This window comes from Bos taurus, chromosome 21, assembly GCF_002263795.3.
Source record: "Bos taurus isolate L1 Dominette 01449 registration number 42190680 breed Hereford chromosome 21, ARS-UCD2.0, whole genome shotgun sequence".
Classification (NCBI taxonomy): Eukaryota; Metazoa; Chordata; class Mammalia; order Artiodactyla; family Bovidae; genus Bos; species Bos taurus.
This window is the reverse complement of record NC_037348.1, coordinates 57,231,421-57,453,987: the sequence shown is the minus strand read 5'-3', so window position 1 is coordinate 57,453,987 and position 222,567 is coordinate 57,231,421. Positions and strand designations below refer to the sequence as shown.

At 48.7% G+C, this 222,567-nt stretch overlaps 2 protein-coding genes, 1 long non-coding RNA gene and 1 pseudogene across 3 annotated transcripts; 2 read left to right on the top strand and 2 right to left on the bottom strand.

The window, feature by feature from the left end:
* The first annotated feature begins 39,155 nt into the window (after positions 1-39,155).
* On the top strand, positions 39,156-74,925 carry LGMN (legumain). Its single transcript, NM_174101.2, is given in 14 exon segments — positions 39,156-39,213; positions 49,316-49,482; positions 60,194-60,291; positions 61,407-61,488; positions 62,849-62,934; positions 64,015-64,090; positions 64,686-64,748; positions 66,034-66,100; positions 67,271-67,389; positions 67,477-67,566; positions 69,645-69,845; positions 71,724-71,894; positions 73,983-74,050; positions 74,340-74,925. Coding segments are annotated over 13 exon segments (1,302 nt in total). The 5' UTR covers positions 39,156-39,213; positions 49,316-49,344; the 3' UTR covers positions 74,383-74,925.
* A 10,691-nt stretch (positions 74,926-85,616) lies between these two features.
* On the bottom strand, positions 85,617-221,650 carry RIN3 (Ras and Rab interactor 3). Its single transcript, XM_024982108.2, has 10 exons — positions 221,514-221,650; positions 180,276-180,483; positions 161,443-161,560; positions 128,415-128,487; positions 121,305-121,396; positions 112,319-113,893; positions 109,535-109,843; positions 96,214-96,345; positions 89,772-89,935; positions 85,617-86,837 (listed from the first exon to the last, which is right to left on the bottom strand). Exons 1-10 carry the CDS (start codon positions 221,555-221,557, stop codon positions 86,517-86,519), a joined length of 3,036 nt encoding a protein of 1,011 aa, XP_024837876.1. The 5' UTR covers positions 221,558-221,650; the 3' UTR covers positions 85,617-86,516.
* Positions 153,658-161,436, bottom strand: LOC132343378 (uncharacterized). Its single transcript, XR_009492204.1, has 2 exons — positions 154,863-161,436; positions 153,658-154,150 (listed from the first exon to the last, which is right to left on the bottom strand). It is a non-coding gene; the product is annotated as an uncharacterized lncRNA (long non-coding RNA).
* On the top strand, positions 196,085-196,203 carry LOC112443362 (uncharacterized; annotated as a pseudogene).
* Positions 221,651-222,567: the final 917 nt, after the last annotated feature.

Here is a 222,567-nt window from a genome sequence, read left to right as displayed (position 1 = left end):
CTCTTGAGAGTTCCTTGGACTGCAAGGAGATCCAACCAGTCCATTCTGAAGGAGATCAGTCCTGGGTGTTCTTTGGAAGGACTGATGTTGAGGCTGAAACTCCAGTACTTTGGCCACCTCATGTGAAGAGTTGACTCATTGGAAAAGACCCTGATGCTGGGAGGGATTGGGGGCAGGAGAAGGGGATGACAGAGGACGAGATGGCTGAATGGCATCACCGACTAGATGGACATGAGTTTGAGTGAACTCTGGGAGATGGTGATGGACAGGGAGGCCTGGCATGCTGCGATTCATAGGGTCGCAAGGAGTCGGACACGACTCAGCGACTGAACTGAACTGAACCATCTAGTTTAATTTTGTTTGTTTATGAACTTTACATCCACGGAGTCTTTGTGTATGTTTTCTCCTGTATCTGGCTCATTTTGTCAACATAAGGTGTAATATTTAGCCACATTGTTCCATGAGGAAATTTCATTATTTTATGGTATTCCATTGTACCTATCTATTATCTATCTATCTAGAGAGAAATTGGGGGGTCATGGGAAATTGGAAAGAATGAGTCTGATCATTCTTCTAAGGAATTTTGTTGTCAAGGAAAAGAAAAATAGGCAGCTTCTACAGGGGATGGTGGGGTCAAGAGATGATTTTTTTTCTTTCCCTGCTTTTCTTTTTTTAGATTGGAGAAAAAACAGATCTTTCTCTTTTCCAAGAAAACTCCAAAGGAGGAAGAAAAAATGATAATCCAAAAGAGAGAGGGAATTTGAAGCCATGCCCTTGATTTGCTGAGAGGGGGTGGTACACATGAGGCATGGGGGGGTCGGGGGGTGGAATGGATGCCTTAGCTAGGAACATGAACAATCTGTCCACCTGTCAACTGAAAGAAAAATGCAGTGTGAGGGCTGTGAGTCAAGTTTTATTCAGGTTTTACTAAGGACTGTAGCCTGGGAGACAGCCTCTTGGATAGCTCTGAGTAACTGCTCCAAAGAGGCAGGGAGGGGACTTCCTCGTGGTTCGGTGTCTAAGACTCTTCGATCTCAATGCAGGAGGCTCAGGATTGATCCCTCGTCAGGAAACTAGATCCCACATGCTGCAACGAAGATCAAAGATCCCAGGAGCCACAACTAAGACACAGTCAGATCAGATCAGATCAGTCGCTCAGTCGTGTCTGACTCTTTGCGAACCCATGAATCGCAGCACACCAGGCCTCCCTGTCCATCACCAACTCCCGGAGTTCACTCAGACTCACGTCCATCGAGTCAGTGATGCCATCCAGCCATCTCATCCTCTGTCGTCCCCTTCTCCTCCTGCCCCCAATCCCTCCCAGCATCAGAGTCTTTTCCAATGAGTCAACTCTTCGCATGAGGTGGCCAAAGTACTGGAGTTTCAGCTTTAACATCATTCCTTCCAAAGAAATCCCAGGGCTGATCTTCAGAATGGACTGGTTGGATCTCCTTGCAGTCCAAGGGACTCTCAAGAGTCTTCTCCAACACCACAGTTCAAAAGCATCAATTCTTTGGCAATCAGCTTTCTTCACAGTCCAACTCTCACATCCATACATGACCACTGGAAAAACCATAGCCTTGACTAGACGAACCTTTGTTGGCAAAGTAATGTCTGCTTTTGAATATGCTATCTAGGTTGGTCATAACTTTCCTTTCAAGGAGTAAGCGTCTTTTAATTTCATGGCTGCAGTCACCATCTGTAGTGATTTTGGAGCCCCCAAAAATAAAGTCTGACACTGTTTCCACTGTTTCCCCATCTATTTCCCATGAAGTGGTGGGACCGGATGCCATGATCTTTGTTTTCTGAATGTTGAGCTTTAAGCCAACTTTTTCAGTCTCCACTTTCACTTTCATCAAGAGGCTTTTTAGTTTCTCTTCACTTTCTGACATAAGGGTGGTGTCATCTGCATATCTGAGGTTATTGATATTTCTCCTGGCAATCTTGATTCCAGCTTGTGTTTCTTCTAGTCCAGGTTTTCTCATGATGTACTCTGCATATAAGTTAAATAAACAGGGTGACAATATACAGCCTTCACGAACTCCTTTTCCTATTTGGAACCAGTCTGTTGTTCCATGTCCAGTTCTAACTGTTGCTTCCTGACCTGCATACAAATTTCTCAAGAGGCAGATCAGGTGTTCTGGTATTCCCATCTCTTTCAGAATTTTCCACAGTTGATTGTGATCCACACAGTCAAAGGCTTTGGTATAGTCAATAAAGCAGAAATAGATGTTTTTCTGGAACTCTCTTGCTTTTTCCCTGGTCCAGCGGATGTTGGCAATTTGATCTCTGGTTCCTCTGCCTTTTCTAAAACCAGCTTGAACATCAGGAAGTTCACGGTTCACATATTGCTGAAGCCTGGCTTGGAGAATTTTGAGCATTACTTTACTAGCGTGTGAGATGAGTGCAGTTGTGCAGTAGTTTGAGCATTCTTTGGCATTGCCTTTCTTCGGGATTGGAATGAAAACTGACCTTTTCCAGTCCGGTGGCCACTGCTGAGTTTTCCAAATTTTCTGGCATATTGAGTGCAGCACTTTCACAGCATCATCTTTCAGGATTTGGAATAGCTCAACTGGAGTTCCATCACCTCCACTAGCTTTGTTTGTAGTGATGCTTTCTAAGGCCCACTTGACTTCACATTCCAGGATGTCTGGCTCTAGGTCAGTTGATCACACCATCGTGATTATCTGGGTCATGAAGATCTTTTGTGTACAGTTCTTCTGTGTATTCTTGCCACCTCTTCTTAATATCTTCTGCTTCTGTTAGGTCCGTACTGTTTCTGTCCTTTATCGAGCTCATCTTTGCATGAAATATTCCTTTGGTATCTCTGATTTTCTTGAAGAGATCCCTAGTCTTTCCCATTCTGTTGTTTTCCTCTATTTCTTTTAATTGATCTCTGAAGAAGGCTTTCTTATCTCTTCTTGCTATTCTTTCGAACTCTGCATTCAGATGTTTATATCTTTCCTTTTTTCCTTTGCTTTTCACTTCTCTTCTTTTCACAGCTATTTGTAAGTCCTCCCCAGGCAGCCATTTTGCTTTTTTGCATTTCTTTTCCATGGGAATGGTCTTGATCCCTGTCTCCTATACAATGTCATGAACCTCATTCCATAGTTCATCAGGCACTCTATCTTTCAGATCTAGGCCCTTAAATCTATTTCTCACTTCCACTGTATAATCATAAGGGATTTGATTTAGGTCTTACCTGAATGGTCTAGTGGTTTTCCCTACTTTCTTCAATTTCAGTCTGAATTTGGCAACAAGGAGTTCATGGTCTGAGCCACAGTCAGCTCCTGGTCTTGTTTTTGCTGACTGTATAGAGCTTCTCCATCTCTGGCTGCAAAGAATATAATCAATCTGATTTCGGTGTTGACCATCTGGTGATGTCCATGTATAGAGTCTTCTCTTGTGTTGTTGGAAGAGGGTGTTTGTTATGACCAGTGCATTTTCTTGGCAAAACTCTATCAGTCTTTGCCCTGCTTCATTCCATATTCCAAGGCCAAATTTGCCTGTTACTCCAGGTGTTTCTTGACTTCCTACTTTTGCATTCCAGTCCCCTATAATGAAAAGGACATCTTTTTTGGGTGTTAGTTCTAAAAGGCCTCATAGGTCTTCATAGAACCATTCAACTTCAGCTTCTTCAGCGTTACTGGTTGGGGCATAGACTTGGATTACTGTGATACTGAATGGTTTGCCTTGGAAACGAACAGAGATCATTCTGTCGTTTTTGAGATTGCATCCAAGTACTGCATTTTGGACTCTTTTGTTGACCATGATGGCCACTCCACTTCTTCTGAGGGATTCCTGCCTGCAGTAGTAGATATAATGGTCATCTGAGTTAAATTCACCCATTCCAGTCCATTTCAGTTCGCTGATTCCTAGAATGTCGACATTCACTCTTGCCATCTCTTGTTTGACCACTTCCAATTTGCCTTGATTCATGGACCTGACATTCCAGGTTCCTATGCAATATTGCTCTTTACAGCATCGGACCTTGCTTCTATCACCAGTCACATCCACAGCTGGGTATTGTTTTTGCTTTGGCTCCATCCCTTCATTCTTTCTGGAGTTATTTCTCCACTGATCTCCAGTAGCATATTGGGCACCTACTGACCTGGGGAGTTTCTCTTTCAGTATCCTATCATTTTGCCTTTTCATACTGTTTGTGGGGTTCTCAAGGCAAGAATACTGAAGTGGTTTGCCATTCCCTTCTCCAGTGGACCACATTCTGTCAAATCTCTCCACCATGACCCTCCCGTCTTGGGTTGCCCCACAGGCATGGCTTAGTTTCATTGAGTTAGACAAGGCTGTGGTCCTAGTGTGATTAGATTGACTAGTTTTCTGTGAGTATGGTTTCAGTGTGTTTGCCCTCTGATGCCTTCTTGCAACACCTACCGTCTTACTTGGGTTTCTCTTACCTTGGGCGTGGGGTATCTCTTCATTGCTGCTCCAGCAAAGTGCAGCAATTGCTCCTTACCTTGGATGAGGGGTATCTCCTCACCGACGCCCTTCCTGACCTTCAACGTGGGATAGCTCCTCTAGGACCTCCTGCACCCGTGCAGCCACGGCTCCTTGGATGTGGGGTTGGTCCTCCCGGCCACCACCCCTGGCCTCGGGCTTAGGGGCATGGGGTATCTCCTCCCGGCCACCGCCCCTGACCTCAGACGCGGAGTAACTCCTCTCGTTGCCGCCCCTGACCTCGGACGCTAAGTAATTTTTAACAGAAGCAAGGCAAAGCTAGTTTTTATGTGATTTTTGTTGTGAGGGAATACACTCAGTCAGCATATATCTTCGCAAAATGTTACTGCTAGTCAAAAAGAACAGGTATCTCAAGTTAATGGTTATGAGCCTTTCTATGTACAAAAGGTGTAAGAGGCGGGGTTCATAAGAATTCTCCCTGAAATGCATCAGACCATCTAAGGACCTGTTTGTCCAAAGCACAGAGCAGCCTGTTGTCATCTTTAATTTCCTCTGTCTGCAGCACAGAGTGCTTCATCCTGTTATTGCCATCATCTCTTTGTCTGAAGTACAAGTGCCCTGTTAGCTAGCAGCTGCTGCGGGTTAATGTCGGTAAATTTAAATGGAGGGTGAGATGCTGTTTGCTCTTGCTTTGTTTGCACGTCCTAACAGGAAGCAAAGCAGACTGTGCAATCATAGATGTAGGTAGCAGGGTGGATGTGCTGGGGATGCTTGCAGAAGTGCTTTTCACAGGGATTCACTTTTCTCAGAAAAATAGGAAATGAGATTACCAACTGAAGATGATTGCGGAGGAGGTCATGGGGTTTTAGGAGTGAGAGAATGTGAAAGCACCACTTGGCAGACCGGAAACTTAAATATCAGAATTTGGGTGATTTCTGGACAATCTCCAGGGCCCACTTACAGTTGGAGGTCGTGAATTTATAGCAGCCTGGTTACAGAATGCCCTGCAGTGACCTTCTGCCTCATAAGCCCTGGGCCAAGCAGGGGAAACAATGGATTAGCCATGTTCAGCTAAGCAAACGTGAGGAAGTGAAAGAGCCTATGAAAGTGGTCATGGAATTTAAAGTGGCTTAATGGGTGTGAGGGCACGAGGTAAGTAGCAGACAGGGAAACATGGTGAGTGAATGGATTGTAGAGTCTGGAGGGTTACAAGGACGGTGAGGGCTGAGGTCCTGGAGAGAATGAAGTGGAAGGTAGGAAGAAGTGGTGGAGAAAGGGATGCTTGACATTGAGGTTGTGGAGGATTGGGAGTTTCTGGTTGCTATGAATTGTGTCCCCACCACCCCAACTCATGTATTGAAGCCCTTATCCACAATGTGATTATATTTGGACATAGGGCCTGTAAGGAGTTACTTTGGGTTAAATGAGGGCATACAGGTGGGCCCTGATGATAAAGGATTAGTATCCTTATAAGAAAAGAAACTAGAGAGTGCTCTTTCTTCCTCCCCACCCTACATCACCACCCAGTGAGGATAGGGTGAGATGGTTGCAAGCCAGAAGGAACGCATTCACCAGAAAACAAATCAGCTGGTACCTTGATCTTGAACTTCTAGCCTTCAGAACTATGAGAAAATAAACTTTTATTGCTTAAACTACTCTGTGTACGATATTTTGTTGTAGCAGCTTGAGCAGACTGATACGCTGGTAATGACACGATCTTCTTTAGGATATGACATAGACATATGGGTTCAGGATGTTTGTTGGAAGGACTAGCAATGGGTATACTGGAATTATTGAGAATCATGACAGACATTTGTGCCGGAGAAACTGACAATGAGTCAGGAGCAAGGAGTTTGGTTCTGATGTCAGTAAAGACCGTAATGGGGAGAGATGGTGGTTGTTGACTCAGTGATGGATGTTGTTAGGGAACACAAGGCAGAACACGAAGGCTCTAAAGACGAGTTGTAGAGTAGAAATCTCATCCAAACCCTGGTTGAAATCCCAGTACAGACCCAGCTCTGTCTCCTATTCCCTGGGTTCCTGCCTTCCCAGGCTTGCTGAAGGGGTGAGTGAGTCAGTGCTGGGAAAGAATTCTGAGCATGCTGGAGGAATCATAATCTTGGCTGAGGAGCCACGGAACAGGCATTGAGCAGACAAGAAGCATCTTGTTCACCTTATGAAGGGTCCGGTTTCATCCCTGGATGGTTTGTGAAATCCCATGAAAATGCACTTGGTGAAGGGAGCTCTTCAGGGAAAAATGTACTAGATCCACAGGCTGCAAGCAACCTCCACCAATAGCAGAGCCTCAGCTGATTTCATTGCCTCTTTCATAGAGGAGAGTAAAGTACAAAGTTCACTCCCACCTTAGGGCCTTTGCACTTGTTCCCTCTGCCTGGAGATGTTCACAGAATCTGCTGAATTCATTCAGCCTCCCTATCCTGATGGTCCAGTCACCAATCACTCACCATTCCCTTATTCTGCTATTTCCATGTCAACACTAGAAGGCAAGCCCCATGGCAGCAAGAAATTTGCTTTCTTATTCGTTTCCAAACTCAAAAGCACCTAGAGCAATGCTCAATGAATTAAAAAGAAAAAAAAGGAATGAATCATCTTAATCCTAAGCAAAGTTATCTGGGTGGGGTCCTGAAGTCAAATTACCTTGCAAAAACAATGCCCAGAGAAAAATACAAAAGGAGACGTATACAAGAATATTCATTGCAAATTATTTATGATAGGAAAAGTCTGTAAACCACCCAAAAGGCCATCAGCTGGGTAGCTGAGAAAGTTGAGTTCCATTCTCATAGTGAAAGACAATGTTCTCTGCTAAGATCCTCCATCATGAAGTTACTTGTTTTTCCTTTAGACTAAATAATTATTTTGTGGGGAGGTACTTCAAGACTATGTAAATATCCTATGTAAATTTCTCAACCCATGTTCATCTGCTAGATTTAACATTCATTGAACTCCGGGAGTTGGTGATGGACAGGGAAGCCTGGTGTGCTGCAATTCATGGGGTCGCAAAGAGTCGGACACGACTGAGCGACTGAACTGAACTGAACTGATGTGTCTTACCTAAATTGATTATTATTATTGCTGCTGTTTAGTCACTATGCTGTGTCCAACTATTTTGCAACCCCATGGACCGTAGTCTGCCAGGCTCCTCTGTCCATGGGATCTCCCAGGCAAGAATACGGGCTGCTGCTGCTGCTGCTAAGTCACTTCAGTCATGTCCGACTCTGTGCAACCCCATAGACGGCAGCCCACCAGGCTCCCCCATCCCTGGGATTCTCCAGGCAAGAACACTGGAGTGGGTTGCCATTTCCTTCTCCAATGCATGAAAGTGGAAAGTGAAAGTGAAGTCATTCAGTCGTTTCCGACTCGTAGCAAACCCCATGGACTGCAGCCCACCAGGCTCCTCTGTCCATGGGATTTTCCAGGAAAGAGTACTGGAGTGGGGTGCCATTGCCTTCTCCAAGAATAGCAATTTCCTTCTCCAGAGGATCTTCTCAACCGCGTCTCCTGCTTGGCAGGCAGATTATTTACCGCTGAACCACCTGGGAAGCCCCAATTATTGCTATGATGATCGCCAAATAATGATTTTCTGATTATTCCATTATTCCTTCTACATTTATTAGTTAGCATTCTACTGTAAGTAAGTGCTTTCTTTTCACTTCATTCTTTTATTGATATCAATGTAGAAGCATAGATTCCTGTTTTATTCAATGTAATATAATTTGCCACTCTTATTAACTGTATTTGATGTTCAAATTGGCCAAGAATCTGACTTTTTTGTCCTTTGCAATGTCTCTATAAGTTTTAGAGCATCTCTTTTCTTTCTGGAGCCACAAAATGTTTCAGGCTCATCTTATACTCTCTGCGCCCTTCTAAAATCAGTAATTTTTCATTTTTCTAGAAAAAATAGGATTTAGAAACCAAGATCTGGGGATGAGGTGTGTTCATTGTTACTTGCTATTTATTTCTACATATTTGTATTTTGAAAACCATCAGTTGACACCAATACCTCCAATTCCAATCCATCAGCATAAGGTTCATTCTAAACTTCCCATTTTCATATTTCCAATTCTCCCCTCTGACAGTGAGAAACCTGCCTTCCCTTATGTATTATCCTCAATATACTTACGTATTTGCTCAATCCCACTTTACATAAGTAATTTCCCAACCCTGCTTTGTGACTGCCCAGTTCGGCCACTTTCTTTGCCAAAGACTCCACTGCCAGGGCACTGACCTGCTGGGCCCATAATCTTTTAAAATATATTTATTCATTCATTTGGCTGCATGAAGTCTTGGTCGCAGCATGAGGGATCTTTGTTGCATCATGTGATCTTTCATTGCAATGCATGGATTCTCTACTTGTGCTGCATGGGCTCTGGAGCACGCAGGCCCAGTAGTTGTGGTGTGTGGGCTTAGGTGCCCCAAGGCATGTGGGATCTCAGTTATCCAACCATGGATCCAACCTACATCCCCTGCATTGCAAGACAGATTTTTAACCACTGGACTACCAGGGAAGTCCTGGGCCTATAGTCTTATATGAACCCTGATCGCTGTTAAGGCACCTCCAAACTTGGCTCCCTTCCTCACTTGGACCTGTTCAGTCACTTCTCAGCTGGGTTATTAAGTAAGGAAGCAAAGAAGGTAGGCAGGAAATCCATATGAATATTTCACATAAATATAAAACAAAATTGTTTAAAAATAAATCCCCCATACCAAAGGGAAAAAAAAATACATCTATACATTGAGTTGTGGCATAAGCACTCAAACAGAAACTATATCAAGTCACTTTAATGCAAAGTAATTTGACAGCACATTCCCACAGAAGAACAAAAAGAGCTACAAGAGGGAATTCCTTGGAGGTCCAGTGGTTAGAATTCCACATTCTCATTATCCACGGCCCAAGTTCATTCCCTGGTTGGGGAACTAAGATTACACAAGACATATGGAGCAGTCAGAAAAAAAGAAAAAGAGCTACAAGAAAACTAAATGGGTTTCAATAATAACCCAGAAATTCCACTCCTCAGTGTACAAATAAGAGTAACGAAAATGTGTTTCCACAAACAAACTTGTACATGACTGTTCATCACGGCACTACCTATAAGAGACAAGTGGAAACTACCAAAATGTCCATCAACCATTGAAAGGATTTTAAAACGTGGCATATCCATGCAATTGAATGTTATTCAGCCATAATAATGAATGCAGTACGAATACATGCTACATGGGAAGGAACTTTGAAAATATGCTAAGTGCTTAAAGAATCCAGTCAAAAAGAACACATATTGCATGATTCCATTATATGATGTATATAGGCAATTTTACAGAGACAGTAAGCAGATTCAGTTCAGGTCAATTCAGTTCAGTCACTCAGTCATGTCAGACTCTTTGTGACCCCATAGACTGCAGCACACCAGGCCTCCCTGTCCATCACCAACTCCTGGAGTTTACTCAAACTCATGTCCACTGAGTCGGTGATGGCATCCAACCATCTCATCCTTGGTCGTCCCCTTCTCCTCCTGCCTTCAATCTTTACCAGAATCAGGGTCTTTTCAAATGAGTCAACTCTTTGCATCAGGTAGCTAAAATATTGGAATTTCAGCTTCAGTCCTTCAGTCCTTAAAATGAATATTCAGGACTGATTTCCTTTAGGATAGATTGGTTGGATCTCTTTGCAGTCCAAGGGACTCTCAAGAGTCTTTCCCAACACCCCAGTTCAAAAGCATCAATTCTTCAGTGCTCAGCTTTCTTCATAGTCCAACTCTCACATCCATACATGACTACTGGAAAAACCATAGCCTTGATTAGATGGACCTTTGTTGGCAAAGTAATGTCTCTGCTTTTTAATACGCTGTCTAGGTTGGTCATAACTTTCCTTCCAAGGAGCAAGCGTCTTTTAATTTCATGGCTGCATCACCATCTGCAGTGATTTTGGAGCCCAGAAAAATAAAGTCTGACACTGTTTTCACTGTTTTCCCACCTATTTGCCATGAAGTGATGGGACCGGATGCCATGATCTTTGTTTTCTGAATGTTGAGCTTTAAGCCAACTTTTTCACTCTCCTCTTTCACTTGCATCAAGAGGCTCTTTAGTTCTTCTTCACTTTCTGCCATAAGGGTGGTATCATCTGCATATTTGAAGTTGTATTTCTCCCGGCAATCTTGATTCCAGCTTGTGCTTCTTCCTGCCCAACATTTGTCATGATGTACTCTGCATAGAAGTTAAATAAACAGGGTGACAATATACAGCCTTGACGTACTCCTTTTCCTATTTGGAACTAGTCTGTTGTTCCATGTCCAGTTCTAACTGTTGCTTCCTGACTTGCATACAGATTTCTCAAGAGGCAGCTCAGGTGGTCTGGTATTCCCATCTCTTTCAGAATTTTCCACAGTTTATTGTGATCCACACAGTCAAAGGCTTTGGCATAGTCAATAAAGCAGAAATAGATGTTTTTCTGGAGCTCTCTTGCTTTTTCCATGATCCAGCAGATGTTGGCCATTTGATCTCTGGTTCCTCTGCCTTTTCTAAAACCAGCTTGAACATCTGGAAGTTCACGGTTCACGTATTGCTGAAGCCTGGCTTGGAGAATTTTGAGCATTACTTTGCTAGCATGCGAGATGAGTGCAATTGTGCTGTAGTTTGAGCATTCTTTGGCATTGCCTTTATTTGGGATTGGAATGAAAATTGACCTTTTCCAGTCCTGTGGCCACAGTTGAGTTTTCCAAATTTGCTGGCATATTGAGTGCACCACTTTCACAGCATCATCTTTTAGGATTTGAAATGACTCAACTGGAATTCCATCACCTCCACTAGGTTTGTTCATAGTGATGCTTCCTAAGGCCCACTTGACTTCACATTCGAGTATGTCTGGCTCTAGGTGAGTGATCACACCATCATGATTATCTGGGTTGTGAAGATCTTTTTTGTATAGTTCTTCTGTGTATTCTTGTCACCTCTTCTTAATATCTTCTGCTTCTGTTAGGTCCAGATTGGTGTATCACTGCTATGCAATGTGTTAAGTTTGTGCTGTACAACAAAGTGAATCAGTTATATACATACATATATCCCTTCTCTCCTTACTTTACCTGCCTCCTGAGATGACCCTGTGCGGGTCAAGAAGTAACAGTTAGAACCAAACAACAGACTAGTTCAAAGTTGCAAAAGGAGTGCGTCAAAGTTGAATATTGTCACCCTGTTTATTTAAAGTATATGCAGAGTACATCATGCAAAATGCTAGGCTGGATGAAGCACAAGTTAGAATCAAGATTGTCGAGAGAAATATCAATAACCTCAGATATGCAGATGACACCACTCTTATGGCAGAAAGCAACGAGAAACTAAAGAGCCTCTTGAGGAAGGTGAAAGAGGAGAATGAAAAAGCTGGCTTAAAACTCAACATTCAAAAAACGAAGATCATGGTATCAGGTCTCATCATTTCATGGCAAATAGTTGGGGAAACAATGGAAACAGTGACAGACTTTATTTTCTTGGGCTCCAAAATCACTGCAGATGGTGACTGCAGCCATGAAATTAAAAGATGCTTGCTCTTTGGAAGTGAAGCTATGACAAATCTAGACAGTGTATTAAAAAGCAGAGACATTACTCTGCCAACGAAGGTCAAAGCTATGGTTTTTCCAGTAGTTGTATATGGATGTAAGAGTTGGACCATAAAGAAGGCTTAGCTCTGAAGAATTGATGCTTTTGAACTGTGGTGTTGGAGAAGACTCTTGAGAGTCCCTTGGACTGCAGGAGATCAAACCAGTCAATCCTAAAGGAAATCAACCCTGAATGTTCATTGGAAAGACTGATGCTAAAGCTGAAACTGCAATACTTTGGCCACCTGATGAGAAGCACTGACTCATTAGAAAAGTCCCTGATGCTGGGAATGATTACAGGAAGAGAAGGGGACCACAGAGGAAGAGATGGTTGGATGGCATCACCGACTCAATGGACATGAGTTTGAGCAAGCTCCAGGAGATGGTAAAGGTCTTGGAAGCCTGGCATGCTGCAGTCTATAGGGTTGCAAAGAGTTAGACATGACTGAGCAACTAGACAACAACAATCCCCTCCCTCCCGAGCCTCCTTCCCACCCCACCACCACTGCATCCATCAAGGTCACCACAGAGCACTGAGCTGAGTTCCTGCAATATGATACATATATACAATGGAATATTACTCAGCCATCAAAAGGAATGAATTTGAGTCATTTGTAAAAAGACTTTTATCTTTTTAGAGCAGGTTTAGGGTTATAACAACATTGAGAGGAAGGCAGAGATTTCCCATATACCCCCTGTCCCCACACATACATAACTTCCCCCATTATCAGTCACCAGAAGAGTACATTTTTATCAAGGATGAACCTACACCGACACATCATAATCACTGAAAATCTAGAGTTCACCATAAGATTCACTTTTGTTGTTGTATAGTCTATGGATTTGAACAAAAGTATGATGACCTAAAACCATCATACAGTATCATCCAGAGTATTTCTCTGCCTTAAAAAATCCTCTATGCTTCTGCATTTTCACCTCCCTCAACCCCACCCTGGCAACCATTGATATTTTGATTGTCTCCATATCTTTGTTTTTTTCCAGAATGACTTACGATAGCTCAGTCAGTAAAGAACTTGCCTGCAGTGCAGGAGACCCAGGTTCAATCCCTGGGTTGGGAAGATCCCCTGGAGAAGGAAATGGCAAACTACTCTAGCATTGTCGCCTGGAAAATCCCATGGATAGAGGAGCCTAACAGGCTACAGTCCATGGGATTGTAAGAGTTGGACATGACTTAGTGACTAAACCACAGAATGTCTTATAGTTAAAATCATACAGTATGTAGACATTTCAGTTTGGCTGCTTTCACATAATATGCATTTGTTTTCTTCATTCTTTTAATCATACTTTTTATGGATGTATACATGCCTATCAAGAGTACAAAAGTTTACAGGAATAATAAACATTAAGTTATAACAGTAGTTACTTCTGGGCTGAGGAAGCAGGTACAGAGGGGCCTTCAGATACAAGTTTTTTTAAGAGTCAGAACAAATATGACATGATGTTATCATTTGTTAAGGTTGGAATGTGGATATATGGGCATTTGTTATTGTACAGTCTTGTCTTACATTTGAAATATTTCAAAATAACAAAGTGAATTATGTTTTCAAAAAGCCAGGATACTCACTGCTATTTAATATTGTACTAAAATTCCTAGTCAGTGTAACTAAATAAGATCCAAATATATGCCAGAGTGCTTGAAATAGGGAGATCTTTGAGTGGACTTGGGTAAAGAATTTTTTTTTTTTGTAACAAAAGAGCATTTGTTCAGGAGCAGAACTAGTATGAAGATACCAGAGGTCTTTCTCTGAATGGATAAAGGAAGGGCTTCCCTGGTAGTTCAGTGGTAAAGAATCCGCCTGCCAAGCAGGTTATGTGGGTTCGATGCCTGGGTCAGGAAGATCCTCTGAGGAAGGAAACAGCAATTCACTTCAGTATTCTTGCCTGGGAAATCCCATAGACAGACAGGCTATAATCCATGGGGTCTCAAAGAATTAGACACGACTTAGCAACTAAACAAGAAGAAGCCCTGGGAGTTTATGAACATAAAGCATCTCTAAGCAGATGAGTGTTGAATCTATTCACAACTCTGCAATACTTTCCATCGATTCAGGGTATGTTCACTCATTTATGAAAGCATGAACTTCTTTGGTAGTCTTTTGTTGAGTACAAAGCTTTGTTAGCCATTTACTGCTTCTTTTTTAAATTTCCTCACTCAGCAATCTCACTTTTAACCAAATGCTTTGTTATAGAGAAAGAAGAAAAAGAGGAACCCTGGTTAACTATTTTTACTTTTGAAATCATGTTAATTACTATCTGTGTGCTTTGCTGAACGTCACAAGCAGGTCTCACTATTTATGCAATTCATCTTTAGTTTGGGGAAATCACAAGTTCTGGGATACAGGCCAAAGATAACACTGACTTTTGCCAATGTCTTTTCATGCTCATTGGGACTGTATAAAGATGTAAGGAGAGAAAATATTGATAGCATTTCTTTTATTTACTGAACACCAAAATTGGAGAAGAATTTTTATTTGGGAAAGAAAGTATAAGAAAATGAGACACTATGATACCAGGAACTTGATTTAACAAGTGGTTTTCAGGGCTGGCTGGAGATCAGCCCAGATTCAGACCCAAATCTTATACTCTGATGTGTAACATCTGGAGAGGCATCTGGACTAGAAACCAGAAGAGCTATGTTCAAGATTGCTTCGCAGCTAACCTGCTGTACGATCTTAGCTGCCATGTTTCCTTTAGTATCTCAGTCTCTTCATTGGCAAAATCAGGGCCCTGGGCTTTATCACCTCCAAAGTTATTCTACATCCAAAAGTCAGAAAGGGATTTCACTTATTCTAGAAAGAATTTCACCAGAAGTAGAAACCATAGATTTCTTCTGCTCAACTCTCATGCATTCATTTGGTGTTCAGCCAACATTTGCAAACTGTTCACAATGTTTTGAGGGACTGGATAAAAACACATAACAGCTAGTTGTCCGTGGACCAAGCAGGGATTTCTGAGCAAGATGTGGTGGAGGGAACCAGCTCTGCCAAGAACATCTTGGTAGAACGTCATTGTCTTCTTCAGTTAGGAGGCCGGACAAAGCTGTCTCAAAAATAATTTTCCAGGGAGGGGACTTTCTTGAAACTATTATCTTCACTCTAGGGGAAACCTGATCTTAAGAACTTTGAGGTTTTGGTGCGGGGGAGACAGTTTTTTGAAAGGTTTAAGCAACTTTTTGGTTTCATTTCTGGGACAGGCTATAGCTGGTCCTTTGTTCTGGGAAGACAATGTAAATAATGATGATAGAAAATAATTCTGTATATACCATATACCAGGTACTGTACTAAGTCCCAGTCATTTAATCCTCATAACAGACTGTAAGAAAGGTGCTATTATTAACCTCACTTTGTAGATGGGGAAACTGAGGAACAGGAAAGTTAAGAAAACTCACTCAAGATCACATACAGTGGTGATTCCCTGGTGGCTCAGTGGTAAAGAATCCACCTGCCAATATAGGAGGCACAGGTTTGGTCCCTGATCTAGGAAGATCCCACATGCTCCAGAGGAGCTAAGCCTGTGCCCCACAGCTACGGAGCTGGTGCTCCTGAGCCCGGGAACCGCAGCTCCTGAGCCCACGTGCAGCGACTACTGAAGCCCGCTCGCCCTAGAGCCTGTGCTCCACAAGAGAAGCCACCGCAGTGAGAAACCTGCGTATGACTAGAGAGCCCCTGCTCTCCGCAACTAGAGAAAAAGCCTGTGAAGCAACAAGACTCCACACAGCCAAGAATAAATTAATTAAATTTTATTATGTTTTAAAAAGATCACATCAAGTAAGTAGTCGAGTTGGAACATGAACCCACACATCTGGCAAATCGTGCTCTTAATTCCAACCACCAATATCTCCCTGTTGCTGCTGCCAAGACACTTCTGTCATGTCCGACTCTATGTGCCCCATAGAAGGCAGCCCACCAGGCTCCCCCGTCCCTGGGATTCTCCAGGCAAGAACACTGGAGTGGGTTGCCATTTCCTTCTCCAATGCATGAAAGTGAAAATTGAAAGGGAAGTCGCTCAGTCATGTCCGACTCTTAGCGATCCCATGGACTGCAGCCCACCAGGTTCCTCTATCCATGGGATTTTCCAGGCAAGAGTACTGGAGTGGGGTGCCATCGCCTTCTCTGAATATCTCCCTAAATTAGTCCGTTAGTGATGTAAAACTAGAGCTGTGCTATGCTTAGTCATCAGAGAAGGCAATGGCACCCCACTCCAGTACTTGTGCCTAGAAAATCCCATGGACTGGGAAGCCTGGTGGGCTGCCATCTATAGGGTTGCACAGAGTCGGATACGACTGAAGCGACTTAGCAGCAGCAGCAGCAGCATGCTTAGTCATTCAATTGTGTCCGACTCTTTGTGACCCCATGGACTGTAGCCCCACAGGCTCATCTGCCCATGGGGATTCTCCAGGCAAGAACACCGGAGTGGGTAGCCATGCCCTCCTCCAGGGCAGCTTCCCAACCCAGAGATTGAACCCAGATCTCCCGCATTGCAGGCGGATTCTTTACTGTCTGAGCCATCAGGAAAGCCCAAAACTAGAGCTAGGATTAGCTTATGATCTACTGTATTAGTTTCCTGTGGCTGCTGCTGCTGCTAAGTCGCTTCAGTTGTGTCCAACTCCGTGCGACCCCATAGATGACAGCCCACCAGGCTCCCTCGTCCCTGGGATTCTCCAGGCAAGAACACTGGAGTGGGTTGCCATTTCCTTCTCCAATGCATGAAAGTGAAAATTGAAAGGGAAGTCGCTCAGTCATGTCCGACTCTTAGCGATCCCATGGACTGCAGCCCACCAGGTTCCTCTATCCATGGGATTTTCCAGGCAAGAGTACTGGAGTGGGGTGCCATCGCCTTCTCTGAATATCTCCCTAAATTAGTCCGTTAGTGATGTAAAACTAGAGCTGTGCTATGCTTAGTCATCAGAGAAGGCAATGGCACCCCACTCCAGTACTTGTGCCTAGAAAATCCCATGGACTGGGAAGCCTGGTGGGCTGCCATCTATAGGGTTGCACAGAGTCGGATACGACTGAAGCGACTTAGCAGCAGCAGCAGCAGCATGCTTAGTCATTCAATTGTGTCCGACTCTTTGTGACCCCATGGACTGTAGCCCCACAGGCTCATCTGCCCATGGGGATTCTCCAGGCAAGAACACCGGAGTGGGTAGCCATGCCCTCCTCCAGGGCAGCTTCCCAACCCAGAGATTGAACCCAGATCTCCCGCATTGCAGGCGGATTCTTTACTGTCTGAGCCATCAGGAAAGCCCAAAACTAGAGCTAGGATTAGCTTATGATCTACTGTATTAGTTTCCTGTGGCTGCTGCTGCTGCTAAGTCGCTTCAGTTGTGTCCAACTCCGTGCGACCCCATAGATGACAGCCCACCAGGCTCCCTCGTCCCTGGGATTCTCCAGGCAAGAACACTGGAGTGGGTTGCCATTTCCTTCTCCAATGCATGAAAGTGAAAAGTGAAAGTGAAGGTGCTCAGTCGTGTCTGACTCCTAGCGACCCCATGGACTGCAGCCTACCAGGCTCCTCCATCCACGGGATTTTCCAGGCAAGAGTACTGGAGTGGGGTGCCATTGCCTTCCTGTGGCTGCTGTAACAAATTACCACTAACTTTGTAGCTTAAAACAACACAAATGTATTCTTTTATAGTCCTGGTGGTCAGAAGTCCAAAACAGGTCTCACTTATCTAAAATCAAGGTGTTGCCAGGCTACATTCCTTCTGGAGGCTCTAGGGGTGATCTGTTTCATTGATTTTTCAGAGGCTGCCTGGCTTTCTTGGGTTGTGGACTCTTCCATCTTCAAAGTTAGCAATGGCCAGATGAGTCTTTCGTATGCTATGAGTCTTTCGTATGCTCTGACACTGTCTCTTTTACCTCCCTCTTTCCTTTATATGACCCTTGTGATTATATTGGGCCCACTTTGATAATCCAAGGTAATTTCCCCATCTCAAGATCCTTCATCACCTCTGTAAAATCTATTCTGCCACGTAAGGAAACATGTTCATTGATTCCAGGGATCAGGACATAGACATCTTTGGAGGACAACTATTCTGCCTATTAAAGTTGAAACTCCAATACTTTGGCCACCTGACGTGAAGAAGTGACTCATTTGAAAAGACCCTGATGCTGGTAAAGATTAAAGGTGGGAGGAGAAGGGGACGACAGAGGATGAGATGGTTGGATGGCATCACCAACTCAATGGACATCAGTTTGAGTAAACTCTGGGAGTTGGTGATGGACAGGGGGGCCTGGTGAGCTGCAGTCCATGGGGTCACAAAGAGTCAGATACGCCTGAGCAACTGAACTGACTGATTCTGCCTACTGGAGCTTCCCAGGTCGTGCTAGCAGTAAAGAACCCACCTGCCAATGCAGGAGATGAAAGAGACAAAGGTTTAGTCCCTGGGTTGGGAAAATCCTCTGGAGGAGGGCATGGAAACCCACTCCAGTATTCTTGTCTGGAGAATATCATGGACAGAGAAGCCTGGCAGGCTACAGTCCATGGGGTCGTAAAGAATTGGACACGACTGAGCGACTTGGCACACACACGTGCACTCTGCTCATCACATCTAGTAATTCCACTTGTCGGTTTGTTTATACCCAAGAGAACTGCAAACATACGTTCACACAAAAACTCATATACGAATGGTCATAGCAGAACTATTCATAATAACCAACAAGTGGAAACAACCCAATGTCCAAAACTGATAAACGGACAAACAAATGTGTATATATCCTCGTGACACATACTATATTATATTATAAAGGAATATTATATTATTGAGCCACAAAAAACAATGGAGTACTGGGATATACTACAACATGATGGACTGTTAAAACATTATGTTGAATGAAAGAAGCCAGAAATATCCAGAAAAGGCAAATCTATAGAGACAGAAAGTATATTTGTGGTTGCTAGGCCCTGGTCCTGTGAACAGAGAATGACTGCAAATAGGCATAAGGATGATGGAAATGTTCTAAAATTAGATTGTGGGCATGGTTGCACAGCTCTCTACATTTACTGTAAGTTATTGAGTTGTCCATTTAGAATGAATGAATTGTATGACATGTAGATATCTCAATAAAGCTGTTTTTAAGAACAAGAAAGACATAAAGAGTACACAGTGCACATGTTGAGGTAAAGCTGTCAGTCCCCTTCCTTAACAAAGACTCTTTTATTCTGAGATTATTTACTTCTCACTATTTTTTTTTTTAATTTATATATCCTTTCTTTCTGGAAGTGATGTGATAGAAAATGGCAGTAATTGTAGTTGGTTTTTTATTGTCCTTCCTTGGTAAGCAGTAAGTAAACATCCTGTGTCATTTCTGGAAAGTCTGCGGGAAATGTAATAATCTGTGAAATCCAAGAGTTTGGAAACAGTATACCAGCTAATCAGTATAGCTGCAAGAGGTCTTAGGGATCCCTGAGTCAGCCCTCTCATTTTCATGATGAAAAAGGGCTAGAGGCCTATGGCACTGGGACTATCATTTAAGATTGCCTAGCTAGAGTCCCTTGGACTGCAAGGAGATCCAACCAGTCCATCCTAAAGGAAATCAGTCCTGGGTGTTCATTGAAGGGACTGATGTTGAAGCTGAAACTCCAATACTTTGGCCACCTGATGTGAAGAGCTGACTCATTTGAAAAGACCCTGATGCTGGGAAAGATTGAGGGCAGGAGGAGAAGGGGACGACAGAGGATGAGATGGCTGGATGGCATCACCGACTCAATGTACGTGAGTTTGGGTAAACTCCAGGAGTTGGCAATGGACAGGGAGGCCTGGCGTCCTGCGGTTCGTGGAGTTGCAGAGTCGGACATGACTGAGGGACTGAACTGAACTGAACTGAACGGAGCCAGTCTCTGGGTAGTTCATTTTGTTTCTACTCTCACTATCTCCTCCAAGGCCCCTTCTAATTCTAGGAAGTGAAGAATTTATCTATCTTCCCATCAGTGCAAACCAAGATATGACGTTCTTGGCAGGTCAAAACATTAAGAGGTTTCAACCAGGACATAGTTCTAGGCAAAATGCCTGGCTCCACTGAGCTCAGTTAGTCTGGATCAGTGACGTGACACAGATTAGCCCACACTGTCACATGACAGTCAAAGTCAGTGAAGTACATCTGCCAAATGACTAAGAAGGGCTTATTGGCCAAAGGAGATGCTGACCATTTGTGCTGGTAAAGAAGGGTACTTCCCCAAGACTCAGCTGAATGAACCTGTGACTTGCAACCCCTAGGGCTGGACCTCAGCACCACAGTCTCAGTTTTACTCTTGCTGCTGAAAATATACTGCAAAGGCACTTGTGAAAATGTCCAGACCCTCAAAGATCAAGCACTCAAGGAATGCAAAGATGAATCAGGCATTGTCTTTCTTTATTTACGTCTAGTCTTAATTCCAGAAAGGATGGAAGGTAGCTTTTAAGGATGCATAAAATCAGAGAATGTAAATTAAAAGAGAAAGTGATACAGAAGAAACTGAAGTGTCCATCAACAGATGAATGAAGAAAGATGTGTGTGTGTGTGTATGCACACACCTTTGCAGCTGAAGATGGAGAAGCTCTATACAGTTTGCAAAAACAGGACCAGGAGCTGACTGTGGCTCAGATCATGAACTACTTATTACAAATTCAGACTTAAATAGGCCATTCAGGTATGCTATATGGTGTGCGTAGTCACTCACTTCTGTCTGACTCTCTGCGACTGCATGGAGCGTACCCCAGGCTCCTCTGTCCATGGGGATTCTCCAGGTAAGAACACTGGAGTGGGTTGCCATGCCCTCCTCCAGGGGATCTTCCCAACCCAGGGATCAAACCCAGGTCTCCGGCATTGCAGGTGGATTCTTTACCATCTGAGCCACCAGGGAAGCCCAGGTATGACCAAAATCAAATCTCTTAGAATCATACAGTGGAAGTGAGCAAATGGATTCAAGGGATTTGATCTGACAGACAGAGTGCCTGAAGAACTATGGATGTATATACATAACATTTTATAGGAGGCAGTGATCAAAATCATCCCCAAGAAAAAGAAACACAAAAAGGCAAAATGGTTGTCTGAGGAGGCCTTACAAATAGCTAAGAAAAGACGAGAAGTGAAAGGCAAAGGAGAAAAGGAAAGATATACTCATCTGAATGCAGAGTTTCAAAGAATAGCAAGGAGAGATAAGAAAGCCTTAAGTGAACAATGCAAAGAAATAGTGGAAAACAATAGAATGGAAAAGACTAGAGATATCTTCAAGAAAATTAGAGATACCAAGGGAACATTTTATGCAAAGGTGGACACAATAAAGGATAGAAACTGTATGGACCTAACAGAAGCAGAAGATATTAAGAAGAGGTGGCAAGAATACACAGAAGTACTGTACAAAAAAGATCTTAATGACCCAGATAACCACGATAATCACTCACCTAGAGCCAGACATCTTGGAATACGAAGTCAAGTGGGCCTTAGGAAGCATCACTACAAAGCTAGTAGAGGTGATGGAATTCCAGCTGAGCTACTTTCAAATCCTAAAAGATGATGCTGTTAAAATGCTGCACTCAATATACCAGCAAATTTTGAAAACTCAGCAGTGGCCACAGGACTGGAAAAGGTCAGTTTTCATTCCAGTCCCAAAGAAGGGCATTGCCAAAAAATGTTCAAACTACCACACAATTGCACTTATTTCACATGCTAGCAAAGTAATGCTCAAAATTCTCCGAGTGAGGTTTCAACGGTACGTGAACTGAGAACTTTCAGATGTTCAATCTGGATTTAGAAAAGGCAGAGGACCCAGAGATAGAATTGTCAACATCTGCTGAATCATAGAAAAAGCAGAGAATTCCAGAAAAAACATCTACTTCTGCTTCATTGACTACGCTAAAGCCTTTGACTGTGTGGATCACAACAAACTGTGGAGAATTCTTAAGGAGATAGGAATACCAGAGCACTTTACCTCCCTCCTGAGAAACCTGTGTACAGGTCAAGAAGCAATAGTTAGAACCAGACATGAAACAATGGACTGGTTAAAAATTGGGAAAGCAGCACGTCAAGGCTGTATATTGTCACCCTGCTTATTTAACTTCTATGCAGAGTACATCATGCAAAATGCTGGGCTGGATGAAGTACAAGCTGGAATCAAGATTGCTGGGAGAAATATCAATAACCTCAGAGATGCAAATGACACCACCCATATGGCAGAAAGCGAAGAGGAATTAAAGAGCCTCTTGATGAAAGTGAAAGAGGAGAGTGAAAAATTTGGCTTAAAGCTCAACATTTAGGAAACTAAGATCATGGCATCTGGTCCCATCCCTTCATGGCAAATAGATGGGGAAACAATGAAAACAGTGACAGACTTTATTTTCTTGGGCTCCAAAATCACTGCAGATGGTGCTGCAGCCATGAAATTAAAAGATGCTTGCTCCTTGGAAGAAAAGCTATGACCAACCTAGACAACATACTAAAAAGCAGAGACACTACTTTGTCGACAAGGTCTGTCTAGTCAAAGCTATGGTTTTTCCGGTAGTCATGTATGGATGTGAGAGTTGGACTATAAAGAAAGCTGAGCACCAAAGATTTGATGCTTTTTAACTGTGGTGTTGGAGGAGACTCTTGAGAGTCCCTTGGACTGCAAGGAGATCCAACCAGTCATTCCTAAAGGAAACCAATCCTGAATATTCATTGGAAGGACCGATGTTGAAGCTGAAGCTCCAATACTCTGGCTACCTGATGCAAAAAGCTGACTCACTGGAAAAGACCCTGACACTGGGAAATATTGAAGGCAGGAGGATAAGGGGGCAACAGAGGGTGAGATATTTAGATGACATCACCAACTCGATGGACATGAGTTTGAGAAACCTCCGGGAGATGGTGAGTGACAGGAAGCCTGGTATGCTGCAGTCCCTGGGGTCACAAAGAGTTGGACACAACTAAGCAACCAAACAACAACATACACACACACACATATATATAACATATATAATAAATAACAAAAACATATATATGTATGGAGTACTACTCAACCTTAAAAAAAGGATGAAATTTTGTCATTTGCAATAACATAGATGGACTCAGAGGGTATTATGCTAAGTGAAATAAGTCAGATAAAGACAAATTCGGTATGATATCACTTACATGTGGAATCTAAAAAATACAACAAACTAGTGAATACAACAAAAAAGAATGAGACTCACAGATACAGAGAACAAACTAGTGGTTGCCTGTGGAAAGAAGGAAAGTGAGAGGGCAGTATAAGCAAAGAGGATTAAAAGGTACAAACTGTTTTGCATAAAATAAGCTATAAGGATCTACTGTACAGCACAGGGAATCGAGCCAATATTTTATAATAACTATAAATGGAGTATAACCTTCAAAAATTGTGACTCACTATACTGTACACCTATAACTTATATAATACTGTATGTTCTTGCCTGGAAACACCAGGGACAGAGGAGCCTGGTGGACTCCAGTTCATGGGGTCGCATAGAGTTGGACATGACTGAGTGACTAATACTCATTTTATCGTGTACACCTGTCACTTATATAATATTATCCAGCAACTATACTTCAATTTTAAAAAAGTTTAAAAAGAGGGAGAGGGACACTAAAGTTATGTAAGTATGGAAGTCATGTTCTGACCTGAAACCCAACATTTTGTTACAAATGACTATAAAAATACTCGATTAAAATTTTTATACCTCTTAGGTCTAGAACACAAATTTTTAAAAACTTTATTGTGATATATATCACATACTATAAAATTTACTCTTTTAAACTGTACAATTCAAACTTGTACAAAGTTTTTTGATTTTGGTTTGGTTTTGATTTTGGTTGTGCAGTACGGCTAGGAGGATCCTAGCTCCCCAACCAGGGATCGAATCCTTGCCCTCAGCAATGAAGGGGAAGAGTCCTAACCACTGTACTGCCAGAGAATTCCCAAAATTAGATATCTGTTTTTTAAGATTTATTTATTTGACTGCACAGGGTCTTAGTTGTGGCATGCAGGATCTTTTGTCATTCAAACTCTTAGTTGCTGCATGTGGGATCTAGTTCCCTGACCAGGGATTGAACCTTGGCCCCTTACACTGGGAGCTTAACGTTTTATCCACTGGACCACCTGGGAAGTCCCTCTTTTTTTTTTTTTTTTGGCCATGCCTGGTGGCTCAGAGGGTAAAAGCATCTGTATGCAATACAGGAGACCTGGGTTCAATCCCTGGGTCGGGAAGATCCCCTGGAGAAGGAAATGGCAACCCACTCCAGTACTCCTGTCTGGAAAATCCCATGGACGGAAAAGCCTGATAGGCTACAGACCAAGGGGTCGCAAAGAGTCAGACATGACTGAGCAACTTCACTTTTACGGCTTGTGGGTCTTATTACTCAACCAGGGATTGACTCCATGACCCCTGCAATGGAAGGGTGGAATCCTAACCACTGGACCACTAGGGAATTCCCTCAGTGGTTTTTAATATACTCACAGTTGTGTACCTATCACCAATATCTAATTTAAGAACATTTTTGTCACGCCAAAGAGAAAACTCTGTACCTCTTAGCAGTCGTTCCCCATTCTATTCCAATCCCTGGCTGGGAGAAAATATTTGCAAAAGACATATCTGATAAAGAGGATAATAGTCTTTATCAGGTATCTATATAACTCTTTATTAGTATATAGATATAACTCTTAAAGCTTAGCAATAGAAAATTAACAACCCAGTTTTAAAATGGGCAAAAGACCTGAACAGACATCTCACTGAAGAGGATATAAAGATAACGTGTAAATATGTGAATAGATGCTCAACATCATGTATCACTAAGGAATTTCAGATTAAAACAACAATGAGATATCACTACTCACTTATTGGGATGGCCAACATCCCAAACACTGAAGATACCAAAAGTTGGTGAGAATGTAGAATAAGGACTCTTGTTCATCACTGGGGAGAATGCAAAATGGTACAGGCATAGCTACTTTGCAAGACAATTTGGCAGTTTTTCACAGAAATAAACATACTTGTTCCGTGTGGTGCTGCAATTGCACTCCTTCATATTTATCCAAGTGAGTGAAAACTTATGTCCACACAAAGTCTGCACATGGATGTCTACAGTAGTTTTACTTACAACTGCCAAAATTTGGAAATAACTAAAATGTCCTCCAGTAGATGAACAGATAAATAAACTGTGGTACATTCAGACAATGGAATATTATCCAGGGCTAAAATGAAATGAACTCTCAAGCCATGAAAAAATATGGGGAAAAAAGCATATTACTAAGTGAAAGAAACCAATATTTCTTTCACTACATAGTGAAAGAAGGCTACATAGTATAGGAATCCAACTAAATGACATTCTAGAAAAGTCAAAACCATGGAGACTATAAAAAAAGATCAGTGGTCGCCAAGGGTTGAGGGGAGGGAGAGATGAACAGGCAGGGCACAGAGAATTTTTAGGGCAGTGAAACCATTGTGTATGGTTTCAGTATGATACTGTAATGGTAGATTGATATCACCACACATATGTCAAAATCCATAGACCGCACAACACCAAGAGTAAACCCTAATGTAAATTATGGACTTTGGGTGATAATGATGTGTCAATGTAGGTTCATTGGTTGTCATAAAGCACTACTCTGGTGCAGGATGTTGATTGTTGGGGTATATGGAATTTTCTGTACTTTTTTCTCAATTTTGCTGTGAACCTAAAACTACTCTAAAAAGTAAAGTTTACCAAAAATAACCAAAATAGGGGCTTCCCTGGTGGTTCAGTGGCAAAGAATCCACCTGCCAATGCAGGAGACATGGGTTCGATCCCTAATCAGGGAAGATCCCACATGCCATGGAGCAACTAAGCCCATGCCCCACAACTACTGAGCCTGTGCTCTAGGGCTGGTGCCCCACAACTACTGAGCCTGTGTGCCTGGAGCCTGTGCTCCACAAAAAAGGAAGCCACAGCGATGAGAAGGTCGTGTAATGCAACTGGAGAATAACCTCACTTGCTGCAAGTAGAGAAAAATCCCGTGCAGCAAGGAAGACCCAGCACAGCCTAATACTAGTAAGTAGATAAATTAATATTATTTTTAAAAAGATACAACACATTTAAAAAAATAACCTAAATAAATAAGTAAACAGAATAGCACACCGAGAGACTGTCATATATACCTGACTTAAGTATTATGCATAAGCTGTGACAGTTTCAAGTGTAGGGCTCCTGTTGCCCTGCCTAGGATCCCCTCACTCAGCCAATGAGCTCCCAGGTGTTGGCTGCTAAGAACTCACTCTGCATCTTTCTTAGGTTGGTTCCTACTCTGCCTTTGGTGAAGGGAAGCTGTCCCCCATCAAGAGATGCCCAGGAGTTTATACTCTTCTTCATGACCGACAATTGGCCAATGTGGGCATATAACAGCTCAGCCCACTTGCCTCTGGGTGGGACAACCTTTCTGGCACCAAGTGTGCTTCAGAGATCCCCATGGGATCAGGCTGAAGATCACCTCTTCGTGAACCCACATCTGTGTGGAGTTCCTTCCTTTGCCCTGTCCCTTTCCCCCACTCCCCGCAGGTTCCTCCTGAGAACACGTCTTGAACAACACACTTGCACAAGGATCGCTTCTCAGGCTTTGCTCTGGGGAACCGATCTATGACAGTTCCTACGGACTGTCCCTGTCTTCGAAGTATATCCTGATTTGTTTTGCAAAATATTATATGGAAAGTCATCTTTAAAGGGTCAGGTGATTCACTGTCCACAGCATTGCTTTGATACAAAGGATCTTTACATATTTGTTTCCGCATTGGTGGTCTGAGACACATCGCATTGCTCTTGAATCTGACTCCACAAAACCAAGATTTTTCCTCCCATGCACATGTTTTTACATTAAAAGAGTGATTTTAGAGAAGAAAAAAAAAGTGGAAGTGAAAAAAAAAAAGGACTATGGTGGTGATATGGTGGTGATATGATGGTGACATACAATGTGGCCAGAAATGAGTCTGAAAAACTGTGGGTTTCCCTTGGGTGGGTCACAGATTTCACAATAAGCCTTGTGTTTACTAGCACACATACACGCACATGTTCATTTATATAATTCAGTATTTCCCCTTAAAGAACCTACTCTATTAAAGTCAGTCAGGGGACTTCCCTGGTGGTCCAGTGGCTAAGAATCCCCCTGCCAATGCATGCAATGCGAGTTCAATCCCTGCTGGTGAACTATGATCCCACTTGTCAGCATTTAAGCCTGCACACCGCAACTACTGAGCCCATGGGCACAACTAAGACCTAGGGCAGCCAAAAAAAAAAAAAAAGAACAGTCAGAATTCCTACCTTGTTGCTGTGGTTTGGTCGCTCAGTCATGTCTGACTCTGCAACCCCATGGACTGCAGCACGCCAGGTTTCCCTGTCCTTCACTATCTCCCAGAGTTTGCTCAAACTCATGTCCATCAAGTTGGTGATGCCATCTAATCATCTCATCCTCTGTTGTCCCCTTCTCCTCCTGCCTTCAATGTTTCCCAGCATCAGGGTCTTTTCCAATGAGTTGGCTCTTCCCATCAGGTGGCCAAAGTATTGGAGTTTCAGCTTCAGCATTAGTCTCTCCAATACATATTCAGGGTTGATTTCCTTTAGGTTGACTGGCTTGATCTTGCAGCCCAGGGGACTCTCAAGAGTCTTCTCCAACACCACGGTTCAAAAGCATCAATTCTTCAGAGGTTAGCCTTCTTTGCGGTCCAACTCTCACGTCCCTACATTACTACTGGAAAAACCATAGCTTTGACTATACAAACCTCTGTTGGCAAAGTGACGTCTCTGCTTTTTAATATGCTGTCTAGGTTTATCATAGCTCTTCTTCCAAGAAGCAAACATATTTTAATTTCATGGCTGCAGTCACTGTCCACAGAGATTTTGGAACCCAAGAAAATAAAGTCTGTCATCATTTCCATTTCTCCCCCAACTATTTGTCATGAAGTGATGGGACTGGATGCCATGATCTTAGTTTTCTGAATGTTGAGTTTTAAGCCAGCTTTTCCACTCTCCTCTTTCACCTTCATCAAGAGGCATTCCTACCTTGGTCCTTCTGAAAAGCATATCCCACCAGGTAATGAAGATAACCTTGATACATCCTTGGAGGAGAAAAGCCCCAGATCAGCTTGATTCCTAACCCCTGCTCTCCAGGTTAAACTCCCTTATAGACTTTGGGCCATTTGTTTAATTTTTCTGAGCCTTCACTTTTTCATTTGTAAAATGGAAATAGTTACAGCCTCTACTCCATAGATTTTATTAATTAATCCTTTAAAGGGCACTAAATGATAAACTCTGTTAACAGGTCCTGTTGTTGCTGTTAGTTGCTAAATCATGTCTGACTCTTTTGCAACCCCATGGACATAGCCCACCAGGCTCCTCTGTCCATGGGATTTCTCAGGCAAGAACACTGGAGTGGGTTGCATTTCCTTCTCCAGGGTATCTTCTCCACCCAGGGATCGAACCCACATCTCTACTTCCTCCAACTGGATCTTTGTCAGGAGAAAGGGCAAGGGATGGCTTAAAGTTGCCAGTTAGAGGCTTCTCAGATTTGATCTTCTCTGGTTTAAGTCACTTTCCTTCAGATTGTGGGGGGGAAACTGATTAGTTTCTCAGGCTATCTTCTTGGCAGAAATGGCTGGATATCCCCAAATACCCATTTTCTCTTACTTCCTGCAATAGAACTCTTGAATTTTAGCCAGGTTCGTGGCTACCCAACTAAAGACTGCATTTCCAAGCCTCCCTTGAAGCCAGGTATGACCATGTGCCTCAGCTCTGGCCAATGTACATGTACATTTTCCAGCCAGGTGCCTGGAATATGACATGGTGTGGAGCCACTTTGGACCAGATAAAGTCAACAACCCAGGAATGGAAATGCTCAAGACAGAAGGAAATTGGGTCCCTAACACCAGGCAATCTATCAGCCCTGGACTTCCAACACTTGTGTTTCACAAGACAAACCTATCTTGTTAGTGTCACTGTCACTTTGGTCTTTGTCATAGGAGCTGACTCTGCATTCTAATTAACAAACTTTTTATTCCCTCCTCTCTTTCTCAAACAGTGTCTGGAAAAGGGCAAACTTATGTAGCCTCGTGGCCATCAGCAGTGAGCTCCATTTGGTTCTCCACTTGGAGTCTCACAGGCTGAAATCAAGATGTCGGTTGGTGTGAATGCCTACCTGGAGGCTCTGGGGAAGAATCCACTTCCGAGCTTATTCAGTTGGTTGACGGAATTATATTCCTTGTGGTTGTAGGAATGCTGTCCTCATTCCTTTGCTGGCTGTCAGCTGGAGACCACTCTCAGCTCCTCAACCTGCCTGAATGCTGGTGGCCCTTCCACCTTCAAGCCAACAACTTTCTCTAGCACTGCTGCTGCTGCTGCTGCCAAGTCACTTCAGTCGTGTCCGACTCTGTGCGACCCCATAGACGGCAGCCCACCAGGCTCCCCCATCCCTGGGATTCTCCAGGCAAGAACACTGGAGTGGGTCACCATTTCCTTCTCAGTGCATGACAGTGAAAAGGGTAAGTGAAGTCGCTCAGTAGTGTCCGACTCTTTGCGACCCCATGGACTGCAGCCTACCAGGCTCCTCCGTCCGTGGGATTTTCCAGGCACTAGCCAGACCAAATTCTTCTTTTAAAGGGCTCCTACACAGCTATGCTCATATGCCCAGATAATCTCCTTTTTGCCATATAACATAATCACAGGAATTATATCTCATCATATTCAGAGGTTTCACACATACTTAAGGAGGAGCAGATTAGACTTAAATGAGGGTCATTCTTAGACTACTGCCTATCATACAGGTAAATAAATGCTTATTGTTTGAGTGGAAATCCTTAAAAAAAAACAACCAAGAAGAGACAGGGCCTCCCCTGAGTAAAGGAGCACAGCAAACAGCATTTATCTGTATCATGTAATTTAATTGATAAGTTAAATTAATTTATCATTTAATTCAGTTGATTAAATTGTCATTTAATTGTCATTTAACTGTCATTTAATTCAATTGATAAATTTATTTAATGAGTATCTATTACATGACAGCTTATGCTTTTAGGCACTGTGGATATAGAAATAAATAAGATAGACTGGGTCTTGCTTTCAAGCAGCTTGTGTATTTATTTTAAAATATTTATTTCTTTGGTTGTACCAGGTCTTAGCTGTGACACTTGGGGTCTAGTTTCCTGACCAAGGATTGAACCCCGGCCCCCTGAATTGGGAGCATGGAAGCCTAGCCACTGGACCACTAGGGAAGTCCCTCAAGCAGTTTAAATTTTACTGGAGTCACAGGAAATTTACTAACAAATATATAAAGTGAGATTGTAAAGCAAAGTAAAAGGCTAGGGAATGGTGGAGGTTTGTGTGACTATTATAGGTCTGCGGGCCCAGGATGGCATCTCTGAGGAGGTGGTGCTATTTAAGCAGAAGCTAGCTATATGTCTGGAAGGGGAAGGGCATTCCAGGAAGAGGGAGCTGCATACACAAAGGTAAGAAAGTCATTAGGCTGGAGAGGAGTAACTCACGTGGCAGGAAATGAGGTCATGGGGACAGGTAGGAGTAAGGCCATGCGAGCCAGTGGAATTTTGTTCTGGAAGGATGGGATGGTTTTTAAGCTGAAAATCAAGATGAAAAGTTTTGCAAATAGAGAGTAGTGAGGGTTGCATGCAACGTGAAGGTAATTAATGCCCCTGAACTGCACATATGAAAATGGTTAAAATAAGCACATTTTATGTTATATATGTTTTACTACAATAAAAAAAAATGGAAAAAAAAAAGAATAAACAGTACTTGGTCAGAGTAAAAACAAGAGTCAGGAGCCAGAGGGAACAGCATAATTACCTGCTTAGGGGAGGCACTTCCCTGACGGTCCAGTGGTTAAGACTCAGAGCCTCCAATGCAGGGGGCACAGGTTTGATCCCTTGTCAGGGAACTAGACCTCTACATGCTATGCAGCACAGTCAAAAAATAAAAGCAAACAAACAAAATTAGGTTGTTACCAAAAAAAAAAAAAAAATGCTTAGGGGAAGGGAGGGTATGGACCATTAAAAAAAAAAAAAAAGACCATCTGAAGAAGGCCTAAGGGTGTCTTCTAGGGTGTTGGCCAAGCTCAGGTTTTCATCCAGGGGCTGGTTACCTGGATGTATTTGCTCTGTGAAAATGTACGGAGCTGTACATTTATAATTTGTGCATTTTCCTCTATGCATGTTATACTTTCATTGAAATATTTAAGCTTAAAACAAGTCCAGTTTGTTTGTGGTGGGAGGACTTGAATGTAGGGACCCTCGGGGCTCAGGCTAGGGCCCAGCACTTATCATGTACTCAGTGAATAGCTGACACTTGGCTGGAATCGGAACTAAGTTTTTTCATTAGCTGGCACTAGTGATAAAGAACCCGTCTGACAATGCAGGAGGTAAGACATGAAGGCTGAATCCCTGGGTCAGGAAGATCCCCTGGAGGAGGGCATGGCAACCCATTCCAGTATTCCTGCTTCGAGAATCCCATGGACAGAGAAGCCTGGCGGGCCACAGTCCATAGGGTCGAAAAGAGTCAGACATGACAGAAGAGACTGAGCACACAGCACATGTTATTTCATTCTATCTTTACCACAGCTCTACGAAGCACAAAGAAGTGAAGCACTTGTCTAGGATCACACAGTCAGGAAGTGGTGGAGAGGGAACTGAAACCCAGGTGGTCTGGATTCACCATCTAGGCCTTTAGCCATCACATCCAATGGAATGAGTGAATGCTATATGCAGCTCGCTCTCTCTCTAAACTAGAGGTTCTCAACATGGGGGAAACGTTGGGCAAAGTCTGGACACATCTTTGGCTGCCACAACTTGAGAGAGGGGTGCTGCTAGCATTGGGTAGGTAGTGGCCAGCGATGCTGCTAAACATCTTAAAATGTGCAGGACAAGCCCACCTTCCCACCAACAAAAAATAACTGGGCCTCAAATATGTTAATGCTGAGAAGCATTGACAAATTTGCTCTCAGTTCAGTTCAGTTCAGTCGCTCAGTCGTGTCCGACTCTTTGTGACCCCATGAATCACAGCACGCCAGGCCTCCCTGTCTATCACCAACTCCCGGAGTTCACTCAAACTCATGTCCATCGAGTTGGTGATGCCATCCAGCCATCTCATCCTCTGTTGTCCCCTTCTCCTCCTGCCCCCAATCCCTCCCAGCATCTGAGTCTTTTCCAATGAGTCAACTCTTCGTACAAGGTGGCCAAAGTACTGGAGTTTCAGCTTTAGCATCATTCCTTCCAAAGAAAACCCAGGGCTGATCTCCTTTAGAATGGACTGATTGGATCTCCTTGCAGTCCAAGGGGCTCTTAAGAGTCTTCTCCAACACTACAGTTCAAAAGCATCAATTCTTTGGCAATCAGCCTTCTTCACAGTCCAACTCTCACATCCATACATGACCACTGGAAAAACCATAGCCTTGACTAGACAGACTTTTGTTGGCAAAGTAATGTCTCTGCTTTTGAATATGCTATCTAGGTTGGTCATAACTTTCCTTCCAAGGAGTAAGCATCTTTTAATTTCATGGCTGCAATCACCATCTGTAGTGATTTTGGAGCCCAAAAAAATAAAGTCTGACACTGTTTCCACTGTTTCCCCATCAATTTCCCATGAAGTGATGGGACTGGATGCCATGATCTTCGTTTTCTGAATGTTGAGCTTTAAGCCAACTTTTTCACTCTCCACTTTCACTTTCATCAAGAGGCTTTTTAGTTCCTCTTCACTTTCTGCCATAAGGGTGGTGTCATCTGCGTATCTGAGGTTATTGATATTTCTCCCGGCAATCTTGATTCCAGCTTTTGTGTTTCTTCCAGTCCAGCGTTTCTCATAATGTACTCTGCATATAAGTTAAATAAGCAGGGTGTCAATATACAGCCTTGACAAAACTTGCTCTAGACCTAACCGATTACTTTCACACTCTCCCCAGCTCTTGTTGTTTTATAATCATAATCTCTTACTTAATCTCCCATCATTAGATAAGAAAAGACTTTGAACCTGCCGTGGTTCCTCATGGTTCTTATCTGTGGTGACAGTTATCCACCACATCCATATCCAGCTGAGCCTCATTAACCTCTGCTTATATGGAATGGTGGCAAGAGTCCCCTGATGGTGACTTTTCCCGTGATAATTTGGCCAGGGGCATTTGATGGGGAGATCCCCATGCCCATGTGTCCACAGGGGGCCTGCCATCTTCCTGCCGCCTGTGTGCTGTTTCAGCACTGACCTCTGCTCCTGGTGCTTCCCATTGGCAGAGCACACCCCCTACCTAGGTGACATTCTGTGAGGGGGTACAGGAGCCCAGGCAGTGCTGAAATTCAGATCCCCGTCTTCTTTTCCTCATTGGGAGTCTTAATTCATAGCTCAGCAGCCACAGGCATCTTATTAACACAGTGAGTAGCTAATATTAATAGGGCATTTACTTGGTGCTAAGTACTGGATTAATAAATTTAATTCTCAGAAAGACCTTATGAAGTAGGTACTGTTTATTCTTTCTTTTTTTAAAAAAAAAATTCTTTTATTTATTTATTTGGCTGTACCGGGTCTTAGTTGCATCACGTGGGATTCAGTTTCCTGACCAAGGATGGAACCTAGGCCCTCTGCATTGGGAGACTGGGAGTGTGAAATCTTAGCTCCTGGACCACCAGGGAAGTCTGGGTGCTTTCTTCCCCACCTCCCCCTGCCCCCTGCCCTGCCGTTTGACAGTTGAAGAAACCCAGGCACTGAGAAGCTAAGTGACTTGCATAGGTCACACAGCTTATAAGTGGTAACACTGGAATTTGGATCCAGATAACTTGATGAGAGAGCACATCATGTACAAGTTCCCATGCCAAGCCTCTTGCATCTCAGCCTCCTCCCCATAGCTGGCCTAGGTTAGCCACCTTACAGCATCTTCTGAGGCTCATCTGACCAACACCAGGGATCCCTCAATTTTCAGTCATCTTCTCTTGTTTCAACTCTGAGCTCTGAGCCCACACTGCTGCTGAGGAAGACTGGGGGGACTACCCTGGGCCCTTTGTTTGCCTAAACATGCCTGGCACCAAGCCACCACATTCATTCCATTTCAAGTGTGAAAACCTAACCAGCCGGAGGTTGCCATTTATTCTGGGTGAACAGAGGGAGTGGTTAAGGATGCTCTGCCTCTCTTACTAGACAGTAAGTTCTCAAGTGTAAGGAACAGATTCCTATTTCTCTCCATGCTCAGTTACATCTGAGAAATGGAATATTTCCTGACACAACACATCAGTAAATATGGATGTCACGTCACCAGCAATTGCAGCCACTACATATGGTGAGCTGGTGAGCCCTGAGGGAACCCAGGAAGGAAAAAATACCTGCCATCTAGCAGACATCAGACAGCAGCTACTCCCTATGGTGAGCCCCGAGGAAGCTCAGGATGTAAAAACAGTATACTGTGCTGAGTGAGGTGCAACATCAAAGGATTGATTTCAGTGAGTCCAGATGCTTGCATCTTCCCATACCTAGTAAAGTGCTAAATTCCTTAACTTGGGTTATCTGGTTTTCTTTAACAATAACCTTTTTATGTTCAGACTACTTGTCCTTTATTGCAAAACTTCTATATAGCCTGGCTCCTCCTTGGAGCAGTTCTCTCAGGGTTACTTGAGATGCTATCCCCCGGACTCGAAGTATTAAAAATTCCCACTGAATAAAGCATAATCCTCAACTTTTAGGTTGTGAATGTTTCTAAAGCCCGCACACCTGGCACATAACATTTATGCTCCTAGAACTGGACATGGAACAACAGACTGGTTCCAAATAGGAAAAGGAGTTCGTGACAGCTGTATATTGTCACCCTGTTTATTTAACTTATATGCAGAGTACATCATGAGAAACGCTGGACTGGAAGAAACACAAACTGGAATCAAGATTGCCGGGAGAAATATCAATAACCTCAGACATGCAGATGACACCACCCTTATGGCAGAAAGTGAAGAGGAACTCAAAAGCCTCTTGATGAAAGTGAAAGTGGAGAGTGAAAAAGTTGGCTTAAAGCTCAACATTCAGAAAACGAAGATCATGGCATCCGGTCCCATCACTTCATGGGAAATAGATGGGGAAACAGTGGAAACAGTGTCAGACTTTATTTTCTACACCATCACTACAGATGGTGACTGCAGCCATGAAATTAAAAGACGCTTACTCCTTGGAAGGAAAGTTATGACCAACCTAGACAGCATATTCAAAAGCAGAGACATTACTTTGCCAGCAAAGTTTCGTCTAGTCAAGGCTATGGTTTTTCCTGTGGTCATGTATGGATATGAGAGTTGGACTGTGAAGAAGGCTGAGCGCCGAAGAATTGATGCTTTTGAACTGTAGTGTTGGAGAAGACTCTTGAGAGTCCCTTGGACTGCAAGGAGATCCAACCAGTCCATTCTGAAGGAGATCAGCCCTGGGATTTCTTTGGAAGGAATGATGCTAAAGCTGAAACTCCAGTACTTTGGCCACCTCATGTGAAGAGTTGACTCATTGGAAAAGACTCTGATGCTGGGAGGGATTGGGGGCCAGAGGAGAAGGGGACGACAGAGGATGAGATGGCTGGATGGCATCACTGACTCGATGGATGTGAGTCTGAGTGAACTCCGGGAGTTGGTGATGGACAGGGAGGCCTGGCGTGCTGCGATTCATGGGGTCGCAAAGAGTCGGACATGACAGAGTGACTGATCTGATCTGATCTGATCTGATTGAGGAAGACTATGAAAGCACAGTGGTCATGAGAACTGACTTTGGGCTTGGACAGACCTGAACTTGAAGCCCTGGTCACTTCCAAGCTGTGATCTTGGGCCAAGTACTTAACTCAGGGTGGGTAAGCTTTTTCTGTAAATGGTCACACAGTATACAGATTCTTTGGTGGGCCACATGGTCTCTCCTATAATAGCTCATCTCTTCCTTGTTCTCCCAAAGAGTCATACCTAAACCAATGGGTGTGGCTGTGTTCCTCTAGACTTTTATCCACAAAATAGGCAGTAGGCCCAGGGTAGTACACAGACCCAAGATTTGCAGTTAAAAAAAATATATATATATATAAAAGGATATCAGGGAGTTCCTTGGTGGTCTGGTGGTTAGGGCTCTGCTTTCACTGCTGAGGGCCTAAGTTAAACTGTGGTGGTGTTAGGGGAATCACACTGATTGAAACTGCCCACCCTGGCCAGGCACCATAGAAACTATTTGCATAATTTGTTTTACGACAGGAGGTCCTAGTAAGGAACATGGAACTAATAAGCCTCCACCAACCAGAAGAGTTTTTCTGGAACTCTCTTGCTTTTTCCATGATCCAGCGGATATTGGCAATTTTATCTCTGATTCCTCTGCCTTTTCTAAAACCAGCTTGAATATCAGGAAGTTCACAGTTCACATATTGCTGAAGCCTGGCTTGGAGACTTTTGAGCATTACTTTACTAGCATGTGAGATGAGTGCAGTTGTGCGGTAATTTGAGCATTCTTTGGCATTGCCTTTCTTTGGGATCAGAATGAAAACTGACCTTTTCCAGTCCTGTGGCCACTGCTGAGTTTTCCAAATTTGCTGGCATATTGAGTGCAGCACTTTCACAGCATCATCTTTCAGGATTTGAAATAGCTCAACTGGAATTCCATCACCTCCACTAGCTTTGTTCGTAGTGATGCTTTCTAAGGCCTACTTGACTTCACATTCCAGGATGTCTGGCTCTAGGTCAGTGATCACACCAAGTTCCAGAAAAACATCCGACACGACTGAGCAACTGAACTGAACTGAACTGAACTGAACCGGAAGAGTTCGGGAAAGGTCAAAAGGAGACACCACATGTCCACCTCCCAAAATCTTTCTCTCTGGCATCCATCTTGGCTAAACAAGGTGTGCACCGCCAGGAAGGACTGAGTCAGAATGATTGGCTAAAGATGACCCAGAAACTAATCCCATCACCATAAAACCTGAGACTGCAAGCCATGTGACAGAGCTGTTCTCCTGGGTTCCCTTACCCTACTGCTCTCCAACCGGGTGCCCTGTCCCAATAAAATCTCTTGCTTTGTCAGCAGACGTGTTTCCTCGGACAATTCATTTCCGAGTGTTAGGCAAGAGCCCAGTTTCGGGCCCTGGAAGGGGTCCCCTTTCCTGCAACAGTGGTGGAACTAATTTTACACAAGCCAACACAGCCAAGAGAGTTCCAGAAAAACATCTATTTCTGCTTTATCGACTATGCCAAAGTCTTTGACTGTGTGGATCACAATAAACTGTGGAAAATTCTGAAAGAGATGGGAATACCAGACCACCTGACCTGCCTCTTGAGAAACCTATAGGCAGGTCAGGAAGCAAGTTAGAACTGGACATGGAACAATAGGCTGGTTCCAAATAGGAAAAGGAGTACGTTAGGCCTGTATATTGTCACCCTGCTTATTTAACTTATATGCAGAGTACATCATGAGAAACGCTGGGCTGGAAGAAACACAAGCTGGAATCAAGATTGCCAGGAGAAATATCAATAACCTCAGATATGCTGATGACACCACCCTTATGGCAGAAAGTAAAGAGGAACTATAAAGCCTCTTGATGAAAGTGAAAGTGGAGAGTGAAAAAGTTGGCTTAAAGCTCAACATTCAGAAAACGAAGATCATGGCATCTGGTCCCATCACTTCATGGGAAATAGATGGGGAAACAGTGGAAACAGTGTCAGACTTTATTTTTCTGGGCTCCAAAATCACTGCAGATGGTGACTGCAGCCATGAAATTAAGACGCTTACTCCTTGGAAGGAAAGTTATGACCAACCTAGATAACATATTCAAAAGCAGAGACATTACTTTGCCAACAAAGGGTCTGTCTAGTCAAGGCTATGGTTTTTCCAGTGGTCATGTATGGATGTGAGAGTTGGACTGTGAAGAAAGCTGATTGCCAAAGAATTGATGCTTTTGAACTGTGGTGTTGGAGAAGACTCTTGAGAGTCCCTTGGACTATAAGGAGATCCAACCAGTCCATTCTAAAGGAGATGAGTCCTGGGTGTTCTTTGGAAGGACTGATGCTAAAGCTGAAACTCCAATACTTTGGCCACTTCATGTGAAGAGTTGACTCATTGGAAAAGACTCAGATGCTGGGAGGGATTGGGGGCAGGAGGAGAAGGGGACGACAGAGGATGAGATTGCTGGATGGCATCACCAACTCGACGGACATGAGTTTGAGTGAACCCAGGGAGTTGGTGATGGACAGGGAGGCCTGGCATGCTGCAATTCATGGCGTCTCAAAGAGTCAGACACGACTGAGCGACTGACCTGAACTGAACTGAACACAGTCACAACAAAAAAGATGAGACGAGAGAACCCATGAATGTAAGTCTCAATATCTTGTGCTCGATGTCCTTGGGCAGTACTGGACTTATAATAACTCCATTCAACTCAACTTTCTGAGCTCCATACCATGGTACTTGTATGTATAGTATTTTACTTTTCTCTCCCTGTGAGACAATACCAAACGTTTGAGAAGTAGCATACGGATAAAAAGCACCGGATTCTGGAAGTAGACTGCCTGGCTCCGAATTCTGGCTCTGCCACTTCAGAGGTATGTGATCTTCCGAAAATTAACCTCCCTGACATAACTTTCCTTAGTTGCCCCGTGTGTAAAGCTGGGATGACATTAACAGTGCCTCCCTCTCCTAGGGTTGTTACCAGGATGAAACGGATCTGCACATCCCATCACCTGGGGTTCTTTAAAGACTCCAAAACCCAGGCCACAGGCAGACCAAAATCTTTAGGGAGAGGCAGAGGCATCAGTACCTACGAAGCTACTACCCTATGTGGTTCTAATTTGTGTACAAGTTTAGAAGCGGAGTGTTAAACGGCTTAGGGCGCTGGGGATCGATCCTTCCGGGGAATCACTGCGCCCCTGGTTCCACACACGTCAGAATCACCCTCCCACCCTCACCCCATCCCGCCCTAATTCTCTGGATACCGTCCTCCCTGCGTTCCTTTGCTTCCTGGGATCAGAAGGCCCCGCGAGGGCTCGCTGGGACTTGTAGTTCCTGCGACTCTCCGGTCTCGTTCTCGCCTCCCATTGGCTTTCGAAGACGCTCCTCCCCGAAGCTCGGCCAATCGCCGCGGCGCAGCCAACCCTCAAAGCAAGGAGCTAGAACCCTCCCTGCTCAGCAATCTCTGCAGGGAGGACGCCGGCAGCTCACTTCTTTGAGGCTGCGCACCGCGAGGAGTTCCCACGGTCCCGCAGCAGGTAATCAATATCCCTGGCAGGGGACTGGGGCCCGGCCCAACGCCCCAGACCAGGGTCGCCCATCGGCCGCAGATCTTGGCTTCATGTCTGGGATTTTCAGTTTCCCCGGCCTTTTTTTTTTTTTTTTTTTTTTTGAGTAAATCCATTTCTCATCGGGAGAAAGGGAGTTTTCGGCAAAGGATGACTTCCGATGAGCTCTCTCAGCCTTGCATCCCGTGGGGTTGGTGAGTTGGGGCTCCTTTTGTTGAGCGAGCTCTGGCTGGAAGCCCAGGCTCCTCCAAGAGCAGAGAGAAACAGGCGCGAGCTGAGAGCACATTTGCTAAGGTCCTATAGCCAGGGAATGCCAGGAGGGGGTCTCTTGTGTACTGTCTTAACAATCTAGAAACAACTCAGGTTGTTGAGGTTTGTAATGCTGAGGTTTCATCTGTTTCCAGTTAGTTCTTGGTAGCCTAAGGGGGAAGGGGTTATGTTAACCACAACAGCAAATATACCCAAAGGTATAAAAACATCCCTTCTGAGAAATCATAAAAGCTCCACTTCTCACAGGTTTGAGCTGGTGGGAGTTAACAGGATGATTCACATGAACCATGGAAGTGAAAGTTAGCAGGATTTGATCCCCTACTTCTATTAGAGTTGAGGTTTTACCCACGTGGTATTCAGTGCCAAGAATCTAGGGGCTGGGAGAAAGAAATTTTGTGAAAATAAATGTTCATGGTTTGAGACTTGCCCTGTGGTATGTAGTGAGTGGCATGGCCCAGCTGTCTTTGCTCCAGACAGTAATGTCTTTACTGCATTAGTTCGCAAACATTGGTTGAGCCTTACTAAGTTTTTTAAGCAGGGATTATTTCATAAAGGGGAGAGGCAGTTTATCGTGAACCATTCCAGTGTTCCAGGGGCAGCATCTAACCCTGCTTGTGGGAAGACGTAAGACTTTGCAGAGAAGGGAATAATTGAATGGAGTTTGAGGGATGGGCAGGAGCTAGCGCGATGAAAGAGAAGAGCCTTTCGCCTGGAAAATAGCATGATGAAGGCAGGAAAAGAGCACTGATTTTGGACCCGGAGTCCTGAGCCTGGTTGGAGCAAGGGATTTCATGTGGATAGTGGAAAACAGAGGCGCATCTTGCAAGCTTATAAGAGACTTGGATTTTGCCCTGAAAGCCCTAGAAACCGAATTTAGTAGATGTGTATCTTTGTTGTTGCTATTGTTTAGTTGCTAAGTTGTGTTGGACTCTTTTGTGACCCCATGGCCTGTAGCCAGGCTCCTCTGTCCATGGGATTTCCCAAGGGAGAATACTGGAGTGGGTTGCCATTTCCTTCTCCAGGGGATCTTTCCAACCCAGGGGAAGAACTCGAGTCTCCTGCATTGGCGGGCAGGTTCATTACCAGTTAGCCACGAGGGAAGCCCAGTGTGTATCTTAGATACTCTCTAATGTGGAAAAGTGTTGGAAAGAGGCCACACCAGGGAGCTCATTGCAGTAATTCCCAGGGGAATTGCTGAGGATTTTAAAGACAATTGCATTTGAATGAGAGGAGAGATGAGTAAAAGGTTGTGAACTCTTAAGTAAGTGAACACCATACCTAGTATTGTTCATTAAAAATATATTGAGGTGAATGCTGTCTCTTGAATTTTCCACCTATGACTATCTTTTTTAAGGAAATGACCAGCCTTTTTTTTTTTTTTTTTTTTTTCTTTAAACCACAGACATTGCTTTAGGCCAAAATTTGAGTCCCATTTTATGAAGAGGAAATCATCACAAATGTTAAGGATATTGAAATCTGGATGATTAGACATATGACTCAAATTATCTTGTAATCCAGGAGATAGAGATCAAACCCATAATTCAGTTCAGTTCAGTTCAGTCGCTCAGTCGTGTCTGACTCTTTTCGACCCCATGAGTTGCAGCACGCCAGGCATCCCTGTCCATCACCAACTCCTGGAGTTCACTCAGATTCACGTTCATCGAGTCAGTGATGCCATCCAGCCATCTCATCCTCTGTCGTCCCCTTCTCCTCCTGCCCCTAATCCCTCCCAGCATCAGAGTCTTTTCCAATGAGTCAACTCATAATTAGATCACTTTATATCTATCAGAGTAGAAATTATGAACTTTGTTACTCTCAAGAGTATCAATTGTTTGAAAGATATCAGATATTTGGAAGTATATCTTAGGATAGTACTGCTGCTGCTAAGTCGCTTCAGTCGTGTCCGACTCTGTGCGACCCCAGAGACGGCAGCCCACCAGGCTGCCCCGTCCCTGGGATTCTCCAGGCAAGAACACTGGAGTGGGTTGCCATTTCCTTCTCCAATGCATGAAAGTGAAAAGTCAAAGTGAAGTTGCTCAGTCGTGTCCAACTCTTAGCAACCCCATGGACTGCAGCCTTCCAGGCTCCTCCAACCATGGGATTTTCAAGGCAAGAGTACTGGAGTGGGGTGCCATTGCCTTCTCCATAGGACAGTACAGCTGCTAGCAAAATAGGTATATCTTAAGACTCAGTGGTTCTACTCCTAAAGTACCAGAGAGACATTTGCTTACAAGGCAATGAGTATAAGAATGCTTTTGCAACATTTTAATAGTTAAAAAAAAAAAAAAGGTAACAACCTACATGTTTGTTAGTAGGAGAATTTTTATAAAGTGGATATATGTATTTTAAAGTATAATAAATTGATTGGAATGAAATAATTTACAATAGTGGTTACCTTGTGGTATGCGGAGAATGGGACAGGACAATGGGGGACTGTTTTATCTGTAATGTTTTATTTGTTTATGGGGAAAGAGGGTTAACAGATTTACAAAATATTAACAGTTGATCTGTATAACGGTAACAGGTATTTTATATTATATTTGTACATTTCTGTAGTTTAACGTGTATCCTTCAATTTCTTAAAATATAAGTTGTAACAAAATTAAAATTAAGAATTTACATCTAGTTATAAAAGTCATGCTCATTCATTTGGGGAAAGACTACAAACTATTATTAATCCTAGATTTCAAAAAATAGTAATTTGGGAGAAACTTAAAGAAATTCAAATGCCAAATAAGCAGTGAAAATAAAAATGTAGAAAAACCATTAACCAAAAATCAAATTCTTCTAGACATTAGTAAATTAAAAAAATCTTTCTTGACTATGTGTATTTTGAAAGATGTTACAGCTGCTTGTACATTTTGAAATGTTAAAAGATAATTTTTTAAAAGTGAAGGGGGCGACAGAGGATGAGCTGGTTGGATGGCTTCCCTGACTCAGTGGACAAGAGTTTGAGCAAACTCTGGGAGATAGTGAAGGACAGGGAAGCCTGGCAAGCTGCAGTCCAGGGGGTTGCAGAGTCGGACGTGACTTAGTGACTGAACAACAACATCACTCTGTATATATTACTGTCAGTTGAAAGGAGATTCCAAGTACAAAGTACATTTGTAGATTAGAAATACTGAAATGTGCAATGGGCAACCTGGCTTCTTTCTTTCAAAGGGGGAGTCACTTGCACCTCCACTTAATAGAATGCATTTGCATGTTTTTAGACAATAATTATTTTCATTTCTAGTATCTACAGTTTACAGAGTTGTGGGGGAAAAAGTTCCATAGAATCATTGCAGGTAGATTCTTTACCAACTGAGCCACCAGGGAAGTCCTCCATAGCATCAGAATTAGGTAACTTTGAAGGACATGCTCTAATCTAGAATGTGCTTTGCTACTGAATCATAAATGTTCCCTATTCTCTCACTTGGACAAAATCCATTTTTTTTTTTTTTTGAGATTTGAGATCAGACTACTTGGATTTTCTTTTCTCTCTCTCTCTCTCTCTCTTTTTTTTTTTTTTTTCCATTTTACTCTTGAAACAGAAAATCAAAGGATATGGGAACTGAATAGGCCCTTAATAATTTAGTTCTATCATCCCATTTGACAGATGAACAATTAAGGTGAGGCAGGGTCTCCCTGGACTTAGGAACTTAGTCCAGTAGTAACTTAGTAACTGTCCTGTATTAAAGAGAAATTTCACCTGACATTTGTTAAAAATGACAAGACGGGGACTTCCTTGGTGGTCTAGTAGTTAGGACTTTGTCCTTCCAGTGCATGGGGCACAGGTTTGATCGCTGGTTGGAGAACTAAAATCCCACGTGCCATGTAATGTAACCATTTTTTTTTTTTTTTAATGACAAGATGGATTTTATTCTAGCTGTTGTATTAGAGGAGAAAGACTTCCGTATAGAACTGAGCTCCACTCCAAATACATCAAGGACAACTGAGATTTATTGCCAGTAGGCAGAGTGGGAGGGTCAATGGCTGAAATATTGCTAAGAGGAGCTTGATTAGAGGCCAAAGATGGGAGATCCTTGCAGGATTCTTGCTAAACCTGGGCTCAGTGGGCCAAAGTCTTGTCGGGAGGAGGGCTCAGAGGAACTTGACTTTAGTTCGGTAAAAGAGGGCTCCTTGTCTCCTGTCCTTGTCTCTTTTGCATGTTATCAGCCAGGGACCACTTGCATGATGATTTTGTTGTACGCCCACAAAGAACAGAGGGCACGATCTTAAAACCTGTAGGTTTGGAAGTCTCTTTACAGATGTCATTGTCTGCCCAGCTGCTTTGCTTGGCTTTAATGGTTCGCTGTCTCTAACCCAGAGCAAGTAGCAAGTACAGGGCTGATGTGGGAGGTCACGGGGGTGGTTAAGGTCTGGGCTTTGGTGTCAGACTTGGATTTGAATTTGATCCTGCTATTTAGATGGTCCTCTAACTGTAGCCTTGTTACTTCTATTGCTGCTGACAGTTGATCTAGTGTGTGCACTCGGGTCTGTCCCAAACCTCCCCTATTGGATCTGACCCCACTTGATGGTACTGCCTGAAGTGGAGTCCTTCAGTTGAATCAGTGACTTCATGTAGCCCTGTAACATGAGAGGGTCGCTGGACCAGTGGGAGCATCGAGGACTTGGCATTGGAGGCTGGTGACATTCATTTGTAAAGGCTTATCCATTGACAAACCACTTTGTGTGGTTCAAGTTCTCTTTTGATGGGCTCTTGTCCAACCAGTTTGTGTGGTTCAAATTCTCCTTTGATGGGCTCTTCTTCTAAGACCTTTTTATAACCAATTACCCATAAGTGTCTTAAAGTAGTGGGGTGATGAAGAGCAGGCATGTTGGGTATCCTGCTGCTGGAGGAAACTTGGAGGCCCCAGAGTGTGGGGTGTAGCCCTCCCACCTATGGTTACAGGGCCTCTGAGATACTCACAAAAACAATGCTTTTTTGGTGTGACAAGCGAGGTGGTGTAATAGAAGAAGCAATCTTTGGAAGCAGATCAGTGTGTCACCCGGCAGTACCACTTTCCACCAAGTTTCTCTACCTCTGCTAGTCTGTCTCAGCTGAAGCGGGTAATGAGCCTGCTCACAGGCTGTTGTGAGGATGGGAAAGTGTCTTGCACACTCCATGGTTCATAGATACCGACCCATATCCCGCCCTCCCTCCCTGTGCGGCATAGCAACAACAGAACACTCTTGGGGACTTTCCTGTCTCCCCTGGTTAGAGCAACAGCTCCCTGGGTCATTTTCTCCCTGCAAATGGTTAGCAGACTAAACACATACCCCTGAGCATCCTCTCAGAGGCCTTCCCACTCTCGGCACTTTTAAGAACTACCTTTTTCTTTTAAAGTTGTCACTGTATCCCATTATAAGGATGTATTATATTTGATTTAGGGCTTCCATGGTGGCTCAGATGGTAAAGAGTCTGCCTGCAATGCAGGAGACCCAGGTTTGACTCCTAGATTGGGACGATCCCCTGGAGAAGGGAACAGCAACCCGCTCCAGTATTCTTGCCTGAAAAATCCCATGGACGGAGGAGCCTGGTGGGCTACAGTCCATGGGGTCGCAAAGGGTTGGACATGACTGAACTGCTAACACACACACACACACACACACATAATTGATTTGCTAAATAGTACCCTATTTGATAAAAGCCCCTGATGTTGGAAAAGACTGAAGGCAAAAGGAGAAGGGGGTGGCAGAGGATGAGATGGTTAGATAGGATTATCAACTCAGTAGACATAAATTTGCACAAACTCTGGGAGATAGTGGAGGACAGAGGATCCTGGTATGCTACAGTCCATGGGGTTGCAAAGAGATGGACATGACTTAGCGACTGGACAACAACAGACAACCCCCGTAAATGACCATTTATGTTGCCTCTGGGGTTTTCCTGCTACAAATGGGTGAGCTCCTTCACCTTCTTAAAATCTTCCCGTTTTGAAAAAACGATACTCGACACTCCCACCAGGACTTCCTCTTCTGCTTTTATTTCTTCCCCAGCTCTCATGACCACCGCACAACCTGTCTCTTCCTGCTAGAATGTTAGCTCTGTGAAGGGTTTCGCCAGTTTGGCTCCCTGTTCAGTCTCTGTGAGCACCTGGTGGGTGTTCAGGCCCTGTGTGTTGGACGGATGAGTAGACAGGAAGAAGTAGAAGACGGCGCCCGTGTGACTGGGGCCGTGGAGCGCCATGGGCAAGAAATAGCGGTCTTCCTGGGCCAGTTTGGCAGGGATCATTTACTTTTTTTTTTTTGGCTGCGCTGGGTCTTCATTGAGGTGCTTATCTAGTTGCAGCCTGTGGACTAAGTTACCCTGCAGCGTATGGGATCCTCGTTCCCCAACCAGGGATCACATCTGCGTCCCTTGCATTGGAAGGCAGGTTCTTAACCACTGAGCCATCAGGGAGGTCCCAGAGATCCTTGTTTACTTTTTATTCATGAACTTTTCACTCTGCTGAAACAAGAATCATAGATATGCCTCAAGATGATTTGTGACTTTGTTTTCCTGCTCTCGACTTGTCAAGAATAGCGCTGACCAGGAAATTGCTATCTGAAACGTGCTGTTTTGAGACGTGTTCATTGCTAAGGGTGATGGAAGGATTGTATTACTTCACGTCTTTCCTTCGCCCCTGGCCCCATACTGTTCCCACGGTATTAATGTACGTGTTTTTTAAGTGGCATTTCCCAATCGGTGTCACATGGTGAGGCTTGTAACTTGGTGTTGTATTCAAGGAACCACAACTCTGTGTTAATAATTAAAAAAAAAGACAAGAATATCGCCAAATGTTAACTCTGAAAATGTCCCCTGTGTATGAATAAGAGTAACTTGCTAGTGTTTTAGAAGAATGAAAAGTAAACTGGAATTTGTAAAAATACCCTGGTGGTGTTGTTTGCTTGCGGATTTAGGCAGTTGAGCTGGTGGCGTCTATTCTGTTGCTCAGGCAGCTCAACCATTCAACTCTAGTATATTTTATTTAAATATGAAAGGGGGAATTCCCTGGCAGGCCAATGACTAAAACTCTGAGCCTCCACTTCTGGGGGGCACAGGTTTGACCCCTGGTCAGGGGAACTAAGATCCCACATGCCATGAGGCACAACAGAAAAAAGAAAAGAAAAGAGAAAGACAGAAAAGAAGAAGTCAGGCACTAGAGCCTCCGGACAGATCAGCCTCTTCAGGACTGAGTCACATGGTAGACACTCAGAAAGCGTGGTATGCAAACCAGGGAGCCTATTTTATGATTGTTGATGAAAGATAATAAAAACCCCAGACTGTACCTGTCCTGTGGGCTGAGAACACATTCTGGCTCCTGAGGGCGGGCCACAGAGACCGCCTGTTTCAGTTGCATTGGAATGTAGCCATGTTCACTGGTTTCTGTACCGTCTTTGGCTGCTTTGTGATGCAGTGGGAGAACTGAAGAGTTGTGATGGGGATGACTTGACCTGCAGAGCTGAAAATACCTACTTTCCAGCCCTTTACAGAGACTTTGCTGACCCCTGCCCCAAGAGAAGGCTTCCTGGGAGGCTTGCCTGCAGCCAGGAGGCTGCTGGTTGCATGACCTCCAGTATCACTGGCTCACCTTCCCCTCCAGTGTGGGGGCCACTGCAGAACTCTGGGGGTGGGAGCTGGACAGTCTCTTGCCTGACCTCACTGCTGCTGATTCATACCTTTGTATCACTTCCCCTTTTATTATCCCTCGGTGAGCCCTGGGCAGGTCAAGTGGACATGAGAAAACATCCTCTCATACACACGGACGTATTAATAGACCAGCGGGTTCCGGGGCTGGGTGGCCTGGGAAGTCCACTGCCCTCATCTGTGACTCATCTTGACCATTTCAAGGCAATCCTGAATCAAATCTGGGGCACATCATTGTAGTTGCCCATGCATCCATGACTTTGTAGTGGAGCTAAAGAAACCTGGATCTAGCACCGACCCAGATTCTATTTTGTTGTTATCTGGCCATGCTGTGTCCCATGCAGGATCCTAGTTCCCTGACAGAGACTGAGCCCCTGCCGCCTGCATGGGAAGCTCAGAATCTCAACCACTGGACTGCCAGGGAAGTCCTCCCGCCTCAGATTCTTAAGTCTTACATGTGAAAAATTGAGTTCCTGGGAGAAGTCTTGCGGGGATAGAGTAGTACGGTTTCTTGACTAGGAAGCTGGGCTTCTGGGCAGAGCTGACTAGAGTGTAGTCCTGGGCGTCACCCAGAGCTTGTCAGAAATGCAGAGTCTCAGGCCCTGCCCATGCCTACTGAGTCAGACTCTGCCTTCTAACAAGCCCCCCAGGCGATCTGGGTGTATAGTTGGAGAAGTGCTGGCCCAAAGTGCCTTTACTTTTTAAAACTTGTACCAGACTCAGGGCTTCCTGTTTTTTCACTTGGAAGGAAATCCCATCATTTTGAGGTTTAGCACAGTCTTAGGCACAGATGCTGAGGATGGTTTCCTAGACTTTGAGGTGTTTCGTGCCTTAGCTGGCTCTGCAGTCCTTGAGGACAGAGGCTTCGTCCTGTCCCTACTGCGTTCCCAGCCCCCAGCACTTTTTCTGGCAGGGTCAGAGCTCAGGAGACTCTGACTGAGTAGGTGAATGAATGAGTGAATACATTAACGAGTGAGTAAATGAGCACTGTTTTGTCAAAAAGCATCAGAGGCAGAGGTTAGCCTTGCAACTGTTCTGTTCCGAGTTCCTACGTCTCAACGACTGTTTTTCCTCTTATCTCAGAATGGCAGGCCTGGCTTCTGCCATAGGAAGGCTTTTTAAAAAATAACATAGTCAGAACACAGGGCATTAAAATAGCATACTTGTCTGAGTAATTTCAGGGTGGCCAGGACTCGGCCTTAGTTCTGCCTTTTGTGCTTTAAAACTCTCTTTAAAGTTTTGGCCGTGAAGTGTAAGAGTGGGCGTGTAGTTCATTAAGAATAAAGTCTTGAGATGCAGAACCATGTAGCAGAAAGGGTGGGCCAGGAATTCAGAAGGCGTGGGTTCTGGGCTGTGGCCAGTGCTGACTGTCCGTGAATATTGGGTAAGTCACTTCTCTCTTGTTTCAACCTCCCCATCCAGTGAAACAAGGATTAAAATGTTTGCCCAGCCTCTTGTACGGAATAATGTAAATGGGTTGTAAGCAGTATACAAAGACATTCATTTGGGCTGCCAGTGTTAGACGATAGCTTACCCAGATAGCTCACACACATAAATTGCCAGTGTTAGACGATAGCTTACCCAGATAGCTCACACACATAAATTGCCCCTCAGTATTTACATCAAGTGTATGTTGAATTTTTACAAGCTTTGTTGTATAAGTAATATATATTATTTGTAGTAAAGAGAGACAAAAAGAAAGATCATTCTTAATTCTACCCATCTACCACCCAAGAGTAACTACTGTTAGATTTTGTCTGCCTTCCACATTTTGCTATGCACACATTCTATGTCTGTTCTTTTCTTAAAACAGTTCATAGTATGTGGTAGATATTTTTCCGACACAGTGAAGTTTGTCAGTGAATTTTTTTTCCGTATTCCAAGTTGTGACAAAAGCTTTAAAAAGTTGCCCCTAGAGCTTCCTCGATATTCTTGGGTTTATTCTCCTAAGTTCAGCCCGTAGTGAAGGGGAGGCGCTGTGGGCAGCCCTCTGCTCCACTCCAGGGAAATGGCAGCAGCGAGGAGAATGAAATTCTGCTCTGACATCAGTTTTATCCTCGGCGTGTTCTGTCTGGTGACCAAATAATCTTATCTTTTTGACCCATCTTCTGTGGTCTTGTCTTAGGGGCCAGTAGCGTTCTTCTGTTTTTGTCATTCTTTTTTCGCTTGACTCTGCCTTTTTCTTCCTAGATTTCTGCAGCGGAACTCCCGGGGGCAGGATGATTTGGGAAGTCACCGTGTTGCTCAGCTTGGTCCTGGGAACTGGTGCTGTCCCCCTGGAGGACCCTGAGGACGGAGGCAAGCACTGGGTGGTGATCGTCGCAGGATCAAATGGCTGGTATAATTACAGGCACCAGGTAAGAAAGTGACTCACCTCTTCCCGTATGACACTGGCTGTCTGTTAACAACCCTGGACATTGTTATTAGAAGAGACTTTTTATTTATTGTTTTTTGGTTTGGTTTTGCTTTGGGATGGAGTAGAAGCTACCAAGATTTTATTTATTTTAAACTTTTAATTTTGTATTGGGGTATAGCTGATGAATAGTATTGTGATAATTTCAGGTGAACACCAAAGGGACTCAGCCATACATGCACATGTATCCATTGTCTCCTAAACCCCCCTCCCATCCAGGCTGCCATGTGACATTGAGCAGATATCCCTGTGCTATACAGTAGGTCCTTGTTGGGTATCCATTTTAAATGTGGCCATGTGTACATGTCCATCCCAAACTCTCTAACTATCTCTTCCCCCCAGCCACTGTAAGTAGAACGGATGTTCCTCTTAGGTTGGCAAAAATTAGGGTGTTGATGAGGATGTGGAGAGCAGAACACACACCCCACCCCCAGCCCCGCCCCCATTGCTGAGTGGATTATAAAGTGGTACAGTCATTTTGGAAACCATTTTGGCTGTTCCTCAGAATGGCCCGTATGTCGTCACCTCAGTCTAATGCAGGGATTCTCAGCCTTGGCACTGTTGACGCTTGGGTCCATCCAGGTAATTCTTAACTGTTGGGGGCTGTCCTACGCATGTAAGATGTTTAGCAGCATCCCTACCTCTGCCCTCTAGGTACCAGGAGCATCACCCAGCTACTGTAACAACCAAAATTGTCTCCAGACTTTGCCACATGTCCTTAGTTGAGACCTACTGGTCTAGCGCCTTCATTTTAGTAAATAAAGAAACTGAGACTTGAAGACCGGAGGTGGCTCGCGTGAGGCCGCATAGGTGCAGACAGGACTCTGGAAGCAGCATCACAAGTCTGCTTGCCCTCCACACCCCTGCCCTGCTGCTCTGCCTTCACCCTTTCCTCCTCTTCTTTCCTGGCACTCTCAGCAAACCAGCCTGGCAGAAATTAGAGAGGAAAGAATCTACATTCGGCAGCCTCCAGGTGCAAATGTAAAATGGTGTAGCTGCTTTGGAGAACAGTCTGGCAGTTCCTCAAAGGTTAAACACAGAGTTACCGTATGACCCAGCAATTCCACTCTTAGGTATATATTCAGAAAAAAAAAGAATATGTACGTCCCCCCAAAAAAACTTGTACTCAAATGATTATAGCAGTTTTATTCATATTAGCCTAAAAGTAAGAACAATCCAAGTGTCCAGTAAATGGATAAACAAAAAGTATTGTCTGTCTACACAAGGTGTTATTATTTGGCCATAAAAGAGAACAAAGGACGGATACATGGCTTCAATAGGGCTGAACCTTACAAACATTATCCTAAGTGAGAGAAGCCAGTCACAAAGGACCACAGGATTCCATTTATAGATGGAAGTCTAGCGCAGGAAGCTCTAAAAACAGAATGTAGATTCGTTAGTTGACCAGGTCTAGGCAGAGGAGCGGACAGAGAATGACTGTTACTGGGTATAGAGTCTCTTTTAGGGATGATGAAAAGGTTCTGGAATTAGAGAATGGTGGTGGTTGCGTGACTTGGTGAACATACTAGAAACGACTGACTTGTATATTTAAAAGGTTGACTTGTGTGATGTGAATTATATACCTTCATAACATTGTTATTAAAAAAGTCATTGAATCTCAGTTCTCAGAGACGAGATGCACAGGCAATCATAAGTAAATGCATTTGACCCCCACTGTGGGGTTATGTGCCGTCGGTCCAGTTCTTTTTCCCGATTTATGTTTACTTTCTGTTTCAACTGGTCACCTTTGAAGTGCTCAGTCACCAAGTGTGGCCAGTGGCTGCCAGATTAGACCTGGCATCTGTGCTTGTGACGGCTTAACAGGGCTGCCTCGTGAGTGTTTCGCTCCCAGGATATCAGTTTCATGATCTGTTAAAGAGGGGTTGGTTTAGGTGAACTCCCTACCAGCTCTATAATTTGATGATTATTGAATGACTTAGTTCTTGAATGCTTTTTATATGCTAGCTGAATAGGAAACTTGGCTTGATTAAAAAGTTATTTTCATTGGCAGTATACCTTTTTAATACTTCACCCAGACCTGACCCTGGCTTCCCTGGTGGCTCAGATGGTAAAGAATCCGCCTGTAATGCGGGAGACCCAGGTTCGATCTCTGGGTTGGGAAGATCCTCTGGAGGAGGGCATGGCAACCCACTCCAGTATTCTTGCCTAGAGAATCCCATGGGCAGACGAGCCTGGCGGGCTACAGTCCATGGGGTCACAAAGAGTCGGACACGACTGAGCAACTAAGCACAGCACACACACAGACCTGACCCAGTGAAAGAGGACTAATCCGAGTATTAACTACCCAGCTCAGTTTTCTCCTCTGCCTCTCACCACGAGTCAGAAAGATGGGGTATTAAATACGGGTCACTGATAGCAGACTGGCTGCTTCATCAGACACCCTGGTTTTTATATAACTAACTTTAAAAACCATGTATTGGTTAAACATTATTCAGTATAGGTATCTGATTACCCTTTGCTCCCAGGAAATTTTTTTAAAGTGTTGCTAGTTTCCCTGGGTAAACTACTTCATATCAAAATGGAATGAAGCAAGTAAAGCAAAAAGAAGTGGGCACAGACTGAAATTTCTGTCCCTAAAGAAGGGCGGATGCTGGTGTTAAAGATGGGCAGAGGAAGCATGGCTGCTGAATCATGGTTGGCCTCGGTTCATATTCCTGCTGGCCAAGTTCTCTCCTTGGCCAACTGCTGACACTTGCTGTCTTGACTTTAGAGACTGAGCATTAAAAGAGCGTTTGAGGTATAGCCAGTTAACACCCCAATACAAAATAAAAAATTAAAAGTGTGAGGGGAAACAAAGAGCATTTGAAAGAACTTTTCCCATGGAACCTACACAGACTTTTTCTTTTCTGCAGAGACTTTTTTTTAATTTATTTTATTTTTTAACTTTACAATATTGTATTGGTTTTGCCATATATCAACATGAATCTGCCACAGGTATACACGTGTTCCCCATCCTGAACCCTCCACCCACCTCCCTCCCCGTACCATCCCTCTGGGTCGTCCCAGTGCACCAGCCCCAAGCATCCAGTATCATGCATCAAACCTGGACTGGCGACTCGTTTCATATATGATATTATACGGTTTACGTTTTCCTTGAGTGAACATAGCACTTGTTATCACAAATTTGTTTAGGGAAGATTAGTATACTGGGCACAGTTAGATTGTTGCAGAGCGTTCTTATATGCTTTATGATGGTTATTTAACCTGTGTTGGTTACATTGAATTGGATTTCTCTGTTTTCCATTTGGGGCTGGGATGAATGGATGACAGCGAGGGAATTGATGGGTCTGGGCTGATGCTAGTGGGATATGTTGCATCTTGAGTATGGGCTTGGAAGGTCTTGGAGGACAAATTCCTGCAGTGGTGGAGGCAGGAGCCAGACTCCAATGCATGGATGACAGGAAGATGTCCCTTGGTGCAAACCACACAAGGGATGTTATTTACTGGCTAATTTTCTGACAGGCTTGTGATGGGGAGAAAGAAGAACATAGGTCACCAGGGGAGGAATGGGACTAGAGGAAGGTTTCTTTCAGTACAGAGATCTCAGTGCATCGAGAAGGAAAATTAAGTGGATTGAACGTGAAGTTCACCATTGTACAAGGCATTAGGAGGATGTTGGGATATGGGGGGGTGTGTTGGGAGGAGAGGAGATGTGAGCCAGGAGTCACTGGGAGAAAGGGGCTTGAGGGGAGCTTTGAGGTCACTGCTGGGCAGTGGGGCTCTGAAGGAGAAGGTCTGGCATGTTGGCAACAGAAGAGGTGAGGAGCTGGGAGAATGCTGACGTCCCCTCCCCTCTGCTGGTCTCGAGCTGGGGGCTGTGGTGGAGAGGAAGGGAGTGCCACCTTTTCCTGGGAAGGCTTCAGGAGCCTCCTTAAGAGCATCCATGGGGCCAAGAGGAGGCAGAGAGGGAGAGGGAAAAGTCCAGAACTTGTACATGTTGAAGTTGGGAGGAAAGAATAGGCTGATGGAGGGTCTAGTGGCAGTCATTACACTTGTGAATGACCACCTTTCACTTTATATATTTAAGGGTGTGTGTAATTACCGCTTTTTAGAAACAGCTTTATTGAAGAAGTATGTTTCCATGCCATACAATTCACCTATATCATAGTACAGTGATTTTTAGTAAATTCAGATAGTTGTGCAAGTGTTACCACAGTTCAGTTTTAGGACATACCCATCCTTCTAGAAAGTTCCCCCGTGCCTGTACTCATCCCAGCCTCCTGCACCCAAGGATTTGCCATTTGCCTTTATTGTCTTGCCCTCTCCAAAAACTTCATAAATGGAATCATACAATGTGGAGGCTTTGGTGTCTGGCTTCTTTCACTTGGCATAATGTTTTTATAGTTAATCCATCTTGTTACAAAGTATCACTTTTATATTTTAAGAAAAGAAACAGATGGAGAGCAGAGCTGAGCAGGACTGAATTAGGGGAATGCAGTTAGCCCAGGAGGGCTGTCTTTGTGCAAGCCAGATGCTGGGCCGGGCGGTCGGGACTGTCGGTTGTGGACTTGCATAGACCCCCAGGTGTAATTCCTGTTCTTCCCGAATCTGGTGTGTTAGTTTGAACAAATGATGTAATCTCACTCCAAACCTCTTGATTCTCCTCTGGAAAATCTGAGGTGGTGGTGGGCTTAGTGAGTGAAAGTTGCTCAGTCCATGGAATTCTCCAGGCCAGAGTACTGGAGTGAGTAGTTGTTCCCTTCTCCAGGGGATCTTCCCAACCCAGGGGTCGAACTCAGGTTTCCCATGTTGCAGGCAGATTCTTTACCAGCTGAGCTAGCTGGGAAACCCAAGAACACTGGAATGGGTAGCCTGTCCCTTTTCCAGTGGATCTTCCTGACCCAGGAATTGAACTGGGGTCTTCTGCACTGCAGGCGGATTCTTTACCAGCTGAGCTAGCAGTCCCCTCACCCTTGCCCAATGCCCAGACTCAGGGCTTAGCCTCAGCAGTGCTCAGAGCATGTGCCAAGAAGGGGTACTATACATATTCTCTCAATGAGCAGCCCATGAACTCTTGCCAGCCCCTGCCTGGCTTGAAGGTGGGCCCCTTGGCAGTGACGCCAAGTATTTCAAGAACAAGTCCTTTGCCTTTGCCCCAGGTCAGCTTAGTTAACCTGGGTTGCCCAGGTTGCCCTTAGTTAGCTTACAGTTAGCCTGAAGTGGGGCGGCATGATCAGTGACTGGACAGTGACCTCCACCAGGAAATCATGGGATGTGTCAGTAGTCCCATCTCCCTACGCTGAGAGTTGAGTCAGCAGTCTCTGTTCAGTGGCCCAGAGGGCTCTGCCCTCAATATCAAGTCTTGCTCAACACCTTCCTCTCACATGGCATTTCTGTTTTTAAGGGAAAAAATGCACAGAGATAAGACATGCTCCAGGAAAGTCATTCAAGTAACCTTTAGCACTGTCTCCAAGTCACTTGACTTGGCTTAACCTTACATTTACTTCTTTTGGGTGTTAGTGAGTGCTTGACTCGGACCGAAAGCCCCTTTGAATTGAGAAGGTTGGGAGGAAACCAAGTAATTCCAAGGACCCAAGAGAGGATCACTGCTTGGCTTTGAGACCTCTGTGTGGGAGGCAGAGCATGAGGCATGGTGGGGGAAGCCCTGAGCCCTTCCTGAGCCTGTCCCCATCTGTGAAATGGACATAAAAGAGTCTGCCTGTCAGGACGGTGGTGAGGAGCCCAGGAATATAGGGGAGCACTACCAGGATAGGCTGAATGTATTTTCTAAAATATATGGTCTTACTGAAGCATATTTTACAGATTGCATATAATTCACCCATTTTCAGTGTTCAGTGATGTTTTACTACATTTAGCAAGTTGTGCACACATCACCATAAATCAGTTTGAGAACATTTCCATCTCCCCAGTAAGATCCCTTGAGCCAGTTTCCAGTGCCCAGCTGGAGGCAGCTGCTAGTGTACTAGTCTACTTTGTCATTCTGTAAGTTTGCCTTTTCTGAACATACCATATAAATGGGGCTGTGCAACGTGATCTTTTGTGTCTGGCTTCTCTTAAGGCCATGTTTTTAAACTTTATCTGTATAGCGCGTGTCAGTGCTTCATTCCTTTTATTGCCGAGTAGCATTCCATTGTGTGGTCACATCACATTTTGTCTGTTTCCCACTCAGTGGATATTTGGGTTGTTTCCTTTTTTTTTTCTTTTGCCCATTTGAAGCATTCTGCTAAGAACATTTGAGTACAGATCTTGGTGTGTATAAATGTTTTTGTTTCTCCTGGCAGATACTTAAGAGTAGAATTCCCAGGTCATGGGGTAAATTTATACTTAACTTTTAAAGAAACTTAAACTACTTTCCAAAATGGCTGCATCATTTTACATTCACGCAGCATGGATGAAGCTTCCTGGCTTATCCTCACCTACGCTTGTTATTGTCTGTCTGCTGTGAAGTGGTAGCTCACTGTGGTTTGAGTTTGCATTTCCCTGATAAGTAATGATTGTGAACACCTTTTTATGTGCTTATCAGTTGTTTTTGATTGAACCAGTTGTTTTACTGAGTACAAGAGTTCTCTGCACATTCTACATACAAGTTCTCTCTCAGATATATGTTTTGCAAACACTTTGCTCTCACTCTGTTGCTTATCTTTTTACTTTCTTACTGGTGTCTTTTGAAGCACTAAAATTTTGAATTTTGTTGATGTCCAGTTTATCTTTTTTTTTTTTCTTTTATAGACCATGCTTTTGGGGTCATATCTATGACATCTGTGCAATTACAATTCAAGATTTCAAAAATTTTCTCCTGTGTTATCTTATAAAATTTTGTTTTAACACTTAAATTTAAGTATGATTCATTTTGAGTTAATTTTCATATATGGTGTGAAGTGAGAGTCTAAGATCATCTTTTTGCATGTAAATATCCAAAATTTCCCAGCACCATTTGTTGATAAGATTCTCCTTTCCTAGGGTAGTTCTGAAAACAGGAAGTGAAAGTTCTCCAGCTTTCTTCTTCTTTTTCAGTATATATATATATATATTTTTTACTAGTGCAGTTACGTACAAATTTTAGCATTATCTTGTCAATTTCTGAGGAAATCCCTGCTGATCAGTTTTTTAAAAATTTTTTTGAGGGGGAGAGGAGAGGTATTTTAATTTTATTCTTTTATCTTTTGTCTGTACCGCACGGCATGCGGGATCTTAGTTCCCCAACCAGGGATCGAACCCATGCCCCCTGCAGTGGAGACACTGGAAGTGTGGAGTCTTATCCACTGGTGTTGTTAGTTGCTCAGTCGTGCCCGACTCTGCAACCCCATGAACTGCAGCCCATCAGGCTCTTCTGTCCATGGGATTTTCCAGGCAAGGATACTGGAGTGGGTTGCCATTTCCTTCTTCAGGGGATCTTCCTGAGCCAGGGATTGAACCCAGGTCTCCTTCACTGCAGGCAGACTCTTTACCAACTGAGTTAGTGTTTTAAAAAGTTTAAGGGTGGTATGTCTTTTAATCCATGAGCACGAGATATCTCTCTGTGTATTTAGATCTTTAATTTTCCTCAGCAGTTTTATAATTTTCAGTTTACAAGTCTTGCACTTCTTTTGTTAAGTTTATTCCTAAGTTGTTTTTGTTTTTTGGTGAACCTGCTTTTTGGTGTCTAACAGGAGAGATAAATAATAGGCTGCTTTGCACTGAGATGAGTGGGTAGGTGTGCCTGCTTACTCCAGTTTCATTGAGAAGGTTAAATCTGACATAATATTGGTTTGATTTTTTTTCTTATGAAATAGAAAACAAATATGTATATAATGTGCCTGCAATGTAAAGAATAATAATAAAACGAATACCTATGTACTTTGTACTGAAATGTTGTTGCTGAACCACGAAAGACGCTGGGATTCTTGGGCTCCGGAGGAGAAGAATTCAGTCTGGGGCCAGAGATGAGGCTTGATCACTCAGAGCTTTTGTGTAATTTTTAGTAAAGTATAAAAGAGATAGAGAAAGCTTCTGACAGAAACATCAGAAGGGGGCAGAAAGAGTGCCCCCTAGCTAGTGTTAGCAATGGAGTTAAATACCTTTTAATTAAGTTATTACAATGAATCAAAAGAATGTCTAGAGGTTGTAAGATCAGATCAGATCAGTCGCTCAGTCGTGTCCGACTCTTTGCGACCCCATGAATCGCAGCACGCCAGGCCTGTCTGTCCATCACCAACTCCCGGAGTTCACTCAGACTCACGTCCATCGAGTCAGTGATGCCATCCAGCCATCTCATCCTCTGTCATCCCCTTCTCCTCTTGCCCCCAGTCCCTCCCAGCATCAGAGTCTTTTCCAGTGAGTCAGCTCTTCGAATGAGGTGGCCAAAGTACTGGAGTTTCAGCTTCAGCATCATTCCCTCCAAAGAAATCCCAGGGCTGATCTCCTTCAGAATGGACTGGTTGGATCTCCTTGCAGTCCAAGGGACTCTCAAGAGTCTTGAGAGTAAAGATCTTACTAAACCCACTCCCATAATTTACATTTTAAGATAACAGGATTAGCCAGAAGGTTTTCAGGAAGGAGAAATTGTCCTCAAGCAGGATGCATTGTTGTTATATAATCCCTAGCACAGAGTTTAAACTGAGCTGTTTGTTATATAATCATCAGTTCCAGGCTTAAAGATAAAAACCATTTTATGTGACTAAGACTGAGGAATTTAGAGGAAAAAACCTTTTTCCTTTTCTCCTCCTTGAGAATTCCAGACCCCTCTCTCCTTGGGGACCCCCGGACTTCTTATCAACCTGCCTAGGAATTGACTCTCTCAGTCCCCAACTGAAGAAAAAGAAAATTATTAGTACATTGTCCCCTGTCTGGTCCAGTCTTCACCCTGCCAGAGGGCAAGTTCCTTAGATTTGTTTTAGAGTTTACCATCTGTGTATTTAACTAAGCAACATAATGTTTACTTTAGCCTGTTTTGACCTTTATATGAATGTAATCATAAAGAGATCAGTCCTAGGTGTTCATTGGAAGGACTGATGTTGAAGCTGAAACTCCAGTACTTTGGCCACCTCATGCGAAGAATTGACTCATTGGAAAAGACCCTGATGCTGGGAGGGATTGGGGGCAGGAGGAGAAGGGGATGACAGAGGATGAGATGGCTGGATGGCATCACTGACTCGATGGACATGAGTTTGAGTGAATTCCGGGAGTTGGTGATGGACAGGCAGGCCTGGCGTGCTGCGATTCATGGGGTCGCAAAGAGTTGAACACGACTGAGCGACTGAATTGAACTGAATCATAGTGAATATTTTTTTTCTATCATTTGTTCTTTTTCTCATTATGTTCCTGAGATTCATGTATCTTGAAGCATGGGTTGTATTTCATTCATTTTTAGGTATTCCATTTGTGTGATCTTTATGGTACTCCCGTTACATGAACATCAGACAGTTTATTTTTCTGTATTTTCTGAAAGCAAGATCAGGTTCTGGAGTCAGGATGCCTGGGATCTTTCACTTTGAGCTGTGTGACTTGCACAGGTCACCTCCCCTCCCTCAGCTTTTAGGACCTCACTGTGAAATGGGAATCACTATCACAGAGGGTTGTGATGAGAATTGAATGAGATGGTACCTAGAAAGTCTGAGCATAGTGCCTGGCAAGTAGAACAAAGTCCATAAATGTATGAGTTTTCATATTCAGTTATCTATTCATCTAATAGCTCTTGAATGCCAGGTCTTGGACTCACCCACACAACATTTAGCAACTGTATTTTGAGCACCCATTTTTGCTATGAAGTCCGTTTGTTTGGGACATGTACAGGCAGAATGCTGGGTTTGGTGGTGTGTGAGCTTTATTTCAATTGCTCTGCTAAGAGCTGTTTAGAACATGATCTGTGGACATCCAGTTTCTGAAGCCCTCTTCTTTACAGAAGCAAATAACTGGGCATGGCATTTCTTTTATACTCTGCCCTAGGAAAGACATAATTAAATAAAAGCAGAAAGTTAGGTAACGTTTTCCCCTTTTGTCCTCAAATGATTTCCATGTCATGGAGTGTAGTCTGTATCATTTGAAAAAGGAAGCAAAAATTGTCTTGGCCTTTTTATGGACAAGGAATCTCATTAGCAAAGTTTTTCTTTTATCTTTACTATGGTCACCCTTGTTATTTTTTTTAAACTAAAGAACACATTCCTCATTTTGGCTCCTGAGCTGAATTTTTGAGTTTTTCACTCAGTTCTCTGAACAGCGACTGTAGCGGTTAAGGTTACTGGAACCAGAAGAGTCCTGTGTGATGCAGAACTAACCGCTAAGCTTTTAATCTGTTGGTTCATCATTCTGTCATTCTGTTCTTCAGCCCTAAATCAGTGCTTTCAGGAGACTTTTCTGTGGTGTGGAAAATGAAAATAACTTATTCAGGGCTTTCAAAAGCCCTTGCTTCCTGCAGATGTGGTGGTGGTGGGTGGCGGTGGTAGTTGTGTGTGTGTGTGTGAGAGTAGTCCACATGTTACACTAATTGCCTGATGAGAGTTTCATGGTGAAGGGTGGATTTTTAAAAATTGAACTGAAAAAGATAAATGAATGTGTTTTAAACTGATTTAAATACCTGACCAATAAGGAGTGGGACACAGCACGTCTTCCATGAGAAAGAACACGCTGCTCATGAAAACACTCAAATTGGCTTCTTCTGGACAAAATCTAACACTTGACAAAACCCCTTCTCCCAGGCAGATGCATGCCATGCCTACCAGATCGTTCACCGAAACGGGATCCCTGATGAGCAGATCATCGTGATGATGTATGACGACATCGCCAACTCCGAAGAGTGAGTATGGAGGGCTTTGAACTTGATGGTGAGGAACTTTAGAGCGTTTTAAAAAATACACATGGATTCTCAGGAATTCTTGGTTGGGCAGCCTAACATTAGAATGTAAGCTGACTCCCAGCTGAAATTCCACCCACCTATTTCATGTAGAGCTTTGACCATAACTTGGTAGAACCCAGCAATGACAGGGACATAGCAAATGGTGGTGAAGGTGCTGAGGCTCGGGCTTTGCAATGCTTTAAAGCATGAGTTCCCTCTCGGCTTGGAGAACTAATTCATTACTAGGTTCTGCGGTGCTCGTTCCTGAGCTCTGTGCCAGGGCGCTTTGGAGGCCTGTACACAGGAGGCTCCTTTGTAGCTTAGATCCTCCCACCCTTCTTTCTATACCTATTTCCTTTTTTAAAAAATTGCTGAATTTAATTTTATAAACCGTTCTCTTATGCCTGCTTATCTGATTTCTTGAGATCAGAAACAGCAGGTGTGGGGGACTTCCCTGGTGGTGTACTGGTTAACATTCTGAACTTCTGTGCAGGGGGCTCAATCCCTGGTCAGGGAACTAGATCCCATAAGCCAAGTGGCTCACCCTTTCCTCCCCCTGCCAAAAAAAAAAAAAAAAAAAAGCAGCAGCAGGTTCGGGTAGGACTCTAACCCATTCTAGTCTCCCAGCTCCTCAGTTCCCAACTGTGGCCTTTCCGACGATCACATGATGGTTCCTAACCCATTCTGAGCTTTAATGCCTAAGCTCTTGCATCAAAGCCTTGTTTTCTGTTCTCTCTCTGAAAGTAGTTTTTCTCTGAGAGATCTCTTGATGAGATCTCTCCTCCAAGATGCAAGCTGGTATCCAGCAGGAGGCCAGGCACACGAGGGCCTGGGTTCCTGTCCTCGGTTTGCAGAGCTCAGCCCTTCACTGCTCCGGCCGGGAGCTCAAGACTTGTGGGACCCCAAGACCCTCGGGCTACTAAAACCACATGTTGGGGACCTGGGTGGGTGATGAGAAGTGTCTGTGACAGTCATGGCTGTTTAGTCTTTTTACGCTTAACCGGAACATATTTATGAAGATGCAGATTTCAGAGATACATCAAATTGTGTGCTTCATTGCATCCTTTGATTTTCAGCAATCCCACCCCGGGAATTGTGATCAACAGGCCCAACGGCTCAGACGTGTACCAGGGCGTACTGAAGGACTACACGGGCGAGGTGAGGCGGAGCGCGGAGTCGGAGCCGGCGGGGTCTGCTTCGTTTCAATGATGGTTTTCCCCTCTTTCTTGAACTTCTGGAATCAGGACCTCATTAGACGGATTTCTGGCCAACGTTTCATGTTTATATTGAGATTTGTGCCTGAGGCATAATTTCTGTGAATTTCGAAAGAAAGCAGAGAGAAAAAGAAAAAAGTATTAGTGGTAGTCTGCCAATCTTTTATTTCTAGTTTTATTATACTTTAAATCTCAGTAGTTTTCTTTCCGTAATACCTGATTTTCTTAAGATACTGCCACTAATCTGATTATAAATTATTTGTGTCCTTTTCTGAAAATCAGCTTTCTCAAATGCCAGCCCTGGTACAAAGTACTGTCTCTGGATTTTGCTGAGATAGTTTTCCACCATTATTATAATAGTATATCACTTCCAATGATTGAAAGTCGTCCGAATTGATTGGCCAAAAAGTTTGTTCGGTTTTAAGTAAAACTAAAAGACATTTTCCATTTTCACAATGAACTTTATTGAACAACATATTCATTAATTGAACAAACTTTCTGGCCAACGCAGTACATTGACACATTTTTGAAAACACCATAATTTCATTAGCCTCCTGGATTTCATACCCTCTTTTTCTTAATTTCAGTGGAATCTTTTAGGAACTAATGTTCCTTGTGAGAGAGAAACATTTCTATGAAGTTTAGCAGTTCTTCCAGTTTTATTTTTCTCTTTTAAATTCAAGAACAATTAAATCAGATACATCATTCATCTAACATAGATGATCCCATTTTTATGAAATTGTTTCCATAGATTTATTTAAGGAAATGTCCAAAATGTAGGTGGTGGAATTTCTGGTGATTTATGTTCTTTCCTCTGTGCTTTTCTGTAATTTTTTTTTTTTAATAATCAGATATCATTTTATAAAGTCGCCTTTAAGGGGTGTTTTGGGATTCAGCCTTTGAGGAGGCAGGCCAGTTGCAAAGGTCGGCACTGAAGTCTCCGTCTCCATCTTTGTTGTCTCTCTGAGGCCACATGCTCTTCCTCTGCTCTTTGTCCCTCCCTACCAACATCTTTGGGTTTTTCCACCTGGACTTTATAATGGTCAAGAAGAAATGGCAGGCTTGCTGAACGGCATCAGCCAAAGACAAGACGATGCCTGAGACAAGGTCATGCACACGCGCCGGGAACACTGACCTTGCTCTGGGTCTTTCTTGGTGGCAGATTTTTTTGAAGGATGTATTTGCCCTTCATCCTTAAGCCTTGGAGGTGTATGGTCATGGCCTGGGCCCTCTGCTACAGACTCAGCACTCTCACTGATTTAAAGTGACTGCTACATCTGATTTCAACTCCCAATTTTTCGTAGGATGTCACCCCGAAGAATTTCCTTGCTGTGTTGAGAGGTGATGCAGAAGCAGTGAAGGGCGTAGGATCTGGAAAGGTCTTAAAGAGGTAACGTCTGTTTTATGGCTGTCCCTTTTTTCTGAATGACCTGGTACTCCAGAATCGAGAATTCATACAGGCCTTGTTCTTGCTTCTGGCCTGTTTACTGGTGAGAGATTGCAACGTGGGGACCTTTGTCCTGACAGCCTGCACAGAACCTGTGGCTTCTTTCAGCAGCCGTTTCTGTAACAAATTAACCCTATGATCCAGGGTCCCTTGTTACTCTTAATGAAATGTTCCCCATCGCTTAAACCTGCTGCTAGTCTATCGGAACACCCTGAGACCAGCGTGAAGCTCTGTGGCCAGTCAGGTTGAAGGACCCCCACCCAGCCTCCCGACGACCTTGTGCTCTGATGCCAGGTCAGCCCAGCGGGAGGAGGACATTGATAAATCTCCGTGTTGGGGACAACTCACCCTGGTGCTTGCCCTGCTCTCTGTGGGTGAGGGATGTCTCGTGTAGCATCTCTTTATGAAGCATTTTGATGTGATGTCAGGGAGCTCGGGAGCATGGCCTCAGAGTCTCAGATACTAGGCAGCTGGTGCTGCTCGAGTAGCTCCTGTGAGTTAGAGCAGAGAGGGACGTCTGAGCGGGATGAACCAGGTTGCTTCCAGTGAGTTGTTACATCTCTGCCATCTTGGAACAGGGCCCTCAAGTGAGGGAGCACCAGTGGGCATCCCAGGCTGTGTGCAGGCCAAGGGCCCTGAAGGGCACTTGGAACTGCAGGACCACGTTTGGTGGCGTGTCCTGGCTCCCTTACTCATTTGGGGGATATCTGGTAGGAGAGTGTGGCCACCTGGGATGAGGCCCAGTGGCTATAGGCCCCCACTCTCCCGATCACCCTGGGCTGTCTGCTGAGTCCTGGCCTTCCAGGCTCTGGGATATGCCTCTTGGTTCAGAGTAGCACTCAGTGGGATCAAAGGGAGCAAGCCAGACAGCGGTCTCTTGTGCTCCTCCTCCCACCTGGTTGGGAGACTAATCCTCAGGCTTCTCCTTAAGTGTTTTGATTGGAGTGACTTTTCAGAGTCACGGAGGCAGAAATAGGAAACGGCCCACTTCGACTCTCATGCTTGATGTGTATCTCTTGGCAGTGGCCCCAGGGACCACGTGTTCGTTTACTTCACGGATCATGGAGCCACTGGAATACTGGTGTTTCCTAATGAAGATGTGAGTTTCTTAATGTTTTAGAAACAAGCTGTGGGGAACTCCCAGAGGTTCCACCTCTGCACTCTCAATGCCAAGGGCCTGGGTTCAATCCATGGTCAGGGAAATAAGATCCTACAAGCTGAGAAGGGTAGCCAAAAAAAAAAAGGCAAGCAGGGAGAATGGAAACAAAACCTCGGAGTTGGCAGTACACCTGTGATGTGTGTCTCTAATGTCCTACGGGGTGGTTTGTATGCGGCTGGTGAGTGTGGGGCTGCATTTAGCAGCTTGAAATCTGTCCAGAGGCGTCTCTTCTGGCAAGTTTTCCCTGCGTGTCTGCTGACATCACATCAGTCGCTGTCCCTGAACCTGGGTGCTTGCACGAGATGCAGTCATAGAACACAGCCCCTGAGTGCTCCGGACAAAGTGATGAGGAAGTACCTCTGCATGTAAACAAAGCCCTTGATGACATTCTGGGGTGATGCTGTGCACCATGATTACCTCTAAGGATTTATAAATAAGAATTTATAAGGCATCACTAGGGCTTGATTAGTGGGTTATCCAGCACATGGTTTCTCTTGATGTGTTTGGTCTGAGTGTCCATATTCTTACCTTTCAGCTTCATGTAAAGGACCTGAATGAGACCATCCGTTACATGTACGAACACAAGATGTACCAAAAGGTAATGTTGGTGCTTGGGGCAGCTTTGGGGAAGGGATGTGAGGGAGGCAGTGGAAGCAGAGCCCACGGTGCTGTGATGGGCTTTCTAACTCTGGATTGGCTGTGTTTGTTTGTTTTTTTTGGAAAAGGTGTCCTTTATGTCAGTCTTGACGTCTGGTCTCCCAGGAATAACTTTTTTGTGATTCTAAAGCTTCAGCTGTTAGGTCAGAATCACTGGCAATCTTGTTAAAATACAGTGTGGGGACTTTGCTAGTGGTCCAGTGGTTGAGAATCTGCCAGCCACTGTGGGACATGGGTTTGCTCCCTTGTCCAGGACAATCCCACGTGCCCGGGAGCGACTAAGTGCGTGTGCCACAACTGCCACCCTGCGCTCTAGAGCCCAGGCTCTACAGCCAGAGAAGCCACTGCAGTGAGACACCCTCCCACCTTAACTAGAGAAAGCCCACACAGCAACAAAGACCCAGGGCAGTCAAAAATATAAATAAATTGAAAAAACATAAAACACAGTATGGACCCCACCCCAGCATTTGGCTCAGTGTTTCTGGGGGGAAGCCTGAAGGTCTGCTTTTCCAACAATGCTCCTAGTCCAGGGACCACAGTTTGGAGATTGCTCTTTCTAGGATTGTCACCAGTCTGGGGCAGTTGGGGAGGAAAATACCACCTTATTCTCCCTTTGGCCCTCTCTAGCCCCTTTTGCACCCTGTATGGAGTCTCCATAGCTCTGGCATGTTAGTGTGAGTAACGTGTTTTGCTTCTGAAAATTGTACCCTGCATTGGATAGAAAATCAGTTTTCCTTAGCATCATGTATGGCTCCATTTTCCCTGCATTATTTCAACTAATAGATCATCTTATTTTATAGCCACACACAAGGATCTTCCCTGTAGCTCAGATGATAAAGAATCTGCCTGCAATGCAGGAGACCTGGGTTCGATCCCTGGGTCAGGAAGATCCTCTGGAGAAGGGAATGGCAATCCACTCCAGTATCCTTGCTTGGAGAATTCCATGGACAGAGGAGCCTGGCAGGCTACAATCTGTGGGGTTGCAGAGAGTCAGACAAGACTGTGCGACTACTACTGCTGCTACTAGCCATACACAAATTTAAGTCCTTCTGGTTTGTATGACAACAGCATCCATAGCCTCTGGCAGCAGCTTCTTACAGCACAGGTGTCTCCCAAAAGTGAAAGTCTCTTGAGAAATGGGTCAAGAGAGTGGCAGAGCCAAAGTGGCCTTGGTGAGAGGTCTGTGCCTGGTCAGGGGGAGTTCACTTGTCTCGTTTGCCTCCTAGATGGTGTTCTACATTGAGGCCTGTGAGTCTGGGTCCATGATGAACCACCTGCCACCCGACATCAATGGTAGGTGGTGGGCACACTAACCTCTGAGCTGGGCTGGGTGAGCACTGTGTTCTGCAGTAAAAATGGACATTTGCTGATTCTGCCTATGGGAAGAACCAAGTGTCTTACAGAAGCAAGGGCCTAGGGTAGCCTGGTGCCCAGAAGTAGGGGGATACTTGTGGGCAGCTCTGGGCTTCTATTCCTGGAGGATTAATGGTCAGGGGGTGACATGATATTGCTCTGTGCTGCACTGCTGGGTTCTGGTAGGGCTGCTGCTGCTGCTAAGTCACTTCAGTCGTGTCTGACTCTGCGACCCCATAGATGGCAGCCCACCAGGCTCCCCTGTCCCTGGGATTCCCCAGGCAAGAACACTGGAGTGGGTTTTTATTTCCTTCTCCAATGCATGAAAGTGAAAAGTGAAAGTGAAGTCGCTCAGTCGTGTCTGACTCTTTGCAACCCCATGGACTGCAGCTTACCAGGCTCCTCCATCCATGGGATTTTCCAGGCAAGAGTACTGGAGTGGGGTGCCATTGCCTTCTCCGTCTAGTAGGGCTACCTAAGTCCAAAATTATAGTCTCTGGACTGGCCTCTGTCATTTGCAATGTGTTGTTTGCTGGCTATTAGTCTTGGAAAGATGACTTATCCCCTTTTACTCTCAGTTATCCCCATCTGTAAAATGGGAATAAAGATAGTGTCTGTTGGGAGAGTTACACTTTTTTTTTTTGAAGAGTTACATTTTAAGTGATGACATTTATCCAGCATAGCTCTGAGTCCATGGTAGCTAGATAGTAAGTGGTAGCTCATAGATTCAGTCAACCTAAATGTTTCTCTAATATTAGTAAATGTTCTTTTTCTCTGGAAATGAAATCAAGTCCATATCCTTCAAGATTCAGCTATTCTGATCTTTTAGCACTTTTCCAAAACAGCTTGATGTCCCATTAAGCATGCCTGGTTGCTCATTGTAACAAGTGTCTATCAGTTGGCTTCTCTTTCTTCAGCTTTAATTTTAGACGAGTTACTGTAACTGAGTGAACAGGGCTGGAGGTAGGGAGGTCTCCCTGTCCTCCCTGAGCTGATCACAGGGGACGTGCTTTGATTGCACCAGGAAAGGAGGGGAACTCAAGCTTCTAGGGGAATCCTCAGACAGCCGAGGATAAAACACTCCTGAAAGGTGCCTTTAATTCCTTGCAGTTTATGCAACTACGGCTGCCAACCCCAGGGAGTCGTCCTACGCCTGTTACTACGATGAGCAGCGGTCCACGTTCCTGGGGGACTGGTACAGCGTCAACTGGATGGAAGATTCAGATGTGGTGAGCCGTCAGGGGGCCAGCTGCTCAGTGGAGGCTTAGCTGTCAGCTGTGATGGTCAGAGCGCTTGAAACGTTTGCATTTTTGCAGGAGGATTTGACCAAAGAGACCCTCCACAAGCAGTACCAGCTGGTGAAATCCCACACCAACACCAGCCACGTCATGCAGTATGGGAACAAGGTGAGTAGGGCCCTCGCAGGCCTGACAACACCCAAGTCTTAGGCTGACTCACCGGGAACGTTCATCCCCCGGCAAAGAGAACCGGGATGCAGGCGGGTGAGGAATGACTGAGGCAGGGATGGCTCTGCCTCTCACGGCCACTCTGTTCTGGAGAGTCTGCCCAGGCTTTGGAATCAGACTCAGGTTCAAACTCACAAAGTTCTGAGGCTTTGGGCCAACTACCTGTTCTCTCTGGATCTCCGTCTCCTCCTTGGTCAGAGCCCTAGCACGCAAGGTGATTGGGAGCCCAAAGTTGGTGGCACATCCCCAACACTAAACACAGACCTAGTGCCTGGTGAGAGGTTAGCAAATAAGCTCGTCCTGCGAGTGTTGTGGCTTTGCTCCCTGGAACCCCACACCCTGGATGTGTCCAGCCTTCCTGCACTTGCAGGATGTTATCTTGCCCCGTAGGCTCTAAATTAGAGACGTTTATCCCCTCCAGCTGTGAAAGGACCTAGGTAGTCAAATAGGTAAGTCCATCAGGGCTATCCTGACGGAGGTCACATTAGGTGGCTGCTGAAGGCTTGGGCCTCAAGTACCGCTTGTGGGGCCAGCCCTTGGGATGTGCAGAGGAGGTGATGGGGGTGGGGGGCGCTCCCAGTAGTCTGTATGACCAGATCCCTTCCAGTGGCCTGCCACCATCTGAGAGCTCACCAGCGGAATTCCTCCCATATAAGCATTGGCCTTCTAGAAGAACTGGTGAGCCCGTCAGTCCAGCTGTTACCTTTAGCACTTCTTGGGCAGCGTGTGGATGGGAGGGCCCTGGAGCCAGTCACAGGCCATGAGACATGCACTCAGGAGGCTGTGGGCCTGGTCAGGCTTTTGAGAGGTGGGTAGTGGAGGGGAGGAGTGGAGAGAAGCCAGGGAAGGGTGACTTGGGGGAGGCAGGGTCAAAGATGGCACCACCCTGGCTTCATTGAGGGATTGGAGGGAGGGGAAGGTACCAGCAGCAGCTCTTCTGCCCTGGGCTTTCTGCTTTCTGGAGTTTCTTCAGCATTGGCCATGTCTGTTCTTGGTTGAGGAGGTATGAAAGATTTTGATTTTTTGACTGTGCCACTTGGCATGCAGGATCTTGGTTCCCTGACCAGGGATTGAACCCATTCCCCCTGCATTGGGAGTGTCTTAACCATTAGACCACCATGGAGGTCCCCTGAAGGATCTTTTCTAAGCCTTATATTTCTATATATGTATGCCTGTGTTTCCCGGGTGGCGCTAGTGGTAAAGAACCTGCCTGCCATTGCAGCAGACGAAAGAGACATAGGTTTGATCCCTGAGTTGGGAAGATCCCCTGGAGGAGGGCATGGCAACCCACTCCAGTATCCTTGCCTGGAGAATCCCACTGACAGAGGAGCCTGGCAGGCTATATATAGTACAGGGGCTTGCAAGGAGTCAGATACAACTGAAGCATCTTAGCATGCACACATGTGTTTTATTTTTTGTTTTAGAACTGTTTCTAAATTAGTGTTTTGGTAATTAGTGATTAGTGTTGCTTGGTTTAGGAACATGATTGCTTGCAGCATTTCTTTTCCTCTTAATTGGGATCCAGTCTGCAGTGACCTCTGTGGGCAGACAGAGCCAGGCAGTCGGGCCCACTTGTTAGACCCTGATGCCAAGTCTGCCCCCCACTCTGTGGCTTTAGCTCTCCCATCTCAGTAGACTCAGACGTCAGCTCTAACCCTCCAGATGCTCTGCATCGTCCTTCCTTCCTTCTGTCACTAGGGGCAGGCAGGTGAGTGTGGGGGTGGTGGTGACACAAGCCAGCGTCACCTGTGGCTGAAATGACTCTGGTCCAAGCTCGGCGGAACTGGGGCAGTTCTGCTGCAAAGGGTGCCAGGCATCTTCAAAGTTCATCGTCAGTGGATTTCAGGTGCTCAAATGCATCACCTTGCCTACTGCTGAGGACTGAACTCAAGCTTTGAGGCTGTGGCTGTGACCCTCCTGTGGTCCCGAAACCACGTGGGGCAAACTGTGGACTCCAGGACCGGGGTATGTTCGGCACCTCTGCTCCGCCCGCTCAAACCGACTCTCTCCCTCCCCAGTCCATCTCTGCCATGAAGCTGATGCAGTTTCAGGGTCTGAAACACCAAGCTAGCTCTCCCATCTCGCTGCCCGCTGTCAGTCGCCTTGACCTCACTCCAAGCCCCGAGGTGCCGCTCAGCATCATGAAAAGGAAGCTGATGAGCACCAACGATCTGCAGGAGTCCAGGCGTCTTGTCCAGAAGATCGACAGGCATCTGGAGGTGAGTGGCGGCGAAGCTGCAGCCCCAGCCTCGCCGTGGAGCGTGCGTGAGCCCCATCTCTGCCTCCTGACCGTAGTTCCATGTTGGTGGGAACCAGGTGACGGAGCTCTGGGGTCGCCCTCCTCCTACCACGGGAGTATATGGGAAACAAAACCTTCCTTTACTGTGTGAAATGGACACAAATGAGCAGGAGAGTGGCCAGCTTTATTCTTCCTTGATAAACTGGCCTTGAGCTCTTTGAAGCAGGAAGCAAAAGGAGGGGACCTGTCTCTGCCAAGAAGCCAAAGCACATGGATGTTTCTTTATTTACCCCTGGTTGCTTAGGAGACATTTTTACTCTGCTGCTTGGTGAGTTAGTAGCTAATCATATTAAAAAAAAAAAAAGTCCAGTCCACAAAAAATTTCTGCTGGCTTAGGAAATCATAGTCACTTCCCCAAATTCTTCCTAAAATACTTGAGCAATCTTCTACGATAACTGGGTTGGTTTTCAATAGCTCGTCAGTTTGTCTGGAACTGGTTGAATTTCTTTTGAAATTCGAGCTGTGTGAGTAGAACCACCAGGCGTGTACTCTCAAGATGCCTGGCAGAGGCTGACTGTCCTTCCAACAAAGCCAGCCGTGCTGACTCTGCCCACCTCGCCCATTACCCCACTTCCCCTCCCCCCACCCCACCCTACAGTCAGCACAGTCCAGAGACTGATGTGCTGGGACACGGCCTGAATTTTCTAAGAAAGAAAGAAAAAAAAAAATCTATGTAAACTGTCTTAAATGCGTATATCTCATGATTCTGAGTTAGCTACCCCAGGATGGTTTATTTTGTTGTTGTTATCACAGTGTAATACAACAGATCTCGTATTTTTTTCCTCTTAGATCTCTTTGCACTCTTAAAGGTATTGATCCCAAAGAGCTTTTTCTTATGTGGGTTATATCAGTATTTACTGCTTTAGAAATGAATACTGAGATTTGTAAAATATTAACTCATTTAGAAATAATAATAAACCCATTTTGTGTTAATATACTTTTTATAAGAAAGAATTATTTTCTAAGATCAAAAGAATATGAGTGAGGAGACTGGCATCACAACATGTTTTTGCAAATCTGTTTTGTGCCCAGCCTAATAGAAGATAGCTTGGTCCCTGTTCCTGTGTCTGCATTCACTCTGTTGGGCTCTGTAGTTCTGGTTGAAATATATAAAGAAAGTGTAGCCTCATACAGATACATAGCTGAGAAAGTAAGGACATATGAAGACTCCTATGGAGTCTTCCTTCCAAGAAATCTGGGGGACCCCCGTGGTCCTAGACGACAAGTTGAAAACTGCTGGTATAAAACACAGATGGCGGGGAACGTTCGGCATGAATGGAACAAACCCCGGCTGGGGAATGGGAGGGTCAGGGGACTCGACCGTATGTTTTGGTTGATGTGGAAGCAGCCGCCCCTTTGTGATGCTGGTTTTCATGATCCGGGAAGAAAACGATGCCCACCCCCTTTGTGTCATTCTGTCTAAGCATCTGCTGGTTTCTAGAACAGACAGAGGTACCTGTGAACACACAGCACCATTTATGGGACCACAGTCTACTTTGGGACACAATTTCTATGCAGCCCCCCACCACCACCCCCGCCGCCTCAGTCTGGGCCATACCTGCCCTTCAGGTATTTAGATTTAAATGCTCCCACCATGCCGGAAGATCTCTAAGAGGCAAGGTATTTCTGGAGGTTTCTAGCTATAAAGAAGCCTTGCGTGCACAACTTTTGCTGCAGAAAGCATCAGTTGGCATCTCTGAACATAGTGGAGTGGGGGCAGTGTGAAAGAAGCATCTAACCAGTCCAGGGTTCTAAGAGAGACTGTGTTAAGTAAAAAGACAAAAATGTCGCTTCACAGGCCAGGAACATCATTGAGAAGTCAGTGCGAAAGATCGTCACCTTGGTCTCGGGCTCCGCTGCCGAGGTAGACAGACTCCTGTCCCAGAGAGCCCCGCTCACAGAGCACGCATGCTACCAGACGGCCGTGTCGCACTTCCGCTCACACTGCTTCAACTGGCACAACCCCACGGTAAGCCCAGACCCTGGGGCCGCTGGCCTCTGCTCCCCGGTTTCCATGGGCAACTATCTTGGCCTTCCTCTGCACCTTCAACTCCAAACCCGAGTTAGTATGGTCCACGGGTATCACACCAGGTGCATTGTAGAAGGTTCTGTCTTGTAGAAGGTTCCGTCTTGTAGAAGGAAACAGCAGCAGACCCATTCTGTGGCTTTGGTGGGATGTGAGAGGGACAAGATCGTCCAAATTCACTAACCAGTCTTGGTCCCAGTCTTAGTCCCAGACACTCTTAACTGTCCCATTGGCTGGGAGAGTTTACCAGTTATAGACGATTCATCTCCCGTTTCTGTTGGCCTTTGAAGAGGACTTCCTTGTCTTCATACTGTGCTTTCCTTGCCAAACTCCACCCTTACCCCTGCCCCTCACACCAGCCACACAGATTTTTTCCCTTTTGGGTTTGTTCTGACCTCTTCCCAAGATTTGTTGCTGAAGTCAGGCCCTGGTGCTTGGAGAAGAAAGTACCTGGTTTCTGCAGATTGTAGAATGTCAGGGTTGGAAGGTACCTAAAAACCCCTCCGCTTTGGTCAGTACTTAGGTGATGCTTGGATCCTTCAAGGAAGGGGTTATTCGCAAATTGTGACCCACAGGCCCATTCCTGCCCACAGACTGTTGAGTTTTTTTCCTCCACAGCCTGTTTTTATAAATAAAGTTTTATTGAAATGCAGCCATAGCTGTGTGTTTTATAAATAAAGTTTTAAACTGAAGCACAGCCACAGCTGTACTCAGTCACACAGAATCTCTTGACTGCTTTCATGGCGAGGCCGAGTTGAGTAGTTCAGACAGCCCACAAAGCCTCAGATATTTACTATCCAGCCCGTGACAGAAGAGTTTGCCAAATCCTGCTTTAGACTTGTGCTCTTTGATACAGTAGTCTCTAGCCTCACTGTGGGTGGCTACTTAAACACGAATGTGCATTCAGTAAAATGAAACAAAATGTAAAACTCGGTGCCTTAGCCACAGTACCCACATTTCAAGTGTTCAGGAGCCGCATGTGGTTAGCGGCTACTGAATTGAGAATGTTATAGAATATTTTCATCATTGCAGAAAGTTCTGTCTGGGCTGTGATATGCAGACCATGATCACCCTCAGATACTTCTGGCCGTGACCCCATGGACTGTGGTCTGCCAGGCTCCTCTGTCCTTGGGATTCTCCAGGCAAGAATACTGGAGTGGGTTGCCATTCCCTTCTCCAGGGGATCTTCCCCACCCAGGGATCGAACCGGCATCTCCCGAGTTACCTGCATTGGCAGGCAGATTTTTTTTCCAGATTGAGCCACCTGGAAATATTATACTCAGAAGATGGTTCTCCATTATTAAGAGGATCTCAGTTTTAATTTTCATTTGTTTAACAAAGCAGTCTCTTTATTTAATAACTTAAAATTTTCCATTTTTTAAAAAATACTTTATCATCAGATGTTACTTTTTTGCCCCTTGGAATCACAGAAAGCAAATCTCCTCTTTCCTCCTCCTGTGAGGTAGCAGATTCCCTTGAAGTGCTTTTCAAGTTATTTCGGTCTTGGCTGCCATCTGGTTTGGCATTCACTTACCATAAGTCTCCCTCGTCAGTTGTTCTAGACCAAAAGCCAGGGTTCCAGGAGGTTTGAGCTGACAGGGGAGCAGGGCCAGGGGTTTCTCATCCGGGAATCCTTACCTGGACTTGAAGGAGCTATAGGATTGTTGCAGAGTGCTGCACATCTCCTGCACATGTGCATTTTTCCTGGGAAATGGTCTGTAAATCACACCAGATCATCCAGAGTTGGGGAGGGGGCATCCCTGACTCAGTAAAGGTCAAGAACCACTGGCCTCAATTTTTTTTTTTTTTTTTTTTTGGCTTTGCACCAGATGGCTCATGGAATCTTAGCTCCCCCACCAGGGATCAAACCCTGGGCCCTCATTAGTGAAAGCACAGAATCCTAACCCCTGGACATCTAGGGAAGTCCCAAGAACCACTGGTCTAGATGCTGTACATATTCCCAACTTAGGAGTTGATCCTGTTATAAAGGGATGATGTCTGATCGTGTCTTTTTGGTTTGTTTTCCTCTAGTACGAGTATGCTTTGAGACATTTGTACGTGCTTGTCAACCTTTGTGAAAACCCTTATCCAATTGACAGGTAAGCCGGTACTTGGCATTTAAAGGGTCAGTGGGGGTGGGAAGGTGAGGAGGTGGGGTCTTTCTGAAAGTAGAAGGGTGTATGCAGCTCTGCTGTCCCCTTTCCACGTGGGTAGTTTGCTTCTGCCTTTCACTGTGGACGAATTCAAGACAGATGCATCCCCAGGGGTGCTGGATTGGGTGGGTCTGTCATACACGACTCCCTGTTCCCTGGCGGGTTCTCTCTGTCTTCATTTGTTCCGAGTTGAACGACTTCCGGCTCACCACCTCCTCCTTCCGGTTTCTTACAGAATAAAATTGTCCATGAACAAGGTGTGCCATGGCTACTACTGAAACACTGCCTCCTTGAAGCTTTACCGAATGTGATCACCATCCCTTACAATGTGTGCTAATCAGAGACTGGAGAGCTGCAGCCTGCGGGAGGCTCCGCTCCCCCAGCCCCAGCGGCTGTGTCCTTCTTGGGATGCCGTCAGGCCACCGGAGCCACGCTCCAGGCCTCTCCCAGGATGGCTTGCTCACCTTTACCTACTTCCCCCAGCACCTACAGGTCCTGTGTGATCCTCTGAAAAGCCCAGAGATTTGGGAAGCTCTGTGTTGAGAAGGGTGTATTTGCTTTTTAAGAGGGTGTTTTGCCCTTGACGTTTAAGGAGTGAGAAGTTCACTGGGACTTATGTAGCCAGTGAAAGAGTCTTTGTTCTGAGGAATCTGACGTCAGAACCTCTTAAGTCTTCACATGATTTTCTGGAAGAGGGACATAAACCCCAAATGGAAAACTATTTTTAGAAAATAGCATAATTTTGGATTGCTTTTATATTTTATTTGGCAGTAATGGACAAGTCTAACAAATAAAGATTTATCACTGAACCTGAGTATTAATTTCAGGTCCCCAGCGTTTTCGTTTATGTTCCTGGCCCCTCCTGGTGAAGCCCTCCCCCTGTCTGTCTGTCTCCGATCCCCTTCCCCGTCCCACTGGTTGGCTCTTCCTGCCAGTTCCCCTCTCCCCCAACTTCCTGTACTTTTCGGCCTCCTGTGCCTGTGTTCCTTGCTGTGCCTTGTGCCCTGGAGTGCCTGCCCCTCCGTCTGGCCCATCCTCAAGGTGTATCTGAATGTGCCCTGTCTTCCTCAGCTTCCTGCTCTCCTCTGTCTGTTGGCATTTGCATTTCCCTTGGATCTTTTCCAGCACATGTTGGGGTCTGCCATATACACCGCACATGGGGTCTGGGAGGTTATCTTTGAGGGCAGAGGGTGCCTGTGCTACCCTTGTTTCTCTTGGCCTGGTGTCCCACAAGCTTTGTGAAAGACTTTTAAAAGGAGCACTAACTCTCCCCAGGCAGTAGAATATTATGCGGCAACAAAAAGAATGAAGCTGTGATACAGCTCCAGCATTTAGCCCAGGGAAAGCAGCCGGTTACCTAAGACCCCTGTATTACATGATTCCACTTGTATTTAAGGTCCAAAATAAACAGGTCTGTTGAAACAGAAAGCCTACCAGGCTCCTCCGTCCATGGGTTTCTCCAGGCAAGAGTACTGGAGTGGGTTGCCATTTCCTTCTCCAGAGGATCTTCCCGACCCAGGGATTGAACCTGGGTCTCCCATATAGTAGGCAGATGCTTTACCATCTGAGCCACCAGATATTTAAGGTACAAAATAAACAAGTCTATTGAAACAGAAAGTAGATGCATGATGCTGGGAACTGGGGAGAGGAAATGTGGAAATAGTCAATGCTAATGGGGATGTCAGAGAAGGCAATGGCACCCCACTCCAGTACTCTTGCCTGGAAAATCCCATGGACGGAGGAACCTGGTGGGCTGCAGTCCATGGGGTCGCTAAGAGTCGGACACGACTGAGCGACTTCACTTTCATTTTTCACTTTCATGCATTGGAGAAGGAAATGGCAACCCACTCCAGTGTTCTTGCCTGGAGAATCCCAGGGATGGGGGAGCCTGGTGGGCTGCCGTCCATGGGGTCGCACAGAGTCGGACACGACTGAAGCGACTTAGCAGCAGCAGCAGCAATGGGGATGTGGATTATTTTGGGGGTGATGAAAAATGTTTGGAAGCTGATAGTAGTTGGTTATGCAACACTGAATGTACTAAAATCCAGTGACTTGTACACAACAAATGGAATGATATGGTTTGCTAATTATGTTTCAGTAACATTTTTAAAACTAAGCCATATAGCTAGATGGCTGTTTTAAATAGAAAACAAAGAAAAAAGGAACACTAAACCAGGACACTTGTGACCACCTGTATTTACGTTGTGTCTTCTTTAGCAGTGATAGATGCCTTTAAAGTTTGGAGGTAGAGACTGAAAGTGGAGATATTGTTAAACAGGGTTAATTCCAGGGTGATGCTTCTGTTTCTAATGGGCCCGTTTTTAATCAGGTTATCCTTTCTCTGAGAGGCTCTTAATACAGTCAATCGAGTGACCAGGATAAAGAACTTTTACTGTCCTACGAATCTAGGGGAGCTTGAGGGTTTTAACAAGTATAAGAAGCATATGGTGTTGAAATGTTTATCACTAAAGCTCAAGAATGGGCTACCCTGAGGGCTGACTGATGTTCAAAAAGTAGAATTTTTAAAAGGAGTCTCTTAAAAGACCTCAAGATTCAGGTAGGAAAAACTCTATTCTTCTCTTTTCTAGAACTGTTACCTACGCTTGTAACCCTGCTTCCCTGTCTTTCTTTGTCCTCCCTGTAGAACAAAAATATATTTAACTATTTAACAAGTGCAGACACTTGAATGTTCACAGCTCTAGAGGTTAAAAGAGGCTTGTTCATTTTCTCAAATAAATGGCAGTTTCCTAAGTCACACTGCCTTGACTTTTTTTCCCCCTCCTGTGGTTTTTAGGTCCCCAGCAGAAGCAACTCTCCATCCCTCGGGTTAAGCCATTTTCTATTAGATTTCTGAGAAAGGTGTCCTTTCCTGGGGTGTCACAACCAGGACCAGCGTTTTGTTCCCTAGTTACATCCAAAACGTGCTCTATCGTAAGAGGTACAGAAACTTTCAAAGCAAAACATGTCCACTCCCCTTCCCCCACCCCTTCAAATCCCAAATAACAGTTTGTAGTCATCATTAGAATCCCCCTTTCTACATATTTACGTCCCTATGTACAAAGGAAAGTCCCATGGACAGAGGAGTGTGGTAGGCTACAGTCCACTGTCGCAAAGAGTCGGACACGACTGAGCAACTTCGCTTTCACTTTCATACAAAGGATACTTTACATTTTCACTATAAAATAAAAGCAGATCCAGAAAATTCATTAAATTCATCATTTAATGAATGATAAGATGAAATACCCTTGTAATTACAATCCAAGTCAAGAAATAGAACTTTACCAGATACATGAGTCAAGATTCTCCTGAGAAATAGAAGCAATGGATGTGTACACATATAGAGACATTTACCTGAAGGAATCAGTGGCTGTGGAGGCTTGGTAAACAGAAAATTGCAAGCTGGAGACCCAGAGGAGGAACTGCAGTCCAGGCCAAAGGCCCCCTGGCAGGATCCCTTCTTGCTCAGGGAAGGTCTTTGCACTTCTAGGACCATCACCTGTTTGGACGGGACCCACCCACATTACTATGGACTTCCCTCATAGCTTAGTTGGTAAAGAATATGCCTGCAATGCAGGAGACCCACGTTCGATTCCCTGGAGAAGGGCACGGCAACCCACTCCAGTATTCTTGCCCGGAGAATCCCATGGACAGAGGAGCCTGGCAGGCTATAGTCCATGGGGTCACAAGAGTAGGACACGACTTAGCGACTAAATCACCACCACCACCCATGTTTTAGAGGGTCATCTGCTTTGCTCTAAGTCTACTCATGTAAATGTTGACATCATCCAAAAAAATCGTTCACTACAGCATCCAGAATAATGTTTGCCTAAATATGTGGGCACTGTGGCCCAGCCAAACTGACACACGAAATTAACCATCACACTGGCCACCCTGGAAGCCCCTGCTTGTACTCCATCCCAGTCATAGCTCCTCCCTCCCAAAGTAACCACCCTCCTTGTGTTCTTTGTGGTTTTAGGACAAGTGGGCATCCCTAGACACTTTTACAATTTTTATTCTACAGATTCTCTCATCTTTTTTTTCCCTTCCAATTTCCATTAAAAAGTCCAGGCTGGAGATCAGTGGAGTTTCTCAGTCTGGACTTCACTGATTGCATACATAAGCTGCTGCTCAGCATGTCTTTCTGATGCCCAAGTCTCTTACAAATCAGCAGCCAGATCCAGAGGATTTACATATTTCTATTGAGTTTTGATCCATTGCACTTCTTTACTGAAGCTCAAGTTGTCCGTTTTTGGCTGAATGAATGAAAGTTGCTCATTTGTGTCCAACTGTTTGTAACCCCATGGACTATACAGTCCATGGACTTCTCCAGGCCAGAATACTGGAGTGGGTAGCCTTTCCCTTCTCCAGGGGATCTTCCCAACCCAGGGATCGAACCCAGGTCTCCTGCATTACAGGCAGACTCTTCACCAGCTGAGCCACCAGGGAAGTCCTGGTGAACTCCCAAGGTGGACTCCCAAGCCCTTTCAGAGGTCAAACCAGTCCATCCTAAAGGATCAGATCAGATCAGTTGCTCAGTCGTGTCCAACTCTGTGACCCCATGAATCGCAGCACGCCAGGCCTCCCTGTCCATCACCAACTCCCAGAGTTCACTGAGACTCACGTCCATCGAGTCAGTGATGCCATCCAGCCATCTCATCCTCTGTCGTCCCCTTCTCCTCTGGCCCCCAATCCCTCCCAGCATCAGAGTCCTTTCCAATGAGTCAACTCTTTGCATGAGGTGGCCAAAGTACTTGAGTTTCAGCTTCAGCATCATTCCCTCCAAAGAAATCCCAGGGCTGATCTCCTTCAGAATGGACTGGTTGGATCTCCTTGCAGTCCAAGGGACTCTCAAGAGTCTTCTCCAACACCACAGTTCAAAAGCATCAATTCTTCGGTGCTCAGCCTTCTTCACAGTCCAACTCTCACATCCATACATGACCACAGGAAAAACCATAGCCTTGACTAGACAGACCTTTGTTGGCAAAGTAATGTCTCTGCTTTTGAATATGCTATCTAGGTTGGTCATAACTTTCCTTCCAAGGAGTAAGCATCTTTTAATTTCATGGCTGCAGTCACCATCTGCAGTGATTTTGGAGCCCCAAAAAATGAAGTCGACACCGTTTCCATTGTTTCCCCATCTATTTCCCATGAAGTGATGGGACTGGATGCCATGATCTTCGTTTTCTGAATGTTGAGCTTTAAGCCAACTTTTTCACTCTCCACTTTCACTTTCATCAAGAGGCTTTTTAGTTCCTCTTCACTTTCTGCCATAAGGGTGGTGTCATCTGCATATCTGAGGTTATTGATATTTCTCCCGGCAATCTTGATTCCAGCTTGTGTTTCTTCCAGTCCAGCGTTTCTCATGATGTACTCTGCATAGAAGTTAAATAAGCAGGGTGACAATATACAGCCTTGACGTACTCCTTTTCCTATTTGGAATCAGTCTGTTGTTCCATGTCCAGTTCTAACTGTTGCTTCCTGACCTGCATACAGGTTTCTCAAGAGGCAGGTCAGGTGGTCTGGTATTCCCATCTCTTTCAGAATTTTCTACAGTTTATTGTGATCCACACAGTCAAAGGCTTTGGCATAGTCAATAAAGCAGAAATAGATGTTTTTCTGGAACTCTCTTGCTTTTTCCATGATCCAGCGGATGTTGGCAATTTGATCTCTGGTTCCTCTGCCTTTTCTAAAACCAGCTTGAACATCAGGAAGTTCACGGTTCACGTATTGCTGAAGTCTGGCTTGGAGAATTTTGAGCATTACTTTACTAGCGTGTGAGATGAGTGCAATTGTGCGGTAGTTTGAGCATTCTTTGGCATTGCCTTTCTTTGGGATTGGAACGAAAACTGACCTTTTCCAGTCCTGTGGCCACTGCTGAGTTTTCCAAATTTGCTGGCATATTGACTGCAGCACTTTCACAGCATCATCTTTCAGGAATTGAAATAGCTCAACTGGAATTCCATCACCTCCACTAGCTTTGTTCGTAGTGATGCTTTCTAAGGCCCACTTGACTTCACATTCCAGGATGTCTGGCTCTAGGTCAGTGATCACACCATCGTGATTATCTGGGTCGTGAATATCTTTTTTGTACAGTTCTTCTGTGTATTCTTGCCACCTCTTCTTATCTTCCTATCTCATCTTATCTTCTTATCTTCATCTTATCTTCCTCTTCATCTTCTTATCTCATCTTCACCTTATGTGACGAGTCGACTACTGGAAAAGAAAATGATGCTGGGAAAGATCGAAGGCAAGAGGAGAAGCAGGCGGCAGAGGATGAGATGGTTGGATAGCATCGTCAACTGAATGGATGTGACTTTGAGCAAACTCCAGGAGATAATGAAGGACAGAGGAGCCTGGCGTGCTGCAGTTCATGAGGTCACAAAGAGTTGGACACAACTGAGCAACTGAACAACATGAAAGTAGATTAGTGGTTGCAGGGAGGTAGGCAGAGGAGAATGCAGTCATGATTTAGCGACTGAACAACCCAAGCCCCTTTGACATGACGCTAAGAAACTTCACGGCTTCCTTCCTATCTAGTGTATCAGAATGTTTCATTCTACATTTCCTGTCCCAAAGGTGGGATCAGCTATTTCTCCAGGAAACTCTGGCGTCTTTTCATGAGACATTGTCTTTCAAGACAACAGTCTAAATGCTAGGAGTGCTCACTGTTACTGCCTCCAGCCCAGCGCCTCCAGTTCTGTTCTATGTGGGTGCAGAATTTCCAGACTCGCTGTGCTGCCAACCAGGGCCATTCAAAGACCTGACCAGCCACCCCTTTGGCCTCACCTCCCACTACTCTTTGCTTCAGGCTTTATGTACACCCGATCTTTTAATGACCGGTGACTCTGCATACAGCACGCTCCTATTTCATTTTCTGTGATTTTTCACTTTCTTCCATCTTCCTTGTCAAAAACTGTCAAGAGTCAGAGATTTTACCCCATGTGCACGTTAACAAGGTCACCTGCCACCCTGTCATACGTGCTGGTAGAAGGTCTGAAGCTCCTGGGACCACCACCAGGGACTTCATAACCTCAGCACCCAGGTACGCGTGCTTCACATTTGCGGCTCCCCTGGCCTGCCGAGTGCCCTGAGGGGCACGCGGAGCTGGGCCCTGGTAGATGCTCTGCACACAGTGCGTCTGGATCAGGCTGAGAAACATCCGGCTTAGGAATAAGGTTGTGAGCAGACCTGTCCCACTTTGGCCCTGTCGGAGGAGACACGTTCTTCCAAAGTGAGAGACGCTAGTTTATTATCTTGGTCAGGAAAAAAAAAAAAAAATTGCCCTCTTTCCAGGAGGAAGCAACTGTATCCTCCAAGGCTAGTCAAATACTCTTTTTTAAAAATATTATTTTGTTGTTGTTATTGCACTGTGTTCAGTTCCAGCCGGATCGTTGATCTTTCCTGTGCCATGCGAGATCCTTACTTGCAGCATGTGTGATCTAGTCCCCTGACCAGGGCTCGAACCCAGGCTCCCTGCATTGGGAGCTCAGAGGCTTAGCCACTGGACCACCAGGGAAGTCCCAAGCCAAACATTCCTAAGAAGATAGTCTGGAATAGAAGCTGTCAATGAGTCTTCACCAGACATGCAAGGGCACCGTGGAGAGTTCCAGAAATCTTCAGGGGTTCTTCGATTCCCTTCTGCTCTAGGCCAACTCTGCATTCTTCAAGACCCACCTCAGGCATCCTCGTTGGCAGGAAGCCATCTGCTTCCTCCAGGTGGGTGACATGCCCTCCACTCCCTCAGGCACATCCTGTGCTGCCTGCTCTCATTGAACCAAAATGACGCAGAGCTGCCCCCAGGAGTGCATTCACCTGGACTCCCTGTAGACCAGTGGTCCCCAACCTTTTTGGCACCAGGAACCAGTTTAATGGGAGACAATTTTTCCATGGAGCGGGGATAGGGAGGATGGTTGGGATGGTTTGGGGATGACTCAAGGGCACTACATTTATTGCATGCTTTGTTTCTAATCTAATGCCACCACTGATCTGACAGCAGGTACTGTCAGATCACAGCCCGGAGGTTGAGGACCCCTGCTATAGACCATATGACGATGTGGAAAAGGTGTCCCTTTCTCCAGGTGGACACGGTCCTGTGCCAGGTGACAAGTGAAGCCCAGCCTGGGTTTCAGCTCCCTGGTCCCCTCAGCCATGGAACCTTGGCTATGAACAACTTCCTTGCCCTTATGTCTAACTCTGAATTTATTTCCCTCTACCAAAAGATCTGAGGCTTTGCCTGTCTGCTCCCACCTGAGAGCTGGTGTGATCCCTGAGACAAGCCTGGGAGATGGGGGAAGAATCCTTCTTATTTTAAGAATAGGGATACTGAGGCCAAAGATGTGAAGCATCTCGCTGAGGGCTCAGAGCTGGCCTGGGACCCAGGTCTCCTGACAACCAACTGAGGTTCCTCCTGCCTTCCAGCTGAACTTTCCAACTTTGAAGCCAGATTTGAGTTCCCTTTTGGCTTAGGGTTGTGTCAGCTGCAAAGAGATGTTTCCTGGAAGGGCATTCCTAGGAAACCTCTGTCTTCCAGCAAATAGCGTGACAACTGGGGTTGAGGCAACCCATGGCCACTGTGAGTCAGAACTTTCCTCCCCAGAGCCAGGCTCCATATGACCTTCCTGCGAAGGGAGGGCCTGGTTCCTGCCCAGCTGCTCCCTGCTTTCCAGGCCAGATGACTCTGCAGAGCAGGAGGTGGCCAGTTCTTGGATTCAGGCCAGCTGAGTGCTCGCAGAGTGCCCACAGAGTGCCCACATCTGCAAACTGGCGAAATGATCCGTGGGGGGAGGGGAGGGGGGGGCGCATCTCCTCTGCACCCACAAGACCCTCCCGGCCTCTCTCTTTCCCTCCCCCACTTAGGGCCCCCGCTTCTCTCTGCCCACTTCCTCTGCAGGCTGCTCCCTTGTTCCCCAGCGGAAACCTGCTCCTAACTAGGGGAACGCAGTCTTTTGAGGCCATGATGGGCCAGGTGTCTGCAGGGCGGCTTTGGGACTGCTCATGACAGGCAAGGCTTTGCACCCAACTGTCACTGCTAGGATCTGGGGACAGAGGAGCTGTAGGGCCTGGCCATGTCCTGGTCTCTGCAGATGTTCTCATAGCTTATCTCAACACCACTGGCCCAGGGGAGAGGCCAGTAAAAGCAGAGGGAGGGAGCCAGCTGGCCAAGAGCGCAGGACACGAACGCCAGGGATGAGACAATGCCCAGCCCCTGTTCTATGCCACAGCCTGTGACCCATCACCCTCCAACACACTGATTCCTTGGGGCCTGTGGAGGAGCCAGGTCACTTCACTTGCATATTGGACCTCTGGGTCAAGTCAGCCCTGTGATGCTCACCATGGCCTCAGGCAAGCTCAGGAGTGGATCTGGCAGGTGAGGCTCATCTGACTTTGGTTTTCTACAAACAGGTCACTTGGGGTGCCGTGTGGGGTAAAGAGAGCCCTGAATTTGGGGGTAGTTCAGCTCTGAGTTCAAACCTCACTCTGGCCTCTAACCAGCTGCGTGACCTTGGGCAAGTCACCCTGTTGTTATGGGCTAGACTGTGTCCCCTCCAAGTTCACGTGTTGAAGCCCTAAGCCACATCTCAGAATGTGCCCGCATTTGGGAGACAGGGCCTTAAAGGGTTACTAAAGGTAACGTGAGGTCACACAGCTGCGCCCTGCTCCAAATAGGACCTGCGTTCTTATAAGAAGAGATTCGGGGTGCTCAGGCCCAGAAAGAAGGCTGTGTGGGCAGGCAGCTGTCTGCAAGCCAAGGAGAAACCAGCCCTGATTCGGGACTTCAGCCTCCAGAACGGTGAGAAAATAAATGCTGTTTAAGCTGGCCCATCAGTGGTATTTTTGTCAAGGTCACCGGAGCAGACCAATTCTCCCCGTTTCTTTGAGCCTTCACCTCCTCGTCCATAAATACCTCCCACAAGAGGAGTCACTGACCAGTTCCAGGCACTCATGAGGGCTCAGCACTTGCACGGCCCTGTTTCTTGATCCTGGATCAGGCCCGCACACCCCACTGCGGACAGAGGCCTCCAGACCACAGGATCCAGGTAGCCCCACCCGTCCTGCTCTCTGGCCTGTCCTGACGGGAGGGGCCCCACGCTCGAGCACACACGCGCACACGCACACGTGGGGTTCTTACAGTGGTGCCCCTGGTCCAGGTCACTGATTGGCTCTGCCCGCTCCCTGGGAGCTGGACAGAAGATCCCCCTGCCCCCTGCCAGGGCTGGACCGATGCCCAATCCACCCTCTGAATTCCAACCCCACCCCAAGTTTGGGCCCCACTGGCAGGAGGGTGCTTGGGTAAATGGACCTCCATCTGACCCATCCCCACCAGTCTCAGGCCTAGTGAGAGGCAGTGGGCACCCTGCCTTACAACTGGGGACCCGAGGCAGCACAGCCAGCTCAGCTTCGGGCTGTAGGGAGCATCGGAAGATTAGGAAGGGGACAATGTCTGTGCCAGGGGGTGGGCAGGGGTGTGGCAGAGGGAAGAGCAACCTGGGATCATGGCTGGCTAACCTCAGCTTCTGGGTATTTGCCTGTTTCCTCATGTCTGTTATAAAGATCCCCGGCCTGCAAAGTCCAGGGCTGGCTGGCTGCATCCTGAAGCCATCCCTGCATCTGCCACAGGGCTGGCCTGGAGCCACAGTCAGACAGATGTTTGTTGATCAGCTGAATGAGCTGGCTGCTTCCCAGCAATATAATTCAGGGAAGTCCAGCTGCCCTGCCTGTGGGCACAGCTCACTGCCATGAATGCTGGGGCTGCATGTGCACTTTGATTTGTTCTCTACTGTCTCCCAGGGCCTAGAAGAGTGCTGACATTGAACAGGCACTCAGCAAACACATATTTTTAATCAATGCTGAGGACACAGACTGGAAGGGTCCAAATCTGGTGGAGAAAGCAGAAGTATCAACAGACGGATGCAACTGGATGAGCTATCTCTTGTGACAGAGATGAGCCCACAGGGCTGGAGGACATGGACAAGGACTATCTGGCCAGCAGCCTAGGAAATTAGAGAAGGCTTTCTGGAGATGGGCTTTGAGGGATAAATAGGAGTTTGACCAGGCAAAGATTGTACAGAATGGTATTGCTGCGACAGGCAGGAATGATGGACGTGTGGGTGCTAGGAAGAGAGGAAATGACCAGGCTGAGGGGCAGACAGGGCCCAGGGCCCTGAGAGTATTCTATGCGCATGTGCCAAGTCGCTTCAGTCGTGTCCGACGCTTTGTGACCCTATGGACTGAAGCCCACCAGGCTCCTCTGTCCATGGGGATTCTCCAGGCAAGAATACTGGAGTGGGTTGCCATGCCCTCCTCCAGGGGATCTTCCCAACCCACGGATTGAACTTGTGTTTGTCTCCTACACTGGCCGGTTTTTTGCCACTAGTGCCACCTGAGAAACCTATAGATTCTGTCAAAAAAAATAGGGTGCTCAGTGGAAAGGAGGTGCTTTTCTGAACCCTACCTTGGAGGGGGATTAGGCTGCCTGAGCAGAGCTCTAGCCCTTTGAGAAAAGAAGATGCCATTTTCAAAAGGGCTTTTATTAAAACACTCCCCACACAGTGTCTCTTGCCATGAATGCCACAGTCCTGGGGTGCCCACGAAGGAGAGGGCCCTGAACAATGTCCCCTGTGGCCAAGGCTGGGCTCGTTCACGTAGCTGTGAAGCTGGCCTCGCTCGGAGGTCCCAGTGTACACCTGGCTGCTTCCCCAGGGGCTGGGGAGCTACCGGCAGCACGGAGAGTGCTGATGGCTGAAGGCTGGCTCTGAGGCAGGGGTGAGGGGCCTGTCTCCTCACACATCCTGAGATGCTCCTGAGATGCTGGCTGGGTCCAAAACATTCCAGCTCCATGGCGGGGGGGGGGGGGGGGGGGGGGGGGTGGAGTGGGGGTGGGGGTGGGGGTGCGCAGCTGTGGCCAGGCCACTCCTCCTGAGGACGGTCCTGGGGAAACCTGAGCCCTCCCGGGGAAAGGCTGGGGATCCGGGTGGGCAGGGGGTGGGGGCGCGGGGCAGACGGACTGGCCTGATGGGCTGTGTGTGAACAGGGGCCGAGCTTGGGCTCTGTGTGCTGCAGGGGTCTGGAGGGTCCTTTCTCTTTCTGAGTTTCCATTTCCCTTTCTGCCTAATGAAGGACGTGGCCTCTCCTGGCTCCCGCCCTTCTACTGGGAGCACGCTGGGGCCATGCCACGGTGGCCGAGGCGCGCTCAGTAGGCTGCAAGCACGGGGCAACGTGTGGGCATCCCTATTGGAAGTGTGTGTTTGAGTGCGCACGCGCATGTGTCTGTGCGTGTGCATGTGTGAGTGGGTGCGTGTGCATGCGTGAGTGGGTACGTCTGAGTGTGAGTGTGGGGGTCGAGGGTGCGGGCCGGTCTGCCAGCGTCCCCGCCTGGGTGGACACTGCCATCGGAGGGGCTGTGGCTCCAGGCTCACAGGAAGTTGGGCTCCCGCACCACGAGGCAGGGAGGGCCTCCGCTGCCCCCGCCGCCGTCCAGGGGCCGGTACACGAAGTGGAAGTCGCGCTTGGGCTCGCTCCGCAGCAGGTAGCCCTTGATGCGGTGTGGCAGCGCCTCGTCGGCCAGCTGGAAGGTGCGGCCGTCCACCAGCACGAAGAGCCGGTAGTCCTGGGGCTGCACAACCTCGAACTTCTCCGCGCATTGGGTGCACAGCGCCTCGGCCAGCGTGTCCGCCCGCGACGCCAGCGTCCGCGACTGCTGCTCCGGCTCCAGATACGACACGCAGATGAAGTCCTGCAAGGCAAGACGGAGGGGGTCATGGTTACCGGCGGGGCCAAGCCCACGTCCTGTCTCACCCCTGCCCCGATGCTGGGAGCCTGGACAGGAGAAGCTGCGTGGCCTTGTCCTCTTTGGGCCCCCCGATTCCTCTCCACAGACAGCGGATGGATGGCAGGAGGGGTCGTGAGGCTGGCCGTCGGGGTACCTGCGGCTGACCCTGCTGCGTGACCTCAGGCAAAGACCCTCCTTCTCTGAGCCTCAGCTCTCACTAGGTCAGTCGCTTGGTCTGGACACAAGGAGTGAGCGCGCCCCCTGGTGGCCAGCCCACGGGCTTGCTGTCATTGAAAAAATCTATTTTTCACTTTCTCTTCTTCCAGGAGTCCCCCTGTATTCCAGGCACTCTGCTGGGCACACGGGGCAGCATAAACAAAATCAAAGATTCAGACCCACCCCAGCATTCCATGGCTCAGCTGGAGCAGCTAAGGCAGGCTGAACAGTTCAGGCCCTAGGGCTGGAGGGGCCTGGGGATGGGAGGGTGGTGTTCCCAGGAGGAGCAGGCTGGCAGGGAAGGGCGGGGGAGAAGACTTGGGGGAAAGAGATGGAGAGTGTTTGCAGAAAACAGCACACTCACACCTGAGTCCACCAGAGACCATGGAAGGAGTCCCTGCCTGGCTTTGAATCTGCTCCCACTCACTGTGTGACCTTGACTTCTCTGGGTCTCCATTTCCACTACTGTTAACTGGGGATAAAAGCAGTCCTTTCTCTGTGCCTGGGGGTGGAGCACAGAAAACTAGCTCAGAGCCTAGAAGATTCCCCTTTCTTCCAAGGGCCCAGAGGGCGGGCAGGAAGTGTGTGTGCGGGGGAAGGATGGTGACAGCACAGCGGTCTCCTGATGCCGCCTAGTTCAGAATGGAGATTATTAATGACTACAGAGTAGTGCCAGGCTCTGTGTCAATAGTCCCTGGGATCATTTCTTTTTTTTCTTCCTGGGAGGGGAAAGCCCAGCCCGCTTCCCTGGGTCTCAGTGGCTGCCTATGCTCTCCTCAGCCACCATCAGGCCTCCCCCAGAGTCCTTGACATCCGATGACTCTTAGGCTCTGGGCTTTCTCTCCTGAGGGTAGGGATTTACTGTGTGCGGTGCAGAGGACACTGGGAAGGGGGCGGACAGCGGTGCCCTCCTCAGACCCCAGAACGGTGCTGATAAGTCTCATCCCAAGCCTCTTCCTGAGCTTTGCCTCCTTAGTGGGACGCACTGGTGCTCAGCATTGGGAATCCACGAGGTAGAAGCAAGAAGGAAGGAATGAGAGGGTCACCCTTGGACCAAGGGCGCTCACATTCCAAGAGTTGGTGGAGGGGCAGCTGTCCCAGAAGGCGGGAGGGAATGCTGGTGTGCTGCAGCTGCACTCGCCAACTTATGCTGGCTCATACCAGCTTGAGAAAGCCAACTGTGTACATCTCTTCCCAACTCCAAGTTCCATGATGCCAAGTTAGTAGCTTGGAATCAGCCACAGTGGCAGTATTTATAGTAATACCATGGAAATTGACAGAAGCAAAGATCAGAGCCTTTTTTTTTTTTTCTTTCTCCCCAGAGAACCAGTTACTAAACATTATCAAGACACCATTGATTAGAGGAGGAGGGACATCAGCTTGGCTGATGTTAGAACATGTACTGGGGAGGCAGAGCTCAAATGGGCCAGAGCCCCCCCTGGGCTGACAGGAAAACTGCGTCCCAGAGAGAGTTAGACACGGCTTGGGATCACACAGCAAGCTAGTACAGAGCTGGATCCATACTGTGAGCCTCTTGCCTCCCAGGCCTGGGCTCTCCCAGTTATAGAAAGGGCATGTGGAAAGCAGCCAGGCATGGGATTCAGGTCCAGTGTGCCCTAGATGCCAGGGAAGTGAGTCTGGAGACCTACTCACAGCTCTGGACTGTGAAGCTTGATTCACTGTCCCAACTCCTGCCATTATGCATACTCCCCAGTCCCACTCTGTCCCAGGCCCTGAGACATGTGAGCAATAGGGCCTGCTCTCTCAGGGTTACAGCTTTATACACAGATGGTTACAGTACAGGGTATATGTGCTGCAACAGAAGCAGCAGCAGCAGGAAGCACTTCTAACCCATGCCATAGGGAGTGGGGAGGGGGCAGGCGGGGGGGTGGCAGGGAAGGCTTTTCAGAGGAGGGGCTGTTGGAGAAACTGAGGCTGGGCAGTGGCAGCTGGTGAGGAAGGGGAGATGGACCAGCATGGGCTGAGAGGCTAAGCCCTAGGGAGTCGAGCTCAGCGTGCTCATAGCTGTTTTGATGCATGAGTTTGAGTAGGCTCCAGGAGTTGGTGATGGACAGGGAAGCCTGACATGCTGCAGTCCATGGGGTGACAAAGAGTCAGGCATGACTGATTGACTGAACTGAAATGAACTGATCTGATGCAGCCTCGGAGGTGTGGGATAACGGGATGGGTGGGGCAGGAGTCTGGCCACCAGTGACTTTTGAACACTGAGTCTGTACAGACAGAAGTGAGGAAGGATGGGTGGGTGGGTTGGAGGTGGGCAGGCTGTGGGCAGGCTCGGGGCAGGGGGACCCTTCGCAGCTGCTGCATTTGTCTGGGCACCAAGTGGCAAGGCTGCAGATCAGCTCCTGGGCTTTTTAACTGGGACAAACCACTGGTCCCATCTCCGGCCCTAACAGCCTGCTCGGACACCAGAGACTCTGAGGAATGCTGGGTGAAGGTCTCCTTCTTCCTAGCTCTATCTTGTGTGCCCAACTGAAACGCCGATGCTCGCTGGTACCTTTCTCTTCTCCAGCCCTCAACTTCTCCTCCCCAGCCCCTAACCCGGCACACAATGGCAGGCTGGGGGGCTCAGTGCCATTGCTCCTGAACTGGCAGGCAGTAGGGATGGTCTGGGAGCAAGGTTCCCCCGTCCCCCCCCACCCTCTCGGTCCCAGGCCGCACCTGCACGGAGGAGCGGGAGGCCCGAGCCTTGTTGAGCGTGCGCCGGCGCTCCCAGCGGTGGATCGAGTCCTGCACCTCCACGCTCAGCTGCCGGGTCACCGTGATCTTGTCGTAGTTCTTGATGTGCTCCAGGGCCCCGTAGGTGGTGGTCAGATAGTAGGAACCTGCAGGAGGCAAGGGTGTGGAGGCGGAGCCTGAACCACCGCCTCCACCCACACGCAACCGGAGGGAGCTGGTCCCGGCTTGGTCCGCCCCGCCCACCTCTGTAAGCCCCACCCACCGCCGCTGGCCCGAGGCGCCTGCGGCCAGGTGGTTTGGTCACTTGCTGAGACTCAGACCCGCGCCCACCGCAGAATCAAAAGATTCCTCGAGTCCAGCCCTGAGCTGTACGGCTCTGCTCAAAGCTTGTCATTGGCTCCCCTTTAGGACGCAACTCTTGCTTATTTTACTCTTGCCTGGAAAATCCCGTGGACGGAGGAGCCTGGTGGGCTGCAATCCATGGGGTCGCTAAGAGTCGGACACAACTGAGCGACTTCACTTTCACTTTTCATTTTCATGCATTGGAGAAGGAAATGGCAACCCACTCCAGTGTTCTTGCCTGGAGAATCCCAGGGACGGGGGAGCCTGGTGGGCTGCCGTCTATGAGGTCACACAGAGTCGGACACGACTGAAGTGACTTAGCAGCAGTCCTTGCTTATTTCTAAACTGATGCTTTAAAGTGAGTTTTTAGTTTTAAAATGTAAAGATACTCAAGAAACTAACAGCCATGGATGTCTTTAGGGTGGGGAAAGCAGTGCCTTGGAGACATGGGTGGGCAGGAGACCTCTCTCTGTAGGTGTCATATACATTTTATTTAAAAAAAAAACTTAAAAAATATGTGGAGAAAATGTTAATTATGTTTATATGATGACACACAACTTTTAATAATTTAAAGAAAGTTAAAAATTTGCATCCTTCATTTCTCCGTTTCTTTTTATTTTAATTCATACATATTCCTAATACCTAATGTTTCCTAAGGTAATTTAATTTTTGAAATATGTCGTGCATGTGTGCTAAGCTGCTTCAGTCATGTCCGACTCTGTAACCTTATAGGGACTGTAGGCTGCCAGGCTCCTCTGTCCGTAGAATTCTCCAGGCAAGAATAATGGAGTAGGTGGCTATTCCCTCCTCCAGGGAATCCGCCAGACCCAAGGACTGAACATTACAGAGCAGAGCAGTGATTTTTGACATGAGGGTCATCTGCCAGTGAGCCACCCAAATCTCATCTTCTTTTTCTTCCTAATTAATTGCTGGCTCAGAGGGTAAATGGTCTACCTGCAATGCAGGAGACCCAGGTTCGATCCCTGGGTTGGGAAGATCCCTTGGAGAAAGAAATGGCAACCCACTCCAATACTCTTGCCTGGAAAATCCCATGGACAGAGGAGCCTGGTGGGCTACAGTCCATGAGGTCACAAAGAGTCGGACACGACTGAGTGACATCACTTTCACTTTCTTTCTACTTGTTTGGGGTAAGTAACACAACTAAAATGCTCACTTCCCAGAATCTCTTTCAGTTTGAGGTACAGGACAAGAGACCCCATTCTGGCTGCTACACAGATATAAGTGGAAGTCCCTGGGTGGGGCTTCCAGGAAAGCCTTTAGTAAGGGACAGACTTAGTTGATACATCTTGTCAGATTTTGGTTTGTCTCCTCCCTTCCTCCTGTCTGGAACACAGAGGTGAGCCCGGAGGCACAGGAGCTGTTTTGTGATCAGAGGTGATAGTCACAAAGACAAAGGTTCACATCCTAAAGAACAATGGAAAGAGCTGGGTCTACAATTTCTTGATGGCAGGGATAAAAACTGCCATCATTATCAGTTGCTTACCCCAGGACTTCTTTTTCTCATTCAGATCATTTATTCAGAGCGGTGTTAGTGAAATTTGGGCTGTCTCATCTGTGTGATATTGCAACATGAAAAGTCACATACATTCTAAGGAGACCCCACAGAATTGAGAAACCTTCAACAGTACAGAGTCACAGATTACAAAATTAATACAAATAATCCCCCCAATTTGGCAGGAAACACCTATAATATGAGGAGACCCGGAATGGAAGGGGTCTTGCTTTTCAATAAGGCAGTTACAAAATGCAAACAAAACCAAACAAAACCAACCCCAGGACTTCTTGATGCAAGAGACAAACCAGTCCCTTACTCTGATTTAAACCATTATTAGGTACGTAGTGAGTTATTTGTAGCCCAAAGCATTCCTAACTGCTACACTGGATGAAGCTGCCTACATATTGCTACAAATTCCACAACCAATATGTGAAAAGTTCAAAGCCTGCCTGGGGTGAGTAGGGGATGAGATAAAGGGGTTTGTGGCCACAGGATCACTCGCCCTTTCATGGCAGTACAGGAAGGAGACAGTTTTTGAAATAGGTGTCAAGGCCAGGGCTTCCATGGTGGCTCAGTAGTAAAGCATCCGCCTGCCAATGCAGGAGATGTAGGTTTGATCCCTGGGTGGGAAAGAGTCTCTGGAGAAAGAAATGGCAACCCACTCTAGTATTCCTGCCTGGGAAATCCCATGGGCAGAGGAGCCTGGAGGGCTACAGTCCATGGGGTCACAAAGAGTCGGACACAACTTAGCAACTCAACAACAACAAAAACAGTATCAAGGCCAACACGGAACTTGGCTTAGCGCCCCTTATCAGAGAAGGGCCAGTAGACCTCCCATGGGCCTCCTATTCCAGCCCAGCTCAAAGCCTGTGTGTTCCAGGAAGACTTGCCTGCTGCCTCCAGCCCTTGCTGGCCAAGAGTCCCAGTCCTCTAGCTGGCATTCCCCACGGTCGTGTTTCCCGTGGTGATCACATCCCCCTGGCTGGGAAGGGGCGACTGGCTGCAGTGCACTGACTGCGAATGTTCAGATTTGGGGCCACAGAGCAGGGTCCAGGTCTCAGCCTTCAGCAGGCAGTCCTGTGTTTCAGGTGAATTAGTGTTCTCTGTGCTTCCATTTCCTCATCCACAAATCCCATCAAATGCAGTGAAAAGAGAGGAACACACGTAAAGTGCAGTGCTCAGTAACACATGGTGGTTAGGTGACCTAAGGGAGGTGCTCCGGAGGTTCCCCACCTTCTTGGGCAAAGGGACGAACTCTAGCCCTGCCAGCACACTCCTGCTTGCTCACCACCTGCTTTTCCACAGCCTCCTGGCTCTCCTAGACCACTAATCTAGGACTTGGGGTCCTCTGCAGTTCCCACCATGACCACTAGGTGGCAGGTGACTCTGCACGTGAGTTTTGGAGCTGGGCAGTTCTCTTTAGGGAGAGTGTGCTACTGATGGAAAAAGCTCATTGCCTCTCTTAAGATATTATTAGCTCAGCATGGCCAGCTGTCAGCCAATGTGCAGAGGGGATGTGGGTAAAGGAATCTATGAGGGTGCTTCTGGGAGAGTTTGTATTTTGACCTGGCTCCAGCCAGGTTCCTAGCAGCTGCATGGGTCTCCCATCAGTCCTGTAATTGCCCAGAGTGATGGACGCTGCAGAGAGGGTGGGAGGGGAGAAAGGGGCCAGGGTTCCATCGGCCCAGTGTCCAAGTACTCTCTACTTCGTACAGGAAGTCCCTGATCTCTCACTGTCTAAAAGCCTGCTACAAGAAAGTGGGACTCTGTTTCTGGTTTTTGCCAAATTACAGCATGTGAAACCAGTTGGAAGAACATGAAGGTCTTACAGGTTTCTGATGAGTTCAGATCTGTCTGTTCAGCCTGTGAAATACAGGAAGGCGGAAGCCCGTTCCACCTCTCCTCCTGCCCCCATCTGCTTCTGCAGAAGGGTGGAGTGCCCAGATGGTCTGAAAACCCCAAATCTAGTCCCATGCCATCTCTTTCCCAAGCCACAGAAGTAGCTTGCCTGAGATCTCCAGCCAATCAGTCAGTACTGGGACCAAAATCCAGCCTCCAAACTGCTCTTTTCTATACTCTGTGTTAGTTCTCCTCGTGTATGTGTGTCTGTGTGTGTGTGCATGTGTGTGTGTGTGTGTGTGAGCTTAGTTGCTCAGTCGTGTCCAACTCTTTGCAACCCTTTGGATTGTAGCCTGCCAGGCTCCTCTGTCCATTTTATTTTCCAGGAATTTTCCAAGAATACTAGAGTGGGTTGCCATGCCCTCCTCCAGAGGATCTTCCCAACCCAGGTCTCCTATGTCTCCTGCATTATAGGCAGATTCTTTACCCCTGAGCCATATGGAGTAATTGAAGTTCTCAAGAGTAGGGACTTCCTGGAGCCTGCTCCTAGTTCGGGCATGTCTGACTCTGCAGAGCACCAGGGGTGGGGATATGCCATCAGGGATTGAACCCGGGCCTTTGGCAGAGAGAGCGTGGTGTCCTAACCACTGGACCACCAGGGAATTCCCAGGCAAGTCCCTCTTTTTACTGAACTTCAGAGGCTTCGGTGATGTGCAGCACCCTTTGGGCCACCACCCGGTGAAGACAGGAGAGTAAAGCTGGGGAAACTCAGGAACCTCCCCCAACGTCCCCTGGTGCTCTGTCACCTGCTCTGGGGCCCAGATACATCTAGATGGAAGTCATTCCATCAAGACTGGCAGACTTGGGTTACCCATTCTGGAGGCCCCCAAATTGTCCTTCTGCCAGAGTCCAGCACCTGTAAGGCTGGGCTGTCCTAGATGCAGAGCCTCCCACTCTGGCTTTGGGAGTAGGAACAGAGAGAGGGGCAAGGGGGCACACACGCCCCCCAGTCTACTTCCTGCCATTTCTCCTTCCAGCAAACACCCCATAGAATTCCTTAGAAATTTCCCCATGGTGCCAGAGGTGGGGCAGGGGGCCCTGACTCTTAAGTCTGTAAAGGAGTAGTGTGCAGGGTATCCAGGCAGTGTTTTGGGTCAGAAACTGTGAAACGTTTAAGATCTTTGTGTATTTATTTGTATTTGGCTTGTCTCAAAAATACTTCATGTCGCTGAATATATAAAATAGGTAGGCAACAAGGATTTATTGTATATCACAGGGAACTTTAGTTAATATCCTGTAATAGCCTATAATGGAAAATAATCTGAAAAAATAATACATAAAACTGAACGACTTTGCTGTACACCTGAAACTAACAAGACATTGTAAATCAACTATCAGATCAGATCAGATCAGATCAACTATACTGCAGTTAAAAAAAAAACAAACTTAATGAAGCCCCCAAACAGACTAGCTCTCCTGACCACAGGATTTCAGCTTTCCCACCCGAACCCCTTGTGGGTTTCAGGAAGAGAAAGAAGGTATCCTAGGAGGTTATGGCACAATTGAGGTGGGAGGGTTCATGTCCATAAGCAGAGGGTAGTTGGATCAAGGATGTCTCTGGCCTGGCCCTACTGTGTGCCACCATGCCTGGCGTGGAGCCCTGCTTGGCAGCGAAGACTGAGGCTCTGGATGGAGCAGGGGTCACTGTGGCCAGGGCATGGCTGACCACTGCCGGGGAACTGGCCGGCCAGGGCTCAGACCCAGTGCAGAGCCCCAGAGCCCTGCCCCATCCTTCCACTCTGCAAAGGGCTTTCCCTGCCATTGTCTTTAAGACCCCCACAACAGTCCATGGGGCTGGGCCAATCTTCAGTGGCTTAACACGCTCCCCTGAGCTGCCAAGAACTCACAGGACTAGATACGTCATACTGTCACCCCAGAGACCAACACAGACTAAAAAGGCAAACAGATGCAAAGAGGGCCAGCTTATCTCAAGAACCACAAAGCCCAAAGGGGCCACTGGGGCCTGAGAGTCTCTCCACGCTTTGGGGGTGATGTCTCAGAGGGCGGCTTGGGGCCCCCTTGGATCTGCTATCTGGGCTGGCTGCCCCTCAGGGATTCTTGGTGGAGGGGTGGCTGAGGCTAAGTGGGTGGAAGGAAGCGGTGGGAAGGAGGAAAGGGAAGGGAAAGTGAGGGTGGGACGAATTACGCTCCCACCCTCGTCCTCCAGGAGGGTTCATGGCCTCTTGTCCCAGCATCACTTTCTTCCTGCCAGAACTGGATGAGTGGAAGCCTGTGAGTTCCCAGGGCCAGCCTTAAGAACTTGACCATCATTCCCTTATTGTTTATACTGCCAGCAACGGCTGTTCCCTGTGCGAAGATGGCCTTTTGTCCTTCTTTATCTGACTGGTGTTTATCCTTCAGTGTTCAGCTCAGACATCACCTCCTCCAGGAAGCCTTCTCTGATTGCACAGACTAAGTACCGTGCTCTGGTACCCTCAGGGCCTCCCTTGACAAGCCTCGATGATGAGGTCTCTTTACTGGCGCAGCTCCCCTGCTAGTCTGTGAGCTCCCCCGGGACCGGGAATGTGTTAGGTATCGTGTCATGCCCCAGGAATCTGGTATGCAGGAGGTTTGGGTTGAGCTGCCCAGCGAGCCCCTGGTGTGGCTGGGTCAGGGGTGGGCGAGAGGCCCCGGGGGTCCAGAGATGGGTCTGGCACAGTGACTCACCCTCCCCCAGCTGCAGGGCGGGATCCATGAGCTCCATCATGTATTCCACGTTGAGAAGCATCTCTGTGAGGTTGCTTCGGGCCAGGACGTACATGAGCACCGGCAGGAAGTCGTCTGCCCCGTAGGGCTTCCCTGGGAGAGGAAGGAGGCGGAAGGTGGTGAGTGCGAGGCTCTCCTTGGGAGCTGCTCCCTGCCCAGGGCAAGGATCAGTGGTTTGCTGGGTGGGTGGGTGATGGTCACCCCAGAAGAGGAACCTTTGTGTTTTCGCCTGACTCTCAGGACACGGGGCAAGCCTAGATCAGCCTAGTCAGAAGGCCTGAGACACAGTCTGGGTTTCGGAAGAAGGAACCGAGAAAGGCGCCCTCCACCGGGTGGGCAAGACCAGCCCCTTCCCCTCTGCCGGCTCTTCCCCTCTGCCATCCTCATTCAAGTTCACGTCACACTTCACGGACCCACCCAGGAGCAGCTGTCTGTCTCAGGTCTTCTGGGAAGGCTCCCTGTCTCTGTGACCACACGTCTCCCCTGCAAAAGCGAAGCCCTCCCTCCACCAGATGCCACAAGGCCTGAAGCTCCCCCTCCAACCTGCATTCTTTGGGGCTATGTGGTCAGTCATGTCTGACTCTTTCATGGACAGTAGCCTGCCAGGCTCTTCTGTCCAAGGGATTTTCCAGGCAAGAATACTGGAATGGGTTTCCATTTCCTCCTCCAAGCAATCATCCTGATGCAGGGATCGAACCTGAGCCTCTATGGCAGTTTAGCACCGGACCTGGATCCAAGTCCCAGGGTTAGCACTCACCCGCTCGCTCACTTGTGACCCTCAAGTGAGCCCAAGCTCAACCTCGCCGTGCCTCAGTTTCCTTGACTATAAAATGGGGATAACAACAGCATCTGTGCCTCATGTGGGTGGTTGTGATGTTTCAGTAATAAGACAGAATGTTATTGCTGTCGTTTAGTCACTCAGTCCTGTCCGACTCTTCGCAACCCCATGGACTGTAGCCCTCCAGGCTCCTCTGTCCCAGGGATTTTCCAGGCAAGAATACTAGAATGGGTTGCCATTTCCTTCTCCAAGGAATCATCCTGACTCAGGGATCGAACCTGAGCCTCTCTGGCAGTTCCTGCATTGGCAGGTGGATCCTTTTACCGCTTAGCCACCTCTGTGGGAAGCCCCTCTTTTGGGTTAAGCAGTACCCTTTCCTGAGGGTTTCTTCTAAAACATAAATACCTCTGAAAGGAATAATCCATCACTCCTGCTTTGTGTAGGCGGGGCGGGGGAGGGCGGCGCTTCCCTGGTGGCTCAGGTGGTAAAGAATCTGCCTGCAGTGCGGAAGACCCAGGTTTGATCCCTGGGTCAGGAAGATCCCCTGGAGAAGGGAATGGCTACCCACTCCAGTATTATTGCCTGGGAAATCCCATGGACAGAGGAGTCTGGAGGGCTATCGTCTATGGGGTCGCAGAGTCGGACACAACTGAATGGTCAGGGTGTGGTGGCCTTGAAAGGTGCTTTCTCGGAGCGACTGACTCACACACACACACACACACACACACACACACACACACTTTGTGGAAAGTGTTCCTGGGTTCAGAGCTCCTGACATGCCTTGGGGAAGGAGCGAGGTGGAGGTGGGCCTAACAAGATGCCCTGAGGGCCTGTCATGGTTTTTGAGAGACTGAAATTAGAAAGAGAATACAAGAGTACTTCAGTACCCACAGGGTGCAGTGGAAAAGTGAGCTATTCTTGGCACCTCTGTTCTGCTTTCTGAGGTGGCCTCAGTTTTTCTACCCGTAAAATGAACTGGTTGGTGGAGTTGGTAACACGCAGCACTGAAAAGCAGAGTCAGACTCGGGGCAGGAATCTCACTCCTTACCAGCTGTGTGACCTTGAGCTAATTGCCCTACCCCTCTGAGCCTGCATTACTGGCCCAATGTGAACTCACACAGACAGCATGACATCCTATGAGGTTTTGGTGAGAATTCTATGAAATGAATCACAGCGGACTGCCCCGACACCACCTCCACGGAAATGCCCACTAAGGAAGAACACTGTTCCTCTTTTTCCAGCTCTGTGTTCGGAGGCTCTCTGATCACATCTTTCAAGATTCCCGTGTCTCTGCACACAGGATCAGTCAGTTTTGGAGAAAGTCTTTCTTTCATAACCTTTCTGAGCCTGAGACACAACTTTAGAATTCCAGGGGACATAGTACTTTGTGCCAGGAGTTGGTTTTCATGTTGATAATTTAATTATTAGAATGCTCGGAACACGGGAGATTCTTTTCTTGTTTGATTTATGAATTAGGGAACAAGGTGGGTCTGGCAACACGGATGTGAAACAGTCCTGTGCCCTTTGGAATTCACCTATAACTCATGCTGACCGAAATTTTACTCTGCCTCCAAGAATATCATTTTTTTTTTTCTTGGTATTGTATTATTGGGTTGGCCACAAGATGGTAGGGAAACACCCGAACGAACTTATTGGCCAACCCAATGATAACTCGCCAAACACAATAATCAGGAAAGCTTATTTGCTTTTGAGCAGTGGTTCTCAACCAGGGAGATTCTGCCCTTTGGGGCCACTTGGCAATGTCTGGCATTGTTTTTGCTACTGGCGTACAGGCCAGGGATGCTGCTAAAAACCCTACAGGGCACAGAACAGCCCTCCATAGAAAGGAATTACTCAGTCCCCAAAGGTCGGCAGCGCCAAGGTGAGAAAACCCGCTTGAGAGGACAGCGACATTCAGCCAGGACTGTCCAGCTCCGGCCCGAGGTCTGAGGACTTAAGAGAGAAGGGGGAGGAACCCTCCGGACTGCGGCCCCGGGCTTTGCCCTTTTCTCCTTGTCCCCACGCTCTTCTTGAGAATCTCGGCTGACCCTCAGGAAGGGCTCTGGGGCCCATCTCCTTGGTTCCCATGATTTTGTGTTCAGCCACTCCACTGCACGGGACTCCTTAGACCTCGTATCTGTCTGTCCCTCCAACTATCCATGAGCAACTTCCTCTCTGTCTCCCCAATGCACAGAGCAACGAGAGGCAGGGTGTGTGCAGGAGATGGTGCTGGGTAAGTGTGAATGAATGAATGCTGAGCTCCCAGCCAGACTTCAGAGCCCGAGCCTGGCGCCGACTCAGACGGGCCTCTGCACAGACTCTAGGAGTCCTTCCCGCACCAGGGGGAACTCAGGATGACATTCCGCCACCCACTGCCACACTCTGAAGAACACCCTACTGTGCTGAATTGCAGCTGAACGCTACGGGCGCTTTCAATGATCTGCGCCTTCACACACGGTTCCCTCTGCCTGGGCCGCCCTCCCTTCCTTTCCCTCACTAACTTCTTGTCCTCCCACATCCTCAATAGATGGTCCCTGCTCCAGTGCCCAGACCCTTGACTGTTTCAGAGCCTGCCCTTCTTGTGAGCTGTGAGCTCCCTGAAGGCAGGGATGGAGGCTGTGTGAGCTTAGGCAGATCACTTAACCTCTCTGAGCCTCTGCCCCATCACGGCCTTTCCAGTCTCTAGCACGGGGCTTGGAATCTAGGACACCGACAGTGCGCTGGCCCCACGTGTCCTCCCACCAGGCCCCACTCTGTTCTCCCACAGCTGGGGTCATGGTCGAGGTTACTAGGATCCATTATTATGGCCTTAGACAGTGGTGTGCTGGGAATGCTTAACAAGGGGTTCTCCAAAGAAAAAAGCTCTGCTTTGCAGGATTTGCCAATTTTCATGGCATAAAGATTTCCCCAGTGGCCAACTTCAAGCTACCAACATGAACATGGAGCAGGGAAGAGACGCACATGACTAGCTTCCATGAGATGGTTCGTGCCATCACCGACTTAGCACACCAATAGCTTTGGATTCAAGTCCAACCTCATTATTAGGAAACGGAGGGTCAGGGATACAGAAATTTGCTCCAAGTCCCACGGTTGGTCAGTAGAATCTGGGTCTCTCTTCTTTGATGTAGTAAGAAATAACCACACAGGCTCCCTGACCTGAGAGCTCCTTGTGGACAAACACAACTTTTAAGCATCATTTAAAGGCACTGGCTCCCAGCCAATATCCTGGAGATAGTTAGTGCTGCATTCTCCTTCCTAAAAGCCTGGAGCCCAAGGCTTTGGGCTCGGGGCTCAGCCCTGTACACAGCGGGGCCTCAAGCGGTAGGACTGAGATCCCGGGGGCACGGTTGTAAAACAACTGGCCTGTGATGAGAACATCTGTCTCGCGTGGATCACAGATCAGTCCATCAAGCTGTGCCTCTGAAAGGGCCGCTGGGCTGCAGCCTGCATTTCCTGCTAATTCTGGCTTTCTTTTTTGCCAAAGACACATCTGTTTTCCATCTGTAGATGTTGCGGGGCACTGATTGCATTTTGAAGAGCTGGCTGGGGGTCTTAGGCATGTTTTCATCGGCCGGGAGACTTTGTAGAAGAGCTCTGACAAAAACACGTTGAAGTTGCACACCTGGGTCACACAAGCCATGAGGACTAGAAGGCCCCCGTCTCAGCTACTTAACCAGCTGTGCTTTCTGGGGTCATGCCCTCTGAGCCTCACTTTTCTTATCTGCAAACCAGAGATATTAATAATAACAAAACTTAGTCTGTGACTCAGAGCCCTGATGACATCGAATGAGTGGCTGGATTAAAGACAAAGTTTTGTCTTCTAGGAAGCATTTTCTAAAACAGGAGTTGGCAAATTTTTTTCTGTAAAGGGCTGTGCATGCTAAGTCGCTTCAGTCGTGTCCAACTCTTTGTGACCCTCTGGACTGTAGCCCGCCAGGCTCCTCTGCCCATGGGATTCTCCAGGCAAGAATACTGGAGCGGGTTGCCATTTCCTTCTCCAGGGGATGTTCCCCGCCCAGGGATTAAACCTGAGTCTCTTACATCTCCTGCGTTGGTGGGCGGGTTCTTTACCACTAGTACCACCTGTGAAGCCCTGTACAGGGCTGGACAGTAGATATTTTAGTTCTACTATTTTAGTGGGCCAGATGGCAGCAGAGAGTGAGATGGTTAGATAGCAACACCGACACAATGGGCACGAATTTGAGCCAAGGAGATATTCTTCACCAGGAGATAGTGAAGGACAAGGAAGCCTGGTGTGCTGCAGTCCACAGGGTTGCAAAGAGTCGGACGCAACTGAGCAACTGAACTGAACAACAACAAGCACATGGTCTCTGTCCCAACTATCCGACTCAGCCATTGTATAGAAAGTAGCCAGAGATGCTACGTGAATGAATGGGCGTGGCTGCTTCAATACCAATTTATCTACAAAGCCAGGTGGTGGGCCAGAGTTGGCCTGCAGACCCCGATCAAGAGGAAAGAATACATCACCTTATCATAACTGCCCCTCGAAATGTGTTGACTGGGCTCTTATGGAAAGTGAGTGGCTGTGCAACAATCCTGGGACAGCTCATGACTGTGACCTGCTTTGGCCCTAACCCTCCAGTACCATTCCCACTTGAAGCCACTTCGTTCCTCCAGGAGGTTTTAACCCAAGACCCTCACTCCCCACCAATTAGGTTCAGTGCCCTTATAACGGGTTTGCTGGCCCTGTCATTGCAGAAAATGGAAAAACAAATACACACTAACTCAGAGAGGCCTCCCCTGATGACCCAACCCAGAACAGCAAACTCCTTCACACTCCCCAGACCCTGGAGCCTATTTTATTCATTCACATAGCCTGTTTCAGCACTGATGGCATATTTCCAAGGAAACAGGAAGCACTGGTTCCTTGTTTATTATCTGTTTCTTCCCACTAGAATGAAAGCTTTATGAGGGCAGGGACATATTGTGCTCCCTATGTATATCCAATGCCTCAACAGTGTGTGAGCGCTCAGCTGTGTCCGACTCTCTGCGACCCCATAGACTGTAGCCTGCCAGGCTCCTCTGTCCATGTTAATTTCCCAGGCAATAATCCTGGAGTGGGTTGCCACTTCCTACTCCAGGGGATCCTCCAGACCCAGAGACGGGACCTGGGTCTCTTGTGTCTCCTGCATTAGTAGGTGGATTCTTTACCACTGGACCATCTGGGAGGCCCCCTCAACAGCTGCTGCTGCTGCTAGTCGCTTCAGTCATGTCCGACTCCGTGCGAGCCCTGTCCCTGAGATTCTCCAGGCAAGAACACTGGAGTGGGTTGCCATTTCCTTCTCCAGTGCATGAAAGTGAAAAGCGAAAGTGAAGTTGCTCAGTTGTGTCCGACTCTTCACGACCCCATGGACTGCAGCCCACCAGGCTCCTCTGTCCATGGGATTTTCCAGGCAAGAGCACTGGAGTGGGGTGCCATCGCCTTCTCCGAATAAATAACATTTGCTAAATGAATGAATGAACATCATTTATCTCACTGCACAGTTGTCACCTGCTGAATGCTCCATGTCTTCCACTTGAATTGTGATCATCCTAAAAACAGGTGCTGGGTTTTCCTGTTAACATTCATATTGTCAGTAAGTGTTTGTTGAACTGTTGAATGAATGAATTTATCTGATAAAAACACAGGATGGCAGGAAGTCGAGAGCATCTAGAAAGGAGGTTTTAAACTTTTGCTGTGGAAGCCTTTGGTTAAGGGGCATTTTATACAGGACTTGGCTTCTCTGGTTGATCAGAGTCGGACAGCAGGGCTGGCCTCCTATTTCCTCTCCTCTGCAAGATGTCCCCAGCACTTCGAGAGTTCTCTGGAACCAGTTTGAAAACCATCAGTCCAGTCTGAACTCCCAGCTGCACAGACGACAGAGCTGAAGCCCCAGGCAGGGAGGTTCCCTGTAGCCTGTGGCTGACGTGAGACGAGAAGCCAGCCTCTCCCACACTGAGCTTCCCAAAGCGACCCTGTTAGGCTGTTTGCGCTTTCTGCAGGCGCTGCTTACGTCTCAGTTCTGCTTTGAGCAACACCACATCCTTGAGGAAATCGCTCTGGCCTCCTGAGTTCCTCTTTAGGGAGCTCAGCCCACAAGGCAGTCGACCACGCAGGCTGTGGGTGCAGAGACCCGAAGCCGAAAGTCCCAGCCTGGCTGGAAAGCCTATGAGGCTACTGTAATTAGGTGTGGCCTCTCTGAGGTCATCTCTGGCCTGAGGGTACCCTGGAGAGGCAGGGGAACACAGCAGGTTAGCACAGGACCTGGATCCAAGTCCCAGGGTCAGTGCTCACCCGCTCACTCACTTGTGACCCTCAAGTGAGCTCAAGCTCAACCTCGCCGCGCCTCAATTTCCTTGACTATAAAATGGGGATAACAACAGCATCTGTGCCTCATGTGGGTGGTTGTGATATTTCAGTAATAAGACAGAATGTTATTGTTGTCGTTTACTCGGTCCTGTCCAACTCTTTGCAACCCCATGGACTGTAGCCCTCCAGGCTTCTCTGTCCATGGGATTTCCCAGCCAAGAATACTGGAGTGGGTTGCCATTTCCTTCTCCAGGGGATCTTCCCTACCCAAGGATTGACCCGCATCTCCTGCATTGGGAGGTGGATTCTTTACCACTGAGCCACCTGGGAAGCCCAAATAAGACAGAAAGTGACGAACATGGTACCTGCTGGGTTACTGGACTGTGAGAAATGTTAGACATGGTTATTATACAAGACAGGAGGGTAATGTGGCTTCTAATTCTCAGTGGCACTAATGGTAAAGAACCCGCCTGCCAATGCAGGAGACCATAAGGGACTCGGGTTCAATCCCTGGGTGGGGAAGATCCCCTGGAGGAGGGCATGGCAACCCACTCCAGTATTCTTGCATGGAGAATCCCATGGCCAGTGGAGTCTGACTGGCTATGGTCCATAGGGTCACAAAGAGTCAGACACGACTGAAGTGACTTAGCACGCAATCCTCAGAACATGACATCTTAGAGGTCCTGAACCCCATTTCTGTTGTGGGGCATAAGAACAAGGTTGTTCTTTGCTTCCAGGCCAGGCACATAGCTTCTCTGTCTGTCCATGTGTCTCCCTTCTGTTACCTGCATGTCAATGCCTAGGGGACTTAGAAAGCCTCCCCCAGCCTGGATCCCTGGATGACTATATGGCGTGGAGCCCACTCCCCTCTCCTCTATCCAATTGGACCTACATGTGTGAGAAATAAATTTGTATTGAGTTAGAGATTGCAGGGTTTATTTGTTACAGCAGAAAGTATTTCCTTAATTAATTATCTATTTACCTACCTGTCTATATCTATTTCAAAGAGACCAGATAGAAATCTATCACAATACTAATCATCTTTTTCTATAATAAACGATTAGTGACATTTGTCACTAGAAATCAGTTTAGGCTTTTAAACATAGATTTTTAAAAACCCACAGCCTGCCCTCCTTCTCTGTCCTCTCTACCCTCGGTAGATGTCACGGGCCTTTTGTCCCACACACCTGGGGTCTCCCTGAACCAGCTACACAGACTACTGAAGGAAGAGGAAAAAGCAGCAGGCTGGCCTTCACTGCCCTCTGGGATGCTGCCTGTTCTTTATCTATATTAGAAGAAGGTTCTTTGTATTCTTTTAGAAAGAGTCCCTATATTTGCATACACTGTATTCCTCTTTCCTTCCCCCTCCTCTTGTGGAGGAGTTCTTGGACTTGAAGCTATTTCTTCCCAACAGCAAGGTCAGTCCTGAATGTCTGGTCTTAGATGCTGAAGAGGTGGCGACCGCTTGTTTATCAAAGTAATGGAAGGGATGATTCTATAAGTTCTAACTGCTCTCACCAGGCCTCATGCAGTCTGCTCCTGGCTGCAGAAAGGAGGGCCAGGTCGGTCCAAAGCCATCTGTCTCCGTGAACTCTCCATTCTGCCTGCTGCTGCTGCTAAGTCGCTTCAGTCGTGTCTGACTCTATGCGACCCCATAGACGGCAGCCCACCAGGCTCCCCCGTCCCTGGGATTCTCCAGGCAAGAACACTGGAGTGGGTTGCCATTTCCTTCTCCAATGCGTCAAAATGAAAAGAGAAAGTGCAGTTGCTCAGTCGCATCCGACTCTTCGTGACCCATGGACTGCAGCCCACCAGGCTCCTCCGTCCGTGGGATTTTCCAGGCAAGAGTACTGGAGTGGGGTGCCATTGCCACTCTCTGCCTGACACGGACCCTAAACCAGCTTCATTGGAAGAAGTACTTGATGGGGATTTATGAGTTCTGGGATCTGTTCCCAGGATCTGCCAGGCACAGTGCTGGAGGCACAGGCTCTGGAGTGAGGAAATCCCAGCCTTGAATCCAGGCCCATATCACGGGCATTAAAAGCAACTGCCTTCTGGAAAAGAAAGCCTGGTCCATGATCCCAGGCCTCATGTCTGCAAGTTCCATTCCATCCCCCGCCGCCCCCCCCACCCCCCACCCCCGCCACCCGGTCCCAGCACGTTGCCAGCAGCCATGCCTTGAGGGTACCAGTTACTATTGCCAGCATTGTGTAATGGGAAAGACAGGTGGGTGGAGCTTCCTCCCTGGACTCGAGGGGCTGGGGCAGGGTGTGGTGTAGGGGATGTGGCGTGATGGGGAGAAGGGCTTTTTTCTGCTAAGAGCAGGTCAGTGGTGAAGGCCAGCAGCACCCGAGCTGGACATGTGCCCTCCACAGGGTCGCTGATGCTCCCAGGGCTTCCATGGGGCGCTGTGGGTCTGTGGACAACACTCTGGGTAGCAAGGTGCTGGAAGCCTCTGGGTTGAATGGGGATGGGGATGAGGGGAGTCGGGGTGGGGTAGGAGGTGGGGAGCTGGGGTGGATGTGAGCAGAAGGCCCGAGGTAGAGGGCCTGGTCCTAAGATCACGGCAGGTTCAAGTCAGAAGAGAATTTAAGAGATCTGGCTGAAAATGTCTACTCATGAGGAAACATCTGACAAACACAAAATGAGGAACTTTCATGACAAAGAAACAGTGAGGTGGGGGGTGGGGAGGGAAACCTGTATTCCTTAAAAATGTCAATGTCACAGAAGACAAAGAAAGGCTGTGAAGTTCCAGATTAAAGGAGACAGCGAAATGCGATCCCTGCCCTCCCCCTGGATCCTGAGCTGGAGGAGGAAGTGGTAAAGAAAGCCCCGTCAGATCACTGACTGCCAGGAGTACAGAAGGTGCCGTGGAGAAAAGCACTGTATTGATGTAAAATTATGAAGCAGACGAGTTTAATGTGGTTGTGTGAGGGAATACCCCTATTTTTAGAAGTATTTGGGGTAAAGGGCCAAGCTGTATGTAAACCTACCCTCATATGATTCAGGAAAATATTACATATGCACAGAGAGTAAAAATGATAAAGCAAATGATGTTTAAGATATTAGCAGTCCACAAAGGGTATGCGGATGTTTCTCTTTTAATGGACTATTCCTGCTCTTGAAGTCTGGAATTATTTCCAAATGAAAGATATTTTTTTTAAAAACTAAAAAGTTCAGCAGTAGAATCGGTTATTTCAAACAGAATCCCAGATGGAACCCTGTGTGTAAAACAGGGACAAGCAGGGCTGCCTGGGGTCAAGCCCAGCCTCATGTCCCTTTGGTGGCCCCTGGGGTGCCTCCTGGAACCCAGCTTGGAAACCACTGAGTGGGTTCAGCCTCCACGTTTTAGGGGAACCTGGTGACAAGGCAGCCATTCCTGCAACCTCTCATCCACTGGACGCTCACATACATATCTGGTCGCATCTGAGCCTCACCACAGTCCCCAGAGATGTTCCCAGCCCCTTTGTAAGTGAAAAAATGGAGGCTCTGGAAGATTAGTACCTCCCTGGAGCCTGACCAACCGGGTGATTTCCAGGTCCTCTCCCAGTGCCCTGCATGGCAACCCGAGAGGCAGGCGTATCATCTACATTTTGTACACAAGCAGAGGCCCCATGAGATTCAAGTCCAGCACCGAAGCTGGGTTCCAACGCGTGTCCTTGAATGAACCCCCCACATCCCTGCTCTTCTCTTCACCTGCATCCTCCCAGGTGAAGACGCTGAGGCCCCACGTGGGGCAGCCCCGGCCTGCTCAGGGCGCAGGGGAGACAGAAAGTCCACTGGTTCAGTGGCCAGTGCTCAGGCAGCAATGGCTACCCGAACAGAAAGCCATCTGCTCCCGGTGGAGCTGTTTCCGGTGGGGAATCTTCACACGGAGCCATGACCCCGCCCTGAATTTCTGCCTGGAGCTGGCTTCTCAATCAGCAGGGATATTCTCGTCTCCCTGCACCCCCAGCCCCACCCCCGCCAGCAAAGGCTGAGGACAAGGAAGCTCTCAGCATCCTTGTTCTGCTTGGTCTTTTCCAGGCTGAACTCTGACTGCGTCTCTCTAGCAACTGTCCTTCTTCTCCTTCACATTTAGCTTTTCCCTCCCCCATTCCCTGCCCGCTGCTAAGTTTTCAGTAAGTAAATTCACTGTCAGCAAAACTCATGGTGTTTGAAGTCACTGCCAAGACACTTGGTGTTTAAGCTAAAGGTTTCTGAGTCAACGGGGGACTCGCTGAGGATGCAGCTGCCCTTTCCAGGCCCAAAGCTGCCTCCTTGATAACATCTCAGGGTCTGTAGAGCCCTTGGCCCTGACTTTGCCCCAAGCCCCCGCACGGCAGGGAGAATGACTGCCCAAATGAGTTCAGGCGGGGGGAGGTAATTGTCCTTGTTAAGTGCCGGCCACTGGTCTGCGTGCAAACTGCAGGCTAATCTAACTCCCACAACAGCCCCATAAAGTGATTCTAGTTGGGCCCATTTAACACGGGGGAAACTGAGGCTCAGAGCTCTGACATAACCTTGCACCATACCCCAGTCTCACACACACGCTTTCTGTTGGTCTGTGGCCATACTGGCTTGCCCTTCTCCAAGACAGATGGATAACCCCACCCTTCAAACAGCCACCACTGGGCAAGCCCACTAGGCACTATGTGTGGCAGGCTGACATTTTACACATGCTATTTCTAATATTTACAAGTGACCAAGTGTGGCTTCTGAAATGTTAGGGGTCTGAGTTTCTTTGTAAAACAGCTTCCAGAGATGAGGGAACTGGGTCCTATAAAGGAGTTAAGTAAATCATTCAAGGTCACACGGGTAGTAAGTGACAGATCAGGAATTTGAACCCATCTGTATGGCTACAGAGGTAACAGTCCTTCCATTCTCCCTTTCCATGGCTGTCATGTACAGTTACACAGGTTGCTTACTGTACAAGGACATCCAGTTGAAGGGGTAATCAGGGGATGAAATGCAGCCACAATTCTGTTCACTGAGGTGTGCACCACAGTGCAGTGATGCCTGTCCTTGTCTGCCCGGAGCAACGCTGTGGTAAACTGATTAAAAGTGATCCCAGTGATTCCCTTCTTAGCATCTGGACTCCTTGCTTTGTTCCTTTGCAGCTCTTCTCAGCATGAAGGGAAGTCTAATTCCTCACCCTTTAAATCTGGGCTAGTCTTGTGACTCAGTGAGTCAGTGAAATGGTTCAGTGTGGCACTGTGCTAGTTCAAGTCCAGACGGAGAGACTTTGCACTTGGATCCCAACTACCACCGTGGGCACACGCTTGGGCTAATCTGCTGCAGAATGGTGGCCCAGTCACCCCCTTTTCAGACCAGTCAACAACCAATCAACCACCCAACCTATAAGCAGGACCATCTTAGCCCAGCCAGCCTCCAAGTGACCCCTCACACAGACCCTCAAGCCAGCCCAACCAAGCTCAGGTACACCTGACCAGATCAGGGTAAATGCCCAACTGACTTCTGTAACTGATTTCTGTGGCCCTTAAGGGCTGAACTGTGTTCTTTCAAATCCGTATGTTGCAGACCTAGGCCTCGGTGCAGGGGACCTTATTTGGACATTAGGTCTTTGCAGATATAATTAGTTAAGATGAGGTCATCCTGGAGGAGGGTGGGCCCCTAATCCAGTATGACTGACATCTTTATAAAAAGGGGAAATCTGGACAGAGACACACGCACAGATAACACACCATGCAAAGGCTGGAGTGATGCTGCCATAAGCCAAGAATTCCCAGAAGCTAGAGGAGAGGCTTGGAACACATCCTTCCCTACAGCCTTTAGAGGGAGTAGGGCCCTGCTGATACCTTGATATCAAAAATGCCAGTCGCCAGAACTGTGGGCCAACACATTTCTGTTGTTTAAGACACTAGTCTGTGGAACTCTGTCACGGCAGCCCTAGGAAACAAAGATAGTGCCTTTTCCTAATTCATACAGAGGCACAGTGTGAGCTGGATTCCTTGCCTGCTTCCAGTGTGGCTGCCAATCACGGGTCTCCTCCCAGCCCCCAGGGAGCACAGGACGTGCCCAAGAGTTCCACTACTCCCACCCTAACAGATCTCTGAATCTGGGACAGCTTCTCCCGTGCCTCTCAATGGCTCTGGAGTTCTTGAGGGGAAGGGGTCACAGCCACACACAGCATCGCTCGTCCAGGGACCCAGAGAGAACTCGCAGCCCAGGGCCCCTCCCGGCTGCCCACCTACCTGGGTTGCCTAGGGCCATGGAGTCGTAGATGAGTTTACAGGTCTTGAGCAGGATGGAGATCTTCTTCTCGGGCGAGTAGGCCTTGTGCATGCTGGCGAACTTCTGCAGGATCTTCTCCATGACGGGCACCTCTGGCACGCTGGTGGTCACGCCCAGGTCGGTGGTAGTGGTGGCCAGGATAACCAGCTGGTTATCCTTGAGCTGCTGCAGTGAGCTGTCCTTGCTGTGGATCTCATGCAGGCATGAGTAGATGGCTTCCTTCAGGGGCTTCAGGACACACTTGTACAAGGCAGACTCCACAATGGCTTCTATAGGTGAGTGAGAGCCAGAGGGTGGGGTGAGGAAACCAGCGGCAGGGATCCTGCCCCCAGGTCTTGTTGCCCAACAGTGTGGCTTCCCCATCCCTGGTCCCTGGAAGGACACACTCACAGCCCTGGCAGGTTCGGCCCACAGTTCTGCCAGGTGAGACTGTGTAGTACATTCAACAGAAAGGCACAATGCTAAGGGCACAGGAGCCCTCTGGGACCCATACGTGGTATCCTAATACTTTTCAGAGCTTGGCACAGATTTAACTCTCATAGGGCTGCCTATTCGTATACAATCTGAGAGGGTCCTATTCACATGGGAGTTGTGCAGTCTACAACCTGTGCAACTGTACCTGGAGGGCCTGAGGGCCCAGTAAATGTTTGACATTTAAAAAGTGTCAAATGTCAAATGTAGTAAATGTTTGACATTTAAAAACTGAGTTACTCTTTTTTAAAAATTATATATATGTATATATAATTATTATTACTATTTGGCTGTACCACAAGGTTGGGATCTTTATTTTCCAACCACAAATCAAACCTGTGCCCCCCTGCAGTGGAAGCATGGAGTCTTAACCCCTGGACTGCCAAAGAAGTCCCAGTAGAGTTATTCTTAATATGTATTTTTCAATTACGAGATCCATTTGCCTCTAGTCTCAAAAATACAGTATAGCCAAAACCTGATTTCTCATCATTTGCATGGCTACCACCTGGACCTGGGCCGTCATTATCTCTTACCCGACTTATGTTAATAGTCTCTTGCCCTGGCTTCTTTTAGTCCTTTACTCAACATAGCAACAGAGAAGGCAATGGCAACCCACTCCAGTGTTCTTGCCTGGAGAATACCAGGGATGGCGGAGCCTGGTAGGCTGCCGTCTATGGGGTTGCACAGAGTTGGACACGACTGACGCGACTTAACAGCAGCAATAGCAACGGAGCAACCAGCATAATCGTGCTATGCTATGTTTGATCAAGATATTCCAGGGCTCAGAACCCTGTAATTGCCCCAATCCCTGGTGGCTCAGAGGTTACAGCATCTGCCTGCAATGCGGGAGACCCAGGTTCGATCCCTGGGTCAGGAAGATCCCCTGGAGAAGCAAATGGCAACCCACTCCAGTATTCTTGCCTGGAGAATCCCATGGACGGAGGAGCCTGGCAGGCTACAGTCCACGGGCTTGCAAAGAGTCGGACACGACTTCACTTTCTCTCTTTCTTTCATGCACAAAAGAGGCCAAAGTCTTTCCATGGCCCACAAGCCCCTCTGTGCTCTAACCCTGTGACCCTCTCACTCATTACCTTGCCTGCTCCCTGTGTTCAGGCTGCTCCAGCCACCCCGGCCCTCCTGCTATTCTGCCAACCTGCCAGGTTTGCATCTACCTCAGGGTCTTTGCACCTGCTATTCCCTTTGCCTGGAGGAATGCACATGGCTATTTGCATGGCTTATTCCTCCTCTGTTCAAACGCTATCTTATCCAAGAGGCATCCTGATCAGCTAGTAGAGTGAGAACTACTCATCTCTGATCTCACAGCATTCTGCAACATACATGTCATAATTCTTACTCAAAAGATGGATCAACTTAGGCTCTGCTGGTGCAGGTCACAGTTAGTTGGGGGCTGAGCAAGGATTTGAACCCAGGTCAACTTGATACCAAGGCAATGCTCAGCTTTGATTGACAATAGTGAAATATTCTTGGGAAGTCTTTTTGGCTCTACTCAATTTCTGGGGTAGGGTGGTGGGGGTGGTCTCGGCTATTGGCCCTGGTAGCAGAGGTCCCAAGTCCTGTCCCTGTAGAGAGACACCTAAGCTGCCTTATCTCTGGGAGTGAGGGAGGAGCCTCTGTTCTCATGACTGAGTCTCAGCAGAGGTCAGTCCCTGCTATGCATGCTTAGAGTTGGCCCATGTCTGGGCTTGGGGAGGGTTCTGGCTGTCTCGGTCCTCATCCTACAGCCAACCTCTTCTCCTTTGCTTCTCCAGCCTCGCCAACAGGAGAACGCATAGCTGCCCTTGCCTCTCTCACCCCACTGCTGTCTGTCCCTCCAAGTCCTCAGAGCCTCTGCCGCTGGAGGTGTGGTGACTCAGAGGCAGAGACCTGCGGTCAGCTTCCCCACTGCTCCTGGCTCCTGTGTGACCTTGGCCAAGAGCTTTCCCCTTCCAGGGCTTTTCCCCTCATCTGCAAAACAAGAGGTGCCCTCTCAGGTCCCTTATCTCTGAAGCCACCAGGTCTCCTGCAGAGACGGCCTCTGGCCCTCAATAGCCTCACATGTTACTGCTTCTTATGCCACTAATCGCTCCTAGCGACTCGTCTCCCTAATGAAACCAGGAGCATCCTGAAGGTGGGGGCCGGGCCAATCTATCTGGGTCCGTGGGCCGAATTCCGAAGGGAGAGGCAGAACAGTAGAGCGGTTATTCACGGAAAGGGCGGACTGTCTGGGATCATCCCTGGCCCCCGCCCGCTCCCAAGCCCTGCCCGGGACCGACCTAGCTCCTCCTCGGTGTGCAGGGTAGGGTCCACTAGCGCCTTGAGCTCGGTACTCTGCAGCAGGTAGCTCTTGAGCTGGGTCATCATGGTGCGGATTTCCTGCAGCATTTCGGTGCTGGAGGTCTGCTGGGACATCATCTCCAGGCTGTACACTTTGTAGTCCTGCACCAGGTTGCCGAAGTACGAGCCCTTGTCCTGGGCCAGCTCCACCACCTTCTTGTACAGCTTGCGGTTGTTGGACAGGAAGGCGTTGAAGACATTGCTGAAGCTCACGAAGCTCAGCCGGTGGCGCGCCTTGCCCAGGATCATGGACGGCTTCTTCTTCATGCCGGGGCTGCTGAACTGCTCCAGCTCCTCCTCCGTGCTGCTGGTCGAGTACGAGTCCTGGTCAGCGGCCGAGGCAGGCACGCCCAAGCTGTCCGAGAGGGAGGCCAGGGAGCCCTTGAACTCTGGAGCGCTCTGGGGTCGGGCCCCTGCTGGGGCATGCGGGCTCTGATTACCCCCAGCGGGGGAGGCAGGACCTTGGATCTCTCCCGGCGGGGGACCAGGCGTGGGCTTCTCGGGGGCCTCCCCTGCTGCGGAGAGCTCGGCCGTCTCCTGGGGAGTTGGGAGGACAGAGGCCAGCTGCCGGGAGACCCGTTTCTTCCTGGGAGGCGGGACTGGGGCTTGTCGGATCTTCCTCAGAGGCTCTGGCGCGCTGCCCGGGTTGCTGGCTTGGGCTGATGCTTCCTGGCCTGGCTCTGTGGTTCTCTGAGGCCTGTCCCCGGGGGTGTCTGAGGTCCGCAGGGGAGGCAGGCGGAGCGGGGATGCCCTGGAAGGACCCCCCGGGTCCCCCTCTGCGGCCGCCCCCCTGTCCGGCTTCCCTGCGCTCTGGTCTTCCAGGGAGACCTTCTCCGAGATGCGGCGTCTGGGGGGAACCGCGGGGAGGCTCTTCTTCGTGGGCACTGGCGGGGCGGGGGTTTTCAAGGGGCTGGCGGCTGCCCCTGGCTTCATCTCTTCCTCCCTGAGGGGGTCAAGGCCTGCGAAGGGGCGCGGGAGCCTCTCACAGGCTGTCATGGGTGGCTGGCTTGGAAGCCCCGGAGGGCCTGGGGCATGGGGTGCCAAGTGGGGGGCAGATGCTGGGGGTGAGGGCGGAAGAGCCTCTGGAGGCGGGGGAGCCGCCGCCGGGGGAGAACTGGGCGATGGACTGGCCGGAGGGGTAGGAGCAGCAGGAGGAGGCCGGCTGAAGCCCGGGGGGTGCAGGGGGAGTGGCGGGGGAGGGGGCGCAGGGCGGCGGGGAGCCCACCGGGAGGTGGGTGAGGTAGCGTCAGGGGTGGGGGGCGCCGGGCGCGAGGGGCAGCTTCCAGCGGGGGGCTGGTCGGCCGGCGGGGCACGGTCACAGTCCTCGATGAAGATCGGATTCACAAACCACAGGCGGCCGTTTCCTATGGACAGCTCGATTTCACACGAGCAGTTTTCGGGATGGGCGGTGGACTTGAGGCTGGAGGCGGGGGTCGCTCCGGGGGCTGGGTCTCTTGGGGCTTCCGCTGGACTCCCACCTCCTCGCCGGGGGTTCAGTGAGGAGTCCCAGAAGCCTGTCGGAGAGGAGAGAGGGAGAGGCGGTCAGTCCCCGAAGCCGGGCCCCTGCGTGGACCGGACCCGGTGGTGCTTGCGGGCAGCGTGGGGGCAGGGCCGAGGGAGGGCCGAGGGAGGGCCCGGCGGCGAGGTGTTTGCTTCACCCGCTTGAAGGTTGTTTTCCCCTCCTGGACTGTTTTAAACCTCTCCCACCACTTCCTGCCTCGGGAGGGGAAGCCCCACGCCGTCCTCCCCTGCGGTGCCAGTGCCGGGGTGGGGCCAGGACGGTGCTGGCGACAGGCTCAGCACCTCGGTCCTGTCCCCTGGCATGTGAGAGCTGCCCGAGGGGCACCCATGACCTGGGGCGCAGGGACGTGTGGACATGGAGTCGACGAAGCCCAGAGCTCCCGTTGCTGACCAGTCGGGGGCTCTAAGGCAAGTCTCCAGACCTTCCTAGGCCTCGATCCAGAATGGGGTCCCAACAGAGAAGGGACTTTGGGCCTGTTTTTGGCCACTGCAGTTGTCACAGCAGGAATAATGAATTATGGATGGTGGCCAGTGAGCTCAGACCTGACCATCCAAGGTGGGAAACGCCTGCCCACTGCAAAATGATGCCACCTCTGGTCAATCTAGCTGCTAAAGCAGGAAAATGCCCTCTTGCCCTCAGCTTGGAGAGCTTGAGCTCCTGCACTGCTGAGCCCCCAGCACACGCCTTTCTCTTGACTCAGCCCATGGCTGAGGCCAGCAGAGCAGGCCTTTCCCTCTCCAGGTACTGATGGTCAGAGCCAGGCTTGTTCTGGGTAAGGGGCATGGGATGTTCAAGTCGGGGGTTGACGAGATCACAGGAGGTCCCGACCTTTCGGTACCAAGCCCTCTGGAGAACCTGATGAAAGCCTGGGATGCTCCAAGAAGGGCCCCAGGGGCACGTTTTGAGAACAAGGTCAGAGGGCTGGCAGGTCACTGCGAACTCATTCAAGCAGTCCCTTCTGCTGAAGAGGAGTAGGGAACCCAGGTCTTGTCCAAGCTATTAATTTTAGAGATCGATAGTGCCAATTCCTTGTTAATGAGGCCAGGCCTCCAGTCTCTCACCCAAGGCTCTTTACCTCCGGGAAGGAGTCATCAGTAAGAAAATTACCAAAAATAGCATCAAAGACAATACCAGGAACAAACATGTGCTGGATCCTGGGTGTGTGGGCTGCTTGCTCTACTGTCTCAGGGTCTCTGACCACAGGCCTCGGGTGTAAGTCCTCAGGTTGTCCCCATGTGACAAATGAAGACAAGAGACCCAGAGAGACGAAAGATCACCAGGTCGGGGAATGAAGGAGCTGGGGTTTGAACTAGGTCGCACTAGTTCTGAAGGCCGGGTGCTGGGCTGATGTGTTACATGCGTGGCCGCCCTTCATAGAACTTGTGACACTTCCCATCCCTATTGCTCTCCTGGCCTGAGTGAGGGGCAAGGTGGCGTATACCCCAGAGCCAGGGTCGGGGTAAGAACACAACAGATTCTCAACACTGGAAGAAAGGAGACATTGCAAGACGGCCGAGGAGTAGGGAACCCAGGGAACCAAGGGCAGCTGTGTGTGTGTGTGTGTGTGTGTGTGTGTGTGTGTGTGTGTGTGTGTGTTCATCCCAAGGGATAGGCACTCTCAGGGGTGTAGGTGTTCACCAGCTTGCTGGCCAAGGAGGTCAGAAACCCGATCAAGGTGAGCGATATGTAATTCAAGGACAGCAGGGCTGCTGAGAAGCTGAGAGAGCGCCGTGTGCATCCCTCTGGGGTGGGGCCATCGCAGAGGAGCAGAGCAGGGCTCATGGTGCAGCCCCTTAGTGGGCAGAGACTCCATGTTTAGAAGTGCTTCGGCCAGATGTCTACACTGTATCAAAGATGACAAACTTTCATGTGACTTTCCAACGTGCGCCCCTGCCAGTCACTCCCTGAGGACACAGGGGGCCCGGCATGGGAGGGTGTGTCTTCAAGCTCTCCCACCCAGGGGTGGGGGGGAGGGCTGTTTCTCATGGCCGCCTGTGCCTTGTGCTTTGCTTTCTTGGGCAGCTACTGACCCCTCCGTGACCTGTCCATTCTCCTGGGTACTTTGCACAGTATTCTTGGAAGGCTTCCTAGCAAGGAGCAAGCAGGCAGCCAGTCTGATGAAGGGACTGGGCAGCAGCCCCATAGGTGAGCTGAGGCTCCCAAGGCTCATCTCCAAGTTCCTGAAAGACCCTTCGGGAGAAGGTACAAGTCACAGGGCAGGCCATCAACAGAACTGCCCACCTGTGCCTGGACATGTCCATTACTGCTCACCCAGATCATGGCCATAGCCTGCCTCCGTGTCCCCACTTTGCCTCCAATTCTACTCCTCGTGGCTCTATACTGGGCATATCGTAGACCCTTGATTGCTATTTGTTCAGAATCACTTTCGAGCCTTTAGCCTGGCATTCATCCCCTGTGGGATCCGACCCTCTACACCTTCACCTACTGAATCTCCACCCTAGTCTCTCTGCTGCTCACTCCTTCCTGAACACGCCATGGGCAGTTCCACCTTTGGGTCTTGGCTAATGTTCCCTCTGCTTCGAATGTTTTTCCTACCCTCTCCACCTGGCAAACTCCTTCCTACTCAACCTTCAAGACCCAAGTCAAATGTCACCAGTTTGGTGGAGCTTTCCTGACACTTTCAGGCCACACCTACACTCCCCTGGCTCCCCTGCCCTGGTGCACACTGATGAGACAGACCAACCCTAGGACTGTCCTCTGGTTTCAGCCTGGGCCTGGGAGGGTGTCTAAAGACAAGGAGTAAAGAAGTGAGAAAATGAGAGGTGAAAGGCAAAAAGGAGAGCAAAGAGCTCTGTAAGTAATGGACCACCAGCCAGACCACCCACCTCAGGACAGCAGTGGCGGGGGGCAGGGGTGGCGTGGGGGTGGGCAGCAGGTGGGCGGCAGGGCGGGCATCACAAAGGAAAAAAGAACACACTTTCCACCACTCAGATCTGCATTTCTACACAAGTGGAAGAGACGTGGGGTTCAGGGAAATATGTCCAGGGGCTGGGTGACTGGGAACTACTCCCCTGCCCCTAAGATAGGCCTGGTGGTTACACCCCGCAGGGCAGAGGCCTCAAAGCCAAGGCCGCTCTGAGAGGTGGGAGAGCTGGGATCCAAGGAGCTACACCCTGGGGTCTGGGGGCCTATTAGGGAACTCAAGTCTTCATGCTTTTTTTTTTTGAAAAAAGGAAGTAGGTAACTTTCTCTGCAGAATGCCAAGGCCAGGGGAGAAGCGGAAGGCTGTCGTGCAATCATAGTGGTTGGTTGCGGCCGTGGGCGTCTGCGCCTAGCGGCACCGGGCCAACCTCGGCTCAGGGGCCGCAGTTCCCCTAAGGGCCCGAGCCCTCTCCTCCTGTGTGCCGCCCCCAGACTGTGGCCGACGTCCTGCTGGCCCTGTGGCCTCCTGAGTCTCAACTGGAGATGCCTCCTGCCAGGCGTCCACACCTATAGTCCTCAGAGGGCCTTGGCCAGGCCAGGTGCTGGGCTCTAGACCCTGAGGACAAGTGTGACAAAGGTTTCACACTTGAGAAACCCCAGGCTACTGGCAGAATGAAGAGGGCATGAATAAAGGCAGCCAAGTGTTCCAGATGCCATGGAAACTGCTAGAAAGTCTGAGATCAGTGGGAGAATGTTTCTGTGATATCCCAAAGGTGGGCTGTTAAGACAATCATTCAAACTGGACTTTCCAATGAATTTTTGACAACTAGGAAAGTTCTCATTGTATAACATAAAGGCAAAAGCAAGTTACAGGCCAACTTGGAAGAGTTATAGCACATATTCTCTTTTTAAACATATTTTAGAAATATAAAACATATACTCACTGCGAACATGTCTGAGAACCTCTGCAAGTCTAACTTGCTTTCTCTAGATTCCTTTTGTACTGAGAAGAATTAACTGCACGCAGTTTAGTGAACTGCTCCCTGTGTTAATTCTGTGGTCCCAAGCTTCTACCTACAGAACCCTTTTGAATGCTGGCTTTTCCAAGGCCAGGCTCAGACTTTCCTATATCAGCTCAGGAGCAAACATTTTGGGCAATCACATGGTACTGAGCTTGTGAGTCAATAACCCTATTTCAGCACCATCATCTCTGTCTGAACAGCAGGCTTGTGCAACGATCTGGATATTTATGACACTCGATTCATTTTGTAAAAAGTGAGTAGAGTGCCAGAAAAAGAAACATTGCTGATACTAGTTACAGAAAGCACAAATGCCTCATAAACGTATTCCAAAGACAAGGTCATCAGATCGGTACGTGGGGGCAGATGTCAGAGCCCCACGGATGGAGGAGTTGGGAGCGGGAACCAGGGGTTAAGGAGGCTGAGCTGTGTGCGGAGAAGAGCATCCGCTGCCTGCAAAGCTGGGTGGACCCTCTGCTCCTATCACGGAGATTCCCTGGCCTCCTTTTACTAAATCCTCTTTTATCTTAAGCTATTTTGAGTTGGTTTCACTTCTTTGCCACAGAGTGCCTTGCTTAGAATGTGTGATGCGCTGGGCACCGTGCCTGGGGCGTCCGGCCCTTATCTTTGCTTATTCGTCACCGCTGCTGCAGCTGAAGGCCGGGGCGGTCTGCACATCTCAGAGCCAAGGCTTCTGGTCTCTGATGGGACATGCCCTTTCAGCTCTGGGTCTCTATCCTTTCTGGGGATGAACAGAAAAATTAGCCCTTCCTCGGCTCCAGGAAAAACTTATCCTGGTGAGCCTCACTTCCGTGCTTCAGCCCTTGGGGACACCAGGCCTGATCAGAACCCTCTGGTTTCTAAGCTGCAATGTCCTCAGGTTTCATTTAAATCCACTTCTCAAGGAAGCGGACGCTGACACACGACCTGAACTGCCAGCTGCTTCTCAGAGGCCCCTCCCCGCTCACGTCCTCAACCTGCCCAAGAGGTCAAGCTTGCCCGGATAGAAGGGCTTGTCGATTCCAGAAAGGAATATGGTTCTCCCTACAGGAGCAGCTTGTCTTCCACATCCATCCCCAGGTGAGAGAAACCTGGGGGTCCCTGGGGCACTGGATCCCAGGGGCACCTGCCTCAACCCACCTGCAGTGAGGCTGCAAACCAACCCTCCTTTCGGTGGTAAGCCTCCCAGATGGAGGGCATGCATCTCACTTGCCCTTGAACTTGACCTCAAAGTCAGCCAGCAACTGCTCATTGCACAAACAACTGAGACGCTCACGAGGTACAGCCAAGGGGCAGCGGAGAGCTGTGCTGGGAGTCAGAAAGCTCTCGGTGTACTTCCCAGCCGTGCTCCTCGATGCCTGGAGCATCTTGGACAAGTTTCCTGGCCGTGCTAAGACTTGATTTTCTATCTTTAAAATGGGACTGCAAGGATTACCCAAGACAGCGCCAAGAGAGTGCAGGGCAAGTGTCACCTCTGCCGTTTTAGCCCTCGGGAGGGGTGTCGTTTGGACTGTATGAGTTACCAGACGCTCACCCATCCCATGGACTTCCCAGGTGGCTTAGCAGTAAAGCATCCACCTGCCAACGCAGGAGATGTGGGTTCGAGCCCTGGGCTGGGAAGATACCCTGGAGAAGAAAACAGCAACCCACTCCAGTATTCTTACCTGGGAAATCCCATGGACAGAGGCGCCTGGAGGGCTACAGGCCATGGAGTTGCAAATAGACACGACTGAGCATACACACACACACACACACCTATCCCACACCCAAGCTTCTGGAAGAGTAAGAGCCCAGCAAGTATAAAGTCTGAGGCCCAAGCTTAGTGTTTATTCCCAACATCAACTGCAAACTGGCCCCAAAGTTTATGAACTGGGTCAACCAGACCTAGGAGAACCCGGATAGAGTGACGGGGCACCACGAGCTGGCGGGTGGAGGCTGGAGCCTAACCACCCAGCCCTCCGTGGATCCCGTGACCCTAGACACGTCACTCAACTCCTCATGTCTGTTTTCTCTGTCATAAAGTGGGCATCACGATATTACAACCTGCTGTACTGGGCTGTCTGGAGATCTGATGAGTCAACGCAGGTGAAGAGGTTAGAGCATGGTTATCGCGCATTAAACCCGAGGGCCTGCACTCCTCCTACTTCCTGGCCTTTGACCATGAGCCGCCTTGTGGCAGCTCTTTCTCTGTTGTCCAGCGGCCCCCTGGGGGGTGGACAGTGATGGGCCTGAGAACAAGGGGCATCTCCTCGGATCCCAGGTCTGCCTCTAGTTTCATCTATGCCTTGGTCCTGCCCGCTCCACCAACCTTTCTTCCATTTGACCAGCACTGCTGAAAATGTACCAGTGGGCTCAGCCATATGTAGTGCAGGTTCCTGGGTATGGTTTGGCCTTTTAAAATTTTTTAATTAATTTATTTTGGGCTGTGCTGGGTCTTTGTTGCTATGTGTGGGTTTTCTCTAGTTTCGCTGTGCGGGCTTCTCACTGCAGGGGCTTCTCTTGTGGAGCATGGGCTCAGTAGCTGTGGTTTCATGGGCTTAGTTCCCTCCCACCGCGTGGAATCTTCCAGACCAGGGATTGAACCTGCACCTCCTGCATTGGCAGGTGGCTTCTCAACCACTGGAACAGCAGGGAAGTCTGAGTTTTCTTTTTTTTTAAAGTTGACATTTAGTTGATTTACAATATGTTAGTTTTAGGTGCACAATATCATGATTCAAAATTTTTATAGACAATAATACTCCATTAAAGTTATTATAAAATATTGACTATATTCCCTGAGCGGCTTAGTCTTGATAAGGACTCATTAACTGCTTTGTTCATAATGTGACCTGGCCTCTGCCTAAGATGGGGGCCTGCAGGGGTGGCCGGCCTGGCTTCCTGGCGGCTCCAGCTTTGGGAAGCATGGGCTTCCAGAGAAGGGCCAGCATGGTGAGGCCATGTCAGAGGTCAGTGCTGACTCAGTGAAGCCCATCGCATGGAAAGGGCCCAGGAAGTGTGAGCTCTTCTTACTATTACGTAGAAGGGCTGGGATCAGAAACACTCTTGTCTTTTACTACCCCCTACCCCAAATCCCTCAAAAGGTCAGAAGGGTAAGTGGCAGGGTGGGTGTGCTAAGTCACGTGGTTGGGTAGGGAGCAGGCCAAGGGGGCGGGGGGCACCTTCAGTTAATGATCACGGTCATGCTGAGACGGACCCTGGTGTTTGGTTTGGCTTCTCTCAGGTCACATTCTGACGCCAGGTCAGCCTGTGTGGGCCCTAACCAGCCCCCGCTCCCTCAGACCCAGCAAGGCTGTGCATGAGACCCCCTGACAGCTGTTAAAGCAGCCACTCTGAAAAGTGGGAGTGTCTCCCTGCTGGGGGCTCGGCACCTGGGGCAGGGGAGCAGGTGGTCCCTTGGGAGCTAGGACTCAGGATCCAGCTTGGGCTCAGCCTGAAAGGCCCCTCGGGATCCCCGGTCCTACTACAGCCTGGTCTCCTGCTCTGACCCCGGAGGGGACTTACCCAGGCCCAGATTGGAGACGATCTCGAGGTCTGTGGAGCTGCGGGCTTCGAGGATGGCCCGGGGCAGCCTCAGCGTGAAGGGCAATAAATCTCTGCGGAGACACGAGGGGTCGGAGGTCAAGTCTGGGGCGGGTTCCGTGTGTCCAGTCTCAGCCCTGCCACCTCCCAATCCACAGCCCATGGAGGAAGAATCCGGCAACCCCGCTGGCTGCTGCAATCGCCACAGACTGGAAACTTCCCTGGAGCCAAAGGATGGAGTCCTAAGGCTGAGGGAGCAACCGGTCGGGTCCCAGTCCTGTGTCTCCACTGGACCCAGAGATGCTGAGACCTTCCTTGGTCATGGTGAGGGATGGTGCGTGGAGGGGAAGCCCACGCAGCTTCCTCTACAGGAGCTATTCTGGGGAAGGTAAGGGACCCACCCCCTCCGGCCCTCCGAGCCTTGCCATTCCACACTAAGGTGTGCAGCAGGTGCACAGACAGACCCTACCTCCTGCTTCCCCCCGAAACCGTGAGCGCACAGCTTCCGTCGAGCACACAGGCGCCCCCAACAACACAGTCCGCCAGCTCTATCTGCTGCCTTTGGTCTGAATGGCAGTTCATCCCGGGATCGCTTCAGAGACCCCCCAGAAGAGGCCTATACACCCTGCCCCCCTTTATTGTACAGATGGGGAAACAGATCAGAGAGGGCCTTTATGATCCCCTCTGGGATGTTATCTAAAACGATCCTCCAATTTTCTGGACAACAAAGGGATGTCCTACAAGTTAATTCTGACGCTAACTGCCTGGAACTAGCACTAACTAACTACTCCTTAATATAGGCTAAGGACTCAGCCCCACCATTTCGGACGCCAGTCCCAGGTCACCTGTACTTCTGAGCAACAGGCTGTAAGTCAGGGGTTCTCATGACCCCTTCCTCAGGCTTGACAGTTTGCTGGGAACAGCTCACGGGACTCAGGGCAACACTTACATTTCCTGGCTCACTGTAAGGATGCAGCCCAGGAATAGCTGGATGGAAGAAGCACACAGGCAAGGTCAGGGCAAGGAGCTCCCCTCCACTGGAGCTCCTCTCTGGACACGGCACTTCCCAGCGCCTCGAAGTGTCCATCAGCTGGGAGGTGGGCGGGTGGGGCTGGAAGTTCCCCGCCTTGGTCACTGGTCTTCCTGGTGACCAGCCCCATCCTGAGGCTGTCTAGGGGCCTCTCCTGTTTATGGGTTTGCATAACGCAGGTGTGACAGAAGTGGGCTCATTATGAATAACAAGAGACACCCCTGTCAACTCAGGAAATTCCAAGAATTTAAGAATTCTGTGTCCAGAACCTAAACTAAGGCCAAATACATTTTCTTCTACTATTACCTCCTAGTGGGTTGTGGGCCATGGATTAAAAGTACCAGGCACCATGTATATTATTAATACCTTATTAGCTCACACAGGCTAGCTTTCTCTTTCCCATAGGGTTTGGCACTCACCCCCACCCTGTCCAGGTCCTATAAATTTTGGGGCGACTTGGGGAGCGCTTCCAGAATGGAAGGCTATGAGACCATGTCTGCATCCCCTCCATGCCTCCTGGCTCCATCTCCTCACACGTCCCGGGTGACTTCTGTGGTTTTGAAAGTCAACCACTTTCAAAAGGAAAGTAGAGGGGAAAGCATGAATTCCTTTCCATTAAAAGAATCTCTTTAAGTGAGAGGGAGAAAGAAAAAACCAGCATGAATTCTGGAATCGAGGACACTGGTAAACCCCAGCTCTGCCATTCCTGGTGGGTGTCATTCCATCTCCTGGTTGGACAGGGGACATGATGCTCGCTTATGGGGTTACTATAGAAACCATGCAGCACAGCAGGGGAGCACCTAGCGGGAACTTGTTTCTTCCCCTCCTGCTGGGAGCTCCAGTCAAGGGTGCTTCGGGGCCTCTGAACTGTGTGGTCAGGCTCCTTTCCTCTGTCCTCCTGTCCCCCTAACCAGGACTCAGAAGGCAAGACCGTGGCTCCTGGTCCAGGCGGCTGTGAAGGCAGCTCCAGACACAGTGGTAACAGCTTCCTTCAGAGAAGAGGCCCAGCCCACCTCCCCCAGCTGCCCAGTGGAGGATGACAGCCTCGTCACAACACTGGGTGCCTGGCCACCTCCTAGAGAGGGCAGGAGGACCAAGGGGCTCCCTACTTCTTCATTTCGGTTAATGGCACCCATTTCACAAGGCTACTGACTCCTGACCCCAGGCTGTACTGAGGATCAGAGCTTGCCATCCTTGAAAAGGGGCTTGGCAGAGCATCTGGTATGTAGAATGTGCTTCAGGAACCATCACGCCTGCTTATGCGCCTGTGCCCACGATAAGAGCCCCGACGGTTCCCCAGGCTCCTCCTGCCTCCCCACTCCTCCCTGCAGTGACCGCCCCTACCCCGCCTGGTTCCCCATCCCCTGCCTGGGGTCTGGGTGGCTGCAGAGCCCAGCTGGTATCCACATTCCCCTTGTTTCAGCCTCCCAGCCTCTGCAGCCATGTGGTTCTGCTCAAATGCAATCCATCTGTGAGCTGCAGCAACTCCCAGCACCAGGGAAGGAAGCCCTGCATGCAGCTCCTGGGCTCGGCGTTTCAGGCCTTCCAGGCACCTTATCCCCCACCCACATGTCCAGCTCTTCCCAGGAAGCCATTGCCAAGCAACCTGCAGCAGGCCCGCTGCCAGGCCTTCGCCCACGCTGTGTCCTCTACCCGAATTCTCTTCCTGCCCTTCTTTGCCTGGCCATCAGTGTCACCCCTCTCACCAAGAGGGCCTAGACTCCCTGCACATGGAAGGGGAGAAGCTGCTGCTGGAGAGAAAGCAGACCCGCGTCCTCTGGACCACGGGCCTGGCCCTGTATGCCGGGCAGAGGCAGCTGGGCTCGGCAGTCAGACAACCTGGGGTTCAGACCTGGCTCAGAACTGAGCTGGGTGAACCGAGGCTGGCCAACTCCAGCTGCAGCATCTTCATTTATAACAGCAAGAAGAACATGCTTGATGCCTCCTGGAGGATTCATTCCAGACCAGGGGCTCTGCTAAGCTCCTTGCAAAGGTCTGATCCTCGGCACAGCATGGGACAAGGGTCACAAGCCTCATGAAGTGGGTCTGTAGTGATAACACCCCCTGCCCCACCCTGCAGCACCGTTCAGGTTAGAGAGAGCTCTGTGGGCAGCACCCAGTGTAAGCCCGACTCAACAGACGCCTGGTCCACAGAGCTGACTGGAGCAGTCACTGCTGCCGCCCCCTCCAGACACTTCAGTGTTTTTTACCAGCTCTGCACCCATCGTCCAGCCTCTGAGGAGTTTGCTCCTGAGGGCCGGCACCCATGACCCCCAGAGGCTTGTCCTGGCATACTGGAGCCTCAGCGCCTGCTCCAGTGGCCCTACAGAGAGCCACACGTGCCTGGGCGTGCTGGCTTGGGGGCACAGAAGTCCAGCCCCATGGCTTATGGTGGACCCCAAGGTCTGCTTTGTGCTCCGGAGCTGCTGGAGAGAGGGATCCACTGAGGCCAGGCACCTGGCACTGGACCCTGGCAGGACTTCTCTCCTGTCCCCGTCCTGCACCCCACTGCCCTGCTACTTCCTCCTTCGGGGAGGCCCTTGAATGCCCCCTGCCCATGGTTCTCCTCTCCAAGTTTGCCCCCGGGGGCCCTCAGCTAACTGTTAGTATCCTTTTCTTAGGAGCGGTTCCCAAACCTTGGTTTGCAGACAGGCTTATTATAAATGCAGATTGTGTGTGTGTGTTATAAATGTAGATTGTGTGTGTTATAAATACAGATTGTGTGTGTGTTATAAATGTGGATTGTGTGTATGTTATAAATGCAGATTATGCATGTGTGTTATAAATGTGGATTGTGTGTGTGTTATACATACAGATTGTGTGTGTGTGTGTTATAAATGTGGATTGTGTGTGTGTTATAAATGCAGATTCCTGTGCCCCACTCCCAGCCAGCTAGTCAGAATCCCCAGGGTGGGCCCTGGAAGTGTTAACCAGCTCCCTGGGTGACTATGGGACTCAGACTCTCTAGAACTCTCACACTATCTACCATCCAGCCAGGAGCATCAGAGTTCCAGTGAGGTTTGGGGCGGACACCGTGAAGCCAAATCTATGCCCTCCCACCCCAAGGACGGGCTGTGGTGGACCACATGGGCCTTCATGAGCCCATGTGACCGAACCAGGGCTGGTCCTCGCTCTTGCAGGGACTGTGCTCAGTGGACAGGTGCCGAGGCCACAGGGGCCCTGAGGGCCCATCAGGGAGCAGGCTCTGTCTCAGGACTGGCCTGTATCACCTGGGTGTTTCAGTTCAGTTCAGTCGCTCAGTTGTGTCCGGCTCTTTGTGACCCCATGAATTGCAGCACGCCAGGCTTCCCTGTCCATCACCAACTCCCGGAGTTCACCCAAACTCATGTCCATCGAGTCGTTGATGCCATCCAGCCATCTCATCCTCTGTCGTCCCCTTCTCCTCCTGACCCCAATTCCTCCCAGCATCAGAGTCTTTTCCAATGAGTCAACTCTTCGCATGAGGTGGCCAAAGTACTGGAGTTTCAGCTTCAGCATCATTCCTTCCAAAGAACATCCAGGACTGATCTCCTTTAGAATGGACTGGTTGGATATGCTTGTAGTCCAAGGGACTCTCAAGAGTCTTCTCCAACACCACAGTTCAAAAGCATCAATTCTTTGGTGCTCAGCTTTCTTCACAGTCCAACTCTCACATCCATACATGACTACTGGAAAAAACATAGCCTTGACTAGACGGACCTTTGTTGGCAAAGTAATGTCTCTGCTTTTGAATATGCTATCTAGGTTGGTCATAACTTTCCTTCCAAGGAGTAAGCGTTTTTTAATTTCATGGCTGCAATCACCATCTGCAGTAATTTTAGAGCCCAAAAATATAAAGTCTGACACTGTTTCCACTGTTTCCCCATCTATTTCCCATGAAGTAATGGGACCAGATGCCATGATCTTAGTTTTCTGAACGTTGAGCTTTAAGCCAACTTTTTCACTCTCCTCTTTCACTTTCATCAAGAGGCTTTTTAGTTCCTCTTCATTTTCTCCATAAGGGTGGTGTCATCTGCATATGTGAAGTTATTGATATTTCTCCCTGCAATTTTGATTCCAGCTTGTGCTTTAGCAGATCTCAGAACGCCCCTCTGTGCAAGGCCCTGCCGGGAACACAAAGGCACCTAAAATCTGCATCTCTGGCTCGCCTCCCGTGACCTCTGGGCACTTGGTTCTGAAGATGGCTGCTTGTTCAGACCTCACAGAGGAACACAGCTCTAGCACTCTGGGGTTCTGTCTTGGATCCCCTTGACACGTGAGGTGACTGGGGCCGGGAAAAGTCGGGGGATTTGCCCAAGGTCACACAGCCAGGAATGGGCTCTCCACTCCTAGTCGACGGCCCTTCCTTGGCAACTTTCACTCCCGAGAGGTGGCCTTGGAGCTGATGCCCCTTCCCCTCAAACACAGGAGTTCCAGCCTCTGAGCCTTGTGACCTTCCAGTGGGTTGCCTGAGTGTCGGAGGGCAGGTGAAAAGCATCTGCTTTTCTGGAACGTGGAGAAACAGCAGCCAGAGGAGGAGCGGGTGGGAGGAGACAGTGGTGTCTGGTGACCACGGCTCCGGATCTCGCTTCATACAGATGACGTCACCACCCGAGCACACCTTCCTGTGGCCCAACCCACGGAATCAGAACCAGAGCACCTCCTGGGTGTCAGTACTATGCTGTCCCTTTATCTCATTTCTTTCTCCAGCATCTACAGCATGGGTGGTGTTCTCATTTTACAGGAGAGAAAGTTGAGACAGAAAGATTAGCTCAAATTCTGAGCTCTGCAATTACGTCACCATTCATTCATTTATTCACTCACTGGAAGCATCTATCTTGGGCCAAACTCTAGGCTGTCATCTCCACTAAGGTAGAACTTCTCAGAACAGGAAAGGGCCTGACTCTGAGAACCTGACCTGTCATAACGTACAAAGGGCCAGGGAGCCCTGATGCTCAGCTTTGTGGGCCTAGAAGGACATGCTAGATCATCAGAATCACTGGAGAATGTACACAGGGGGACGGCTGTAGCAAAGACCACGGGCCTTGGCACTCCGCTTTGAATCTCCACCCTGCTATTTACCAGGTTCATGACCCTGAGCAACTTACTTCTCTAGTCTCAGCTTCCTCATCTGTAAAATGGAACTAACAAGAGCACCCCAGTGGTTAAGACTCCACACTTCCATGGCGGGGGGCACAGGTTGGATCCCTGGTTGGGGATCTAAGATCCCATGTCCTGCATAGAGCAGTCAAAAAAACCCGGGGAGGTGGTGGACTAACAAGAGCACTTAACGGGGTGGAACTGTTGGCAAGATTTAAGAAAATAACGGATATAAAACCCTAGCACCTCATTGAGTACCTGGAGAGCCCCCTACAGGCAGGAGCGGTTAGCATCTTATTATCAGCATCTCAATTCTGCCCACCGGGCCCAGGAGGGTCCTGGTAGGTGGGAGGGCTGTCCTGGGTTGAGTGAAGGCAGCATGAATGGTCTCTTTGAAGCAGGGAGAGGTGAGCCTGGGGGCCCTGGGCCCAAGACATCCTGCCCAGCCCTGGTCAAATCCCTGTAGCGTAAGCCATTGGCTTCTGGGCACCAAAATGTATTTTTAAATTCCTGTTGACCTGCAACCAGTTCTGAATGAACAGAGCAGTTCTGAGGGTGGTTACAGACACACACTCCACCCAGCAGCTGCTTCAAAAATCACACGCTTTCTCCCATGAAGAGTATCAGCCCTTCCTGTTGCCCCTACAGGAAGTTCCTTCTAGAACTCCTCCAACAGGGCGGGTCAGGTCAGCACAGGACCCACCCCAAGCTGTCGTGAAAGCTGGAAGACAAGATGGTGATGGGCAGTGAGCCAAGGGGGCAGGTGGAGGTGAGGGGGGACCTTTAAAGAAAGAAAGCAGGAGAGCCAGCACTGCCCCCCCCTTTCATGGGTACGAGGGCGAAGCCAAGGGACTGCCCCCTCTCTGCATCCTGTGGGCTGCACCCTTCCCCTGGGGGCTCCCCTGTGACACCCCTGCCCCCACCCAAGATGCATGCACATCTGTTGCCATGAGATGCCCTCCTGTGGGGCCAGGAATACTCACCTACTGACACAGTAGAATGCGATCAGTCTGAAGATGTCCTCAAACACAAGAACCGAGCCTTCCAGGTACAGTACTGAGGAGAGAGGACAGAGGCTTGGATGAGTGTCCCTGTCAGAGGAGAGGGGGTGTCCCTAGGGAGGGTGGGTCTGCCCTGTGCTCACTTGTGGGTCACGGCACCTGCTGCAGGGCCCAGCCTGCTGCAGTCACAAATACATCAGCAGCCCATTGGGCCATAGGGAGGAGAGACGTGAACTTCTGTGGTGCTAATCCTGAGATTTTAGTGAAAGTCGCTCAGTTGTGTCCGACTCTTTGCAACCCCATGGACTGTAGTCCATGGAGTTCTCAAGGCCAGAATACTAGAATGGGTAGCCTTTCCCTTCTCCAGGGGATCTTCCCAACCCAGGGATCAGACCCAGGTCTCCCACATTGCAGGCGGATTCCTTACCACCTGAGCCACCAGGGAAGCCCAAGATTTCAGGGGCCTCTTTATTACAGCAACTGGTGTTAACTAGTAACACATGCACCATTTTGAGTGAAATAACACTGAAGATTCTAGATTGTAAAAGCAGAACTTGAAAACGTCCCGAATTAAACATTCAGGGTCATCTCCACTTGACAATTCTGAGGACTGTGGGGGCCAGCAGAGGATGGTTTGTCCCTGTTCTGCTTTAGCTTCCAGGAGATTCCTTGGTCCAGTGCGGCCACTGGCCTTTAGCCCAAGAATCCCTGGGCCTGTCAGAACCTCACTTGATTTGGCTGCACAAGTAACCCAAGAGGGAGGGTGACACCCATATTTTCCAGCTCTGACAAGGAAGAGGGATTAAGGGAGAGAGAGCCCATCCTGGGTGGATGTGGCTCCATGGAGTGGCAGGGTGCCAGGATGTGGCAGTCAGGGCCCGAAGCCAGGGTGGACTGCCCAGAGGAGAGCATGGTACCACACCATGCCCTGCAGCAGAGTACCAGGGCCAGGGGCCCAGAGATGCTGAGCTGCTCACCAGGGGTCTTGGCAGCCGCCCACCCCCACGCCGCCTGACTCTCATCCCAGGGCCCCATGCACCCGACAAGTGATGCTCTCTGCACGTGGGACCCACAGTGAACTTTCCCGGGCATCAGAGGGCCAAGAAACATGTGTGCCTCACACTTCATTTCCAACTTCCTCAGGTTCTTCTGAGCATCCACGGGGTGGAGGTAGGTATAAGGCTAGAGCTGGGTCCCAGGTCTGGCTCCAATCTTGAGGTAGACAGTATGACTATGGGTTTGCCCCTTCCCCTCTCAGTACCCCAGTTCCTCTACGTGCAAAGGGAAGAGCCCTTCCAACACTAAGCACTCTTGTGTCTAGCTGACTGCAGCCTGCTTCCAAAGCCTAGGACAGCATTCTGCTGCACTGGTGATCTACGATACGCAAACCAACATGTTTTGTTCTAATAACTTTATTTTAATACTTTCCTTCTTTCTATATGCTACTGCACTGTTCTAAACAGTTAACATGATTTTTTTAAAAAGATCGTGCTTAGTCACTCAGTCCTGTGTGACTCTTTGTGACCCCATGGACTGTAGCCCGCCAGGCTCCTCTGACCATGGGGATTCTCCAGGCAAGAATACTGGACTGGGTTGCCATGTCCTCCTCCAGAGGATCTTCGCGACTCAGGGATCAAACCCAGATCTCCCTGGGTTTGCACTGCAGGCGGGTTCTTTACTGCCTGAGCCACCAGGGAATTACATTCATCATTTATTTATAGCAAAGAGATCATGGTCTCTCATTAGGATAGATATAAAAATTTTACAAGAGAGTTTAAAGAAAAACATTAAGTAGGTTACAGTTCTTGGAGGTACTGGCAAGATGCCCATAAATAACAAGTCAGAGAAACATCAGGGCATGGAATTACCACCCTTTGTGAATGAATGGACATGAGGTGGTCCACAGCACCACCTAGTGGCACATCCGTGCATCACGGACCTTAGCAGCACCAACTGACCAAGGGAAAGTGAAAGTGAAGTTGCTCAGTTGTGTCTGACTCTTTGCGACCCCATGGACTGTAGCCCACAAGGCTCCTCTGTCCATGTTATTTTCCAGGCAAGAGTACTGGAGTGGGGTGCCATTTATAGGCTGGGGTCAAAAGATTTCCGGTTGCTGGGAGAGGTAGAGTGGATGCTCCATCTGTAAACTGGAGTTAAGACCTTTCTCATGAATCCTTCAAGAGGAATTAGTGGTGATGCACGCAAAAAGCCTAGCTTCTTTATACCGGGCCTGCTCAACAATGAGCAGTTTTCCTTCACCATTGAGACATGGTCTGACCTTTGCAGACACAAATGAAAGCTTTAAGATAAGCAGTCCCTTCCTCTCCTGTGTCCCTACGACTTTCTATAAAGCCCACAGTTCCTTTAGACTTAGTTTACGCCCACTCTGGTCCCTTCCTCAGGAGCAAGGACCAGGGCTCATCCATTTGTGTGGCTGGGGCCACGCACAGTTCTGGATATAGTGGCCCAGTCCCCTTTTTACTGTGAAAACAGTAGATCTGTCAAAGCACAAGGGCGGATCAAGGTCATGTTTGTTTCTTTGTAACCAGGCCTCTTCTGCCCTACCCCCAGCCCCCAGTTCGTACTTCCCCATCCTGCTCGTGGGAATAGCACAGCAAGGCCACACCCAGGGGAGCTCCTGCCTGCCAGGGCCAGGGCTTTGCCCACACTTGAGCCCTCCTCAGGGCCTATGTTGGAGAAGGCAATGGCACCCCACTCCAGTACTCTTGCCTGGAAAGTCCCATGGACGGAGAAGCCTGGTGGGCTGCAGTCCATGGGGTCGCGAAGAGTCAGACAGGACTCAGCGACTTCCCTTTCACTTTTCACTTTCATGCATTGGAGAAGGAAATGGCAACCCACTCCAGTGTTCTTTCTGGAGAATCCCAAGGACGGTGGAGCCTGGTGGGCTGCCGTCAATGGGGTCGCACAAGACTGAAGCGACTTAGCAGCAGCAGCAGCAGCAGCAGCAGGGCCTATGTGTGGCATGCAGTTTCAGTTCAGTTCAGTTCAGCTGCTCAGTCGTGTCCAACTCTTCGCAACCCCATGAATTGCAGCACGCCAGGCCTCCCTGTCCATCACCATCTCCTGGAGTTTACCCAAACTCATGTCCATCAAGTCGGTGATGCCATCCAGTCATCTCATCCTCTGTCGTCCCCTTCTCCTCCTGCCCCTAATCCCTCCCAGCATCAGGGTCTTTTCCAATGAGTCAGCTCTTCACATGAAGTGGCCAAAGTACTGGAGTTTCAGCTTTAGCATCAGTCCTTCCAATGAACACCCAGGACTGATCTGCTTTAGGATGGACTGGTTGGATCTCCTTGCAGTCCAAGGGATTATCAAGAGTCTTCTCCAACACCACAGTTCAAAAGCATCAATTCTTCGGTGCTCAGCTTTCTTCACAGTCCAACTCTCACATCCATACATGACCACAGGAAAAACCATAGCCTTGACTAGACGGACCTTTGCTGGCAAAGTAATGTCTCTGCTTTTCAATATGCTATCTAGGTTGGTCATAACTTCCCTTCCAAAGAGTAAGCGTCTTTTAATTTCATGGCTGCAATCATCATCTGCAGTGATTTTGGAGCCCAAAAATATAAAGTCTGACACTGTTTCCACTGTTTCCCCATCTATTTCCCATGAAGTGATGGGACAAGATGCCATGATTTTAGTTTTCTGAATGTTGAGCTTTAAGCCAGCCTTTTCACTCTCCTCTTTCACTTTCACCAAGAGGCTTTTTAGTTTCTCGTCACTTTCTGCCATAAGGGTCGTGTCATCTGCATATCTGAGGTTATTGATATTTCTCCCGGCAATCCTGATTCCAGATTGTGCTTCTTCCAGCCCAGCGTTTCTCATGATGTAGTATGCAGTTTGGGAGATAATAAATGTCTGCTAAAAGTCTGACTGGGGATTCCCTGCTCGTCTAGTTGAGAATTCTAGTTAAGAATCCGCCTGCCAATGCAGGGGACATGGGTTTGATCTCTGGTCCAGGAACATCCCATGGAGCAGCTAAGCCCATGCACCACAGCTACTGAAGCCCACGCGCTCTAGAGCTAGAGCTCTGCAACGAGAAGCTATGCAACGAGAAGCCTGTGCCCCCCAACTAGAGAGTAGCCCCAACTCGCCACAACTAGAGAAAGCCCATGTGCAGCAACAGACTCATCACAGCCAAAAACGAATAAAAGTACAGAAATAAATAAACAGTTCAAAACATAAAAGTCTGTCTGGCAGAGGGACCCCAGAGGAGCAGAGGCCTCGGCGGGGTGAGGGGGGACGTGGTGCCTTGGCCAGGGTCTCATGCCCTCCCTCCAGGGGCCCAAAGGGACACCTGGGACATGAAGGAGCCCCGACAGGCAGCCTCACATTGTTCTGGAGCACAGGTGAACGCAAATCAGTAAGAGCTAGACAGGCCTTTGTTCCAGAGGGTGGGTTGGCGCTCAGCTTCCAGGACAGCCCTGTGTCCTGCACGGGCTGGTGGGTGTGTGCAGCACCCCGACCAAATGGCCTGAGTGTGAACATGTCTCCATCACGATTGCTTAGCGTCCCTGAACCTCAGTTTCTTCAGCTGTATGTGTGCCTGAATGCTCAGTTGCTTCATTCATGTCCAACTCTTTGTGACTCCATGGACTGTGTAGCCCAACAGGCTCTTCTGTCCATGGGATTTCCCAGGCAAAAATCCTGGAGTGGGTTGCCAGTTCCTTCTCCAAGGCATCATTTGAACCCAGGGATCAAACCTGCGCCTCTTATGTCTCCTTCATGGACAGGCATGTTCTTTACCACTAGCACCACCTGGGAAACCCCTTCAGCTGTATAACAGAGTGAATAAAGTACCTGTCTGCTGTGGGCTGAACTGTGTCTCCTAGAAAGACAGACTGTTATCCTAACCCCTGGTACCCGCGAGTGTGACTTTATTTGGAAACAGGGTCTTGGCGGATGGAATCAAGTCCACATGAGGTCTGACCAGATTGGGGTGGGCCCTAAACCCAATGATGGGTGTTCTTGTAAGAAAACAGGTGAAGACCTGGGACACAGACACAGAGAGGAGAAGCCACGTGCAATGGAGGCAGATGCAGCCAAAGCCAAGGGTTGCCAGCTGTCACCAGAAGCCAGGAGAGGCCCGAACAGATTCTCCCTGGTCTCCAGGAGGAGCCAACCCTGCCACACCTCGACTTGGGATTGCTGGCCTCCAGGCCTTTGCTCCTGCTCTCTCCCCAGGCAAGGAGGACCCAGCTTCGCGCTTCCTTGCTAATCCTCCTCATTTGTCTTTTGCCTTGAAGGCAAGGACTGTAAACTTCTCTGTATAGCATGCTTGGCAAAAAGGGTATTCTATCATGATACGGCTTCCCAGATGGTGCAGTGGCACAAAATCCGCCTGCCAACACAGGAGACATAAGAGATGCAGATTTGATCCCTGGGTCGGGAAGATCCCCTGGAGAAAGAAATGGCAAATCACTCCAGTATTCCTGCATGGAAAATTCCAAGGACAGAGGGGCCTGGCAGGCTGCAGTCCACAGGATCATAGAGTCGGACACGACTGAGTGACTGAGCACACATAAACTATAAAAAACATACAATTTAGCATTTTAGTAATTTTTAAGAATACTCAGTGGCCTAAGTACATTCACATTTTACAACACAAGGCTTCTTTTTTGATGTGTTGAAAATGTTCTCAGATTGACCCTGGTAGGCTGGGCAACTGAATATACCTAAGGCCACTGAATCGTACACTTTAAATGGGTGAATTGTATGATGCTGACTACATGAAGTAAATACATCTCAACAAAGTCATGATTAAGAAAAAAAAAGAAAATGCATACACACACCGTGGACTGAATTTCACCTCCTGTATTACGTTTTTCTGGCACTTTTATAATGAGCATATGTGACATTTGTAAGCAGAGAAACAATGAAGATTCTCTAAATTTTTCTCGAATGTTCTAAATTTCTCTGTAAATGTTTCTTAGGAGCTAAGTGGTCTCCAGAGTCCTCTCGGTTCACGCTACTTTGGTTCCCCTCAGAGCCCCGCAAGGGCTGACAAGCTCCCCGGGTCACCCACTGGGTGTTCCCAACAAGGATGCCGGCTCCCTCTGCTCCCCTCTGAAAACTTGAGCAGCGGTGACTCCTCCAGTGTGTACAGCCTCCAGCCTCCTCAGTGGAAAGAGCAGTGGGAAAGACCAGCCCCCGTCTAAACCATCTCTCTTTCAAAGAGTGAGGAGAAAAAACAGCACCAGCTAGTCCCATCTGCTATGTCCCCAGCTGACAACAGGTGCCAACAATGGGACTTGCCCCTGCCTAGAGAAAAAGAAACCTTTCTCCTCCTGACTCACCATCAAGGCTGAGTCAAGACAAGGTGGAGAGTCCGGCTCCACGCACAGCAGCCTGGCTTCTGGTCTTTACAATCTCAACATCAAAACGAGTAATCCACAAAGAACCAAAAGCTGTTGGAAGATTCATTTGTTAGGAAATTCCATTTTATCACTCAGTAATACAAATGAACTGCCAAGGCAGGAATGGTGTACGTTATCTTTAGTTCTCCATGGTACCCTCAGCACCAGGCATGGTGCTTAGCACATCGCTAGCTCTCCAATATTTATGTAACTATTTCTTTAGCAAATGTTTTCTTTGGAAATACAGGTCCACAGGAAGTTGCAGAGATAAACAGAGAGGCCCTCTTCACTTTTCATCCAGTTTCCCTCAATGGCAATATCAGGGTGCTTAATTAGAGGACAAGATCTGAACCAGGAAACCAACCTTTGTGTGATCCACAGAACTCATTCAGAGCTTAGCAGGTTTATACTAGCTCTTGTGCATATGAATGTGTGTATGTAGAGAACTATGCAATTTTATCCCATGTGTAAATCCCAGCTGCCTGTAATCACTACCTCTATCAAGGTATTTCATATCACATCCACCCCAACCCTTGGCAACCACAATCTGTTTTCTATCTCTTTGATCACATGATTGAATGTCATATAAATGGGGTCATACAGGACATATTCTTTGGGACTGGCTTTTCCCATTCTGCTTCATTTCCTCAAGGGTCATCCAAGTTATTGAGTGAATCAATACCCCGGTTCCTTTTTAGTGCTGAGTAGTAACCTATGGTCTGGGTGTACCTTGGTCATTCACCCACTGAAGGACATCTGGGAATTTCTGGTTTTTAGTGATTATGCACAAAGCTGCTGTGGGACTTTTAGGTCCATGTTTCTGCATGAAAATATGCTTTCCTTCCTCTGGGATATATGCCCCCAAGTGCATTTGCTGGGTCACATGGGGAGTCCATCCTTTGTTTTTCAAAGGAAGGGCCAAGCTGCTCTCCAGAGTGGCTGTACCATTTCACATTCCTACCAGCTACGCAGCAGCGATGCAGCTTCTTCCCCATCCTGGCCAGCTGGGTGTGCTCACTAGTTTTTATTTTGGCCATTCCACTAGGTATCGAGTGTTAGTTCATTGTGGCTTTAATTTGCGTTTCAAAAAGATGCTGACCGCCCTTTCCTGTGCACATCCGCTCTGCTCAAGTGTCTATTCACGTCTTTCCCTGTTTTCTAATTGGACAGGTTTTCAAATGTTGGATTTTTTAAAAAAACCATTTTATTAAGATATCATTCACACACCACACAACTCACCAATTTAAAGTGCACGATAGTCTTAGTATATTCACCGATTTGTGCAAACATCACCACAATCAATTTTAGAACATTTTCATTATCCCCCCAAAGAAATGTAATACCCGTCAGCAGTCACTTTCCAATCCTCCCTCCTCCTAGCTTCTGGAAACCACGAATCTACTTCCTGTCCCCATGGATTTGCCTATTTTGCACTTTTTGTATAAATGGAATCATACAGTATGTGGTCCTGTGGGCCTGGCTTCTATCATTCAGCATCATTATGTCAGTGTTTGTCCACGCCCATGTTGTAGCAGGAGTCAGCCTCAGCACTTCACTACTGTTTTTTTTTTAAGTTAACTTTTATTGGAGTATAGTTGGTTCCCAGGTGGCGCTAGTGGTAAAGAATCCACCTGCCAAGGCAGGAGATGCAAGCGACTGGGGTTCCATCCCTGGTTGGGGAAGATCCCCTGGAGTAGGCAATGGCAACCCACTCCAGTATTCTTGCCTGGAAAATTCCATGGGCAGAAAAACCTGGCAGGCTACAGTTCATGGGGCCATAGAGCTGGGACACAACTGAGCGACTGGGCACCTACAGCCGATTTACAATGTTGTGTTAGTTTCTGCCGTACATAAATACACAAATCCACTCTCCTCTGGATTCGTTCCCATATAGGTCATCACAGAGTACTGAGTAGCTCTCCCTGTGCTATCAGTGGCACTTCACTCCTCTTTATGTCTGAATAGTATTCTGTTAGATGGATATACCACATTCTGTTTATCCATTCATCACTGATAGATATTTGGGTTGCTTCCACCCCTTGGTTACTACAAATAATACTGCTCTTGGCATTTGTGTACAAATTTTTACATGGACATATATTTTCATATCTTGAGTGTATGCCTAGAAATGGAATTGCTAGATCCTACAGTAACTCTTCTTTTCACAGCTATCTGTAAGGCCTCCCCAGACAACCATTTTGCTTTTTTGCATTCCTTTTCCATGGGGATGGTCTTGATCCCTGTCTCCTGTACAAGGTCACGAACCTCAGTTCATAGTTCATCAGGCATTCTATCAGATCAAGTCCCTTAAATCTATTTCTCCCTTCCACTGTATAATCATAAGGGATTTGATTTAGGTCTTACCTGAATGGTCTAGTGGTTTTCCCTACTTTCTTCAATTTAAGTCTGAATTTGGCAATAAGGAGTTCATAATCTGAGCCACAGTCAGCTCCCGGTCTTGTTTTTGCTGACTGTATAGAGTTTCTCCATCTTTGGCTGCAAAGAATATAATCAATCTGATTTTGGTGTTGACCATCTGGTGATGTTCATGTGTTGTGTTGTTGGAAGAGGGTGTTTGCTATGACCAGTGCGTTCTCTTGGCAAAATTCTATTAGCCTTTGCCCGGCTTCATTCCCTACTCCAAGGCCAAATTTGCCTGTTACTCCAGGTGTTTCTTGACTTCCTACTTTTGCATTCCAGTCCCCTATAATGAAAAGGACATCTTTTTTGGGTGTTAGTTCAAAATTCTCCAAGCCAGGCTTCAGCAATACGTGAACCGTGAACTTCCAGATGTTCAAGCTGGTTTTAGAAAAGGCAGAGTAACCAGAGATCCAATTGCCAACACCCACTTGATCATCAAAAAAGCAAGAGAGTTCCAGAAAAACATCTATTTCTGCTTTATTGACTATGCCAAAGCCTTTGACTGTGTGGATCACAATAAACTGTGGAAAATTCTGAAAGACTTGGGAATACTAGACCACCTGACCTGCCTCTTGAGAAACCTATATGCACGTCAGGAAGCACCAGTCAGAACTGGACATGGAACAACAGACTGGTTCCAGATAGGAAAAGGAGTACGTCAAGGCTGTATATCGTCACCCTGCTTATTTAACTTCTATGCAGAATACATCAAGAGAAACGCTGGGCTGGAGGAAGCACAAGCTGGAATCAAGACTGCCGGGAGAAATATCAATAACCTCAGATATGCAGATAACACCACTGTTATGCTACAAAGTGAAGAAGAACTAAAGAGCCTCTTGATGAAAGTGAAAGAGGAGAGTGAAAAAGTTGGCTTAAAACTCAACATTCAGAAAACTAAGATCATGGCATCTGGTCCCATTACTTCATGGGAAATAGATGGGGAAACAGTGTCAGACTTTTTTTTGGAAATAAATAAATCCAAAATAAAGTGATCCAAAATCACTGCAGATGGTGACTGCAGCCATGAAATTAAAAGATGCTTAGTCCTTGGAAGGAAAGTTATGACCAACCTAGATAGCATAGTCAAAAGCAGAGACATTACTTTGCCAACAAAGGTCTGTCTAGTCAAGGCTATGGTTTTTCCAGTAGTCATGTATGGATGTGAGAGTTGGACTGTGAAGAAAGCTGAGCGCCGAAGAATTTATGCTTTTGAACTGTGGTGTTGGAGAAGACTCTTGAGAGTCCCTTGGACTGCAAGATCCAACCAGTCCATTCTGAAGGAGATCAGCCCTGGGATTTCTTTGGAAGGAATGATGCTAAAGCTGAAACTCCAGTACTTTGGCCACCTCATGCGAAGAGTTGACTCATTGGAAAAGACTCTGATGCTGGGAGGGATTGGGGTCAGGAGGAGAAGGGGACGACAGAGGATGAGACGGCTGGATGGCATCAATGAATCAATGGACATGAGTTTGAGTGAACTCCAGGAGATGGTGATGGACAGGGAGGCCTGGTAGACTGCAGTCCATGGGGTCACTAAGAGTCGGACACAACTGAGCGACGTCACTTTCACTTTTCACTTTCATGCATTGGAAAAGGAAATGGCAACACACTCCAGTGTTCTTGCCTGAAGAATCCCAGGGATGGTGGAGCCTGGTGGGCTGCCATCTATGGGGTCACACAGGGTCAAACACGACTGAAGTGACTTAGCAGCAACAGTAACTCTATGGGCTTCCCCAGTGGCTCAGTGGTAAAGAATCTGCCTGCAATGCAGGAGCCACAGGAGACATGGTGTTCTATCCCTGGGTCAGGAAGATCCCCTGGAGGAGGAAATGGCAATCCACTCCAGTATTCTTGCCTAGAAAAGTCCATGGACAGAGAAGCCTGGCAGGCTACAGTCCACGTGTTTATAAAGAGCCAGACACAACTGACTGAGCACACACACAGCATGCACAGTAACTCTACATATTTAAGAAGCTGGTGGAGTGGTTTTCAAAGCTTCTGCTCCATTTAACATTTCCACTCGCAGTGTTTAAGTTTCTCCACAGGCGTTCATTGCCTGGTGGTCCAGCGGTTAAGAATCCACCTGCCAATGCAGGGGACACATTCTATCCCTGGTCCAGGAAGATTCTACCTGCCTCAGGGCAAGCCTGTATGCCACAGCTATGGAGCCCCCGAGCCGCAACTACTGAAGCCCACGTGCCCTAGAGTGTGTGCTCCGCAACAAGAGAAGGCATGGCAATGAGAAGCCCACGCACCTAACTAGAGAGTAGCCCCCACTTGTTGCAACCATAGAAGACCCGTGAGCAGCAATGAAGACCCGGTGCAGACAAAAATAAACACACAAATAAAATTTAAAAAATAAGTTTCTTCACTCCTTTGCTAGTACTTTGTTACTGACTGGAATCATCTTAGCAGGTGTGAAATGGTATCTCACTGTTTTTAACTTATTTTGTATCGGGGTATATAGCTGATTAACAATGTGATAGTTTCAGGTGACAGAGAAGGGGACCCAGCCATACATATACACGTATCCCTCACTGTGGTTTTGATTTGCATTTCCGCAAGGATTAGTGACGTCAAGCATATTTTCATGGATTTATTGGCTATCTGCATATATACTTTGGAAAAATGTCTATTCAGATCCTTTGGTCATTTTTATTTGGGTTACTTGTTTTTTATTGTTGAGTTTTGAGAGTTCTTTTTCTGATATAGATACAAAGCCTTTATCAGATGTGTGATTTGCAAATATTTTTTCCCAGTTGTAACTTGTCTTTTCATCCTTGAACAGGGTTTTTCAAATATTTACTTGAGTGAGAAAAAAATGAATACTGTCCAAATTTGTGAAATAGTAAGCATTCATATGGTGTCACGTAAATAATTCAATAGTTATATGTCCAACCTGCTTTAATGAACTCTGAACTCGTCTTTGCATTTGGTAGTATCTACTGTTGTAATTAGAGGCTTCCTGTGGCTCGGTGGTAAAGAATCCACCTGCCAATGTAGGAGATGCGGGTTCAATCCCTGGGTTAGGAAGATTCCCTGGAGAAGGAAGTGGCAACTCGCTTCAGTATTCTTGCCCGGGAAATCCCATGGACAGAGGAGCCTGACAGGCTATAGTCCAGAGGGTCACAAAGAGTCGGATACAAGTTAGCAATTTAACCACTACCACAACAAACTGTTATAATTAGGGTATGAGAGCGTCTTTAAGCAGCTATTATTCTTCTCTACACCAAAGTCCCCTGTGCCATCTTACTCTTCAGTTCCTGTGCAGGCATTTTCTTCATAGTTGGTCCCAGGGTAAACATCAGCCACACCTGGCTTAATTTTGCCACACACTCCCAGTGACTGAGGTGAATGAAACTGACAAGTGAGAACCCTCTCTCCAGCATGTTCTTTTTAAGCAGAGATGGCTGTTGGCAGGTGCCTTCTTTAGGGTCTGATTCGTCTTTACTGGTAAGTGAAGGTGAGCATCTGTTCACTTAAGCTTGACCCTGGGCTCTGATGAGGAAAAGATCATCATCATGAAAAGAATGAATATACACCTTGCCAAGGCTATTAACACTGTGAAATGTACAGATTACTCAGGAAATGTAAACTGTCTTCCCTGTTGGCAGACGGCCTTGTCAACCTAAGCGATCTCTGTTCAAACACATTCCTTTTGACAACAGGAGTCGTTAATAAATTTCCAGGTATGACCCTCATTGGAAGGGCTGGGTCCGAGTTACTCTTCAGCTAGGACATTATATATTCAACCATTGACAAATATTTATCATGCTCGCGCTCTGTGGAAATCAGGGGAAATAGATTTAGAAATTGAGAGGAAGCCTGGAAGTGAGCAGGGTGACGGGGATTTGCCAACGGTTTAGGCCACAGGACTTATCTGAAACTCCCTCCTGAGGGGGAGAGGTTCAATACAACCAGCTCATTCTTTTTTGAGGATTGAAAATGTGGTTGGGTAAGGGTGGGAGGGATGTTCATTGATTTTTATCTAAGAAAAAGCCCTGCAGGTATCAAGGCCTCAGTGTGTACGTTTAGGGAATGTGGCCCCAGATGGATGAGAACTGCCTCATAAGAGTGTCCCCATGTAAAGTAATTAACCTCCAATTAAAATAAATAAATTTATATTAAAAAAAAAAAGTGTCCCCAGAGGGATGAAGGAAGGATTGCTACTGGCAGGAGGGTGGGATCTCGGACCTCTCAGAAAACGGCCTCACACGTGGCTTGGGGAGTCTGGGTGGGCCCGGGAAGTGGCCCCCACCTCAAAGACTTCTGTGACACTGCAGAGCCCACCTTCCCTGAAATGTAACACCCTGAATGGGTTGCCAGACAGATTCTAATAGATTCTGATCCTGCTTCCTGAAAGGGATCCTAGATCGCCAAGCTGGATCCCTGATAGGAAAGGTCAGGAGTGCAGAGCCTGAGAACGAAAAGCCAACATGACCAGAGGCTGGGGAGTGGCTCCAACTGGAACAGGAAGGGGGGTCACCTGCAGTGACCATGCCCATTCTTTCATGTCCCTCCCACCCCTGTTAGCTCCTTCCTCAGCTGGAAGTTCACACAGTTGCCTTCTGGCTGGAGGGACCTCTGCTGCCCAGCAACACCACAGTTGCCATGGGAACCATGACCTAGACAGTACGTGACAGAGGAGGAAAAAGACTATTTCATACTATCATCAGGCCCAGTCTTCTTTGTTAGCTGAGAATTCCTTGCCCTGTTCCCAGGGGTAGAACTGAAGAGAGTGGCAATTTCTCTGGCGTCCAGAGGACCTTGTGGTTCCAGGCCCAGCTTTAGGACCACTTGCTTCCAGATGCTGCCGCAGTGCATCTGGGTCACCCATGAAGCGAGAGAACAGCCCTGTCCCCTCCAGAAGGAAGGGGCTGCTGGACTAGGGCTGCCGGAAGCTCTGCCTCCAGCAGAGGGCAGAGCTGTCTGGAGAAGCGAGAACAAACAGACCCGTGCCGGGCAGCCGATCTCCTGTGGTCTCAGAGCAGATTCGATGCCCGACCATACAAGGACGGGAGCACAGAGCGGGGCAAATGTCTGTTCCCACTCCAGGCAAAGCCCAAACCCCTACGGTACTGACCAGGCCTGAGCTCCTGGTTCTACCCCCAATGCGCCCAGAGACCAAAGCCTTTAAGTCTCTGAAACTTGCTTTCTCTAACAGCCAAGGGAGGATTTGAGTAACCGAGGCCCTCTCGGGCCCTGCACCTGCTGTGCAGAGGCTGAGTGGCGGTACCCTGCAGACAGGCCTTGAGTGAAGACTAGTAGCCTCTCCCTCAAAGGTGACACAGAGGTCTGGAAGGTCTAGTGGGGAGTAGGTGGGGGGCATCAGGGACCTGGGAGAGGACGCTGATCAGCAAACGTGCCCAAAATCGTTCCCTTTCTGTCTCCCTGGCTGTTACTCATGATCCAGGGTGGGCATCTTGGCCCCTGGTTCACTAGCTGGCCCTGGGGTCTTTTCACTCGTCTATTCACCGGCCTGCCCTCTGTAAAGTCCCAAGCAACCCTGAAGCCTCAGTGTAAGATCATCATTCCTGAGGCCCCAGTCTCCCCCATCAAATATGGACCCCAGGGCAGGACTAGATGCGGGGCACAGCAAGCCGTTGCCCAACGCACCTTTGACTAGAGGCAATGGGAAAGGGACAGGGGAGGACCCGGTAGCCATGGTCAGAGGTCTAAGCAGGGGCCATTTCCACATGCTCCCAGTGCCCCCTGGCAGGGTTTGGCTAGGGAGCAAAGAAGGGCCTCTTCCTCCAGGTGGCTGCAGCCCTGCGAAAACTGCACAACCTGACAAGCAGAACACCAGCTGGATTTAATCCTACCAGGCACTTCTGGGCAGTGCACAAGCTGGGCTGCAGCCCTCAGTATGAGTCATCGCCATCTTTGCTGGTTGTTCTTGGCATAAGGAGCCATCTCCTCTTGATTTCATCTTAAGAATTTTAGGATGAAAAAGGCAGGAATGCCTTCTTACTGAGTTCTCTACCAGACCCCTAGTTTGCTCAGACTAGATCCAAGTACCTGTAAGTTTGCCTCTCAATGGATGGGGAACCACTGAAGGCCAGAACAGAAGGGCTCTTAGAGACAGCTCTTGTCCAACCTCCCTCATCGCACAGACAAGGAAACAGAAGTCCAGAGAAGGCGCATTATCATCTGATGAAAGAGGGTTAGCCTGGGTGTTTCCTAGAGTTCGATTTCGGGCACTCTCTGGACTCTAGATTCTAAGCCTGGACTACTGCTGTTCTGCCTCCTTCTCCCAACTTCACAGTGTGGGTTTTGTCCAGATTTGAGCTTCCTGATTAGTAATAGAGGGTTATCATTTTCAAAGTTTTAATAACAATAACATCATCTATCATTTACCACATGCCTATTATGTGCTAGCCTCTGTATTTCTAACTATCATAACTCCACTATTTTCATATTATGAGCAAATTAAGCCGAGGCTCAGAGAGCTTAAGTAACTGGACTGGGGGCACAGCCCCAGTCATGACCAGGTGTCACCAGCCCCAGGAGCCTGGTGAATGAGACACCTTTTGCTCAGCAGAAGTGACATGGGGCGAGGTGGAGGGGCATGTCAGGGCTTCATACCTACTCTCAGTGTGCCTACTTCACCCGTCAGCTAGCAGGGACACCTTCCCATGGACCACACATCCCCACCTCTGTCACTCAGCAGGCCCCTGGTTCCCCTCGGAGACGGCTTCCTGGGCAGAACGAGCTCCTCTCCCTCTGGCCCAGCACTGGACACACACTCCACTTGAGAGCACCATTTCCCCACACCACAGTGTGTTCACAGGTCTGATGCTGGTCCGAAGCTTCTGGAAAGCAGGGGACGGGCCTTCCTTCTTTCCCAGATCCAGGGCTTTGCCTGGATCACACCATATGCTTGATGGGTCCTGCCATTATTGAAAGCATTTCCTCTGAATCCATGTTGGCAGCCATCTCTGTAGCCTCTGCCACCACACTGTCCAAGCTGTAATAAAAACTGCTTTTTTCTTGGACGGTGCACTTCCGTTTTTAACAACCGCGTCGATGAGGATTTAAGTGTGGGAAAAAGAATGCCGAACGAGCTGTCACAGAGCAGATGGGACTTTGCCGGGGAGCTATTTATAGGTTCAGACGCCAAAACAGAAGGGGAGACGGTGGACAGATGTGCGAACTGTCAAGTGTAAAGGAAGACTAAATAAAGAGTAAAGCCACAGGGAGGCGCTGGGGGAGAAGAAACGGGGAGGGGTTGGGGGAGATGCTGAGCAGAGGTTGACCATCCTGGGGCTTGAGTTACCCATGGGGAAGGAGCTGCAAGGCTGGGAAAGCAATCCACCTGCTCCTTTGCTCAGGCTGTAGGGGCGGGGAGGCGTCTTTGCACCCATCATGAAAAGATGCTGCTGTCTCTGGCAACAGAAAACACAGGAGGAAAAGGACATGCCCTGGGCACCACCCTGATGGCAGGACAGCCCCAAGGGCCACAGGAAGACCCAGCAAGAAACCACTGTCCCCAGAAAACAACCCAGCTTCAGCTTCAGGAGCTTATAAAGTTCATCCCACCTCAGAGTTTCAGAACTCTTATCTGTGGTCTAGGAGAAAGTGGCTGCCACTTATGAGAACTGTGACACTCAGAGAGGTTAAGTGGTTCACCAAAGGTCACAGAGCTGGGAAGTAGTACCAGGATATGACCGGAAGTGAGACTGACTCAGCTCAGGCTCCCAACCTGTGTGCCGGGCCACTGGCTCTTGAGACCTTGCTATCCCATAGAAATATAATTCAAGTCACGTGTGCAATTTAAATTTTGCCCATACTCGTTAGTAATAGTAAACAGAAACAAGTGAAATTAATCTCAGTAATGGCCTATTTAACCCAACATTTTCAAAACAGCATCATTTCAACAAACTATAAATATAAAAAAATTACTGAGACGCATCACAGTCCTTTTTTTCATATGTAGTGTTCAAAATCTGGTGTGTATTTTATACTTACAGCTCATCTCTATTCTGGAGAAGGCAATGGCACCCCACTCCAGTACTCTTGCCTGGAAAATCCCATGGACGGAGGAGCCTGGTGGGCTGCAGTCCATGGGATCACTAAGAGTTGGATGTGACTGAGCGACTTCACTTTCACTTTTCACTTTCATGCATTGGAGAAGGAAATGGCAACCCACTCCAGTGTTCTTGCTTGGAGAATCCCAGGGACGGGGGAGCCTGGTGGGCTGCCGTCTATGGGGTCGCACAGAGTCGGACACGACTGAAGCGACTTAGCAGCAGCAGCAGCATCTCTATTCAGACTCCACATCTGTAGTGTTCAGTAGCCTCATGCAGCGCAAGGTTGCTGAACTAGATGGCACAGCCTTAAGCAGTGTGCTTGGCCAGGAGCAAATCTGTCCCCCAGGACATGTGTGGCAGGGCGTGGACACATCTCAGGTTGTTGGGGGGAATCCAAGGCGGGGTGAGGTGAGGGGTATCACTGACATCTAGTGTGCAGAGGCCCGTGCTTGCTCGGTTGCTAAGTCATGCCTGACTCTTTCTGACCCCATGGACTGTAGCCCACCAGGCTCCTCTGTCCATGGGATTTTCCAAAGATGTTGCTAAACTTACTAATTTAGTGCACAGGACAGCCCCACCACCACTCAAGCAAACAATGATCCAGCTCCAAATACCAAGAGTGCTGAGTTTCAGAAACCCAGCACCAGAGGGTGAACCTGCTTGTCTTCCCAGGACAACCGGCAAGAGCCAGGAGCCCTGTGGATGCCACATCTACAGCTGCCTGCACACCGCAGATGCCTGACATCAGTGCTGGGACGAAAGTGAATGCAAGACTGGAGCGTCCACCAAGACTCAGAACCCAGGACCTCAGCCTCACAGGAGTCATAATCCCGTCCCAGCCGAGTCACAGGGTATGGAATCAAGAACAAGGGATCAGGGATTCCCTGGTGGCTCAGTGGTAAAGAATCTGCCTGCCAACGCAGGAAACACAGGTTCAATCCCTGATCTGGGAAGATCCCACATGTACGCTGGGGAGTAGCTAAGCTTGGGCGCCACAACTATTGAGCCTGTGCTGTAGAGCCTGGGAGACGCAGCGAGAGAGGCCATTGCAATGAGAAGCCTCTGCACCACAGCTAGAGGGTAGCCCCTGCTCACTGCAACTCGAGAAAAAGCCCATGCAGCCCTGAAGACCCAGCGCAACCAAAAATAAATTATAAAAAGACACAAGGGACCAGTCTCGAGTCAACTGACATTTCTCTCGCTTGGAGATGCTACTGAAACACCTGCTGGTAGATACTCAGCTATCTGGGCTCAGGACACGGCTTTCTTCTCGCCGGCCCTGGTGTGAGTATCCCGGAGCAGGCTTGGCCCTTGCCAGAGGAGGCCCTCAGTTCCAGGGAACAAATTCAATGAGAGGTGTGACGCTAGGGCACTTGATTTCGGCTGTAGGTCAAACTGCATCCTTCCAATCAGTCCATCGGTAGGAAAGCTGAGGTTATGATCCTTTATTCCCTCGCTGGTTCTGAAGGCAGGAGTGGAGGAAAGGGAATGGTATTTATAGAACCGCCCCCATTTCCCAAATCCTCCGCAGGCCTAGGGCTGAGTGCTGCCCTGAACGGGGAAGCGACACCAGCGCTGCTGCCCGAGGAGCATCTCTGTGGGCGCAGGGACATTCCCGCGACCTGCTGGGGGTCAGGGTCAGGGTCAGGGTCAGGGTCAGGGTTCAGTGTCCTCGGGCAAGCAGATTCACAGAGCCTTGGGTTCCTCGGCCTGTCATCTAGTTGAAGGGCCCCTTTGGCTACCATGTGGCATTTTTACTGGCCAGTAAGAAGAGTGGGTTGATCTCTAGGCCCAGAGGTGGAAACAGGCCTCTGGACCCCACAAGAGGTGACCACTACAGAGAGATGATGTGGGCCTAGCACCTCACCCCTCAGAGACTCTCAGAGCTTTACCTCGGGCTCCACCCTCCCTCCAGAGGCCTGGACCCAAGGCTTCATTCATTTTCATTCATCAAGTACCTTCTGAGCAGCTACTATGTGCCAGGCACTGCTCCAGGCACCGGGGTGGTGGTGGTGGGCTTCTTTCTCCCTGGCACGGTGGCCCCCCGTGTTCCCTGCTTGTCCAGCCAGTCTTCCCCTGGGCCTGGGGTGACACTGCACAGGTTCCCAACATCAGGGGCCCCAGGAACCACAGAACACTCTTCCTTCCTCAGCCAGTTCTGCCAACCGGCAGTCAGTCTTCCTCCTGGATACCTCTGGGCCGTGTCCCCTCCTCCCCACACTGACCATCACTGTCAGGTCCAGGCCCCACATGCTGCCTCCTACTTGAATTCCTTCTGGTGTCGATCCCCTGGGGTCTCCCCTGTTGCAGCCTCCACACTGCCCCCGGTGGTGAGGGACTTCTGTTTAAAAGGTGCATCAGATCATGCCTCACCCCACCCAGCCCCTACCCCTAAAGCCCTTCTGCCGGGGTTCCCCGTGGCCTGTAGGATAAAGGTTGAGCTGCAGGACATGGATACATGTCCCTCTGTGATCCACTCTGGCCAATGGTCTCATCTCTGCCTGTCCCCCACTCCTCACACCCTACGTTCCAGCAGATACCACATCCCTTGGACACATCCCAATATCCTGTAACTCCATGCCCTGCATGTCCTGTCCTACCACCTCGCGTGTTCTGCCACCCTCATTCAAACAGGACACTTCTAGTCATCCTTCAAGATACAATTCACATGTCCTCACTCCCCAGAGGTGAGCCGTGGGGTCTCACTCACCTTCCAGTGTCAGGGGTCCTTCCTCTGAGTACAGTAAAATCCTAACCTTTTCTTAATATCATCATCTCTGTATCCCTAGGGCCTAATGGCCTTAAGTTGAGTAAATGAATAATTGAATGTCTCAGGTGATTCTTTATATAGTGCATGTGATCCCTGCACCCCGAGGTAGATAGAAGTTTCCCTGACAGCAGAGCCCTATTTTCAATCCAAGAGCAGTACAGCGTTGTGTCAAGGGAGCATTGTGCTGGGGAACCAGGCTGCCTGGGTTTAAATCCTGACCCCACCACTTACTAGTGTGTGTCTTGAGCAAGATACTTAGCCTCCTTATGCCTCAGTATCCTCAGCTATGAAATAGGGATCGTACTTGTTCTGTATCTATTGCTGTGCAAAAACTACTTACAAAATTTAGTGGCATAAAGCAACCACCTTCTTATTGTAGCTCATGATTTTGTCGGTTGGGAATTTGGGCAGGGCTCTGCTGCAAGATTCCTCTGCTCCTTCTAGCACTGACTAGGTCACCTGGTGATACTGGCTGGGGATCAGTCTGGTCCAGAGGGGCCGAGAAGCCTTTACTCATGCCTGGGCCTTGGCAGGCACAGCTAGAAGGCTAGACTCAGCCAGGCCCCCTTGGGCCTCTCTCTATGTCCATGTAGTCTCCAGGCTTCTCCAGTACAGTGGTCTCAGGGTCATCAGACTTCTTACACGGCAACTCAGGGCTCCCAGACTCCAGGCAGAAGCTGCCAGTTCTCGAAAGTGCTACACACGGAGCTGGCATAGTGTCACTTTGGCCTTATTCTATTGCCCAGTCCGAGTGGACTCAGATTCATGGGGAGAGGCACAGCTTCCACTTCTTGATGGGAAGAGTGTCAAAAAAAGCACAGCCACCTTCAACCTGCCACGCGATTGTGTCTATATTCTAGAGCTGATGTGCAGATTAAATGAATTAAAACATATAAAGTGCTTAGGGAATGATGATTGCTCTCAACGTCCTACTTCCTTAGCATTCTCTCACTGTTCCTAGCCAAGTTCTCAGGAAATATTCCGTGTCATAACTCAGTAGAGGAGGAGTCACAGAGAGAACATTCTAGGTTGGGCTGCATAAAGGGAGCTTCTGGGACCAACCCCTGACCTATACTCAGCAAACCAGGGGTTCACCTGGAATCCCAAGATGCTGAAAACAGAGTTCTGAGGGAGCCCAGGAGAGAACAGAACCAACGCAAATTCAGCACACAGTCCACAGGTGCCAAAACCCACGGGCCCCGTCTCCACGGGTTTCCCCAAACACACATGTCACAGATGAGGACACTGAGCTCAGAAAGGGCTCTGGAGCTTGCCCAGGTTCAACCAGCTAGTAAGTGACAAAGCAGACTTCACATCGGAGTCTGCCTGTGTGTTGGTTCTTTCTACTACAGCCACTGCCACAGAGAAAACCGTGGAACATGCTCCGTCCCATCTTCTCCATGACCCACAGGGCTTTGGTCCCACCCCTCAGGCTTTACCAGAAAGGACCTCACAATCTCAAACATTATCCCGGGATGGGCTTACAGTCTTACATCATCCACCCAATTTCTCTGGGAATCTCTGCCACACCTGCTGTTCCACTCCCTGATTCCATTTCCTGTTTCTGCAAAGAAACAGCCCCCCACCACTTTTAAAGATACAGATTGTCATGTGAGAATTATAACAAACTACATATAAATATGCACAGCATATCTACACACACACACAGAACACATCATGCTTTAGTCTGCAAAATGCTCACACATACATTCCCTCCCGATGGTTCCACGAGGTTGGCAGCACCGTCCCCATTTTATAGACAAGGAAACTGAACGGTGGTGTGCTGGTAATGTTTAACAACCAGCTTTCCAGGGAAAGAAAGCCCCAGTTTTATGACATATTCCAATTTCCATGATGTAAATGCTCCCACTGCATTGATTTCAAGCACCGAGTTGGGAAGAGATGTGCAATGTGAACTCTCGCGGGCTGGAATGACCTGGCTCCAGCACCCCACCAAAACCGAGGCTCAGAGACAAGCCCACCTGCAGACAGTCATCAAGAGGCAGAACCATTAGGAGGCCATGAACCCAGGTAATCCCACTAGCTCCTCTCCATAGCTGTCCTTATTGAAGCCACCCAACCCCTGTCTGCTACTTTCTTTCCAGCTCTGGCTCTGTGCAGTGAAAATAAAGCATTAGCACCTGGGTCTACTCTTAGCTCAGGCCTCATGCTCTGAGGGTGGGCTTCCCTGATAGCTCAGTCTCAGTTGGTAAAGAATCCGCCTGCAATGCAGGAGACCCTGATTCGATTCCAGGGTCGGGAAGATCCCCTGGAGAAGGGATAGGCTACCCACTCCAGTATTCTGGCCTGGAGAATTCCATGGACTGTATAGAGTTGGACAGACTGCAAGGAGTTGGACACAACTGAACAATATTCACATACTCGGAGGGTAGTTTCAAAGTTCTCATGTATACGCCATGATGGTCTGCTCGACACCCCGCTCTCTGTGCCCCCCACCAGCCCTAACTTGAAGCCCCATGCACATGAGGACCTCAGGAGGCAAGACAAGAAGCAACCTGCTCAGATGAAGGTGCTTTGAACATGGAGTTGAGAGCCTGGCTTCAGTCCCAGTTTCATCCTTGGGCACAATTCCCTCCGCTGCAAAATGGGGGTCTAGCACCTGCTTCGTAGGGCTGTGGTAAAGACACGAGGAATGGCTTCCATGAAGACCGCCTCATGCCTGGTACACAGAGAGTCTGGTACACAGTCTGGTACAAGGGAGTTTCCCCAGTAGCTGGGGCCAAAGGCTATATAAGATTTCAAGGGTAGGGTCTAGTATTGAAGAACTGAGTCTCACCTGGGGGCTTCCCAGGGCAGTCTTGAACTGCAAACAACGACTACATTAAAGAAACATCTCAAGAGGGGAAGTTCCACTGCGGCGAGTTCCCTGAAAGTTTCCACTGTGTAAACCAAGGCCGAGACAGCAAAAAGCACAACAGAATGTATGTAACAGACTTGGGACTGCCAATAAAAGCAATGCAAACTATTCACTGATTCCTAACAGATCTAGAGAAATGGTGGTGGTTTAACTGCTCAGTCGTGTCTGATTCTTTGCACTGGTGGTGGTTTAATTGCTCAGTCGTGTTTGATTCTTTGCAACCCCATGGTCTGTAGACCCCCCAGACTTCTGTCCAGGCAAGAATACTGGAGTGGGTTGCCATTTCCTTCTCCAGGGCATCTTCCCAACCCAGGGATTGAATTCGCATATCCTCTGTCTCCTGCATTGCAGGCAGATCCTTGATATCCAGGGAGATGGACACACGCGCACACAAAATCATAGAAGTCACTAGTCCATTTCTACAGAACTTTCCAGAAGGTTTCACTTCTGACTGCTTCCTTAAATAGTTTGGGCAGAAAGGAAAAGTTGATGGGACAGGCATAATACTGTGGCTTCCCAAGTGGCCAGCGGGGTTGCCTGGGACACTGAACATGTATTTTCCTCACCTGTGGTGAGGCTTTTTATCCTAGTACTTGGGATGTCTGGGGCCAGGCAAACCAAGACGAGCACCTTCTCTCTGTATGGGGCTTCATCTTTCCAAGGCATTTTATGTCCATTTCTTGCCTGGTGAGGTCAGGTGGCCCAGAGACATTGGGTGACATGCTTAAGGTAACACAGCAGGTTACTGGTGGAGCCAGATTAGAACCCCATTCATTGACACCCGACATGGTTTTGCATAAACTCACACTGATGCTGTTCCTCTTTCTGGTGGGAAGGCTGCCTGGAAGCGTCCAGAGCCAGGCAAATCTGTGAGGCGCTTCAGAAGTCCTCAGAGGTGGACTTCCCTGGTGGTCCAGTAGCTACGACTCCGTGCTCCCAGTGCAGGAGGCCAGAGTTCGATTCCTGGTCAGGAATCCAGAGCCCACAAGCCACAGCTGAGACCCCGCGTACTGCAACTAAGGCCCGGCACAGCCAAATAAAATTTTTAAAAAGTGTCCAGAGGTAACAATCAGCTTTCCCTTTCGGGAAAGAACTCTCAAATCTGAGTTCCCCTGGAACAAGCCCGAAGAAGTCCTGAATATTGGGGGCACTCCTTCCAGAGCAAAGCTCCATACAGGGACACCATGAGAACTGCAAAGCCACTTGTAAAAAGCACTTTGCCTTGTTTCTTCCAACCCACTCAGCTACCCAAGTGATCTTTCTAAGAGTAGAATTTGGTCTCTTCTGAGCCCAGGGCTCAATAGCTGCTAGTTATGTACACACGGGAACGAATGGATGGACGGATGCAGTAGTATGCAGCTTGCTCTGGAATCTCTGTCAGGTTTTAGGTATGTTTGAATGTTTTCTTGTTTATTCCCCACAGCAATTTCCTTGGGGGCATCTTTAACCCTATTTATGGTTGATGAAAGTGAGGCCCAGGAATCACACCTTGCTTGAGTTCCCAGAGCCAATTAAGCAGGAGAACTGAACGCAAATCCAGGTTTTCTGACTCCAAGACCTCTCTGTCAAGGGTGAAGGTGAGCAGAGAAGGGGAAGAGGCAATTAACTTTTCATGAGTACCGACTCCATGTAGTTTCAGTTAGTCATCACTCTGATTATGAGGTCATTTCACAGTCGAGAAAACCAAGGCTTACTGAGGTGGATGACTGAGTAGCACGGCCAAGCCCTCACAGCTGATGAACGCAAAGGGGTGGCATTTGATTTTGGATCCATTGGGTTCCAAAGCATACTCTCTGGGTCCTAGAGACTCTCTGCACAAGGTGAGGTGTGACTAACCGGTTGAGCAGTGGTGCTACCCTTTGCTAGGCTATGGGGACCACAGATGTTTCAGACAGAAGCTCTACCCTTCTGTAGATGAGTACAGCTGACTGGCTGAGAGGAGAGGGCTTCGAGCCCCCCAGCACAGCACAGAGGCGGGGTGACACAGTGAGTGCGGAGGAGCACGGCGCCAGATGGGGATGCAAGCATTAGTTGTCTTCCAGGGGCCTCGTTGTGGAGGTAACCTGGGAGAAACTGCCTCCATCAGGCAGCAGACGCATAAGAACTTCACTGTCCACCTAAGTAGTCTCAACAGGAAGTCTGCGGCCTGGGCGGGTGGTGGGCATGGGGAGGATGCCGGAGGTCAGATGAGCCTCAATGAAAGCAGGTGCCCCCTCCTCTGCTATTTCAGGACGGCCAGGACAAACCAACTCCCACTCTTTGCTGGCCAATGCCTGGCGCTCCACCCCTGTAATATCAGTACAATAACTATTCCCACTGAGATGCACGCCCTTGTGGCTGGGAGCACTACTTTATGATGGTGTTAGTCTTTCACACGTTAGTATGAATCTGTTTACTGGCTAGAGAATTTTGAGAGCAGTTTTTCATGGAAGGTGGCAGAGGGAGGCAGAAACAGCTGGAAAGGAAGGTGGGAGCCCCAGACACAAATGTTGATAATCCAAACCCATAGTTTTCTTGTGACAGGAAGCCCAGGAGGCACTGGGGCCCGATCCCTCTGGAGTCACCCCAAAAAGAGGGGTTGTAGCTATGCAGAGGCCCCTGGCTCTCTGAAGCTGCTGAGTTGGACTGTCTTCTCTCTCAGACACATCTTCTGAAGCTGCAAAGCCCCTGAAGGTGGCAGTCACTGTACACACAGGCTGAGGCCACTCTCTGGGGCCTGGTGACAGTGTGATACTTCCCTTCCCCCCACAAACCACTTCCCTCTTCTCTTGCCTCCAAGGCCACGTGGCCTGGATCTTTCTCCCCTCTCTGTCAAAACCTCCCCTGGTGTTCCATTTCCACAGAGCCAGATAAAACTCCTGGTGCCCTCAAAGTGCACACTAACATTCTAGCTCTTATGACCATCTGACTTCCATTTCTGGTTAAGTGCGTGTGGGTCCGCTCAGCATTGGCCAATGTCAGGCGCCGTGTCTTACAGAGCCTTCCTAAGTGTCATTCAGCACACAGTTCATTGGATGCAAAGTCTTTGAAATGTTTAATAACACAGAGAAAGCTCATAATAAAATGTTTAAGTGAAAAAAGAAGGCTAAAAAATATGCACCACTATGATTCAAAAATCTATTAAAAAAAAAAGAAAGAAACAAAGTCAAAGATTTACAGTAAGGTTCTCGGAGTTCAATTATCTGATGATGTATTTTTTCCTAGACCAACCTCAATTCTGGAAGCTGAAAGAGGAATTACTGAAAATAGAAAGATACAAACTGCGGTTACTTTTTTTTTGCCAAAACCTGCACAGGTAATAACCAATATGAGATAAGAAGAATGAATTAACTTCTTAGAGGAGTCCTGCAAGAGCACGGCACTGCAGGAAGTGATGGTTTTGAGGTCTGAGCTGCATGTTACTCAACCCCACAGCTAATTATAACTGCTAGAATTTATTGAGTGCTTACTACACTCAGACACTGTGACAGCTTTCCCCCATACATGACTTCATTTTGTCAGGAGACAGCACTAGGATATTATAGTTACCTCTGTTCTGACACCAAGCCCAGAGTCTGTGCTTTCCAAACCACCAAGCTATTCTCCAGCGCCCACTGGGTGTCCTACAATTTAACTCAGTTCTTTATTTTCAAAAATGTAACAACATATTTTTTTTGGCTGAGCCATGCAGCATGTGAAATCTTAGTTTCCCTGACCAAACTCACACCCCCCTGCATTGAAAGTGCAGAGTCTTAATCAATGGACCTCTAGGGAAGTTCCCAGTCTAACTCAATGCTGACACTATGTACCCAGAGCCAGCGTCAGATCCCACCCCACTTCAGACACTAATCACAAGTCTAGGTTGTTACCCGTGCTTGTGACCAATCACCTATGGGATCGGAAGTTCTGATGACTTGGGTTCAATTAATCTGCTAGAGTGGGTTGCAGAACTCAGGAAACCCATTTACTCACAAGATCACTGGTTTGTATTAAAAGATATAACTCAGGAACAGCCAAATGGAAGAGACACACAGGACAACGTATGCAGGAAGGGGCCAGAGCTTCTCTGCTCTCTGAGCACACCACTCTCCCCAATCTCCATTGTGTTCACAAACCAGGAAGCTCTCTGAACCCGGTCCCTTTGGATTTTTATGGAGGCTTCATTTCACAGACATGATTGATCAAATCATTGGCCATCAGAGATACTCAACCTCCAGCTCCTCTCCCTTTCCCAGAGGTTGGGAGTGGAACTGAAATTTCCAACATTCCAATAGAATGATTGGTTTCCTGGCAACCAACCCCCATCCTTAGGTACTTTCCCAAAGTCACCACATTGACATAAACTCAGGTGTGGTTGAAAGGCTTTGTTACGTGTCTCAAGTTACAGTTATGGCTCTTATTACTTAGAAAATTCTGAGGGAGCTCTGTGCCAGGAATGGGAATGAAAACCGTGTATATTTCTAATTGTAGGTCACAATATCACAGGTCCGAGGCTGAGTACTTCCTATGTGCCAGGCAGCACTGCCTCTCATCCCTACTGTGTTCACTCATCAATCCTCCAACAGCCATGCTGCAGATGTTCCCATTTTGCAGACGAGAAAATTGAAGCACAGAGATGTTAAGATACTTGTCTAATGTCAGAAGATGCCAGGGACAGAATAAAAACCTAGAACTGTCAGTCTTTCCAAAGCTCATGATCTCAAAAGAGGTTTGCCTTGACAAAAGCACAAGACTCACCATGATACAATGCCCCCTGCCTGATAAAATATCAAGAGCTTGCCTTCTTCATACCAACCCTGACTTTAACATAATCATTCCTTACCTTTTTATGGACTTAATATGTTTTGGCCGAAACACAGGTGAAATCTCATTCTAGGATAATGGCTCAGTTGGTGAAAGGGTCAAACCCAAGAGCACCAAAGCAAATCTTCAGTGCGGACCTCAAAGGCAATTTGTGTGACACTCTGCCCTCCAATACATACAGATCTCTACTGCCTGGGAGGACTCATCTAGAACTGCTCCCCTCCTTGGTTTGAAAGGTCCCCCAATCCAGTGGTGATAATCATCAGCACCAATCAGCACAACATTCACCACCGAGGTGGGCTTTGTTCCCAAGCGCAAGTGTATTTATCTCATTCAACTAGTTGGCCCCAAATCACAGGTCCAAGGGTGGGAGATCTGCTCAAAAACAAGAAGAAATCTTAACTGAGTTCAACAGGCCAGCCTTTCTAATGCCAGGGGTCAGTGTGGACTAGGGGATAGGCAAGAAGGGAAGTGGGGCTGCCCCGAAACGAGGCCAAGTGGCTCAGACTGAGTACCGGGCAGTCACTTCCTGTAGGGGCCAGACCATACCATCCGCTGCTGTCTCATGATTCTGCTTCTGCAGATGGGGCCAACTGACTTTCTGTTATATATCAGCCAGGAGAAAATGCCATCACATGAAGGTGTCATTGCTGCCATCTTCAAGGGTGCAGATTAATGAAAAAGATAGCTCGTGTCCCCCAGCCAGCTAGTTAATTTCAGCCATAAAGGGGCAAGGCTGTACCTGGAGGCCGGTCAGACCTCCATCCATCCTGTGTCCTGTCCCTTCGCCTCCTATATCCCCTGAGCCAATGTCTTTTCTGCCAGTTCTCAGCCACCACCTGCCACACATACACGTCTGGCCTCTGAGTGTCCCTGATGAAGCTAAGTGGTGACACGCGTGTCACCTTGGAGCAGCACAGAGGGGAATCAGGAGTGCAATAGCTGACAACAGTTGTTCAAAACAGCCGCCACCCCTCCGTGCTAGTCACACACTGGCAGGAGGATCATACTTTCCATCCCACTGTGTCCAGTCTGGCCATTCGACCTGTTTTGGCCAATGAGATGTGGTGGGAAGTGACTTCTGCCACCTCTGAATAAATCTGCCATCTCTCTCCGTCCCCTCTGCACCCTCCCCTCCCTGGGTGCTGCTTTTTCAGCCCAGACTGCAGAGTGAAATGTTTTTGTAAAGAGTCTCAGCTGACACGTGATGTGAGTGAGAAGCACTCACTTACTGTGAGTGCAGTGCTGTGGGTATAGAAGTCTCTGCAGGGCAGGGCTGTTTGTCACCACAGCATAGCTAGCTTGAGCGGACTGGTTCAGGATTTCGCCAAAAAACTCTTAACAAGGAACTAGAGGATGACCCGAGCACACAGAGGCACAGAGGGGGTCTGCAAAGGTCTCTCTCGTTCAAGGCCAACAGAGGCGGGCCACAGATGAGGCCGACTGCCCACATCCTGGGGGATCCCCTTGTCTCCTTCCTTCGCCTCAGTTCTGTGTGGGGAATCCCAACAAAAGGTCCCAGGTCCAGGCTCTGGGCCTTTCCCTGGCCCACTTCCTCCTCAGGCCACCCCCCACCGCAGCCACCATGGCCACAGGAGGATGCAAGAAGTTGGTGGCTCCTTCCTCCCACAGAGGACTACGGTGAGGCCCCACAGGCTGGGCTGGGATATACCCAGAGCCTTGGAGCGCAGTGTGCAGGCTTAGTCTACTCTTCCGTGTGCCTTAGTCCTGAAGGAGCCTTAATAACAGCAGCAATAACAACAACAGTGATAATAACAAACACAGTTATTACCCTCTAGGGTGCTCTGGGTACTACCCTAAGCACTTCAGATACACTAACTCCTCCTTCCAGCCCGCTATGGCAGCAGCACCATTATCATCCCCATCTTAGAGGCCTGGAGAGGTTAGGCGAGGGGCCCAAGGTCACACAGGTAGTTAAAGGCAGAGCTCCGATTCCAACACAGGCAGTGTGGCTTCCCTGGTCTGTGCTTGACCATCATGTTAAGGAGCAGGAACCACACAGGAAGACAGCACAAAGGTGGAAGCGGCGAAGCGATGTGGCAAAGAAACACGCCACCTGCTGCTTTCTTGCTGTTGTCTGGTTTCTCTAGAGGCAGACCTCAGGATTGAGGTTTGGGGAGCAGAGGAGTAAAATTAAAAAAAAAAAAAAAAGAGCAAAATGAAACACATACAAACCTATAGACGACATCTGTGCAGTCACAGGGAATGGATACGAATTGTGATTTAGAAGATTTATGTTTCACGAAGGATGTTTGGTTTGGGTTTTGATGCTCTTTTCAGCTAAGCTGAGCATACATTTTTAAAGGTTTAAAAATGGAAAATGGATTCTACCACGTGGCCCCGGGAGGAAGACATGAAATCAGAGAAGGAAGCTTCCTTCATTCTGAATGCCTTGGCGTATTCCTTGGGCTCCTACTCAAGAATGAGACACACAACCAGATGTGACATCTGGTTTCATGGATTAGACCTTGTGCGTGCTTCCCAACCAAGCTCCAAAAGCCTGGGGCAGCCAGACTGTCACTGGGGTGGGAAGACCTAGAAGTGATTACCCTGGAGATGGGGCAGGGAGGTGGGAAAAGAAGCTCGGGGGCCAAGGATTTTGGAAAGCAGAGCTTCTAGACATTCCATCCATCCAGCCCAACTCCTTTTCCTCCACGAAGGCTCCCTGGTCGGCCTGCGCTTGAAACTGTGCTCCCCCCTTCCACTTCTTGCACATGTGCTGACGTGTAACCGGCTCAGCACAACACCCCCATTTTCAGCTACTTTCCCAAAGTTCGTGTTGAAATTCAGGAGCACAATTGGCTCCTGGGTTTCTAAAGGATTGTAGATACTTGATTCCTGTAGGTACTCTGGGCAGCCAAGTCCCCAAAAGCCTGGTTACTCGCCATAAGAAGCAGGACGAAATGAATCCATAAGCAGGAAGGCTGATGGCTGTCTTTTTCCCAGATCAAAAGTGCACCCAGGGTCTGTGTAGCCACCGGGTGCCCCAAACAACCTCACTCCTTCTGTAGTTAACATGTTTGGTCTGGGGAAACTGTAACATTCTCCTTCTTCTCTGAGATCCCTACTGGATGCTGTAGGACAGCAGTCATTAAGGGTTGCTCTATAAATTAACAACCCCACACACTCCTTACCCTTTACCCAGAGAGCAGACTCTGAGCAGTTCACCAAGATCCCGGCTTTTTTTGCCTTCCCTTTCACTTTCATGCATTGGAGAAGGAAATGGCAACCCAATCCAGTATTCTTGCCTGGAGAATCCCAGGGACGGAGGAGCCTGGTGGGCTGCCGTCTATGGGGTTGCACAGAGTCAGACAGGACTGAAGCGACTTAGCAGCCGCAGCGGCAGATGACTGGACTACATATCCCAGTTTCCTTTGCAGTTGGGCGTGGCCACGTGAGGACATTCTAACCAATGGAATGTGAGCACAAGTGTCACACCCACTTACAGGCATTGAGGTAAGACCTATCCACAAGACTCCCCTTTCCCCTTCCAGCCTACCATGTGGAAGGCATGCCATGTGGTTGGCATGGAGTCAACCACAGGAGGGCTTCTCAGGTGGCACTACTGGTAAAAGAACCTGCCTGCCAATGCAGGAGACAGAAGAGCCAAGGGTTTGATCCCTGGGTCCGGAAGATCCCCAGGAGAAGGGCATGGCAACCCACTCCAGGATTCTTGCCTGGAGAATTCCATAGACAGAGGAGCCTGGCAGGCTACAGTCCATGGGGTTGCAAAGAATCGGACAAGACTGAAGTGACTTAGCATGCATGCCTGTGCAACCACAGGAAACTGGAGGCTGCATGCTCAAGGTGGGGTCCCTGAATGAGCCTTCCCCACTGACCAGGAATCTTGCACATGATCAGGAACTAGCCACTTTTGAGTTTGAAAGTGTTGGTCGCCCAGTGGTGTCTGATTCTTTGCAACTCTGTGGACTGTAGCCCACCAAGCTCCTCTGTCCATGGAATTCTCCAAACAAGCATACTGGAGCGGGTTGCCATTTCCTGCTCGAAGAGATCTCCCCAACCCGGGGATCGAACTCAAGCTATTCCAATTTTTGTTGTTATTGCAGCAGCTGGCTAATCTTCCCGCTTACATGTTCTCCATAGCATGGCTCTCCATCAGATGATCACCTTACATCACTTACTCATTTATCGTCTCCTCTCTCAGAGCAGGGCCTGTGTTTTGTTCCCTGCTGTGTCCCTAGTGCTACAGCAGCTCCCGACACCACGCAGAGACACTTAATAACCAATTGTTAAATACACAAATGAGTAGGTGATGTTTCACCCATTCAATGTTTGCCAAGAACAGGAATCTGCCCCTGCTTTTGCTTGCTCCTCTGCCTCTGAGCTAGAAAATTAGCATATGATTAAATTAACATCCTCACTCTTCTGGATCCAGCCTGTATTCCCTTCTCTTTCACATCCTCCCAGAATCCTTCCCACAATGGTCTGCAGCTTCTGTGCTCCTGAGCTGGAGGTCCCTGTGCACTTACAACTGTCACACTGCACAGCAAGGGCAGGGGTCTGTGTCTCTCCCACCCACCATGTCCCCCACCCTCCAACTAGACTGGGAGAGCCTTGAGGCCAGAACTCTGTTTTTTCATCTTACATCTTCCCAGTGTTGGGCACAAGTGTCTCTTAAGAAACAAGCACCCTAAAATATCGAATAAATATTTGTAAAAATATGTACCGTATGTATATAACATTTGGGCTGCCCAGGTGGCTCAATGCTAAGGAACTCGCCTGCCCATGAAAGAGACATAAGAGACATGGGTTGAGAAGATCCCGTGGAGAAGGAAATGGCCACCCTCTCCAGTATTCCTGCCTGGGAAATCCCAGGGACAGAGGAGCCTGGCAGGCTATAGTCCATGGGATTGCAAAAGAGTCCGACACGACTTAGCGACTACACAACAACAACATTTAACATTCAATTATGCAAACATTTGATTACCTTATGTATTTCTATCCTAAACACTTAAATATTTTATCTTTGTTTAACTGTTGTTACTCTGCTGCTAACCAAGAATAAAAAGCTTCCCACACTCTTGGATCCATTTATAAGGGACCTGAGCTGGTGCTCAGAATAGTCTACAGATTTCTTCAATTAAGCTTTTCGGATCTTAATACCGGCATGGCGCATGAGAGGAGGGGGAAGCCCAAACACTTTCAGTTGCACACAAACCAACCCTTGATTGGCGTCCCCAAACATTTTTCCACAGAGGCCCAAGCCTGCCTCCTGGCACCCCTGGGCACACACAGGATTTTTGTTTTTCAAAGTGCTTGTCCATTTGACCCTCACAAAGGCAGTGGGATACACACAGGAAGAGACTATTCTGTCCATTTGAAAGATATGAAAATTGAGTCTCAGAGAGGTTCCGTGACTTGTCCAAGATCACAGTTTGTGTGCTGAGCTGTCACTAGGATCCAGGGCCCCAGACATTTCCCCTCTTTTCCTTCCCTTTCTTCAGCATGACCTAAACAAAAGGAAACTTCAAAGGGGCCTTGAGGAAGCAAAGCCATCGAGCTGTGACACGGGTGAGTGCGAACACGTTGACTTTGAGTGATAAACCTGAGTTCAGAACAAACTGAGCCAAACAACTTCAGCAGATGAAAGCTTCCCCCCTTCTTCTAACTTTAGAGCCTTCTGGCCTGAGGGGAGTGTCTGTGGTTACAGGGTGTAGCATCTGCTGCCGCTGTGTGGTTGGAGGCAGAATGGGAAGATGGTACTCACTCGATTTTTCTTCTTTAATGGTGTATTCGAGCACCTCGGATGAGCTCTCGTTCAGGGAAGGGAAGTGGACACAGAGCACCAGGTGCTTCAAGCTGCTGTCCCGGCGGACCAGGAATGTCTGCAATGGAGGAAGAGGGCACTCCATGAGTCAAAGATGTGGCAGGAGGTTGGAAGGACAGCTGTGAGATGGGAGTCATCTGGAAGGTTCCAGAAACCAAGAGGCAGGGTGGTGGAGTCTAGCATTCCCAAGGACAAGTAGGGGTTCTGTCCCAAGAGCCATGTGTCACCTGGCACATGTGGCATGGAGCCTTGAACCTCGGTTTCTCATTTGTGTATGGAAGTGGAGTTCAACTAAATCAAGGCAGATTCCTGTGTCCCCACCGTCTGAGATGCTGGTTTGTTGGGGGTGGGTCTGGGTCTGGAATCAGGTGAATCTGGTACAGGTAGAGATCTGGGGACTACTTTTAGAAAAGCACAGACATAACGGCTGAATCTCAACTCACACCCTAGCGCACACGCTCTAGGGGAGGCTGGAAACAATCATAGATATTAGTCAAGTCACACTATTTTTTTTCCCATGGAAACAAAAATAGCAAATAACTAATATACAGCTTGTGCTGTGACAGCAACTGTTAGGAATGCTTTGCATATGTTTACTTGCTTGATCCTCCCGATAACCCTGTGACATGAGTGTTGCTGTTATCCCTGCTTCACAGATGATGGAAGGTGCTCCCTGACCCTAACAGGACCTGGCTCTTGGGGCTGGTGTGAAGACAGACTGAGGAAATACCTGTATGGGTTTGGGCCCCAGGACACACCCTGAAGGCTGTTCCTGGCCAAAGCTTCACAGCTGATGGGGTAGAGCTGGGATTCAGCCTAGGTCACTGATACCCACGCTCTAGACCCCATGCTATGCAGCCCTTCTCTGTTCCCCACATCCCGCATGGGGGGAACTAGTCCTTTCTTATTCTGTGGATTTACTCTAGTCGTAAATGATGCTCCTGAGCCCTGAGGACCTATTTGTGCTGTAGTAACCAAGCATTACCTGAAGTCTAAACCAGAGCCAGTGTGTTTACAGATGCCTCACTTTTACTTTGGAGAAGGCAATGGCAACCCGATCCAGTACTCTTGCCTGGAAAATCCCATGGACGGAGGAGCCTGGTAGGCTGCAGTCCATGGGGTCGAGAAGAGTCGGACACGACTGAGCGACTTCACTTTCACTTTTCACTCTCATGCATTGGAGAAGGAAATGGCAACCCACTCCAGTGTTCTTGCCTGGAGAATCCCAGGGACGGGGGAGCCTGGTGGCTGCCGTCTATGGGGTCACACAGAGTCGGACACGACTGAAGCGACTTAGCAGTAGCACTTTTACTTCTCCTCTCCAGACGACCATTCTGCTCAGCTAAAGAGCCTGTGACTCTGAAGTTTTCCCCCGTCATAGCCACAGCCACCCTGGGGCTGTGCCCCCCAACCCCAGAAGGCCATCATGGGGAGGGAGCCCCTGCTTCCTTTCACAGCCTCTGTGGTTTTAAAAATGTTCTCTTTCCTCTCCATTGGCCCCACTCAGGCTCATCCCTCCTTCCAGGTGATAATAGAGGCCTTCTGGAATCTCCCCAGCCTCCAGGGCATGGTGTCCCCCTGGGGAAGAGGGAGAGGGAGTGGTCCTCTCCCCAGGGAAGGGTCAGTCCTTCCTTTCCTGAGAAAAGACTTGGTCACTGTGTCCCCCCTCTCCTCCAACCTCAACCAGGGGTCTAAGCCCCTCCCAAGAGCCCAGGCTAGAGTTCTGAAGACCAGGAGCCTGGTCAAAGATGCTGAGAAAAATTTGGGAAGCAGGGCCACTGGGACTTCCAGAGTACATGGCCCCACACATAAGAGGCTCTGGAGGAAGAGAGAGATGGCGCTTCTTCCCTTCTCCCTCCAAGGCACTGTCCCACCACCTCTTGGGAGATGCTCCAAATTCCCTGCCATTGCAACTGATTACTATTGGATTGATGTTGAAGCTGAAGTTCCAATACTTTGGCCAGTTGATGCGAAGAGCTGACTCACTGGAAAAGACCCTGATGCTGGAAAAGATTGAAGGCAAAAGGAGAAGAAGGAAGCAGAAGAGATGGTTAGATGGCATCACTGACTCAATGGACATGAAAGTGACCAAACTCCGGGAGATAGTGAAGAAGAGGGAAGCCTGGCGTGCTACAGTCCATGCAGTTGCAAAGAGTTGGACTAGACTTAGCAACTGAACAACAACAACAAATTTATGATTATATTGCTATAGTATTAGAATTGTTAATTCAATGTCATTAAATTGTTGATGCATGTTAAGTTGCTTCAGTCATGTCCAAATTTTTGGGACCCTATGGACCGTAACCCCTTGGGGCTTCCCTAGTGGCTCAGTCGGTAAAGAATCTATCTGCAATTTAGGAGACCCAGGTTCAATCCCTGGGTTGGGAAGATCCCCTGGAGGAAGAAATGGCAACCCACTCCAGTATTCTTACCTGGGAAATCCCATGGACAGAGGAGCCTGGTAGGCTACAGTCCACGGGGTTGCAAAGAGTCTGACATGACTGAGCAACTAACACTTTCTGCTAATGGACCATAGCCTGCCAGGCTCTTTAGGATGGGACTGGGATCTGAGCTCAGGCCCTTTAGCTCGAGATCCTGAGCTCCGTACCCAGCCCACAGAGGGTGGTCTCTTGGTTTAAGCGTCTGCTCTCTGGAAGAGTGCTTGCTGGGAGCAGGGACACAAGGCACCCATTAGTCCTTGAACTGAGGTTAGAAATGAGGTTACCAGCCTCTCCTCGCACAGGGCAGGCTGGAGAGAATCTGAGAATCCAGTGAGTGGAGGAAGGCTGTAGAGAGGCTTCTGGGGCAGAAATGGGAGGTGGGTGGGGGTGCCGGCACCCCACCTGGAAGGCACCTCCTGGGGGACCTAGCAGGAGGCAGGTTCTCCTCTAGGTGCCTCTCTGCACTCCTGGCACAGCCTCGCCTGCTGTGAGCAGCAACATCTCTGAACTGATATGTTCACTTGGACCTGAACTGCCCTTATGAATGCACCTTTCAAAGAAAAGAAAAGAGGTCACTTTGGCTCCTCTTCAGAGATATAGGTTAGCATTAGCTCAGTTCAATTGCTCAGTTGTGTCTGACTCTTTGCGACCCCATGGACTGCAGCATGCCAGGTTTCCCTGTCTATCACCAACCCCCAGACCTTGCTCAAACTCATGTCCATCGAGTTGGTGATGCCATCCAACCATCTCATCCTCTGTCGACCCCTTCTTCTCCTGCCTTCAATCTTTCCCAGCATCAGGGTCTTTTCAAATGAGTCAGTTCTTCACATCAGGTGGCCAAAATATTGGAGTTTCAGCTTCAGCATCAGTCCTTCCAATGAATATTCAAGATTGATTTCCTTTAGGATGGACTGGTTTGATCTCCTTGCAGTCCAAGGGACTCGAAAGAGTCTTCTCCAACACCACAGTTCAAAAGCATCAATTCTTCAGAGCTCAGCCTTCTTTATGTTCCAACTCTCACATCCATACATGACTACTGGAAAAACCGTAGCTTTGACGAGATGGATAAGGAACAAGCATCTTTTAATTTCATGGCTGCAATCATGACCTGCAGTGATTCTGGAGCCCAAGAAGATAAATTCTGTCACTGTTTCCACTGTTTCCCCATCTATTTGCCATGAAGTGATGGGACCAGATGCCAAGATCTTCGTTTTTGGAATGTTGCACTTTAAGCCAGCCTTTTCACCCTCCTCTTTCACTTTCATCAAGATCCAAGTATCTCATACCTATCAAGTTCATGGGAACCAGCATGTGTGAGGGAATGTGGGAGTGAGTGAGTGTGTGTGAGAGAAAGAGAGAATGAGTATATGTGTGTGTGTGTGTGTGTGTGAGATAAAGAGAGAATGAGTATGTATGTGTGTGTGAGAGAGAGAGAGAGAGAGAGAGAATGAGTATGTGTGTGTGAGAATAAGCCTGTGGGTGCTATAAAAAAATACATCTGGTCTTTGTCCCCAGTTCCTGGCACAGAGATTCAGAAACCCTTGGAATTTCCTGAATGATGGGGGTCTTTCACAGTTCATAAAGAGCCCCTCTGGACCACATCTGAGTTTATGTTAACAGGTGGCTCAAGTGGGACCTTAAAGAAGGGGCTGCCCCAGAAAGACAGTCACATAATTAGAGGACTGGAACCCACAGACTCACTTCTACCTCTGGGGAGGCAAGGGGGACTGCAGACTGAGTTCAAGTCCGGGGCAATGATTTAATCTCCTGGTTCGCGAACACACTGATATGTGGGGCGGGTGTTGTGCCCAGATTCCATGGGGAGAGGGTATGGAAGCTCCACGTGGCCCTCCCCACCCAGACCTCATCCCTGTGTGTCTCATTCAGTTGCTCTTGAGTTTTATAATCAAACTGTCATCATAAGCATAGTGCTTTCAGTGAGTCCTCTGGATCTTTCTAGCAAATTATCAAATCTAAAGAGGGGGCCATGTTTGTAGCCAAGTCAGAAGTGTGAGGATCCTGGGGACCCCATTTGTGTCTGGCATCTGCAGTTAAGAGTAGTCTTTCTTTGGAGGAACCTTCCCTTTAACTTATGGGGTCTGTGTTCACTTTGGGTAGTGTCAGAATTGAATTGTAGGACAGTTGATATCAGAGAACTGTTCAAGAGTAGAGTGAATGTGTGTGAGTGTGTGCACAAGTGCATCAATGTGTGAATGAATGTGTGTGTGGGAGGGGTGGGGTAAGTGAGGAACGAAGGGACTCTAGGCTGAACTGGACTCAGGGCTCCCCTCCTGGAGCTCTGAGGCACAGGGCATGGGAAGGGTGCCCAGCAGGAGCCAGGGGTGCCCCTGGGAAGGCAGACAGCAAAGCTGGATCCTCAACCCTGAGCCCAGGCAGGAGCTAAGGCTGACGCCCTCCTGAACTGAAACCAAACCAGCATAAATTCTAGTTGGAGGACAAGGGCTCCCTTTACAAGGGTGGTGTACATATGTGTGTTGGGGTGTGGGCAGGAGGAGACACAAGCCCAGGTCATTGTTCAGAAGCACGTGTACACAGCAGAGATGCCCCTTGCCATCCTGGAGTGCCAGGAATGGCACAGGAGGCAAGGAAGTGATTTCAAACATGACCCACTGGGGAAAATGCCACCAGCCAGCTTTTTTTTTTCAACAAACGAAAATGAAACAAGATAATAAGGATTCCTATCAGAAGGATGGACAATTTTTTATTAGAGAGAGCAAGAGAGAGAGATCTATGGAGGGTCAGGGCCACAGTACAACATATCTTTTAATTTTTATTTTTTTGATGTGGGTCATTTTTAAAGTCCTTATTGAAACTGTTACAATATTGTTTGTTTTATGATTAGGTTTTTGGCCATGAGGCATGTGGGATCTCAGCTCCCCAACCAGGGATTGAGTCCATAACCTCCTGCATTGGAAGGCGAAATCTTAACCACTGGACTGCCAGGGAAGGCTCCAATGTAGATATCTTATTCTACTGATGGTTTCCTTCTTCCTGGACTGTTTGACCCCCACCGATCCCACCCTAGGGTGACTGCAATGACAAATCACCATTGGCAGCTTCAACTGGGACCTCCTGCAATGCCACCCTGCAACCTAACTGGCTCTTTCACACACAGCATGTAACTATTTCTAGATTTCCTTACTCTGTTGAGACATTGACCCTGTTCTCCACCCTCCTGTTCCACAGAGAGAAAGAAAGAAGATAAGAGCCCTCTGACAGGAACTCCTCCAACTGCAGGAAGAGTCAAATCTACATTTGACAGTCAAGATCTGTTACCATCTGCATTTCTTCCTGGGCTCCCAGAGGGCCCTGTGCAGCCTGCTATGAGCTCTGTGGCCCTGGGTCATTCCGTAGCCTCTCTAAGCGTCAGTGTTTCCATCTGTAAATTGGGATAACACCCATGACCACCTAGCAGAAACAAGAAATGAAACCAAAGCCCTGCCCTTCTGTGTCGGAAGGAGTAACTGAGATGTTACGCAGGGAGGCACCCAGTGAGGTAAAAGGGTTTCTACCGATGCTCGCTAAGAATTAATTTTCTATCTGCTTCTGCCTTCCTTGACCATGGCTGGTTTACATTCCTCAACCTCCCAGTCTCAGGCTCCATCTAGAACTGGGGCTCAGTCTACCACATGTGTTTCTTGTGAAAAAGACTCAGAACGGATTTCCTTGAGAAGGGGTTCAGCTGCAAGTAAGGAGCAGAAATTTAAACAGCAGCTGACATCTGTGCTCTGGACCAGGTACCTTACACCCTGCATCATCCAGTTCCCTCATGGCTGGGTGAGGTAGGCACTATTACCATTCCTTCTGATGGGTGAAGACTCAGGGCACAGAGGGGTTAAAGAAACCCAAGGCCATGCAAACAGGAAATGCAGAAGCGAGATGCAGACCTGGGTGTCACCGAGAACATCTCACTTATCTCTTGCCATCGAGTCTGTGTTAACTAGTCATTGCAGGGCAGGGGTGCAGACTGGGTGGAAAGTACCCCAGGCTGGGCTCAGCTTCCCAATTCTGAGTGCCCAACACCCACCCTTCTGGCATGCCCACAGAGCCTCCTGTAGCACTTCTTTCTGCCATGGCCAAGTCCTCTTATCTGAAAAACTAAGATAATGCACTGGGTGAGGGGTTTGGGGAGGTGAATGTTAGCGGGGAGAAGGGAGAAGGAGGCTTAAGGAGTCCTCTGACCCTTCCTGCCCAGATGGCAGTGAGGGAGACGGCGCTGACAGGAGCCTGCTATAGGCAGAACCCCGGTCAGTGGTCTGCCTTGGTCATTATCCATTGGAGTAAGATGGTCTCTTCTGCATTCCCCTTTGGGGAGGTTTAGCTGCTCAGCTAGTCATAGGATCCCTTTCAGGAAGTATTCACAGACAGAACCTCAAAAACAGTGTCATTATACGACTCACTGTAAGAACATATGCCGAGTGGTAACTCCTGCAAAGTGTTCTAGATTAGGGTGTAACTCCTGTGCTTAAACCCAGCAGAGTTCAGCCAAAGCTGGTACCAGGAGAAGAGCATCTGAGTAAATTGCCCGTGTTCCCCTTGCCCCTCATCCTCTCTGGGTGTCCACTGCTCATCCTCTACAGAGATGCTGCCCACAGTGGTCGTTGCAGGTGAGCACCCAGAAGGCTAATGGGCTGGGTGTGCCATCCAGAGCTCCCACTCCAGCACGCTCGGGGAGGTCCATGTGCAAATTTCCCAAGCCCATCTTACTTCTTTCTACCTGCCCACCCCCTGGCAGCCCACTTTTTAGACCCCCGGGGGGACTTGAATCCCAGCTCTGATCTTTATCAGCTGTGTGTCCGTAGGCAAGTTACTTTTACTTCTTTGGCCTCAATTTCCTCATCTGAGCCTGAGTATAATAATATTCATCTCTCAGGGTTTCCATGAGAATTGTTGACCATGTATATGAATGCTTGGCACGGAGTATGCACTTAAAGATACTTATTATTATTATTATAGACTGCTACCATTTACTGAGCACTAAACCAGATGCTAAGATTTTTATTTGCAAATAGGGGCTTCCCTGGTGGCTCAGATGGTGAAGAAATCTGCCTGCAATGCAGGAGACCTGAATTTGATCTCTGGATTGGGATGATCCCCTAGAGAAGAAAATGGCAACCCACTCCAGTATTCTTGCCTGGAGAATTCCACAGACACAGGAACCAGGCGGGCTACAGTCCACAGGGTCACAAAGAGCTGGACACATTGGATGACTAACACTTTCACTTTCAATCTCATTTGACAAATAAATGATACTTATTAATAAGATTATTATTATGTATCTTTTTTTCCAAACAAAGAGCTGCTGCTGCTGCTGCTAAGTTGCTTCAGTCGTGTCTAACTCTGTGCGACCCCACAGACGGCAGCCCACCAGGCTCCCCCGTCCCTGGGATTCTCCAGGCAAGAACACTGGAGTGGGTTGCCATTTCCTTCTCCAATGCATGAAAGTGAAAAGTGAAAGTGAAGTCGCTCAGTCGTGTCCGACCCTCAGCGACCCCATGGACTGTAGCCTACGAGGCTCCTCCGTCCATGGGATTTTCCAGGCAAGAGTACTGGAGTGGGGTGCCATTGCCCTCTCTAGAGCTAGGAAGACAGAATCAAAGATCATCTATGTGGCAGATTAAAAATGGCCAGAAATTCTTTCCAGCTCCTTCCATCAAGAAGTAGAATCTAGTTCCCTGCACCTGGTAGGCTGGCCTGGGACTTGCTTTTGACCAAAAGAATGCAGCAGCAGTGGTGGTGTTGAGTTCTAAGCCTAGGCCTTAAGAGGCCTAGGCATGCCAGGCCTCTTAGAGGTCTCTAAGAGGCATGCCAGCTTCCATGCTCACCCTTTTGAACCACAACTCATATGCAGAAGGCTGAGTGAGTCTGCTGGAGTCACGAGGCCCAGCCCACAGCTGGCACGACCTGCCAGACAGGTGGTCAAGGCCATCTCAGGCCATCCAGACCTAGTCAAACTGCCAGATGACTACAGCTGTTTGGTTGATCCCAGGAGAGACCAGCAGAAGAACCACTCAGCAGAACCCAGCCCAAACTGCTGACCTACAGAATCCTGAGAAAGTCAAATGGTGACTGTTTCAAGCCACTGGACCTTGGAGTGGTTGATATGCCACAGTAGGTCATGGTATAGCTGTGGGGTATGAGGAAATGGGGCCTCATCCTTTGGGTACGTCCCACTTTCCTTCTATTAGGTGCTGCTGAGGGGCCCCCAGAGCTCAGTGGCAAAATTTGAAAGCTACAGATGTATTCAGTTCCTCACTCTACAGCTAAAGAAACCAAGACTCAGAGATGCAAAAAGACATCCTTGTTGGTGGCACAGCCAGAACAAGAATGCAAGGCCAGTGACCTTCAGGCTGGGATTGTAACCTCCTATGTATCCTCCAACCCAGCCAACCCACCAAGTATCAACTGATCATGTTTCTATGCCAGACACCTGGCTGGAGGTTTTAAATACCTCACAGCAACTCCTTCCCTGGGGTTTAGAATATTTTACCCCTTGTACAGATGAGAAAACAGTGCAGGAGAGGACTGGCAAAGAGAGAGAGAAAGGGGAAGATCCAGAGTGTTGGGCCTTGGGGCCCTTCTGTGTAAGACTTCAGTCCACGGGTTCTGGAGCCAGACTTATAGAGTTCGGTCCTTAGTTGGCCACTCTGAGCTGTGTGACTGCTCCAGGGCTGCTCCTTGCTCTGCAAAATGGGACTATGATAGTTCCTGTCTGTGATGGTCACTGTGAGTTAGTTCCCTGAGAACCAGTCCCCTCCATCTCTTTGGTAACTGACCTCTGCCACTCACTCCCTTCCCTAGCTACCCTCACGGTCAGGAGTGGTCAACAAGGATCTGCAAAAACATCTGTTCCCTGACAAAAAGACTGATCCTAAGAGAAGAAAGCCTTTTGCCCATGACCTCCTGCTTTTGAATGGATGAGATGGCTGGAGCTGCAGCCACTAATTTGTAACCATAAGGTGACAAACCCAAGACCCTTGAAAGCCAACCTCGAAAATGAGGGAACAGAAATGTGGAAAGAACTTGGGTCTTGAAGACATCAGTCAGTTCAGTCGCTCAGTTGTGTCTGACTCTTTATGACCCCATGAATTGCAGCACACCAGGCCTCCCTGTCCATCACTAACTCCTAGAGCTTGCTCAAACTCATGTCCATCATGTAGGTGATGCCACCCAACTATCTCATCCTCTGTAGTCCACTTCTCCTCCTGCCTTCAATCTTTCCCAGCATCAGGGTCTTTTCAAATGAGTCAGTTCTTCACATCAGGTGGCCAAAGTATTGGAGCTTCAGCATCAGTCCTTCCAGTGACTATTCAGGACTGATCTCCTTTAGGATGGACTGGTTTGATCTCCTTGCAGTCCAAGGGACTCTCAAGAGTCTTCTCCAACACCACAGTTCAAAAGCATCAATTCTTTGGTGCTCAGCTTTCTTTATAGTCCAACTCTCACATCTATACATGACTACTGGAAAAACCATAGCTTTAACTAGACAGCTTTGTTGGCAAAGTAATGTCTCTGCTTTTTAATATGCTGTCTGGGTTGGTCATAGCTTTTCTTCCAAGGAGTAAGCGTCTTTTAATTTCATGGCTGCAGTCACCATCTTCAGTGATTTTGGACCCAAAAATAAAGTCTCTCACTGTCATCTGTTAACTACTAAACTAGCCCTAGACCCCAAGCCTCCAGATTTCTCATTAGGTAAGCAATAGTTGCCTTATGGTTGAAGCTACCATAGGCTAGGTATTACCTGAACTGAAAGCATTCCCAGCTGACCTAGTGCCTCAAAGGATTATTGAACGTGCCCAGGTGACTTCAGTAGAGTGCCTGCTATATAATAAGCACCCAGTATATGGTATGGGGCTTTCCAGATGGCAGTAGTGGTAAAGAACCTGCCTGCCAACGCAGGAGACATAAGACTTGCGTTTGATCCTTCGGTTGGGAAGATCCCTTGGAGGAGGGCATGGCAATGCATTCCAGTAATCTTGCCTGGAGAATCCCATAGACAGAAGAGCCTGGTGGGCTACAATCCATAGCGTCACAAAGAGTTGGACACAACTGAAGTGACTTAGTATGCACACAATGTACGGTGTCTCTACCTGCCTCAGAGTCCCCTGCAGTGCGGAGGTGGCATTCCCATCCTCTCGTTCATGGATAGCTCTATAGTCAGAAAGGTAACATGCTGAGCACCAGGCACCTTGGACATGGAAAGACATCCTCACTAGCAGCTCCAGACTTCATGTCTCAGCCCCGAGTGAAAGGATGAGCTTAAGGTGAGCACAGAGGGAACACGAGGTGACAAGTCCAGGCCCCGGGGCCTTCTCTGTCTACCTCCAGGATCCCTGAGTGTGGGGTGCCCAGAGTTATTAGGATGGAGTAGATCACACTCATGCCCACACTGGGTGAGTCCTCCCGAAAGCTTCCCCTGATTAAATGGGGCCAAAGCTTGCTGTGCCCCAGTGTCCTCACTCAACCTCTCTCCTCTACGGGTAGAAGCGTCATCTGGTGCCTTGTTGAGCCGACATCTGAGTCAGCCCACTCCTTCTGTTCCCTCTTTATTTTTTCCCCTTTTGTCAGCTCCCCCAATACACTAGATTAGGAACTTGCAAAAAAGTAGAAGAATCCTCTTCCCCCAACTGTACAAACTGGTGGGTGACACGCCCACCTCATGCTCTGAGGATCCAGTTTTCTTTGAAGAGCTAGGATTCGCTCATCCCCACCCCCTGAAGCCTACAGCAGGGTCATGGCCAGAGCCCTGGGCCGTGAGGCAGGACACGGAGTCCCTCCTAGTGCTGACCCTGGCTTGCTGTGCCCTTCGGCAAGTCACTTCCCCTCTCTGAGCTCGCTTTTCCAGTCTAGTCTGGAAGGGTCCATGACTCCTTCTGTCTAGAAGATTCTCTCCCAGCGTCAGTGTCCTGGGATCTTTCCAAAACTCAGGGTTAGTATTATAGGTAAATCACTGCAATCCAGGAGGGCTGAGCCCCTAGCTAGCATACGAGCCCCTCCCTGTCCACCTTCAGTCAGCATGATGAATTTTGGGAAGACCAGCTGATTTCAGTAACAGCTGGGACAGAATATGCTTAGGGAGAGAACGCAGCTACTGCATGCCCTTCCTTCTCTCCAAATAAATACATAAAAATCCAAAGCTAAATACACTATAAATGGTTTTGTTTTTACTATCCCTTTTTGGCCCGGTCAATCCAGAGCTGTCTGCTTTTCCACTTTTGTTATTTTAGGACTATTTTCCAGTTGCTTGGGGAAATTTTCCAATCATGCTCTTCAAGGCTGGAACAGAAGTGGCTAGTTCTTTGTGGAGCCCACAAATGCAGGGGCATCTGTGCTCATGGAGGTTGGGGGTCCGGCGGCCGAAGCCCAGTCTGGACATGCAGCCCACCTTCGTTACATACAACGAGGTTGTAGCCTGGCAAGGAGCGGGGTTTCTCAATCCTGGCTGCACATCAGAATCACCGAGGGAACTTGAAACCATGCTGATGGCTGAGCCCCACTCTAAACCAAAGAAATCTGCATTTTTGGGGATGAGGCTGAGACACTGTGGTTTTTTATTTTTAAGTCTTTGAAGGCAGTTAGTGCAAATCACACTCTATCACTTAGTAGCCATATTACTCAGGGCTATCACTTAGTAGCCATATTTATCAGTGAGTTTCCTCACTAATAAAAATAGAGAGCCCCCAGAAATTCCCTGGTGGTCCAGTGGTTAGGACTTGGTGCTTTCACTGCAGGGGCCCGGGTTTGATCCCTCGTTGGGGAACTAATATCTCGCAAGCCACACAGTGTGACCAAAACATAAAAATTAAAAATAAATAAATAAAATAGAGAGCCCGCCCCCTGTTCTGCAGGGCTGTTGGAAAGATGAGAGATAGTACTTGGCAACACAGCAGACCTGCTGGCTGTGTCTTCTTCCCTGGTCCTAGCACCCTGAAGGGGAGAAAAGCGGCTTCGCTGATGCTTTTGCCAAACTAATATTGAATGGAATTGGTATCCTTGGCTCACAGTAGAGGAAGATGCCTTGAATGTGGCTGGTCCATATCACAACTCAGGTTACTGCAACTCTTGCTAACCCCTCACTACATAAAGCAATCTCGCAAGAGGTTTCATTCATTAAAAGACCACCTTGAGGTCTAGAAGCAATGACACTCCAGTAGCAACACTGAGTGCCCAGATCTTAGTTTCTAGCATTATTCTCCAATGAGAAATGGCTGAGCCTAGAACGAGGGCAAGAAATACATAAGATAGTCTGGAGCATCTTGTAACGTAAGAAAGTGAGGAAGTGCTCCAAACAAACAAATAGGTAAAACACACACAGAAAGATGGGGGTTCGTCAAAAGGGACACAGGAACCAACTGAAAGAGCTCCCGGTGGCCAAGGTTGAAACAATTTGAGCAACAAAATAATTATAGTAGTTTGAGGCTATATTGGGCCTCCCTGGTGGCTCAGTGGTAAAGAATCCAGTACAGGAGATGCAGGTTTGATCTGGGTCGGGAAGATCCGCTGGAGCCCTGGAGAAGGAAATGGCAATCCCCTCCAGTATTCTTGCTTGGAAATCCCATGGACAGAGGAGCCTGGTGGGCTACAGTCCACAGGGTTGCACAAGAGATGGACATGACTTAACAACTAAACAACAATGACAACACTGAGTTATAACTCAAAGCATAAAATAAATATCCATGAGTCCATACTGATAAAGTAGCTGATTGAATAAATAAATAGAGGAGAAGAGACAAATCCTTTGTGCAGAAGAATTTCAAATAATTTACATAGATGCTCTACCCTCAGGGAGGGGGAGCACATGTTCCCACTCCCTGAGTGTGGGCTGTGTAGAGTGACTTCCTTCCAAAGAGGACGGTGTGGAAGGGGGAGGGGAAGGAGTAACTTCACAGTGTAACCTGACAGGTGATCAAGGTCAACATCCACAGTGACGTCATGTTGATAATACGTACTTAGTCACCATGGGATGAGAATGGCACTTTGGCTCTGGGATCTTCCTCCCTCAAACCCATACCCCCATCTAAGTGAAAGTGAAAGGGAAGTCGCTCCGTCATGTCCGACTCTCTGTGACTCCATGGACTGTAGCCCACCAGGCTCCTCTGTCCATGGGATTCTCCAGGAAAGAATACTGGAGTGGGTTGCCATTCCCTTCTCCAGGGGATCTTCCCGACCCAGGGATCGAACCTAGGACTCCCACACTGCAGGCAGACACTCTACCATCTAAGCCAGCAGGGAATCCCCGTCTAACCATCAGACAAATCACAGGTAAGGGACATTCTACAAAACGCCTGACCAGTGCTCCTCAAAGCTGTCAAGATTGTCAAAAACAAAGAAAGTCTGAGAAACATACAGCCAAGAGGAGCCTAAGAAGACCGAGTATATATGATGTGGTGCCCTGGAGGGGATCCTGGAAACATAAAATGACATTAGGTAAAAACTAAGGAAATCTAAATACAACTGTGGGTGTTAGTTAATAATAAAGTAGCAATATTGGTTCATTAACTGTGACAAATGTACCAGACTAATGTTAGATGTTAACAGTGGGAGAAACTGGGTGAGAAGTACACAAGGGAACTCTCTGTACCATCTTGGCAACTTCTTTGTAAACGGAAGACTTCTAAAATAAAACTAAAAGAAAAAACACCCCACCCTTTGGGTGTAGAATGAATAAAGGTGGCTTTTGACTGCCTTGCTCTGAGTCCATGCAAATCAAAAAAGGGCCAATATGTTCCCAGCACCTTATCAGAGACGCAGGCTGCAGGAGATGGGGAGGGACTGGACGGGGGTGGGGGTAAGTGGGTGGGGATGTGGTCAAGGTCATACAGATAACTGGGACAAAGGGGCGGAATCTCCAGTCTCCTGACCACTGGCCCCAGACTTGATGAAGCACTGTCCCTCACCAGTGTCGTGAAGGCGTGGGCCGTGTGATCTTTGAGGACCCTCTGAACTCTCACAGCCTGGGGGCTATTCAGTGTCTGTATCTTTAAAAACTATGAAGCCATTGCACTGATGGAAATTCAGACAGTTCCCTGAGAGTGATACTATACAGCAAAGGGCCTTCCCAGCATCCCTGCAGATCACACCGTGCAGACTCTGCACTTTCTAGCTGTGTGACCTCAGGCAAGTGACTTAACTTCTCTGTGCCTTCATTTTCTTATCTGGAAATGGAAATGCCAATAACACGGACCAGAAAGACGTCACTGTGAGAATCTAATAAGATCATGCAAAGAACAACTTTGGGTAAAAGTGGGACAAGTTTGTATCAGGGCACGGGCCTCAGGGCTTTGCTTTCTGCTTGAAAATACAGAAGCTCAAGGGGAGAAGAAGGGGTGAGGGCAGAGAAGTGAACAGAAGGTGTCTCCTTCAGTTCTATGGTCCCCAGGGCTGCCCCAATCCCTGTGGCCACGGAGGGGGCAGTAAGGGGGCAGCAGTGGGAAGGGCCCAGCTGACCTCCTCCAGCTCCCAACCTGTGGTCTTAACAGTAGCCTGTGGTCTCACTCCTGGGATCAGATTCAAGGCTCTGGACACAGGGCTCAGCATCTGCCTCCTCCAGGAAGTCTGCCTGGATCAGCCCACCCGGACATGTTCCCTCCCTCTTCCAGGTCCCTCGCTGTCCTACCTTTCACATAGCACTTAGACATCTCCTCCCCGTGCCATCTCATTCACATCCACGCACAGAACTCGCCCTCCCAGACACTCTGAGAAAACAGTGGTAAGATCAAAGTTCATCCATCTTCATACGTGTTTAAGGTCATAGTTCACCCATCTTCGTACATGTCTCATACCCACACCCATCTGGTATTGGTTGAGCTCAGAAAGTCACTTCTTTTTCTTTCCTGCTATTAACTTTCACCCTTGTGAGGGGTGTGCTCTGGCTTAGCTAGGACTGGGGTCAAATCTCAGCCCTGTAACTCACTACCCATGTGACCCTGGACAGGTGACTTCACTTCCAGTGGCAGATGCTGCTGGGTCCCACCCACTCTTTTTAGCAGACCCCAGCCCTGCTTCCAACAGCCAGATTGGCATCTCTTTGCCCACTGGCTATTTCTGGCCAGAGTCAGAGCTTCTCATACTGAGAGCAGAAGGGAGGTGTTGGAACATGAAACATCACCCCCCACTGCCTGGAACCAACAGCTCTCAGGAGTTGGTCAATAACACCAGCTCCCTCAGCCCTCTGGGGGGAATGACCTTGAGATATGTGTTCTGCCCTGGCCCCCAAAGTGCCCCAGGAGAAGCCAGCTCCATGTGCCCTGGGGTAACCTGCATGAACGTGAAAGTGAAAGTCACTCAGTCGTGTCCGACTCTTTGTGACTGCACGGACTATACAGTCCATGGAATTCTCCAGGCCAGAATACCGGAGTGGGTAGCCTTTCCCCTCCCCAGGGGATCTTCCCAACCCAGGGATCAAACTTAGGTTTCCCACGTTGCAGGCAGATTCTTTACCAGCTGAGCCACAAGGGAAGCCCTTTATTAGGGTTAGGGTTGATTTTATTAGCTGTCTCCACTTTCTTGTCTTATTTTCCCACTTGTGGTCGCTAGGGTCACCTCCCAAATAAACCACTTGCAATCAAACCCTCAGGTTGGGAAGCCTTTGAGGTTTTGCCTTTGGGAAGCACAAACAAGGGCAGTTCCCCTCCAGCCTCAGTTTCATTATCTGTAAAATGAGGATCATGGCAGAGTCCACCTCGCAGGATTGCTGCGACGATTCAATGAGATGACAATCTCATTGTATTTGGTACAGGGCCTGACATTAATAAGCATGCTCCACACAGACCACTACTATTGTTTTGAGTAGGGTTTATCGCAAACTTTTTGAGGACTGAACCATTTGATGAAGTGGGCATGACTTACACCCAATGCAGTTCCCCTTGGGATGGGTCCTCACTCTCTGGTCCACCTCCGTCTACACACAGGCCTGGACACAACTCTCCTGATAACCCAGAAAGGTCCAGAAAACGGCCACCCTCAGCACTGCAACCTTGCACTTGGGCCTGTTTTTCAGCTATATCCTCCCCTCAGATCCTAATAGGAGAGTGGATAACCAACCAGGCCTGCAGCCTGGCAATGCTGACCGGAACACCTGCTGGTGTGAGTCTCCAATTTTATTTTCTATGCAGTTTCATCATCTGCTCTGAAGCCTTCAGTCAGTTCAAAACGGAAAGCCTTTAGGTGGGGGAGGAATGAAACAACAAACCTAGTTTTCCTGAGGACTGTAGTCTCCCTGCCTGCCCCCTCTAACCCTGCCAGGCTGATCTGGTGCTGTGGTGGGGCTGGGAAGGCTCACAGGGCACCTACCTCATACCTGGGGGCAGCCTCCCTTTGCTCCCTCGGATTCTGCTTGGTCTTCAGGCCGCTATGGGCCCCACTCACTATGGCAGGGGCCTCTGTGGGGCTTACTAGAGGCCTCATGTTGTTGTCGCTGCCGTTGTTCAGTCATTAAGTCGTGTCCAACTCTTTGTGACTCATGGACTGCAGCACGCCAGGCTCCCCTGTCCTTCCCTATCTCCTGGACTCTGCTCAATTTCATGTCCATTGAGTCAGTGACGCTATCTAACCATCTTATCCTCTGCCACTGTCTTCTCCATAAGTTCCAGTAATTCCAAAGTTCAGGTACAATTGCCAAGTTGATGGATTTTTATCCAGTCCATGGTAAATGAATCCACTATCCACCTGAGTCTCCTGTGTTTAGGAGCTTGGACTATTCCCCAGAGCGTAGCGATGCACACCACACTGAAGGTGAGAACAACACAAATGGCTGAAAGATGTGATTCTATCTGTGTCAAATAAACCCTGTACATGGGAGCTCCCCAGCCACCTGGGTTCAAATGCCAGCTCGGGCACTGGCTCACTGTGTCCACCTGGGGACACTCAACTGCATGGTATCTCAGTTACTTTATCTGTAAAGTGGGCATAATAGTAACATCCATCTCAGAGGGCTGCTGTGAAGATAACCCGCACTGGAGAACTTAAACTGTGCCCAGAATACAGTAAGTGCTTGGTGAATGGCTTCCCTCAAGGCTCACATGGTAAAGAATCTGCCTGTGATGCAGGAGACCTGAGTTTGATCACTGGGTCAGGAAGATCCCCTGGAGGAGGGCATGGTAACCCACTCCAGTATTCTTGCCTGGATATTCCCATGGACAGAGGAGCCTGGCGGGTTACAGTCCACGGGGTCGCAAAGAGTTGGACATGACTAAACAACTAACCCTTTCACCCTTTAGGAAATGCTAGCTATTACAGATGTGGGGGTCTGAACGCGAGATGAACCGGACACACACGTTCAGCAAAAATGACTTCTGGAAGCAGACCGGTGGCTGTCAGGGGCCAGGGGAAGAAGGAATATGGAGTAACTGCTCAATGGGTATGGGGCTTTATCTTGGGGCAATGAAATATTTTGGAACTAGACAGAAGTGCTGCTTGCACAACCTTGTGAACATACTAAATTGCTCACTTGAAAAAAGCTGATTTTATGTTATGTGAATTTCACCTCAATTTTAAAAAGCCCCAAACAAAAAAAGACTTCTGTGTAGTGGGTAGGTGGAAAAAGAGTAGGTGGCAAAGACCTTTATCAGACACTTTACTTCTTTATCATTTCTGTCCAGCTTGATTTTTTTTTACAGTAAATATATATATATATATATGTATATATATATCGCTTTTAAAATTAAACAAATTTTAAAAATTTAAAGGAAGTAGCATGTACGGGGGTGGTGGAGGGTGGGTGGGATTTGATGAGCTCTGACTCATATTCTATCATGTACCTATCTATCTTCCTCTGTGATGTTTATACCATGGGGAGGAAAATACTATTAATGGCCCCATTTCAAAGAGAAAAGTGAGGTTCAGAAAATTTAAGCCATTTCCCAACTCACAGAGCCTGACTCAAAACCCCCCCACTAAAAAAAACCACTCAAACAAGAGAAACCTTTCAATTCTATCACACAGCCCCTCGTCCTCACATGTAAAATAAGGCGGATGTAAAATGATTTCTCGGGTTCCTCGGGCTCTGATACTCTCTAGTCCCTGGATGCCTGGCTGAGTTCTCGAAGTGCCAGTCCTGCTTGGGACACCCAAGTGTCCAGACACACCCCGCTGGCCACGCTGCCCGAGGCTCGGCAGCGGGACACTTGCTCTCCAAGGCAGAAACCAGACGGCCCAACAGTCCCTCAATCCTGAGTTCTGGTTGGAACGCTGATAATCCTAAGAAGAGAGCAAACGTGCAGGCAGAGGGCAGCTACTTCCGTGGGAGCTGGAGCAGCTCCTTACAGCTGTACCCGCCCACCGGCCACGAGGTGGAGAGACCACCCCACTCACCCCGGCCGCCTCCCGGTGTAGGATCCTGGCCGCCTCCACCCGGCCCAGACCCAGCTGCAGCCACACCGGGCATGTCTTGACGAGTTTCTCCAGGACGCTGAAGTCCCGGCGAGGAAGGCAGTTCTTCAGAGTGCCTGGCAGGCCGGGCCCCACGCCATCTTCCTCCTCCTCTTCCTGTCTTTCTCCTTTGCCAACATCTGGAATAGGACTGCGAACAGAATAGAATGATCAGCGCATCCTGACGCAGGTCCAGAGAGGACTTGACAACAAATGGGGATTCAATTCTTATTGGATTGAATAAATCATGCTTGCTTATTCAGCATCTGCATAGCCAGGGCCTTTGGGGGAATTAAAAAATGGACAAACCATGATCTTCACCTTAAGGCATTTAAAATGAGTAAGACATACACAGAAACAAAGAGCTGTAGCACAAGATCAGACTAACATAGCAGGAGGACAGTGCAATGGAAGGAGCCAATTCCAACCCAGGGTGGGTTCATGAAAACAATGGCATCTGAGCACAGACCTGAAGAGAATTAAAAAAACACAACAACAACTTCTTAACTGAAGTGTAACTTACATACAGTAAAATGCACTAGTCTTTAATATACAATTAGACAAACTTTGACATATGTCTGCACCCAAGTAACCATCACCCAGATCAAGACAGTTGTGCTGTCCAGTATGATAGCCACTAGTCATACCAACTCTTGAGCTGTCTGAACTAAGACGCACTGTAAGTGTAAAATACACACAGGACTTCAAAGACTTGGTATGAAAAAAAAAAAGACCACAAAATAGTTCATTAATAATATTTTACATTGATTGTGTATTGAAATGATCATTTTTGGACATACTGAGATAGAACATCATTAAAATTAATTTCACCTCTTTCTTTTTCCTTTTTTAGTGTGACTACCAGAAAGTGTAAAACTACATAAGGGGCTTGCGTTGTATTTCGGTTAGATGTGCTGATACAGACATTTCCAGGTTTCCCTGTCTCTCTCCCAGCCAATCCTCAGGATGAGGATGTAACAGGTCAGGGCCCCTGGGAAAGGAGGAACATCACAGGCCTGAGAAATGGCAGGGCAAGTAGAGGACCGGCCCAAGAGATTCCAGGCTCTCCACAACACGCTTGCTCCACCCGACCCCCTACACACACATGCACGTGAGTTTGATTCCAGAAAAGGAGGAAGAGCATCTTGGTGCCTCAAATTCTGAGTCGGGGGTAGGGTGGGGCTGTGTGGTCTGTTTGCCTGCTACCTGAGGAACGAAATCTCTCAGGGTTTGTTTGTTTTTTAGCTGCGCCCTGACCAGGGATCAAACCTGTGCCCCCTTCAGTAGAAGCATGGAGTCCTATGCTACCAGACCACCAGGGACTTCCCAGGGGTGAAAACCTTAATCAGATAGAAAGGGGCAGTTATAAAACCAGGGAGATGCAGCTGGTGCCTCTCCTTCATCCTGTATCCCTGAGATGCTGGCGAAGGGCACCAGAGATCAGGGTGGCATCTGCTGTTAAGGAGCTGCCTGGGGGTGGGGTAGGATAAGCCCTGCTAGAGGCACAGAAAAGTGGAACCATTTGCTGAGGTCAGAGGACATGGGGGACCCAGGAGTCCTGATGAGAGAACAGCATTCCCTAGAGGGGAGGGCGGGGGTCCTGGTGGTTCTCTGGGTGGTGGGGAGGCTGGGAAAGTGAGGTTAAACGGGTTCAGTTGTGCTGGATTTTGCAGAGACCAGACTAGAAAGTTATGTATAGTGAGAGATCCAGCAAAGGCAGTGTACTGAAAATTCCCTCTTCTGATGCTCCTCACTCCTAAATCCTTCTAGAAGCCTGCCCTCCCTCCCTGGAAGCTGCGTGTGTCAGGGGTTCTTATGAATTTCTCCTCTGGGTCCACATAAGAGTGTGCCAGGTCACCAGGCCAACAGGAGTGTCCAGGCAGCTGCAGGCGTCATGGGGCTGGGAGGGGCAGCTGGGGGGCATCTACAGGCTGTGGAATTGGGTCTCATTTAGAGTTTGAGAGCAGGGCAGCCCAGCTCATTCGGACATGACCTCTTCCCAGACCCCGAAGTATGGTCCACATCTCCTCTGGGAAAGCAGTAAAGACAGCGGAGGCCAGAATCACCCAGAAATACACATTCTTGGTCTTCTAGGTTCTTCTAGCCTTCCTTGGAAGCACAAAAATATCTTCTGGCACCAAAAGGCTTTATAATCATCCTAAAATCTTCTTGCTTGGCCCCAGGCTTCCCCTCAGAGGCCAATTAGGACTCTAACAGCCACTGGAGGGAGAGCAATTGGCTCCCATTTCCTCTCTGCCACTAACTAGGCTTAGGTTGCTTAGTGAAGCCTGTGAGAACATCTGTTCCCTCTTAGGGCCTCAGTTTTTGCATCTGTACAATGGGGAGAAGTGGCCTGGAAGACTCCTCTATTTGCCAGGTGGCCTAGGCAGGACCTGGACTTTCGGGACAAGGGTCCCCATTTTCTCTTGTGGAACCAAGATCAAACAAACTTTGAAAGAAATGAGAAAGTTCGCCTTGAATTCATTTATACTATGAATATTTTCTGAGGTCCTGAACACACCAGATGTTGTTTCAGGCATTGGATTAGAGCAGAGAACAAAACAGTTTAAAAAGGAGAAAAACCCCTCATCTCTGGAAGAGGAGTCAGGCCACAGACAAGGTGAAGGGGTGCCCTGCGGTGTTAGATGGTGCTGAGCACTGGCCAGGCAAGCAAAGGGCTGGGGTCAGGGGAGCCCTCATTGAAAAGACTGAGTAACATCTGGATGCAGACAGCTGGGGAAAAGATTCCAGACTCAGGGGCACCAAAGGCCTCGAGCAGCAGGCTTGAGCTGCCTGGTCCAGGAGGAACCACGAGGAAGCCTGGGGGTGGCAGGAGGTAGAAGGGTGAGGGTGGGAGAAGGTGAGGTCAGGGACTAGGGGGCTGGGGGGGTGTCTCTCTAAGGATTCTGGATCTACTTGGAGAGTTGCCTCTAAATCCACATATATAAGCACCTTCCCTGGGCTTCTGGCTAGCAATTTGCTCTCACCAGCCCCTGGGCTTTCTTGGCAAGAAGAAATGGACTGGTTAAGATGTGGTGGGGCCTGGCTGGCCTCTGGGCCCACAGAGATGAACCCAATCCCCTATCCCCAGCCCCCAGCAGTCCCACCTGCATCTTGAGGTACAGGCTACTGCTTTCAGGGTGACCAAGTAGAAACTCTGCCCCAGGCTCCAGCACCAAAGGGACTGTGTCATCTCTCCTTTTGTGATCATGTCGCTGCCCCGCTCTAAAACTCTCAATGGCTCCCACTGATGGAAGAGTCCAATCCAGTCCCTGATACTGGAGGCATTCCCATTTGGAGCCCCCAGCCCACAGGAGGAGGCCGCTGTCCACCACCCCTGCAAACCTGCACATCCCCCCTTGACACTCTTGCTCCAGCTATTTTGTCTACCTGCAGTACCTCCAGATTCTCTGTGACTTCCTCTCAACAGGGAGGCAAACATTTATTAGACTAGACACAGAAAGCAAGAACCATAAAGGAAAAGATGGATAAGTTAGTCATATAAACATTGAAACCTGTGCCCATGAAAACACCTCATGAAGAAAAGAAGATTCAAAAAAAAAAAAAACCCCTTAAAGACTCAAACTACAGGCTAGGAGCAAATATTTGCAAAGCATGTATCTGATAGAGATCACACAAATTAATTTTCTAAAGGGGCTTTGAGGATGCTTCAAAGAAGACGACATGTCCAGGAAGCAGGTAAAAAGTGCTCGACATCATTAGTCATTAAGGAAATGCAAATTAAAACCACAACAAGATACCACGACACAACCACTAGGATGGCTAAAATTAAAACGACTGATAACATCACATGTTGGCAAGGACGGGAAGTAAACAGAACACGCATGCTTTATTGGTGGGAATGCAAATTGGTACAACCACTTTGAAAAAAGGCAGTCTTTTCAAGTCAGCTTTCATATACACCTGCCCCATGGCTGAGACATTCCACTCATAGATAAGTACCCAAAAGAAAGGCAAAAGGGAAAGACCTCTCCTTGAGTGTTCATATCAGCTTTATTCCTAATAGCCCCAAACTGGTCCAGACATCCATCGATCAGAGAATGAACAGACAGGGGTACCTCACACAGTGGGAAAATATTCAACAACGAACAGGAACCACTGATATACACCATCCCGTGTATAAACCTCAAAAACACTGCTGAGAGAAAGGAGCCAGATGCCAAAAAATACATATGATATGTATCCATTTATATGAAGTTCAGCTGGTACACTTAGCTAAGTATATTTACATTTTATTATACGCAAATTTTATACCAAAACAATAAAAAAGAACCATAAAGAAATACTGAACTCTAGTTAGTGATATATGTGCTAAATATTCTGGGGTGTCCAGAAGTTTCTTCAAAATGCAGAAGAAAAAATAAGGTGGAGAGACAGAGGAATAAACAAAAACATCAAGGGTAAGTGCTTACTCCAAAATTATTTTGACTCTTCTGTATGTCTAGTATATTTTTTATAACAAACCACTGGGGATAAAGTTTTCCCATCCTTCAGGGCCCATTCAGAAGAAGGCTGCCTGATGCACTACAAGCCCTAGGCTTGTGTGATCTCTGGCCAGATCCTTTACTTCTCTGGGCTTCCATTTATTCACGTGTATAAAAATACTTCATAAGATAGTTGTGAAAATTTGATGGGACATTTGTCAAGAACTTGGCAGAGTGCACACAATTCAGGAAATGCTAGCTACTGTTTCTCTTTCCAACTCGCTAATTGGAATTCTTATTTTCCTCTTCTCACTATACTTCTCCCACATTGCAGCCTTGATTTTAGGACTCAGCACATTTCGAGTGGGGCACACCTTTGTGTATTGCACTCATCTTGGACCCAAGTCAATATCTGAGCCCAGTTCAAGTTCAAGTGCCAGGGAACCATGGCTTGACATGAACAAAAAAGCCAATTTCGGGGCACAGAAACAAATAACTTGGAGGATCCTTTTTATAACTTGAGCTCAGCTAGTGCCGGTGAAAAGACAAATAAGACCTGGGGTTACTGCAGAAACCTTCCAGACATGAGCACTGAAGGGGCTACGTGTGGCCACTCAGACTAAATGCTCAAGAGGCCAAAGGCTCTTAAGATGCTGCTTTCCAGGAATTGTCCAAGTTGTTCAACGTTCTCCTTCCCCTCTGGGTGGTCGAGGGTGGAAGTAACAAGGGTTTGCTCAGGGCCCTCTAAGTGGTGGCTTGGTAGGATCGGAGGCTTGGAGTGGAAACTCTAAGTTTCAAAGGCTACAGCAAGGACTATAAGTTAGCGAAGGAGCAGCTGAGTCTGGGGGAGGTTTGGGCCTTGCACCAGGTCACAGGAGCAGCAGAGCCCTGGAGGGACAGAGTGGCAGGGACACCTGCTCTGACCAAGCCAAGTAAGGAAGGGTAATGGGGCCAGGAAGACGCCCCTTACCCTCTGAGTCCCTGATGACCTTGAGCCTCAGGTCACTTGAGCTCTCTGGATGCCCACTTGTGACTATTAAATGCTGGAGCTGATGCTGGAGCTCCAGGCTGGACTGTCGGGCTCGAGCAGGATGGCAGAGGTGCGAACACCCTGAGCCAGCATCATGCAGGCTGTTGCACTGCCATGATCACGGTCATTAAACAGCTTGGCCACACCAGCTCTGACTTTGAGGGACCATCACTGAGCCCACGCGACAGCCAATATGTCATCTGCTGGCACAGTCAACCACCCCAGCACCCACACCCTCCTGCTCACCAGCCAAGCTCCAGCTGAGGGCTCTGCGAAGGCAGCCACCAGAACCCCGAGTAATGAATGGCACTGTTAGCACAAAATAATGAGCCCAGACACTTGAGGGCAATTCCACCAAAAAGAGAAATCCTTCCATGACTTGTTTCCCTTCTGCTTGCACAGGAGAAACAGATCAGCTCTAATCAGCAGTCCTAACAGCCTTTCAATTCAAGGGGTGGGCTGTCCGAGGACACCCAGGCTGCCCCACCCAGGTGCAGGGTGGCCAGACACCAGGAAAAACCCTTGCCCTGGGCCAAAGGGACCAGGCCTGGGCTCAGCATCCTGGCTTATTTGGGGACCTTCTCATCAGCATCCAGAGGAAGGAGGGACTTGGCATGGTGTGTCCACCTTGGCATGCTGCCTGCATTGAGTCATGGGCCTATTAAACCTTGGTGAGGAGAAAGGAAAGCCCTGCTCTGGGGTGGAGAAGCCACCCGAGGGGCCCACCTGGGTGTGGGGTCAGCTAAGGGTGCGGGGCCCTGGCTGGATGCTGCCTGTCTGGGAGAAGGCCCCTTAGTTCCCAGCTCACAAGGGTGCTGGCCTTGGGCTGCCTGTGTGGGCCCTGGGGAAGCAGCTCAGAAAGTTCCAATGACGCATCACTGGAAGGAGAACTAAGGCCCCCTTGTGCAGACTTGGCCGGAACTCGGGGGATGGCGGGGGAGTGTGGGATGGAAGGGGAGGACTGAGAAAAGGCCAGCTCTGTCCCACCCGCAGTCCTGACCGGGCCCCCACTCCAGGACCAAGTGAGTCTACTGAGAGAAAGAGACCTGGGCCCAGCAGTCAGTGTCATGGGATGGCCCGATCACTCCGTACAAGGGGGTGAGCACACAGACGACATGGAGGGGCCAGGGTGGGAGGGGCGGGCCCTGGAAATGCCAGTAAGGGCAGCAACGTGCCTGTTCATCCCCAATAGCCCGTGGCACACAGTCATCCTCACGCCTACTGGAGTGGCTAGCACTGTGTCCCCCAGAGAGACTGATCCAAATTCTAGCACCCAGCCCCTGCAAATGTGACCTCACTTGGAAAAAGGATCTTTGTAGATGTAATTAAGGATGACATCATTCTGGATTTAGTGTTAGTTGCTCAGTCGTGTCCGACTCCTTGCGACCTCATGAACTGTACCCTGCCAGGCTCCTCTGTCCATGGGGTTCTCTAGGTAAGAATACTGGAGTGGGTTCATTCCCTTCTCCAGGGGATCTTCCCAACCCAGGAATCAAACCCAGCTTTCCTGCATTGCAGGCAGATTCTTTACTGTCTGAGCCACCAGGGAAGCTCTCTGGATTTAGGGTGGACCCTAAATTCAATGAGAGGTGTTCTCATAGAAAAACACAGAGGAATCCTCTGGCTTCAGTGGTTAGGGCTCTGAGCTTCCACTGCAGGAGGCAGGGATTCTTAGTTTAGGGAACTAAGATCCTGCATGCAGCAGCCCCCCAGACAGACACAGAGATACAAGAAGGCAGGGAAGAAAGTAGAGTTAGGAGTTTTGAACACCAAGGATTGACGGCTACCGCCACAGGCTGCAGAGAGGCATGGCCCTATTCTCTTAGAGCTTCCAGACAGAACCAACCCTGCTGACCCCTTGGTCTTGAACTTCTGGCCTCCAGAACCATGAGAAAATACATTTCTATTCTTAATAGCTGCGAGGTTTGTGATGACTTGCTGCTGCAGCTCTTGGAAACTAACATATCCACCTGATGCTACTGCTGCTAAGTCACTTCAGTTGTGTCCAACTCTGTACGACCCCATAGACGGCAGCCCACAGGCTCCTCTGTCCCTGGGATTCTCCAGGCAAGAACACTGGAGTGGGTTGCCATTTCCTTCTCCAATCCATGAAAGTGAAAAGTGAAAGTGAAGTCGCTCAGTCGTGTCCGACTCCTAGCAACCCCATGGACTGCAACCTACCAGGCTCCTCCATCCATGGGATTTTCCAGGCAAGAGTACTGGAGTGGGGTGCCATTGCCTTCTCCGATCTACCTGGTAGTCTCATGTAAAGATGAGGACACTGAAGCACAGAAAGGTTAAACAACTCATCCAAGGTTGTGCACGTGTGTTCAGTCATGTCTGACTCTTTGCAATACTTTGGACTGTAGCCCGCCAGGCTCCTCTGTCCATGGGGATTTTTCAGGCAAGAATATTGGAGTGGGTTGCCATTTCCTCTCCAGGAGATCTTCCCCACCCAGGGATCAAAACCAAGGTTCCTGGGGCTCCTGCATTGCACGTGGATTCTTTGCTTGCTGAGCCATCAGGGAGGCCCAAGGTCACACAGCCTCTAAGTGGCAGAGCTGGGCTTCAAATCTGGACAATCTGAACCCAGAGTCTGGGATAATAACCTCTACACTACTCTAGTTCTTGAAGAAACTTTAAAAACTTCCCATGTATATGTATCCTTATAGTACTTGGCAAAGAAAGTGCTCATTAAAGTTTGTGGCAGAGAAGGCAATGGCACCCCACTCCAGTACTCTTGCCTGGAAAATCCCATGGATGGAGGAGCCTGGTAGGCTGCAGTCCATGGGGTTGCTAGGAGTCGGACACAACTGAGAGACTTCACTTTCACTTTTCACTTCCATGCATTGGAGAAGGAAATGGTACCCCACTCCAATGTTCTTGCCTGGAGAATCCCAGGGACAGGGGAGCCTGGTGGGCTGCCATCTCTGGGGTTGCACAGAGTCGGACACGACTGAAGCGACTTAGCAGCAGCAGAAGCAGCAAAGTTTGTGGACCCATTTGGAATTTATATAAACACAGAGACAGAGAAATATAAACATACACAGAAATAATGTCCTGAAGGCTCTGTATGACATCATTCAGTTCAGTTCAGTTCAGTTCAGTCGCCAGTCGTGTCCGACTCTTTGCGACCCCATGAATCGCAGCACGCCAGGCCTCCCTGTCCATCACTAACTCCCAGAGTTCACTCAGACTCACGTCCATCGAGTCAGTGATGCCATCCAGCCAACTCATCCTCTGTCATCCCCTTCTCCTCCTGCCCCCAGTCCCTCCCAGTATCAGACTCTTTTCCAGTGAGTCAACTCTTAGCATGAGGTGGCCAAAGTACTGGATTAAGAACTGTTATTTCTGAGAAGTGCACACAGAGGGGCTGTTTCAATTTTTTATGCCAATTATGCATTACTTCTATGATTAAAATCATCTTAAATCAATGTGTTTGATTTACACTGGTTTGTCACATAAATGCATGTAGGGTGGAGAGCTGGTGGCTTTGGGATCTCCTGAGCCGGCTTGGTGGTCATTTCACACACTGCCAAGCCAGCTCTGCACTGACTCTAATTGCCTGTCCAGCCACACTCACCTCCAGTCTCCTCTTCTGTGAAATGAGGAGTAAGTGTAACAGGCGAGGGGGTTTCCCTCGGGAGTGGAGAGGATGAGATGCGCACACTGCTATTATCCCGAGAGTGACTGACAGCAAGCTTCTAAGAGCCATAACTGAATTGCCCAGTGGGGCTCCCAGGCCCAAGCTGAGCTTCCAGAAGTCCAAAGCCTCCCTCCTTTTGAAGTGACAGCTATTTCTCAAGCTGGGGCAAAACTGTCCAGAGGCCCCAGGGGTGTTTTCCTCGTGTCTGATCCTGGAGAACCAGCTGAGCCTTGACACACCCTGGGGAGGTGGGGGGCAGTCACTCATGGCTGTCCCCACCCACTTTCTCACTACAATTAGAGACGTGGTGGTCATTTCACATTCCACGTAGCCCCATGATGAAAACTAGGACTCAAGCAGTCTCGGGCCCAGCCCTGCCACATCTGGCCATGTGACCCAGGGTGAGATGTTTAACCTCTGTGGTCCTCAGTTTTCTCATCTGTGCAATGGAGCTGGGAAGCCCTGCCACGTGTAATGTGCACGAAGCAGCATCTGGCACCCAAGAACACCTCACATATGTCACCACTCTAGCTGGCCCAACCACACATGTGGTCCTGCCCTGTTTCTCCTACGAATGCCAACATGAGAAATGGCCTGGGATAGGTGAGAACCCACTGCTCAGCCCCCTGAATGCCACCAGCACACCAAGGAGGAAAAGCACCCCCATGAGAACAGAAACAGTTGCACCTGCTCTGAAAGCCTGTCAAAATCTAAAAGAGGGGTGCTGTAGCCAGGCCCCAGCAGCCCCACTCCCAGGACACACACAGGCATAAGGAGACAATTGATAATAATGAGAGAAAATGGGAACAACCAATGTCCATCCATGAGAAACAGACATGAGAAAATGATAAATAAGTTGTGATTCTTCCACCCTGGACTATCACACAGCTGCTAAAAGGTAGGAACCAATTGCTATTGGGTGAAATCTCAAAATCCTGTCAGTTGCATTGATGTTAATTTCCTGATATTGATCCTTGTGCTGAGGTTATGTAAGAGAATGTCCATGTTTGGGAAATATTCACAGACATATATGCAAGTAAAGAAGCACAATGCTTGCAACTTACTCTCACACAGTTCAGAAAAAGTGAAGAAGAGAAAACCAACAGATGTGATAAAATGTTCATAATTGGTAAATCTGACTGAAGACTGTAATACAGAAATTCACTGTACTACTCCAGTAACTTTTCTGGGAGTCTGAAGTTATTTTAAAAGAAAAAGTTAAGAAGTTTTAAAATCAAACAAAACAAAATTCCAATGTTGAATAAAATAAGCAAATTACAGAAGGAATGAAAACACTTATATAAAGTGTAAAAGTGTACACAATAGTTCTATGTTTTCTGTAAATACACAGGCACACCAAATCCAGGACAGTGGTGACCTCTGAGGAGCTGGAAGAAAATGGAATCTGGGAACTGTGTGAAGGAGGCTTTGGCCAGTTCTGCAATGACTTATTTATTTTTAAATGCATCTTCTCCCAAGGTCCTCCAGAACCTGCCACAAGCCCAGGCGTTGTAGAGTGGGGGTCTTAGGACTTTACTGAGTCCAAACTCGCTCTGCTTGCCGCAAGACACGCCGATGAATCGAGGTGTTGAGACAAGGAATATGCCTTGAATCAGAAAGCCGGCTGACAGAGAAGATGGCAGACTAATGTCTCAAAATGACCATTTGTCGGGTCTGGATGCCAGCTTCTTTTATAGAACCAGAGAGAAGCAGTGAGGAACTAAAGTCAAAAGGCAGAACAGAGAGGGGGAAGCAATGAGGAAGTGAAGTACTGACACAAAGAAAGGGCCATCAGTCTTACAAAACATCTCCGGAACAGCCAGCCTGTGGAAGGGGTGTGTTAATCTCTTCTTTCCCGCAGCGGTTCACAGGTGGGCAGGGTCAGATTATTTTCCTAAAAGCTGAACAAAAGGCTAACAATTAGTCCAACAATTGAGTTTGCCTGGTGACTCAGATGGTGAAGAATCCGCCTGCAATGCAGGAGACTGGGATTCCATCCCTGGGTCGGGAAGATCCCCTGGACAAAGGAATGGCAGCCCATTCCAGTATTCTTGCCTGGAAAATTCCATGGACAGAGGAGCCTGGCAGGCTACAGTCCATGGAGTTGCAAAGAGTCAGACACAACTGAGTGACTTACACACACATACAGTCCAACAGTCAGGCAGAGGGGCAGGGTCCTCTGAGGCAGCCCATTATGTATTGTTATAATGGTGGCGCTAGGGGTAAAGACCCTGCCTGCCAATGCAGAAGACATAAGAGACTCGGGTTTGGTCCTTGGGTTGGAAAGACACCCTTGAGGAGGGCATGGCAACCCACTCCAGTAATCCTGCCTGGAGAATCCCATGGACAGAGGAGCCTGGAGGGCTACAGTCCATGGGGTGGTAAAGAGTAGGACATGACTGAAGTGACTGAGCATGCACATAACAACAGCAGCAATGAAAAGCAAGTCAAAGAAACGGTTCCAAGGTGGAGTCAGAACTGGTTCTTCTCTGCAACAAGAACACCTAAGCCTGTCCCTTCTGCCAGGCCAGTTCCTCTGGGATGACTCCCATTGTTTGTTTTCTTTGGCATTTTTAAGACCGTTCTGGAGCCTGAGGGCCTGTGTTGAAAGGTAATCAAGATGAGTCCATCCAAAGAATCAGGCCCTGGGGGACTTTAAGGAAAATCTTCTGACAGCTGCATCAGCAGAGCAGAAGCCAGAGAAGGTCACTGGGACTGTGTCTCCACACTGTGGCAGCCACAAGACTTGGGCCAAGGAGCAGCAGCTGATGCCAGAGTGAGTGACAGCTTGGAGTTCTGACTACAGGTGAAGATGAAGATGCCAACGGGAACATTCAAGACTGGCGGCAGGTATCTGGAGCTGGGAGAACTCCTTCCGAGGCCCCGGTGCTATGAACAAACATCCACCCTGGGCTCAGTGTCCCCCACTGTAAACAGGGAGCCTAGGCCACTGATGAAATTAAAACTCATATTTTAGAGCAAGATGAGAAAATTTAAAATAACCCGATCTATTTATTTTTGGCTGTGCTGGGTCATCGTTGCACGGGGTTTTCTCTAGTTGCGGTGAATGGGGGCTACTCTCTACTAATAGCTGCGGTGCAGGGGTTTCTCATTGCAGTGGCTTCTCTTGTCGTGGAGCATGGGCCCTAGGGCACAGGCTCTGGAGTTGTGGCACGTGGGCTCAGCAGTTGTGGCAAATGGGCTTAGTTGCTCTGAGGCATGTGGGATCTTCCCAGACCAGGGATCAAAGTCATGTCCCCAGCATTGGCAGGCAGATTCTTTACCAGTGAGCCACCAGGGAAGCCTGAGATGAGAAAATTTAAACATAAATGTTTTCCTTGCTGGTTTGAGCCTCCTCCCTCCCCCTTAGTGTGTGTTGTTCAACCCCATTAAGCAAACCTCCCTAGGTGACAACATTCCTTCTTTAATTTTGTAAGGGGCCACCAGGACCCATGACCCGCTACACACTTTGTAGTGCAGATCTGAACTGTGTAACCTGTCAATAACTTGAGTATGGCCTTTTCTCAAAAACTTCATTCCTGGGCTCTGACCTCTAAAAGGGTGGAACAATTCTCAGAGCTTTCTGAAAGACAGTCTCCTGGATTATAATGCTCAGGTCGGTGCAAATAAAAATGTTCATTTCTTTCTAGATCAACTATTTTTTTAAAAGACGTATTTATTTCTGGCTGCACTGGGTCTTCGTTGCTGCACGAGGTCCTTCTCCGGTAGCAGCAAGCGGGGTCTACTCTTTGTTGCAGCGTTCAGGCTTCTCACTGCAGTGATTTCTCTCGTTGCGGAGCACAGGCTCTGGGCATGTGGGCTCAGTAGCTGTGGTGCATGGGCTTAGTTGTCCTACAGCACGTGGACCAGGGATTGAACCCGAGTCCCCTGCACTGGCAGGCGGATTCTTTACTGCTGAGCCACCAGGGAAGCCCCTAGATCAATTATTGATTAATTCTTTCATCTACACCACTTGCCTCAGAGGTCATGGGACAGGGTAAGGAAGAACTCAGCCACAGTAGACACTTAAGTGGTAACTCCTAGATGAGATGAAGAGCTCATGACCGTTCATGGAAGAAGTCAAGGCTCATCAGATCCTGGGACAGGGCAGGGAAGGCGAACCCACTGGTGAAGGAGGAGAATCTGGGAATTTTGGGGGTGGATGACCATGAAACCAAGCCCCCCGGGAACTGAGTTGCCCCACTGGGTTTATGATTAACCTCTTTATCCAAAACTTGATTCCTTTTCTTGGCCTGCCCCTGTTCCCCTCCGGATTGAGGTTTATCAAAGAAAAGGGGGAACCGAAACCAAGTAGGACACTTTGGGGCCTTCCTTGGTACAAAAGCCCCTTGCTGTGCCGTTTCTTGTTTGTAGAAAAAGGCTTTGATCTCCTAGGCCTTCCCTGAGTTCCAAAGAGCAGACTTAAGTAGTCAGTAATTAGGGAAGCAAGGGAATGTAGAAACAAAAGGACAGCAGTCCATCAAGAAAAGCAATGACAACTTAGCAGTCCAGTGATTAAAAAAAAGTGTCCTAGTCCCTCCCTAAGGGATACGCAGAACAGTCTGATGCATATCTTTGAGTTGTTCTGCAGAAACTAACATCAGCCACCCAGGTAAAGGATGGTCACTACATGGCTGACCATGAGCACAGAGACTCCAGACTGGCTGGAACCAGGTTGATGAAGATTCCCAAAACATCACCCTGTTGCCTCACCACCAACCAATCAGAAGAATGTCCCTGAGCTGCTGTTCTCACCTTATATTGCCTTTAAAACCTCTCCCTGAAAGCCACTGGGAACTTCGGGTCTGCCTTTTGAGCACTAACTGCTCATGCTGTTTGCTTGCCACTTGCAGAAAATGCTGTACTTTCTTCACTACAAGCTGGTGTTCGTAGATTGACTTCGCTGCACGTGGGTGAGTGGACCCACGTTCTGCTGAGTAACAAGCACTCCAAAAGACCTGTTGGAGCAGCTGGCTTGGATCAGTGACGTGCTATTAAGCACCTGTCCACGACAAAAAAAAAAGTCCTGACGTATAGTGAATGAGGATTGCCATGGCTGTAAGTATTCCCATCATTGCTAGTAAGAAGTTATCGATGATTTAACAACTATCTTAAAATTTCTGAATATTGAACAAGACTTTGTAAGCCTATCAGCTGTCCTCTACCTCAGAGGTTCCCCTAACACTGGGAACTCTCTATACCATCACAATACGTAGCTATATCTGTTTGAAGACCTCTAATGTGAGGGAGCTCACTACCTCACTGGGCAAGTCATTCTGAGAACCAGTCCTCGATTTCTATTGGGATGAAATCTGTTCCTCTGAATCCTTCCTCTTGTTTCTTTTTCTACCCCTTATGAGGCCACAGGGACAACATGCCCCATCCCCACGCAGCCCTTCAACTACGCAGAGAAGGCCAACACATCTCCGCTGATGCCCTAGGGTCAGCTCTTCTCCAGGTTGATCAGCCCCCCTCTCCTTATGGCACCTACAGGTAACATTTAACTTTTCCCCTGTGTCTGACACTGAGCCACACATTGGTTTACACACAGTCTCCATGAATTTGCATACGGAGTGCTTTGCTTTCTAGTAATATTTTAAGGTGTACACTGAGATAGTTTTCAGTACAATCACAGAATCATGCAAATATCACTGCAATTCATTTTAGGATATCTTCATCATCCCAACAAGGAATCCTGTCCTCATTAACTGTCATTCCCCAATTCCTCCTAATGCCCCAGCTGGTGTCAACCACCAATCCATTTTCTGTCTTTGTAGGTTTGCCTTCTGATATTTCCCATACGGAATCACATAGTATGTGGTCTTTTATGTTTGGTTTCTTTCACTTTGCATGTTTTTAAGGTTCACCTGGGCTTCCCTGGTGGCTCAGACAGTAAAGAATCTGCCTGCAATCCAGGAAACCCAGGTTCGATCCCTGATCAGGAAGATCCCCTGGAGAAGGGCATGGCAACTCACTCCAGTAATCTTGCCTGGAGAAGCCCATGGAGAAAAGAGCCTGGTGGTGGCAAAGAGTCGAACACGACTGAGCCACTAACCCTTTCACTTTCACGCTGTCACGACTTATGTAATACATCAGTCCTTTCTTCCTTTCTTAAAAATTTTATTTATTTATTTTTGGCTATGCTGGGTCTCTGCTGCTGTGCAGACTTTTCTCCTGTTGCAGCTAGTGGGGGCTACTCTCTAGTTGTGGTGTGAGGGCTTCTTTTCTGCGGAGCACGGGTTCCAGGGCCTGTGGGCTCAGGAGTTGCAGCTCCTGGGCTCTAGAGCACAGGCTCAGTAATTGTGGCACACAGGCTTAGTTGCTCCACGGCACATGGGATCTTCTCGGCCCGAGAAGATCCACGTCTCTTGGACTGGCAAGTGGATTCTTTACGACTGAACCACCAGGGAAGCTCCAGTGCTTAATTTCTTTTTAGCACCAAATAGTATCCATTGTATGCACATACCATTTGTACTTGTCCCATTAGTTGGTGGATATTTGGGTTGATCCGCTTTGGGGCCTTTATGAATAACGCCACTGATATTCATGTATGAGTTTCTGTAGAGACATTGTTTTCAATTCTCTTGGGTATATACTTAAGACTAGAATTGCTGGGTCATACGGTAACTCTGTCTACGGCCATACCACCCTGAATGCTCCAGATCTCATTTGATCTTGGAAGCTAAGCAGGGTCGGACCTGGTTAGTACTTGGATGGGAGAACTCCTGGGACTACTAGGCGCTGTTGGCTTGGGCTTCCCTGGTGGCTCAGTCGGTAAAGAATCCGCCTGCAAGGTGGGAGACCTGGGTTCGATCCCTGAAGAAGGGAACAGCTACCCACTCCAGTATTCTGGCCTGGAGAATTCCATGGACTGTTTAGTCCATGGGGCCACAAAGAATCGCTCAACTTTCACAGTAACTATATTTAGCAAGTGAAGAACTGCCAGGATGTTTTTCCAAAATGGCTAAAGAATTTACATCCCATTGACAGTGCGGGGCAGGGGGGGTCCCAATTTCTCCACATTCTTATCAACACTTGTTATTATCATTTTGAAATATTTATTATTTATTTATTTGGCTGCATTGAATCTTAGTTGTAGCATGTGGGATCTTCGCTCTTCGCTGAGGCATGTAGGATCTTTAGTGGCAGTGTGAGAACTCTTAGTTGTGGCACACGGGACCTAGTTTCCTGACCAGTGATTGAACCCAGGGCCCCTGCATTGGGAGCGCAGAGTCTTAGCCACTGGACTACCAGGGAAGCCCCGTTATTAGCTATCTTTATTGTTATAGCCATCTTAGTGGGTATAAAGTTGTATTTCACTGTGTTTCTTTCTTCCGGTTTTACTGCAATATAACTGACATACATCATTGTATAAGTGTAAGGTGTACAGAATAATGATCTGGCTAACTCACATCATGAGACAATCATCACAAAAGTTCAGTGAATATCTCATCGTGATTTTGACTTATATTTCTCTGATGTAAAACTACACTGAGAATCTTAATGATTGATGATTTGTACATATTCTCTAGAAAAATTTTTTTTCAGATTCTTTGCCTGTTTTCAATTAGATTATCTTTTTATTATTGAGTTGTAAGTTCTTTATATATCCTATGTTTAAGTGCCTTATATAAAGTGTTCGATTTGCAAATATTTTCTCCCATTCTGTGGGTTGTCTTTTAATTTTCCTGATGAAAAGATGACGGTGTCCTTTGAAACACAAAACTTTTTAATTTTGGTGAGATCCAATTTACCTATTTTCTCTTTGGTTGCTTGTACTTTCTGTGTCATAGCTAAGAAACCAACATCTAGTTCAAGATCATGAAGATTTACCCCTGTTTTCTTCTTTTACACTTAGGTCTTTGTTCCATTTTGAATTAATTTTTGCATACAATGTGAGATAGGGTCCAACCTCCTCCTTTTGCATTTGGAGATGCTTTTGAACTGTGGTGTTGGAGAAGACTCTTGAGAGTCCCCTGGACTGCAAGGAGATCCAACCAGTCCATTTTAAAGGAGATCAGCCCTGGGTGTTCTTTGGAAGGAATGATGCTAAAACTCATGTGAAGAGTTGGCTCATTGGAAAAGACTCTGATGCTGGGAGGGATTGGGGGCAGGAGGAGAAGGGGAAGACAGAGGATGAGATGGCTGGATGGCATCACTGACTCGATGGATGTGAGTCTGAGTGAACTCCAGGAGTTGGTGATGGACAGGGAGGCCTGGCATGCTGCGATTCATGGGGTCGCAAAGAGTCAGACACGACTGAGCGACTGAACTGAACTGAACTGATCCTATTGTCCCAGCAGCGTCTGTTGTAAAGATTATTTTTTCCCCAATGAATTTTCTTTGCACCCTTGTTGAAAATCAACTGACCATAAATTATGGAGTGGTTTTGAACCCCTTCATTGTACTGTTTTTATCCTCCTGAGTGTGCTGAGTATCCTTCTGTCTTTCTACCTCTGAAATGCAGAGTCTCAAGCTAGGAAATAATCTCCCAGGTGTGGTTTGAGCAGCTCACAAAGGAGCATGACCATCACCTCTCTCAATCTAGATAGTCTACTCCTGTTAACATGACCTAAGACAGCTCAGCTTTTCTGCAGCTACATATACAACATTCTTGGGGAACTATGGGCAACTCTTTTGAATTCTGAGGTTGGGATCACAATGTGGAGATGAAAGGAGACAAAAAGAGCTTAGGAGATGAGTAATTACATGCAGATACTGTTTTCATCAGGATAACAGGGACAACACAAAGGAAATGACACAGCTCAGACTCAAGAGACCATGGTCTGGTTGTGTTGTTCACGCTGAGACCTTTGGCCACTCACTCACTTCCCATCTCCAGGCTCAGCGGCTTCTTCAGTAAAATGAGAAGACTGCTGTAGATTTGGAATGGCAAGTAGGTTGAATTTCCCTGTGAACTCCAGTTGATGGGCAGCAGCTGCCCAGACTATTACACTAAAGGCTCGGTAGAGAAAGTCTGCTGGGATCGCCTACTGTTGTCAGCCACGGGCTGGGTACTGGGCTATGCGTTGTCTGAGCGTGGATGAGACCTGAGACTGGGGTTCCTTCCAGCACTATGCATTCCGTGATGCGCAGACCCCTAGCTCATACCATCTGAAGTCTCTCTGCCAAGCCAGACTGGCTCTGGCCCAGCAGACAGTCTGAGAGAAGGTAGGCAGCCAGGCCAGCTTCTCTGTGGCTTCCGCTCCACCAAATGCTTTTTCCTGGACCTGTGAAAGCTGAGCCACAGCTGCCGCCTGGTTCCACCTCTGGCCTAGCCTTTGGAATCACGTGGAGACGGAAGAGAGGCAGCTAGTCGCAGAATCAGCATCGCTCACATGTATATAATCTGCAAATGCTCAACCAATGCTTCCAGCCCAGTTCCATGGGCCAGATAACTGCATGAGGCCCTGGTGGGTTCCCACAGTCACTGGGGCTCCAAGAATGGTGCCTGGGATCTGTTGTGAGAGAGTTCCCTAGGTGTCTCCTCACTGGGAGACCAAAAGGCCTTCTGAGATGAGGTAGGGCATAGGGTGCAGCTTAAGCCCCCGACCCTCGGTGGGTGCCCCCTGGGAAGCTGGGACCAGACTTGGAGGGCCCCTGCCCACAGCCTCACCGAGGGGAAGTCAGCTCAAGCAAGTCTTCCGGGCCCCGGAAGTGCTGAGAACAGGTCTGGCTGTCTCAGCTCGCACGTCACAGCCCACATCAAGGGATCGAGTGGGTCCACGGCCTTCAAACTTTCCACACCTGTGTGCTGCAGGCCTCTGCTGCCCGGTGTGTGTCAGGCCCACCTGGCTCCCAGCCCTGCCCTCCGGGCTGCCTGCCTGATGCCCACAGCCTTCCCAGAACTGGGAGACAGTTCCTCCATTCTCCCTCTATAACCTTTGGCTCACGGGTCCCAGTCTCTTTCCATACCCCAGCCAGTCCCTTGAACCCAGCCTGATGGGCAGGTCAGCCTGCTCATCCTGCTGACCTCCCTCCCCCAATCCCAGCCTAGGCTAGGACTGTCCACTGCCGTCAGAACCTGCTTCATAGGTGATGGTACCCATTCTGGCCCCAGTGCTATGTGCGATTAGGCCTTGAGGGGTATGTCGACTAGCAGTTTAAGCATGGGCTTGGGAACCAGACAGCCTGGGTTGGAATCCCAGCATGGTGGCCTTGGCACATGATCAAACAATTCTGTCCCAATTTCCTCACATTTAAAATCGGAAACATAAGCATTACTGCCTTACGGAATTGTTGAGGGTAGTGCCTGACATACAGCAAACATTCATTGAGGTTATTATCATACATTCATTCATCCAGTAATTTATTGAGCATCTACTATGGACCGACACCATTCTAGACTTTTCACAATAATACTTACAATAATAGCCACACACAGTGAAAAAGCACTGACATTCCCTCCCTCCCTCCGCCCCCTTAAAAACTCCTGGGAAATTTCACTGAACATGGAAGTGGTTACTAGAGAAGACAGAATTTGGGGTACCAACTTCTGGCTGAGACTGAAGCTGAAAGCAGTGGGGACAAGAACCCAAGTCACTGAGGGTGATGGACAGGCCCCGTGCATCTCTGTGATACGTGCACGTTAAGGTGCTCTGATGCCAGGCTTTCCTCGTGGCTCAGTGGTAAAGAGTCCACCTGCCAATGCACGAGATGGGTTCCATCCCTGGTCCAGGAAGATCTCACATGCCTCGGAGCAACGAAGCCCGTGCACCACAACTACTGAGCCTGTGCTCTAGAGCCTGGGAGCCACAAATACTGAAGATGGAATACCTAGAGCCCGTGCTCTGAAACAAGAGAAGCCATTGCAGTGAGAAGCCTGCACGCTGCAGCTAGACAGTAGCCCCCACTTGCCACAACTAGAGAAAAGCCATGCATCAACAAAGACCCAGCACGATCAGAAATAAATACCGTACATCCTTTTGCACCTTTTGGATTTCAACCATGGGACAATATCACCCATCTGAAAAACGATCAAAGCAGTTTGGAACTTTGAAAAAAAAAATTCTCGTTAACGGGGTTTCAGATGTGAAACTGAGCTGAGTTCTGTACATGCAGATCTAGAGAACTGTGCCTTCTTGGGGTGGCTCAGTGGTAAAGAATCTGCCTGTCAATGCAAGAGATGCAGGTTCAATCCCTGGGTCAGGAAGATCCCCTGGAGAAGGAAATGGCAACCCACTCTAGTATTCTTGCCTGGAAAATCTGATGGACAGAGGAGCCGGTGGACTACAGTCCACGGGGTCGCAAAAGAGTCAGACGGACGACCTAGTGACTAAACAACAGCAACAAATCAACAAACATAAGGCCTCTGTAAATACTATGCAACTTAAAAAAAGAAAAAGAACAAGGAAGCTCTCTGCATACTGACACGGAAAGGTTTTCAGGATATGTCCTTAAGTGACAAAAGCAAAGTACAGAAGAGCGTCTAGACTGTGCTCTCTGGTTGGAAAAAAAAAAAAGGCTTATTTGTATTTGCAAAAAGTCACTCTGAAGGAACACACAAGAAACTAACAACTCGTGGGGCAGGGGTGGGAACAGGCACGTGGGGGGCAAAGGTGGGAAGGCTATTTCATTTAATTTTTTTTTTCATTCAAGAAACATGCAAATATTGAAATAGTGCAGAAAAAGCCTTGATGCAGTCTGCGGCATTAACCTCTATAAAGATGTCCTTTCAATCCTAAACCATTTGAAAAAAATCACAACTTTTAAAATATATATTTTTATTTTGAATCCTGCAAATGTTTTACCTACTCAAACATAAATAACGTTTCCAGAGATTTCTGTGCCAGGCATTGCTCTAACTGCTTCACATACATTAACTAAGTTGACTTTTTCAAATGACCCTACAAGATAACGCCGGTTATTGCTCCCATTTTACAGAGGGGGAAACTGAGACACAGAGAAATTAAGCAACTCACTGAAGCTACAGAAAGTGGCACGCTGAGACTGGAACCCTGGCCATCTCAGAGTCTGTGTTCTTAATCACCCTGCGAAATCCCTCCAGAGTCTTATTCACAATGTATGATTATTAAACATTATAAACATACAATACAAGAAAGAGACGGAGGGCAGATCTCGTCCACAGAGCAGAAGACTTAACACTGTCAAGGTATGAATCCTATGCAAACTGATTGAACGAATCGGTGCAATTCCAATTAGAACCCCAAAAGTGTTCTGTGAAAAGTGCCAAGATCATCCAGGACATACTTGAGAAGGGGGTAGGATTTGGGCTGCTGGAAATCAAGACTTATGATAGAGCTACAGTGATGAAGAAGGTATGGTATTGGGGCAGGGACAGGCACATAGGTCAGTGGACTAGACAAGACAAGTTCAGAAATAGATCCCCCAACACAGTCACTTGAGGTACATATGGTCTCAGTAGAACACTGAGAAAGGACAAACTTTGCAACAAAGTGTGCTGAGACAACTAGCTATTTGCATGGGAAAAAAATAAACGTGATCCATTCTTCACAGCTTATACAAAAATCAGTTCCAGGAAGACTCTGTTCTGATAAAACGTAAAAAGCAAAACAAACAAACAAAAAGCTTCTAGAAGAAAATAAAGAATACTTTCATAATCTGATGGAAAAGCGACTTCTTAAAACGGTGCACACACATACACACACACCTCAACCTTAAATAAAATTTTAAGTTTGACTGCATTAAAATGAAGACTGTTTATCAAGATACCATCAAGACAGTGAAATTTATGCCCTGTGTGGGAGAAGATACTTGTAACACAAAGTGCTCAGAACTAGATTATACATAGAATTTCTACACACTGATAAGGAAAAAACAAGACAAATAATAACAAATAGAAAAATGGGCAAGAGGCTTGAGCTGGCACTCAACACAGAGACCATCCAAATGGCCAGTGAGCATCTGAAAAGCTTCTCAAGAGCAGAGAAATCAGAGAATCTGGAATTAAAACTTGAGGAGCCTGTGAGAACAGTTGTCATGAGGCAGACCTACATGACCAAGGACTGGGGCCATGGAGGAACCGGAATGCTCCTGCTCTGCCTGTGGGAGTATAAACTGGTCCATGAGCGGTTCTTAATCCTGGGATTGAGGGATTTCTGTCTCCTTCTTGACACTGTTATTCCACATTCCAAATTTTTACACTGAGTGTGTATTACTATGAAAATCAGAAAATAATGGACGAACATTTCAGAGGAAACAATTAAAATGGAAGAAAAGATGGCCAGGGGAAAGACTTCCCAGATCAATGTGCCCATCAGGGTCTCTCCTTCACATACAACTGAGTGAAACGGTGCAGGGAGTTGAAAAGATCATCAGAGCCCCAGCCTGGTTGCCCCTCAGCTACCCCGAACACACCGAGGGAAGAAAAGGGCCTCTGTGCCTAGAAAACAAATGTGTTCCAACCTGTCCCTTAGCTCTCTGAGTCTCAGTTTCCTCTTTTGGAAAAAAAGCAAAATATCATTCTCATGAGGCCTAACAGGTGGCTTGGATGGTAAAGAATCTGCCTGCAATGCGGGAGTCATGGGTTTGATCTCTGGGTGAGGACGATCCCTTGGAGCAGGAAACAGCAACCCACTCCACTATTCTTGCCTGGAGAATTCCGTGGATACAGGAGCCTGGCAGGCTACAGTCATACTTATAGGGCCAAGGAGCCGGGCAGACCAGAAATAATTGCGTCTGGGAAAGGTGAATACCCAGACATAGTTAAATACATAAAACAGGTCCAAAGGAACCAAATTGATTCCAGAATTTATTTTTCAGCTGGCAGGGTTTTCCCTGCTCGTGGTCCAGCCAATGCTGCCTGAAAGAACTGAACGCAGTGATGGAAACGTCCTGTGTCTGCACCGTCCAGTGCAGTCGCCATCACCTACACTTGGTTTGAGCATTTGCACTACGGCCAAGTTCAACTGTTACTTCACTTTAATTAATTTAATTTGTAAAACAGATACATGAGGCTAGTGGCTAACGTACTGGACAATGCGGGTCTAGACTTTTCTACTGTTTAAATCTTTTCAGTGTGTGTGAATTCATATACTGTATTCGGGATTTGTTTTTAGTTAGACAGAAAGAAAAAAGATTAAAAAAAAAAAAAGACAACTCAACACATGTCAGTGCTATGACCATTAGCCATTGCCCAATTTGGAAAGTTCTTCAGGAAGACCATGTCTTCGGTCATCTGTTCCAGGGTTTAAGGTCCCCTTCTCTCAGGAGCTGCCCACGCCCCCACGGCTGGCTGTAGGTCAAGGTCCCTTTTGCACATGGATCCCAGCCCAGGCCTCCCCAGGCTTGTCCCTACAGAGCTCCCGGGGTCCTCGCCCACCTTCCTTCTGCTGTCTTCTCCTCCCCACGTGGGCCAGGTTTGGAAAACAGGAGGCCCGTCAGCTCTGGGGAGGCCCGTCCTTGGCCCCTGCTGGCCTCCTTCCCTCCGGAATCGCCCCTGCCACGTGGCAGCCCACAAGTCCCACCGTGAACTTGGCCTCTGGCCCCGCTGCTGCTTACTCAGCGGTTCCCCCATCATCTGGGGGAAATGCAAAGGAGATCATGACCCTCACTCCCAGGCCTGACCAGGGTTTAGGAGCGGGAGGTAGGAGGAGGGAGCAGGGGCCCCGTGGTGGACAGGTCTCAGCCCAGAAGGGGAGACGCGGGCTCTCTACGCCCTCACCCAGACCTTCCCGCTGGACCTTACCTAACTTAAGAGAAGCTTAAGTTTCTCTTTCCCTCACCCTTTGTGTCTGGGGCCTGACTGAATTTCCCTCTGAGACCGGCCTTTCAAGGTCTGTAAAATGAGACTGAGAACAGACCCCGAAAGGCCGCGATGAGGACAAAATGCCGACAGCATCTGGAGCTTCACAGTAGCTCTGTCTGTGGTCACTGCGGACACGACTAATGCTGGACAGCTCTGAGCGGCGCAGGAAATGCTCTACCCCAAAATGCTCTACCCCAGAATGGCGGCCGGGCTCTGTTCCAGCCTCAGCCACAGGCTGGCTGTGTGTCCTCGGGCAAGCCTCCCTCCCTCTCTGGGCCTCAGTTCTCTCACTAATGAGATAAGCGAAAGGATACTTACCCTCCCTCTTTCAGAGGCTTGCTGGAAGGGTGAAACATGAGCAGAGTCAGAGGGGTGTGCTTTGACAAAATGAACCCCCATTTCTAAACCAGAAGTGGGGTCACGCCCAGGGCCTGTCCAGGGTTCAGGGGTGAACACTGACCCAACCCCTGATGCTGCCCGGCTGGGGCACTGCCTGCACCCCCAGGAGGCAGGCTCTGGACATCTGCACCTTGCAGGAAGCTGCTGCGGCGTCACATTCCTCCAGCCCCTGGCGACACTGAGTCACCCTGCGACCCACCTCACAGCTGTTGTGACCGCATTTCCTCTGCGGGGTCCTGTGCACGCCCCAGCTCGGCAGTCCTGACGCTGTCTGACAGCACACCTCCTGGGCCCAGGCCCACCTCCCAAAACAAGATGGACATCCCACCCCCGCCCCCAAAATCCCACCTCCAGGGCTGTGCCCTTTTTAGGGCTTGGGTCCCCTCCCCCATCAAACTTTACAGGGTGCACGGTCCCTGATGCCTGAGCATAAGGGAAGTTAGCCGCAGTGAGTTTTCAAGAGCGGAGGAGGCCGAGGCCTCTGGCTCATTACCTTTGGGGCCTTTGGGAGGCACTGGAGTGGGGAGAGAAGAAACACACTCCACCCCTCCCAGGTTAAAGTGTCTCCCAGCGACTCCGGGAGAAGGGGCAGCAGAGGATGAGATGGTTGGATGGCATCACCGATTCAGTGGACATGAGTCTGAGCAAACTCCAGGAGATGGTGAAGGACAGGGAAGCCTGGCGTGCTGCAGTCCATGGGGTTGCAAAGAGTTGGACACAACTGAGCGACGGAACAACAATAACAGCAACTCTGAGGGCGGAGGTTACAGGGTGTGACTTTGTCAGTGGATGACAAGGGAGAGACTGGAAGGTGGCCCCAGGCCCCCATCTCTGCACCTCTGAGTTTCTTCACCTGGTCCATCATATATGGCCAACTTGGGGAGGGGGCTAGGAGGTCACCCCCTCTGTGGGGGTTCAGCAGGCCTAGGGAGGGTCCAGCAGCACCCCCCAGTCCAGGACCAGGCACACCTGGATCTAGGACACGCAGCAGGTCCTGGAGTCTTGGGATGCAACACAGGGATACAGGGAATTCAGGGGCAAAGGCCAAGGCTCTGGACTCGGGTAAACCTGAATTCAGGTTCCAAGTCTGCCACGGAGCGCCGAGGGCTTCCACTGAGTCACTTGCTGTGCCTCAGTTTCCCTGCCTGTAAATTGGGCGCTGCAACCCCAGCCTCACGGGGCTGTGACGATTAGCTGAGAAACAGCACTTAGCAAAGGGGCCTGGGGAATTTCCTGGAAGTCCGATGGTTAGGGCTCCACGCTTCCACTGCAGGAGGTGCAGGTTTGATCCCTGGTCAGAGAAGTAAGATCCCACATGCCCTGCGGTGTAGCCAAAAAAAAACAAAAACAAACAAGCAAAGGGGCTTCACATAACTGCTGTAACTATTAATGGCACCCCACTCCAGTACTCTTGCCTGGAAAATCCCATGGATGGAGGAGCCTGCTAGGCTGCAGTCCATGGGGTCGCTAAGAGTCAGACACAACTGAGCGACTTCACTTTCATTTTTCGCTTTCATGCGTTGGAGAAGGAGATGGCAACCCACTCCAGTGTTCTTGCCTGGAGAATCCCAGGGACGGGGGAGCCTGGTGGGCTACCGTCTATGGGGTCGCACAGAGTCAGACACAACTGAAGCGACTTAGCAGCAGCAGCATGAATACCACAGGTCCCCGATTTTTATGCCTCGATCAAAACTCTGCTCCTTAGAAGGACGCTTCTGTGAGAATCACAGAATGTGACATATTAGCACTGACTGCTCCCCTCTTTGAAAACTGTTCTTTCCAAGCCTTGAATTTCACTGGAGGGAGAGAGGACCAAGGCCCGGGGACAGAGGGATGGTGCCTACCCTCCAGGACTCATGCATTTTAAAGACAGACCATGCACAAGTCGGGCACTTCTTAATCTGGAGGAATGAACTGCTGATAGAGACATTCAGACAGTGCAGTGGAGAGACTGGGACTGACTTATCTACCCGATGCACACACAGTCCACTCTCAGCATCTGTGGTCGGTACATTCCACAAAGTTCTCCACAGACACTGAGTTAGTGGAAACAGAACCACTGCTTCTGGGGAAAACACAGGGGTAGGTTCCCATGAACCGCTGGTCACAACATTTCCATCCCCCGATCAGGACACATCTTGTTTTATGTGTGTTTCTATTTAAAGATACTTTATTTAATACGTATCATTGATTCATTAACCTTGAACTCACTGCCAACAGCCTAACTCGTGCCTGAGCGAAGCTCTCCTAACACCCCTATTTTCTCCACGGGGCCCGTCTCAGCTTTCTCGCCCTCAGGAACCCTAGACAGCAGAGAAGCACTGTACTTGGGGGACATTTTAAACAGCGAAAGCATCAACCCAAAGCAGGAGAACTCGAAAAACATAACAGACCACGACGAGGATGGAATCAAGAAGGCACCTTGTTCTCAGATGAGAACGTGCATGTCAGAATATTCAGATTTTTCATCACTCTGCGCAGGGCTGTAAACAACTTCCAAAGCACTATGATTTGGGGGTTATGAATAAGCCTCAGCAAGCAGGCCGATTTGCAAATGCAGAATCTGTGAGTAATGAGGATAGGGTGCAAACGTCCCTTCGTTAGACTGGCCCCCACTGTGGCCCACCTGGCCATGAACCCTGCTCACAACCCAGAATCTGTCAGAGCCTGGGAGCGAGCTGCTGTGTCATCTGAACTGGGACCCAGCATACCTCTTGCCCTGGAGCCCAGGCCAGGGCCCCACCTGGCATCCACCCTATAGCTGCTGAGGCTTCCCCAGCTGCCACCATGGGCAGTTCCTGTTAGGAGCAGAGAACAGATTTGGAGGGGAAAAGGGGAAGACGGTATTTGTAGGAGCTGCAGGGGAGCCTCTGGCAGTCCCCAAACCTGTGTCCTGAGAGCCTCTCACCAGCCTCCCCCGACAGTATTGTGAGCAGGACCCACAGCCAAGTCTTCATGAAATACCTACTGTGGGAGGCTGTTGGGCTACATGCTGCTTTGCACAGAGCCTGGCACACAGTGGGGGCTCTGTGCCTCCACATTGCATGAATGCAGGAAGCAATGGTCAAAGAGGGCAAGGAGCCAGCTCAAGATCTCACAGCAAGACAGGACAGACCTGGGGACAAGTGGAGTGCACAAGAGGGTAGGCACTGAGGCCTTTCCAAAGACCACGGGACATGGTTCACATTTCTTGAACACCTACTACGTGTCAAACTCGGTCCAAGCTCCTTACATGCATTAACTCATGTAATACAACAGCAGCTCTAAGAGTATGGAACTATTAGTACCCCATTTTACAGATGAGGAAACTGAGGCGGAGAACAGAATGGGAACCTTGACGGTTTGCTCCATGGCCTAACCGCTAAGCTGTACTCTTCCCCTCTCAACGTTCTCATATCCAGACAGCCACGGTGGGACACAACAGGCATCTTCTCCTGGGCAGGTGCAGTGCAGGCTGGCAGGAGGTAATAAAGGTAGCCTCCTTGCCTCATGATGCATACCCAACCCACCACCAGGTTCCATCCTAGATACACTCTGGGGGCGCCCTGTCTCCCCATCCCCACTGCCAAGACCCTGGTCCAGGCCTCCATCTCTGCTCACCCCGACCCCAACAGTAGCTTCTGCCCCACGTGCTTCTCCCCCAAACCCCATGCCCTTCTTCACACAGCAGCCCAGTGCAAGCAATCCATGTGACTCCTGCACAAAACCTGTGCCTTATGCACAAATGTTTGCAGCAGCTTTATTCGCAATTGCCCCAGACTGGAAACAACCCAAATGCGGCACAGCGGGTGATAAACAAACTGTGATACATGCAGACAATGAAATACACTCAGCAATAAAAAGAAAGTAATACTGAGACACACAACACAGATGGGTCTCCAATGCCTTCAGCCAGAAGAAGCCAGACTCAAAGGCAGCATGCGTGTGAAGTTCTCGAAACATCAAAACTCATGGATGGAGACGAGTGATGATGCCAGGGTTTGGGCGGGAGAGGGGCTGGCTACAAAGTGCACAGGGGAACTTTGGAAGGTGATGGAACTGCTCTATATCTTGATTGCAGTAGTGGTTACCTGACAGTCGATGTTTACCAGAATGTATTGAAAAGTTCACAGAAGATGCTTACTCCATATAAATGCTACCTTGTTATAGGTCGAACTGTATCCCTAGAAAGACATGTTGAAGTCCTAACCTCCAGCACCTCAGGACCTCAGAATGTGACCTTATTTGGAAATAGGGTCATTGCCAACGTTAAGTTAAGATGTGCGTGCTAGGTCACTTCAGTCGTGTCTGACTCTTTTTGACCCCATGGACTGTGTCCCGCCAAGCTCCTCTGTCCATGGGTTCTCCAGGCAAGAATACTAGAGTGGGTTGCCATGCCCTCCTCCAGGGGATCTTCCTGACCCAGGGATCAAACCCGCGTCTCTTATGGTGTCCTGCACTGGCAGATGGGTTCTTTACCATTAGTGCCACCTGGGAAGCTCCAATGTAAGTTAAGATGAGGTCATTTTAGAATGGGGGCAGGAGGGACCCTAAGTTGATATGACTGGTGTCTTTATAAGAAGAGGATTGACAAGAAGACACACAGGGAGGACATGGCCCAGTGACCAGGCAGAGACTGGAGTGATGCAGCTGCAAGTGAAGTGACCCCAAGGACCGCCAGGGCCACCAGAAGCTAAGAAGAGGCAGGAAGATTCCACCCAGAGTCTCAGAGGGAGCACAGCCTTGCCGTCACCTTGATCAGAACACCAGCCTTCAGAATGGCGAGAACAAACTCTGATTGTTGTAAGCCACCCAGTTTGTGCTGCTTTATCACAGCCGCCCTAGGAAACCAATACACAGCCCAACTTTAAAAATGGGGGGACGAGACTGTCTCAGTCTCCAGGGTCTACAGGTTCCAGCCTAAGAGCCTCAGGTGTCTTGTCCCCTCTTCCCGCACAGGTCACCTCTGGTCCATGCACAGCACAAACACCAGGCACACTGGGCCGTGGACCCACAACCAGGCCATGCTGGTTACCCCATCCCCCGTGGCTACCTGGGAAACTCCCAGATGTCACTCAGCTCAGCTCAGCTCTCGCCTCCCCGGCAAAGCTCCCCCAGATGTGCTCTAGTCTGTGTGGGACACCCCTGAGCCAGCCGGGGACCCCAGCAGTCCAGGGGACCATCCTGCATCGTTCAGGCATTGCATTGCCTGCCGCTCCTGCAGCCCCACAAGACTGGGGATTCTGGGACAAGGGTGAGTTGTCAGGTAACTGCTGGACCAATGCTGTGCAAGCTAGACAGGGGCTCCAGGACTCGGCTGGGTGGGGGTCTAAGGGCTGGGGAGGAGCTGGGGCTTTGGCAAATACCCACACTGTGCCCGCTTGGCCCTGGCCCTGCAGAGTGGAGCCAGGGCCAGGCCAGGCATGGCTCAGGTTTCTCCTGCCACAGCCTCTACCCTCAGGGCCTCCCACCCAGAGCTGAGCTCAAAGGCCTGCCCAGTTACACTCCTCACTCTGCTGCTCAGGCTTGCATAGCCCACAGCCTCCTCTGCAAGCTCCTGGCAGGCCCCTTCCCATCTCCCAGAGGCCTGGTCTGATCTATCCTGGTCAATCCCTCCCCACCTCTCTCCTGGGTATTAACCTGCCATATATTCATTCAACAAAGCCTTGTGTGGGACACTCCTCTCCAGCCCTTACTCTTGCTTAGCTTGAGCATTCTCTGAGTCAAGCACTCTATGCTCAGGACAGTGTGGATCTGGCAACCACACCTGTCAGGAGGAGTCACTCTCTCTGCCCTGAGAGCTTACAGTCTAGCGGAGCCACAGAGACAGAATACACCGTGACAGCGTGAGAAGCGAGGCTCGGACAGGGCTGATGGGTCTTCGCTGACCGGCGTCCTGGTACCTCTGTGTAAATTAGGAAAAGGTGCTTCTTGCTTCCCATGGATGCAGACAACCCCTCCTCCACCCCACACACACACCTGACATCACACAGGGCTTGGCAAGAGAGTGAAACATCAGGGGCCCCTTGCTCCTCTCTCAGCAGGTGCCTTTGTGCAGTGAGCAACTTGCACAATTGTACGCAACAGCCCTAGAGGCTAGAGAGCCTGGAAGGCTTTTGCAGGAGGCTGGAGGTGGGGTGTGTATGCTTAGTCCCTGAGGCAGGAAAGAGCTCAGCACTACCCAGAGGCTGGAGGGAGAGGCAGCCAGTGACGCCGATGTGACTGTCCCCCCACCTCTAGGGCCTCACGTGAAGGAGCAGCCTAGGCGCCTGCACAGAGCCGTGGAAACAGCCTGGGTCCAGCTGTGAGAATCTGGGGCAACCACATCCCCTCTCTGAGCCTTATCTGTGAGCAGGGGCTGGATTATGGGGTCACCAGACCCACACTGAGCTCTGATGCCTGACAATGATAGGGCCAAGGATGGGGGCTACTTTGGCTCGTGGAAAGAAGCCACCTGCCTGCCTTTCAAACTACCTCAAAGGCAATTGCCTAGCCTTTCAAGACGGCCCACTCTGCTCAATCCCAGGATAATACCTGTGGCCTCTTAGACCAAGGCCCTCGAGGCCTCCCCATACCTGGGGGTAGATGGACAGCATGATCCTGGGCTGTGGGAGGGCAGCTCAGAGCAGGATCTTACAGGCTCCAAATGGGTCTTTGCTACCCCTAAAAAGGGAAGGCCAGCCCTGGCCATCTCAGGGCAAACCTTTCCCAAGGCTGAGCAGAGAAGTGAGGTGACCACCCAAGACCTCTAGTGGCCAGCGGTCAGCACAAACCCAGCCTGGCACCTGTAAGTGCTCAATAAAGAAGCAATGAAAGAATGAATGAATGGTGGCAGCCATCAAGGATACAAGCAAGCACTGTTCGGAGCAGGCCCCCAGCCTTTCTTGCGCTGGTTTGGTCGGAGAACCAATCTCAGAACGTCGGCACAGGCAGGAAGTTTCTCCATCTAAAGCGCAGATGAAGGGGGCTTCCCTGGTGGTCCAGTGGCTAAGACTCTGGGCTCCCAATGATGCAGGGGCCCCAGAGGTCGGTCCCTGGTCAGGGAACTAGATCCCACATGCCTCAACTAGAGATCCTGCATGCCGCAACAAAGACCAAAGATCTGTGAGCTGCAACTAAGACCCAACACAGCCAATAAATACATATTTTTTAAAAGCCAACATATTTGGGAAAAAGTAAAGTACAGATGAGGAAACTGAGGCTGAGGGAAGAGACATGGCTGCCTTGCTCAGCAGTATTTAGCCTTGTCAAAGTGTGAAGTTTGAGAGTCAGAACTTAAACCAGAATAACTAGTCTGAAGCTTCTGGTGAAATCTAAAACTCACAAACACCCAATAGGAAAAACAAGTGTGCAATGTAGTCCTTGAAATAAGAGTCTTAGTCTATGCAAAACATCTGTCCCCTCTGCCCCTTTTCCTCCTTCTCACCTCCACTAGGAAATAAAGGCTTGCATGTAGCCCTGAAAAGCAGCTTTAGCGTTTCTGGCATATACTCTGGTTCCATGTGGCAAGGGATAAATTTTTGTGTGTGTCAGGATTAACTTTGTCTGTGATAGAAAATTTTAAACAACAGTGATTTAAGTAAGGTAGATATGTATTCCTCTCTCATACACAAATCTGAGTAAGTAATACAGGGCTGGGATGATACACCAACATGTCTGAGAGCCTTACTATATTTATATATTATATTGTTGCTCTACTCTGCATAACTTCCATTCTCAAATTCACCCCAGAGTGCAAGATGGGTGCTTCAAGTCCAGCCATTATGTCTATATTCCAGCCAAGAGGAAAGAGGAAAATAGAAGGGCATGAGCCTTCCCTTTAAGGACATCACCAAGCAAACCTTATTCCCCATATATTTTTCTGTCCAAACCTAATCTCATAGCCACATCTAGCTGAAAGGAAATTGGGATGTGTTTACCTAAAAATTTACACCCAACTAAAATTCAGGGGGCCAATCAACAGGCTCTGCTTCACCCCTGAACTCAAATACTCCAAGATGATGGCAGATGACAATGAAATGGTCCCCAAACCCTAGACCCATAAAAGTTTTCAGGAGTTTCATTTAAAACAGAGGGAACTTTAAAAAAAAGTTGACATATGTCTATACCTACTCCAACCATTAATATGATCATAATATGATGAGGTCATCAAAGATGATAGTTTGACAATATACTTCCACATACGGCATCGGAAATACTGAGGAAATAACACTCAGTAAACAAAGAGGAACACAAACTAACAAATACACAGTGCTCAAAACCATGGACCAGAGATGCACATGAAAGAAACATGCAGCTGGACTGGGGTAGCCTCAAAAAATGACGTGCTTGATGCTTTACATTTTACTATTTTTTATGTCTATGTGTGAACTTCTTCAGATATAAAATATTGTTTTGAAAATCAACAGCATGAGTATGCACACGGGCTCACTCACACACACACACACACACACACACACACACACCATACACAGACAGGCAGCAGCCCTTACCTGGTCTCACAGCCCAAATAACTAAGAACATCCTCTCATGTAACAACCCTGTGAGGCAGGGATCATCGCTCTGCTTGGAGAGGAGGAAGAGGAAGGTGTCCTGGCAGGGACTTGCCCGGGGTTGCCCAGCTCTAAGAGGCAGAGCAGACCTGTGGTCAAATTCAGCTCCTCCACCTATAGCCAAATGACCCCGACTCCTTTTCCAGACCCATCGCACAAAGAACCCTTCTTCCCTGTCCCCAAACCAGGCTCTTCAGAGCTCCCACACACAGCCTGTCCTTTCTACTTTCCCTCTTGGTGCTTTTCTCCTAAGATACCCTTTCCGATTTCAGTTAAAATCCCACTCATCCAGGGCTTCCCAGGTGGCTTGGTGGTAAAGAAATCTGCCTGCCAGTGCCGGAGACACGGGTTCGATCCCTGGTCCGGGAGGATCCTACATGCGGTGGAGCAGCTACGCCCGTGCACACAACTACCGAGCCTGTGCTCTAGAGCCGGGGAGCTGCGGCCACCGAGTTCACATGCCGAAGAGCCCGTGCTCTGCAACGAGGAGCAGCCCCAGCTCATCACAGCGGGAGAAAGCCTGCACAAAGCAACCAAGACCCAGCACAGCTGAAAATGAATAGACAAATAAATAATTTTTTAAAAATTCCTATTTATCCTTCAAGACCTAATCCAGATGCCACCTCTGCCAGGGAGTCCTTCCTGCTCACCACAGCCAAGTGTAACAGAGCCTCAGCACCTTTGTACACAGTGCCCTACAATTAGGTGCATATTTCGCTTACTTTCCCAAGTAGATGAACTGAAAACTCCTAGATGTCCAACCAATATTTGCTGAATGGATGGGTATGGGGGGGGAACAGATGGTGGGATAAAGGGATGGAGAGATGGAGAGCTGGCTGCATGGATGGATGGGTGAGAATGGCTGAGATTTCACTGGTTTCCCCGATAGTTTCATTGGGGAAAAAAAAACCTGAATATATCTTAGACAGTTGCTCTGTCAAAATGACATGAACAGAAAAAAGCAAGCATAACAAATGCTGTCATCAGGTGCCACTGGTAGAGAGCTAAGTCTTTGCTTTGAACCGCAACGCGTGCGTTCTAAGCTGCATCAGTTGTCTGACTCTTGGTGACTCTATGCACTGTAGCCCACCAGGACGCCAGGCTCCTCTGTCCCTGGGGATTCTCCAGGCAAGAATACTGGAGCAGGTTGCCAGGCCCTCCTCCAGGGGCTCTTCCTGACCCAGGGATCAAACCGGCATCGCTTATGTCTCCTGCTTTGGTGGGTTCTTTACCGCTAGCACCACCTAGGAAGCCCTTGAACTGCAGCATCCCCAGGGAAATGTACAGTATCCATCTCTGTCACTGATTGAGATTAAGGGGGCTGGGGCTACGGTGGGTGGGGAAAGAAATCCCCAGTGTATTCCTTCTTGAGCGCTTTCTCCTTTAGCCAGAGATCATCAGATTGTGAATTTCATATGCAAAGTCCTTTACTTCCTTGGTCCCTGGAGGTGGGTGAAGATGCACATTTATTAACCCAGGGAACAACCCAGCCCTGGGAAAATCTGTGCAGGAGGGGAATGTATCTCTGCTACCCCTGGGGTCTCCTCTTCTTCTTCTGGGCTGTCCCTCTCCATCCCCCTTACTTCTCTTTCTGCCTTGAGGAAACAGGCCCTTTCATCAGCCCTGACACCTCGTATTGAATGTTGTTAGTCAAGGAGTTGGGATGGGGTCTGGCATTTGAAGTCCCATGTCTTAACTAGGGAATAAAAACTTCTTGGCTTTGATAAAGATCCCAGAGTCAGTGATGAAATGGGGGCCACGTTCATGGAGGTAAGTGTCCCCTAGGAGAGCCCCTCTAGGGCAGCCTCTCACCGCTCCCAGCTCCCTCTCCTGGAATCCTGAGCCTCCCAGGGCTCCAGGCTGGCGGGTGGAACCAGGTTCTAGGGGAATCCTATGCTGCCTGGCTCCAGGTAGGGGAGGCAGGGGGCCTAGACCTCGGGCGGGCGCCATTTCCCCATAGGATGTGGCCTGAGCGAGCGCTGGTGCCGCGCACAGAAGGCAGCAACAGGCCTTGACCACAACCGCTCCAGAGGCCGTTTCTTCTAAAAGGGAACCGACATTTCACAGCAGGCTGGGTGGGTCTTCAAACATTTACAGACTGAGCTAGGGGCACCCCCAGGAGCTACCGGCAAGGCGGGGCAAGGGACCCTGCCTTCACTCTCAGAGCTCCTGATCACCAGGGCTGTTCTGGTCTCGGGACCAGCGTGCGGCTGCTTGGGGGGCCTCACTGGCAGGTGAGGAGAGACAGAGGCAGAGGTCATGCCGGCGGTTTCCAGATCCTTCTATTCAAGGCCTGAGGCTGACGGCCACACGGGTATGGGGTCAGTAAGGCCCTCCCACTGCCCTGTAGACATCCCAGCTAAGGGAAGGCCTCCTCTGTACCCATCCACCTCCTTTCTTCTAAGGTTGCCCTGGCAGGAGGCAAAGGGCTGGTTTCACCGTATAACTGTGTGTGTATGTGTGTGTGTGCGTGTGTTTGTGTGTGTGTGTGTCCTTGGGCCCCCCTCCCTCCTGCACACGGACGGCCTGGCTCTGTCGGGGCAACAGTGGGGATGCTGTGAGGAGTTTGGGCCTGCCTATCAGGGACCCCATTCCCTCAGCTGAAGGGCCTGTCCAGCCCCCCGTCCTGAGCCCTTCCTCAGACCATGCCCCTCTCAAACCCTGTCAGGAGCAGCCTTCCCAGCCAGGAACCCCGTGACAACAGGCCGCCTGCCACCTCGTCCGCACCCCCACGGTTCCACACCAGCGGGCCAGAGCAGGGCCCACTCGTGCACATCCACTCACACTCAGAGAAGCCCCTCCAAGGAGCCTTCCCAACTCACCGACCAGGCGGCCAGTGCTACCAGGAAGCCAGGGGCCTCTCCCCAAAGCGGGCTCCCCAAACCAGTACACTTCTTTTTTTTCAAAATGAGTTTTTCAAAAATCACCCCACACCAGTGAAAAGACACTTTCTTCCAGGCACTTGATCAGGGTGATGACCCAGAAGTCTCCTTTCTGGGTCTTTGTTTCTTATGAAAGTATGTTCCAGAGGAAACATCAGAGGAAGGAAGAGCTGTCTCATCTCCAACTGGCACTCCTATATCACTCCAGGATACCAGCTTCTGCTGCCTGTTGGCCAGTAATTCAGGGAATCACTGAGTCAGATAGAGCAGGGTCTTAGAGATTACTGAGTTCATTTTTCAGGTAGAGAAACTGAGGCCCAGGGAGAGTAAGGGACTTACTCCCTAGAAAAAACCCCAAACCCCAGAGCAGCGTGGGACCCTAGGATATCCTCCAGCCCTACTGATGTTCTTAGCATGCAGGTCCTGAAGCATCTTCAAAATCAGCAAAGAGCCATATCACCAGGCCGACCTTCTGGAGAGGGGGTGAAGGGGGAACAAAATGGATAAATTCCACTGAAGCAGCTCAAGCAGTGTTTCTCAGACTTTCCTCCAGCAACTTCTTCTTTTGACAAAAAGACATTAAAAACTAACAACTACCATCAATGTGCCCGATCATTTCATAAAAGAAAGGAGGCTTAATACAGCAAGAAGACCTAATCTCAGAATAAGAACAGTGCTGCCCTGGAAAAGATAATTTGGCAACCCTGACTGATAGACATACACACGTGCACACACACACACACACACACATCATTTTCCCAGCTTCTCAGTGGACCACAAGCCTTCCTGACCAGCCAGGGTCCCCCCAGATCCTGTACACCCAGCTGACCTCATTCTTTCAGCCAAGATGTATGTCTATTTGTGATCCAGAGCTGGCCTGGGTCTTTTCTGGGTTGCCTCCCCCATAACTGGGCTCTTTCTAGGCACACAGGTGCCCCGAACCCCTAGAGTATCCTGGGCAAAGAATGGGGCCCGGTGAGCAGTCCTCTTCATACTCCTGCCAACCTCTCCCTGGCCAAAGCTGGCCTTCCCTGCTCCCTTCGACTCCACTGCCTGATAACTTGGGGGGCAGATTCCTTCCCTCCCAGGCCCACTCTACACTTCCCACCTCAAAGTCTTGGCTCGGGCACTTCTCTCCCCTGAACCTGCCCCCCACCCCCTCCCCGGCTGCCCACCCACTTCCGCTTATGTGTCACTGCCTGGATGACACAACCGAGGGACGACTCTCAGGACAGAATCTCGCCGTGACAGATGGAATCTGTGAGCGGGTCTGAAGGACGGTGTTTGTGGTTGTCTGGGACCTGTTCTTCCCTTCCCTCTGCTCTGGCCCATGGCTGGGAGGCCAACTGTGTTTGCCGCAGGCCAGCCCAGATGCCTGTCTGTAAAAGGGAGCTCCTGGGAGACCCGAGGGGGGCCGGGGGTGGGTGCTCCCTTCAAATACCAAGCCCATTCCTGGTTGGTTTCTGACTTGATTTCCTGATCTCTTGGATTAAAATGCAGGTGATCTCGTTGTATTTTAACACCTGCTGCCTGAGTAAAGATGACAAAATAGGGACCCGGGCCCAGGATAAGGCCCGTCAAGTGGGAGGGATAATGGGAAGGGGGCCAGGAGTAAACATGCTGAGACTCTCCCATCCTGAGCGGCCCCTGCACCCCTACTCCCTGCCCTCCTATGTGCTTCCCAGGGGTGTCTTTCCACTTCCCAGGGGTGCACTGGGGTTTCTCAGGGCCTGAAGTGAAGGAAGGTACCTTTTGCTTAAGCTGGTGAGGTATCATTTGCTTCCTGTGGGTCAGTCTTTTTTAGGGTCTGGAAGGGGGTGGGCATCCCAGCTGAGGGCCAGCCAAGACCATCTGGGAGCATCAGCCCCTGACAGCAAAGAAACCGGGGTCAGCGAGCTGAGCGGTAGCTAGGACCCTGAATTCATCACTGGACGCTGTTCTGGGTGGGCCTCACCCAGGAAAAGCCCCACCTTAGCGCTGGAAGTGGTTGAGGGGCTCCTTGAGGCGTTTGGCAGGACCCCTACAATGGATCAGGCATGAGGGAGACAGCCAGGGCTCTCTCAAGCCTGGGGCCTTGCCCTGGCAACCCCTTGCAGGCCCAAGGCTCAGGAGTCCCGCGTTCTGGGCCCAGCTCCCCTGATCTTGGGTTAAGTCACTTCCTCTTTCTGGGTCTCCGTTTCCTTGTCATACGAGGGGACTGGATGAGGTCTGTGATGGCCATGTTTTTTCCAAGAGTGGGCTCTTTTTTCAAATAAAATCTTAACCAGATCCTTAATTTATCAAACACGAGAAAGCGTATGGGCTCTGAGCACACACATCCCCAGTGACCCCGCCACTGTCCGGTGTCTGGTCGCCTGACAGTCACAGCTTCAGCAGCCTCACCTCACCTCCAACCCACCAGCGAAGCCTGGGGCTCCAGCTTCTAATGTCTCCACTGCCCACTGCCCCGGCTCCAGCCCTCTCTCTCAGCCACCACAGGGGCCCCCCTGCTTCTGCCCCTATTCCCCCCACAATCTGTCCTCAATACAATCCAAATACAAGTCAGGTAACCCCTCTGTGAACCCCACCCATGGCCCCTCTCACCTAGAGCACCCTCCAAAGCCTGTACCCCACCGGCTAGCCTTTTTCTGTCCTCTTCCCTACTCCACTCCAGCCTCCCTGGCCTCCCCGTGTCAGACACACCAACCACCACCCCCACCCCCCACCACTCAGGGGCTTGACTCACTCTCCCCACTTCCTTCAGATCTCAGCTAAACACGGTTTTCTTGGAGCGGCCTTCCCTAACCACCTGCTCCAGAACAGCTCCCCTGGGCTCCCATACCCCTAACCCTAACTTTCTGTCTTTCCTGCTGGGAAGGTCAGCTGCAAGCCGGCAGGGGCTCGGTTTAAGGCTGGGCCCCTCCTCCATCTAATGCAGACACTACTTGTGGAATGAACACTGAATGAATAGAGAAAGAGAAGTGTCTGCATCCAGAGTACTGGGCAGCCTGTCTGCATTTTCCTTCTCCCCAGCCGGTGTTTCCAATAAGCAGCAGACGGAGCTTGCTTGCCAAAATCCTCATACTCCTGTTCCAGGGGGCTGACATCCAAGCCACCCGCTCCAAGCCCCTGGGTGTGGGGTGGGAGGCATTCCCCTAGCTGTCTGGACATCCATCTCCTGCCAGCGAGGAGGAGGGGGCTTTGGGAGCCGGGTGGAAAGCTGAGCTCAGCTAAAGACTTGGAAGCCAGCCCTGAGTGGTCGGCAGGCTCTGGGGGTGGCCTGGGGGTAAGGGGTCAAAAATGATTGCCCCTCATCATCTTTGGGTACTGTAACACGGGTAGATGTGCAGCTCAGGGGCTGACAGAGGATGCCCGGGTGAGACTGAGAACTGCCATCTAGTATTTGAGTGAAGAAGGTTTGGGTCCCTCTGAACAGGGTTTCTAATGGTACAAGTTAGAAGAAGGCAGATTTTCTCTGATATCTATTGGAAAGACTACCACAGTGGTGGTAAGTTCCCCATCACTGGAGGTATGCAAGCACCTTTCAGGAATATTGTCAATGGGATTCCTGTACTGGGGGCAAGGTTAAATGAGATACTATCTCAGAACTCTTCCAACTCCAAAGATCCTCTTAAATAAAGCAACTTTTTTTTTTTTAGCAACAAACCAATATTCAATTACTATTTATGATGGATGGGCCCCACACAGTTTAAAGTAAGCTTGCACTGGTGTGTTAATCCTTGGTTGCCTGTGGATAGCTACTTAAATAGCTCATAACAATCCTCATAACAACTTAAGAAGCAGGTGTTATTATTACCCCCATTTTACTGATGAGGCCAAGGCCATCCCATCCTAGTTAAGCAATCGGCAAACAGAGGTTATCAACAAATGATAATAGCCGTAATAATAATAACTATTAAAAGTTTGCCCTCCGCCCCAGGTGCAAAACTTCTTATGCATTATCTCATTTAATCCTCAAAACAACTCTGAAGGGTAGTTATTATTACTTATCTTCATTTTCTAGGTAAGTAATGAGGCACAGAGAGGTTAAGTATTAATAACTGACCCAGTAATAAACAGAGAAAGGCAAGAGGAAGTGGGTAAGGAGAGGTCAACCTGGGACAATTATAGGAAGTCACAGAGTTCGGGACCCTGGCCCCTCACCTCGCCTTCCTCCCTGGGAATCTCCTCCTAGGTCCACCCATCAGTACTGGATGTGGTAGATATTTGGTTCTGGGGGGGCGCCCTCCCCAACAAAATTTCCAGTTCCTCCAGCGGATGACAATTGTCTTTCCACTTCCAAGGGAAAGGATCCAGGCTAGGACGGAAATGGGGGAGGGGGAGAGCGGAGGCATTCGGACCTAGTGCTCTCCGGTTCCTCTGAGACACCCCTCCCACTAGCCTAGGGCCAGTTACCTCCAGCTGCTCCCCAATTCGGGGCTGCCCGAGAACAGCCCGTCGCTTGGTTTTACCACTGGGGAAAACTGAGGCCCGCGGAGCTGAGGTCACAGAGCTAGGCCAGGCAGCAACTGGGTGCCCATCACAGAAGTCGCTCGAGCCTGGCTTCCCCCAGGGCGCCCACCATCCTTCATCCCCAGAAAGGGTCTAAGAGGTTTGCCCAGTAATTTGCCTCTGAACAGGAACCTCTTCAACCCACTGAAGCTTTCCCTGGGCGCCTGCTGGGCTGGGCTGATCGAAAGAATCTACTTCAGAGGGCAGCCCTAAGCAATGTCCAGAAGTCCGAGGGTGCGAGATGGGGTGGGGGACAAGAAACCAGACGCTGGAGACCCCTCCCGAAAGCCGGTTCCCAAACCGGTTTGGCTTCATGCATTCCAAGCAGCGCCTCCTCCCTCCCGTAGGGGATTCCTAAGGCCACGCGCAGTTCGTGCGCCCTGGACCCTCCCCAAGCCCCAGGCTTCGCAAAGGCCGGTCCGAAGGTCACTGTCCGGGAATCCAAAAGAGGGGTGGGGGAGGGGATCCCGGTGGGTCCTCGGTCTTGGCGGGCGGGTGGGCTATTAGGCCGCGGGCGTGTCCAAACTTACGGGGACCCGGGTCCTCGGCCCCACGCGCGGCCGAGCGCCAGCACCCGAGGACGCGCGCGGGACACAGGCGAAGCGGCGGGCGCGAGAGACTGGAGGGGCCCGGCTCGCGGTGATCGCATCTGAAGTTCAGGCGAGACCAGAACACGGGGAGGGGGCCGCGATCACACAGCCCCTCCGCTTCGGCTCTGACAGAGACGACCCTCAGATACCCACCAACCTAGCCCCGGACGTGCCGGCCGGTTTTCCGGCGAGCAACATCTGGGTTTAAAAGTTTCGCCAAGTCTTGGGTCCTGAAGAGGCACCAGGGCCGCCCCCTTCCGCGCAGTACCGGGGGGACCGGCCCGAGCCGTGGCCAGGGGTTCGGTCTCAGTCCAACACCCCGAAGTCCCGCGGCCGCGCTACTCCGGAGCTCCGAGCGCTCTCGGGGGCGGGAGGGACGCGGAAAGAGAGGGGCCCGGGGACACCGAGGGAGAAGGGGGCGCCGCGGCTCCGCACTTACCCCACGGGGTCCGCGCGCTCGGGCGCCCCGGCTCGTCGGATCATGCCGCCGGCAGGTCCGGGACCGTGAAGGCAGGGGCTCAGGCGCCGGGCGGCGCGGGCCGCGGGGGCCCGGGCGCCCGCATGCCCCTGCCGCTGCTGCCCTGGGGAAGGGCCCGGGCGGGCACCGCCGCCAGCCCCGCGCCGAGTCGGAAAGCCACTGCCGCAGCCGCCGCCGCGCTCTGGGGCCCTCGCTCCCTCCACTTCCTGTATCGGAGCGAGCGGGGCTTTCAGGAAGAGGTTGGCCTTGGTGGTCAAGGGTTTTTTTTTTGTCAAAAGCCTTTCGGCAGCGGCTCGCGGCCCGGAGCCCCCCACCCCCACCCCCGGGGGCCCTCGGAAGACCCCGCAGCCGCGCCCCCTGGGCTGGGCCGGGCCTCGTGGCGGGCGGCGTTGGGTCGGAGCGCCCAGCCGCGGGGTGCTGCCTGCGCCGCTCCGGCGGCTCCCGGAGACCGGGGAGAAAAACTTGGAGAAAAGTTTGCAGCTTGGTGGACAGTCCCGTGGGACGCAAGGCGCTTCCGCTCCGGACCGGCAGGTGGGGAAGCCGAGAGCTCTACGCAGAGCACTCTCGCGCTTTACCTCCTTCCCGAAGCAGGCTCAAAATGCCGTAGCACAGCTCCAGACCAGAGGCAGGGCGCCTCCTCCACGTCTCTGACAGGTGGCCACGCTGCCTTCTCTTGAATACCTCCACTGACGGTGGACTCACTACCTCACAAGGTAGTCTGTTCCTCCATCAAGCCAGGCATCTAATTCACCTATTCTAGGTACCACGCCTAGATCAGAGCAGAGGGAGAAAGCCAGTCAGTTTACACAAATACAACTACAGCTACTCTAGTGGGACCAGGAGGCCTCTCTTCTAAAGGCCTGGGCACTCAAAAATGCCCCCTGAGCCCGGGCTGCCCTCAGAATATCTCACAGTGACTGGTCAGCACTACAGAGTGACCTACAGAGTGACCTCAGTCTAATGCAGGGTTCCTCAGCCTCTGCACAATTGATATTTGGGGCCAGATAATGCTTGG

Excerpts from the sequence above, each read along its gene's own strand:
- RIN3 (XM_024982108.2), bottom strand. The coding sequence starts at position 221,557 with ATGATCCGACGAGCCGGGGCGCCCGAGCGCGCGGACCCCGTGGG. Across the intron at positions 161,561-180,275 it reads TACACCGGGAGGCGGCCGGG|ACATTCCTGGTCCGCCGGGA; the intron begins GTGAGTGGGGTG and ends CCTCCATTGCAG. Across the intron at positions 121,397-128,414 it reads GCATTCTACTGTGTCAGTAG|AGATTTATTGCCCTTCACGC; the intron begins GTGAGTATTCCT and ends GTGTCTCCGCAG.